The 207,689-nt window shown below is 34.1% G+C and overlaps 6 protein-coding genes and 2 long non-coding RNA genes across 12 annotated transcripts; 6 read left to right on the forward strand and 2 right to left on the reverse strand.

Moving 5' to 3' along the window:
• Positions 1–16,858: 16,858 nt before the first annotated feature.
• On the forward strand, positions 16,859–82,053 carry LOC133173193 (protein Shroom3-like). Its single transcript, XM_061308147.1, has 13 exons — positions 16,859–17,058; positions 21,783–21,807; positions 21,864–21,981; positions 45,742–45,927; positions 62,158–62,563; positions 62,812–66,105; positions 66,634–66,686; positions 74,016–74,816; positions 77,848–79,026; positions 79,702–79,840; positions 79,947–80,048; positions 80,508–80,681; positions 80,808–82,053. The coding sequence occupies exons 1-13, from the start codon at positions 16,882–16,884 to the stop codon at positions 81,066–81,068; spliced, it is 6,915 nt and encodes a 2,304-aa protein (XP_061164131.1). The 5' UTR covers positions 16,859–16,881; the 3' UTR covers positions 81,069–82,053.
• A 2,293-nt stretch (positions 82,054–84,346) lies between these two features.
• On the reverse strand, positions 84,347–92,787 carry LOC133173744 (lipoyl synthase, mitochondrial-like). The gene is made up of 10 exons (XM_061308768.1): positions 92,730–92,787; positions 91,219–91,367; positions 89,570–89,663; positions 89,343–89,420; positions 89,063–89,219; positions 88,555–88,612; positions 88,308–88,436; positions 85,289–85,434; positions 84,996–85,178; positions 84,347–84,729 (listed from the first exon to the last, which is right to left on the reverse strand). Exons 1-10 carry the CDS (start codon positions 92,781–92,783, stop codon positions 84,659–84,661), a joined length of 1,119 nt encoding a protein of 372 aa, XP_061164752.1. The 5' UTR covers positions 92,784–92,787; the 3' UTR covers positions 84,347–84,658.
• A 9,954-nt stretch (positions 92,788–102,741) lies between these two features.
• On the forward strand, positions 102,742–109,700 carry LOC133173976 (uncharacterized). 2 transcript variants are annotated; one of them, XM_061309035.1, is made up of 6 exons: positions 102,744–102,860; positions 105,574–105,758; positions 105,992–106,287; positions 107,461–107,518; positions 108,023–108,374; positions 108,405–109,700. In XM_061309035.1, exons 2-6 carry the CDS (start codon positions 105,578–105,580, stop codon positions 109,585–109,587), a joined length of 2,070 nt encoding a protein of 689 aa, XP_061165019.1. In that variant the 5' UTR covers positions 102,744–102,860; positions 105,574–105,577; the 3' UTR covers positions 109,588–109,700. The 2 variants fall into 2 exon arrangements, with proteins under 2 accessions (XP_061165018.1, XP_061165019.1); XM_061309034.1 differs by having other exon boundaries at positions 102,742–102,860; positions 108,023–109,700.
• Positions 109,701–118,530: 8,830 nt separating this feature from the next.
• On the forward strand, positions 118,531–122,391 carry LOC133173014 (uncharacterized). Its single transcript, XR_009718985.1, has 3 exons — positions 118,531–118,598; positions 119,982–120,076; positions 122,286–122,391. It is a non-coding gene; the product is annotated as an uncharacterized LOC133173014 (long non-coding RNA).
• Positions 122,392–122,830: 439 nt separating this feature from the next.
• Positions 122,831–123,772, forward strand: LOC133173015 (uncharacterized). The gene is made up of 2 exons (XR_009718986.1): positions 122,831–122,959; positions 123,120–123,772. It is a non-coding gene; the product is annotated as an uncharacterized LOC133173015 (long non-coding RNA).
• A 26,289-nt stretch (positions 123,773–150,061) lies between these two features.
• On the forward strand, positions 150,062–160,643 carry LOC133173584 (acid-sensing ion channel 3-like). Its single transcript, XM_061308563.1, has 8 exons — positions 150,062–150,177; positions 151,049–151,598; positions 156,891–156,989; positions 157,104–157,281; positions 158,050–158,112; positions 158,292–158,445; positions 159,146–159,240; positions 159,710–160,643. Exons 1-8 carry the CDS (start codon positions 150,062–150,064, stop codon positions 159,883–159,885), a joined length of 1,431 nt encoding a protein of 476 aa, XP_061164547.1. The 3' UTR covers positions 159,886–160,643.
• LOC133173703 (rho GTPase-activating protein 26-like) lies at positions 160,082–190,725 on the reverse strand. Of its 4 annotated transcripts, XM_061308710.1 has the most exons (27): positions 190,476–190,725; positions 188,153–188,248; positions 184,078–184,139; positions 183,845–183,913; positions 183,555–183,656; positions 183,333–183,443; positions 183,124–183,166; positions 182,951–183,012; positions 182,793–182,861; positions 180,186–180,255; positions 179,950–180,047; positions 179,368–179,468; positions 178,941–179,053; positions 177,225–177,287; positions 176,590–176,664; positions 176,414–176,501; positions 175,480–175,538; positions 171,538–171,643; positions 171,105–171,264; positions 170,718–170,952; positions 170,049–170,216; positions 168,501–168,546; positions 168,109–168,165; positions 165,320–165,370; positions 164,450–164,539; positions 164,297–164,376; positions 160,082–163,048 (listed from the first exon to the last, which is right to left on the reverse strand). In XM_061308710.1, exons 1-27 carry the CDS (start codon positions 190,627–190,629, stop codon positions 162,957–162,959), a joined length of 2,520 nt encoding a protein of 839 aa, XP_061164694.1. In that variant the 5' UTR covers positions 190,630–190,725; the 3' UTR covers positions 160,082–162,956. The 4 variants fall into 4 exon arrangements, with proteins under 4 accessions (XP_061164694.1, XP_061164696.1, XP_061164695.1 ...); XM_061308712.1 differs by lacking the exon at positions 168,109–168,165; XM_061308711.1 differs by lacking the exon at positions 165,320–165,370.
• A 457-nt stretch (positions 190,726–191,182) lies between these two features.
• Positions 191,183–203,712, forward strand: LOC133172901 (zinc finger protein 330 homolog). The gene is made up of 10 exons (XM_061307735.1): positions 191,183–191,325; positions 193,226–193,245; positions 197,757–197,827; positions 198,103–198,182; positions 198,351–198,477; positions 198,686–198,790; positions 199,842–199,888; positions 202,126–202,243; positions 202,611–202,742; positions 203,553–203,712. Exons 1-10 carry the CDS (start codon positions 191,212–191,214, stop codon positions 203,678–203,680), a joined length of 942 nt encoding a protein of 313 aa, XP_061163719.1. The 5' UTR covers positions 191,183–191,211; the 3' UTR covers positions 203,681–203,712.
• The last annotated feature ends 3,977 nt before the right edge of the window (positions 203,713–207,689 follow it).

Below are 207,689 nucleotides of genomic sequence, written 5' to 3' on the forward strand. Positions count from 1 at the left end.
TATTTTACTAATTAGACATTTTAAATTCTACTTAGAAACAAAATTATTTGAAATACATTTTAAATACAACATTGTTTGACTTAACTGACTCTTAATGTACATTGTTGAAGAAGTACATGTAGAAGTTATTTGTTTGAAGACTTTATCTTCAGTGACGATGTATCTGGTCTTCAACATTTTCGGGAAGACTAAGTCAGTCTGTTATGGAATTCAGCTTGCAATATTTGTGGATCTGTATATTTGGGTAGAATAAAACCACATTTTTAACTGATTGACTAAACATTTTTGCATTGAATATTGTCATATATTATGTTTGTTTTTTTTCTCAAGATGACATGCTAGGTCTTTATTGTACCCCTTTAACACTTGGCAGAGAATTTTTACCCCAAAAATCTTGTGATTAAGTGAATTTTTATGGCAACAGAAAATGGATTTCTTTTTTTAACAAAAAGATTGTATAATAGTTACTGCAATGTAATTTTACATCATTGTTCAGCCAGACCTGTTTGTGTGATTTTTCATTAAAATTCAGGTTAACTTGAGAGAGGAAAGAAATTTAAAAACCTTTATTAGCCAGATCTTATAGTAAATGTATGGGAGCAATGGATCTGTCAATTCAGTTGCTAGTAATTATCCTTCATAAATTGGAACGTAGTTGCACTTGTAGAAAGAACACTGTTTTTTTTTATTTACTTGATATAGTTGTGGATTCTTTTTTAAGGTTTTGCCAAAGGTCAAGATGTCCAAAAATTTATTTTTACAATAGCTCCAAAACTATGTGAGGTATAAAGTTAAAACTTTTACAGTTTATAAATATATCATTGATTAACAGATAGAAAGTATCACTTGAAAACAAGTATTTTAAAAAATATATTTATTCAGAAAAAACATTTCAAAAATTTTTCATATTTTAAAAAAAATGCACCTGCTTAATTCTGTACTTTTAGTGAAAACCATCATTGCAGAAATAATATATGTTTATCAATGAAGGGTAAGTTGGACGTGAATGGTCTCTGAAAGGCTGTTATTGAAAGCATGACATGTATAAAGACAAGACCCCTATAAAATCCGCCATTTGCTATGTACTTTCGGTTTCAAATCGTAACATTTGGACAAAATAAACAGGGAAAACAACTTTCCAGAGGCTATCGAAGTCCAACTTGCCCTTCATTGATAAACATATATTGTTTCTGGAATGATGGTTTTCACTAAAACTACGGAATTAATTAGGTGTATTTTTTGAAAATATATGCATTTTTTTAAAAGAATTTTTCTCGATAAATATTTTTTTTAAGTATTTGTTATCAAGTGATACTTTCTATCTGTTAATCAATGATATATTTATAAACTGTAAAAGTTTTAACTTTATAAACCACATAGTTTTGAATATATTATAAAAATAAATTTTTGGACATGTTGACCTTTGGCAAAACCAGATATTATATCACAAGAAAACTAGTTTGCAAATTGTACATAAAATTTTGGACAGCTTGACTTTTTATGCCCCCGTAATTGAAGATTCGGGGATATATAGTTTTTCCCTGTCCATCCGTCTGTCTATCTGTCTGTTTATCTGTTTGTCCGCAAAACTTTAACATTGCTCCTAACTTTTGACTGGTTGGAGCTATGACTTTTATATATCACATGTGTGTTCCTTGTGACAAGACCTTTTTTCGGGTACCATCATATTTGACCTTTTGAACTTGACCTTGGAGTTTGACCCAGTTTTGCAAAACTTTAACGAACTTTAACCTTGGCCATAATATTTGAACGGTTGGTGCTAGGGCCTTCATACTTCACATGTGTATTTCTTGGTACAAGACATTCCTTTGGATACTAACAAATTTAGCCCATTGACCTTAGAGTTTGATCAACTTTCAGAAAACTTTAACCTTGGCCATAACTTTTGAATAGTTGGTGCTAAGACTTTCATGCTTCACATGTGTAATTCTTGTGATAAGACCTTAATTTGGATACCAACAACTTTGACCCATTGACCTTGACCTTGGAGTTTGACCTACTTTTGAAAAAGTTTAACCTTGGCCATAACTTTTGAACGGTTGGAGCTAGGGCTTTCATACTTCACACGTTTATTTCTTTTGAAAAGACCTTTCTTTGGATACCAACAATTAGAGCCAATTAACCTTGACCTTGGAGTTTGACCTACTTTTTGAAAATTATAACCTTGGCATAAATTTTGAATAGTTGGTGCTAAGACTTTCATACTTCACATATGTAATCCTTGTGACAAGACCTTACTTATGATATCAACAACTTTGACCCTTTGACCTTGACCTTGGAGTTTGACCTACTTTTGAAAAAGTTTAACCTTGGTTATAACTTTTGAGCTGGCTCTCATATTTTTCCCATGTGTATTTCTTGTGAGAAGGCATCTCCTTGGGCACCATTAATTTTGACCATTTGATCTTTACCTTGATGTTTGACTTTCTTTTGAAAAACTTTTCCATAACTATTCAATGGTTGCTGCTAGGGCTTCCATATTTCACAGGTATATTCCTCGAGACAAGACCTTACTTTGGGTACCAACATATTTGATTTGCATTCGAGAAAGTTTATCCTTCACTATAAGATGCCATACAGGGGCATCAGTGTTTCACAAACACGTCTTGTTTTTTTAATTACTCGCGTTGTCAATTATTGCATTAAAAGACCAATTCAAATGTTTCTCATCAACCATGGCTAATAAATACTGCTTTTACCAGCCAAGGGTTTCGCTATTCTTATCACAAATCCTTGGCCTATCTTTCTATCAAAAATCAGGATTTTTCTCTACATGTAGTTGTGATTGGAGTTTATTGACATCATTTGATCAGTCAGCAAGTGCTATAGTAAATTACATTATCTTCAATCAGGTTATTTTTTGACTCTATAGTCTTGGCAATGAAAAACCCATGTAAACAATAATTCATTGGTAACATTCAATTCTTTTAATAGCTATGGTATCATTCAATTGAAGATGATGGGCGCATAATCTTATCTGGAATCTATATCGCAGATATAGACTTGCAAACTTCCTAACAAATAAGCTTATCTGCTTGTTAATTATTCTTCAGATATTTACTTTTTATTTCTATCAATGCTGCAAGCTTATTTGAGATCATGTGACGTAAACAATCCTAATTTTTGAAAGCACGATAGGCCAAGGGTTTTTGAGAAGAGTAGGGGATCAGATATCCATGGCTAGCAAAGATGAGCATTTGAATAACCTTATTCTGGGCATGACTATATCTAATTACATTTAGATCATTCTGGTTAAGAGGTGGTCTTCATATTGAAAATGATGAAAATACATATCCAGTTTCTTTCTCATATTTTAAAAAAAAAAGAATCTGTTTTAAATTTATCATTTCGCTATCAGTGATCTCGTGGCGCAGTAGTCTGATTGCTGGAATGTAAATGAAATGATTCCGAGTTCGAGACCAACATTTTCCATATATGCCTTATTATTATGTATCTTCTTCAACGTTTTCTTTATTACTTTAAGTATAAACATAGTTTCAAAAAGTTCTAATATACATGTTAGACTGAAAATATCTTGGGAAAAGACGTTCTACACAATTTCATTGAATTTTGCAAATTCATACCTACTTGTTTAATTCTTACTGATTTTTCTAAGCCTTTTGTCTCGAAATTAGAGTAATGAACATGTAAAGTGAATTGTTATATGACATACATGTAGTTGCACCTATGAAAATATAGCACTTCACATAGGTATAAGCAAAATGCAGATTTAAGAAAAGCAAGGTCAAGGTCACAGGAAAGTTCAAGGTCAAATGTTTTTGATGCAGTGAATAGTTCTCATATTAAGTTTGATAAAAATATTTAGAATGGTTTATTTAAAAATGAGCTAAACACTAATTTAAAATAATGAAGTTAATGTAAAAGGAAAGGTCAAGGTCAAAAGATGTTGCAGTTGGAAAGGTTACATCAGTATGTATTAGCATAAGTTTGATAAAAATATCATGAATGATTTCTTTAAAATGAGTTAAACACAAATTGAGAAAAGTGAAGTCAAAATCAAATGAAAGGTCAAGGTCAAAAAATATTGATGCAGTTGAATAGCTTACATCAGTATGTATCAGCATGTGAAGTTTGACACTAATTTAAGAAACGTGAGGTCAAGGTCAAAGGAAAGGTCAAGGTAAAAAAATATTGATGCCGTTGAATATCTCTCATCAGTATGTATCAGCATATGAAGTTTGATAAAAATATCTTGAATGGTTTCATTAAAACTGAGCTAAACACTAATTTAAGAAAGTGAGGTCAAGGTCAAAGGAAAAGTCAAGGTCAAAAAATGTTGATGCAGTTGAATAGCTTCCATCAGTATGTATCAACATATGAAGTTTACTTACACTATCTTGAATGGTATCTTTAAAACTGAGTTAAACACTGAGTTTTTTTATGTGTTAGATTTCATTTATCAAAAAATATTTTCTGTTGCAGTTAGTTTGACAGGCATACATTTTTGCTAAATTGACTGGATTAGAAGGAGATTTAAAAAAAAAAAAAACTGTTCAACAAATTAACTGTCTGTAAATCTTCATACCAAGGAATATAAATTCATATCTTAGATAGAAGGCTCATGGTCACTCTCTGATCAGGTGTCTGATAATATTCAGGATTTCAGTGATCTACCAAGAACCTAGGTACTCTTATATGAATTTTGCATGTAGTTGAGTGTAACATTGAAAATTTTCACCCCAAGAAAACCATTGCCAACCTTGGCACAATGTTCCACTCAACTACATGCAATATTTATTATATATATTATACTGAATGTTTATCATAAAAACATGAGAACCTTATGTGCATAAATTCTGTGCAGTCAATAAATTTTGGAATAACACCCGTCTTCAAGCTATGTTGACTGTCGCTACGTTCTATCACACTGGAAGGTATACATGTGTATGGTTTCATCATTCAGAGGATAATAGTGTTTTTTAAAGAAATATTTCTCGACGAATCAGATTCAATTAATTTACATGAAAGACTGAAAGTAATATAAAAATATGCTCCAATCTGATATACCCTAAGGCAATACTTCACAACCCGGAAAAACTTAATGCTGCAATTTTGATGATCAAAGGACACATTAATAATGTAAATTTCCATTTCTAACAGCCAAAAGTAGAGGGGCCATGTTGTATTTTCAGATTTTAAAGTTTAGGTAGTCTTATACAAGCAGGTATTTTTTTTTAATGTGCAAAAAATACTTCCTGACAAGTTATGCATAATTAAAAACATACTCAGTTCATCTATATATATATATATACTCAGGAACTTTCATTCATTTCATCTCTACAATGCTGCATCAAATATTGCCTTTGAATACTTATGTATTTGGATTGAAAACTATGCAATACATGTATTAAAAATCATGTGCCCTGTACTTTTGACAGGTGATCTGCAAACTGAGCTATCTGGCCAGGCAAGAGCAATGGAACCTGCCTGTCTGCCAGATTCCTCCAACCTTAATTAAAAGTCTTTGCACCTGAAGAAACAAATCCAGACACTTTCCTGGCAAGTCTCTCACCTGTCACATCCTGGTCACGGCACCAAAGGGAGATAATGCAACAGACCAGACCAGGATTCAAACCCTGAACTTTAGACAGGCGTTCTCCCAACTTAGTTATAAGCCACTGGTAGTCAACCTGCCTAAACAGTCATAATTTATACCACTCATGATTGATAATTTGAAATTACTGTTACAGCAGTATCATAAACAAATTCTAAACAAAACACTATTACAAATCTATTCAGTTCTCCAAACTTTTAGGCTTGCGTTCAGGTGAATATTAAAATTTCTAAATGTCTGTAGATTGTACCATAAACACACTGCACGTTTCGAATTTCCTCTGTCATGGTGTTCTAGCTTCTGTCCGTGTCTACATATAAAGGAAGTAAGGTTTGTAACTTGAGACTATATAAAAATTATGCAGTATAAGGTCTAAGAAATATAGAACGTGGGCGCAGACCTAGATTTTTATTTTTTAAACATGTAAAATCACTTCCGTCAACAAGATGCTGTGAATGGTGTCGGGTGGTTACGTTCCGATTCCGTGTTCGACCCGCGTGGTTTCGACCTACTCTAATATATATCCCTACATGTCAATACCTGAGTACAGGGTTATACACTGTGCGGTAAACAAATGGATATCCGGTAGTTGTATATTATATGGCTTCAGAGATGTGCGTGTCAATAGGTAGTTGTTTCCGTTCAGCAGTTCAGTATGTATAACGTTAGTCAACATGCAGGTTTCCAAACATTTTTTTTCTACTATCGCGGAGCATGAACGTTGATAAATTTGATTTAGTAATGAATTATATTTGAACAGTTTTCCATAAAAATTAATCAAATACTTCTTCAAAAATACCGTGATCACATATGCACTGTCTAAACAATGTACGTTTCTCCCACAGGCACTTGGGGTCTGGACCCCCCCCCCTTTTCCATTTTTTTTCTTTTTAAATATGGAGTCGATTCACCTTTTTCCTATTTTTGTATTCTAATATGCACTATATGTTATCAATAATGTAACTCTTTTGTCTCTATATGCTGTTTTTAAATATACCGTTTTCGACTGAAACATAAAAAGAGAGAAGGCTTGCAACTCTTTTCTCATCGTCTGCCTCACCTCGCTTAAACTTCGCCTGATTATTTATCGAAAGAATAAGAAAACATGGAATATGCATACATCAATAAATTCGTTATACATTCTTCTTTCTTTTCATATTTCCATTTAATTTTTATGTGCCCCCGATTTGTAAATATTTCGATTAAATCATCCGCATCTAGGGTAAATTTTGTTGATGTGCACCAGCTGGGACGGAAGTGCCCGGTATTTTCGGGTATCATCATTACATGTAATGTAATTCGGAACATTAAATGCGAGAAGGAATACATCCCGAATTTTCTCTTCATATAACATGTAACGGTAAGTTCTGTGAATAACAAGATAACTTTAACTAGCAAATTTTAATGGATGAAGATTATACTTTAAATAGACGATCTAGACAACCAAATTCCACAATATTGTTATTACAAAGCCTGGAATTTTTTTTAATGCAGAACATTTATAAAGTTAGAGTTACCGTTATTGCACTTCCGTCCCAGCTGGTGCACATCAACAAAATTTACCCTAGATGCGGATGATTTAATCGAAATATTTACAAATCGGGGGCACATAAAAATTAATTGGAAATATGAAAAGAAAGAAGAATGTATAACGAATTTATTGATGTATGCATATTCCATGTTTTCTTATTCTTTCGATAAATAATCAGGCGAAGTTTAAGCGAGGTGAGGCAGACGATGAGAAAAGAGTTGCAAGCCTTCTCTCTTTTTATGTTTCAGACGAAAACGGTATATTTAAAAACAGCATATAGAGACAAAAGAGTTACATTATTGATAACATATAGTGCATATTAGAATACAAAAATAGGAAAAAGGTGAATCGACTCCATATTTAAAAAGAAAAAAAATGGAAAAGGGGGGGTCCAGACCCCAAGTGCCTGTGGTTTCTCCAAATTAAATTACATACGATAATTTACACAAATATACGTGGTCAATATAAAAAAAAAATGTAGACGAAAGAATAAAATGTAAAACTTTTGAAAGTGTTAATTAATTTCGTTCCGAAGCAATTAATTGTTAATTAATTGCTTTGGAACGAAACCACTTGGGTCGAACATGGATTCGCGTCGAAACCACGCGGGTCGAACAAGTCATCGGAACGTAATAAAATGTGCTGTTTCAGGACCCCCTGGAAATAAAAATAAATAACAGTGGATATGACTTTTATATATGTAAATAAATAAATTTTACTTACCGTGATTATTAGGCTAATTAGTTTAGGCTCTACTTCATGATCTTTTTCAGACTTCACTTGTATACAACTTCCCTTGTGTCGCACCCCTAATAAAACCGCCCCGGTCAAATTGTCCCAGAAGTTTGGTCGAAGCGCCCCTGGTTGAGTCAAAGTCATCCCTGATATACATGTATGTTTATTAAGGAGGTTGGATCCTGTTATCAAAAGTATTGAGAATTTTTTATTAAGTATATTTTTGAAATCTATACGCATAACCTAATTAAAAATGGGGGGGGGGGGTCAATGTGCTTCTTTTGGCGCTACTGGGCATTTATATGACAATAAATAATTAAAAATCATTAAGGTTCTTTAAAGTTCTCTAGGGTTCTCTGTTTAGTAGTGCCCCCTTTTTTCATCTTGAATAGTCTCTCTAAAATTTGTGACAACAAAAAAAGTTTCAAATTACTTTGCATAGTCAATTATTGGACCTTTTTGCACTCATAAAATGTCATTTTTCGGGCATTAAACATTTAACAAGCAATAGAATTATCTGAAAGTAATGACATTTTTTCTGAATTTAAGCAAGTTCATTTATTCACTCAAAACCATGTAAATATATGGTACATGAGGACAATGAAAAATATTTACAGCAGAACGATTAATATTATCTTGTATATTCAGAAAAGAAAATTAAAAGTGGGGGTCTGTGATGTTTATTTTAAGATATAACTAAAATAGTGTTCATTTTTAGCCTAAAGTAGGTTATTTTTTCCCCAGGACTTTCACAATGTATTTGCTATATTTGTCCAATATGATGATAAAATTCATGACGCTTAATATAATATATTATCTAGGACCAGCATAAAACATTTCACTGCACAAAAAAAACTCTGTGTGCAGGCTGCATGTAAAAATAGTAAATTAAACTTAACGTACAATACTGTAAATATTTTGAAAGAGAAAAATTGATCATTTTCTTCTTTAAAAAAAAACTTTCGCCACTAAATATAGTTCCTCACTTAATGCTTCCGGTATGGAATTTAATCATGGGATTTTGATTGAATATAGTTTAATGAGCATTGTAGAATCCAAATTCATCATTGTAAGAACTAAAACATTATGCAGGAATTTTTTAAGCTGAGGTCAAGACAAAAATCTGCTCAAAAGCTCCAATCTCTCACCAGAGGGCGTATTACGCTTCGCTACAACACCTCTGTCAACGTCTAAATGCCAAGATTCTTGGCAAAACTTACTCTGACCTATTGTATAACAAATTACAAATTTTAAAGGTATATATTTTAACTTTAAAATTTAAAGAAAAGTTTACGTATGAAAATTAGAAAGAGATATATCTGTATCACCGTATCTTACAAGGGATTATTTCTCGGCGGGATATTGCATCACTCATGTAAACAGATATAGAGAACGTGGAAAATTTTAAATTAAATTGCCGACAAATATGAACGTGGTTTAGTTTTTAAAGACAAACAACTTGCAGCATTGACACATATACAGAAAAGTGAAAGTAATATGCTTGTTAATCTTTCTGTGATAAAGGCCACGCGTCTCCGCCTTCCGTACTACTTTTTTAGAAGTTGACAGAGGTATAAGTGGAGCGTAGCGGGAACGATAACTCTGGGTAGAGATTGCAAAAGCTCAGGAACGAACCTCGTTAAGTTTTGTCGATCTGAAACCGTTCCCAAATTTTGGTAAGTCAGAGCAACAACATTCTCTATCCAGAGTTGTCTTCCGCTACGCTACGAACATGTGGGAGCGTAGAGGGAACGACAACTCTGGATAGATTGATTGATTGTGTGTTGTTTTACGTCCTATTCGAGAATTTTTCACTCATATAGAGACGTCACCATATACCGGTGAAGGGCTTCAAATTTAGACCTTTACTCGGCACTTAGGGCCATTGAGCAATGAGGGATCTTTATCGTGCCAACGCCTGCCGTGACACGGGGCCTCGGTTTTTAAGGTCTCATCCGAAGGACCCGCAACTTTCACGTCAAAGTTCCGAGCGCCTGGCGAAGGAACAATTGCTACCTATTTTTTTATCGACTTAGGTCATTCGCGGTCGAGCCTTCCGATCACGGAGCGAGAGCTCTACCGACTGAGCTACCGTGACGGCCACTGGATAGGGAATGAGCAACTAGATTTGGTAGGGTACCAGAAATTTCCCAAATTTACCGAAATATCCCCTGAAAACTAAAGAAACACTCCTTTAAATATATTCATATGAGGGATGGCAATTTGTGATCGGTTAACCGGTTACTCGGTCGGAACGATGGTAATCGGTTAGAAAATCTGGAATCGGTTAGTCGGGAAAAAATTAAAATAGGTGTAAATTTCCTCAAAACACGATTAACAATGTTAAAAAAATCCTGAATATTGATAAGTTATAAGGTTTCCACATTTAAATCGGCTGATTTGGAGGTAAATAATCTAATTAAGACTCTCAAGATTGAATTTGTGGGGGTAATTGGTCACTTTGCGAAGTGTTAATTTCTGTTTAAATACCATGTCGTTACGCAGCCTGTCTTAATTGTGATATTAATTAAATCTTTGTTGAGTTCTGTTAAATGATTGCTATCTTACCCAGTCTATCCTTCGCAGTTATCTATCAAATTATATTTTCAAACAAACATTGTAAATTATTTCAGACTCAGTTTCTGTTTATGGTGACAATGCACAATGACCTTGTGCTGTAACAATATCAATTTCTGCGATATTTAAGAGATGTTTCATGGTTTCCTTATTTGTTCTTGCCGTTCGAAATTGAAATAAAATATAATATATAGCGTACTAATCAAGCATTAACGCCTTTTTCAGTTTTCTTGTGTATATAACTAGAGTTTACTCATCTTCGCTAACCAAGGGTTTCTGATACGCTACTCTCCTCATAAGTTTATGAGGAGAGTAGCGTATCAGAAACCCTTGGCTAGCGAAGATGGAGTAAATATAAAGAAAAAGTGTATTTTGATACGATTAACCGATTAATCGGTCGGAACGTCTTTCGGTTAACTCATTAGCAATTCTGTATTCGATTGCCATCCCTAATTCATATATACATTTTATTGAAATATCTGTTAAATTTCATTTAAAATACGTTTTTTAAACACAAGTACAAACAAGAGGCCTATGGGCCACAACGCTCACCTGAGTCACTTTGGCCCTATGTTCTGCATCAGATTTTTTTGCCAATATACACCTATCCCTATGTAAAATTTTGCTTGCCTTTTGTGGTCCTACCCTATATAAACATTTTGGCCGCCATATTGAATCTAGCTATCCTCCAAAAATGGAAGTCGCCCAGACCTGATAAAGGGGACCGTAATTTGAACAGAAATGAATCTATACTAGTGGAGGATACTTCCACGTTGATATGATCCATTATGGCTATGCTGTTCTCGAGAAGAGGAGTTTTAAAGATTTTCCCTATATAATCCCTATTGTGGCCCCACCCTCCCTCCAGGGATCATGATTTAAACAATTTACAAACTGCAATACCCCAGTAAATCTTTACCTAAGTTTCAGCTTCTCTGGTACAGTAATTCTTGAGAAGAAGATTTTCAACGATTTTTCCTATATGTTTCAATGTAAAATTTTCATTCCCTACTATGGTCCCAGCCCATCCCCGGGGGTCATGATCTGAACAATTAAGAATCTACACTACCTCAGGAAGTTTCAGCTTTTCTGACCCAATTGTTTTTGATAAGATTTTTTTAATGACCATAACATATTTTTGCCTTTTCTTGATTATCTCTCCTTGGAAGGGGGTGGCCACTCATTTTAATAATTTAGAATCCTTTTTGCCCAGGGATGCTTTGTACCAACTTTGGTTAAAATAGGCCCAGTGGTTCTTGAGAAGTTGAAAATGTGAAAAGTTCATCGACGGACTGACTGACAGACAGACGGACGCCAGACAATGGGTGTTCAGAAAAGCTCACTTGAGCTTTCAGCTCAGGTGAGCTAAAACTATAAGTCTTGCAATACTTTTTTTTTTCGTTTTTTTTTTTTTTTTTGTTCGTTTTTTTTTTAAATCGGTAATTCCAACTTTAATCTTGGCTTTTCCAGCTTTAATCTTAGCTTTTTCTAACTTTAAAATTAGTAATTCCAACCTTAAATTTGGTAATTCCGACTTTAAGGTTGACTTTACCAACTTAAATTTTGTTTTTTAAGACCTTTTACAGCTTTATGCGTTTTATTCATATACTTTGTAGCTTACGGAAGCATATTAGTACGTTTTTTTTAAATTTGTAATTCCAACTTTGAATTATGATTTTTAACTTTAAAGCTGGCTTTTTCCAACTTTAATCTCGACTTTTCCAATTTTAATCTTGCCTTGTCCAACTATATTGGTAATTCCAACCTTTAAGGGGGACTGACCCTCTGATAAGAGAGATAATTTTCCAAGTAAAAAAATCCTAATATTACTCAAAGCTTATTTAATTGAGATATTTGAGTAGTATTAAACACGATATATCTGGCGGCCGCCAGTTATATTTTTGTGGCGACCGCCAGGTAAAATATTTTTCTACCTGGCACCTACCGGCTTCCAGTTCTCACACCCTTACAAATTGAATATGTCCTATCTTTTATTGGACCATTGAAAAAAAAAATGCCTTAGTGTATCAAGTACCATGTGCAGAATTTTTTATTAGTATTACATTTTTTTTTTCCTTTGAAAAAAAAAAATTAAGAAAGATAACTCTTGCTTATGGATATATTCTTTTTCAACAAGCACATATAATGTTGTTTTATTCTGATTTAGGAAGCAGTGCGTTATGATATTTTCTTATACGAATTTAATAGGTATGACACTAAATATTATTTCATATTCTTCATATCATGATCTGACATAAAAATCATTTCTGAAAAAATAGGTAGCACTGTATACCTCATACTATTTTTCATTTGAATCTAATGCTATAGCTCTTCATGAAAATCAATGCTGAGAAGTTTTAAAAAAAATGTGAAATTTAGAGCAGATGGTCAGTTGTCCTTAGCTCGGCTTTCTAAATTTAGTTTAATCTAGGCTTTTCAAACTTTTTCCAGCTTTATTGGTTTTATTCATGTAATTTTGTACATGTAGATTATGGAAACGTATTAGTGCCAGTTAATAGTTTTTAAAATGGTAATGCCAACTTTAAAGTTGGCTTTTCTAACTTAAATCTTGGCTTTTCAAAATTTAAATATGGTAATTCCAACTTTTGTCTTGGCTTTTTCCAACTTTTTACAGCTTTGTGCGTTTAATTCGTATACATTGTACATATAGCAAATTGAGGCGTATTAGTACCAGTTAATATTTTTTTTTTAAAATTGGTAATTCCAACTTTAATATTGGCTTTTCAAACTTTAAAGTTGGAATTCCAACTGGTATGTGTATACTATGTACACGTAGCTTACGGATTAGCGCCAGTTCATATTTTATCAGATTGGTTATTCCAACTTTTTAGTTGGCTTTTCCAACTTTAAAGTTGGATTTTCCAACCGGATCATACCGGAGATTCAAGTTTGTTCAAACCATTACCCCCTGGGGTACGGAGGGACCATATATAATAGGGAATTGAAGTTTTACATGGAAATATATAGGGATGATGTTTTAAAATCTCTTCAAGAGCATTAGGGTCATGGTTAGAGCAAATCGTGCCCCCCCCCCCCCCCCTGGGAGTAGTGTGAGTCCACAATAGGGGATCAATATTTTAAAAGAAAATTAAGGAGTTAATTTTTTAAGGGGATCAATATTTTAAAAGAAAATTAAGGAGTTTATTTTTTAAACAGTCTTTGGAAAAAAAAAATACTAGTAGTACATGTAGGACTACACTAAATAGCATTCATATGAAATCATTCCAAAGTTGTGTAGATTCAATTATTTTTCTTTGAATTATAGATCCTGTGGTTAAAATACGCTTAAAATAATCGAATTAGTGCCACGTAATATTTTTTTTTTTAAAGTTGGTAATTCCAACTTTAAAGTTGGCTTTTCCAACTTTAATCTTGGCTTTTTTAACTTTAAAGTTTGTAATTCCAACCTTTTAGTTAGTAATTCCAACGTTAATCTTGGCTTTTCCAACTTTAATCTTGGCTTTTCCAACTTTAATCTTGGCTTTTCCAAAGTTGTGTAGATTCAATTATTTTTCTTTAAATAATAGATCCTGTGGTTAAAATAAGCTTAAAATAAGGGAGCAATTTTTACATGGTGCATATATACCTACACGTACTTCTGTAGAACAGCAAGACCATGTTAGCCATAATAGATTGAAGCATCTCCAGGATGTGTTTTTGGGCCGAAGTCAAGCCAAAAAATGGAGTAAGAATTTTTCAAGTGAGTAAAGATCGATGTTTTTTTGAAATCTTGTGATGAAGAACAGCAGAACCAGTGTCTAAGGTGAACATTGTGGCCCATGGGTCTCTTGTTTACTTTCAATATTTTTCTGGCTAAAAAATAATTATCTGTCTTACCCCCCCCCCCCCTTTTGGAAAAAAGTTCCACTTTTGATGATATATAGAATATTGGTAAATTGGTGCTTAAAAGGTTTTATGCATGTTTCACATAAATAAAAGGTTATGAACAAAGAAAAAAGTATATGTAAATTTAGAATAAGGGTACATAATCTCAGTATTGAAAGTGGAAGATATGAAAAAAATATAATTGCAGGACAGAAAACCATCTTTGAAAGAAGTGAACGAATATATGTAGAACGTGTGAAATGAATTGTGTGGAAGATGAGATTCATTCACTATTAAATGTCCTTTTTATATAAGCATGATAGACAAAGGCACGTAGCAGGAGGGGGTACACTGCCCCCCTTTTTTCCGAAACAACTTTTTATTATTGAAAATGTTCATTGAAAGGCCGGTTCCCCCATCCCAAACACACACTTTGTTGCAGGGTAGTGTAGTAGTGTATGAATAAAATTTGGGACTGAAAGAATTTGGTACCGAAAGATACGGAAGCGTATTAGTGCCACATAATATTTTTTTTAAAGTTTGTAATTCCAAATTTAAAACTGGCTTTTCCAACTTTAATCTTGGCTTTTTTAACTTTAGGGTTTACTTTAAGGTTAGTAATTCCAACTTTAATCTTGGCTTTTCCAACTTAAAAGTTGGTAATTCCAACTTTAATCTTGGCTTTTCCAATTTTAATCTTGGCTTTTCCAATTTTAATCTTGGCTTTTCCAACTTTAAAGTTGGTAATTCCAACTTATCTTGGCTTTTCCATCTTTGCACGGCTTTATGCGTTATATTCAGATACTTTATAGCTGGACTCGCGTTGCCGATAGATACATGGAGTTACAATGGAAAGAAAGATTTAACTATAAAATTATGACGAAAGAAGGAATTATTTCATTAAGTGTTCATATACAGAATTGATACATTTAGTTCAGTTGTATTTATAACATGTAATGTAGTTTTGATTCATCCTATATTTCGGTATCAAACACCTCACTCTGGTCTCATCTGTTTTAGCTTATTCTCTAATACAAAACAAAATATATGTCCGATCTCTTAAATAGGTTTGGTTGAAATCCTGTCATGTACGGATCTACATGAAGTTAATTATCTATATAAAAGATGGACCAAAAGAAATATAAGGGTTTTTAAAGTTGGAAGTTATATGTAAGGTCATAGGGAAGGTCAATGTAAAATAAAATTGACACAGATTAATTGTTCACCAATCTAATTCAGTGTATTAATTTTGCATTAATAAAGTCGGTAATAATTTAAAATTTAGGGGGAAAACTAAGGAAAGGGCTAGAAAGGTTCAAATTAAAGTTGGAAAAGTCAACTTTAAAGTTGGAAAAGCGAAAATTAAAGTTGGAATTACCAACTTTAAAGTTGGAAAAGCCAAGATTTTTGGTTGCTTATCAAGTTTTATCAGGTAAGTTGATTTGTCTTTCTTTGCTCTCCCCCCCCCCCCCCTTTTACAAAAACGATGCTTAGTCACTGAGACACGAATTGAGGATATTGCTTTAAAAAAATTAAAAATCTTTGTAGTGTAACAAATGAAGAATGGATTATGTCTAATGAGAATGATATGTCGCTTATAAAGCTAGTCAATTTTTTAATCAACATTTAAAAAGAAAATAATAATAATACATAAGGTAATCTTAAAGAGAACCAAAATAAATGTAATTTAAGCGTAATAATTGTTTAGAACAAATATACGTTTCAGATTCTTTTTTGTACATATATTAATTAATTATGTCTCATTAGCATTTATTATAGGTAATCCAGTTATAATCTTCTATATTTAGTTTCTTTTTTATGTCGACATATTGCTGATATTAAGGATATCCGATCCTCAGCCAGGAAGGATAAATTTACGTTACTAAGTGAAATCAGAGACATTTTTGTGAGCATTTTCCATTACTTAAAAACTGATTTTCAGAACCTGAGGATCGGGCTACCTTAAAATTTGACTTTCTTCTTTTGTGTGTTACACTTTACTTAAGGTCCCCATATTTAATAAAGTCTCAATTGATTATATCTTATTTAAAAGCGTTAAAAATGTTCATTGAAAAAAAAATGCCCCCCCCCCCCACATTTTGTTCAGTATGGTCAAATCTATCAAATAATTTGTTCGTCGAGGAGGTTTGAACATCCTCCCAACCATGCCAACCCACACGCGCACCCCAATTCTCTTTAGAAAGAGAATAGCGCACCCCCTCCTCCCCCGAAATAAGATTTTCGAGTTTGGACAGTTTTCCTGTTTTGCTTTGTTCTTTGCTTATTAGAGGTTTTTTTCAGGAATTGTATCCCCCATTGCCTACCCTCCCTCCCCAACTTCATTCAAAAACGATGCATTTGATTTAGTTAAATGATGACCTTAAAAGGTTACAATAAAAGTTACTGCTCAGCTTTTAAAAATTGGCGGCGAACTTTACTGAAATAGACTTTAATCAAGGTGTGCATTCACAGCGAACAACAGGTAAAATCGGATGCTAATAAATATAGCGTCTTCTGAAAGTCACATGTTCCGAATGAACCCAAACAAACTCGGGGGAAGTGTCGATGTAATGTCATTTCATGTCACAGAATTGAAATGTCTGCTGTTTCTTCTGAAGCGGACAGGGATGTATTCTTAAGGGAAGAGGAAGTTATAAAATCTACTACAAACAGAGCCTCAAAAACTGTTCAGGTGGTTCTCAAAGGTGGTGCCCCATGGGGGTTTACCCTCAGAGGTGGGACGGGGACCCAATCACCCGTACAGATTCACCAGGTAAGACATGCATATATACATATATATATATATATATATATATATATATATATATATATATATATATATATATATATATATATATATATATATATATATATATATAGATAGATAGATAGATAGATAGATAGATAGATAGATATAGATATAGATATATAGATATATATAGATATATATACACATATATATAATTATTACTTCAAATCAAACTTTCTGAGTGGCAGATCTTGATCTGAGGAAAATTGTTGCTTATCACTGTCACTTTATCCCCCCCCCCCCTGAAAAAAATCATTGATTCTAACAATTCTAAAGATAAATTAATGTCAGATTAGAGTAGTTTACATACGTATTAAATGAAATCCCCCTACCTTTTGTATGAAGCTAAGCACATAAAAAAATTTATTAAAGTATTTGACATAATTCCTTTTTTTAATAATTAAAAAAAATAAAGTTGTTGTCCAATCCTTCATATCACACAGGCTGGTTAAATTTATTCTCACAGATTTTGTGTGGGTTCTTAATGATGTAATAAACACATGACACTTTGGTATAATAAATCCTATCGCACTTAAGTGCATTCAGTAATGAAAATAAATGCATATTTCAAGTGTTAGCAATTTAATTATTATACAAATAATTTTAAACAGATTTCATCTAAACTGGAATATATCAAATAATATTCACACAAAAAACTTTATTCAAGATAATCCACTCCTAAATATATATCAGATTGATGTCCATCAATTACAAGTGCTTTGATGTATATTTACTGATCTAGAATTTACAGGTAAGTATAGAAGGCATAGACATCTAGGCATCTATATTGTTTTCTGTTGAATATAATAAGAGAGCTGGGAAATTATTGACAAATTATCCTAATCAGCGCCCAGGAAAATGACAACCCAGTCAAACCATGTTCAGTGATGTGGTGAAAGTTGTGGGTTGTAGAAAAAAAGGCAAAAATTTACATCAAATTCATTTTGTTTTTTTAGAATTTTAAATCAGTGGGATTTCTAGAGAGTTTAACTATTTTTTAAAAAATTGTATTTTGCAAAATTTGAATGTTTAATTGATTAAACCTTTTCTTCCAATTTGCATTAAAATTACATAATACTACCAGACAAAAGAAAATGTGTCTGTAGCTGTCCATTTCCTTTCTGTGATGACTTGCAGTGGATTTCCTAACGTCATGGCAAGAGGGAATTTCCTTACAAGAACCAAAGCTGTACAGTCATTATGATACAAACCATGATGACCCATGTGGTTATTTGGCACTCGTCAAAGAAAATAAATGTCGCACATCATCATATCCTATTTTGCTCTGTATAAGTAATCCTGTGGTACAAAAGATCATTGGAATTTGACCTTACTAGTGTTGTCTTAGTTCTGATTATCCAGAGTTGTTGGTCCCTGTTGACTTTGAGTTGTATCATACTCTAGATTTATTATTGTGATGCAATATGGATTAAGGGAAATGATTTCTTCTCTTTAAAGCCCTTTGTGAAAATTTGAGAGGAATAAATAAAAACTCGGATATAACCATCTGGAATCAAACAAACACAGAAACTGCATTTATCATGTTCAAAGACAACAATGTTGACATGTATTTCAAAATAAAGAATCTGGAAATTCCTCAGGTTTGACAGTAGACTTTATATGCTATATAGATATTAATGTTATTTTGTCTGTGTAAGAAGATATGTCATTATACTCGCTGACACTGAGTACACAGCTAATTTAAAACAAATTCCTGGAAGAAATGTATAAACATAAAATTGCTGATGACAGTATGGAAGTACTTAAAGCTGAACATGACTTGTAAATAGGCATACACCATTTTTGATATTATTATCTACGACATCCTCTTCGCATTCGTTACACCTGACTGCTTTATTGTCATGGGTATCGGCGTGGAATTGCGACCCGTGTTTGTGCTGGTTATCTTGCATTACCTTTGTTTACATTTTATTGCAGTTACATGTATCCGTGTTTGTTTGTATACTGCACTGACCTGTACAACTATTGTAAGTTTCTTTGGTATCTTACTTTCCTGCATTAGAAGAGGTATTAGTTATTTTTGTTGCTACTGAGTGCTGTGTAGCATACGTCTGTCTACTGATTACACTGAATAGTGACTAAGTCAGGCCCTTTATATAGGGGTCGACTCCTCAAATATAGCGAGAGTCCGATCGAAAATGGTGGACACATTCTATTTACAAATCGTGTTCAGCTTTAAAATGCACATGATAAAATGGAATCCAGAACAGATGATTGTATTAAATTAACTAACAATGAGGTCAAATGTCAAGGCCAAGGTAATTTCTAATGATACATGTAACTAATTAAATCATACTTCTTTATTTATTTTTGTGATTTATGAGATATTAACAAATTTTAAAGTCAAGGTTGAGGCCAAATCAGATGGTAGCATTTAAAACACCTCATTCATATATTTGTTTCTGACTGGAGTAGGATGAAAGATCAGAACACATTTAGAAGAAAAAATGTTAAAATTAGGCCATCTTTGAAATAATGTTTGTTTGCCTCACTGCTGACTCGGGGTAAAAAAAAATTGGGTCGCTATGTAGGTGGGAAATATTTTTTTTCCTATAAAATTTCAACATACATATTAACAGGACAAGAAATTCAGGAATAAAAAAAAATTATCATTTCCTGGAGGTTAAAAAAAGCTTTGAAACGTGCCAGTTTTAGCCAGTTGGTCGGATAGGGCAAACAGACAATTTTTTAAAGATGGCCTTGGTAACTACAAAGTCAAAGAATAAAGGTAGATTAACCTCTATGGTCATATTTGAACTATCTTATTTTGATCTGTCTTTGAATTTAATAGGTTTTCACCATAGGCCATCCTTGTTAGAAAAATTGGTATATTTATTATAATAATCTCAAGGTCAAATGCCAAGGTCAAGGTCAACTCCAGTTTGAGTAATTGACATTTCACATTAATTCATTTATGTATATATAAAGTTGGGATATGACTGGTCATTCTTAGATGGGATAAAAAAAATTATCAAGGTCAAAGGTCAAGGCAAAGGTCAATTATGGTAGTTTATCCTCAAAAAGGAACTTGAGTGTATATGTGGCATTAATGCCAAAACCATATATTAAGATAAGACAAGATTTTTAAAGCATCATTGGCAGATGAAGGTGGACTCTCTATTATCTGCCCTCATCCTTCATCAAACAGGTGATGCTGCAGTGAGTCTTCTCCATTTTTCAACAAAGTTTTATTGCTATGTATTTTAATATTGCAGAATTAAACATTTGTCCAATAATCCCTACAGCCTTGATAAGTGCTGTATCCTACATTTAAATGATAAATTCTCATGAAGCCAGAGTAAGTATAAAGTTGTGTAGATTTTTTATACCAAATTGTTCCCTCTACTATGACATGATGCATGAACCTCTTTTCAAATTCTTATTTGGAAATGTTCACCTGAATGCATTAACAAACAAATTGTGTTTACTTCTTGGTGACAACACTCAAACTGATCTTTTTTCAACACCTCTTTTTTTTTTATCTAAGATTAAGTTCTGAATTATCATATTCATAATGGTTTATTGTGAAGAAGTAGTTAAATGGGTGGTTTGGGTTGATTTCTTTCTTTGTGGTTGCTCTAATTGAGTTTGCTGTGAAAGACCTCTCTCTCTCTCCCTCTCTCTCTCTCTCTAATCAGTATCCAGGGTCCTTTTTGGAGTTTGTCAATTATGAGGTTTTATTGATTTTAGCTGAGAAATCGTGTAAATATATGTGACAGCCAAAAGAGAGAGGAAATGACTAATGAGCTATGTCACCAGAACCCTGTCAGGGCCAGATCGGCACTATGGAGAACAAACTATAGTCTTAGAAATTCTCTTGGAGTCCAGGACACTGTGATTGTTAGACTGGCATTTATATATCCAGATTTCTTAAGTAGCTCACTTACATAATAATGCCAGTATCTAGGTTTTTGTGAAGTTTTCTTTTCAACACATTGTATATGTTTCTTAAATTTCTGCTACCTTGACTGTTTTTTTGTTGAAGTTTTAATGTACTTGAGTTGGATTTTGATGTTACCAAGTTCTAAATTACAGATTAAGAGGAATATACCCAGTAGGGGCTGTCTTACTGAGACAAATCCTCAAATTTGGAAATAATGCATTAAATAGCATTTATAGAATAATTTTTTTTTTTCATGAGATTTTATAGATGAGTGATCTAATATTTACCGGTATACTTATAGAGAAAATGCCATCAATGTTTCAATTGTTTTAATTTACATGAAATAGGATTGATTTGATTCCATTCCTAGTTTAAATATTAGGTGATTTTATTTATCATTTCATAACATAATATTATCATTAGGAAAGAAGGGTGTATTTTTCTGTTTGTCTATGAGTGTTTGTATGTGCTGTAATAGGTGTATTAGTGAGATATTCATTAAAAAAATTAAGGAGAGGATTTTGAAAAGAAATTATCCATTTTGAACCCCTTCCCCATGTAATACATATACATGTATTTTGAGTGGACAGTGAACTCACCCAACAGTGGGAGCTCTATTTGCTCTGTATCACACTATCAACTACTTCAACTGAAAACAAAGTAGATATACAAGAGGCTATAGGTTGATCCTAAAGTAAAAAGGTCAAGTTTGTCTCTAGGAAATAATCTCTTACTACAGGTTGATCATAGAGGGTCAAGGTTGTCTCTGTGAAATAAAGTATAGGTTGATCCTGAGGGTAAAGGTCAAGGTTGTCTCTATGAAATAATCTCATTTTACAGGTTGATCTTGAGGGTAAAAGTCAAGGTTGTCTCTACGAAGGGGACTGTATCCTGGCTGTGAATGGCGTGGCCCCAGAGTCCCTGTATGAAGGAGAACAGCTGATTAAGGATACCTTCAGGACCCTAACACTAACTGTATGGAGGTAAGCTCAGTCAGTGTCTCATACTGGACACAGCATTCATTCATTAGAAAAATACTTCAGAGCAGATGACACTTGAGGATCACTCAATCCAGCATCTGCCTGTTTCTCTGTCTGTCCATCTATCACACCTTATTTCTTGAAAACTGTAAGAGGTATGGATTTGATATTGTTGTCATGTATTGCTAGGCACCATGAATTTTAAAATACCATGGCTTCCAACCCCATGACCTTTCAACTTGACCTTTGTCTTATTTTTTAAAATAGTTCATAATTTTGATATATAGTATATTTTGGACAATTTAGAGGTAAGTGTTTATCATGAGACAATATAAAAATACCAAGGTTACAGTCCACTTGACCTTGACCTTCTTTTCCAAAATACTCCAAACAGTTTATTTATTTGATGTCTTTTTGGAAACACAGGGCTTAGATAACTTACATGTACATATCTATTACATGTTTATGATCTTATAACACTGTACTTTTAAACTGCATGATATAAAGTTACCACACAAACTGAACTTTTAAATACTCTGAAAATACATGGGAATCGGTTTACCACAATAGATCGTAAGTTGCATATTTACAATTGCAGTAAATACAGACTATAATCTCTTTCTAGTTACAATAATTGAATGAAAAACATGTGAATAAAATACATAAAACAATTATTTCTGATAATTTCTATTTCATTATTCATTTTAGCTTTAACTTGATCTGTTTAATATTCATTTTTATAGTATATTTTATATGTTTAATCTTTCTACATCCAACCTTCCTTTCCCCTGAATTTTCTTTGTCAAATGAATTACTTAGTGTTTCAGTGAATTTTTTGTATTTCCATCAAATTCATGTAGGGTAACCTTCTCCCACAACTGACAGGAATAAAAAAAGTCCCCCTTTATGTCTACAGTGACAGACCATACCGGTACATGTATTGTCCACCTCAGTAGGTCCACAGTTCAAGCCAGTGGGAAAAATTTTAAAATTACCTTTGACCTATATTGTCATGACAAACCTCCTGAAGGTTCAAAGGTCAAATTTTTGAGTGAATGAGGAGTGTTTTTTTTCACTTTTTCCTTATGCCAAGAATTATTTCAGAGCTTTCCTCTCAAAATCCCTCTGTGCTCTAGCTCTCTCCATCAACCTGTGGTATTCTCTTCATGTCAATTCACACTAAGTTTTCTATGTATATCCATTGTTCACCATCTTCATTGGAAGATACTGCAAAAACTTAGTATACCTGTTCTGACCAGCAAGTTGTAATTCTGTGGTTATCTGATAGGTATGTGATGATCCATTTGACAATTAAACCATTAAATCAATGATTTGATTTAGAAATATCGATTATATTTGATTTCCTCAAAGAAAAAAAGATGCAATAAAAATATACCGGTACATAAAGAATAATACCTATAACATATTTATTCTACATTAAAATATATTAATTATAAAACCATGCATAATAACAATATTGCAGATCCAAAGGGGGATAACTCTGTTACCTTTCTTTCAGGAGAACAAGCTATGATGGAAGAGGTTAATTTTTACCTGTTTGACTATAAAAGCCTGAATTAACAATGGTTACTGTTTAATTGACTGCATGTTTATAAAAATAAACTCCCACTCTTATTCATAGAAAGAAACCACAGCATGAATTTCAATTACTGGAATGTCAAAGTTATGATGTTAGGGAAAATGACTTTTTATCTGTTTGATTTTTAAAATTCTGTTCTTGAAATGAACTGTCTGGTTTGTAGATTATTTAATAGCTTTATTGCATAGAGAGGCCTTGGAACTGAAGGAGTTTCAATAGAATTTAATCATAATAGTTTCTTTTTTAGTTGTTGAGTTGTCTGATATAAGCACGCATGTTATAATGTGGAACATTTACCAAGTTCAAAAATGGAAATAGTTGATAGGCTTTTGTAAGTAAATCTTTTTATTCCATAGTTACACTTTATTTTTAAAGCATATTGATGGATAACACTGTTTATTATATTAGAATACATTTCCAGTAGTCCTGGAGCAAAATCTTAGATACTTGAAAACCAACAAAGAAAAGGAAATGGAATGTAGAATGTCCGTCGCATGAGAAAAAAGTCTTACTTTGTGCATGTTTTAAAACTTAGTATGCATAATTGACAAAGTCACAAATATGTTTTGAAGCATTTTCATTTTTCTCATGTTTGCACCGATTGACTAGAGGGCAAAGGTTATGCCCCAATATACTCTTTAATAATTTGTCAAATAATTACAAAATATTTCCAGAGGAATGTGTTTGCCAGCTTTATTGAATTTTCGCCCATTTCTGAATTGTGGCAGTAATTCAGAAAGGAATTTATTGAATTCAAGTGAAAATTACTGAAATAAAACTCTTTGTCTGCGTCTAATTTCCCTGGGTGAAAGTTCTGGGATTCCTTTGTAGCAGGTAGCTCGTTTGAGTGCTAATAACATAGAGGATGATGGAAACCTAATTCTGTCATGTATACCTAGAAATAAATTAAGATATAAAGAGTAAGAGGTTTTGTGTAGGAGATCTACTTATTAAAGTACATATTGTCACATTCCTGTAAGATTACAATATATCAATTTCAGGTGTGACAGTTGAATTGCTATTGATTTTGTAAGGTAGGCATGTAGCAGGGAGAGAGCCATAGCATGATTTAGCTTATGTTTGAATGTAAGAAAATATCTGTGTGAATGTAGGATTTATTTCTGATGGATAAAGATTACAATGTAAAGAGGTGGGTACTAATGATGTGAATTCATTCCAGAGGTTTGCATGTTTTAATTCTTTTTTTTTAATTTATTTTTTATTTTCATGATCATCAAAACGTGTGTCAAGAAAATTAGGTAGCAGCTAGATGTTAATAGATTGTATCCTCTCAATAATTCATTCTAGAATTTTAAAGAAATAAAATCATTTAATTATGCTATTTACATGTATATATTCAAATATTTCATTGTCTTTAAATGAGTTCTTCAGTACTTCTTTTGGCATATATAAATAACTAGAAGTCATAAGTGTGTGTTTATGGGGTTTTTTTAAAGGTTGTAAGCTCTTATGGAAAATGTTTTTTTTTTTTGTTTATTTGTTTAATGTCCCTTCGAGAATTTTTCACTCATATTGAAATGCCCCCACTTGCCAGTGGAGAGCTGCAAATTTATACCTGTATTTGGCACTTACGGCCTTTGAGCAGTGAGGGATTTTTTTCATGCCAGAACCTACTGTGACATGGGACTTTGGTTTATACGGTCTCATCCGAAGGACCGGTCTCCACGTATCACAGTGGATTCCTACCCCCAACTAGGAATCAACTCTAGAGCAAACACTCTAACCACTGCATCATATGGGTGACTTTATGGAAAGAATATGGTTTAAACATATGCATTATTTAACTTGGTCTACTTTCAGTCAACAAGTTGCATAAGACTGGAAATTTGTTAATATGGATGTGTCCAAAATCATAGTAGCTAAGTACATGTATCTCTTCATAGAGCTACAGTCTTGAACCGTATGAGCTGCTACACAAAGATAACAAGCATTAATTCATAAAGAGTATTCATGTAGCTTAGCAGCTAGTCTATCTGCTACAAACTTGTACACAGCCATGGTTTTGACTCGTGTGTGTAGCAGCCATATATATTCAAATTTAGATTTAGAAAAATAGCATTAATCTGCCAGCTGTGTTAAAGACCTTTGTTATTTACAACTTAGTCCTTAATACGGTCAGTGGAAGGCTGATATTCAAAACTGTTTAGCTTCAGAGAAAAGAGACATGTATTTTAGATAGAACTGCTGTTTTCTTGCCCTACCTTCCTTTCAGTTTCTCTTTTCATTAAGTCTGGAGATTTTATTGTGTTAGGATCCGTTACTCTAACTGCTTCAGAGCGTCTTTTTAAATGACTGTATGTAGTATGCTCAAAGTTTCACAACATGGGGCCTATAGAATAATCCTATTTTCTTCACTAATTGTTTCAGGACAATAGATCTACTTTGTCCTAATAAGCTTATCAGTTAAAAAAGTGCAGGGCCATTGTATGTCTTCATTCAGACTGGGTACACATGTGTCTGTTTGAATGAAAATGAACCGTTGTGTATTGTGTATTTTGTATTTCTTGTAATATTAATTCATGCAGTTAGGTGAGACACTTAGGATTATCCAGTTGTTTAGTCCAAAGGAAATATAATTAGATTTTAATTTACAAAACTTGTCATGGATGGTTATGGATGGAATTGTTTCCAAAACCTAAACTAATTTTATATTGTAATTTTATTCAACTATGATATGAGGAACATCTGTTTGTTGTCCTATGGAATATACAAGGAAGTTGATCGCAAAATGCAGGATAAGATTTTTAGCAGTTGGAATACTGATTTGCTCTGCAGTTTATTTCTAAATTTGTAAAATGGAGAGAGGTGCAAAACCAGCTCGCATCTTGCTGAGCCCACCCCCTCTAAAGGTTAATTATGATCAGCTTCCAGTGAGTCCTCGAACACGGGCAAGCTGGTCAGGAAAGGCAGACAGGTAAGTGTAGTGTTGTTACAATAGTCCCTGACTATCGAAAACTCATCACCGAAGGCAGTGCGTTAGTAACAATTGAAAATCTTAACATCTGGTAAAATTGTGGATATTGCATTTTTATAAAAAAAAAAAAAATAATGCACGCATTAAGCTGAAATTTTAAGCAAATGTTTGTTATGCCCCGCCATGAATATGGCCGGGCATATAGAGTTTGTCATGTCCATCTTCTGTCTGTCCTTCTGTCGCTCTTTGCTTTTAGCTCAGTTCAAAGCTCAGTTTCAAAGAAACTATTCATATGCTGATACATACTGATCAGTGCTATTCAACTGCGTCAACATTTTTTGTCCATGACCTTTCATTTGACCTTGACATCACTTTTCTTAAATTAGTGTTTAGCTCAGTTTTAAATAAACCATTCAGGATAGTGTTATCAAACTTCATACGTTGATACATTCTGATGTTAGCTTTTCAACTGCATCAACATTTTTTTACCTTGACCTTTCCTTTGATCTTGACCTCATTTTTCTTAAATTCATGTTTAGCTTAGTTTTGAATAAAGCATTCAGTATAGTGTTATCAAATGTCATATGCTGATACATACTGATGTAAGCTTTTCAACTGCTTTAACATTTTTTGACCTTGACCTTTCCTTTGACCTTAACATCACTTTTCTTAAATTAGTGATTATCTCAGTTTTAAATAAATAATTCAGGATATTTTTTTTATTAAACTTCATACGCTGATACATACTGATGAGAGCTATCAACTGCATCAAAAATGTTTGACCTTGCACTTTCCTGTGACCTGTATCTCACTTTTCTTTAATTTGCATTTTGCTTAGTTTTAAAGAAACCATTTAAGATGTTTTTATATAAGTTTATGCACTAATATACATAATTTGGTGAGAATTTGTCATCTATATCCATTTTTTTAGATTTCAATTTTAAAGAAACTTTTCAAGATATTCTCATCAAACTTTATACACTAATACAAAATTTTCATGTTGCATTACTATAAATATACACTTGGCATTCAGGTCCTATGGACATATTTGTAGTTTTTTGTATTTAAGTACATTTTCCATAACTTACTAATACAAGTCTTTAGAAGTTCCCATGAGTGTGTGAGATTGGTTCCTTGACTGTTCATGGAGGAATAAAGGGGAAGTTGAGTGTGTGCATCAGTGAAGTTCTCAGAATATTTAAATGGGACTTATCCAACATTTTAAATCAAAGATGAAACATGATGTTGCTTTAGATATTTGAGTGTTTTCATCCAAGGTGATACATATCACCATAATATTATTTATTTGAGCATATATCCATTTGAAATTTGCTATATGTATATTGATGAACAATGTACTAAAGGTACTAAGGAGTAGGGGGAAATATTAGGAAATAGTGTTGATTATTTTTCACTCTAGACAACTTGTCCACAATTTTACTGGACAACCCTCAAAGAGTTGCTAATTTAATCTGAAAACATTTTTTCCCCCCAGAATTGGTTTATCTTTTAACATTTTCATACAATATTATTCAATTTCTCATGCAAACAGCAGACGAACTTTCCAACTAAGCATGTTTTGAACTTGGTTTTGCAGATTATGATTGAAATTTGTTTTTTTTAAATGGTTAACTTTATTCAATGTTACTTTTAATGAATGATCAATCTATCAATTATATAGTGGATTGTACCAATTCAATTTGATAATCGATAGTAACTTTGATCCAATTTTGCAACACTAGGTAAGTGAAAATGAATGCATAAACATTGTAAGGTTGTCATAGGTTTTGGAATATGGTTGAACCTTTTTTTGTGTATGGTTTTGAAGTACACTGATTTGTGATATACCAGGATTTGCAGATCAGTGCTCCATTACAACATAGCAACCGCAGCACAAGGTTGCTGAGAAATCAGTTACCTGTTGTCCATATCTGATACTAATGGATGTCTAGATAAGCACCACCATGTAAAGAAGCCACTTTACAGTGAACATTGTACTGATTAACATGCAAGAGAAAATCAGAAAGATTCAAGAAAAAAACTAGGCTAGTCTTAATGCTCTTTTTGAGCTAAGTTGTAGTACAGTTTGAAAAGAGGGAAAATCGATCTCTTTAAAGAAAGGTGCATTTCAGTGATATGTAAATCAGTTATGATTTCATGATTACCTGTAAATATAATTGAATGTTTAAAGGTGATTTAAATCAGGATCTTCAATCAGTATGTAGACATTAATATGGCACATGTCAATTCATGTCTCATTATTTTAGAATTTTTAAGGGAATAACTTAATGCTTCTTTTAAAACTGAAAATGGTTGAATTGTTTCCTTGAGCATCACAGGGCAGTTATCAATGCCAATTGTGGTTACCAAGCAATTTGTCTTTCTACCAAGCAATTTGTCTTTCTATGGCTAAAATTCTTGAATGACAAAACAAAACTTGCAAAAGTTATGCAATAAATCAATCAAGCAGAAATTCCTAAGTTATTGAGCAATTCTCTGAATCATTGATGTCTGTTAATGATATATTTTTCTTGAGGAGAACCTTTACAGTTTACTGATGGCTATTGATGTTCTATCAAGGTTCCTTAGCTTATCCTAAAGTAGTGATGAAGGAAAAGTGTTGCTCAAAGGTGAAGTGCATTTCATTAGTCAGATGTAACACAGTTTTTTTTTTATGGAGCTAGAACTTCTGAATTCTTCTAGAAAGAAGAAGGTACGGTTTTAGCTTTATTGTGCCCTAAAAATTTAATGTTTTCAAAAAGTTTTGAAACTGGCTTAAATATTAGTTGCGTATATGACTGTGATAAATCAGAAAAGAATATGGCATGAAGAAGTACCATTCTGGAAATATGATGTCATTAATTTGATGCATTTCTCTATTTTAAACATAAAGGCCTCAAAATGACCCATCTTAAGGGTTATTTTCCTTAAGAAAATCACTGTCCACAGCCGTCGCCCACTTTAATTTTCGGATATGTTGTGTAAAATTCTTTGAAAAACCACATATCGTAAAATCTTTGTGGGTGATGCCAGTGGACAATATTATCTGAAAGAAAATTCCATTGAGATTTGGTGTCTTCTGCAACTTTTTAAGAAAATGCGGGAAAATGCACAACATTATGACATCACAATTAGCATTTAGAAGGTCATGTGAGAGAAATGATTCGTACGATCTTTCTGCATGGAATTTAAATGATTCAGAAATCATGAGTTTTAATTTTTTACATCACTTTCATTTTTAAGAAAAACACAGGGCAAGATTTGTATTGAAAGTCTGTACCTTGTTCTCATCAATTTCTCAAGTAAGGAGAGCACAGGCACTTGTTTCTGTAATAAATTTTAGCGACAAAGCCCACAGTTTAATAATAACCAAGGTATCTAACTCCTAATTACATGGAGTACCCACCTTCCCAGAATGGCAGTCATTTACACTTTCAGAGAAGTGCACTGGCAAACTGTTTATTACCATTGTCCTCTACGATTATTTATCTATACAACCATATATGACACGCTTGTCTTCATTTTCTTTTAAATTCATAAACAGCATCAAAACTCTGCTCGCTGACGGGAAATTCATCTCACACCATGAAGTGGTATGTTCTAATCTCAGTGGAATATGTTCTTAGATTTTGATTGGCTAAAAATGCATTTCTAAAATTACAACAGAAAAATATCATAATGTTTTATGGAAAATAAAATGTAAACAAATTTTATTTATTCACTGCAATATTTGCTCATTTTTAGCTCACTTCAACGAAGTTGCGGTAGGTTATGTAATACCGTCGGCGTCAGCGTCCCAGGTTAAAGTTTTTGGAGCAGTTTCCTTATCAAGTACTTCTATGCCCTATATTAATCAGAGATGCATGGAGGATGCTTCTAGTCCGGTTAAAGTTTTTGGAGCAGATCTCATTTCAAAGTAACTATAAGCTCTATGTTGACCAAACTTGCATGGATGATACATCTAAGGATGCACACTACTGGACTTGCTTGGGATGCTGGATCTGACCTACATTTTCCGGATTAGTGACCATGTTAAAGTTTTTGGAACAGATCTCATTTCCAAGTGTCACCCGCATGGCGCAGTGGTTAGAGCGTCTGCTCTAGAGTCGCGGCGTAAGGAGTTGATCCTTATGTCGCGGGTTCGAATCCCACTGTGGGACATGGAGACCAGTCCTTCGGATGAGACTGTATAAACCAAGGTCCTGTGTCGCAGTAGGTGCTGGCACGGAAAAGATCCCTCACTGCTCAATGGCCATAAGTGCCGAGTAGAGGACAAAATTTGCAGCTCTCCACCGGCAAGTGGTGGTGTCTCCATATGAGTGAAAAATTCTCGAGAGGGACGTTAAACAACATACAAACATTTCCAAGTAAATGTAAGTCCTGTTTTGACCAAACTTGCAATGATGATACATCTAATGATGGACACTACTGGATTTGCTTCGGATGCTGGATCTGACCTTCATTTTCTGGATGAGTGACCAGGTTAAAGTTTTTGGAGCAGGTCCAATGCCAAGGAATTGTAAGGCCTAACTGTACCAAACCTGCAAGGATGATGCATCAAGGGATGAACACTCTCAAACTTTCTTCAGATGCTGGATTTGACTTACATTTTCTGGATGAGTGACTAGTTTAAAGTTTATAGATAAGTCCATTCCCAAGTAACTGAAGCCTTATCAGACCAAAATTGCATAAATGATGCACACTACTAGATTATTAGTTGGACTTTGCCTTACTTAAAGACAACAATCGTTGAGGTGAGCTCTGTAATCTCTGAAAACCTATGTTTAAATTTGCTCTCTCCTCAAGATTAGTACATACCTTTTCATGGTGTGAGTCAAATTTTCCAGGGAGGGCAGTACTCCATGTAATTTGGAGTTAGATACCTTGTGTTATTATTATACTATGGGTTAAGAAATTTATTACAGAAACAAGTGCCTGTGAAAGGGATCCTGAATCCAAAGATGACTTTCATGTTCATGAAAATTATCTCCCTTTGTCAGCATATCAATACAGTAAACTTCTTTTATAACGTACTCGGTTATAAAGTATCTCCGGATGTAAAGTAGCCATTCCGTAGTCCCGGCAACATGTCTATATATTTCATTGGAAAAAACACCGCTTACAACGTATTTGTATATAACGTAGTATCGCTTATAAAGTATATAACGTATTCTGACACATGGTTTCACACCTTTTCAGAGCAATGACTGTGGATTAGTCACGGTTTGTTGACTTTATAGCTTCTCCGTATGGGTGTTTTTCTAACGAGGTTTCTTTGTTGTTTCAGGTAGATGTATAAATTTATAATAAATTGTTTGAATAAAGTTCATCGAGTAGATGTACTCAAAATTGTTTGAATAAAAATTCATCTTTGAGTAAGTAAATAGCAATATAACCGAAAATGATTTAATTAAACTTGTGAAAGAAAAATACATTGATTCAATATCAGTAAACAGCGAGGACGACGAGGTCATGCCTGACACGTGCATACTATCTACCCAGACGATCAAAGGGCATAAGTCCGAAGTTTTCACGACTCTGGCAACTCTGGAGACTTTTGTAAATAAATGTCATCAGGCCAAACAGACAAACATTACAGACTTTTTATGTGATCTGACGATCATCAAGATTGTACAGCACTTAATTATACCTGTAAATCATTTATTTACATACTATACATACTTTAAAATATGAATAAGACACTAGCGGTTTGGAAAGTGCTTATGGTAAAGGTGTACTGTGTACTTCCGGTCTCCGTTTATAACGTACACCGGTTATAACATAGGATTTATCACAGTCCCCTGAGATACGTTATAAAAGATGTTTACTGTATATCCTTTGTATTTTCTTTTTGTAATTTTTTTTAACACTCTAAAGCACTAGGACAATTTTGTTCCATTCCTATATTGGAATAGTATGAGGCAACAAAGAAAATATGAATATACATGCAGATTTCATTTGTCAGACATTGCCTCCTAAAGTTGGTAATACAGTACCTCAGTGAAGCCAATTGACCCCATATTGACCCCACAAAGAAAAATAACTCTTGTAAATGTGAAAATCTAGCTTCAGCCCGCTTATTTTGTCAATGTTCCATAGGCTTTGTTTTAATAGTCCTCTAATCATGGTGTCAACATGAGAGGCTTTCTTGAGTTTGGCACGGCATTGAAAAAATCTTAAGAGTTCCCAGAATCTGTTCGTTTCAATTCTCACAAATTTTAAAAATTTATCATTGCCCAATGCAAACTCTTTGTTCTGTGATTTGCATGGTAGTGTTCCGGACGTCCCCTATACATATTGAGTTTAGAAGTATTATAACTCAAGTCTTTTTATGTTGTTACCCTCCTACCCCCTTCAAATCACACAGACACACTAGCTCTCCCATTTTCTCAGATTTATAAGTAAAAGAAATGTATTTTCAAATCACATACAGCTGAGAAAGCAATCACTAACATTAATACCTGCATGATAACACCTTATTTTACCAGTCTACTGTCTTAGTGTCAGTGTAATGGTTTGGGCCATGAATATCAACGTGATTAGCTCAGTCGGTAGAGCACCTGACTATATAGTGATGCAAGTGTCCCAGGTTTGATTCCCCGGTCCACCCTTACAATTTCTCCTTCTCCTGTTACATAATTTGGTGCCATTGACCACCCCTGGACTTGCAGGTGAAGATAATTTAGATTGTAAGAAGAATGTAATGGTTTGGGCTGTGGATATCGGCCTGGGTAGCCTACTCGGTAGAGCATCTGATTAGTGATGCAGGGGTCCCCGATTCCTGGTCCAGCCACTTATTTTCTCCTTTCCTGTTACAGCAATACTTCATCAGTCAGCTGCATTCTTACAAGTCCCTGATAATAAATTTTGGTTAATATGTTTTGTTCATCAGAAATACTTTTTATTAAATAATAATAGAAACAAAGATATTGCCATACAAAAAGAAAAAGAACTGTAAAAACTGACAGAATTGTATTTTTAAGAACATGCAGACATTGGAGTTATTTCCCTTTGAACACATTATGGCTAAATACTTAGCTATGTAATAGGAAGATGGTTATCTCTGCATAAAACCTTTGATGTTTATGAGTTGTAGGTGACATCAATCGTGTCATTTTCTCATATATTTCAGAAAGGGTACAAAGAGTTCAGATTTGCATTGGAATTTTAGTGAGGCATTAATGCAGAAGTGTTTTTCATAAACATTAATTCTTGTAGCTTATGTAAATATAAGAAAAGGTGTAGTTATATATATATATATAGTTAATCAAAAGAAATGTTTGCATAAATGGGGTGTAAGAATTCCAAATATTTCTGAGGGAAGTGTTTCAAATAAAAAATCAATATACATGTTGTTCATTTTATAATGTGTAGGGATGATCCGAGTGTACATCTACATGTATTATTAACAAAAATATTTTTTTCATGGGAGAACCTTGTAAATACAACAAAAATTAAGGCAAAACTGCATACAACAGCTGTAAACCAACTACAATACATGTTTGATTTCTTTGTCCCTACAAAGGTTTAATATTGGGGCATGATGGAACGTTGGCCTATTGAAAGCTATGTACCGAGGTCTTGAAAAATGAGGGGCGTATAGTGATGGAGTATCTGTCTATACATCCTTCCATCTGTCCATTACACTGGGAGATAGCCACCCCTTATCTGCAACTCCTTTTACATCACTTATTAAAATTTAATAAGACTATCACAGAATCTTTATTGCATAGTACCATTACGAACCTCCTATTTTACATTTCAATCAGACACATGTTTGGGGTGTCCAATAGCAAAACATTCTTTCTATAATATTGCGGATACCCATCTCTTATCTGCAACTCCTCCTATACCACTGAATAAATTTAATGAGACTTTCACAGAATATTACTTACATGGGAGTTGAGAATATCATTTTGTTAGCTCATTACTCGACACAGACTACCTCTAGTTTTATTAATTTTTTTCTACAGAATTAAATTAAGTATAACATGCGATTACTTTGCTTAATCCATTGAATGAGACAGAATAAAAACATAACTTTCCACTATCGTATAAATTCAGATGTTTCAAGTGATTGTTACCAGGGCTTAAACCAACTTCTATCATATTGGGATTAAAAGTTTCACAAATTAAGAAGATACATGTATTTGAAAAATATTTCAGTAAAGTCTTCTTGAAAATGTATACAACTGATGAACAAGAGAGGAAAATATTACAATATAGGTCAGACAAATTCCTGCACAGTTCACTTGCAGATTGAAGTGCATAAAAAAAACATGGCCACTTGAGCCAAAGGGCAACTGTAAGTAGGGATCCACATTTTTGCAAGAGCTTATATCTTTGAAAAACATCACATTTTTAAAAAAATGTCTACAGTTCTATGCAGTGTATATTCATATTTTTATTCATATGTAGCCCTCAGGCAATAAAAGTTCATCTTAGTTTACAAGTAAAGATCTGACATTAAAATTCACCAAAACCTTCCTCTTTTTTGAAGAGTAAAAAGTTGTGGTTAAATGAATATGAAGCACTGTCAACCTTTGTCCTGGAGATCAGCAAGGTTCTGTGATTCTTGTCTTACTTATATTTTACATCAAAAGGAGACAGATGTTAATTACATTGATTTTTCTCATACTATAAGGTGATTAAAGTTAGTATTTTGATCTCTGAGCCTATTGTTAGCTCGCTCAAAATTTCATGTAACATTTTCACTTTTTTTTTTACTTCTTCAGAACTACAGTGCACTGTACCAGGTCAATTCAACCAAACTTGTCCTAAAGCATTTTCTCAAGGAGAATAAGGCTATCAAAATGACCAAAATGACAAGATGTAATAACTTAAAGGTAGACTTCAGTTTCTCCATATATCTTAGCTCTTTGGACCAAGTGGAGATATGTTGGGGCTTTCTACAAGTTTTACAGATGAGTAGAAAACCTAATGTGGCTCAGTCTTCTGACACTCAGGTGACTGTTAACTCCCATGGGCCTCTTGTTCAGGACAATACATGAATGGAAATGGGAATGGTTATATGTAGCTCTGCTTCAGGGTCACTTCAGAAAAGACATATTCAAGTTTTCTTGAAGTTACGTATATATGCTTGATATAACTTTAAGGGACTGGTAAGTTAACAAGAGGCCCATGGGCCACAATGCTCACCTGAGTCACATTGGTCCTGCTTATTTTGAGAAGAAGATTCATGAAACGTGATATGACTAATCATGACCCAGTAGATCTTGACAAAAAAGTTTCTTAAGATTTTTTTATTATTGTGTAAACTCAAATTCAAATCTGATTCAAATCTCTTGATCTGTACTTTCTGAGGCTTTCTATTATTAAAATATGATCAATACCCTTCTGTTGTTGAGAAGAAGAATTTTATAGAGTTTTTATGCCCCGCCATGAATATGGCCGGGGCATATAGTGTTTGTCATGTCCGTCCTTCCATCTGTCCTTTCTTCACACTTTGCGTTTAGCTCTGTTCAAAGCTCAGTTTTAATGAAACCATTCAAGATATCTTTAACAAACTTCATATGCTGATAGATATTGATGAGAGCTTTGCAACTGCATCAACATTTTTTGACCTTGATGTTTCCTTTGACCTTGACCTCACTTTTCTTAAATTAGTGTTTAGCTCAGTTTTAAAGATACCATTCAAGATAGTGTAATCAAACTTCATATGTTGATACATGCTGATGAGAGCTATTCAACTGCATCAATATTTTTGACCTTGACCTTTCCTTTGACCTTGACCTCACTTTTCTTAAATAAGTTTTTAGCTCCGTTTTAAAGATACCATTCAAGATAGTGTAATCAAACTTCATATGTTGATACATACTGATGTAAGTTATTAAACTGCATCAACATTTTTTGACCTTGACCTTTCTTTTGACCTTGACCTCACTTTTCTTAAATTAGTGTTGAGTTCAGTTTTAATGAAACCATTCAAGATATTTTTAACAAACTTCATATGCTGATACATACTGATAAAGATACCATTCAAGATAGTGTAATCAAACTTCATATGTTGATACATACTGATGTAAGTTATTCAACTGCATCAATATTTTTGACCTTGCCCTTTCCTTTGACCTTGACCTCACTTTTCTTAAATAAGTTTTTAGCTCAGTTTTAAAGATACCATTCAAGGTAGTGTTATCAAACTTCATATGTTGATACATACTGATGAGAGCTATTCAACTGCATCAACATTTTTTTTAAACCTTGACCTTTCCTTTGACCTTGACCTCACTTTTCTTAAATTAGTGTCAAATTTTATATGCTGATGCATACTGATGAGAGCTATTCAACTGCATCAATATTTTTTTACTTTGACCTTTCCTTTGACCTTGACCTCACTTTTCTTTGATTAGTGTTTAGCTCAGTTTTAAAACCATTCATGATATTTTTATCAAACTTCATTTGCTAATACATACTGTTGTAACCTTTTCAACTGCATAAACAAAATTTGACCTTGACCTTTCGTTTGACCTTGACCTCACTTTTCTTAAATTTGTGTCAAACTTCATATGCTTATACATTCTAGTGTATGCTATTCAACTGCATCAATATTTTTTCACCTTGACCTTTCCTTTGACCTTGACCTCACTTTTCTCAATTTGTGTTAAAATGTTGCATTACTAATTTACCCTCGGCGGGGCATTCATGTCTTATGGACATATTTCTAGTTCTTTATATATTCCTATGTAAAACTTTAATCCTAATTGTGGCCCTACCCTCGCTCCAGGGGTCGTTATTTGAATAAATTTGATTCTGCACTACCTGAAGATGTTTGCATACATGTATATCTATCATTAATCATGCTTGTGCTGTTCTTGAGAAAAAGATTTTTAAAATGTTTTATTATACAATCCCAGGTGGAAATGTGTATCCCTTTTTGTGGTCCCACCCTACCCCTGGGGTCATGTTTTGAGCAAATTTGATTCTGCATTACCTGATGAAGCATGCATAATTCATGTGACATCAGTAATCATGGCCAAGCTGTCCTTAGATTTTTCCTTTATTTTCCAATGTAAACTTTGATCCCCAATTGTGGCCCCAAAAATTCCTACCAACAGGGGCCATGGTTTGAACTAATCTGAATATGCACTACTTGAGGATGCTTGCATATTAATAGGATTCATTATGGCCCATCTGGACTTGAGAAAAAGATTTTCAAAGATTTTTTTTTGCCAATTCCATCCTATCTCCCAAGGGCCATGATTTGAACAAATTTGATTCTGCACTACCTGAGGATGTTCTCATATTAATAGGACTTATCATGGTCTTGATATTCTTTAGAAGATTTTTGAAGATTTTTCCTATTTATTCCCACATAAAACTTTGATCCACTGTTGTAATTACACCCTATCCCCAGGGGCCGTGATTTGAACAAATTTGAATCTACACTATGACACAAAGCTTTCCTTTATAGTTTCATTTTGTTTAGCCCAGTGGTTCTTGAGAAAATATTTTTCAAAGATGCCACCAAATTTTTGCAAATTCTCAATTATCTCCCCTTAAAAGAGGGCATGGTTCTTCATTTGAATAAACTAGAATTTGGTTCACTCAAGGATGCTTTGTGGCAAGTTTGATGGAAATTGGAACAGTGGTTCTAGAGAAGTTGAAGATTTAAAAAGTGTACAGTCAACACACAACAAATGACAGACAGACATATGGACGCCATACACTTTTTGATGAGAAAAGTTCACTTGAGCTTTCAACTCAGGTGAGCTTAAAGTATGTACTAGGGGGTACGTTCAGTTGATTGAAGGTAGTTGATCATCCTGTAAAATTGAGAGAGACTTGAACCTTTAACCTCCTCATTCTGACCTTTGAAGATGTCACCCTAGAAAACTTAAAAGCTGATGCAGTATCAAGATCAATGACTAGCAACAGCTGTAAGGTCTTTGTGGGACTCTGGTTGACAAGTCCAGCTTCCCTCTGATGTGTCTAGAGGGAGGCACAGTCTGTACATTAAACCATGCAATAACACAGCACATCAAGGAAGGCCACCACAGGTAAGGGGGATGTCAGGGCAGGTGGAAATCACAAAGTTTTATGGTTGGTAGATTTTCTTCATGTGTACTGTGTAAATACTCATTTTTTCGTGACATCTATTGAGTAAGAAAATTCTCTGACAGACATGTCCTGGTCTGATCTGGGATCTCTCCACCTCTAGATTCTAATTAGAGGATTCTGTACAATGTTCTAAAGTACACCTGCATGCCTCATGTACCATGGGATATGTTTAATTAAATTGAACTATCTGCTAAATTTATCTTGCCTGTTTTTCTAACTCAGGGTTGGCAGGTAATGACAGCTATACTGATCAATCCATTTTGGTGCACACCATACATTTCTTTGTTCCACTACATTGAATAGAAACGTTACATCTGTAAATCTCTCTAAATTTGAATATAAGAAGGCTGAAAGCTGAAGGCTGTTGAAAAATATCCAGTGATATAAATTAAAAGTAAGTCACTTTTCCTTGCTATCACTTACATTAGGTAAAAAGAATTTCCCTAAGGCAGCAAATCTATTTTTGTTTGTGATGCAAATATATCATGTATTCATACTACATATAAATGCAATGTAAAGTTTGTTCAAATTGACAATGCAATGTGATATTGCAACACTTGAAAATATTAAGAATTTTCTAATTTGATGGCATGTTTAGAAATTTTTGTTTTATCACATCAAGCTTCTATAATCTTTTTTTTCTCTATTAAATCATTTGATTTTGCATGCTGTGCAAGTTTGATGTTGATTAACAAACAATGTCATCAAGAATTTTTACTGAGGTTAAATTTTTACATGAGATTAAGACTTTTGGAGACTGTTTCGGTAAAGGCAATGGCATAGAGTAACCAAATATAAAGGTATTGATTTAAGGAAAAAAATGTTAAATAGAGGCAATTTAAAAATATAAGGTAGTCTTCTTGTAGAATTTGGAACCAGTGTTCTATGGGGTTTGGTTTTGAGCTAATTTGACCATGTGGTTTTCTGGCTTTCATTCTGTAACATTTCTGGGTTAAGGTATGCTCAAATCAATTAATTTGCTGAGGTGAAAAAGCTTTAGAACACAGTTTATTTCTTGTAAATAATTTTTTGTTGATTGAAGAAACCAGTATTATCTATCTTTAAAATATATAAACCATTTGTAGAAGTCTGAATCAATATGTGTTTTTCATTGAATACATGTTGAAAGCACAGTGCTCAAACCTGCAAAGTTTGCATTATTGAAGATAGTTCTTAAAATTGATCCATGTTAGAAATTTGAGTATGTTATCCCTATTGCATAACCTCTTACCTAAAGCATGGATTTTTAATTATGCAATAAATGAAATAAAGAAATTGTACTTGGAGATGAAAGGCACAAAGATTGAATTCTTAATGATATTGGTATAGAATCAATATTTAAATGGGTACAGACATTCTTATGCTTGGTAATTTTGCATGGTATGATTTTTCTTTGCATATTAATGTGGCAACTGTTGATGATAACCTTGAAGTGCATTACTCAGGTTGAATCAGAATAAAATCATTCCTCTTACTATATATCATTCATTTTGTAACTCTGACTTTGACCATGTTAAGCTAGAAAGGGCTGACGAACCGGACAAGATTCCTTTGCCTTGTCTTCTTGTCATGACAGCGATTAAATGCGTCAACCATAGCATGCGCAGTGTTGTTAGAAATGCACATTGTATGGAAGACTTTGTGTGACCAATGTTTGCAGGAAATGTCAGATTCTTGATACAAGAATTTTTTTTAAAATCTACAGACTTGTCAAAACCTGGAGTCAAATTCCAATTAGATTAATTGTGATGAAATGTGAAAAGAAACCTGAGGTAAATTTATTTCCTAATGGTTATTCATCCATGAGAGAGATGTAATTAACCTTTTGCAAGGAACATAAGAAGAGATTTTCAATCATTGATAATAGTAACATGTATGATGTGGTTATACTTCATACTGAAGACATGCTGACCAGTGGTCAACTTGCTGACTGACTAATAGAAATCTTCTGTCACCTTCTTGCAGACTTGCTTCTTGTTAACTAACTTGCATTCATCCATCACTGGTCTGAGAGTTTGTATGTTCATTTCTTTCACATAGAGTTTTGGTCTGTTACTACAATAAATGGTAACAGATCTGAACATTAAATTTTAGACATTGTATTTTCATATAGTAAAGATATTGATGAGCCTAAATATTTTCCAATAACAGAAAAAATAGATTACTGTATGTATTGTTATTAAGTTATGGGAAAAATCACTAGAAATGGGTGTTTAAAGAGGATTTATCAAATTAAACTTAAGTTTGTTGGAAGAAAATATGAGTTGTGCATCCTATCAAGGTTTAACTTAATCCGATTAACTTCTTTGCCATAAACCAGTCTTGTTTTACATACTGGTTTATAATGATATACTTTGTCTGTCCCAGTGCAGGTATAATTCTGTTGTTTTAGCATGTCAGATTTGGTAAGTAAGGAATGGAACAAAATGTCTCTGTAACCAGGTCTTTTAAGTGTTTGTTTGTCATTTAAAGGATACAGTTTCTCAAAGAATTAGATAATGGATTTCAGAGTAAACATTTTATAGGTTTGGTCCATTTGTTAAAGACAAGGTGTTTTTTTACCTTTATTTTTGGGTTCAGGTGTTTAATCGTTAGATCAGAGGTAGATGGTGATACCGATCAGAGATTGCAATAGTCCTGTGTTTGGTTTGATGCTCCTACAATTGCCATTGTCATCAGTAGACATTTACTAACAGATGGGCTACCTTTAATCATTTTTTGCTGCACATTAGATATCTGTCTGTTCACTCCAATGCAGATTTTGATGTATGATTTTCTTTCTTGTTTGGCCTTGTATGTTGCAAGGATCAAGCTAGTCTAGACAATTCTTGTAAAGGATTAATTTAAAGCAGTGACCAAATGGTGTGCTTTTTGTTACAGTAAAAATGGAAAATGACCTTTTGATGGCAAAGGTATGGGAAAAAATTCAAAATTCGGTCCTTTTTTTCTTCTGAAGTTGAGGTACCAGTATATCCTTGGGGGTAATTGTAACAAAAGCTTACAAGAAGAGACTTGGCCAATTAGGTTACTTTCAAGTGATCAAATGATCAGAGGTTTATAATCGGCACTTGACAACAACAAATTTCATCTGATAATGAGCAAATATTTGTTAAAGAACACTTCTGAAAGTAAAAATTGTTTTCTTATGTACTATTTCAAAGCTTCTTAAATTGGATATATGATACATGTTGAAAGGTTAAGTGCATTAAAATAAAGCTGGATATTGAATTCATGTTCAATATTTAGTTAGCCTGTAAAATTATTTAAGGGCATTCACCCTGGCATACATTTTTTTAAGTGATTTGACCCTCTCATTTTATGTTATTCTAGGAATCTGTAAAGATACAGTTTATAATTGTAGGAAGATTTGTATTGTTTGTAAGTATATATATCTTCTAGCCTCTTTCTTTCATTTTTTTTTTTAAAATAAAAATCAAATTTTGTCTGTACATAAAAGTGTTTTCGTGTTCAACATCTTGGATCATTAGTTCATAGACATGAAATGCACCTGAGTAATTAAAGTGAGGTATGTTAAATTTCAAATTCTTTCTATTGATTTAAACATTTTATGTGTATTTTGGAATTGTGTATCTGCAACCTTGAAAAAACATAACAATAGGAAAATAAATGAAAAAGAATTTGTGAAGTAAAAAATGAAAATTGAGGAAGAAAACCTTCTCTATAATAAGTGCCCTTTTCTATACAACACTTGAAATTTTATGAAATATTTGCTTTAATATCATCGTGCAGGTGCAGTAAATAATTCCCTCTCCACAATCTGTAATTTTGCCAGATCCCTTTGTAACTTAATGATTACATGGATATGATGAATGTAAAATTCGGTCCACCCCTCCTCAAATGTATGTACTACAGCTATCATATAGAGTTAATAGCTGTATTTACTGTGTTTTATTTCACTGAAATCAAAAATCACTCTTACTGTGGTATATAAAATTCCTGATAATTTTTAAAGCTGAAGAATATACCAGTAATTGAAAGTGTTAATAGGCAGTTGTAAATCTTGAATGTTGGTGATAAAATTTAATGCTTGTGTGTCAAACGAAGAAATTCTTTTAAAGATTTGAAATACTGCTTGATTTTATCAAATATTGGTCAGATCCATTTTGTCATCTACTTTGAAACATATCATTGCAAAGGGAAAGAGTTCTTCTTAGGGACACTATAATTCTTTCTTGTCTTAAATACTGTAAAAGTTGCATATTGTTGTATGGAAATTTGAGTGATTCTGAGAGATTTATTAGGGATTAGTTCTTTAGCAGGAGTTGACCTAAGCTGGCCCCTCTGTATTTCTTAGCCCTTGTCTGATGCAGCTGTACTTTAACCACAAAGAGAAAAATACCCATAGATTTTTAAGATTCATTAATCAAAATACCAGTGTTATTATTTATTTCATTATGGATATGCTCTTTCAGATTTTCCTTAATTGCAAGAATTTCAGTAAGTGATTCAATGTCATTCATATTTCCATTATTTTGTACCTTAGAGGGTCAACAAACTTCATCACTTAATTAAGTACATTGTAAGTGTATCTTATATTTGCTCAAATTAATGCCAAGGGATAAAGAAATTAAAAAAAGATAGCAGCACTTGATTACTAAGTTTTCCTTTGCATTTACTTTGAGGGGGAAATATATTGGGAAAAATGGGGGGGGGGGGGTCAGCATTCATTATGCTCCTTCTTTGAAAAAGTCTGCATCTTTGCCTGTACAGTATCTTTATTTTCCAGTAAGATAATTAAAATAGAGATGAAATATTTATTTAAGCTTAACTGAGTATCATCAAGTAGGGAATGTCAAATACACCTCAGATAAGATCTGTGCATAAGTGCCTTTTGGATACCACTGAGTAGGGCCTTTTGACTACCACTTGGTGGTGCCTATTTGGTACCATTGAATGAGGCCTGTCTGATCTCACTCAGTAGGGTCTGCCTGGTACTACTCAGTAGGGCTGTTGAAGAGGGTAAATCCTATGGGACCAACCATTTTTGCATCTGAGTGTATTGGATTAGTATTGGGGACCGAGGACATGTTGTGTCATACTTTGACACCTGAGCTCCAAACAAAGCTATCTAGATTTGGAGCAATGAAGGACAACAGCTATATACAGTAGCGTGACATGTAAATGGGTGGCAGGACAATATAAAATTACTCTTGTTAAATAGCTACATCCAAACAACAACAACAAAATACAGAGGAAAGCGACTTTTATGGTACATTAAATGTAGGAATTAAGGGATATAGTGGGGTCTTCTATTTAGTTTTTAACATTGGTGTGGGATATACTGTTACAGTTTCTTGTAATTGATACATTTCTGACAAAACTAGGACAAAACTAGGACAACTGACATTGTAATAGCGGGAAGTTTGGGTAGTGAAAGATGAAAGAGTTAGGGTAAACCTTGTACAATAATACAATCCAACATGCTAAGCTTGTGAAGGGATGAATAGTTCTTTAAAACAAAATCTGATAAAATCGCATATATTAGGATTTTGCCAAAGTTTAAGACAGCATTTGTCACTAGGAATATATATATATATTACCACTGATTTGATTTTTAGCAAATGGATTTAAGACTGTTACTTCAATGTTTTGCTGACATGACAATGGCAAGAGACATTTGCAGAGAAACTTAAAATTTTAAAGAACTTTGGAGATATTGTAAAACTTGAGATTTATTCCTTGTAAAATGAAGAGGCAATCCAGTCTGAACTATGTGGATTATATGAAACTTGTCAGGTGAATTGTTATATTTGTTTCGAAAGTTTTTATAATTGCTTTTTCTTCAGAGAAATACACAATATAAGTGTAAAAATGTTTCTTTTTGCCTTATTGGGAAAGTTGTCTACCAGACTTTGTTTCTGCCTTATTGAGAAAGTTGTCTATCACACTTAGTGTCTGCCTTATTGAGAAAGTTGTCTACCACACTTAGTTTCTGCCTTATTGAGAAAGTTGTCTACCACACTTAGTTTCTGCCTTATTGAGAAAGTTGTCTACCACACTTAGTTTCTGCCTGATTGAGAAAGTTGTCAACAAGACTTAGTTTCTGCCTTATTGAGAAAGTTGTCTACCAGACTTAGTGGACTGATGTTTCTTTAATTTTTAAACAATATTTTATTCACAGATCTAAAAGTGAATAGGATTGTGCAGCAGGCTCAGTCTATTTTAGCCCTCTTCCTAATGATGTTTCCTAACTGATGTTTCTTTCTGTCATTTTTGTAAAAGTTGTCTATCAGATTTAGAAGACCGATTTTTTTTCTGTCTTATTGAGAAAGTTGTCTACCAGACTTAGTGGACTGATGCAAACTTCAACTGACCAGGGATGGCAAACCAAGAAGAGATTTGGAATACATGGAAAATACTTAAACTTATAAGGAGCTAAAATAAAACTCTTTCTTTTTCTTTGATTTATCTTTAATAAGAATTCATTCAATTTAGTTACTGGTTAATTTCTCTCTCTGTAATTATGGGACTGTCCATTAAAACATGTCTTTAAAGAAAATGATGCTTGTGAAAGCTGGAGAGATGGTACTTTATTTCTAACTTGTGTTGCCTTATGACTGGCAGTGCAGACACCAAGTTTAATGTGCAGAGGCATGCGGTGCAATTGCCATTGTCTAGGAAGCAAACATGGTATTAAATGCAAAGAATGGGAAACTTTGAACAAATAAAAAGCTGCGGTCTATCATACGTTGGCATTGCTGATCCCCAGTGTGGGTCCGTCATTAGAAGTTTGTGATCCTTGTGGGCTTAGCTCAATAAGAACCTTTTCACCTCCAATCATGCTGTGATATATAGGCAGAATGATTCTCAATTTTATAGAAAAATCTTTTCATCATGATCTAACAAAAGCTTATCAATACACTCTGTAACAAGATCTGCATGCATTGTGCATGAGTTTGTTCATAGACTATCTATAACGTGTATTCCTGTAATCACTAACTTGTTAAGAACCTTGATGTTCCTTAGTATTGCTCCTCTTGTATTAAATTGGTGTCAATATTGTTTGTATAAAGTTTCATTTTTATCTTTTCCCCCTTTTCAGTAACCTCAAGTGTTTTTGAAAATATTTCGATAACCCTTCAACAACACCTTCATTAATAATCTGTGGTTTTATTTCCTCAAACAGGGGGACCTCCAAACTTGAGTCAAGTGTGAAGATTCTTAGGTCTTCTTCATTCCTTCATCGATCACGAGAAGTCCAGGAACGGGAACGGAACCAGTCTGGGAACCAGGATGACAGCACAAGGACAACAGAAGATCCAAGATCTGCAGAGAAAATGAAGCCAAGGCAACGCAGGGTCGAGAGCTTCCAGTATGTAAAACTTTTCAATTTTAAAGAAATCAGTAAAATTTCTGTTTAAACCCATACATGTTGCCCAAATTTAAGTTTGACTAAAATAGTTACTTTAGCTGATTCTAGTTTAATTAAATCTCAAATCGGTTACTAAGTTGTGTAGACTTAATGATAGAATATTTTACATTTAGTTAACGGTATGTTAATTTTTGTAATTTAGAAATAATTATAAGTAGTTTAAGAGTGTTGTTTGAATTTAAACTGTACTTTAATGTGACGTGCAAAAAATGATTAATGCCAATTTGAGTTATTTACATCATATCATACATCACAGACACGTGTTTTGCTCCTCTGGTTGAAACTTTGTGTATTAGTTTAAATTGAAAATCTTTAAAAGGTTTGTTTGCTCCATTTTTGCAGTTTGTTCAATGTATTAGTAATTGCTGTAAAATAGATGGCATTAGTGCCCATTTTGGCGCCTGTAGCCTCATAAATTGTGGACGTACCCGTGCCGCATACACTTGTGGATCTAGTCCCCTTAGTTCTTCCACAAAGCATTCTTTTTGAGACATTGATAGCCTTTTAACCTTGAATTCTAATTTACCCATAATAGCTTGTTATTATATTAGTCAAATATTTTTATGGATGAAAAACTGACAAAAAGATTTAATCAAGTTCCTGTCATGTGCAGTCAAATGCGAAAAGCCGGCTTTAAGGAATTTCTAAATAATGAAACAGATTTTGAACATGGCCAAGATTTCTGTCCTTGTTGTCAATTATAATGAATATAATTTCTTAACAAATATGTCTCAAATCTCTAGTAAAACTATTCTGCATGGACAGAGAATCTATAAGTTTAAATTTTCCTACTTAAAATATTACTGCTCAATAAAATATTACTGCCCAATAAAATATTACTGCCCGAACATGCTTTTCTTGTTTAACAGAAATAAACAATTTCTACTCAATACTTCTATGTCACCAGTATTAAAGCAAAGTTGGTAGTTCTAATTATTACAAGGACTGTGCATACAATAATATTGGCCCCAACATTTGTGGTTAAAGCTTCTGTGAATCAGAGATATCTGTTTGGCCTTGTGGGATTGCAATGGTAACCTGAGTGTGTTTGATCTTGGGACAGATGACATGATCTGGTAGATATATCCTCGGATGCATGGCTGACCCCATTATATCAGACTATAACTACTAAAGCCCACTGCTGTCTGCGGTCTCTGTCAGTGTTCTACTCAGTTCTAAGTTCTGGCTCAGTCACATATACCGAATTTAAACAGTTAAAGCTTAATTCACTTAGTTAATCACTGTCAGGTGATCCTAACATTAAAGAAAAATCAAAACAAAAAAAAGAAAACAAAAACATTCACCTGGTTAATTGTCTTGTAATAAAATAATAAGTTTATGCGGTTGCTATTTAAGAAGATGTACTGTAACAAGCAAGATAAAGGAACAGCATTGGTAAATAATGAAGCGTGAGACCCTCTAATTGGACTTTACGAAATTCTTAATATAAACCATAAAGAAGGCAGCACAAGTCACAATGCCAAATACATTTTATGGCATTGCACCTCTTTGCATCACTGTCTTGGATAATATTCAAGGAATTTTTATGATGGGTAGATGTTCTTACTGTAATAACATGTGAAAGAGCTGTGAGGTGTCAGTCTAGCAGAATCACAACTCATTAATCCATCACCTAGACTGGAATGGAGACAACTTAATATTCTGACATTGGAAGATGTGCATGGGTATCACCAGCTCTCGATTCCTCACTGTGGCAGGTGACAGGGTGCACCCAGGGCTTGGAATTCTGCTCATGAGGGTTAAGTTTTACCTACAAACAACATGAGTTTGGTGTCGTCTAACCCAGAGACATTGAATGCCACTGTCTGGAACACTGGCCATTTTCTCGTTCATTACCTGCCTGGCATAAATACTCTTATGTCACTGAGAGCCATGTTGTTTTATTCTGTGACTCTCTACCAATAAAAACAAGGAGGACTTCTGATCTGGAAGAAAGTAAACATTCAAATGATGAGGAAGCTAGTAAAATTCAAATGATAAAGACTTATCTGGAAGATACTAAACTTTCAAATGACCAAGATTTCTGATCTGGAAGATATTAAAACATTCATATGATCAAGACTTCTGATTTGGAAGATACTAAACTTTCAAATGTAGTGTTGTGCTCACTTTGATTAAGAATGGGACTTTCAGCCTCAAAACAAAGTAACACTGAGTGTGTGATAGTGGAGTCATGTTCAGTTTTGGAGGAAGACAAAGATTGTGGTGTAGAGGATCCCTCAGACTCTTCTCATAATGAGTAAGTTTACACCACTGTATTCTACTCCGATTGAGGCTGATTTAAATCAGAAAGGGTGTACATGGCCGATTTCAATACATCAATAGTTTATGATGGCATATGGCATTGAACAAGTGTCAAAAAAGCTGCTTTGATTTCAAGTTTGATGACTTTTAAGGACCTTTTTGTTAGAAATAAGAATTCGGTTACTCTGTTACATGTATATCAAAATATATCCAGCCCACTCTGTCCTTGACTCTTGGCTACCAGGCTGTTTGATGGTTCAACCCCAATGAAGACCATTGAAAGGCAATGTTATAAATGTTGTATGAAATTATTCCATCAGTATACTTTTTAACTTGAACAAATTGAGCAATTCAATGTCTCATCAACTTTTTTCCACATTTCATATTGATAATTATCAATATATGATAGAGTTTATAAAATATGAGGAAACCTTTATTAAAAATAATCATTTGACCAAAAGTTAAGGCCATAATTTAAAGGAATTTTTAATAATGATACATATTTATCTTTCAAATAAATTGGCAAAGCAATCAAATTAAATTTCTGTATCTTTGTTATTTCATGAAGTATTTATGAAATTCTGATTTATTATGTGGTAAAATGTATTTTTAATTTCTAGAGGCAGTAGGGGGCACATGATTTAAAGGTAAATTTTGGAATTGGGGGGCCTATAATGAGGCAGCCCACTATTATACACATTCACTACTTTAAGTTTCTGTAAAAGTCAGTGTGTGTTCACTTTCAGAAAATAATGAATAGCATAATTTAGTGTCGATGTTTCATGATAATTGTTGGGCAGACATGCAGCTGTTTTGAAAGAGTCTTACTAAGGGAGTTAACTCTTGACCCTACTTGCCAAACCTCATCTTTTTATTCTTTTCAGTTACTGTCAGCTCACTTGTATGGGAAAAAACAAAACATGTCATGGAAGAGAGAACTGTCCCTTACTCATTTATTTGTACATAATTTTAAATATCTGTAATAATTAATATTTAGAATCCAGGGGAATGGCTCATGTATTGCCTTCAGCCACCCAAGAACTATAATAATGAATAAGTGTATAAAGTTGTGTATATATATATATATATATATATATATATATATATATATATATATATATATATATATATATATATATATATATATATATATATGTGCAACTTAATGATATTATGCTGAACTTCCCCAAAGTTCAACAAGAAATAATATGTCATGGGATGGCTTTACTGTGTACATGTGACCTTTAACTTTCTTCCAATGAATAAAAGGTGGAGGATAAATTACAAGGTAGAAAATCATTGATCACACCTTAGATCATATTACCAGTATAAGCAGTACTGCCAAAAATAGGGAAAAAAATACTAATATAAAGATCGAGATCTCAATTTCCCCTCTGTTAGTCATATATACAGCCATGTCTATAGTCTGTGTTTGGACTAAAGGCCAGAAAAAGATTTATTTATAGTACAACAAGAAATATTTCAATCAATGAGAGGTTAAGATTTTAATAATTACTTGCAGATCAGTATTGATGGATTGCGGATCAGATTTGCTTCCCCTTATCAGCTTATAAATGTTGCAGTCAAGATGGAAAAGAGCTTACTATAGGCTTAAATTAGATAGCAAGGCAAATTATGTGTAGATATGTAGAAATTGACAAAATATTTGATCTACACTTCTAATTGGGTCCTGTGTACTTATTGTGTTGATTTAGGATCAGAGATCTTTCAAACACCTGGTTATCTTGAGGGTAGATTTATCGTGGGACAAAATTCACTCCCCAAAAAACTATAGCTTTAAAAATATAGTCTCCTATATTCCACCCTTGTACCCACAAGTGAAAATAGCAATGAAATCACACCTGTCTGTGTTGAAGCGAATCAACTGTGTGCCTTGTCATCAAATTCAGTCAAGACACGCCTCCTTCTGGTGGCATTTTATTTCCTAATAACTTAGCGTATACTTACAGGTAGCTAATGTACATCAGTGATGAGCCATTTGTCATAGATTAAAGGTACTTTTCACTATATATTTAGACAGCCGGAAATAGCATAACTCTATTCTCAAGTTTATAGAGACAAAGAAATCTGAAATTTTCTTGGGACTAGTCATTGAGATCTGGGAGACATATTTGTGTAGGATAATATTGGATCGAAGTGTGTGTGTACAGTGTGAGGGAGACATTTACCTTTATACAGGTAAGAAACCATACAATAACAAGAATATGGTCATTACTGAGGATTTGATGACAGTCAGTGAAAAGCAGTTTGACTTTTGTATTTTTGTTCAGATAAATCTATGTAGATACACATTTCTTCACCTAATCAAAGCTAGACATGCAAACGGATGATTTCTTCCTACCTGTAATAGTGTGACCCCCTTAAGGGAAGGCAGAAATCAGCTGATCATGGATGGTAGAATTGATACTGTTTATATCCATGTGTACCAGTCACCTTGAATGACTTCAGTGTAACATCTACTGATGAGAAAAATTGAAGACAAATAATCAAATTATTGATATATTTGGTGACACTCATGTTCAAATGAATCCATTTGTAAGGATTTGTGACATTCAAACCACTTTTAATTATTGTTATAAAATCAGCATGTCGTAAACAAATTTATAACAGGTACATGAAAACATAGTGTGTTCATGCATTTGGTGATAATATTTTTGACAATATATATAAGTATTCTGTCCTTCAGTGGTCAAAACATACAAAGAAATCCCTCTCTCTTTCTCTCAATCTCTCTCAAAGATCAACTTGATTTTTGAGACAATATACTTATATTTTGCATGTCATGATAACTTTGCTGATTAATCTTTTGTTCTTTATGTTTGAAGTTTAAACTGGGTCAGGAGCACCAATAAGCTTTGTGCTTTGTCATTGCTGGATGGGTTTTTGGCTTGTTTAATGAAGGCTGACCCTGATAATGGCCTGTAACTACTAGTGGGATCCTTCAAATAAGAATATCAATGTTCAAACTTAATGACTTTGTTTGTAGGGAGGTTAAATAAAAAGGCTTTCTGGCTAGGGACAGGTTTCCGGACATTTTGGTTTTGTCTCTCAGTTGTGGCCCTCATTGCCATGTTGATTTAGGATCTTGTCCGGAATTGGACCAGTACACTAGTTCTTAATCTGCCGAAGTTTGGAATTTGTGATTTTGTTTTCAGAGTAAGGAACTTGTTTAGAAGTGTTTTGGTAGTTTGGCATACTTACTTTCTATGCGTTTGTTGATTGCTAAGAGGCAAACATTCTTGTCATTTCTTATGTATTTTGTCAGGGGACATGATGTTCCTCTGGGTGACAATGGCATGCAGGAAATTCTCTGTTTTGTAGTTTCCGCTGTGAAAAATCATTTGTCTACTTAAATAATCACGCATGTCTGCAATCAATTACTTTACATCATTGAAAAGTTATTTATATTGATTTGAAATTTCTTTTAACCTGTCAAACTGACAATAAATCAACTTGTAGAGGAATTGAAAAATTTATTGGAGCAGAATTCACATTTCTTTTTAAGGTAACATTTTACCTGAGTCTAAGACGTTAGTCATTACTACGCCATGCTTTATTGGTGTAATTAATTAAGACAAGATGTTTTTTTGGTCGTATTTTATAATACAGTTAGGGTCAAAGAGAACAGGATAAAAAGATTGGCCTCTATCAAAATATCACAGCTTATTTTCCAAATCAATAAATCTCACACACTCCCATTATAATTACAAATTAATTAAATACAAGGTTCATTTAGTGCAGGTTTTGTGGCATACTTAACAGTTTAATGTTTAAAGATTTTGTTGGTGAAAGTAGCTCAGCATGTTATTTCTTTTTTCGAAAAATTAGTGATTATAAGTTAGAGATATTGATTCATTTTCTAGTCTGGCTGTTTGATGTGAAAGTACCAATATAAATGTTTGCCTCAAGAGCCAATATATATATATATATATATATATATATATATATAAAAGGAAAAATAGAAGTTAAAATTCAAAGTACAATATGATCTTAAAAAGTTTTAAGTTTTTAATGTTTTTCTTGAATCTCCATAAAAAATATTTTCGACAGATTTATTTTTGTTATCTTTTTTTTAACTTTTTTTTTTTGGTGAAACATGAAAAACAATTTAATGTTTAAATTAAATTCACACAGGAAATGTTGGTGTACTATTGCTTTATCTTGGAGAGGAGAGATCAGAATCGTTTTTTTACATGTGTACTGAGGGGGATATTGTTCTTTTCCAGTCGTCCATGGTACACCTATTGTCAAATAAACCTTCAGTGCACAGAACAACACGACCTTGGTCATTGAAATGTAAACATTATTCGGATAAATACAATAATATCAAATTACATTTATTTAACTTTTATATGACTTTATGTTACAAACTTAATATTTTTTTCAGATTTAATTTATAATTAGAATAAATTTCAACATTTTTCATTTGCATTAAAAAAAAGGTTAATTGGAGTAAATATGAAATGTTAAAAATATATGTTAAAAAAAAATCACCTTAATTAGTAGCATGATAAGCTACCGCAACAGGTTTTTTTTTTTATCTGCTAAATTTGTCAAAATATTTTAACAACCTCCCCAAATCCTATATCTTAGATCCACACCTGACATACATCTTATATTTTTTTAAATAAGTGTCTGGTATGATTAAGTCACACTATTATCAAGAGACATAAATTACACTATTTACATCTCTGTATTATCAAAGTTTCTCAGATAAAAGTTAGACTTTATGGGAATATTTTTGTAACTTTCCATAGATGGGTTTTATAATAATAATTTATTATACATGTATGTTTATTGATGTACAAAACCCATTTTGAAAACAAAAACTAAATTTCTCTAGAGATTTAGTATTTATCTTATTACTGCTATAAATTTAAATTAGAGGTGACAGCTACTCGTTATTGATGGTATTTCTGATAAAAACACCCAGGGGTCAACTGCACGAATTTATGTTCGGATATCAATAGTCTGACCGTCTAATCTCTATAATTCTTCTTACGTTGATACTTCCTCCTGCGTTCAGGTGAGATTCCCATCTTACCTGTCTGAAGAAAATCAAAATAGTCGAATGATCGTAAGTACGCAAGTGTTTATTCCTTTTGTTTGGATTATTTCAGAGTATTTGAAAGGTGAGGATTTTTTGTCTATCAAATATTAACGTGTACAGGATACATAAAGTAAGCCACCTGTGCGAAATCAACACTGATCAATTCGGAACACACCTACCCGCTCTGTTTACAAGCTTCCTAATCGTGAAGATGAAAATGTACAAATTAAACTGTTTAGTAAGAGAAAATACAAAATATTTATTTCTAATTTTCCAGTTTTATGTGGATTATTAAGTCAAAAATGGATAAGGACAGGGAGCAGTATATTAATTGGATAGGCATACCATTTTAAACAGCAGTTCAATTTAGATTTCAGATAACATGAAAAAAAGAGAAGAATACTGAAATTATAAAAAAAAAAAAAGAAGAATTTCATTTTTATGTATGAAGTAGTATTTAGAAAATGACCAGAAGATGCAATTTTTAAAATTTGTTCAAAGAGAACAATTAAGTTATGTTGATGAGGATGGTGGGAATATGTAATCTATGATTTTTTTCTGTTTATTGTCAATAAAGTCAGATATACATTTTTCATTGAATTCTTAAAGCTTTAGTTGAATTTCCCTCTCCCTCTTATTAAATATAGATCTTAATTTTCTAGCCTATTTTACATGTTGAAACAATGTGACCACCTCAAGAGGTGTGAACACTGAGGTCAGTTGATACAAGTATTTACTTTTGAGATTTAAGTCAAAAATCTTAAACATTGGTCTCCTACTGGCAATTTATTCTTAAGAAGAGAAACTGTCAACACATTTTAATCAAACTTGGTGGATTCATTGTTTACACAACAAAGATCCTATCAGGATATGTTTGTGCTAGTCCTTAGTTCTAGCCATTTACCACTTAACTGTGTTGGATAAATAAGTGTAACTTAGAATGAATTTAGTGTATAGAGGGAGAAGTTTCTTGCAGTGAGACGATAATAACAAGCAGAAGGGGCCTTTATATTACCCATTTAATATGTTTATTATATCACTGACATTTAAATCTAAGTTTTAAGTCACAGTGGTTATATGTAATTATTTCACTGACCATAGATAGACCTGGTGTTTGCGTAGCATAGGCATACATGAAGGTTCAAGGTAAAAGCCTGTATATTACTTTTCTTTTTCTTTGTTATTAAAAATCAAGTAATTCATAAACAGTCAAGTTTTAGACAGACATATAAGTGTCATTTGGAATGACAGTGGTTGTTAGTACAGTTGTTTCAAAAATATAAAATAAACTTTCAAATGACTTTTGAACCCAGTGGTTTGGATGGTCTCTATTTTATGCAAATATTAATGCTAAAGAAAATTTTTATGTGAATTTGTTTTGTTTTGTTTTATTATTATTATTTTTTTGGTGGGAAAAGGGGGGAGGGGGGGGGGTTGTTGTTGTACAGGGTAGACTGGTCATGACTCTTTTAAGTAAATTCACTTTAGCTGACTTGCTTGTCCCCCCTTCATCTTGACATAAAAGAATATACTATTTTAGTGTTGCAAATTGGGCTATTATTTAAATTATTCATTAAATTTGCCATTTGCAAACAGAGTTTAATTACCAGCATTCTTGACAGTGAATAAGAAATGTGATGTAATTGCACTGATATCGAATAAAGAACTAGACAACATTATGTGCACATTATCAAATATTTAAACTCTTTTGTGGTCTAAAAAAGGTCCACATTCCTGGTGTCAAATTAAAAGATGTGATTGATCTCCAGGGCTGGTTTGTACACAACTTTTAAATGGATAGGAATATAAAACATATGATGAAATATTAATTTTTTACAAACAGTTTGCTGGCTGTAGTGTTTTTCCAGTCGGAGAACTAGTTACATGTTCGGATTAATTCGATTCTTTGATGGTAATTGTACAGTTTATGTTATACAATGCCTCCTAATTAAGGTCTTCTTTGATAGGTTTGCATGTTGTGCTTTAACGTTTATATGATATGAGGACTTTCTCCATTATAGGTATTACAATGGTTGGCTGGACAATAAAAAAATTCACATACCTTTTCCAAATCCCCCCTGGCAGAACATAAGTGTGTAGATGTGATATGCAGTGTTTATTTGTCAATTTTTGGATTTAAATTTTATGAAAATTGCTTTTTCTGTTAGGTGTTTGAAAGATTTTTGAATCTCAGTTGGTGTGGTCTCTGCAGAGAGAGTTGGGCCAACATTTTTTGGCTAGAGTACAGAGTGAAATTGATTAAATATAGCTTAGAATCTGTTTGTATGTGATTACTTACCTACATGCATTATTGATATTTTATATTTTATTCTGTGCACTATTGATTGGGCTGTTCTGACTCTTTGTGATGCAAGTTAACGAAGAAGGGAGACCAGGTTCTCCACTCAGGTGAGGCTGATGATCACTCACAGGTGTATATCGTGTGCTTCACGTCATTTCTCATCATGAAGTAAAACATCCATTGTAGTGAAGAAGGGAACATATTAAATAGGTATGTCTCCCTGAGACTGCATTTCTAAGCTTTTTCATTCAGACCCTGTAGGGATTGTATTTGTTATTGTGTGTTCCCCTACTGAGCAATTCAGAATATGTGTCAAGAGAGAGACTAATGAAGTCGAGGAATAGTTACAAAAAGGAGTCATTTCACCCCTGATTTGTCTCTTGTCACATTTGTCTGGACATTGCTGAGAAGTAATTTGACCTAGTTCATTGGTTGATATAGATTGACACTATGTATGCTACTAAACATTTTATATCAGGCAGTAAAGAAATAACATCTCTAAAAGATGAGTACAGTATAATGTAATGAAAATGCATTTATGATCTTCAATTTGATCATGACCTGAGTATAAAATAGATTTAATCCATACACAATCTTTTTCTTTTGAAGTTATACATGGTATTGGTGCCAGAACCAAATTCAGTACAGGTTGTTTGTGTTTGTATGTGGTTAGATTGTCATTAAACCATAAACGGACTGTTCCTCTCAATCCAATGCACTAATGTCTTCCAAGTCATTGTCCAGGGGTAATTAATGATTAGTAATGCATTGATGATGACCTTATTCATGTTATTGTTTTACTGCTATTTAATTAAGGTCTGGTAGTGCACAGTCCAGTGTGCCATAGCCTCTTGACAGATGAACATGCATAGTTCTCCCCAAGATTAGAAGGGGGGCAAATGACCAGTCCATCATTTGTGATATAGACCAAAACCACTGACCAGTGAGAATTTTATGATTGACGTATAGCTGGTAATTGGCAGTTTGTATAGGTGCTCTGAATAGGAACAATAAAAGTTTCTCCATAAAAACACTACTTCTTCACAGACCGAGTCAGGCCTATACAGGTATCTGTTTAGGTAGAAAGGATCACTGCTTTGTGGGGAAAGGTCATTTCCCAACCAATTTAATGGTCTGAATGCATTTAGGGCCCACTGCCCTGTATTTGGGTGTCAGCTTTATTTGTTTTCATGATTACAACTTAATATTGTCACATGCATTCACTATGCAGACACTATGGTGGACACTGTTTACCTTTTGAAACCACCGAGACACAGATTTTTTATATTTTTCTTGAGACAGCTTTTTTACTGTTGCCAGAATGAAGGATTAGATATTGTCTGGTATAGCTGGTGTCTTCTCAGTGGAGAGATTAAAACATAGGAAATTTTCTAATCCTTTTTTTCCTTACACACACAGGTAAGAGGATTTGTGCCAGGCACATAATGTAAGGGCAGCTCTTGGCAGAGTGCAGCTGAAAAGTCAGCTGGTATTCTTTGGGACTGTTTTCACAGTTGCTAAAAGTCAAGTTTTTCTCCCACTACTTGAACTAGCATTAACGGGGCTGGTGAAGGTTTACTTCCGAGATTATTTCTTGAATAGGACATTTCTTACTGGACATGTACGCATTGACCAATGTAGGATTGTCCATCCTGGGAAAGTACCAATTAAAACAATTGTATAGAGTTTGTCTGGTATCATATGGTGAATAAGTACACTGCTTAAGTGTTGTGTTGACCAGTGACTGTTGTATGTATTTTGAACAGTGAATCAAAGGTTAGATGCTTCTGTGCAATGTGAGTATAATTTTCTTTAGGACAGTTTTTACCTTTTCTTCTGCTGTTTTAAAATGATTAAGGGAACTAGTGGAAAGGTAGCTTGGTGAATTTATTTGGAAGAGTTGTTTCTTCTGAAAGCTCTTGATATTCCATGCTACAATAATATCCTGGACCCACCAAAGCTATGTTAATCCCCCTGATACTGCTCATTTGAGTTTGATGTATGAGGTATGTAGTTTTAATGATACAGGTGGGTGACAGGGATTTTTATTGACTTTATCTGTATTTGTATAGTGAATGCACTGTGTGTGTTATCAGAATGACATAACATTAGTGACAGGCAGACAAACAGGCTGTGTGATACCAGGTCCCCATATCTGCTTCATACAACTGAATACTGTCAGGGTTTAGGGTAACACAAATGGTGTTATGAAATCTTAATTCAATATTTACCTTGTATATCCCAAAGATTGTGTAACGGTCCAAATATTTGTGCCACTGTTCAAGTTACAAGATATTTGAATGTTAAACCTTTTAAGAAAATTATTACAAGTGAGAAAAATAATTTTTGAGACCTGCGTGTAGGTCACTTGACATTTGAATTAAGTACTAAAAACTGGAACATGATTTCTTGTGTATTAGGCAACAAGGAACTGTTAATTTGCATTTCAAAATGGCATGACAATGTGTTTAAGGTGGCATTAAACTAAGTACATATATTACTTTCTATTTCATTACATGAATCGTGTTTCAGTTTCCTTCTATTTGTGTTAGATTGATGCGTTTTAGCGTGTAATTGGTGGATTGGGCACCTTAGGACTTTTGTCAAATATAAATGTGTTTGGGTTTTTCCTTCCTTTATGTCAAATATGTAGATGTTATGTAAGAAATAAAGCCTTTACTTAATAATGAGGTTGTCAGACTGTACCAATGTAAAGAATGTAAACCTCATAGGGGGTCTCCTTGCTATATACCTTTTTTGTTGATAATGGTCTATCAGTGTCAAATTGGCCCAGTGGTCAACCATTTATTATAAAATTTCTCCTTGCACTGCACCAGATTATATCACTAGTACACATGGCCTAAGGATATTGATAAACATTGTTTTTGGAGGCAAAGAGCTCCACATCAAAACAAATTTCTCTCTTTTCAGACATTTGATGCATATCTATTCCTTATCAAAACAAACTGTGAAATATTTGTTTAGATTTTGTCGAAGAATTAGGAAGATGATTAGTTGTGCTGATGTAAATTTTAGGAGAATTTGGTTTGCATTGAAAGAACTTTTTTTTTACTCTTAATTCTCAACAATTTATGCTTCATCAAAATAGGATAAATTTGTGAGTATGCATTTGAAATTTTACAAAAAAAAATTGTTTTGTCATTAAATGTATAAATAACAGGGGTGTGCAATTAAAAAAATCAAGTACTAGCCCACGGGCTAGTGGCAGCAGTAAAGTTACTAGCCCCAAGTAAAAAGTTACTAGCCCAAATGTAGGTGGGAAAAGTAACAACTACGAAAAAATTAATTATTGTTGAATAAGTCAGGGGTTTAAGGTCATTCTTTTTAAAATTAAAGTTTTATTCTCACTAGTAAAATTGAATCATGTATAAATTAATAATTATGATAGAAAATAAAATGAATTTAAATAAATTATTTTTTCCCTTTCTCTGTGCATATTGCACTAGCTCATCTAAAACGAAGTGAAATCGTTTTTTTATTTATCTTAAAATTATTAAATACACTGGAAATATATTTTATGTACACGTAAATCACATAATACTTATCTTTCAGTTGATTGAGTGATCGTAAATAATAGATAGGGTGAGTTAACCATGCATCGGACACATACCTTGCTTCGGACAACTTGAAGCAATAAACTTTCATTGAACCCAAGTCTCCCCGTGTTTTTACTTGTTTCTGTCTTAAAGGTGAAGATTTAAACTTTTTAATGATGCTGATTTTTATTTTCGAGTTGTGATAAAAATACCACAAGAATGGCCTTGAAATTACGTCATATTTTGCATCATCAAAGGGGAGTAACCAGAATTTTACGATTTTGCAATTTTTAGAGTTGTTCTTCTTTTAAATAGACGTCAACGGAACGGGTCGGACCTAGGTAAAATTCATCACTGATTGATAATTTTACAGACATTTTTCAAAAATTTAACTGCAATGTTTGTATAATATTTTTTAGAGTTCTTTTTAACTAGTATGTTTATTTCACCGTACATCGGACACTTTCCGATGCATGGGTAATCACTTCCATTTTCATATAAAACCCAAATGACAGCTGTTTTTTACGGAAATAGAAAATAGAAACTCTAAATTTTCAGTGAAAATACAAATTATCGATATATGACGACCAGAAGTGGACTCACTTTATTTCTTTAAACTAGATGATGATAACCCACGCGACAAAGGCGCGAGTTGCCATATTACTAGCATTGTAAATCTTTTCTAAGGCGATGTGATGAAACTAAAATCTCTTCACATTTGTGGATCGAAATAGTCATTCAAATTTAATTAGAAGGTTAATTTTTAAATGAAAGATAAAAATGTTTCGATATCTATAATTTTAAAGCACCGAGATCAAGGTATGATATTTTTCTGGTTTAAATATCGTATGTCCGATGCATGGTGAATATTGTCCGATCCATGGTGAATTCTGACTTATTTCGAAAAAAATCGGTTTTTAATGGTATTTTCTCAATAAATAGGGCACGATTGTGTCAAAAATTTATATTTTAACCACATACTACACGTTAAGTTTCATTTTGATAATATTCGGTCGGTAGCGATATCGCTAGAACTTGTTGAAGTGCGAGGGTGTCCGATGCATGGTGAATTCATCCTATCTGCCTTAATTTACCATAAACACATGAATGGAGGAAATTCGGATTAGGAAAAAAACGATCGTTTTTGGAAGTAAATAAGTCAGGAAGTGCTGCAAAATGGATAAGTTTATGGAGATTTACGAACAATAGGAGCAATCTGCCTGGAAATTTTTCATTGGTTGGGAATTTAATAGCAAAAAATAAGTGAAAATACCGGTAGTGATTTTCATTTATAACATTGGTATTTTTAATTTTTACTAGCCCAAGGGGCTACCTGCATGCAGAGAACAACTAGCCCGACCCCAAAAAATGGTAGCCCCGGGCGTCGGGCGATGCTAATTGCACACCCCTGAATAAAACATTTGTTTTTGTTCAAACAAGATAAAGAACATTAAATAATGATGTGGTAGACTAGTGTCATATGATATGGGGATTGAAAGATTTCAGGAAGAAAACTCTTTTCAAACATTAAGAAACCAAATTTGAACAAACCTCTTTTCTTGTAAAATGTTGTCATTTGTGTAAGTGTGACAGTTCTATATAGGTGAGTCATGCCTTGCAATTGGCACAGAATTACTTTTAATTACCTATGTCATATTACCAAATGTTAGCAGACAGATCCTGATTTATAATGTAATCATTAGTTCAATACTGCTGACACAGAAGATAAGGTGCTACCCAGGGATTATTATCATTGGATGCAGGTCTAATAAAAGGACCAAATCTCAATTAAAAATTTGACTCTTTTTTCCCCCCCTCCAAATTTAGGTAAAAATTTCCAATTGATAAGCAGTTTGAAATTTTCATTGTTTTAAAAAAATCAAGAGTTTCAAGATTATAATGATTTAAAAAGATGTGAATAGAGTATAAGCCTAAAAAAAAATTTTTACTACAGTAAAAAATAATATAAATCATCAGTATTTCCAAAATTTACTCCTTTTTCAATTAAAATTCCCCATTAAAAGTGTACAGGACCATGCAAATACCAGGAGGGTAGGTCAATTAAGCCTTGTTCCAACTTCCACATACCAGGTATCCACCTGTTTAGGATCTTCAGTACTTATTTTCCTACAGTGGAATTAGGGACATACATTAGTCTGGGCTACAAATTAAGATGCATTTTATTTTGACAATTCAGCAAACTTTAAAAGGGACATCATTTAACTGTCAAAGCATTAGGATTTTTTTCTTCTGAAATGCCAACGTAATGATTTCATTAAGATGATTCTATGTGGGATTTGCCTTTAGGGTCAGTCTTTGGAATTGTGTTGGTGTCTTATTCAAGATTTTAACATTTTTCTTCTTTGTAGAACTGAATGCAGTGGTGTAATTGTAAAAAAATGTGGTTTTTAACATTTTCACTCATAATCCTCCTTCAATGGCATGCAGCATTTTCTAATTCTTTGACATTATAAAACAAGATTTGTCCAAAGGATTTTATGGGAGCTTTTAGATTTTCATAAGTTCTTGAGAAATATTTTAAAGGTTTATATTGCAAGGCTTTTGAATTTTGCATTTAAATGACATGAATTTAGGTCTGCAGGATATTACATGTTAAAGGTTTGCACAGTTGTTTGTGCTGTGAGCTGATATGCAAGATAATTAATTAGTATCTATCCCACAAGGACTTAAGTGTCTTCTTTTCTTCTTGTTGCATAATTCGTCAAGGTATGATTCAAGTGAATAGACTGATTCTCATTCACAAACACGTTATTTTTTGGCAAGGTAAGGCGACCATTGCTAGCAAGTGTCAAAATTCCACATAGCAAATGGATGACCAAACAGTGGAAATGATAATAAGTAATTGGTGACAGAATAAGAGACAGATAATGGGAAGCAATAACCATTGTTAGTTACCAGGTAAATGTCTGATTTACATAATATTGATTATTGACCAACTATTTATTTTTTTTCAGTGGAAGGAGCAAGACCAGGCATTCCTCATCAAATGCATTAAATACGTCACCACATCAAGATCCACCTGTGAGAGTCCGGAATCATCTTTCTTCCAGTTCCATTTCATTGTCTTCACATAACTCCTCTCCAAGAGAACCTCCATCAAGCAAGAATCGACATTCCTTTGGATCCACCACCCCTTTGACACACAGTCATCCTGTGACACTAGGTAGACACAGTTTACCTGCACACTCTTCTTTACAAACCTCCTCTAGAAATACAGATATTTTACCAAACAAACAGCGACATTCGTCTGGAAACAGTACGTCTTCCACTGGATCAAATCAGAGGCCATCCAGTCGCGGAACCCAAAATGAAGAGTCTTCCAGAGGACTTATGTCTATGAAAGGATGGAACACAGTCCAGGTGAGCATGTTGGGATTAAACAACTTTTCTTCTGGATGGAAATTATTTTATTTATTTAACGTGAAAAAATTTGATGAAGTTTAGGAAATAATTAAAGCATTTAGCCTGTGCTATTAGGTTGGGAGATGAGGTACATGTATTACTTGTATTGCTCAAAAAATTTTAAGATAAAAAAAAAACCTAAAGATTCATGATACAAAGTTTGTAGTGCTCTATTAGTTTGAATTTATTAATTTAATTAATTTCAGGATCTATCACAAAAACAGCGGAATTCCCCCAGAGTGGACTCTACCAATGGTAGCCATGTGGACCTACACATGGCGGACCCTCGCCTAGGACGTCTGTCTCCAGCTTCATCCTCCCCTAGTCTAGCTATGGCTGAACCTTCTCAGAAGAAACCACCATCACCAAGGCTTGACCTACACAAATCAAGCCCAGAGGTCAATAATCATTCCCAGCCACTGTCTCCTCGTAGCCCAGCCCATCAGCCATTTTTGTTCTCCAAAGGGTACAAGAAGATAGCATGGAGTCACAATGCTGATTATTCAGGAGGGCATCCTGACGACAGAATGAAGGATATAAGGCAGTCACTGCCTTCCAATAACAAACCCTTTAAATCAGACTTGCATGATTATCAGAACATTAATGAGGTATCCTCGCAAGCAGAGGTTGATCCTGCTGATCTGGAGCTCCAAAAACTGACACAACGACCTCCAAGAGAACCTTATGACCCGCGTCCTGCATGTTCACCTCCTGCACCTCCTGTAAGGGATGTGTCAAGCCTACAGTATGGAAGTAAACCTCAGGCTCATGAGAAGTACCCCTCCTGGCCTGTCACCCAACCAAATCTTGAGAGTGAACCAGGGGAACCTATTAATTCTCCCACATTAAAACATGCATACCACCCTCAACTTGGGCCTGTGAATGAACGAAATAGTCCAAGTAGTGAAAGAAAAGGTGGGGATGATTATAAGAGAAATGCAAGTGACCCTGGTTTTAAGAAACAGACCTCTTTATCCCGTTTTATGAAACGCCCAACTCCGAGTGATCAAGAAAAGAGAACGAGAAATTTAGAATCAAAAAGGAGTGCAGAAAGTCAAATGGAACAGTTCTTCAGTTCTAGTCCTGGATATCCACATCCAATGATGGATCAGGATGGGAATCGTATTGGAGATGAAAAATACAACATCCCGTCACCCCCTGAGCGGGAAAGTCGAGCTCCAGATGAGAAGACTTTGTCAGAAAAAATAGCTTCCATTGTTGGACCTCATCATCATGATTCTTGGCATGGGAGTAGTAGTGGTTATCAGAGTGATTTAAAAAGTCATGATTCATCATTTTATAGTGACAGTCCCAATCAGGACTATAAAAAACAGAGCAACTTTACCAGGGAAAGTTCAGAAAAATACCCTGGTGTACATGGTTTGGTGGATACAGGAACAAATCCATTGGGTAGTGAAGGAAAGAGTGTCAGTAGTAGCTCGCTGCGATTTGAACCACCAAGGACTTACGTTGTGAAACAAATGGTGTGTTACAACACAGGAACACAAACAGATAATAAATCTCCAGTGGAAATTTCTTCCAGTGGTGATAAGTACTTCCATGAAAAATCTATTCAAGCAAGGTTGTCTGGTTCTGACAGTGACAGTTACAAACAGACAGACAGTCAAAGGTACATGACAGATAATCAGGATACAAAAAAGAAAGAAAAATTTCCAGATGATTATCCCTCTAATATGGCTCCAATGCTTAGAAAACTGACAAAAGAATACTATGGTGGGAAACTTCATGGAAGTGAGAAACGTCTGTCTTCTGCCTCTAGCCAGGATAGCAATGTTCGTAGCCCAGGATCTGATATACCTTCATTTGTACATTACCCAGGCATGAGAGAAGCCGAGTCCTACAACAGTGTTGTGATTCATCCTACTGAAAATTCCATGCCATTTGGACGTGACTATGCAGAATCCAGATCCAGCATAAGTGACTCTAGGCATGATGTGTCTGGATTGGAAAATGAAAGGAATTCTGTGTTTACCTCAGAATCTCGTTCTAAACATATGAGACATGGACTAGACCCTTCCTTGTATTCTCCAAAATATCCACAGTTTCATACAGGGAGATCTGATTCAAATAAAGATCAAAATCGCTTAATGATGGGCCATGACAAAAATTCCAAGGGTGTACTTAATACACAAGAGTATCATCGTGGTCTTCTGGGCAGTGATTCGTCTCCCTCAATGCCATATAGTACATCAGACTCACGCTCTTCCAATAGTACTCGCTTTAGTTCTGAGTCTTCTCAACTAGGTAATTCCAAACCTAGGCATGAGTCCACAGATTCTGTGTTCATGGATCCTTCCTCACCCCTGATTCCTGGAGGTGGGGATGGTCCTCGGCGACCAAGTGATTTAGGTACAAGTCGACAAATGGGAAGAAGTGCTTCCATGAAGAAGGCATATGGAGTATTTGATGAACATTCTCATCGTAGACAGGAGAGTGAATCATTGTCTTCCACACAGTCCCCTACAGTTGTACATACAAGGTCTCATTCTTCATCAGAGTACATGCGTATGGATCATTACAATAGAATGCATGCAGAAAATAAGCATATGACTTTGATCCGAGAGGACTCTCTGGAAAATCGCACACAGGACCAGCGATGGGAGGATGTTGTAAGAAAGTCCAAATTATCTCAAGCAGAAAAAACATCCAACTATGAAAATGTTCATTTAGGAAGTAAGGGTAGTGCTTATTCCACAAAGGGTATGTTACCTGCTTCTAATTTGAAGAGAACTTCCTCTGAGCAAATAAGACCTATGAAGGATCGATTCAATGACAGAACTAGTGCTAGGAAAATGGACAATGAAAATGGTGCAGTTAAAATTGGTGATGATTCCAGAAGTAATTTCAAATCTCCTATCCAATCTCAGATGAATTTATCTTCTAATGAACCATCAGATTCCAGTTTTGATCCTCGACCACGGTCGACCTCTGATTCCATTCCTAAAGATGGCAGTAGTTTGTCTCCCACTAAACGGCATGTCTCAGATTCTGACAGTGTGTCACCTGACAACCCAGATATTTCCTCCTCAGAGTCTCCAAATGATTTCAATAAAGATACCAATCTGAAAGATGTACAGCGAAATGCAGTACAGAAATACATGGACAGAATGACTGGTAAAAGTCCAGGTGAACCTGAATCCAGACAGGACTCCGCACGTAAAACTTCACTCACCCCATCTGAATCATTCCGTCTTAAATATGGCAACCGGGCAGAACGGCAGGAGAGTTTACGTAGATCAAGGTCAATCACCTCCAGAGACTCTGACTATATGGAAATGAAGAGGCCTGAAAGACAACAGACAGAATGGAGTCGAATCCGTTCTCAGACTGGAGGTAGCCGTCCTCACTCCATTGGATCTGATTCTAGCCTGGTGGATCCATATGCCATCACAAATTTATCCTCATTCCCTGACACAGAGCACCATCAACGAAGCCAGAGTGACTCCACTAACACTCTGACGCAGCTGAACAGAGATGAGGTAGGGTGTCATCTGAATAATTACTGTTACAAAGTCACGAATGTTTTAAGTCATTAGGTGAATGCACATTTGTGTGTATTTAATGTTGTAACGTTTTTCATGCACAAACTGAATAAAAGTATTGTAATTTATGAAGCAGAATGTCAGTGATTAAAATTTTCTTTTCATATTCATCAATTAAATGTGATATATAATGGTTGACTTGTGCTTGGTAGTATCACCTTTTTAACTATTTATGGAAAATTAAACTGTTTCTATCTTTATAAACATATTCAAGTCATTGTAGAAGGATGAGGAAAGCTCCTTATTTCATATACTGAAAGAAATATGATATATATCTCTTGTTTTGCATTAATTAAGTAATATAATGTGAAATTAATGCAAGTAAAGCTGGCTGGGTGTTGTTAATTGTAATAATGTGTTTATGAAAAAATTTAATGCCTAAGAGTCATTTGAAGATGAGAAACAGATTTCTGTCCTGTTTGTCACGAGTGCTGATAATTATTGTGTTTTTGTGATGTTTAACAGGTGAGGTCAGTTCCTGTCACAGACCACAATGAGGAAGAGAGCACTGACCAAAGGTAGGTAACTCTTACTCAGATGTGCTTACTCTTTTTTACCTGGTCTGTTTACAGATCATCTGATAAGACATCTACAACAATGAAGAGAATGCGAAGCATGGACTGTAATCTCCGCTAATCACAGGCCCTGTAATCCTTGATAACATGACAACCCTCCTAAATTTCTTCTTCTCTGCAATTTTTTGGTTCCAGGTCAGACATAAGGTCGCTATAAGTATAAAGGTAGCTGGAAAATGTGTCTAAAAGTTGATTGAATGCTTTTTTTTAGTAGAGGAAAATATTTTTCAAAAGCAAATGAAACATATTTAGTTGTTTTTTAAATACGATGATTTTTCAAAATTTCAAAACAAGTAGAATGACCTTCAAGCTTCCTGATTTTGTGACATTGATCATGTACAGACAAAGAAAGTGACATAATTGAAACAAAAATAAAACTTTTTACATTTATTTTTCATTTACCATATAGTGGGAAAGGCCAGTCAGTCTTTGAAATCATTGTAAAATGATTGTTTACAATACAGGCCATTTACACTTCATACAATGTCTTAGCAAGGAAATGATTTGAAAATATTGGACTGTGTTTAAATATTTAACAATTAGAATAGTTATGTCATCAGTCCTGTGTACTGAGCACTGTGTACTTGGTGTTTTGCTGTGATTATAAGGCTCAATGGCAGTGTAATGTAGCGGCACACCTCTGATGTCATTTGGTTTGTTTACCAAGTTGTTGTGACCTGTGTGTTTGTCAACATTAATTCAAATTTAGGGGGGTTTGACAACTCTGTGGTATAATGGTCCCACAAGGAGGCTGTGCTTGACCTAGTCTCCACTAGAACCAGCTCAGCCATTGTCAGGTCATCATGTAATCTAGTACTTGCTAGTCTTGGCTTTTATCTCATCAAGAAATCTGTGAACATTATGATTGCAAGTTTTCCATGCTTCTGAAAATTGCTTGTTACAACTGACCTATTTCAGTAGCTCACAGGACCATAAATCAAAGCTCGAGCATCATGCATTATTGTGTATGTTCTGAAAAAAAAATCAAATATAAATACTAGACAATGGGGCCTTTAGAGATAAATACTGGGGATGTCCCCTCAGATTTTTCTTTTCCTGGCTAAAGATGAATTAGTACATGAGATAAGTGATTGGTTGATTTTTTGGTAATTAATGGACTTGTTTTGTATATAACCTGAAAAAGCTGGAGTGGTTTTTATATGTGATTCTGTGTTATCACCAGTCTGGTCATTTGGCCTATGTGTTATAAATATGCCAACCATTAGAGTAATAACATCTAGGAATTCATGTTGTAAAAATCTATGAATTATTAAAGTTTTGCACATTTCAAAGACACTTCCCCTTTAATTAGATAATGCTATTAAAATGTGAAATTGATTTTAAAATTTGTGATATTTATTTTAATAATCCATAATATATGCTCTCAAAAACTGTTGAAGATTATTGGCAAAGTACATTAAATGTAGTCTTTATATAGATCAAAGTTTTGTTAAAAAATAATGAATTAAACCCAAACAAGCTTCATACAGAAATTTATAAAGCCATTAAACAAACAGAGAAGACCTGCCATTATATGCAGCTTAAAGAAGTTCCAGACTTTAATGGCATGTCAAAATTTTAGCTTTAAATTTGTTTTTGAATAATCAGGAGTGATCTGAATTTTTAAGGGCATAATCTAGCTTATATTTTTGTCATTTAAAATTTTGGGGTCAAGAGGGATTTTTTTCTTGGTCTTTGAGGCTTCAAGAAATTTATCTTCCAGAGGTCAAAAATTCAAATTGACAGAAAGATAGAGTATCAGTAGATGGGATACAGAGATGTAAAATATTTGTGAAATATGGAGTGATGATAAATATTTCTATGTCAGTCATCACTTGCTTGCACCATTTAATTTCCAGCCTGTTGTTGCCATTAATTGCAGCAGGGTAATAATTAGACCATCTGTTTTCCTGTGGTATGTCCCTTGCTGTGAGTCTGGTTTCTTGAACTATAAGGCCACTGATTGGTCATGCATGAGGGACTCTTTCCTGTTCAGCAGTAAATCCATTCAGAACACCTTTGTATTTGTCATTAACTCTGTAATAACATACACAACTGTCAGGTCTTATCTTTTCTGAGGGAGTAAGTAAAGAGGTTGAGATGGGTATACTTCTGTTATGAACTGAATGGTTTGTGGGGGAAATGTGTTATGGAGTATCCCTGCTACCTGATTAGGGGAGATCATGGGGATCTAGACACAGTTGTGCCTCGCCCTAGAGTCTGGAGGTAGGTAAAAATCTACCTGTGTTTTCAGGTGAGTTTTGTGATGACCTCATTTTCACATTTTTGTGTCAATTGAATACACAAGGTGAAGTAGACATAAGAGAGCGTGATATTTTGATACTTTGAAACTTAATCCCCCTTTTTATGATTCAGAAATACATTATTCTGTAAGTGGGACAGATTTCCATTTGTATAGTAAAAATATCAGTACAGCAGTGTTTCTCAAATTCTTATCATTTCAATGTCAGTATGCTAGAGTTTTTGACCTTCTGTAGTAAATTTATGAAATCACTAACTCACGATCAACTCATGGGCCTGGTTAAACAGAGCTGGACTTTAGTCTTATACTTTATGCTGACTCATAAGTTTGGAGACATGTATATATTTGAGATCACGTTATACACCTAATTTCAAACCCAACATCTAGACTTTGACCACAAAAACTTGTAAACTGACAGCTTACTGGATGATAGGAGGAAAAAGAGAAATTGAAAGTTCTCCCAACTCAAATCAGGCATCTACTGAGAGAGACACTTCAAGTGCATAAAGAGGCATTATATAAATGCCAGTTTAATCTTATTGTGATGTTCTCTTCATGGCTAGTTTTGAGCCCTATTTTACCAGCTATAAGTATGGCAATCCTTTAGTCCACCTCAGTATCATTTTCTTTGTTGTGGACATTCCCCTTTGTTAGGTCACTGTGTTAGTTGTGAAGTCACTTAAAGTCATCAGTTAGTGCATTTCCAAGATGAAGTCATACTTGTTTAGTTTGTTGAACTCCCAAATTTGATTAGGTTTTCATTGGGTGAACAGGAATCCCATAAGAGAAAAGTGAATGACATTTATATTGGGGAAACAATCTTGTAATAAAATGTCAGTGACACAAATATCAGACATTGAGTAATACAGTATATTATTTCAACAATGTCATTTGTGAAAAAGTTGTAAAGATTTAATTAGGTATTTTGCCTCTGAGAGAGTAATTACCAGGGGATATATTATGGAATGAGACAGTTCAGGAATTCCTAGGATTTCTTGCCTATAAATAAGATGTATGGCCATTATCAGCTTGTTCTGTAGAGGGATAATCTCTGGCCTGGATGACTATTTTTGTTAGTGGACAATGCTTAGGATTACATTGTCTTACTGGATTATATCGCAGTAATATCCCAAATAGGGCACAGGAAAATTCTCTCCCAGAAATACTTCCCCATATCTCTAGATTGTAAGGAAGATTACTGAAGAATTCAAACAATCTCAAGACAGTGCATTAAGTCTGTGGTCACTGGGTGTAAGGAGGTGATGTATCATGTCAAGTTAATGTGCTCTCTTAATTCAATTGCTGTGTGAAACGGGACATTTGTAGGGAATAAAAACCGGCCTGTTTTTAGACTTCATTTAATCTGTATGTTATCCATGACTTTAGGGTCTATTCAATCCTGTATATGTTGGAGATCAATGCCGTTCTACCACGATATAAATCCAGGACCAGGCATTTAGAGGCACCACATTCCTAAGAATAGTGTAGTATACAGAGTTTGGACTTGAATCTTAGCCAGAAATGCTTGTGGATGTGTTACAATTTGGAACTTTATGTGGATTTGTGGAGTAGAATTTAAATTTAAATGTGAAGACACCGCACTGTCTCTGTTTATTTTTCCTTAATTTATTTCATATCAGACAAACTGGGCCTTTATGTTAGTTGAACACAAGCAACACCAATATTTCTCCAATTTAATCTGTTTAAAAGTCATGATTGTTAAGATGACAAAAAAGGATTGAATTATAAGTTTTACATGGCTGGGACTTTGATACCATATATATACCTTCAAGCTGATAGAATTGAATGATTCCTTGATCAAACAGAAAAAGGGAACAATAGGGGCAGGTGTCCAACAACTTTTGATGAACTTGTCAATATTGACGAACAGGGTCTTACAAACGTTTTTTCCTAGGGGCACTTTTTTTTACAGTTGACCTGTTGCGATGTTACTGTCCAGTTAGTTAGATATGTAGATCTTGAGTAATCTCATGCAAGTAGATCTGTACGTGTCCCCAACTCGCGCTAGTGAACATTTGATGTTCCAGCGATAGAGTGACTTTGTGCTTATAGCTTTTCAGCAGAAAGACTGATTTTGGTTTTTGATCTTGGAAAGGAATTTCATAAAGAAAGAAACCTTACAAAAAGTATATACAATAAGGATGTGAAGGAAAATAAGATCCACTTTGAGATACTCACAAATGGGATTATTCAAGGAGCGCAGGTCATACAGCTTTGTACACACCAGGTATGCAAGTTTTGTGTATTGTTGCCTTAGACTAAGAATGTAATTAATGCCCTAGGCAAAGCATTTTTTCTTCATTTGTTGTGAAAACATTTTGATTATACATGAGGAACTTATTTAGTTTAGAAGCAATTATCACATTTTTCTTCTTACAATTTATTAATAAATGTTGCAGTTAGGTTTGCTGAAGTGCTTTGATAGCAAAAGTAATGTGGTAATAGTTTATTTATATTAAGTGACTTGGACGGAAACAATTCTGAATGCCCAGGGTCAACCAGATCATGAATATTTGTGAAAGCAAATTAAACAAAATCAACAAATATTGGTAAAGTAAGATAATTTTGTAAGATAGGTCTGGCATGGTTATTTTTCTGAGTAAGAGTTCAGTGTTGATTTAATGATTCATACTAATCAGGAGGCACAGAGACACAGAATTTTTAGCCTTGTTTTGTAATGTGTTTGTGAAGTTAATAGCTGATCTGAACTCTGGGCTTCTTGTATGTGAAATATTGCCATCTGTTACGAGGGACTGAATATTGATGAGGCAGCAGACTCGCTTTGGGACATCATAAATATGGTGCTCTCCTCAGCAACTGTTGACAGAAAAATGTCAGGAATGCAGCTGATCGATAATTGTCACTAATACCTCACCTGGGAAAGGTGTCAGTGTTTGTCTAGATAAGTGGACACAAGGTGTATGACAGAGATCTGTAGTGGAGGAGTATTATTGTGGTTAGACTGTGGTAATCAGGCACCACAAGAACAATGTCTGAATCATCACAATACTCATCATGGCTCAACATCAATTATACACCAATCGTGTAGAAAATGGAGCACTCTTCCGCTCATGACTCTTTGACATGGATTGAAATAATTTCTTACATTGCTCCGGATCTGTGTATTGATCTGGGATTTTTTTCTGTTAAATGAAGAAATTTGTGGCTTACAACGCTTTAAGTAACAGATGACGTCACTTTTGTGTTATGGACCAAAAGGGTATATATTTGTGAATTACAGTTTTTATTTCCAAATTTATTTTATTTTGATGGGTTTTGACACAGGTGTTCATGTGTTATGATGAGTCTATAAATAGTAACTTTCTTCATTCAGGAAATCCAAAAAAAAAAAAAAAGTCATAGTAAATTAGAATAGCATTTGTACAAAAAATAATTCATGAGAGAGAGAGAAAGAGAGAGAGAGCTGCAGAGTTTAATTGAAAATTGTTTTCAGTCTGACGAAGGTTTTATTCTCTGGTATATAGTCCAGGTGCCATATAATGGCTGAAATTATGAAGGAGGAAAAACACCATGGATGAAGAACTGCATCCAATAAAAACTCATTTACATAAAGAAGTCATTAACATATTTGATTTCATGCTGTAAATATTTTGTGGGGTTTTGTACATTGTAAATCAATTTTATGTTAAATAGCAGAGGATTAATAATTTTTTGAGATGCAATATAGCATTTCAGAATATAAAGCAGCCCCATTATTATAAGACTGATCCATATAAACGTGTACATCAAAATAAAATGTATGGTCATTCAGTTTGACGAGACATCAGGAGGATTAATTGTTTTTTTTCTGGGTTTCGTAGCTTTGTTTATCATAATCTTGAGGAGACATGACCTATCATTTTTCATAGAGTGTCAACTCTTAAACAAGCACTTGTAGCCTGCCTGACAAAGGAGATGATATCACTTATCAAATATTTGGAATTGAAGTGGAACAATAGTTTAATGATAGTAATGAGGTGTCTCTATATCACAACATAAGACTGCTTTATGGTTCAGCGAGCATAATCCACAATCTGACTTCTCTATTGACTTTATTTGGGAACTGTTAAAGAAAAAATTAGTCACTTACTGGCATATTGTCAAGTATGCGCTTAATAGTTAAAAAAAGATTTATAGAACAATCAAAATTCACAAAGTGCCAGACCATTTGAATTAAATTGTTTATACACATAGATTTTTTTGACACCCACAAAAATGTGTGGAGATTTATTAATTTAACATAGCTAATGGTCAGTGAAGTTTTTTTTAACACTATGAAAGGATGACTCTAACCCAGTATCATAAGTAAGGCTGTTTCTTTTGGGTTGTTTTTATTTGACATTTTAATCACTGAAGGTTGTAACTGCTGTGTACTGTTGATATCAACACTGTGTGAGATTCTCTTGTACTATTGGCTTGTACTTGTGATCAGTCATTTGTGGTTTGAGGTGTGATTTTGACTCCCACAGTCTCAGGGAGAGGTATTTCCCTTACAGTGTCTCTCACAACAAGCTCATCACTCGAGTTACCTAGGCCCCCAGGCTAGCACTGCTGTAGTAGAATGTGAAATAACTTGTCATCTTTGATGAGTTTGGTGTTGACATTAAACTGATACACAACTGGCCACTGCTGTAGTACCGTACAGCTTAGCTGGACAATTGTCCCTCGTCATCAGACGGCATTCAGGGCCCGGCCCCAGGAAATGCCTGATTGACGTGCATAACTTGTTTTTGTGCAAAAAATCATGAAAAATGTTACTGCCCTCAAATGGCTGTTTTCCCGTTCTTAAAATGTTTGTCAAGTGTCTTAAAGTGTCCTCTCCTATGTGTTTGCCTTTCATTTCTATTGTGCAGTTGTTAACAAATGTTGTGCAACCAACATTTAGTAAATGTTTACTGTTTATAGGTACAAAATTTGTTGAAATGTGAGAATATTTATTTTATGTTATATATAAAATTACTAAAGCTTTTTTCAATTTTTTTTTCCAGTTCTGGTGGAATTACTAAAAATTCCTTGTACCAAAATGTTGGGTATCGTCCACCTCCACCAGTGCCCCCTGGTGGGGAGGAGGATCAGCCACCCGCACTGCCACCTAGGAATTACAGGAGATTCTCAGCAAGCCAATCAGATTCTCTCTTACATCCCAGACCAATTCCTCAACCTTTGTCTAAAGACAGGACATCCTTTGGATATGATGGCCATTCCAGCGAGTCTCGAGGGAAATGGGACGATGATAACTATGCTGAACAGCTCCGTAAACAGTCAAGACGTCTTTCAGAACAACAGCATATGCCTCAGCCAATGATTTACAAAACCACCAAGACATCCATCCAATTCACACAGTCCTACAAACAACAGCATGTGGAGGCTTTGGAAGCCACCTCTCCGGGTGGCTCCACTTCTTCATCAGACCATTTCTTCTCATCACGTCGCATGTCTGGAGGACACCAGCCCTCCTCACCTAACAGTGCTCCTAGTGTTCCTCCATTGCCCTCATCAAAATACATGTCATCCTCATCCAGTCCTCAAATCTCACCAAAAGGTGAGGGCTTGTCTAGGTCAGAGCATTATCCAGAGACCAAACCATACCATTCTCCAGAGACTAAGGAGAGGCTCAGGGTCGATATTTCTGCAACCAGTCAGAGCTGGCACAGTCGCTCGTCCCCATACAGCCCTGATCCTCCTCCCCCACCCACTCCACAGAAAGAGGTCAATGTGGAGATGGAGCTGCCCCCTCCCCCTCCAGAACTAGTGGAGAACTCCACAGAACACAAAGATGATAAATTAAGGTGAGTTTTTACACTTATTTAACCAAAGAGTTTACAATGGTGCTTTGGGATTAACCAAGACTGATAAAATAAATTGATTCTGCTATTCAGGAAGTAAAGAAGTTAGGCTAGGATTTTAGGTCTTTAATGTGATTTCTGTTTTAAATGCTTTAATGATAGGCATTAACAAATAAGTTTGAACCTCTTGATAAAGAGGAAAAAGGTAAGAATGTTAATATGATGAGAAGACTTAGCATTGTCATGTCAGAGGTGTGTTAAGCTGATGAAGCTATTTTTAATTTCACTTAAAGCCAGGCGCCAGACAAGGACTACGCAGTACAGTAGGATTCATGATCATGTAAAATTCAGTAGTTATAGGGTACATGCTCTAGTAGTCTGTATGAAGATTTATATGTATGAATCAATACGCACATAGGATATGGACTGATATACTCAGTACTTTATATGTGAAGTTAGCAACTGCATCCATACAATTAAGATTTCAAATACAGAGGATGAACACATGCTTTTTAAAGAAAATACTATAATAAAAAAGGTCTTTAGGATCCTCTTTATCTTTTGAAAAAAAGGGTTTTTTTTTTAAAAAAAAAAAAAAGAGAGCAATACCATATGCCTTAAACTCCATCCTGCCACTTATTAGACTCCAATGAAGCATAAGGCATTTGTGTTTTACAGCAATTGTCTTCTGATGATGTTTATACATGATAATGTGATGCTGGTGCCTAGCCTCGGTTTCTTAATGATACTTTTTTGTATTGCAAAAGTTAATCATGTTCATCCCAAACTCTCCTAAGAGTACCTGACATAAAAAAGAAAATAACTTTAGATAGATGTTACCCATGTGCCTTGGTCAGAGAGGAAAATTTAATTGCTTTCCCTTAATGTATCAACCGTTCTAGGTTCCTCTGATAATAACCACAAAACTTAGATGGCAAAATAGATAATGCAGGGCCAGGAGTTTTGTCTGGGAGAGGAGCTATGTCTACAGTTGTTTTACAATGCTGAAGTGTCTGAATCTTGTCATATTAGATTGCTACTTTGGACATGATGCAAGGTGAAGAGGGGCCGTGCGGTAGAGTTATACACCGCATGTGCTGTCGATAAATTTGACAAAGACTTTCTGCATTGAACACAGCTGCCCTTTGTTTTGTTTTTTGGCAAGGATGTAGTTTTTTTTTAGTTGTGATAAAGGACAGGTGTACGAGCTACATGTTGAGAGAATAAAACATCATGGTTACCACACCAGAAGTAATATATAGACTAGTATTTATAATGTTTCTTGTGTTTGGGGAGCCTAACTTAGAGAGCGTCTTCTGGTAGTGTTCCTGACATTCCAAAGGACAGAGGGGTATGGCTAATTACCCCTTTTAATTAGGACAGAGTGATCTTCTAAAGAATTTTCTTCATAGGAAAGTCATGTAAGCTAATCAGTTTGGATGAAACATTTAACACATGTTCCTAGGGCATCTTACCATACTGTGTGGAAATAAACGAGTCAACTTCTCTTACATTTATCTGGAACATTTTATGATTCATTCAAAAACTTGCATAAAGCTATTATCAAGAAGTGCTAGCCATCTGCATGACTGGAGAAGAAGCTATTTCCATGGATTTTACACAGTGAAGTTTTTAAAAGACCTTTGAAGATCATTTAGCAATTAATCGGAGGATGTCAGGTCAATTTCTCCTGGTGAGAGTGTCGGATCATTAATTCTAGGCTTTTATAAGGAATATATATCTCTTTTTGGCTGTGTGTCTCAAGCATACATTGAGAGGAAGAGTTCATTTATCAAGGACAAGTTAGATGTGTGTCAATTTGTCTTTTTCTGTGTGAGTAGCAGTTTTTTTTTTTGTTTTGGTTTTTTTTTTTTTCGATTACTGTGATGTTAGTAAGAGACCTACAGTAACTGCTGTATTATGCCAAGTTTGGGATGATAGAAACATTAAAAGTCCAGGAAATGTCCACCTTAACTGTGTTAATGTGACTAAAATTAGTGGCTGTGGTAGAAGTTTGGTATCCATGGGAGATTTTTATGAGCTGTTTATGGACTTGATCACTGAATCATTACTGGATCTCCCCCTGGGTAACTTTGGTATGTGTGTTTATGTAGAGGTCACAGGTCACAAACTGACTGTGTTAAACGCACCCCTGGGAAGCCATGTAAAGAAGAATGACCAACAAAATAGTGAGGGAATGGAATCTCTTTTAGAATTTCCCATTGCAGAACATATGGATTATTAGGGAGATAAGGGGATTAAAGGAGTTCTATACATGATACTGTGTGTGAATTGCATTCACTAATGACAGTGAAGGCTGAGTATTATGCCTGTTGATTTTATATATCGCTGTGTTCTATATGTTGATGATCATTTGAGAGTTAGGTAAAATCCTAGTTATGTACAGATACCAGCGGTGGGGATTCAAGTAAGTGAAATCCATTATCAGGAGAAATTTCCCATACATTTAAAGCATTTTTGACACTTACATAATTACAGATGACTGCACAAAGAATTTTTAATGCTGTAAGAAAGTTTGTTTTCTTTTAAATCTCTCTTGGAAATATTTAACTTTTAGGTAGCAGAAACTGTTCATTATGTAATTGCATTAAATTTAGCCCTCTAGGCTGTTAAATAAAAAAAAATTAAAAAAAAAAAAAAACAAACAAAAAACAAAAATGTGTAAATGTCATATTTACTTTATCTTAGCATCTCTGTTAGGAAACATTTAGATAGCTTCTAGCCAGTGAATGTTAGGATTTTTCACACCTGCCATTAGGTGGTGGATATGGAGTATTGCACATAACTGTCACTTTTAATACATGCAGTTGCACTAAATCAGACAGTAGACTGCTATTTCTGGTGATTAACCTGGTGAACGTGTATTTGTTTACAACTGATATAGTGATGGATGATGGGAATTTTGATTCATACTGATATATGTTTATATCAACCTGAATTGAGATCCTATAGTCAGTGACAAATGCATGATGAGCGGTGAAGCATTACCTAATTGTGTGAATTTATATTCCAGATATGCAGAAGATTCCTTCGCATCATACAAGAGTCGAAATGATCGGCAGCCAGGAGTGTACAAAAGATCAGCTTCCTCTGGAGATGCTCTAAAACTTTTACATGAAAATAACAACTACAAGCAGCAAGGGGATATTCAAAAACCTCCTAGAAAAAGACTACAACCCTGGAAGAGTGAGCAGACGGTCAATCAGGGTGATCAGATTCCGGAGCAGACGGAGGTTCCTTATAAAGACCCTGTCCTATCTGAACGACCACCGAGACCGTTAGTCTCCTCCCACAGTTCTAGTCATTTACTGGCACCCAAACCTTACACTGCTCCAGAATCGAACAGAAGTAATAGTTTCAATGTGACATCTTCTGATCAAGACTCTGTGACTGGTCATCCCTCCGAGAGACAGTCTGTCCAAGATAGAATTTCATCCATTGAAAGGAAACAGAGTCTATCCAGGGAGAGACCTGAAATTAGACAAGTAACACCTCAAGGTCCCTCTCACAAGAGGCAGTTGGAAAACCTGTCAAAGTCATTCACATCAACACCTCCTAGGAAGGCATTTGAAACAGACAAATTCAGTGCAAGTGTGAGTGAAAATCTGTTGGGACAAAAGTCTAGTGTAAAATCTCCAGATTCTAGTACTCCTAGCAGGAGGACCTACTCTCCGGACCAAAGTGCTTCTGTTTCTACCAGTGATGCAGGCCCACCACCAGTGGACAGGAGTCCCGGGAGTGGGTACCCAGGGGGGCGCAAAATGAAAAATAAGGAATCTAATGGGCAGAGTGCAAATGACTCCAATAGCTCCAATACCAAAATGTCTTTCAATGATTCCATTAGGCAATCTCCAAGCCAGTCCAATTCAAAAGAAACATCTAGTCCTCCAAAAAAGAACAGTGATAGTGACTTGGTACACCATAGTAGGCAGCGCTCTCAAGAAGAATTAGAGTGTGATGCCAAAGTGAAGGAATTTGCCCAGATTTATGAAGACAAGGATCCCAAACTGTCCAGCATGCTGAAGAATGACAGTGGTAGAATGCAGTACATGGATGGACTTTTTCAGACTGAGATTGATCATGATTTACTTGCTCGGCGATCTCCAAAAACTTCCCCCAAGTCTTCCAGTGTGGGTAAAGATCAAGAGGCACTGAGGAGTGTAACACCTAGCAAGGAAGAGAAAACAGAAGAGTAAGTTGAATACTTGAGGAAATTTATTTGTAATTTAAATTTGTCTTTTTTTCTTAAACAAATCTAGAAATACACTCTGTAAAGCATGCAAGTTCCTGTTTGAAATATAAGTGAAGTATATATACGTTTTCAAAGAAATGAGTTGGCATTTAGTATATGATATAATTGAATAATTTTCAATTGTATAATTACATATTTTTCCTGAACACAACATGTACTAGTATTAGACAAGTTTAGAAAATCGTGTATAATATCACAATTTCCTATTCAAAACTATTTGCTAATTTATTGCTATGTACTAGTCCTGAGAATAAACAAGCAAATTTCCGAGTATAATCGATGATGAAGATCAATGAATGGATTGAAATATTATTAGCTATTCGTGAAATCCTTAATGACTGTGAAGTGTAGGATATTATGTTGTAATAGTCCTGTAAAACCAGGATAATTGGACAGCTCACTCATCTGGCATGTGATAATCCTAACACAAGCACTGTAGTTTAAATAGTGGTCATTGTGGCCAGTAACTGTGCTGGTATGGTCAAATAGAAACTCAACATGGAAGCTGAGCAGTTAAGGTACAAAAGATATAATAATAGGATCAATCTTCAGGTAAATGTTACAGGTTAGAGTCAGGTGCGAGTTCTGATTCATTGTTTTTTTTTTTTTTTTTAGGGAGAAGTCACCTTTACCCCCTAACTACTGGGTATCCCCATCCAAAGCCCTCATTGAGATGAATATCCGCCAAAGTGAGGGCATCGGGCGAGACATGACCAAAGACATTGATGATTCAGACAAGTTAATCAAAACAAAGGTCAGTTAAATTTATGAATTATATTTATTGTCCATGCAAAAATGAATAGAAAAAAATGAAAATATAACAAAGTATCTGAGGTATGAGTACATTTTGTGTTTTTCAGGAGGAGCTTGTTGAAAGCATACAGAAGAAGATGGACAAACTTAAAGAAGAAAAGGAAGAAGTAACAAAAGAGTTGGAGGAAACAGAATCCCTGGGGAAAGAGGTACTACTCCATTGAAGTTACTGTTTAGGTCCTGAGATAAGGGGTTATTTTTTTACCATAGAAAGGTTACTTGCATTATATGAGGGTTACACTTGTATATCTGTATACTGGAGTACATTATACAATTATTGACTTGATAATGTCTACTCTTGACTATACAGACCTGGTCAGAAATTAGTTTACTAAGGCTGAAAACTGAGAACTCTGATCATTTGATAAACCTCTATGTTGGGGTTACACAATACTTGTATTACGTGAAAGTAGATTGAGGGATGCATATCTGTAAACAGCCTGGGTCATGTAGCTAGGTTTGAATTATTGGTCTCTTAAGCCTGCTTCCTTCCTTGAAAACTTTATTTAATTATTTAATTTTATTTATTAGGAAATTCCCATTCTTTATCTGCAGTTTATAATCATATTGATCTTTTTTAATTGAAATAATTTGAATTGCTATTTTAGGTCCAGAAAGCTGTTGATAAGAATTGCAAAACACAACACGAGAAGGACAAGTTTAAGACGTACATTGGTGACATGGAGAAAATTATACTCCTTTTGCTGAAAGTCTCAGGTTTATTGGCACGAGCAGAGAATTCCCTCCAAAGTCTACCCAAGGACACCAATGAACGCCTTAAAGTAAGGGGAATAACTCATAAATTTTCAACAGTTGTTCTTCATTAAAATCATCATATATTGGAATAGATGAAAGCTTTTAAAGAGTTAAATTGTATGAAAATTTTTTTAAAAATTGTTTCCTTTTAGAAAATGGCTGTTGATAAGAGGGACAGAGCAAAGCAGCAACATGAAGATGCCAAGGTTTTAAAGGCTGACATAGAAAAGCGTAGTGAACAAATCGAGGTCTTCCTTCAGGAGGCACTTAGTGAAGAGGAGTTTGCCGACTACAAGTATTACGTCAAAATGAAATCAAAACTGACAATTGAAAAACAAGAGCTTGTGGATAAAATAGCTCTCGGTGAGGAACAAATAGCAGCTCTTAAAATGAGCATTCCAGAGAAACACTGATGGAGGTTAGTGTTCCCCATTTGACAAAGTGCTATATTTTTGTGTGATATATGACTGGCATATGCAGTACCGACAGTGATGGCTGCAGAATCAAAATGTGATTTCGTTGAGGACTGATTCCAGACTTTCGTAATGATAAAGTTGTGGCACCTTTGGAATCTCCTTAGGCATTGCTGGTCAATGAATTGTACATTGTGTGAATACAAAATTCATACAGCTTATCTGTATGAATTATTATACCTAGTGTACAGAAATGATCTCGCTGCGAGTTTCTCCATTATTGTAGATGATGCACAGTATGTTGAATAGCAAGTGATTGTAATATTGAACAAAGGTGTATAACTGTGCACGTTTCTGTATAAGCTCCATTTGAGATGGATAAATATCTCTCCACATGCCACAAAAGGTACTGCAAAGCATTGTTAAGATGGTGCTGTCAAACAAAGCTCAAACTATAGAGACATAAACAGTGTAATTACCAGGAGTTTGTGATTGATTTGTTAATGTATAAGCTGTTAAGAACTTTATAGATGAGGGACAGATGTGGGAATAAATCGTGATGTCCGAGTCTGTGTGTCTGTGTGAGAGTGTGCTATTTATTACATTTTTAGTTGATCACACATTTAATGTTCAAACTTGAAATCATGCAACAATGTCATTTTATAAACTATATTGAAAGATAATGCAACACTTACAACCAAACAAAGATCATATCAATTAAAATCATTCCAAGGGGGACAACTCTAGGTCATTCCAGGTAAAAACACCCAGCAAAATACGCAAATGCACTACAAATCAGAGACCCGTATTTTTGGTACGTGTAGCAGCTTTTTAAGTGTAGTAAGTGAGCATTAAGTGTGTAGAGTTGACACAATATTTTGTTATATAAATGCAAGTATTATATATTTTATGATGAATGCAATTTACATCCATACATGCCGTTAAAATATGTTTCCATAGAAATAAAAATGGTGTGTGAAAAAGATCTATTTGTTATATTTTCAGCATCTTAAAAATTTGGGGTTTATTATATATACATGATTGTACATATTCAATAAAACGTTCCATGATGTTTGAAGAAGTGATCCACCAAAACAATGGAGCCAAATCCACCTTTGAAAAAAAAAATCTTTAAAAATGAACAAGGAAATCTTTAATCAAAATAGAACATCTCAAGTCTTTTTATGCCCCCGGATCCAAAGATCCCGGGGGTATATTGTTTTTGTCCTGTCTGTCTGTTTGTCTGTTTGTCTATTTATCTGTTTGTCTGTTTGTCTGTTTGTCCGTTTGTCTGTCTGTCTGTTGTCAACTTTAACCTTGCCCATAACTTTTGGTTGGTTGGAGCTATGACTTTCATATTTCACATGTGTATTCCTTGTGACAAGACCTTTCTTTGGGTACCATCATATTTGACCTTTTGACCTTGACCTTGGAGTTTGACCTACTTTTGCAAAATTTTATGAGACTTTAACCTTGGCCATAACTTCTGAACAGTTGGTGCTTGGGGTTTCAAACTTCACATGTGTATTCTTTGTGACAAGGCCTTCCTTTGGATACCAACAACTTTGACCTTTTGACCTTGACCTTGGAGTTTGACCTACTTTTGAAAAACTTTAACCTTGGCCATATCTTTTGAACAGTTGGTGCTGAGGGTTTCAAACTTCACATGTGTATTCCTTGTGACAAGACCTTCCTCTGGATATCAACCACTTTGACCCTTTGACCTTGACCTAGGAGGTTGACCTACTTTTGAAAAACTTTAACCTTGGCCATAACTTTTGAATGGTTGGAGCCAGGGCTTTCATACTTCACATATGTAATCCTTGCGACAAGACCTTCCTTTGGATATCAACCACCACTTTGACCTTTTGACCTTGACCTAGGAGTTTGACCTACTTTTGAAAAACTTTAACCTTGGCCATAACTTTTGAATGGTTGATGCTAGAGCTTTCATACTTCACATATGTAATCCTTGTGACAAGTCCTTCCTTTGGGTACCAACCACTTTGACCCTTTGACCTTGACCTAGGAGTTTGACCTACTTTTGAAAAACTTTAACCTTGGCCATAACTTTTAAATGGTTGGTGCTAGGGCTTTCATACTTCACATATGTAATCCTTGTGACAAGATCTTTTGGATACCAACCACTTTGACCTTGACTTGACGTTTGACTTTCATTTAAAAAACTTTAACCTTTGCCATAACTTCTGAACAGTTGTATCTAGGTCTTTCAAATTTCACAGGTGTATTCCTCGAGACAAGACCTTTCTTTGGGTATCAACATTTCTTATCTTTTGGCCTGGATTTGACTTGCATTTGAAGAAACTTTAACCTTCGCCATAAGCTGCCATACGGGGGCATCAGTGTTTCACAAACACATCTTGTTTTTAAATTCTTAAGTAATAAATTCAATTTGACTTGGAATTAGAGGGATATTATTGTAGTGTGTACAACTTTGCCAATGATGGGATGCTAGTTTTGTATAATTAATAATTACATAGACTAACATTGGCCATGCCAAAAAAAAAAACCACTACTTGTAAAATGTGTCACAATGAAGAGATGACGAGTGACACGTACTATTATTTAAAAAGTAGAAGTGTAAAAGTGCCATTTTAATTGTGTGTCACTTGATGAAATACTCGGGAAACTTAAAAATACATGTGTCACTACCAAAAAAATTTACTAGATCATGCATCTTTATTTTCCATATTGATCAAAGTTGCTAATATGCACACTGCAATGACCACCATGTTATAATATTCATCCCCTTAAAAAACAGTTAAAAGGGTCATAGTGCCTGGTCCTGGAACAATATGCAGAATACCATTTGACCATTTCGTTGCTGACTTTCAAGAAATGGTATATGATCAAAAAAGCACCTTTTGATTTTTGAATCATAAGGTTAGTATCGAAGTAATGATAGTCTATTGATGATCAAATGTCAAGGCCAAAGCAATAGCTCAAATAATGATGGGGGCACAATAGAGAGAACTATTTGGCAGATCAGTGTCATACAGTATTAGGGATATCAAAAATAAAAGTCTTTTCAGCCATAGACTTTATCAGGAAAAGTTTGAGAGTAATAAATAAACTGTAATGTATAATTGTCATTAATAATGCATTCACTGTATGGCAGTTACAGTCTTTAATAATGATGGGAAAAAGACCGAGTTATTGTTTACCCAAACTTAAAACTAAGAATAGGTCCAGGTAACATATCTATACATGTATCTAAATATACAGACACACTAGTGTTTATCAAACGAACACTTCAGTCAGATTGATATTTAGTGTTTATTTTCAAATAAAAACATTTTCATAATGTAAAACAACAGTGTATATTTATATGGAGCCATTTCAGAAGCCTTATAATCCTATTAAAATATCTGGATCAATGATTGGTAAATTCCAACACTTAAGACATATTAGGAGAGATTCCTTTTGTCACATAAAGTTCATACATATAAGTGCACCTATAACTGTGATATTTTTTAAGTCTAATGCAAAGCTCCAATATTTTGGACAAGTAAGAGTTATTTCCCTCGACAATAAATAATACATACAAAAAAAAAAAAAAAATACAGTTATTATGTCACCACCCCAGCAGCTGAAGAGACTTCTTTCCTCGATTTCAGTAGATTTTTCAGGTAAAACTCTCCTAAAATTTTAAAAGTAGTGTCATTTTCATCAAATTTTAAAGTACTTACACAATACCTTATCTGCTTTTTCCTTAACTGAGGAAACTATTGCTAAAATTTAAAATATGACAAATGTATGCTTTTCATCATGAACAGACTAATATACCAATACAGGCATTTAATGTCATATTTTTCAGACAAGTATAATGAATTCCTCACACTTTACCCATTGACAGTACATATAATATAATAAAATACTAGTAATGTCAATATATGTAATACAAACCTGCTTTGTATGAGGACCTGACTAAAGGCCCACTGGCTGTGTAAGCAAAGCCCAGTTTATTGCCCACTTCCTCCCAGTACTTATATTTGTCAGGATGGACGTACTCTTTGACCTTCAAATGACGCTTTGTGGGCTGCATGTACTGTCCCAAGGTCACACAATCCACATCAATCTTCCTTAAATCTGATCAGATACAGCAATTTTTCAATTTTTTTTCTTTTGCTTCTACTTCTTTTTCCTTATTTTAGTTTCCTCACAACACTTTATATTTCCAATAGGAATCAGTGACTTACCCTCCAGGACTCTCATAACCTGATCATCAGTCTCCCCCAGTCCTAGCATTATGGAGGTCTTGGTGACAAGATCAGGTTTATGTGATTTCACAAACTTGAGTACATTTAGGGACTGTTTGTAATTTGCTCTTGGATCTCTGACCAACCTTTGATAAATTAAATAAATACTTTTAATTAAATTATCTACAGCAACAACTGTTTCCTACATAAAAAAAAGACATCTACATTTCTATAGAGACAAGAGATGTTTGTGAAACACTTATCCCCCCCTCCCCCAAATAATTGGAATTTTTCTAAGTTCAAGGAGCATAACTCTGTCAAATATTGTTCGGTTGTACCCAAAACATAACTTGACCTAGATATTCCCATGATAAATCTGTATACCAAATTTCATTTCAGTATAAGCAACCTCTGCGAAGAAAATGAACGGAAACTGCAAATAATTGGAATTTTTCTAAGTCCAAGGGGCATAACTCTGTCAACAAGAGGCCCATGGGCCACATCGCTCACCTGAGTAACTTTAGCCATGCTGTTCTTTACCAGATTTCCCCTTGAAATAACTATTGTGGCCCCGCCCTACCCCCGGGGGTCCTGATTTGAACAGTTAGAATCTACACTACCCCAGGATGCTTCCACATAAGTTTCAGCTTTTCTGGCCCAGTGGTTTTTAAGAAGAAGGTTTTTAAAGATTTCTTCTACATATTTCAATGTAAAACTTGGATTCCCTATTGTGGCCCCGCCCAACCCCCGGGGGCCATGATTTGAATAATTTAGAATCTACACTACCCCAGGATGCTTCCACATAAGTTTCAGCTTTTCTGGCCCAGTGGTTCTTGAGAAGAAGATTTTTAAAGATTTCTTCTACATATTTCAATGTAAAACTTGGATTCCCTATTGTGGCCCCGCCCTACCCCCGGGGGCCATGATTTGAATAATTTAGAATCTACACTACCCCAGGATGCTTCCAAATAAGTTTCAGCTTTTCTGGCCCAGTGGTTCTTGAGAAGAAGATTTTTAAAGATTTTTTTCTACACATTTCAATGTAAAACTTGGATTCCCTATTGTGGCCCCGCCCTACCCCCGGGGGTCATGATTTGAACAATTTAGAATCTACACTACCCCAGGATGCTTCCACTTAAGTTTCAGCTTTTCTGGCCCAGTGGTTCTTAAGAAGAAGATTTTTAAAGATTTCTTCTACATATTTCAATGTAAAACTTGGATTCCCTATTGTGGCCCCGCCCTGCCCCTGGGGGTCATGATTTGAACAATTTAGAATCTACACTACCCCAGGATGCTTCCACATAAGTTTCAGCTTTTCTAGCCCAGTGGTTCTTGAGAAGAAGATTTTTTCTACATATTTCAATGTAAAACTTGTATTCCCTATTGCTCGATTGTACCCAAAACATAACTTGACCTAGATATTCTTATGATAAATCTGTATATCAAATTTCATTTCAGTATGTGCAACCTCTGCAAAGAAAATGAACAGAAACTCTTGGTGGACTGACAGACAGACAGACAGACAGCAGCAAAGCAATATGCCCTCCCTTCTTTGAAGGGGGGCATAAAAATCAGGGACTGTTGAATACAATGCTAGTTACATATACAAATCAATCCAGTCTAACAATTTCAAATACACATTCATTTTGGTTTTTTGTTATTGTTGTTACAATGGAAACATTTTTTTTTGTTGTTCTAAGGAGAGAATGATAGACACTTCGGCTTATTCCCCGAACGGCTACTCGCCAAAATCAACATCTAATTATCACACCCAATTAAGGGGCCCTCTAAGGGCTACAGGTAGACTTACCTGTATGAATAAATTACCTGAATTTCAATGCATTTAAACAGAACAATCTATCAAGTCATTTTTAGTTCAATATATCCTGTAATTTCCTTTTAATTTTTTTCATTTTTAAAATTTATTTATCTATTTTAACTCACTTATTTGTTTATTTATTTTATTTTATTTGTTTTTTTTTTTGTTTTTTTTTTTGCTGTTAAATAATTTCTATTTTTATCTAAGGGTATACAGTTAAGGTATTTCTACTCTCACAATTTTTGGTTTTATAAGTAGAAAAACTGCATGCAATTATTTTCACTGAATATAGTTTAAATTAATCAATAATCCCAAAAGATATATAAATTGCCACATTTTTTCTAAGACGTAAGACATAAAAAACAAAAGTGTATGTTGAGCATAAAAAATCGTACATTTTTAGTAAACATTATAAAAAATTATATTAAAACTGGTTCGAATGGATAATTCGGATGCTGAAAGTTCCAAAATAAATGTCACTTTCCAGATATGTTCTGATGCCAAAGGTTCAAAATAATTGTTACTTTGTAAATATGTAATTTGAATTGTGAATATCAAGGAACCATTTTACATTAAAAATACAATAAAGGAAAGATACATGAGAAGGAGTTCTTGCCCTAAGCAAAATTTTTCAAAGAGTGAATTGTTGATTAAATAAAGAAAGTATTCATTTTTTAAATTATTTTCGTAAAATATTTTTTCCTTACGCCTATTGCAAAGCATTCTTCCAAAAGATGCTGTCCCCCTTTTTTTTCAAACATGACAATATACTAACACACTTTTTCTTGTGGCAGTTAAGTCATGGAGATAAAGAACTCCCCATCAATAGTATTTAACAGTTTAAAAAAAATATTAAAGGTACGATGATATTAAAAGTGCAATAATACAAAGCAATGTATAAAGTATGCTTTGAAAATATTTTGAAATTTTTCGTTTAAATTTATTCATTAAATCTTTGGGTTTTTAAAAAATATTTTTAATGGAAAAAAATGACATTTCATATTTTTATTTGATTTATCAAATATTGGTTATCCAGGTAAACACAGGTAAATCTACCAATACCCCATAGAGGGCCCCTTAATTGAGTGTGATAATAACTTGTTGTATTTGGCGAGTAGCCATTCGGGGAACACACCGACACTTCACATTAAGAATAAACAACTACAATGATTGACACCTAACCAATAATTGATACCTTACCATTGAAGATCTTCCACTGTCTCGACATTGTGGGCGTATACATCTAAACCAGAGTCTGCCACAGTGGCTACACAATCCAGGTCACCACGAAAGTCAGGGGTCAAGCACTCCACTAGAATTTCTGATTTACTGAAATTAAACCAGTTATTATTTCATTTTTTTGATTTCAAACCTGTTATTATTTCAATTTTTTAATGAAATCAAATTCCATTAAACGTTTTACAATTTTCAGATATAAAATAGTCACCTTTTTTTAATTTCCCTCACAGTTTCAGCAAAGTGTGCAGCTCCACCATCAGGGAGGTCTGTAAAGAAAGAACATGTTGTAAAACAATTCCTCATGGCACACTCTCTGTAATTGCTGTCATTTGAAATAGTGGACATATTTCATGACTGAAATTTAATTTTTTTTTCATGATGAATGAATATTTCTAAGTTCAAATCAAAACTTTAATACAGGATCCACAGTTTTATTCAGATCAATCTTTTTTCAATTCAGTCTGGTCCAAGAGAAAACTCTTTCCTAAAATTTCTTTGAAGTGCAGGCAGTTGGCAACATCAAATTTACTTTTTTCAAAATTCAGCAACCACATTTTTTACAGATTTACCTAAATATCTGATAATTTTTTCATTGTTCCAGAGCTACTTTATTGGTTCAAAACTTTTAAAGGTATTTTTCTGCAGGTATAAAAACATAAAATTATAACCATTCATGAATGTTTGCTACAACTGTATTGATAAAAGGGCTGATCTACCATCCCTGTCCACTGAGGTCAGCACTACATAATCTAATCCCCAGGATGCGATGGCTTTGGCTGTGTTGATCGGTTCCATAGGATTAGGGGGAGGGGGGTTTCTGGCCGTCTTCACTGAACAAAATCGGCAGCCTCTTGTGCATGTGTCACCAAGGACCTGTGAAGCATGATCAAAATTTCACCTTATTCATTTTTCCTTTTCAGATTTTGACATATGTTGTACATGTATATTCTTACAATAAATTACAATATTTTACACTGATAATCTTTTTTCCCATACCATGATAGTTGCTGTAGCTGTCCCTTTTGCTCCTCCCCAGCATTCTCCTATGTTTGGACATTTTGCCTCCTCACAAACCTGAAATATACACAGGAAGATATCAGATAATCATGGATATCAGATAATCCTGGATATCTCAAAGATATCAGATAATCCTGGATATCTCATTGTCAACATAATATCTTCATCAGAATAAAAATTACACATTTCATATCTCTGTGACTTACTGTATGGAGATTCAGATCTCTCAAGTTTTCCTTCAATCTATGATAATCTTTTCCCATAGCTACATCTGTCTTTAACCATTTTGGAAGCCTTAATCTGTAAAATTACATATAAGATTGACCTTAGTACACAAAAATAGTTTCTAGTATGCAATCTGCTTAGATTGGATGCTGCTCTTTCTGATATTGAAACATGTCAAGTTTTGACATTAAACTTAATGCATCAATGAAATTTAAGTATCATAAAAATGAATCGATTACTTGAAATTTTGCATAAAGCATGTACATATGACATTTTTGTATAATGCATATTTGTTTTGGTTCCTTTCACTGTACCCATTCCAAATAGCCACAAAATTTAACTCAAATTTAACAAAGTATAGAGATGATATTGAAAGCTGTTCTTCTTATCAGCAATTTAAAATTTATTTCCAAGGTACAATCATGTAATTAGCTTCATAATTTCTATCTTTTGAGCTAAGATCTTTTTATGAGAAAATAATGCAGCTATGCTAATATTTTTGGATTTTTTTTTTTTACTACAAGACAGCTATCTCATATGATGACATTACAACATATTAATCCTAACACCTGATGTAGCCTTCACATTGCATACATACAGTATGATTTGTCTAATCTGCGAAACTCTGAAATTTTAACCATTTCGGCCTTCAATTTAAATCCCATGTACTTCTGTAATAAATGTAGCATTAAAAATTCTGTGTAGTGTGGATACTGTCTATTCTGTAATCTGTGCGGCTGTATTGGTCCAAACAGCTCATAATTAACGATTATAATTTCCTCTAATCTGGCCACTAGTATTACCTGAGTCACTTCATTGCAATTAACACCTGGCATGGTAGATGTGCTAGCATGCATTTACATATGGTACATGATATGAACTGAAACCAAACGATGACACAACCCACGTAAATAAACATAAGGTTTAGTCACAAGTAATAGACACAACCCATGTAAATAAACATAAGGTTTAGTTACAAGTAATTAACAAAAACTTACAGATTTAACTTGCCTTTTTCTTATGATATATCACACAGTATGGCATAAAATCACTGAAAACGTTCTGTTTTCAATCAAAATATAAATCAGGATCGACCTCAAACATCTAACTTTAAAATAGCGTCCTATCATTGGAGGGAGACATGAATGTTTGAGTATCAAAAACAATGTGATTTCAATAATTATCAAATTGAAAATAATTGTGCTGATATGTTATGGTTTTGTGTTTAAGACAAATTTATACATGTACATGTACATGTATTTGCTATTTGACTTGCAAAATCCATGCTTCCTAGTTTTACATGTTATAAACATGACTCTGTCTATTTGTTTCTGAAGTTGAGTTCAGAGTCTCAAATTTGTGAACTAAAAAGAAAAATTAACAATAGGTCATGTATATATTCTTGATTAATTTCTGTATTCCATGAATATAGAATTATGTAATAATATTTTGCCAACATATACATCAATTGTGAATAAAACAAAAAGAAATAAATAAATCATCAAATGTCCTGCACTCTGCATTCTGTCTAAACCGACCAAGACTCAGGTCATGAAACCAGTGGCATCCAGTTTGGACAAATTATACTGTATTTTTTTTTAAACAATTCTGGTCATTTTATCCTAGTAACCTTTCTCCCTTTTTCATTTTGATGTTTCCTGCATCACTCGATGGATTCCCATGGATAAAGTCCCCAAGCCCTGGACCATCAGTTATCTTCTTTTTCTGTTCATCTGATAATGTTGCATAGGATTTGCAAAATGAAGTACTTTCAGTAACCTGAATAAAATAATTACAATGAACATGTTGAAAATGAAAGTTTAGAGAATATATATCTACTTTTTAAAAAAAAAATCAAATTGTGTTTTCAAAAGTGATCCACATAAAAATATATTTTTTTTATCATAAATTGACTTACACGAATGTTGTCAGATTGAAACCTGTATGTTGTTTAATGTTGATTTATCTATTTAGCTCACCTGAGCTGAAAGCTCATGTGAGCTTTTCTTGTTCGCCGTCCGTCCGTCTGTCTAGATGTCTGTCTGTAAACTTTTCACATTTTCAAATTCTTCTCAAGAACCACTGGACCAATCTTAACCAAAATTGATACAAAGCATCCTTGGATGAGGGAGTTTAAATTGTTAAAATAAAGGGCAAAGCCCCCTTCCAAGGGGAGATAATCAAGAAAAGATAAAACTAGGAAGGGGTTATTAAAAAATCTTCTCAAGAACCACTGGGCCAGAAAAGCTGAAAACTATGTGGAAGCATCCTGGGGTAGTGCAGATTCTAAATTCTTCAAATCATGACCCCTGGGGGTAGGGCAGGGCCACAATAGGGAATCCAAGTTTTACATTGAAATAAATAGGAAAATCTTCTTCTCAAGAACTACTGGGTCAGAAAAGCTGAAACTTATGTGGAAGCATCCTAAAGTAGTGTAGATTTTTAATTATTCAAATCATAACCCCTGGGGGTAGGGTGGGGCAGCATTACGGAATCTAAGTTTTACATTAAAATATATATAAGGAAATTTTTTTTAAAATTTCTAAAGAACCACTGGGTCAGAAAAGCTGAAACTTATGTGGATGCATCCTGGGTAGTGTAGATTCTAAATTTTTCAAATCACAATAAGGTATTACAAGGGGGGAAATCAGGTGAAGAACACCTGGGCCAAAGTTACTCAGGTTTGCGTTGTGGCCCATGACCCTCTTGTTTCACTTCTGGAGGGCCTAACTTTTGAAGGATCTAACTTATTATAAATAAATCTTTATATAAATATCTATAATGAACTTGAGTAGCGCAAACATCTTATTTATTGCATGCTGGTATGCTTAAAAAATGTGATTTCATAAGACCTAAATAATCTACAGCTATTCTAATTCATATTAACAGTTATCCGTGATCTTACTTTTAAAAAAAGTATTACTCTTTTAGATATAGGAACAAGAATTAGGAAAGGTTTACTGACTTGAAGTGTACACGTATACTGAAATCAACCTGGATTACTTAATTCAGCAGAGAAAATTCGAATCAGTTCCCATCCAGTATTGAATGAATAACATTAATTTCTAAGAACGTTAGATGAATGATCATCAATACAGATACACATTTAAGAAAGTACTGTAGTATGAATACTTAAGCTACCTTTGAAATAGCCAGAAAACGTTGAAAAGTTCTGTGGCGTCCCACAACTGACATTTCCAGTTTATTTTTGAAGTAACTCGGGCAAATAATATTCGTAGTAATTCTTTGTGTTTCTTGCCGTGAAACCCTTTGTTTTCGGTTGATATATATTTTTAAAAGTCATTTTTACAAATGTAGATAAAAAAATACATTGGCCACAATTTTTCTTACTTTAAGCACTTTTGTTTATTTTATATAACCAGAATATGAACCACTTAATAAGTTACTACAACAAAAAAAAAAAGACAACGAAGCAGAAGCATCATCACTTTCAGGTACATTTTACTTTATGCAATTAAACCTCCTTTGAGATATTTCTAGTCCATATCACCGAAATAAAATGTATTTGGCATAGGATTTGAAGACATTATTGCCAAAATTACAGATGAAATTGTTAGACTTAGATTCTTTATTTATTTCCAAATCAGGGCCCTGTCAGTTTCAGGCATCACAAACAAGAAACATGATTTCAACAATTACATACAGCATAGACAAATTATGTGTATACAAAATAATCTACAGTACATGTCTTTGTATATAGTACAATTTGACACTGTATATGTAAGTAATATTGATAAATGGGAACACTTCTAGTATACCGGTCCGTATAAATATGGCGCTAAAATAGGTGCCGCCGAAGGCGGTGTACAATATGATATACGATCGCGTGAGCGATCGACAAAATCGATAAAAAAAGGCCACAAATCGCAAAATTGAGCCAAAAATCGTGTTCCTTGTGAAAAATTGGGTTTAAAAAACTGGTTTTTAAACACAGTTTTTTAAATGAGAATTAAAAGGTTTCGTAAAATAACGTACTTGTTTAGCAGATAAAACTCCATTTTGCGTTGTTTAGGAATGTGGTCACATGATCAGTTTTTGACGTAATCTCATAAATATTCATGACGTGCGTCACTTGTGTTCTGACGTAATGAAGACTGATGAAGAAGTAGCTGATAGGACTCAAAGTGAAATGCTACTAAAATTGCGAGATTTTTGTGAGAAATGCAGGGATTTAACAAGTGATAACTAATTACTAGTAATTGGTTGATTGAATTGTGCATCACCATTGATTTGAAAGAAAAAATATTCTGCATATGGACATTAGGAGGTTAGGATATCGAGCTTAAGTAAACGGTAAGTCGCTTTTACCAATTACTTGCCAAAACTTAGCGCACAATATCGGACATATTTCAACATTAGACCAAGGCTAATTCATCCAAGTTTCGCAAAACTTTCCTGTTCTTTGTAAGCAAAAATTGTGGTATAGATGCGAGCATGGGTGAATATAAAACAGTTACAATATCCGAGCTATATATACACTAACCCTAATCCGTAGATCACATACAATGCCATATTTAATTAACGGTTTGTTTAAGTTTTGCATGTTTCATGCTTTACTCCTATAAGATGGTATATCCGTCGGCACGGTTCGACATTAGGCTGATTCATGCAAGTTTTTGGTCACAAAAGGCACTTGGCAGTGCCTTTTGTAAGCAAAAATTACATGAATTAGCCCAAAGTCAGGAAGATTTAAGAGTTGATTTATAAAACAGTTCCAATCTTAAAACAATATACCCTAACCCTAATCACTCGATCGAATGCATTTTGTTGAAGCGAGGGGAAAATGGCGGTTTGTTTACATTCTGCATAGCAACGGCAAGGGAAATAACTGCTCATGCGCAATCGCGTGATTCTGGGGACCGGCATACTAGAAACTTCCCGATAAATGAAATAGTGTTAAGACTTAGTCTATTTTAATTATAGTCAGTGGTAATACTATATAGCATTATTATTTTTTTAAAGCAGTAATCTGTATAGCAGATTATTATCCTAGCGTATTGTATTTTTGACGTAATAAGACATTATCTTTGATTTTTTTACAAACTAAGATGAAAAAGTCAGAGCTCATGAAGATTTATATATGTTTCTGTTAAAAATAATACCGTATTTGGCCGAATATAATACGCATTGGTGTAAAATACGCACCCCCCTTTTTGAGCCTGAAACTGGGTAAAAACGCAGTTCGGTTGTATTATACGCAGCAGAAAATTTTACCAAGCGGTGTTCTGAACTTTTGAAAATCGCGGTAATTTGCTATGAAAATCGGCGCGGAGATAAAGTGCCGAAAATTTACAGCACGATACTTTATTCAAATGCGTTTTAATTCTTAATCTTGACTTTCCATATCGCAGCAATCTGGAGAAATTATTTATTTTTAACAAAGCACGAGAAAATGTGGCATTAAAGTATTAACAGAGTTTATTATTAATTTTTTTTTAGCATACGGTGATATTGAATTATACGTCGCCGTATACTATTCTTTGTAGAAATAATTTTATTTCAACAAAGCACGAGACATTGTTGCGAGTAATTTAACAGTTGTCATATTTATTTTTAGTTTAAGGTAATCATGTTGAAAATTACGTAAATTTAACAGGGCAAGCGATATTGCAACATCAAAGTATTCATAGACTACGATTTTCCTCTTCTGAACTTGAAATTAATTAATTAAATAAATAGCTGATGTTATAAAAATAAAATCAAAATTGAACAAGCGTGTAAAGTTACCAACACACCACCAAAGCTGTGAAAAATGATGTACAAAAGTGGGATATATGTCTTCATACATCGAGGTAATCTTCGTGGATATCTTATTTTCTACAGAGCACGGGTAAATGATAACACTTAAGTTTCAACCTACTTCATATTTCCTTTTTTAACTCTCAATCATTTTAACACGAGGCCGATATAAGATAAAGTAAAATTACATTTAACAAGTGTTTAAACTGTTTAATGTGTCGTAATCACATACGAAAGATCATAAACCAACCCCCAATTTTTAGCAAAGAAAATAATCAAAGCCATTAATAAGGGTAGTAAATAATCAGTGCTCTAAGTGTAAAAACAATGCTTTGGAGTTGGTAAACAATTTAATTGCCTGGAGGGGTGTTGAGGGGTAATTATCAAGTGACAAGCGCACGTGTTCACAGCATTGGCTTCCATTCATTGGGACGTATAGAGGGGTGTTTACGTTGAAATGAATTTTCACTGAGTTATTTGAAACCTAAAATAAATGTTATTTTATTGTATTTCATTAAAAAATGACATTATTTTTTTGACCGGTGTCTGACAGATTAGGTACATGTGTACTATGATTACGGAAGCACGTGGCAAAGGAATGGATGAACATCTATAAATAACATCGTTAATGGCGGCCTACACGGAGACGATGAACATGCAGCTCAAATTAATTTTAACTTGCTTTTTAATTTAATTTAACTATCAAAAGGTTATAAATATAACATTTTTAACAAGCATACATTCCAACAATAACTTTCCGAAATTTTAAATACGGCGATAAACAGCAAGAAATTGCATAAGTCTCTAGGTAATACTACGGTATGTGGGTTACGATGATAGCCGTGTTTCACATGAAAGAAAAACCTATCAAAATCCCATTGTGGTGTAAAATACGCACCCCTTTCTCACAGAAAATTATTTTGGAAAAAAAGTGCGTATTATATTCAGCCAAATACGGTAATATTGTAATGCCTAATGGTTTGAGCCATGGATATTGGCCTGGATAGCTCAGTCAGTAGAGCACATGACTAGTGATGCAGGGGTTCTGATTTCGATGCCTGGTCAAGCCATATATTTTCTTCTTTCCTATTACAATATCGTCCAAATTACATTTTTGTGTTAACTTGAATTTGGTGCCTGTGACGAAGTTGATTTTTTTTTGTCTATTGTAAATATTGTTTTAATGTTGTTATAACGGGTTTCCATACTGTTGGGGTTGTTTTGTTACGAGTATATAAAGGGACCGGTTTTGTCAGAGTGGTCAGATCTAGTTTGGTGTCCGGTAGCGGGACCAGTCGGAGGTGTGCCACATTTGCTGTATCACCTGCATGATTATACAAGTGGCGAATATATTTCGGTGAGATATAGCACCGAATTTAACGAGTAGCCATATAACTTGTTAGGAGGACTATTGCAGCGTGTGTATGCAGTTCTAGCCGTGCGTAAGGTGCTAAGAGAATATGTGTACATAGAAGGCGGGCTGAGAGTCAGTTGAGACTGTTATAAGCATTTGAGGTCAGTGGGGAGCGTTGGATAGAGGGCCAGTCGTGTCATGTCCAATCATCGATGCTGAACAGGAACCGATGTTGGTAGGATAACCGCAGTTGGAGGCGATAGACCCAGGGCTACGGTTAAAGCAACTACCACGTGGTGACAAGAGAACGGTACAGGACTTAGACGTTCCTAGATGAGTGCTAATGGCGGATGCACGTGTGGTGTGACTTCCAGTGAACGTTTATAAGCAGTTGTGATATAGTAACTATTGAGTAACTTTCAGCCGTTTAAGAAAAGGAAATTATTTTTTGAAGTATATATAATTATTAACTAAAATTATTTGAACTTTTTCGGAATATTATTTAAGTCAATTTTGGTGAATTTTTCATTTGATATAATATCTGATACTTACTGAATCAGAATTGTAGAAGTTAATATTGAATTAATGTAAAGTATCGAAATTGGTGAAAACTGAGTTAACAGTTTACTATTACATTTATTTCATTTTCGGTGTGTGAGCCTGTATGTGAGAGTGAGTGAGTGACATAGAATTTATTTGTTTTCTATTTTATTTATTTTGTGTTAATAAATTTATTTGTCTATTCTGATTGATATTGTTTTCCTTCTCAACTCTACAAAATCCAAAAAGAACTCATTACAGTGCCGTTGCATAATTTGGTGCTGTTGACCACCCCTGGACTTGCAGGTGAAAGTCCTGCCAGGGACAGTAATTAAGAACTTGGGTTGAGTCTTTGAGGACAAATTAAGGAGGGAGGAATGTAATGGTTTGGGCCATGGATATTGGCCTGGATAGCTCAGTTGGTAGAGCGTCTGACTTGTGATGCTATCATGCAGAGCCTAGTTTGATTCCTGGTACGGCTATACATTTTGCCCTTTCCTATTACAATATCATCCAAATTACATTTTTTATTTTGTTAACTTGATTTTGGTTTCATCATTAAAGGAGGGTGCAGTTTTCCTTGCAGAAATGAAAGCGTCTTGACAAGTTGTGTTTTTGACCTTTTAATCTGGACTTTCAGTCAGTATTGATGTTCAACGCAATAGTCCAATCCACACTTTGCAAAAGTTGTTTCCCTTTGCAAGGTCAACCAAAAGGTCAATAGGAAAAAAACACAATGTTCTCTCCTTTACACTGCAAAATCAAAATTTTTCCTTTTGATGTATGGGTAGCCACATCCTGAAACTTAAAATACAAGATCCAACAATATTTTTTAAGTCAAATGACAAAGTCATAAACCTGAAAGTTATTAAGGCCAGTGTGAGAATTCATTGGCCCCCTCCCCCTAAGATGGCAGCCAATGGACATAACCTTTGAAAAGAATTCCAGCTATGAAAATACGATCAATTGTCTTCAATAAAAATTTTAAACAACTTGCATATCTTGATTACAGACAATTTTATTCATTGGTTCTACTTTCTCCTTAGTGGCTATGCCCTTTGGAGATTTCAATGAAATAATTTTTGTTGCATTTTTTGTTAAAGAAAAAAACCATATCTATGGAAGAAGAAAAAATCATTTGATTTGCCCCTTTCACTGTAATAGTCATCAAATCATGTGTCATGGAGACAAGGATATAAATTTCTTATTCTTTAGTGTAATTACCTAAATACAGCTTACCAGTAATCAGCAAGTAAAATGAGCATTTGATTAAGTAAAAAAAATGAAAATTTCTGATATATCAGATGAAAATCATGAAAACAAACCTCTGAATTAATTTATTTTGGTTATTTACACAATATTTGTGTTTGTTTTGTGCTTTTCTTCATTTAGCAGTCAAAATTTATGTTGTAGCACATGGTATCTGAATAGGAAGCAATTAATCTAGAAAAAATGTAGATCAAAAATACAATATGGTCTAAAACAGGATATGAGACGACAGGTTTTGGGATTTAAAGAGTAACAGTCTTACAGATACGATTTTCAGTTCATAAAGAGAAAATTTTCTCCATCATTATTTACAGCTGATTTCTATAAAACCTGTATTTCTATTTAACTATAAAGATTGAAACATTAGATCTTCATTAGAATTAGTCACTCAAGTTTTATCATTCTTCTGTTATAAAATTTTCCATTTAATTTGAAATTCTTCCAAAATGCTTCCCCTCTGATAGTTTTGATTTGATTTCAATAAACCTGGTTTACAGAATTTTGTAATGAAACACTTAAAAAAAAAGTTTCAATTATAAGAACAAACCAGTAGAGCTACAGTCTAATCAGAGACTTCTGGTTCAGGGCTCGACATTAACTAAAATATCCACTTGTCCATCAGACAAGATGCTAACAAATATGTTACTTGTCCGAATTCATTGTTGTCTTGTCCCACTCTGAAGAGATATAAAAGACTTTAGAACTGTAGAACTTTTTTTTCAAGAATTAAGTACATATGGTATAATTACTTTTGACTTATAAAGATTTGTTTAATCATGAAAATAAAAACATAACTGATCTTAAATACACTATAACTGACTGTAACTTAGTCTTGATGGTGCTTGTGCGTCCATTGATGATATCTGGTGACGATTGATAGTATCATTTCATATTTGATGTTTGTGATTTTTAAAAAAATCAACGATAATAGCAATATTCCATAATGGTACAATAAGTAACTTGTCCGATTGGACAATTGTATTTGGAGATTGACTTGTCCAATCTCAAGATAAAATTGATATGGACAGTTGGACAAACGTTAATGTTGAGCCCTGTGGTTGTAAGTATAAACGTTGTAAATATACCTGTAATGTATTTTTAATATGTATTTTACTGACAAATATTTACATCCACTGAATATTATTTCCTTAATTTCTTATAAAAACCATTGCCTTTAATTAGTCCATAAACAACACCAAGCAAGCCACCTGCATAGATTTCTTCAGCAACGGCTGTTCCATCAATTATGCATACAATGACGTACACATATATAATACAATATTTAACATAGTTTAATTTACTTTGAATGTTTATTTTTATAAAGATGTAAATATAAACAATAAAATGTCTTTCTTTCTTTGTTAGTATGGGAATTAACGTCGCAGCTATTGCAGAAAAAATTCACATAACCAGCTTACGCGGGTTATGTATTTTTTCTGCAACAGCTGCGACATTAATTCCCGTACTAACAACCAAAGAAAGCATTTTATTGTTTAAATTTACTCTCAACAGGATATTATTATTACATATAAATCAGCTAACACTGAATACAGAGTGTAATACATTGTGTCTGTTTTTTGTATAAAAATCCTGATGAAATGTTGGCCTTACAGGGAAAAAGAATCAATGAAAAAGTTCTATATGTGGTTATATAGGGCTGGCTGTTTTATGTCAAGATAGATATTAATGGATCAAGTAAGACAGCCTCTTAACACATCAATTTAATCTTGTAAAGAAGTTATACAATCAAACTGTCAATATTATAGTACTGCCAGGACAAGGAAAACTGGGACATATATATCTGTGTAAGGATTTGGACATGTACAATTGTAGAACAGTTATAGAGGTTCCAAAATCCAGTTACTTGCAGTCTTTAATTTTGAGTTCAAGAAACTAAATGATTAGTCAATAAAGTTTAAGAGGTCAAGGTATGGTTTAGATATTTGATTGAAAGATATTTTTTTGGTAAAAATCATGAATCTGTTTACAGTTAAGTGAACATTAGCTGCTTATATAAACTGTTTACAGTAGAGCTGTGTTCCTGAAGATTGGATATATTGATGTGATAAATTGGTCGCTGGTTTTATGTCTTATTGATCGGATGAATTGGTGCTGAAGTTTTTATATATGACCCAATATGTCACTCCTTTCTGTTGGAGAATAGAATCATTACATCAATGTTACCATGGAAACAGATATTATAGATTATGTACTACTTCTTATGTAGGTAGACTGTAGAATGGACAAGGCCAAAATGTCATACACTATCATACAGAACCTGTTTTGATCAAATAATGTAGGTAAGTCATGTTTTAATTATGTCAAAATTGAATAAAAAAATATTCAAACAAGATTTTCTTTTGTTAAAAATATAGGTATATATTCAATAAATGAATGCTGCTTTAAATAATTTCTCTCAACAATCAGTAACAGTCCATTCTGATTTATATTTAAAAGAACCCAGCTGATTTAGATAAAAATATCCAAACTTGTTATCATACAATATTTAATGTTCTCAGAATATGTAAGATTTTTAAAAATTTTCTATCAAAAAATTTTATACTAGTCATATTTATTTTGTATAATTATGTTTTTTTCTGGTTTGTTTAAAATGTTTTACAACATAAAGTATTTTTTTTACAACTTGGAGTCTCTTGTTTCCATGTTTCGGATTAATAAATAAGAGAGGTAGCAGCTGTTTATCTGATTTTATCCACATATAAATGCAACATCTGTCGCCTTTATTTGTTGATAATTTCATATTCATATTTTACACCACCCTTCAATAATCATAGTGCATCCTACTAAAAATATATCGAATGGATGACTACTCATTTGTGTCCATGTTTACAACCCAAATCTTTATAGAAAAAGAACTCAAGGTATTACGAGGAAGCAATGTTGCATGAGAAATAATTTGTAGGAATTAATTTTGTTGTTCTCAGATAGCGATGGGAAATTGATTTTGTGGTAGAAAACAACTAGCATTAATTCTGTTGAATTACCACACTCTCTGTCACGTTATTATTGAGACTTAGCTACACGTTATCATTGAGACCTATAGCTACATGTTATTCATGAGACCTAGCTACACGTTATTATTGAGACCTAGCTACACGTTATTCTTGAGACCTAGCTACACGTTCTTATTGAGACCTACCATAGCTACATGTTATTAATGAGACCTACTGTAGCTACACGTTATTATTGAGACCTAGCTACACGTTATTCTTGAGACCTATCTACACGTTATTTTTGAGACCTACTGTAGCTACACGATATTATTGAGACCTAGCTACACGTTATTCTTGAGACCTAGCTATGTGGTCTCAATCATTGTACATTATGATTACTATGAAATGCTCCCTGTCTGGAGAGGTTTGAGTGCATTCATAACTATTACATTCATATTAAATTACATTAAATGACATAACCGTGTCAGTTCTGGAGGGATTTTTTTTTTGGCCATTTACACAATTTTAAAAGATTACAAATTCAATAAACAATAAAAATTATTTAAATGAAATCATTAAAAATATAACATCAATATCAAAGTCATATCAGCTATTTTAAAGGAAGAATTCAAAGGACAAAGGATAAAAAATGTACTTTTTTAATGTTACATGTACGCATGTACTATTACTGTTTTATTAATATTTCTTTACTACAAGTCTTATTTTAGATCAGTATGTACACTTTAAAAGTTCGGATTTGCTTTCTATTAGATATTCTTATTTGTCACATGGAGGGCATCCTCACAACATCAGGGGTCCTGAGTCTACCCGTGGTCATGGGACACCTGACAAACTTCATAAATATTTTGATGGACTTGCTTCTCTCATTGAGAATCACAATAGGTTTTCATAGTTGACATAAAACATAACAGAAAGTAAACGGTTGACATCTCAGTGCATGTGTTTCAAGTTTTTTATCACAGAGAGGCTTAATGTGATTGGTCAAGATTTGTAATTTCCCCGAAAGATATTGCTGCAGTCAGCCAGTAAAATGTACCGGTAGAATGGAGTGTGTCAGGGGTCCCACGCCCATGTGTGGACTCAGGACCCCTGACATTGTGAGGATATATAGAGGGTGAGGCACAACCTGCATTGTACCAGTATGAGAAAATGACGTGGAAGGTGGAGTCCAATAATTGGATATAAATAAGAATATCATTGTACGTGTTGTATAGAACTGCAGATTAATTGATTGTAGGACTTGTATGGAGCTAGCTGGGGACTGAATCAGGCCTATGGTACAGTTTAGCTGACCTGAGCTCATCAATTAGCCTAATAGCCTACAGAGTTACATGGGACAGTCAACATAAAATGAAGGGTACAGAGTAGATGGAGGTAAGTATTTAAGATTTACAAAGTACTGTAAATGTAGGGGTCATCTTATTTCATTTGCAGTAGGCTTGTTACTATTTTGTGTTTACCATAGATTCCTTATGTTAGGCAAGTACTTGATATTGTAAAATGACACGTAAACCTCAAATTGTAAGAAATTGAATTAGCAAGTGGAAGCTGTTTATCAAAAGTTTTAACACATATTTCAGCAAAATTAAAAAAAAAGTGAATGATTTTATTTCGCAAGTGATGATTCTCATGAAATTATGCAATAAATATACAGTATACAGTATAATTTGTCCAAACCGGACACCACAGGTTCTGTGAAAATTGGCCTATTATACAGAATCCGGACTGTAGGAAAAATGCAGGAAAATGTTTGAGATTTATTTCCATTTGTTTTATTCACATATAATAATATGATTCATATGTTGGCTATCTATTAATAAATGATTAAACCATTTCATATTCGTAGATTAAGCCACTTCTCTGTCACACATTGGTCGGAAGACCTAGTACTTAATGCTTCTTGTTTCTTCTTGTTGCATGTAGTTTGTGCTTATTTTCATGTTCAACAAAGTTTGGGGGTATGTCTGTCAATTAATCTGTCTGTCGGGGCCATAACTCTGTAATAGGGAAACACTGGAAGCTCATTCTTGCACAAAGATTGCTTTTGACATTAGGATGTGTCTTGAACTTGGCCCAAGGTCTTTTGAGCAAGTTCAGGGTCACTGGCAGAAATTGTATATAATTTGTGTGGTAAATAACTCTATAATCGAGAAAAATTGGAAGTTGTTACTTGACTCAAAGACTGCTTATTTCCTAAGAGTGTTGACACAAGATCATTTTGGCAAGGTTAAGGTCATTGGCAGAAAAAGTGTATATTTTGTGTCTGGTCCATGATTTTCTATTGGAGAAATATTGGAAGTTCATACTTTATACAAAAATTACTTAAGTGCAGAAAAGCCCTTTGACGCAGTGGTAGAGCGTCTGCTCTAAAGTCTAGAGTCATGGAGTAAGGAGTTAATCCTTATGTCGTGGGTTTGAATCCCACTGTGGGACGTGGAGACTGGTCCTTTGGATGAGACTGTATAAACTGAGGTCCCGTGTCACAGTAGATGTTGGCACGGAAAAGATTCCTCACTGCTCAGTGGTCCTGAGTGCAGAATATAGGTCAAAATTTGCAGCTCTCCACCGGCAAGTGGTGGTGTCTCCATATGAGTGAAAAATTCTCGAGAGAGACGTTAAACAACAAACAAAACTTATGTGCAGAAGGTGAGACATGACATTGATCCAAGGTCATTCTGGGTTCAAAGTCATTGGTAAAAAAGTATAAAGTTCATGTCCAGTTCATAACTCTCAAATGGATAAAGATTTTAAAAGAGAAATTGTAAGCTGGGTGTATACCCTTGACCCCATGTCACTTTGGCAAGTTAAAGATCACTGGCAGAAAAAATTTAAAATTTATATCAGGTTTCATAACTTTCTAATGGAGAAAGTTCATACTGCACACAATGATTACCATAATTAAGACCATAGGGTGTGTCATTTACTTGAACCAAGGTTATTTTTGGCAAATTCAAGCCCCCCCCCCCTTTTTTTTTAAATCTATATGCATGGGCATTTAAAAAAAAATTCAGTCGGGAGGTGGGGGGGGGGGGGGGGGCTTAATTTTGTTAGCTTACTCAGAATAACTCTAGTTAGATCATTGTCTTTTCATATCCTGACTAAGATTTGTCAAAAATTTCCTATAGGGAAGTGATCAGATGCATGGCTTTTACTATGTCTAATGATACATTTAAACACTACTCGATTTTGTTTTACATAGAGGTAAAATTGCTACGAGTGTATATGTTCTCAGAAATAATTACCTTCAATAGAATGTAATCTCATGAGATTGATAAAGTCATTACTTTACATTGAAGAAATAATATAAAGAGAAAGAATTTAATTTTTTCATGCAATAGCATGTAATTGACTAATTGTAAGGAATCTTTACTCAACCCATTAGATTTGGTCCTTTGTATAGTTATTGACCAAATCTCATAGTGATCATTAAAGTTTTATCAATTTATGTACAAGTCTCTTGTTAAAGGAATACTAGGTGGCCATAGAAAAGAAAAATATTGATTTTAGAGTCAAAAAGTTTATTGTTAAGTTCCACAATAGACTCAAGGATGCTGTGAGCATCATCTGTCAATATATTCACCAGTGTTGACCAGAAAAAAGCATATTAATTCCCTGAGGATCTGGAATTTATAGGTCATAATTGGTAGAGACACTTTGACCTTTACAGAGAAATCTCCACTAGCTATGGAGTTATTGTTTGTAGAAGATTGTGAGTTAAAAGGTCAAGGTTATGTTTGACAGTTGGTGAGGCAAGCTTAAGAAAACTCTCTGATACAGTTGTATATTGCTGCATAATGATTGTAAAATGATAGAGGTAAAACTCAGCCACTGTGAAAGTTTTGAATTGATGGTGGTATGGTCAGCCTAAATTACATGTTAAAAAAATGATTGACCATATAAAGTCATCTTAGGTTCACAGGAAAGGTCACTTCTATTGAAGATCAGATGGAAATTTTCTGTTTTGCATGTATGTATATTTATATTTTTTTAATGCAAGGGGGCACTCCCCTTATGTAGTACCTTGATTTTTGAAGGTATTTTAGTAATTGATTCAGTACTAATATATTAAAGTATTTTTTTTTTACAGCCTCATGCTCAAGATGCCAGTGAGAGATGACAGGAAATACAAGGACCTTCACTTGGAGAGAAACCATGTATATAATGTGTATGACCAGATTGCACCAAAGTTCAGTGAAATCTCCCAGAAAGCCTGGCCAAATGTCCGTAGGTTTCTCAAGGATTTGCCTCCTGGATCCATAGTGGCTGATATTGGTAGACACATTTAACTAAAGTTTTAGAAATTTTTTCTTCTTTTTTTTTTTGTACAAAATTCATATTGCTATAAAAATGATGTGTAACTTATCGACAAAAGTGTTTAGTAGTTATGTTTGTTGTATTTCATTAGTAATCTAGGAATAAAGTGTGGAAAATGATAATACATACATGTAAAATAGAACACAAATGTAATACATGTATTTACAGACTTCACTATTTATCTATCTCAGGTTGTGGAAGTGGCCGCTATCTTCACATTAACAGTAAAGTTGTGAAATTTGGAGTGGATATTTGCTCGCCATTGGTAGAGAATGCCAGAAATAAGGGACATGAGATGCTTGTGGCAGACAATTTGAGCCTTCCATTCCGAGATGGAGTATTCGATGCCATCATATCTATTGGTGTCATCCACCATTTCTCTAGTCAGAGTCGACGTCTTCAAGCTGTGAAGGAAATGTGTCGTTTGTTAAGGCCTGGTGGACAGATTATGATATATGTATGGGCTTTTGAACAAAAGCACAGAAGGGTATGGCAGTCTCTTGATAAATAATCAGCCTTATTTATAACATAAGCATCAACTAAGGAATGTCAGTCCTCTTTTTGATTGTATCAAGAATTTATGATAGCTTCATTGATATAAATGCATAACAAATTCAAAAAGAAAATGTAATCAGTATCCTTGTTACTAGGTACTGAAAATTAAGATTTCATACCTCCCCACAAAGTTTAGGGGGATAATTATAAGAGTCACCTTGTCCATCTGTCTGCTTTTCTATCTGTCCGCAACCGTGTCCAGTCTATAACTGTAATTGAAAAAATTAGAAGTTCAAATATTACCAGGTACTTGTGACCTGAGGAAGTGATATGACCTTGACTCAGTGTTATTAGGCAATCTCAAGGTTCCTTGAAAAAAGCATAAAATTTTTGTGTAGTTCATAACTTTCTTAGGAGATTACTTATGACCCAATAGTGTGTCCTATTGTTTAGGCAAGTTCAACGTCACATTCAGAAAAATGTATGTAATTCCAGACCTTGTCAAATTTTGTAATGGAGAAACATTAGAAGCTCATATTCGACACAAAGATTGATAATGACTTAAGGATGTGTAATGCTCATGACCCAAGGTCATTTGGGTAAGTTCAAGGTCACTGATAGGTAAAGTACACTGTATATCAGTCTGTTACTTTCTATAACTTCCTACTGTAAAATCATTGAAAGTACAAAGATAACTTTTGAACAGAGGGTGTTTCATGATGTGAATGAGAAGTCATTTGTCAAATTCAAGTTAACATTAAAAAATGTTTAATTCCTGTTCTGACCATATGTACTGTAATGGAGAAATATTGGAAGCTCATACTACAAACGTAGATTGTCATGACCTTGACTCAAAGTCTTTTGGACAGGTTCAAGATATAGTGCATCATTCAAATCCCATCCATAACTTTATAAAAGAGAAAAATAGGATACAGAAATTTAAAAAAAGAAAAGCATTGGAGAGGGGGGGGGTCATTTTGTGAGTTTTCCAACAGCACCTATAGATATCTCAAATACCATGGATACATTAAATTGAGTAGGAACTCCCAACCAATTATTTTATGTATTTTGATTTTAATATCTGGAAGGCTCTGATAAGTTTTCCTCTGCACATCAAGATAACAAGGTTTGACTGTATAGCTAAACTTCTGAGTGTTTGTTTCAGTTTAAAACTCAGGATGTCTTGATTCCTTGGCACAGTAACCAGAGCAGCAAGAGATCTGGTAAGAAACCAAATTTATACTCTACCAATTTCAATTACTTATTATGTGTATTAATGATTGTCTACAGAAATATATATCGGGTTGATCAATCTTTTACACAGCGAGGCAGAGCTGAGCCAAGCCAAGCTTGATCAACCCGATATTTTTCTGTAGACAGTCAGTAACAAGCATAGTAAGTGATTTATTTTCTGATCAGTGATCAGTAAGCATAATGTGAGAGACATAAACACAAGAAAGGCCCTTTGCAATGTTTATCAGAAGGGGGGTTCAGAATGGGGGGGGGGGGGGGACAAACAAGAAAAAAAAACAATAACTACCAAAACCCAGAAGGGATGGAATCATCCTCTAAATTTTTGGCAATTTTTCAAGGCAATAACATGACATACTCCCCCCACCCCCTCCTTCCCAACTGTGTGTGTTTGGGGGGGGGGGGGGGGAGGTGGCATTTGAATAATATAGAATCTAATCTAATCTAATTTAAATCTAATTTAATCTTTGTCACAGGCTCATTGGATGGAGGTTTGTCCAGCAATGCAAGCTCTGATAGTGAGTCATCAGTTGACATTGAGGACACCAGGAATTCAAGAAGAAACTTCAATCGAACACTCTCAGATCCAGGCAAAGAGCAAGATAATACTCATCTACAGTCCTATCTAAAATCTGTCGCTCAGGAATCCCACCTTTTGTCCAAAAGACACAGGTGTAATACCCTCCCCAGCTCACTTGAGGGACTTTCTGGGGAGGAATCTCAAGATAATTTTGTACCAAGTGTTCTTGCAGCTGAGTGCAGAAAGTTTGAGGCATCTCTTAAGGCCATGTCTTCAAGTATGTTCTACCTCAATGAAAATGAATACAGGTCAACCACTGAAAATGAAAATGAATACAGATCAACCACTGGAAATGGACAAGCAGATCTAAGCAGTCATCAAAATTTGCGTCATATAGCACTTGAAAGCTTTAAGTCAGGTGATTGTATTCAGCCAATCAGAACCCATAGAACAGTTGAGAATGGAAATTCAGAGAAAGCAGCAGAGATTTCACATAGGAACCATTCTGAACATTTTAAGATTGACAACACAAATAGCCATGAAAGAGACAAGCACAAGTCTACTTCAAAAGTCATCACTGATATTCAAGAGCCCTGTGGTATAATCAAGTCAGCGGTGGTTCAAGAAAATGTTGACAGTTCAAGAAAATCAAATAGCAATTGTGACATATGTCCAGGGCATAAACCAAGCTTAACTCAGTATTTGTGTAGCAATGATCCTGAAAAGGATCCAGATGTTACGTCACAAACAACTTTAAAAGATGGTGCAAAAGCAAGGAAAAATAAATTCACACTTTTTTCCTCCATCAAGGAGAGTTTTCTTAATTTTTTTGAAGGAAAATCATCAAAAATGAAGAAGCCAAAACTTGAGACAGCATTATGTGATAGTGGAGAAATGGATGTGAGTGATTTTGCTGTGAGGGAGTTCCCAATGAGTAGCTGTCCAAATTACAGGAAGGAGATTATATCAGAGGAGTTGAAAGCCTTTCAGAGCAGTGAAATTCAGGGAGCAACATTATCCTGTGTTACAGATGAACTCAATGTTGATTCAGAGATGAGGAACAATCCTGCATGCCATACATGTTTGGAAGCTATAGCATCTGACAGTCAAGAAACATCCTGCCATATTTCATGTCAAAATGATACTCTACTTAAGCATTCCATGTCAGACTTATCACCCTCAAAATGCCAGTCTTTAAAACGTTTTGATGAAATGTCCTCAGATAGTCTCAAACTAAGATCTCACATGAGTGGCCTGTCTCAGAGACACTCTTATAGCTTGCCAGCTGTCAATCATATCACAGAGGCGGTCCAGGACAAGTATTCCACATCCTCAGTGCCTTCGTCCCCCGCAGTAAGAAACGAAACATTAAACAAGTCAACAGAACTTAGCAGATTTTACCATGTTTTCAAAGATGGGGAATTGCCAAAGCTTATTTCAAAACATGTTCCAAATGTGAAAATTGTAAGTTCAATTTACGATCATGCTAACTGGTGTATAGTGGCAGAAAAATGTAATTAATTGGATTTTTTGCCAGTAGAAATCTATTTTATCAATGAATTTTAGTGTTGTAAATGTACTACCGGTATTTTCAGTGTCACAAATTTGATAACAGTGTATCCCTCCCCCTTTATATTCATTTACTTGGTAATTGTTAATATCTAACAATTTTTTGTATATTTTTATTGTATTTTTACTTAGAATTTAAGGATCTCAAAAATATGGTGCATGCAATTTACAGATTTCAGTCTACTTAAATTTTTCATTATATCTCAAATACAGTAAAACTCAGTAAAAAAGAAATCCCTTATAAGGAAATCTCAGTAAAAAGAAAACTGTCAACAATCTTGTAACAGACTCACTTATAAGGAAAGCTCAGTAATACGAAAACTGTCAACAATCTTGTAACAGACTCGCTTAGAAGGAAATCTCAGTAATAAGAAAACTGTCAACAATCTTGTAACAGACTCGCTTATAAGGAAATCTCAGTAATAAGAAAACTGTCAACAATCTTGTAACAGACTCACTTATAAGGAAAGCTCAGTAATACGAAAACTGTCAACAATCTTGTAACAGACTCGCTTATAAGGAAATCTCAGTAATAAGAAAACTGTCAACAGTCTTGTAACAGACTCACTTATAAGGAAATCTCAGTAAAAAGAAAACTGTCAACAATCTTGTAACAAACTCACTTATAAGGAAATCTCAGTAATAAGAAAACTGTCAACAATCTTGTAACAGACTCACTTATAAGGAAATCTCAGTAAAAAGAAAACTGTCAATAATCTTGTAACAGACTCACTTATAAGGGAATCTCAGTAAAAAGAAAACTGTCAACAATCTTGTAACAAACTCACTTATAAGGAAATCTCAGTAATAAGAAAACTGTCAACAATCTTGTAACAGACTCACTTATAAGGAAATCTCAGTAATAAGAAAACTGTCAACAATCTTGTAACAGACTCACTTATAAGGTTATCTCAGTAAAAAGAAAACTGTCAACAATCTTGTAACAGACTCACTTATAAGGAAATCTCAGTAAAAAGAAAACTGTCAACAATCTTGTAACAGACTCACTTATAAGGAAATCTCAGTAAAAAGAAAACTGTCAACAATCTTGTAACAGACTCACTTATAAGGAAATCTCAGTAAAAAGAAAACTGTCAACAATCTTGTAACATACTCACTTATAAGGAAATCTCAGTAATAAGAAAACTGTCAACAGTCTTGTAACAGACTCACTTATAGGGAAATCTCAGTAAAAAGAAAACTGTCAACAATCTTGTAACAAACTCACTTATAAGGAAATCTCAGTAATAAGAAAACTGTCAACAATCTTGTAACAGACTCACTTATAAGGAAATCTCAGTAAAAAGAAAACTGTCAACAATCTTGTAACAGACTCACTTATAAGGAAATCTCAGTAAAAAGAAAACTGTCAACAGTCTTGTAACAGACTCGCTTATAAGGAAATCACAGTAAAAAGAAAACTGTCAACAGTCTTGTAACAGACTCGCTTATAAGGAAATCACAGTAAAAAGAAAACTGTCAACAGTCTTGTAACAGACTCACTTATAAGGAAATCTCAGTAATAAGAAAACTGTCAACAGTCTTGTAACAGACTCACTTATAAGGAAATCTCAGTAAAAAGAAAACTGTCAACAATCTTGTAACAGACTCACTTATAAGGAAATCTCAGTAAAAAGAAAACTGTCAACATTCTTGTAACAGACTCACTTATAAGGAAATCTCAGTAAAAAGAAAACTGTCAACAATCTTGTAACAGACTCACTTATAAGGAAATCTCAGTAAAAAGAAAACTGTCAACAATCTTGTAACAAACTCACTTATAAGGAAATCTCAGTAAAAAGAAAACTGTCAACAATCTTGTAACAGACTCACTTATAAGGAAATCTCAGTAAAAAGAAAACTGTCAACAATCTTGTAACAAACTCACTTATAAGGAAATCTCAGTAAAAAGAAAACTGTCAACAATCTTGTAACAGACTCACTTATAAGGAAATCTCAGTAAAAAGAAAACTCTCAACAATCTTGTAACAAACTCACTTATAAGGAAATCTCAGTAATAAGAAAACTGTCAACAATCTTGTAACAGACTCACTTATAAGGAAATCTCAGTAATAAGAAAACTGTCAACAATCTTGTAACAGACTCACTTATAAGGAAATCTCAGTAAAAAGAAAACTGTCAACAATCTTGTAACAAACTCACTTATAAGGAAATCTCAGTAATAAGAAAACTGTCAACAATCTTGTAACAGACTCACTTATAAGGAAATCTCAGTAAAAAGAAAACTGTCAACAATCTTGTAACAGACTCAGTAATAAGAAAACTGTCAACAATCTTGTAACAGACTCACTTATAAGGAAATCTCAGTAATAAGAAAACTGTCAACAATCTTGTAACAGACTCACTTATAAGGGAATCTCAGTAATAAGAAAACTGTCAACAATCTTGTAACAGACTCGCTTATAAGGAAATCTCAGTAATAAGAAAACTGTCAACAGTCTTGTAACAGACTCAGTAATAAGAAAACTGTCAACAATCTTGTAACAGACTCGCTTATAAGGAAATCTCAGTAATAAGAAAACTGTCAACAGTCTTGTAACAGACTCACTTATAAGGAAATCTCAGTAATAAGAAAACTGTCAACAATCTTGTAACAAACTCACTTATAAGGAAATCTCAGTAATAAGAAAACTGTCAACAATCTTGTAACAGACTCACTTATAAGGAAATCTCAGTAATAAGAAAACTGTCAACAGTCTTGTAACAGACTCAGTAATAAGAAAACTGTCAACAATCTTGTAACAGACTTGCTTATAAGGAAATCTCAGTAATAAGAAAACTGTCAACAGTCTTGTAACAGACTCAGTAATAAGAAAACTGTCAACAATCTTGTAACAGACTCGCTTATAAGGAAATCTCAGTAATAAGAAAACTGTCAACAATCTTGTAACAGACTCACTTATAAGGAAATCTCAGTAAAAAGAAAACTGTCAACAATCTTGTAACAAACTCACTTATAAGGAAATCTCAGTAATAAGAAAACTGTCAACAGTCTTGTAACAGACTCACTTATAAGGAAATCTCAGTAATAAGAAAACTGTCAACAGTCTTGTAACATACTCACTTATAAGGAAATCTCAGTAATAAGAAAACTGTCAACAATCTTGTAACAGACTCACTTATAAGGAAATCTCAGTAATAAGAAAACTGTCAACAATCTTGTAACAGACTCACTTATAAGGAAATCTCAGTAATAAGAAAACTGTCAACAATCTTGTAACAGACTCACTTATAAGGAAAGCTCAGTAATAAGAAAACTGTCAACAATCTTGTAACAGACTCACTTATAAGGAAATCTCAGTAATAAGAAAACTGTCAACAGTCTTGTAACAGACTCACTTATAAGGAAATCTCAGTAATAAGAAAACTGTCAACAGTCTTGTAACAGACTCACTTATAAGGAAATCTCAGTAATAAGAAAACTGTCAACAATCTTGTAACAGACTCAGTAATAAGAAAACTGTCAACAATCTTGTAACAGACTCACTTATAAGGAAATCTCAGTAAAAAGAAAACTGTCAACAATCTTGTAACAGACTCACTTATAAGGAAATCTCAGTAATAAGAAAACTGTCAACAATCTTGTAACAGACTCACTTATAGGGAAATCTCAGTAAAAAGAAAACTGTCAACAATCTTGTAACAGACTCACTTATAAGGGAATCTCAGTAAAAAGAAAACTGTCAACAATCTTGTAACAGACTCACTTATAAGGGAATCTCAGTAAAAAGAAAACTGTCAACAATCTTGTAACAGACTCACTTATAAGGGAATCTCAGTAAAAAGAAAACTGTCAACAGTCTTGTAACAGACTCACTTATAAGGAAATCTCAGTAATAAGAAAACTGTCAACAATCTACTCACAGACTTTCCCTATTGGTATTAGTTAAATATAAGCATATATTCCATTCTTCTGTAAAATTTAATAACATTGCAATTTTTCAAGAACTGCTGTCCAAAAAGTAGCTCTGAAGACATGTTAGAGGGAACTTGATTTATAGGTAAAGATAACATCTGATGTTTAAGCAAGGGTTGTCTTCCTTGATACAGAACAGTTATTGTTATACCAGCTTTTATCTGTGTATGGATATTCATAACTGTCTTTTTTATACTTGAAAATCCTTTTTATTTACAAGCAGTTACTTTATTCAAATTTTTAACTATTGTATTGTTTTTGTGATTGTGATGCCTACATTTAGAACACAGGAGGGAGATCATTAGGAGATAAGATATGCTAAGTGTATCTTGTGTGTTATATGTAGGAGGTATTGTATTACATGCTTCTGATGCATGTGATAAGACTGATTAATAGTGTATGAGTGTAATGACGTCTACTTTGAGAGAGTGAGTGATAGAATTTGTAATACTGTTGTAAAACTAACACTGTGGCAACACAGTGGATATAGTAGCCTGCTTTAAAAGCTAGTCTCCCAAGTATGATCTGAAATGCCATGACATGCCAACAATTTATTTTATTGAGACATGTTCAGTCAATTATTAATGGGGTTATGTTAATACATTTATAGCAGTTTGTGACTTTTATTGAAGAATTAGGAAGGGGGGATACTGGAATCACCATGTCCATCTGTCTAGCTGTTCATTTGTCTGTAGACACTTGTTTTTGTCCAGAGATTATCTCCAAATCTGTGCAATAGTTTCCGTTTTTTTGTCATTTTATAGGATAATAGAATTTCAATATGTGCACCCTGTACTTTCAGAATGATTCGTCAAAACTTGAAAGTGTTTTAGCATTTTTATGGATTCATTGTACCTCACTTCTGTGATAGGGGTAAGCAGAGTATAATTCTTGTTTAGACTTTACTTTGAAACTAAACACGCTTTTAAAGCTCATACTTGATTACAAAGGTAGATTGTGATTAGAGATGTTTCCTAACCTTGTACCAAGGTCATTTGCATAAGGACAAGGTCACAAGGTACTTAAGTATTGCATTATTGTTCTAGCCACCATTTTGAAATGGAGAAGCATTAGAAGCTGATACTTGAAAAGGTTGCTAGTGATTTGAGTATATGTCCTGACTCTAGCTCAGAGTAAGTTTGACAAGGTCACAGGTTTCAGAAGTGTGAAGTTCTTGCCTTGGTCATATTTTGAAGCAAACAGACATTAAAGAAAACTATTCTGAGCATAAAAGTTTACTGTGATTAATAGAGAGTTTGTAACAACCCAGTACCATGTTCTGGATTAAGGTCAAGATATCTGAGTTCAAAGTGTAAAATTCTAAGAATTATCATTGAAAAGGCAACTGTAAAAATCACTTATTTTCATGAAGTCAAATTTTTGGGGTTTGGAGGAAAAATGTTTCTTGGGGATCTGATTTTGTTGATGAAGAAGTATTCTGTTGTTGTATGTTTGAAAATTTACATTTTGGAGGAAATCTTCAAACCACATAAAACAACAAAAATTAAACCCATGTGAAAATAAGTATTTTTACAATGTCTGATTCTTAATGTTTGTAATTGAGCCTTCTTGATTCAGGGGCCATCTCATATTTGGCAACTAGAGCATGATGACAAATATTTGTGGGTGTCAGTTTTGAACTTATTTTGCATTTACTTAAGTATCAGATACTATCTACAATGAATTGTCTGTCCCATGAAGTAGACTAAACCCACCAGGAAGAGAGATAGAAAAAAGAGATACGATTGATGTTGAGGCATTCAACATCAATTGAGAAATTAAATGTTGTTATACTTAAGTTATACTTAAGTTGATATTTTGATGTCAACCTCTATAGGTGTAGGCTGTCTCTATTTGGTCTATTTATTTATTGTCAGAAACATTTATATTGATTACAATGATGAGTTACTAATGAGTGACCTGTTTAGTGCACTTTTATAAGAAATTGCTTGTTCTTTCACTTCAAACTTGTGTGCCTTGTAAAAGCTTTCATATTTATGGAAAGTTTTGCAGATTCATTTGGTGATAATTCCATATGCCAAGTTTATGCATTCATAACACAATCAAATGGAGAAATTTTTTCTAAATGATTTCTGTCTATTGCTATGTTTATTGAACTTGCACAAAAAAAACATTTTGCTACGGTTTAATCTTAACATGCATCTCAGAATCAAAAATATTGTGATTAATTATTTGCTGATACTTTGATGATTTCTTTGATTGATTTATGTGTTGTTCAAAGTCAACCTACACTAAGAGATATTGTAGGTCACATTTTGGAGTACACTCAACTGCCATAAAATTCTTGAATGTGGATTTGAGAACTTGATGATAGACTTAATAATTTTTCTACATAGGTACATAGTTTAGTCATTTGTCCCACTGTATTACATTTTTCCAGTGCAAAGCAATTCTGAAAGAGCCATATTTAAACTCCAATTTTTTTTTTTTGTTTTTGTTTTGTTTTTTGTTTTTTGTTCCTGATGTATTGTACATGTAGAATGCTCAAAAGATAAGATTTGAGATTACCTGCAGCTGCATATCAATTTTTTCCTTGGAAGTGCAATATAGAAAAAAAAAACACATGATACATATCTAGTCACATAACAGTATAATATAAAATAGTTAATATATTTTGAAAAGAGATTGTTCAATAATTATTCAATATTTTGTTTCTTTATTAATATTTCCTATATCAGAACTGGATTGTCTAGAAGAACAAGGGAAATAACTTTTAATTTGTAACCCCTGTACAAGAAATGTGACTTCAGATGTTAAGATTATTTGGTTAGAAAATAACTTTTGTGATCATGATTGAAAGAAGATGAAAAAATACATATTTCCAGAATCTAATTTGCTAAATATTTTAGAAAATATATTTATTCCAAAGTATGATCAGGGTGAAATATATGAAATTTTTAGGCCTATCAATATGTGCATTTTTAAGTTTTCTCTCCCCTTAGTGGCTGGAGTTTTCTCCCTTGTTCTACTTGAAAAAGGTTTTGTCATTAACAGTAATTAACAGTATGCAGATTTTAAGGGATTACAGGTGCCATGACTTATTTATTGTAGTTTTAAAGCCAAAATTTGTGATATATGTTTATATTAATTAAATAACTGATCATTGTGAAATGTCAAAATAAATTTTTGTGTAAATAAATTTTAATATTTGTTTTATTATCCCTGGACCTAAATTCTTGTGTGGTTATATTTGAACAGGAAACTGGCAAATTGCTTGCATGACTGAATGAGCAATAAGCCCTTTTCCAAAATTTGAAAATACATGACTCCTGGATGCAAGGTTTAGGCTGCAGAACTTGACTAATTTGCCAATTCATCATACATGTACCGGTATATAAAAAGTATATCACCATTTGTTTTTTAGATCATGTATGTCAAACAGGAAAACTATATGCATGAGAGGTTTTGCTAGGCCTTAGGGTGTGGCAAAAGTGAAAAAATTATGCAAACACTGCAAAGTGAAAGACGAACTCGTAGTTATAATATATGAATCACCTTGTCTGTCCATTTATTGGGTGCATTTCATGAGGGCCCATTTTTCACGTCATTGCTTTCATTTGGACAGAACGGCTTGGCCAAGATCAGGTGCCCATTTCCAACTACATCATGTTATATAGATGTAGCTCTTTATAGTTACATCTAATCTAAATGTCTTTTATTGCACTGCAAAGATCAGAAGGAGAGCTTTCCATTGGTATATAATATTATATATATAGTATCTGCATTTTTGAAAAAACAACAGAATAAAGTCAAAAATTCATAATTTTTGAAGCGTTATGCTGTTGCACTTGATATTTTGCATTTTAAATAATGGTTTATTAAAATTATTTTGAATGAAACATTCCAAAATAAATGTACTTTATTATAGAGAAATCATTCTGGTTTAGTTTATTTTTTACAGAAAAGAAAAAGGATAAAAATTGTGGAAATTATGACTAAATATGTGCAGATATACCTTTGTTATATAATTTAAGATTTATCAATGTTTGAATAAATGCATAATTTCTATCAAAAAAGAGCAAATATAATTTGTTTAAATTTCTTTTATTTAACTTAAGAAAGAAAGTACTATGAGAAAAATATAGTGGTTATATTGTAAAATGTGTGCGCATTTTGTATTTTATTTTCCGTACTGGTCTATTATTTTGTATAGTCCGTAGCCCCATATTTCATAATAGTTTGTGTTCAACAAAAGAATGTAGAATTAATCATGCTCTTGTTAAATATTTTCTATGAGGCACCGTTTTGGTATTTACTGCCAAAAAGTGATATCACCTATTCGAATAAGTGATATCACCTATTCGAATAGGTGATATCACCTATTCGAATAGGTGATATCACTCATTCAAATTGAATAGGTGATATCACCTATTCGAATAAGTGATATCACCTATTCAATTTGAATGAGTGATATCACCTATTCGAATAGGTGATATCACCTATTCGCATTTCTTACAACAACAAATAATGAATGCTCCCTTCCTCAAGATTATCTAGATTTTCATTGGAACCAAGCAAATTCGGGCTGCGTTAGGGTCTGTAAGTCTCGTCACGTGACTCGCGAGATTTTTCGATAATATTAAGTTCCAGGTACCTCACACATGGAGATGTGTATTGGGTTATGCATGTTTATGGTTTACACAAAGCGTATAAGGAAAGTTTAAGCAGTTGTACAAAGCCGAAGGATTCTCCGACTTACGATGGATAAATTGAGGGTCATAAAAGCTTGGGTGCGAGCAAGTAGGAGGAGAATTTCGATCGAAGTACAGGTAAACAAGTCAGAGAATGTCACCTGCTTCTTGGGTATTGTTGGGTGAAATAGAAGTCTTATATTATACATTTGTATCTGATTAGAATAGTTTTGTTATCATCATTCCAACTAATTTATTAACAGATTTTTCTTGAATTCGAGGATAATGATGTTATTACCAGTTGATTAAGGAGGAGTAGTGTAAGTGTCAGATGGGTACGAACGTCATCTTGTGACAGCATCACCTTTGTTTGGGTAAATAATTTGTTCAGAATACGCTTCATTTATCAACAAAAATTTAGCTGTTGCATGTCAGTAGGTCTAGTTTTTTAAGTATTCAATGTTTGAAAGCACTTATCAGGTCCAGTACAATCTTTTGATTTTACTATATATATAGCTTTATTAAGCTGTTCAGAATAGCTTAATTTAGCTATTTTATCACACTTTTTCTTAAATTTATACTTTTCTCAGCATGCACAAAAAGTCGCACCTTGGTGCAGTGATGATACTCAACCTTGAACTCATCTGAAATTGATGCATTTAAAACTCACTCATTAAAATCTCCTTGCATACATCATACATGTGATAATTTTTAGGCCCAAATACTGTACAGCAGTCCTCAAAATACAGGAATTTGGGTGAAAATACTGTACATATTGTTCATCAAAAAACTATACAAAAAACTGTAAAAAAAATATTGACCAAAAATCAATGTAAGAGGTTCATTTTTTAAGCTCTTCTGAGCCAAAGGCCCAAAGAGCTAATGCTATGGCCATTTGTGCGGTGTGCGTAAACTTTTTAGAATATGGGCCATAACTCAAGAACCCTTTGGCCAATTATTGTCAAATTTGTCACAGGGTATCCTTGGGCTAAGAGCTTCCGTTTACACTAAAACTAGGGTTGTGACCCTTAAACAAGGGGAGATAATTAGGAAAATAGAAACAAAAGAGACTTTGTACTCAAAGTTCTAAAAGTTTTTGGGCTACATATGCAATTGATAAGTTACTTCTTCAATGAATTTATAAAGGAGGCCATGCAATTATGGTCAACAAGATAATTGATTAATTCAGTACATTCAATGAGAAGCAATCATACTTATCCATGCATCAATGCACACAAGGTAGTGGACAGTTACTCAAATAATAGAAATTTATCTTTTGCTTAAAAGTAATCAAAAGTTGCAAAGTTGGAGCTATCTTTGATTTTGCTTGTTGTTTCGATAGCCCATAGCACAAATATGAATTTCAATAGTCAAATACATGCAACTTTTTGTCAGTATTTCTTACCAAAATAATTTTTGTGAAAAACTGCATATACATAGCTAAATCAAGCTATTTTGAATAGCTTAATAAAGCTAAATAGCTATTTCAAGCTATATAGCTAAATTAAGAGATTGTACTAGACCTGCTTATTTCCCAATCCCAACGATAAGACTTTCTTTATACATGTATATTCTGCAAATTCTCTCTGCATTTATCATTGAACAAAATTCATATGACTGCAATTATATGACCATATTCTTCAGTTTAGAGAGCATATTATAGAGGATATTTTGGTTAAAGTTTTGGTCTGTTTCATGCAGTGTTTGTAATATTCTTTCATCTTACACAATTGTATACATTAAGATTTATTTTATAGCTAAAGTACAAGAGAACTGCAGCATCTAAGACTACATGTACATCGACTTTGAATAATCTACCCGGTATATCCTCAAAAAGGCAACTCAAATACAGGTATGAAATTGATGTCACAAAATAAGTTTTTGGACTTACATTTACTCTTATAATTCATATACATATAAAGCATATAAAAATAAAAATAGAAAAGAATTAAAGGTTCATCAGGTGACAGCTCAATCATGTATGGAATATTATTAGGCCAAATAAAAAAATATGTGTGGTTCCCATTACCTGACCGTCCCTATTTTAGATCCCCAACCCTAAACTTTTTTTCGGCAATATTCATATTTATTTTCCGGAATTTTCCGCGATTTCCGTCATCCACTTCGGTATTAGTTTTAGTTCCAGCAATGGCGGCCTCCATGCAAAAATGGTTTCAACACGTAGTGCAAGTGTTTGATGGTGTTAAATCTAAAGCAAGCTAGCATGGCGTGGCAGTATACCATTTTCCAGCGCCATGTTTTTTTGTTTGTTTGTTTTTTGGTTGCCAAAATTAAATAAATATGCCCAAGAGTGGCGAGATTCAGTTAGTTGCTCTGTTTACAGCTGGTTTATAACAAGTGCATGCTGATTAGCCCCTTTATTATTTAATGCACGCAAAGGTGTGAAGTCAGGATAGGAAATCACTTCTCGCTTGAAAGCACACAGGCAGCTGGCCAGGTAATGTTTTTTGGAGTTAGGGGGAAGATAACATGAGAAAACATTTATTTGATTGCATTGATTACGCAAGAATTAGCCCAATGTGTAAGATAGATTAACTTGTAAACTATTAACTAATTTATATCAGGATCATTTCTTTTAAACCGAAAGTAGAAAAAAAAAACAGTTCATGAGGAAAAGTGAAAAAGAAGACTGCTGATATTACATGAATAAAGTCAACTTGCAAAACACCAATATATATGAGAAATGAGCTTGGAAGTATGAAGTCTTCAATGAGGCAAAAAGGTTTCATGATAGGATTTAAAATTTTAATAATATTAAATATTTGTAATTCTGACAAATTTGAATGATTCTATGTCATCTTGCTTAGGTGATTTATTTTGTTTTAAACATTACTGTACAAAGTGTAGGTGTCACATTCTTTTCCTCCGACAGCTCTTAGCAGAACTCTCAAGTCTGTTTTCTAGTTTATAGTTCAGAATTTATTATTAAGTAAAATAAGAACTGTTCTGGATAAAAGTAATTAATTAATTTCATTTATAAACACTGATTTTAAAAAAAGGATGTTCACTTTGGACTTTATTTTTTACAAAAAGAAAAGATTGTGTTTTCATTATTTTTGATTCAAAAATATTTGTTTCATATTCATAACTAGGGTGCCCCCTGCCAATGTTGACTAGTATTTTTAACGCCACATCGAAATGCCACTTATTTTCTCCTTCACTCTGTTCATCCACAAATAAAACATTTCTTTTCTGAACCATAGTTGGAAAAGACTGAATTCAAAATAAACAAAACATTTATTAGTTATGAGTTATATACTCAGCTCTTCACAAAATATTTCTGTTTTTTTGCATTCTATAATGTACAATTTTAGATTTTATATACCTGTATAAAGACTTCCGCAGCAGATTCCGGTAGAGAAATCATGATCTATATTTAAGATTTAATGTATAATGCTTAAGATATCCATTAATTTTACTTATAATATACAATTCTGAAATTAATATCATCCTTTAAAAACAAGGATAGCACATATCATCTTCGTAAACACTTAACATTCTAAAAAAAGAAAATATAATATCCAAATAACTGTTAAATAATTCAATTTGCTCATGCTGATTTTCTTCAAACATTGTATTTTCTAGATGAGTATGAACTCGAATGAATAGAATCAGCAAACAACTGTTTAAATACCCAAGACATTTTATTCACACATTAAAGCACATATCTAATCCATATGCTTAAGAGAAAACATATCTAACAATCTGCACATAAAATAGTTCACTTATGCTAACGAAAAGAAATAGGTATTATTTAGAAAAATTTAGAAAATCATTTTGTACAAAAAAAAAAAAAATCCCTACCTACCCTATTTTTTTGGAGGTGTAACCGGAACCACACATATTTTTTTGTTTGGCCTTAATGCTGAGTTTCCAAATGCAAAATTAAGGGTATTCAATATATTCCATACAAGTTGTCAGTCATTTATTAGTGATTTATACAGAGGTTCATTTGCATATAAATGTTGATAACATTGTTTTACTGTCTTTATTAACTTGTAATACTAAATTTTATAAATTGACAAATTCATTCTTTTTAGAAAGTGCATATAATTTGGAAAAGAGACCATCAATCCACTGGGGGGTATCGCATGAAAGCAATGATTATAGAATATTGTAAGGCTGGAGGAGTTATAGTACAACAGGCAGGCAAGTAATGGTACTTTGTTCTGGAAATTTTTCGCCCCAGTTTTATTTTTCTCATTCTGCCCTCCTTACAAGTAGGTGAATTTAAAACGGGACAAATTCGAAGAAGGCAGCATATATCTTTTAAACACAAATGTGTCTGATCAAATTTGAAAAGGGCAAAATTGTTTTCAAGGGTGAAAGAGTGAATATTTTAAAAATTAGAATGGGGTGAAAATATCCAATAATACAGGTTATATGTATTAACACAGTACATATGCATTTCTCTTTTCTTTATAATGAAAATAATTTGTTCTGTAAAAGGACAAATTTTGTTCTGATTTGTATCAAATAAATATGTGCCAGATTTATTATTTTGCAGGCACCTAAGTTACCATCAGTTGTGTGTCAAGCTGTGCAAAAATTCTATGTCATGTTACAGAATCTTTCTTAAATACAGGTATATGTCTGCTCATCTGGCAATCTTAGGACATCACTGGATGGTTTTGTTTAAAAAGATTACAGAGTTAACACACACTTCCAGCATGAAGACCAGCCAGTTGCCTCACCTGTCCTGACATTGTTAAAGGTAAATGGTCCTTTCAGAAAAGGATCTGACAATGCAAAGGCTTGCTAATCAATTAAAGATTTCTATTTACTAATAGGTAATTAATTTGAATTTCTGTAGCTTAAAAATTTAATGATATGAATTAAAGAAAATATTTTAATCAAAATTATTTTTATTTCAGTACTTTGTGACAGTGAAAAGACATGGCTTTAAATTACTGTATCAGAGATCAATCCAGGTTATAAATCTGAGGAAAACAATAAAGCATCCACTTCGAGCTACTTATATCACTGCCTTAATAAGATGTCTGCATGTGTAACTAACAAAGGACAGTGACCAGTTGTAGCTATGATATCAGAGGGCATCCTGAAAAACACTCATCACTAAGAATAGAAAACTTCAAATGACTTTTGTATCAATCCTTTTGAATTTCATCTGGCTTGGAATTTCAGTAGCCTTTAGCATCCTTCAAGCATTTCATGAAGTACATGTACCAATTTGCAGGCATAAAATGTTTGAAATAAAAAAAAAATAATTTCTCTGCCAATTAACAGTGTCATAAGCAGTTGATTGATATCACAGTTCCACTGGCATAGTATTTGTGGTTGAATGGTGCCATTTTTAAGAAAACTTTTCACAAAAACCTGGAAAACATCAGATGGAAAGGAGCATCTACAAGAAAAACAGTTAACACTTTCTTGAATATTAACAATGATATATCATGCCCATTTACATCCTTTATATAAACTAATTAACCTAATCATAGAGAATTATGTACAAATTTGTCCTTTTGTGTATTTATAGTGTATTAAATTGATTTTACTAATTAATAAATATTTATGTTTTTCACAGTCATTAACATTTACAAATAGAAGTACACATAACATAAAAATATTACATGTTTAGTAGGATAACGTGAAATTGTTATACCACAAAAACCATCGCTGACCTCGCCTCGGTCAGCAATGGTTTTTAAGGGGTAAGAATTTTACATCACCCAAAATAAACAGGTAATATTTTTCTTGTCATAAAATGCATTTTAAAGAAAACATCAAGGTGAAACGAATGTGCAAACATTCTGCACAGTTAACATTTTTTATTACTGTATATACTGTTACCCGTAGTCATGCATTTTCAACCATTGGGATGTAATGTTTGGCATACAGTATGGTAATAGTACTTGTTAACAAATTTTTTTAAACCAATCAAATTTGACTATTTAACATGAAAGTGTATCATAACAAATTTATCTAGCATAATGGTGCTGTAAGTAACCATGGAATGTGAGCTTGTGTGAACTTCATCCTGAATTATTAAGTTTTGATATTGTAAAAAAGAACTGTGCAGCCTAAACTTTAACTTGTACCTGATTTAAATGGAGTTCCGTCATTAACAACTTGGAAGTTGGAAGTTGTCACACTCATCATGAGTATAATAACTGGGGGATCTGCTTCATTTGCAGATACATGGATAACACATTCACTCAAAGCACTGTCCCTTTTTCAGTACCTTGTGCAGCCCTGTAATATATAATGACAAATGGAGAAAAATGCCTATTTCAAGAAAAAAAGTCTGTCTCATAATTGTAGGAGTATTGGCAAGGGGGGGGGGGGTCATGAAACTTGGCGGTTAATCCAGTTTGTATGTGTAAATGAAAAATGCCTTCTTCTTTGTAGAATAAAAAATGATTATTTTTTGAGTGTTTGTGACCATTTTTATTTCCGAATAGACAGGGTAGCTTAATAGCCTACAGAATGAGCTGACCATTTTTATTGTTGTAATTAAAAAAAAAAAGAATGTGTTTTCTACAAAGATCATATGTTATAGACGTGGTATTCAACTTTGTATTCCCATGGTCGATGCATTTGGGTACATCTATTTTTTTATTTGCTTTCAATGACATCGCATTCAATATCCCAAACTCATGTATACCTGTCCAATACTCCAAATTATACCACTGTAAGCTAAGTCAATGCTTTAAATTTATGAAACCAATCTGTAGATAAGCGTACCTTTTGAATACAGACGATTTTAGAAAAAAAAAACGATTTAATTTTCCCTTTTTGCTTAAGTATGTTGGCTAATCTTGGCCCCCTCGGAATAGCTTGTGTTTACGTTATGTAATGAAAAAATAAAGCAATTAAACGCTATCAGGGTTCGACACTAACCTTAGTCCGTTAGTCTCAGACTAATACATTTTCATTCGGACTAATAAAATATGTGGCTAATTAGTCCGAACGGACCAATAAAAATTTCTGAAAAACAATATCAATAAATTACCGATGTCCGATTCTCGACAACTTTTACTGGAAAACCCCGCGTGTATTTTTAGATTTCTAGTTTTTGGCGGGTAGTTACGCAATGCTGGGTCAATTCAGCGCTTAATTTTTCGACTGATCGATATGAAGTATAAGGTTTTAGCGATCATGATTTAGTATGACACTTTTAAGAAAGATGTTGGACGTTTTGGATGTAGTGGAAAGACAAAAAAAAAAAAAAAAAAGAAAAACGAGATCGGGAATACGATCGTATACTTGCTGATTGCGAGATTTCAATGAATCTATGGAATAATATATTTCACGTAAAGACTTTGTTTATTTAAAAAAATAATACGTATATTAATTGTCACGTTAAATTAATGTTAAAAAACATTGATGTTTCTTTTTTTTTTTGACGGACTAATAAAATCGCGTGCGGACTAGTAAAAGTAATGAAGCACTAGTCCGGCTGGACTAAAGCCTTAAAAAGTTAGTGTCGAACCCTGGCTATTTACCTGCATCTATCAATCCACTTTCTCCTCTTCTTTGCAACAATCGGGGATCAAAACAAACTGCAAGTTTAATAATTCCACTGCGATGCTTACAACTTAAGTAATCCATTGTCTCCAAGAACGCTCAGGTACCCGGGAGTTATAAAACGAAAGTGAAAGTCAACGAGACTTACAGACCCTTTGAATTTTCCTATAGTATACATGATAGATAAGTGTAATAAATATAAATTGTGAGCAAAACAAACAACAAATTCTACTGGGGTGCTTAAAACTAAATGCGAAGCTGTAATCTATTGTCTGCAAGAATGGTAAGTTATAAAACGAAAGTGAAAGTAAATGAGAATTAAAGCCAACAGTGGCTGTCAGCTATCATCCGCAACTGTACTCGGCAATGCTGGTACCGGACATCCATGACTGTACCTGCTCACTAATATCAAAAACGGAATGTCAGAGCAAGATTTTCCGGATTGTTCAACGTATTAAACTATATGTCGTTGATTAAGTATGGATTGTTTTTTAATGAAAAATACGAAATGTGTTAATATTTCTGATTTTAAATAAATCTACTTTATGGAAGGCTGTAATCGCCAAAACGGTAACGATAACTGGCTTAGTGAATATATCGCGGAAAATATATGTAAACTTGACTATGCCTAAATCCATTGCATGAATCGCTATTATCTCTAAAAAGTAACATTTACTACAGCGTACATTTTGTATATCTATGACTGTATCCTGTGCCTGATATACAACATCTGCGACTGTACCTGTGCCGTACATACACACTACCACTGGCTCAACCCGCGCTTGATTAATAACATCCACAACAAAAAATTCTGTGGATTTTCTCCGATTTAGATTTAAACTGAATTCAATCAAAGCGCAATTAACGCTAATCTTTATATTACCCATGACAGTGATACCGAGACAAACGATGTCAGCAGTAATTAGGGAAGGATCCAAAACTTTTACAGATTTAAGTTTAAAGCTTTATGTTCAGAGTACAATATGAGCCAGGTCTTTAATTATTTTTTTTTTGGGGTGGGGTGTGTGTGTGTGGGGGGGGGGGGGGGGCTGGGGGCATGATTTCAATATCCTATGTGCTCAATAATAATGATGAATTTAAAATTAAACATGCTAGTATAATTATAGAAAATATATGAGTAAACAATAAACAAAGCAAAATAAAAAAGGAAATTAAAATAAATATCGGAATTAATTTGTAATCCTTAATTTTATGTTAGAAAGTATAAGTACGTCACAATATTATCAATTTCACCCATTTCATTGATCACGCAAGTGGTGTCAATGAAAAACACAGGTTTTTTCCCATAAATATATGTCTTACGATATATACGGGTGGAATGGGCTGATTCACCCGTTTTCAATGTGTTATATATAAACATCTCAAGTGCAACCCAGGAAGTAGCCTCCTATGCCCTGCATGAAAAAGAATAGATACTGACAAAAAAACCTTTATTTATTTACAAAGTACATAAAATTTACTAGGCACAGGCATCAAAGTTGTAAAAATAGACTGGAAGACCCCCCCCCCCCCCAAAAAAAATTCTCAAAAGAAATAAAAATTAATTTTATATGCATGGAACAATTAACATCTTGACTGGTCGATAACCGTGGTGTGATACCTGAAATATGTAGGGTATGGTATTAAAATAATTGATCATATTAAAGGAAATTAATGCTATAATTATCGAAAACATCCGAAGAAAATATTTGTATAAGTAAATATTTTTATTAGATCCACCTCTCTAAGATTCTGCTGTACTGTCCAGACAACTCTAGAAATTTTACACCATGACTGTACCGGTGTCTGATTGACAACATCCACGACTGTACCTGTCCAGTACACACACTTTATTCTACATCCATGACTGTACCAGTGCTTATAAACAACATCCATGACTGTACCTGTGCCTTTTAAACAACATCCCTGACTGTACCTGTGCCTTATAAACAACATCCCTGACTGTACCTGTGCCTTATAAACAACATCCCTGACTGTACCCGTGCCTTATAAACAACATCCATGACTGTACCTGTCCAGTACTCACTCTTTATTCTACATCCATGACTGTACCTGTGCCTTATAAACAACATCCATGACTGTACTTGTCCAGTACACACACTTTATTCTACATCCCTGACTGTACCTGTGTCTTATAAACAACATCCATGACTGTACCTGTCCAGTACATACACTTTATTCTACATCCCTGACTGTACCTGTGCCTTATAAACAACATCCCTGAGTGTACCTGGGCAGTATACACATCTTACTCTACATCCCTGACTGTACCTGTGCCTTATAAACAACATCCATAACTGTACCTGTCCAGTACACACACTTTTTTCTACATCATTGACTGTGCCTATGTCTTATAGATAATATCTACGACTGTACCTGTCCAGTATACACACTTTATTCTACATCCATGACTGTACTTGTGCCTTATAAACATCATCCACGACAGTACCTGTGGTGTATACACATCTTACTCTACATCCATGACTGTACCTGTGCCTTATAAACAACATCAACGACTTTAGCTGTCCAGTACACACACTTTATTTTACATCCATGACTGTACTTGTGAGTTATAAATAACATCCACGACTGTACCTGTGCAGTATACACATCTAAATCTACATCCCTGACTGTACCTGTGCCTTATAAACAACATCCACAACTGTACCTGTCCAGTACACACACTTTTTTCTACATCCATGACTGTACCTGTGCCTTATAAACAAGATCCACGACTGTACCTGTGCAGTATACACATCTTACTCTACATCCCTGACTGTACCTGTGCCTTATAAACAACATCCATGACTGTACCTGTCCAGTACACACACTTTATTCTACATCCATGACTGTACCAGTGCTTATAAACAACATCCATGACTGTACCAGTGCTCATAAACAACATCCATGACTGTACCTGTGCCTTATAAACAGCATCCATGACTGTACCTGTGCAGTACACACACTTTATTCTACATCCATGACTGTACCTGTGCCTTATAAACAACATCCCTGACTGTACCTGTGCAGTACACACACTTTATTCTACATCCATGACTGTACTTGTGCCTTATAAACAACATCCACGACTGTACCTGTGCAGTATACACATCTTACTCTACATCCATGACTGTACCTGTGCCTTATAAACAATATCCACGACTGTACCTGTACCTTATAAACAACATCCATGACTGTACCTGTGCCTTATAAACAACATCCATGACTGTACCTGTGCAGTACACACACTTTATTCTACATCCATGACTGTATCTGTGCCTTATAAACAACATCCACGACTGTACCTGTCCAGTACACACACTTTATTCTACATCCATGACTGTACCTGTGCCTTATAAACAACATCCACGAATGTACCTGTGCAGTACACACACTTTATTCTACATCCCTGACTGTACCTTTTCTTATAAACAAGATCCACGACTGTACCTGTCCAGTACACACACATTATTCTACTTCCATGACTGCATCTTGCTTTATTAACAACATCCAAGAAAAGTTATTCAAGGCTCTACTTATGGTTTGTTCTTTTTCGTTTGTGACCCGAACCCCCACCCCCAATGCAACCCCCACCCCGTCAAAAAATATGAATCATATGCCTGCAAGAAAGCGTGGGATTTAGACTTTTGTTTTTAAGAGGAAATACTCCTTCTTTCGATATACTCCATCCTCGCCTTCACAACCTCTGCCAAGTTTTATTATTATTGTAGAAGAGTTTATAAGTAATGGATTAATTATTTTAAAATCAGTGTCAAAAAGTTAACTGCTCATTTAAAACTCTTCTCATAAAGAGGGGGAAGGGTTAGACAATTTTATAAATTGAAATCGGGTTTTAAACATAACGAGTGAACCAGATTTTCAAATACTCATGGAAATGGATAAATAACCATCAAATCTCTCCGTATGTTTAACTTATGTAAAAGTCAACTGACATATTAGATTCATTGGCAATAAAATGACTATTTTTGCTGCTTTTATTCTGTAAACATATGTTCTACACCCCACCCCCAAATAACTCACTCCCCTGAAACAAAAAACAATTGGTATAAATTTGAAGTTGTGAAATAACAATTCATAGTACTTGAAAAAGGAATTGTTGTTTCAGTGAGGGGGGGGGGATAAAAATATTTTCCGTTGATTTCTCTAGAGATGAAGTTTTACCAAAATTATAAACTTATCTCTCTTTGTTTTCCCAAATAAGTTATGTTTTCTGATAAAATTCACATAAATATTCGGTATATAAATATAAAAAAATCATTCCAATATGTTAACTTTCTAAATTAACTCTGCGATAGGTGGCAGAATTTTATTATCATTCTTGCTATCATATGGTTTATTCAAGCATGCGTATTAAAGCTATTGAGACAAGCCTTCTGCATTAGCAATACTAGTCCCCTACCGGAAAGTGTAATCTGGTTCCCATTAAAAATTGAAAATGCTGTAATTCTGTCAAAAAATCATTGAAGCGGAACATAATGCAAACTTGATCTATAACTCATCAGGATACACTGACATACCAAACATCAACACTCAATATCTGCAAACGTTTTTTAAAAAAAGTGTGGAAAACCCTTAAAAATTAAAAAGGTTGTAATTCCCTCAAAAATCAATGAAGCAGAAATTAAAAACTTGATCTGTAACTCATCAATACACACTAACATATCAAAATCAGCTTATCTGCAAGCGTTTAGAAAAAAATGCGGAAAACCAAGTGGGACAGAGTGAAAGAGGGACAGCTAGGCGGACAGACAGACGGACGGACAGACTCAGAGGAAACCTATCGTCCCCTCCGGTTTCAATTTATTTTATTAGTTGTTTATAGAAACCGGATGGGACGATAGGTTTCCTCTGAGTCTGTCCGTCCGTCTGTCGGTCTGTCTGTCTGCCAGTCTTTCCCACTTGGTTTTTCCGCACTTTTTTCTAAACGCTTGCAGATATTGAGCTGATTTTCGGCATGTGAGTGTATCTTGATGAGTTACAGATCAAGTTTGCATTTCGTTACGCTTCAGTGCTTTTTGACGGAATTACGACCTTTTCATTTTTTCAGGGTTTTCCGCAATTTTTTTCTAGACGCTTGCAGATATTGAGCTGATTTTTGGTATGTGACTTTACCATGATGAGTTATAGATGAAGTTTTTATTTCGTTCCGCTTCATTGATTTTTGAAGGAATTATGGCATTTTCAATTTTTAACGGGAACCAGATTACACTTGCCGGTAGGGGACTAGTATTGCTAATGCAATACTCTCAGAATGCTTATTCTTGATGAAAGGGCAGATTAATTACTCTCTTTGCATAAATGTACCACAAAATTAGAACTCTTTAGTGTGCAGTGTATAGAGGGCTCTTAAGCACATGAAAAAAAATCGAACTTTTTCCTCATTTTCCTCTCCTGTTTATGTCATGTTTCATCATTGGCTTATTTCTTAATTCTTTTGAATGCCATTTAAACATTGAATTGTGAAGTGTAGATACATGTAGTATTACATGAACTGCAATAATTATTTTCAATAGGTCTTTCTTTGTTAACACGATAAAATGCACTATTCCATCCTAAAATGTTTTCAACTATGAAAACATTTTTACACCTTCTTCTGTGCCAATCCCAACGTTGCGGGGTATTATTATCATAGTTTACAACTGATTATACGTCAAACGTATACGACAAATGTTTATTAAAATTAATTAAAATTAATAATAGTAATTGGCTATGAGTTGACTTATAGCTTTGAGTTTTCCACCTGTACACTCATGATTATTCGTGTCTCGAACTTGATTCTAATTGATTTTCATGGTCAAATTTTAAGAGTCAATGACACACTTAAAGATCAAAATTTGTGAGTAAAATAAAATTGTTTAGATATTGTTGTTTTTTATGGAAGGATGGTCCAAATACAGTATACAATACGTACCTCTTAAACCCTGAGAAGTTTATTGTGTGTAAATCTTGATTATAAGGCATAGATACAGTCATAGATGTAGTGTGTGTCATACACAGGTACAGTTGTGGATGTTGTTTATAAGGCACAGGTACAGTCATGGATGTAGAGTTAGATGTGTATGCTGCACAGGTACAGTCGTGGATGTTGTTTATAAGGCACAAGTAGTCATGGATGTAGAATAAAGTGTGTGTACTGGACAGGTACAGTTGTGGATGTTATTTATAAGGCACGGATACAGTCAGGGATGTAGAATAAAGTATGTATATATGCACAGGTACAGTCGTGGATGTTGTTTATAAGGCACAGGTACAGTCATGGATGTAGAGTAAGATGTGTATACTGCACAGGTACAGTCGTGGATGTTGTTTATAAGGCATAGGTATACAGTCATGGATGTAGAATAAAGTGTGTTTACTGGACAGGTACAGTCGTGGATGTTGTTTATAAGGCACAGGCACAGTCATGGATGTAGAGTTAGATGTGTATACTGCACAGGTACAATCAGGGATGTTGTTTATAAGGCACAAGTACAGTGTTGGATGTAGAATAAAGTGTGTGTACTGCACAGGTACAGTCGTGGATGTTGTTTATAAGGCACAGGTACAGTCATGGATGTTGTTTATAAGGCACAGGTACAGTCGTGGATGTTGTTTATAAGACACAGGTACAGTCATGGATGTTGTTTATAAGGCACAAGTACAGTCATGGATGTAGAATAAAGTATGTGTACTGGACAGGTACAGTCGTGGATGTTGTCAATCAGACACCGGTACAGTCATGGTGTAAAATTTCTAGAGTTGTCTGGACAGTACAGCAGAATCTTAGAGAGGTGGATCTAATAAAAATATTTACTTATACAAATATTTACTTTGGATGTTATCGATAATTATAGCATAAATTTCCTTTAATATGATCAATTATTTTAATACCATACCTGCATATTTCAGGTATCACACCACGGTTATCGACCAGTCAAGATGTTAATTGTTCCATGCATATAAAATTAATTTTTATTTCTTTTGAGAATTTTTTTTGGGGGGGGGGGGGGGATGTTCTTCCAGCCTATTTTTACAACTTTGATGGCCATGCCCGTGCCTAGTAAATTTTATGTACTTTGTAAATAAATAAAGGTGTTTTGTCAGGAACTATTCTTTTTCAGGGCATAGGAGGCTACTTCCTGGGGTGCACTTGAGAGGTTTATATATAACACATTGAAAACGGGTGGATCAGCCCATTCCACCCGTATATATCGTAAGACATACAAATGTATATTTATGGGAAATAAAACCTGTGTTTTTCATTGACACCACTTGCGTGATCAATGAAATGGGTGAAATTAATAATATTGTGACGTACTTATACTTTCTAACATAAAATTAAGGATTACAAATTAATTCCGATATTTATTTTAATTTCCTTTTTTATTTTACTTTGTTTATTATTTACTCGTAAATTTTCTATAATTATACTAGCATGTATCATTTTTAAATTTATCATTATTATTGAGCACATAGGATATTGAAATCATGCCCCCAGCCCCCCCCCCCCCAAAAAAAAAAAAAAAATAAAGACCTGGATCATATTGTTTTCTAAACATAAAGCTTTAAATTTAAATCTGTAAAAGTTTTGGATCTTTCCCTAACCACTGCTGACATCGTTTGTCTCGGTATCACTGTCATGGGTAATATAAAGATTAGCGTTAATTGCGCTTTGATTGAATTCAGTTTAAATCTAAATCGGAGAAAATCCACAGAATTTTTTGTTGTGGATGTTATTAATCAAGCGCGGGTTGAGCCAGTGGTAGTGTGTATGTACGGCACAGGTACAGTCGCAGATGTTGTATATCAGGCACAGGATACAGTCATAGATATACAAAATGTAGGCATAGTCAAGTTTACATATATTTTCCGCGATATATTCACTAAGCCAGTTATCGTTACCGTTTTGGCGATTACAGTCTTCCATAAAGTAGATTTATTTAAAATCAGAAATTTTCTTTCCTCCATATTAACACATTTCGTATTTTTCATTAAAAAACAATCCATACTTAATTAACAACATATAGTTTAATATGTTGAACAATCCGGAAAATCTTGCTCTGACATTCCGTTTTTGATATTAGTGAGCAGGTACAGTCATGGATGTCCGGTACCAGCACTGCCGAGTACAGTTGCGGATGTTAGCTGACAGACCCCACTCATTAAAGCTATAGTCTTGGGAGCAGTTGTTATTTCATAAATAATTTGAATAGGTGATATCACCTATTCGAATAGGTGATATCACCTATTTGATTTGAATAGGTGATATCACCTATTCGAATAAGTGATATCACCTATTCAAAAGGAATAAGTGATATCACCTATTCGAATAAGTGATATCACCTATTCGAATAAGTGATATCACCTATTCGAATAAGTGATATCACCTATTCGAATAGGTGATATCACCAATTCAAATCGAATAGGTGATATCACCTATTTGAATAGGTGATATCACTTATTCGAATAGGTGATATCACCTATTCGAATAGGTGATATCACCTATTCAGAAGCTGAATAGGTGATATCACTTATTCGAATAGGTGATATCACCAATTGAATAGGTGATATCACCTATTCGAATAGGTGATATCACTTTTTGGCAGTAAATACCAAAACGGCGCCTCATAATTTTCACAGTTACCAGTAAAGTAAAAAAACAGTAATGAATAGCTTTTGCGCTAACACCAAAAGAAGTTATAGAAGAATGATTGGTGTCCGTAGCCCTGTATAGTCCGTAGCCCCAATATAATAACTTCCAGAAAAAGTCATATACATTATTGATACAATAACTACAATACAAAAATATGTTTATTCGAACGAATGCAATGTTTTAAAATACAAATATCACTGTAATTAAAAATGAAATATCTGAAAATTAACATTTTTCAACTAAAGGCTTGCTTCTGTAGTCTGTCCTGTTATGTTTGCTGTGGTCACAACATATTTCTTAATATACATGATAAAGTTTTCCTTCTTGTGATACATACTATCAATCCATTTACAATGATTAGCATTGGAATATTTTTAAAAGAATATTTAGCCACACTAATCCTACTTACAAAAGGGCTACGGACTCTACAAATAAACTTAGCATATTTACAGACCATATAACCGTACTTCTCTATTAGCAAGAGATTTTTTTCCTACTTGTATCTACTGCAAAATGAGGATTCAATGGTTTATTAGTTCTCATCGACTAGTCTTACCATCCCATTATGGGATTTACGGGATTTGATCCCAAAACATAAGGATTAACTCCTTATTTTGCAATTTAGTACAAAGTGAGGCCTTCACTCTTATAATTGTGCCACCCAATCTACTTGTCACTGAAAAAAGCATTGATTCTTTATGAGTAAATATTGTACTATTATGTTTTTTACTTCAAATGGTCAATCATGATTTGCAATTTTTTTTTTTTTTTTTTTTTTTTTTGAATTACACCATATCATCATGATAAATTATATACTGATACACCTTGTGAATGACCATCTTGAGTTATACATGTATGCATTACATTAAAGCGAAAAAAATATGAAGCAATATAGTCTGTAAACCCCCCCCCCCCCACACACACACACACACACAAATCATGCCTTAAATTGATTTCATTTTTTGAACACCAATTTTGCTTTAATTAGTTGAACTGGAATTTCATTTGGCATTGAAAGTACATAGTACATAAGACAATTGATTTTTAAGTATGGTATTATAAATACTCAAACTAAGGGGTGTGAACTGTTATAGAAAAACCAATTAATAAAAAAAATGCCCAAAATTGAATTAAACAATTATATTTTCTTTAAGTTGATAGTCCACAATAGAGATATTTAACGGTATAGTCCGTAGCCCCAGTGCTCACTTGAAATTCATCCTTCTTAAATGCTAAATTTAAGCTCATTATTGGTCTTTAGATGGTTTTAAACAATATTTAATTATCAAAACACCAATTACATGTAATTCTGACATGTATTATTTTGTTCTGACTATTTATAGTTTATTCTTATTGTGAATTTATATAATTTTTTTTTTTTTTTTTTTTTTTTTTTTTTGGTTAAATTTCACAGGATTTTGTATAAATTGATTTAATATCCAAATGAAAGGATTTATTAAACACGTGTGAACTCCAAGATGATAATTTTAACAAATATTTACTGAAAAAAGCAACTGTTTTTCTATGGTCTCTCATTAATTGAAAATACTATATGTATAGTCCGTAGCCCAAGGTCTCAAAAAAGTCAATCAAAAAATATCTGACACAGTTTTTCTCTGAGTATTACCAAATATGTTTGAGATTTTTAACCCCATATACAGTATCTTTAGAAAAATTAAAAGTACTTTAATGTATTTTTATTTCAAATGTCCAAATATTAAGAGTAGAAAAACTCTCAAAGATTAACAAATTTACCCATGTCCTTCATATACGGTAAAATTTAAATGGAAATGAATTACGTGATTTTTTTTTGCTCGGACAATATTTTGTGAAGAGTTTGTATTTGAATTTGAATTTTTTGTTAAGTTGAATATGTATAGTCCGTAGCCCACTTGGGTCTCTGCTATAGTAAGAGTGAAATCTTTTTAACCGCTTGACAGAAATGGACAAAAATTTCAGACAATCTGCCAAAAGGATGTAGTGTTACATAGAACATACTTGTAATACATTTCATTTGACTTCATTTTTTTGTTAATCTGCAACCAACATGGGCACCTGATCTTGGCCAAGCCGAGAATTTACTTATTTCATTAGGGCACATTTTAAAGCTTCATTTTGGTGAAAATATAGATAAACACAGGCAATGAGAGTACTATCTTATTTGTATGGATGAACATCAAGAGAAACTAAGGCTTTGTAGGATAACTACAGAAGAACCAAGCATACGAACTCTCGATTCCCGCCTACATTTTACACATTTAATTCAATATAAATAGCAGTTTGGCCATTAAAACTTGACTGAATTCAAAGAAGAGGTCATTATCAATTGATTAATTATTTTAAAACCAGCATCAAAAACTGAATTGCTCCTATTTACAACTCTTTTCAAAAGGGGTGTTGAAAATTTTATCCATTGAAATCAGGCTTTAAGAATTGCTAGATTTTCAAAAACGTATGGAAATGGAAAAAATGACCCTTTCAACTTTCCGTAAGTTTAACTTATGTAAAATTCAGCATAAAAGATTGATAAAAGACCTTATTAGCTCTTCTGAGCCAAAGGCTCAAAGAGCTAATGCTATGGCTATTTGTGTGGTGTGCGTAAACTTTTAAGAATATGGGCCATAACTCAAGAACCCCTTGGCCAATTATTGTCAAATTTGTCACAGGGTATACTTGGCCCAAGGCTCCCGTTTATACTAAAACTAGGGTTGTGACCCTTAAACAAGGGGAGATAATTAAATAAATAAAACCAAAAGTACTGGTTGCTAAAAAATCTTCTACTGGGCAGATTATCACCAAACTTACACAAAAGGTTGAGGATATGTTGAGGACAAAGGGTGTGATCTCAAGGTCACTTCAAAGTTGACCAAAAATTACATTTTATTAAAATGTTGATATTTTGCTTACTATAAGGACTAGGATCATCAAATCTTGTCAGTTGATGCATCTAAGGACCTCATATCATGTTGACTCAAAATTAGATCACAGTGACCTACTTTTTAAATTTTGCGGCCATTCTTTTTCGAAATGATTTAGAGGAATATTTTGAACAATTTAAGGCCTATGATCATCAAACTTTGTCAGTTGATGTATCTTGGGTCCTCAAAGTATGTCGACTAAAATGAAGGTCACCTATACCTACTTTTTGAATTTTATGGCTATTCTTTTTCAAAACAATTAAGGTCATTAATTCGAATACTGAGAGGTTTAGAATCATTAAATCTTGTAAGATGATGCATCTTGGGGCCATAAAACATATTAATTAAAAAGTAGGTCACAGTGACCTACTTTTTGAACTTTGCAGGCATTCGAGTTCAAAGCGTTTTATAGGCATATTTTGGACATTTTAAGGCCTATGATCATAAAACTCAGTTGATGCATCTTGGGTCCTCGGAGTTGGTTGACTGAAAGTAGGTCACCATGACTACTTTTCAATTTATATGACTATAATTAAATATTTCGGGTACTAATTGGCTTAGAATCATCAAACTTTGTCAGTTGATGCATCTTGGGTCTTCGGAGTAGGTCGACTGAAAAGTAGGTCACCATGACCTACTTTTGAAAATTTATGGCTTTAATTAAATATTTCAGGTACTAATTGGCTTAGAATTATCAAACTTTGTCAGTTGATGCATCTTGGGTGCACAGAGTTAGTCGACTGAAAAGGAGGTCAAGGTGACCTTTTTTGGGAAATTTTATGGCTTTATTTAAATATATCAGGTACTTGTTGGCTTAGAATCATCAAACTTTGTCAGTTGATGCATCTTGGGTCCTCAAAGTATGTCACTGAAAAGTAGGTCACTGTGACCTACTTTTGAAATTTTATGGACATAATTCTAAAAATATTTTAGGTATTAATTGGCTTAGAATCATCAAACTTTGTTGATGCATCTTGGGTCCTCAGAGAATGACAAGTGATAAGTAGGTCACCATGACCTACTCTCAGGTACTAATTGGCTTAGAATCATCTTGGGTTCTCAGAGTGTTTCATCTAAAATGTAGGTCATGATGACCTACCTTTGGAATTTCAAGGCTTTATCTAAATATACAGGATACTTAGAGGCTTCAAATAGAAGTGATAGGTTGTACAGTTTATCAGAAGAGCGATTCAAGGCCCTTGGGCCTCTTGTTTTATTTGTAATCTAATTTGAAATTGCTAATAAAATGACCATAAAAAAGAATTTTTTTTTGTTTCATGGGGGGGGGGGGTATTTTTCCGTTGATTTCTGTAGTGAAAACCACAATTTTTACCAAATTAAAGAGTTATCTCTCTTAGTTTTCCCAAATAAGTTATGTTTTATGAAAATTCACATAAATATCTAAATAAATATGAAAATCATTCAAATATGTTAATTTTTTAAAATTGACTTGGAGGTAGGCGGCAGAACAATACTGTCGTTCGCAGTTCTTTTATAACAGACTCTTTTTAACTTTTAATCACGTATTTCATGTACAGTGCTTATATTGACTGTATGGTTTTTACAGGTGATCCACCACTATTTTGCCTTTTTGATTGTATATGATTGTATATTGTTTTTACGTACCGTTCGAGAATTTTTCACTTATATAGAGACGTCACCATATACCGGTGAAGGGCTTCAAATTTAGACCTTTACTTGGCAATCAGGGCCATTGAGCAGTGACGGTTCTTTATCGTGCCAACGCCTACCATGTCAAGGGGCCTCGGTTTTTAAGGTCCCGCAACTTTCACTTCGTACTGCCGAGCGCCTGGCGAAGGAACAGTTACTACCTATTTTTTTTTTATCGAAGTAGTCGCAGCCGTGATTCGAACACACGACCTTCCAATCACGGAGCGAGCGCTTCTGCTCAAATGAAATTATTTTCTCTGCTCAAATGAATAATAAAAATCCGACAAAATGAAATCAAAATCCGCCGAAATGAAAAGTACTACATTTTCACATTGACTGGCTAGTAATTAAGAAATGGAGAAGCCATGGAATGGATGCCTACACATCAGAAAGAGATATTAGAACCTAGAAATGCAAGGGTTTTTTTTTTTTTTTTTTTTTTTTTGCATGCTCAGTTGGAGGAAAAGTTTTTTAAACCAAATTCAAAGGAAAAAAAAAAAGAAGTTATTTGTTGATGAAAAGTTTCCATTTTGTAAAGCAGGGCAACATTAGGAGCCTGTTTATGCCTGAGGATCATGTCTTAATTAGGGATTCTGGTCTGATTTCTGACTAGATAAACTATTCAAAGTGTATTTGAATAATAAGACAGTCAAATTTGATGTACCCCCTGGTATTAGACAAAATGGCCAACATGCAGCAAAACTGTATGACAAAAAAGGTGACTTCATCTTTTCCATTTTCAGCTTTTCTTAATTATGAAGTAATATTCAACTATCACCTGCATATAGTGTGCATGTCTCCCATTAGTATTCAATGCACAAGAGCATGTTCTGTGTACAATCAAGTTTCAAACCGACGCAGATAAATACTGACAAATAATTTGATGTTTCAGAGATTTCAAAAAACTCTTTCAATGTCACCATTTTGAAAATCTTCTAATGACCTTGTTTGCAAGTACAACCTATCATTGGGCCATATTTTGACTGACAAGTTCCATACCAATTGTTAGGCCATTGTTTTTATACTCTGACTATGGAATATTCCGTCTACCTGATCAATACATAGGGCTCACTGTGGGTGTGACCGGTCAGCAGGAGCTGCTTTCTCCTCCTAGGCATCTGACCCTCCTCTGAAATTTCCAGGAGTCCTTGTCTTATGCCTTATTACAAATTTGTATTGTTTAAATGATCTTGGAGTTTGATCATTCATTATCTTCATCTTTTTCTTCTCATATTTGGCAACTTGAGCATATTAACAAATATAACTAATAACAACATTTAGGTATATTGTCTTCTTGAAACTGTAAAAATTTCATTAGTTTTTAAATACAATAAATATGACAAGAATCCATTAATGTTTATAAATTTGAGGAGAGTGGTTGATTGATTGATTGGTTGAAACTCAATGCACTTGCTTTGTTCGGAGTTCAGTGGTTACATTTTGTATACATCTTCCAGTACCAACTAAAACAGTTTTATTTGTTATGAAGCAAAGTTGAGATTATCCCTCAGTTTCTCTGCAGCTAATTATGATATCTTCCTCTTTATTTGTTCTTTTCGGTTCTCAGCAGGTCATGTGACCTGAAGGGTATAAGCTGAGACGGGTTGATCAGTAAGTTTGTGGATGATGGCCGGCGAAGTAACATTGACCAGAAGATGAACCAAACATGATTGGTATTGTGAATATAAGGCTCATTATTTGAATTGTATTTAAGTAAAACTAGGATTTAATTCTGCAAGTGGTAATCAAACTTATACTCATAGCTCCCTTTCTAAGGACGAAATTCTTTAAAATTATATGTCGGTTTTAAATATTTTTAATATTCCCAACGATCAAAATGATTTTGAATTACCATACTAGTACTGGATTCCAAAACTCCATAAAAATCATTGCAAACAAAGATACATAGCAGGCTCCAGTAAATGTTCTACCAAGCGTCTTTCTTTACTCCTCACTAAAATATTTACTGTAATGGAGGAGAAACTTGTACTGTACAACAGTTTTCTTGGGAAGTGGTGTTAATCAGATGTGGATATTTAAAACTACAAGGAACTTTCAGAAAATTTGAAATTACAAAATTTTAACAAAATCTTAACATCAAAACGTACGACTTTTCACACTTTATACAACCATTCCTCACAATAAACTAAAGTATAGGCTTTTTGACATCACAGACAGTTGCTTTTTCAATAAAAATAGGACTTGTAAATATACCTACCTTGTCATTGGTCATTTGCAAAATTATTTTGTTAAAAAACTTTCTGATTGTACACAAAAGTACCCTGAAGGTGATACTGAAAAGATCCTCGAGTTTTTGATTGACAATATCTATGTAGTTTTTGGAGATCAGGTCTTCAAACAATCTGTTGAAATTCCCATGGGTAACAATTGCGCCCCCTTATTAGCAGATCTATTTGTGTATTCATATGAATCAACTTCTACATGAGAAGAAAATGCTGTGGCCTTCAACTCAATATTTAGATATATCGACGACTTTTATCAATTAACAATGGTTACTTCCATTCATATGTCGACTAGATATATCCCAGTAAGCTTGAAATAAAAGATAAAACAGAGTCTGTCACATCAGTTTCATATCTGGATATTTTTTTTTAGAAAAAAGGCTTGAATGATAGCCTAACAACAAAGCTTTGTGATAAACGTGATGTCTTCAATTTTTCAATCATCAACTTCCCTCACTTATGTAGCAATATACCTTTATCACCTGCATATGGGGGTTTTGCCTCTCAGTTGATTCGATACACAAGAGCATGCTCTAATTATGAACAATTGATGTTGATGAAACAAGGATATCAACAGTCTTGTTTGAAGTCATCATTTCGCAAGTTTTATGGTCGATACAATGACCTTGTCAGTAAATACATCTTATCATTATGTCAAATGATGACTGACGTTTTCCATACTAATTTTTAGGTCATTATTTACACACTGAATTGTCTACGGATTGTTCCTGATCTTGACAAGGAGTACACGGCGAGTGTGACCTGTCGACAGGGGATGCTCACTCCTCCATGGCACTTGATCCCACCTCTGATGTTATTGAAGGTCTGTATATGTTCTGCTTCTGATTTGTATTGTTTAAATGGACCTTGAGCTTGAATACTGTTCGTTATCCCATATTTCATGATTCATATTTATCTGAAATATGCTTTCGAGACTTAAGAGTGAGTATACATAGGATTATATACTATACTGATACATGAAATTGACTAGAAGGGAGAAGCTCGTACACTTCAGTCTTTGGAAGGCACATGCGCTCCAGAGGGACGACATTGTATTGTAGATGTTGCTAATTAAAATCCGCGTTGGTGATCTTTTTTTTTAATTTGTTCAGATAAAACAGCCACATCCCATAAATGAACCCAGAAACGCTACATAAACGTTTCAGCGCGGTAGGATTTGGCAAATAATAAAAGAAATAGATATCCTAATCAAAGTTTTGTCTTCTTGTTTTGTAAATAAGCGCGGTGGGAAAATGCTCGCTGTAGAGATCTCTTTTCTTGAAAAGAGCTGTGAGCGAATGCGCAATAAAATAGAAAAGCAATAAACCTGTTGCTCAGATAGATTCATGCACGATTCCGGCATTGCAAAAATGGTAGGAGAACGTTCATAGCAAGAATACCAGCTTGGAGAAGAGATAATGCTATTGACAAATACAAAGCAATCCAAAAACCCTAGGGAAAAAAATTATGACAGGGGTGGTGTTACAGTAAAAAGAATACGACGCAATGAAATAGAGAAAGGACTCTATTTAGCTGTCTCATTATGAGTTGCCGCTAAAGATGTGCTGAGGAATGTTTCTTCAGAGACGAGTCAGAGGTACGAATTGTTGGTTAAAGCATTTCAGGAGAGATTTGCGCTGCCAAATCAGAGTTTTACTGCGCCACTTAAAAGAGAGGCACCAGAGACCTTGTAAGAATTAGGACAAACTAATAAAAGACTCACTTGTTTGGCTTATCAGTGGGTATCAATGGCAGTATGGGAAACACTTATAAAAGAGGATTTAATAGACGTACCAGTAGATTCTGAAATGGGATTGCGCATCAAAGTAGACCTCAAAATTTAAACGAAGCCATTCTTTTCGCAGTTGAGTTGGGTGCATTTTACATAACTGAAAAGAGAGGTCACAGCCACACTGTAAATTTCAAGAAACCCACAAAAGAAAACGAGTCGCACCCGAGAGACTTAGAGGAATTGATGGAAACACTTCAAACAAAATTAGAATAAATTAGAAAAGCGCATTTAAGAGAAAGACAATTAGTCAAATAGTAAGTCAAGCTGTCCTCGGAAAGCGTATATTTGCCAGCAGATAGAATGGTGAGAAGTTCGAAGTGTAACCTACCCAGGTTAGAAGATAGTTGCAAAAATATCAGCAGTCTCGTTTAAAGTCGTCATTTCGTAAGTTCTATGGTCGATACAATGACCTTGTCAACAAATACAATCTATCATTAAGTCATATGCTGACTGACTTTTTTCATACTAGTTGTTTGGCCATTATTTACACACCGAATTGTCGACGGATTTTTCCGTTATTTCCCGATCATGACAAGGAGAACACGGTGAGTGTGATCGGTTGGCAGGGAATGCTCACTCCTCCATGGCATCTGATCCCACCTCTTATGTTTAAGAGATCCGTGTTTGCTCTGCTCCAAAATTTGTATTGTTTAATGGACTTTTGAGCTTGAATACTGTTCGTTATCTGTATACATTTCATACAGATAGGAAAATCGAAGGAAGATGCTGAAGTGATAGTATCGGATATCACTTTCGGTAGTATATTTGAAATACTTCTTAAAAGCTTGTATTGGAGTAATTAAACAAGTTCGTGGAAATTGAATAATGAAGACTGTCGATTTTCATGGGAAGGTACACTAGGCTGCTATAGAGTTAAAACAAGCTCTGACGAATGCATTCGACCTAGAAATGAAGTAGTTAATCAAGCAAAAGTCTCGGGGGAAAATACATTCGGTAGTGCAAACTTATTAGAAGAGGCAGACAAAAAATTTCTAGAGAGTGGACTTGCACTAGTAGGTAGCACTTTAGCAAAGGGAAATGATATTGTTCCTGTATTGCTTCTGAGTGTCAAAGACATTATTCAACAAATAATGTGGTATTCATATTGCAAAAATAACTGCGGTAGAAGAGAAAAAAAGCTCCTATACAAGAATGCTTTAGAATAACATAGCAATTTGAAAGAGTTGCTAGACGTGCAAAATAAAGCCGTCCTTTGCGCAGTTTTTGATGGTACAAATATTTTTACAGGTACACCTGAACGTGTATGAGTTAGGCCGTGCAAATGTTGTGAAACGTGAAAATAAATACTGGACATGCAAAACACCCTATCAATAAAGCATCTAGACGAATTCTTCTCTATTTCTCCCAAGGGGTGGCTAAACAGGTCGACGAAATGCTATAAATGGGTGTCGTCACCAGTCGTCTTTGTTTATAAGAAGGGTAGATTTTGCGACTTTGCGTTGACTATATCGTCGACTGAACAAAGTTGCGGTGAAAGATGAATATCCACTACCAAAGATAGAGGGAGTGTTCGGTCACCTCTTAGGGCACGCAATGTTCTCCACTTGATCTTAGTAGTGGGTACTGGCAGTTGTCATGGAAAAGGCCGACAAGGACAAAATTCCCTTTTGTCACGCGCAAAGGGTATGCCCTTTGGTCTGTGTTTCACATTTGCAACTTTTGAGTTTCTCATTGAGACAGCACTTGCAGGTCGATGTCTGAACAATATAATTGTCGCTGGAAAGTCGTTTAAAGACATGCTAGAAAACATCAAGGAAATGTTCAGGCTATTGCACCGAGAAGGTTTAAAACTAAAAGATAAAAATTGCAACCTTTTTGGCTGAGAAGGTGTCATACTTTGGGCATATCATATCATAGGAGGGTATGTTTACTGATCCTGAAAAAATAAGAGTAGTTGCTGAATGGATGGTTCCAGTAATATCTCAGAAGTTAGATCTTTCTTGTGACTTTGCAGCTACTACAGGCGGTTTATCTGAGAAATTTGCCTCAATAGTTAAAGCCCTGCGTAGACTCACTGACAAAAGGTAGGAAGTTCCAGTGGACAAAAGCAACCCAGGAAGATAGGAATTATCCTCTCTCCTCTCTATATCAACTTCATAGACTATGAAAAGGCATTTGACAGCATTGACAGGGATACAATATGAAAACTTATGGCGTACTTTAGAGTACCAAGAAAGTTTACCTTCCTAATCTAGTGCACCTACAAAGATATGGAGGACAGGTTTGTCTACTGTTTCCCTTTCTCTTCCTCCTTGTTATGGATTGGGTCATGAAGCAACCACAAAAAGCAGGAACAATGGAAAGTCAGTGGACACCCTTGACACAGCTTGATGACCTCGACTTCAATGATGACCTGGTGTTTCAGTCCTACAATCGAAACCAGATGCAAGACAAGGCCAACCTCCTTTAAAATATTTGTGATGGTGCAGAGCTCAAGATCAACAAGTAGAAGACAAAAAGATGAACACCACTAATAGTGCCCAAATAAAAGTAGGTGGAGTTCAATAAAAGAGCTTACCTGGAAGGTGTGGTTGACAGACTGGGGAAGGGGGGGGGGCGTGACGTCACAGTCAGAAGAAATCGGCGGTGCCTCCAAACTGTGTATCTTCAATTCAGAATGTCAAATCTGTCTTGCTCTATGATTCAAAGACGTGGAGGATGATACAAGTGACACAGCAGAAGATTCAGACGTTCATAAAAACCAGTCTGAGACGCATATTTGATCAGATGGCCAAAAAAACCCACCAGAAATAAAGAGCTGGAAAACAGCGGGTCAAGATGCCACAAATGCAGATTTTGCGCCGGAAGTTAGGCTGGATAGGGCATACCCCTTGGAAACCTCCATTCAGGATAAATCGACAGGCACTGACTTGAAACCCACAGGACAAGAGAGAGGTGGCCATGAAACAGCTGGCGACTGAGACACGGAGAAAGAACTAGGTTGAGTAGGAATTACCTGGACAGTGGCAAGAAAGACAGCCCGAAACCGAGGTGGAGGAGTGACGTTGATGGCCTATGTTCCATGGTAGACGAAGGGCCTAAGTAAGTAAGCCTTACTCTTTTGAGAAGAAATTGTCCGATTTCCTTCGCACAATAGCACGCGGATTCCGAAACAAAGGTGATCGTATGCGAAAGTGTATATCTAATTATTGAGAGGCCAAGAAAACGATTTGTCTGAGGATGAAAGTGTGTATGTAAGCTGAGTCGGGTTGATCACTTGATCTGATGCTGACTGCCAGTAAAGGTACACTGATCAGGAAACGAACCAAACTTGGTAGGTATAGGTACTGTAAGTGATACCGGAATAAAGTCTAACATACCTGAAATAGGCTTTGGAGACAAGATTATACATGGGATTATATATTATATTGATACACGAATTCAGCACAAATGGAGAAGCTAGTGCAAGTGCGCATCATCTCTTAAAGGCGCGTGTGCTCCAGAGGAACGGCTTTGTATTGTTAATATTACTAATAGAATTTTAGTGATGAGATCATTAAATTTAACTTGATTTTTTTGTTCAGCCGAATCCCATAAAGGAACCCAGAAAAGTTGCAATTATTTATTTATTTACTGTTATAAAAATTATATATATATATATATATATATATATATATATATATATATATATATATATATATATATATATATATATATATATATATATATATATATATATATATATATATATTGTAATCGTTTTTTGCAGCAGCTGAAGTGCCGTTATAGATGTCTTTGTTGTAGGTTATTTTTTGATCAAAAAATCTTCGTTCCTCTAATATTGATCGAAGTTTTAAACCACTGAAACTAGACCAGCTTTCCAAGAGGCACTTAAAAAGCATTGTTATATTTTCAAGCTATGGAAAATTAAATTTAGAGTGTTCATAATGGAATATAAGAGTCATTCCGAAGTAATTGTCCTGCAAAAGTGCGAGGGCATTAAATCGTTTTTAGCTCACCTGAGCTGAAAGCTCAAGTGAGCTTTTCTGATCACCCGTTATCCGTCGTCCGTCCGTCTGTCCGTCCGTCTGTCTGTCCGTCCGTCTGTAAACTTTTCACATTTTCGACTTCTTCTCAAGAACCACTGGGCCAATTTTAACCAAACTTGGTACTAAGCATCATTGAGTGAAGGGGAGTTAAGTTGTTAAAATGAAGGGCCAGGTCCCCTTTAAAGGGGAGATAATCAAGAAAATACAAAAATTGGGTGGCGTCATTAAAAAATCTTCTTCTCAAGAACCACTGGGCCAGAAAAGCTGAAACTTACGTGGAAGCATCCTGGGGTAGTGCAGATTCTAAATTGTTCAAATCATGACCCCTGGGGGTAGGGGGGCCACAATAGGGAATCCAAGTTTTACATTGAAATATGTAGTAAAAATCTTTAAAAATCTTCTTCTCAAGAACCATTGGGCCAGAAAGGCCGAAACTTATTTGGAAGCATCCTTGGGTAGTGTAGATTTTAAATTGTTCAAATCATGACCCCCGGGGGTAGGGCAGGGCCACAATAGGGAATACGTGGAAGCATCCTGGGGTACCTAGTGTAATTCTAATTATTCAAATCATGACCCCTGGGGGTAGGGTGGGGCCACAATAAGCACTACAAGGGGGGGGGGGGAGAAATCACATGAAAAACAGCAAGGCCAAAGTTACTCAGGTGAGCACTGTGGCCCATGGGCCTCTTGTTGTTCGTCTGTCCTTCAATCTGTTTACCTGTCACCAAAATTTTAATCTTATATACTATAAAACTCTAATCCTAAAGAGATTCAACAATAATTTTTTTTCAGGGTGAAATATGAAGACAACGAAGAGTAATCAAACTCAAAATCCATTGGATCAATACTGATTGGAAACAGAGCAAACACGGACCTCTAAAAATTCAGAGGTGGGATCAGGTGCCACGGAGGAGTAAGCATCCCTGTCGATCTATCATGACCGCCGTGTGCTTCTTGTCATGATCAGGCAAACGGAAAAATCCATAGGCAATTCAGTGTGAAAATAATGGACTAACAATTTTTATGAGAAATGTCGCTCAACATTCGACTTCACGATAAATTGTATATGCTAACAAGGTCATTGTATCGACCATAGAATTTGCGAAATGATGACTTTTAGTGAGACTGTTGATATCCTTGTAGCATCAATTTATTTCTCAATAGCTTGCCTCGTTTTAGAAAATGTACCGAATCAACTGGGAGAAATAAACTCCATATGCAGGTGATAATGGTATTGTTGCTTCATCGATAATGGAAGTTGACGGTAGAAAAGTTGAAGTCATCACGTTTATCATTAATTTTTGTTGTTAGGTTGGCATTAATGTCTTTTTCTAGGAAAATATCCATATATGAAACGGATGAGTCAAACGGGTTTCGAGTTCAAAGAGATATATCAAAGCAATGTAGGAATAAAAATGAATAGTGTTAATTGATAAAACGTCGTTAATGTATCTTAAAGTCGAATTGAAGGCCACCACTAGAGACTTTTTCTTTTCATGTAGAAGTTTATAACTAAATTCTGCTATGAATAAAAAAATAGGTCTGCTAATAGCGAGGCGCAATTGGTACCCATGGGAATTCCAACAGATTGTTGGAAGACCTGATCTCCAAAAACTACATGGAAAATGTCAATCGAAAACTTAAGCATCTTTTTTAATATCACCTTCTGAGTATTTATGTTTACAATCAGAATGTTATTTAACAAAATAAATTTGAAAATGACCAATGACAAGGTAAGTAAATTTACGAGTTCTATTTTTATTGAAAAAGCAGCTGTCTATGATGTCAAAAAGCCTGGACTTTAATTTATCGCCGGGAATGGTTTTATAAAGTATTGAAAAGTAATGACGTGTCCAGCAGGATTATAGTTGTATAGTGAAGAAGACCCTGAATATGCAGGAGGATGCGAGGAATTTAATTATGAGATGGTTGTGATTTTTAATCCATAAATGTGGCATAAATAGTCTGCTTACAACTACAAGAAACAATTATGTGTTTTATCCGAGAAGTTTTCTTCTCTTCCCCCCAGACTACCTAAGCGTGCCTAGCCAGCATTATTATAGGTCTAATGTATCCGATGAATGACCTGATCCTTGTTTTTGTGTTGCTTTGTTTCGTTTTATTTCACAAAGCAGTCGATGTAAAATGATGTTATATTACTAAGTAAATTTCTAAATTATACTCAGGGAGGGTTTTAAGTCCTTCGCTGAAGTAAAATATTTCTATGAGATCAAATAATGTGTAATGGTTTCTGGCCGTACCTCAATTAGCAAAAACAAACAACTTCATTATTTTGATCAATTACCGGCATGTCTCTATAAAGTACAGTATAATCCTATTACTATGACACTATAATTTCAGCACCCCCTGTTTCGATCATTCAATCTTAATTCAATGTTTATTTAACAAAAAGAAAAAGCATCGAGGTAACGCATTGCGAAATTCAAAATGAAAGAAACATAAAACCTTTTAGCTTAAAATAATGTAGAATTTACTGCAATCGGATAACAGCGGTGTATTAATAATTACAACGCACAAGTCTCAAAGGTGCAGCTATCAATTTTGTAGAATACTGTAGCGTTATGTTAATTCCTTCAGAACCCTAATAGACATAGTCATAAATTTGAAGAAAACTGATTGGGTTACTTACTGGGTTTATATTACGATTATATGTACAAAAACATTGTTTGAAAGAAAATACATCAGTGCGTTTCGTTGAAAACAGGACAAACTGTACACATTTTCTTTTTTTCCATTAAGGTCAATTAATTTGTGAGCGAAATAACACATGCACTAATATTTTAATCAATTTCTAATGTTCGCATCCCATTTAGAGCATTGTTATTGACAAGGATAAAACAGAGTCCGTGGATACCAACATCACCCCAATACTTAATGCAATTAAAATCATTGACTAGTGACTTCGCTTACTGATTCTATAAAAAACGTGTAGATGATGCATTATAATTGGCAAATTTCGGACACTTTTTTTCTCCTGCGGTTGGTTTGAGAACTAAAGAATGGGAGAACAAGACAAAAAATCCTCACCATCCATCAGACAACTTGGGGGTGTGTTTGTAGATGAATGCTCTATGCATGGACTCGGACACATATTTCAGAGACCTTTCTATCGCGGGTGGGTACACTTTCGACTATTTATCGTTACTATTTTCCCCAAATATTTGACTCCTCTTGTTTCTTTCTATCTCTGCGTATGAAAACACTGAGCTGAAGATTTCAGAGTTACTTTGAATTTCAAGAATGTAACCTTTCAGTTTCGGTATATTAGAACATTTTTTATTTTGTAAATTTCTCAGATTTATGCATATTAGTGCATGAAAATTATACATTATGCTTATTTTTTGTTTAAATTTTTGATTGACTATTAATAAAAAGTCTCTGTTGAGTTTAATTTTTGTTTCGATATTTAATAATAGTTTTGTTTATCAAGATAACTCATTTCATTTTTAAAATAACACTGTTTAATATTTTCATTTTTAGAATTATTTTTCTTTTCTTAAAGGGTGTCTATTTTTCTTAAGAGGCTCAAAAGTATCTAAATTTTGACATGATCTACATCTTTTTTTTTTGCAATGTACATAGTACACCAAATCTTTAAATCGATATCTCAAAAACGAAACAACCAAAATCATTATAAAATAAAATATATTATTTAATCAGGTTTTAACAGGTTGTAACTTTAAAAATGATCTGCACCTTTTTTAATATAATAACAAAGATATGCACTAATTATCAATCCAGTATCTAAATCAAGTGACGCGCAAACTGACAGATACAGAACTTCCAGTCTCCCGGTTTCCTGATTACTACTAATAATTATAAACAGCAATACCTGTACTTAATTTGAAAACGACTCCCTCATATCTTGCCCATACGGCACAAACACTCCACCGACTGAGCTGCAAAGTTACACAAAGCTTAAGTAAACCAAACAATAAATTCCTTTTTTATGAATTTGGAGATGGTTTTCCCTCTTGTTTCTCCAGGATGATCTGGTTTGCTGCAGTAGGTGTGTGCACTAGTTACCTCTTCTATCTCCTCCACACAGAATGGGTCAACTATCATCGATACCCGTTCCTGACAATTTCTTCCGTAAAAAGCGTGTCAAGTATAAAATTCCCAGCAGTTACTTTTTGCAATTTGAGCCCCTATAACAAATCAAAGGTAGCATCAGACCCAAGAGACGAGGTTTATCACATGGCAATCTCAAGACTGAACAACTTATCTGAGGAAATCAACTGGATGGACCCTTACTATCAAAAGAACGGATATTTCGCGCCGAGGACTTTCAATGACGTAGCAAATGAAACGCTGGAAGTAAACAGCGTTGTCAAGTACGTCATGTTTGACGGTGTAAGTGTAAACATTAATCAAGACCTGAACAAGAGAATTTCAACAAACGGTATGTGCTATACTTGGAACAGTAATGGATCCGCCACCACAAGTTCTACTGGATCTTCCTTTAACTTCATAGCTCTTCTCAGCGTGAACAACGATCAAAATTACCAAAATACTGATTGCAGCAATGGATTTAAGGTAGGAAGTACATGTATGAAGTTTCTATTATACTGATCCACAGTACATTTATCTAACGGTAGTATCTAGTCAGTGGAATCGTACCTGATTGATTCCACAATTCAAGGGTTTTACGAAAAAGTACGCACTGAATAATATTTTTTCTTAAAATTGAATAAACCGATTGACTTGCAAATAATTACAAACACAGACATTCGCTAAAACCCCTGTCACCTCGGGACGGCGATCGCACGGCGTCCATCAAAAATGCAAAACGCCGAGGTGAGCGCACTAAAGTCTCCTACAGCGCCGTGACAACGCGGCGAGATCTCCACTGAACGTAGGCTGGGCTCGCGTACGCCAGGGGACGGCGTGCACTTTGGGCATGCACAAAGTACGCGCAGTGTGAGCGCGGTCTGATAAGAACGCAGTAGAAACGTGGTATGATCGCTGTCGCAGCGCAGTGAGATCTCCAGCAACGCAGTGGGAGCACGCCGTGAAGACGCACATGATCGCAGCATGAACGCAGTGATAGCAGTCTGCGCATCCACGGAGACCTCGCGGAGTCTTTGGAGATGTTGCTGCGTTTAAGAACGCATTGTAAACGTATTGTGAACGCAGCCAGCGCAGTGAGAACGCTGTCAACGCGAGGTGACAACCCTTAGCACGCCGTAAAAACTCCGCGGAAGCGCAGTCAGTCGCCAAGAGATCTCCGTGGGAATGCAGTAGCACGCCGCGAGAACGCCTTAGAAACGCGTCGGTTGCTGTAGGGACGCCGTGACATCTTCCCATTGTGAAAATTTTTGAGAAATTTGTGCAATTTCCCTGCAATTCCACTGCGATTTCAAAAATTTAACAAAGCCGTAATAACTCCGTGGGGACACAACTTGGTGTGACATTTTGGTTTTCTTTGAAGAGAATCCTCACCAGTTCATTGTTCAAATGTTTCCATATTTTCTTCCATAAGCATATGCTTTCCGGCAAAAATATCCATAAATTGAGAACATGGGAAAAAAAGGTACCTCAATCATCTTTCCGTCGCTTTACAGCAGACTGAGCAGAGTATATTGGGATATGCCGGTGGATTGGTCTTACATTAAAAACAATGCCATGGGACAGAGAGTACTAGTAATTCATACTTATTTAGGAGTATAGTGACAACCACGGTATTATTTATTTAGGAACCACGTACGGTGACAGGTGGCCCTTACTTACGCTGGTGATCAGCCTTCGGCATCAGTAGACTGTGTTGTTATTTAGGATGGACAACGTCTACGTTGCTTTTCACCATTGCTTGGCTGTAAAGAATCCACCCTATTTGGTTTTGAACAGTGTTCTCGAACAACACAATTTATGCATGGCAAACTTACCGTGTTAAGCAATCCATCTAGTATCTCTAATCGTTTCGCTGCTATCTGAATACTGCTGGATGGGAAGCCCGCCACTGACATCATCAGATGATTTCAAACTGTCCCTTAATGTTTCGACCATTTAAAACCATGACACCCTACAGTTAATGGGTCCACAATGGTGATTTTTTCACTGTGTGTCAAACAGCTTCCACTCCTTGGTGTCTCTTAAGAAACCTTCTCTGCCTTCTAACCAACTCATTTTCTATTTCTGCCACTGATTTCAAACGCTTTAGTCATTCTCCGTACATCCACGAAATCCAACTTCTATGGGGAATAGCCATGTTTTTTATCCTCTCTGGTCGCATTGTTGCTTTAGTTTCCAGCTAGTACTTGGCACTTTTCCTCTAAAGGGCTACGTTGAAACCTTCTTCCCACAGTACAGTCACCTCGATGATAATCATCCTCATGCCTTCAGACCACAAAACTAGTATGACTGCTGTGTTATCTGGACCAGATCAGGAAATACAAGCTTTTGCTTAGTATCAACTTGCATCTGTCTAGCCTACCCATATACCAGGCTGCTATTCTGTACTCTCGTTGGAAAGGCTGTTTTGGTACCGACTTCATGCTCAGTCTGGTATTTTTTTTCTCTCTTTGTCTATTGTGTCTGCCAAGACTCAAAGCACATTGACATGCCCCAACCTATATCAATCGCCCTTGCTGGAATGCTACTTTGTATCCAGAGAGGGTGTGGGCGAGTGTTGCTCTTTCTCCGACCAGTTTGCAGTCCCATGATTCTTTTAGGCCCCATCTACCAAGTTAGTCGATAATGAAAGTATATCGTAGGCTGATCTCAGAAGTAATGAAATTCCTAAGGGGTCTAACTTCCAAAGATCTGACAACGTAATCTTCCTCTGAGAAACAGACCGTCTTGTCCATACACACCGTTGCCCAGGTTCGGCAGCCTTCGGTTTAGGTCTCTTCCTCTTCTTGGCGTACTTCGTCTTACAGCATATCGCGTCTCTCTTTCCCTGTTTTGCCTTCAACTGCTTGTAACTTGTTTCAAGACATTGTCTACCGGTACATGTGTTTCCCATGATATTGCATACTAGTATGGTGTACATATTGTCTGCTTGCTGTAAAGTTTTGCAAGCACTCCACTTTCGTCCTGTTCTTGTCTGCACCCCTGCTTCTCTGAATTGCATCCTTGGAGTCTCTCAGTGTCATAACCAATAGACACTTTGAAACCTTAAACTATTTAGCCAGCGATGAAAATGGTAGCTTCGCAGTGCGTCTGTACAGGTCGAATGAAGTGAAACTGGATAGAACTCCATCGACGAAGATACCACTGACCAATCTTTCCATAGTCTTTGCAGTTGATGTAGGAATTTCATACAGCATGAACATCCCCACAAACCTTGCCATGTAGGCTAGTCTTGTCGACCTCTCCTGCAACCATCGATGAAGGTGCTTATGGGCGTTTTTCTTGTTCTTGGAGTTCCTGATGTATTATCATACCAATTTTCCCAAACACTTGACCAGATATGGATGATAGATGGAATTTCTACACCATGCACCTTAACTGTTAAGATTTTCTTAAGGAATCCCTTCTTCATTATCATGCTTTTTGACGTCTTTGGTTTAAATTCCATCCTTAAATTGTCCAAATTACTGATTTTAAGACCCATCCTGCTTACAAATGAATGATTGTGACAACAGGCAGATCATTCATAAATCCCCTGTTTGCTGGTATATAAACGCCTTACTGCATCTTGGAACCTCTCGTCTCTCAGCTACACTGATTATAAGATTCTTGACATCACAAAGAGTATTGGTGATATTATGGATCCTGATACTATTCCTCTTTTCAGATCTCACAATGCAGTTATGAAGTCATTGAAGGTAAACCGCAGCTTGATATCATTAAAGTACTATAGTAACTGTTAACTAGATTCACTTTGTGTGGTGAAACATGGTAATGTAACATGGCTTTTTTGATTAGCTCATGCAGGACAGGGCCTTACGTGTTTCCCAGATCTAATTATACACAAGTCAAGTCACCTTTTTTCTCACTGACTTTGCCTACCACATAGCTGATGACACTGGTGTGTTCCACATCTGGAAAATTCTGGAATACCGCCTTTTTGAATGAAATGAAATGCTGCTGGCTGTCACGTACATTGTCGTCATCATAGTTCTGATCCTTTGACTTATCTGGCTCGTCTTTGGCACCTTTTTCAGCTCTTCAAAGTCTTTTTTTATTTTTATGCAAATATTTTGGATTCCCAAAGTTTCGGCTTGAGCATCACTAAAGAGACATATTTTGTCAAAATGCGCATCTGGTGCATCTGGTGCATCAAAATTGAAACCGCATATGGTGTACACTAGTACCAAAAAGAAGATTTTCCCGTCCACATTCAGCGGTGAGATGGTACGAAACCGGCAAATGTTCTTAGAATCATTTTCTTTAGGTTATAGGCATCCTCCTGCTCTCCTCTAGCATGTTGGTAATACTTCTTTTCCAAGTTGCCTTGCATTGTTGTGTTTAGAATACCGGCATTACACTGTCAAGTCTGACATCACTTTGTCGTTGTCAATACAGGGCTAGCTTTCACATTCTTACATGGCTACTGCTGGTGCCTCTTCGTTCTGAAGAGCCATTGACGGGCTAGAAGGCAAGCAATATCTATGTATTTTTTGGAGACCAGGTCTTCCAACAATCCATTGGAATTCCAATGGCTAACAATTGCGGCTCGTTATTAGCAGACCTATTTTTTCTATGCATATGAAGCAGAATTTGTTCAAAATCTTGAAAAGAAGAAAACACTTGCTGTTGCCTTTAACTCGGCATTTAGATATATCGACGACGTATTGTCAATTAACAATGGTTATTTCCATTCTTATGTCGATACGATATATTACAGTGAGCTTGAAATAAAAGATACCAAAGAGTCTGACACATCTGTTTCATATTTGGATATTTTACTAGAAAAAGACGTTAATGGTAATCTAACAACCAAGCCTTATGATAAACGTGATGACTTTAACTTTATAATCATCAACTTCCTTACTTATGCAGCAATATAACTTCATCACCTGCATACGAGGTTTATATCTCTCAGTTGACTCGATACGCAAGAGCATGCTCTGCGTTTGAACAAATCTAAAGAGAAGTAAATTATTGACAAACAAGTTGATGAAACAAGAATATCAGCAGTCTCGTTTAAAGTCGTTATTTCGTAAGTTCTATGGTCGATACAATGACCTTGTCAACAAATACAATTTATCATTAAGTCAAATGCTTACTGACGTTTTTCATACTTATTGTTAGGCCATTATTTACACACTGAATTGTCGACGGTTTTTTTTTTGTTATATCATGACAAGGAGCACAGGCGGGTGTGACCGGTTGGAAGGGGATGTTCACTCCTCCATGGCACCTGATCCCACCTCTGATGTTTTGGAGGTCCGTGTTTGCTCTGCTCCAAAATTTGTATTGTTTAATGGACTTTTGAGCTTGAATACTGTTCGTTATCTCCGTACATTTCACTGTAAAAGGTGGACCTCTGTACAGTCTGTCCTGAGAACAACACTTCAGACTATGCAATTTACGTTTTACAAGCTTACAATGTTGAACAGAGTACCGAGTACTGCTAAATTAATTGTGGCAAGCCTTAGTATCAGACCATCCATTCACCCTTCTGTCCTTTTCTATGAACTTTCTTTCCTCTTTCAAAGTTTTCAGTGAAGCCCAAGGGAATCATACTAGTCAATCAGATTTCTAGAACCACACTTGCAGTCTCTAGTTTCCCATAAGTCAACTTGCATATACACTAACAAAAGTTTTTACTTAATAAAACTGGTAAGATGGACTTATTAAATAATTTATTTTTCTACAATTGCGTGTAATTACTTTGAGATTGTACGAAAACTGTAAGTGGCCAAATTACTATCTTAACAGGTTGCTGTGCATGATCCACTTGAAGACCCGGCAGTGGAGAACAACGGCTTTCTCGTTCCACCTGGAAGAATAGCTTTAGCAAAACTATCTAAAACAAGGGTCAGATATCCATTTATTGAAAGCCTAATTTTTATTGAAACTGATGTGTAGCAGAAACATAATTTATTTATGTCTCTGCGTTTGACAGTATTGAAGTTTTTTTTTCCTTTACAGTATTCTTACCTCGGAAACCCTTTTAAAGCTTTTGGTGACACTTCCTGTGACGATATAAATTCTCCAGATTTCCAAAACCCAGTACACCCAGAGCCATACAGCATCAATGCTTGTAAAAGGAGGTGCGAGAGTGACCTCATGTTTCAGCGCTGTGGATGCATTGCTTTAGGGACAAATGGTAGGAATCTAGAGAAGCTTCTTCTTGTCATTTTATCTAATACTGGAAGAAATTTGAAGTTTGTTACAAGAAATCATTATGCAAAGCTCTATTGACAGGCAAGTTCACACGAGAGTTTTGTAGTATTTTTATAGCCCCCGCTTAAAAAGCGGGGGTATGTAGTGATGGGGGTGTCCGTCAGTCCGTCCGTTACGCTTCTTATCTGCAACTCCTCTTATACCACTGAATAAGATTTAATGATACTTTCACAGAATCTCTGTTACATAATGACATTGTGCACCTTCTATTTTACTTTTTGATTGAACACATATTTCGGGTTTCCAAAAACACAACATATAACACTGTCATTCTTTCTATAATATTGAGGGGTACCCATTTCTTATCCGCAACTCCTCCTATGCCACTGAATAAGATTTAATGATACCTTCACAGAATCTTTGTTGCATAGTGTTACATGACGCTGTATAACACTATTTGTTACATAGTGTCATTGGGGACCTTTTATTTACTTTTTGATCGGACACTTATTATGTATCTCCCATATAGCAAAACACGGTTTTTGCCATCATAAACATATAAGAGGCGGGGGTATCATTTTGTGAGCTTAGTGCTCTAGTTTATTTATTGTTTACAGAAAAATTAATGACACACCATGGAGGATTTTTGTTGTTAATCGGACAAAAACCGTGTTTAGAGATAATAGTATATCTTCAATTATTTTTTTCATAGAACATAAAAATTTTCATCATCAATATTTTGTTGTTGCAGGCGATCACCCTATTTGCTCTTTATACCAATATTATCAGTGCAACTTTAATACATCAGATCAAAGTAAGTCACGGTATAAAACCATGTGTTGGCATGGAATATTTCAACATCTCTTTTTTTTAATAAAATACATTGTCTCGAAAACGTCTTCAAATGTCCTTCATTCCAGAGTTAATTTGAAATGTACTTTACATGCAGAACTTGACAGGTCTGAAAACATTGTGCGAACGCAATCTTTACAGACACAAGACGTCCTGACACGTTTTCTTCGTGTGACTGTCCTCAGCCTTGTCGGCAGACGACTTATGACGCCCAGATGTCGTATGCTTTGTACCCGACAGAAGATACTGCCACGTTTTTGAACAAAAAACTCGGACTTTCAAAAGAATATTTCAGGTAAAAGCAAGCATTCATTGAAATCAGTTAGATTTTATGAAATGAGATGACATGGTCCAGATATAGTCATTGAATTTGGAGTTAAATCATGTGGTTTTGGAGAGAGAAAGTTTTTGGGGCATACCATGCTACTGTAACAGACAGTATGTATATAGGGAACTTACATTGCCTCGTGAGTGAACTAGCTTTTTTTGATGATGCGATATAGTTTCCCTCGAACTGAAGCTACTGCTTATACAAGCCTATATAGCCCTTGGATGAGCGGCAGCTTTGCGCTATAAATATTGGTGGCAACATAGTTACTCTGGTTCTTTGTGACCTGCTTCAGGAAGCTGGATAATCAGAGAGAACAAGTTAGGCTGACTACAGCGCGGAAAGTATATCGGACAGTATATATAGGGATCTTAAATTGCCTAGCAAATGAGCTACTTTTCTGGTGATGCAGTAGAGTCTCCTTCGGTTTTAAACAAGTTAAGCTACGGCAAGTTTTATAAATACTCCACGTTACACTACAAAATATAGGTGTTATAAGTACAAAAACAGACAAGAAGTGCGGTAACAATTAACTTAGTACAAACACGTACTGCAGTATAACGATACCTAGCAATTTATCCTAAGAACTAAAGCAAGAAACCAAAAATATTACTCTCCAGCATGATAAATATTATATGAACTTTGTATACCATCTTTCCTATTTTAGTGAAAATTTCGTTGAACTTCACATCCACTTTGATCACCTACAAGTAAGGAGCGTGCAGCAAGTGCCACTGTATACGTCTTATCAGGACATCTTATGTAAGTAACTGGTTACCCATAGTGGAGTAAGTATTCTAAATACAACTGCTAAAATAATCTAAACGTGATGACTCAAAAGTTTTGACATATACATCTGTAAAGGACACCTAGTAAAGTAAAGTAAACGGAGAAACCTTTTTTACGTTATGTTTTTGCCTTTTACTGGCATTTAGGACGGCGAGAAAGCCTTTCCGTGAGTTTGGCATTTTTTTTTATTCCCATGTGTTCATTTATGGGTCTTCCACACAACTGACGACATGCACAACTTCGTTTTCATTATGGATTTTTTTTTCATTTATCGACAAACCCAGTCCATCTCCAACTTCATTTCAGCTGGATAATCCACGGAAAATATATTATTTGGTTTTGTTTCCATGTCGTTTGATTCTTTTTTTTTTAGATTTGTGTGTGAAATCGCATTTTAAAATAATCCACAAACTGAATTTGTTGTATATGTCTTTCTTTGCAGCCAGTATTGGAGGACAGATGGGGCTGTTGCTGGGAGCCAGTCTTTTGTCACTACTTGAAATTGTTGAATTTATCCTAAACTGTGCAATTTTCCTTTTGAGAAAGTTTTATTACAAAGCTCATAACAACAAAGTGAACAAAGAAAAAATTTCAGAGGATGAAAAAGTAAAAAAATAGAGAAAAGGATTCATCAATGGAATATATTTTAAAGTACTTTTGACATGCACCTACACTCTAGATATGAATGTGCTACCAATACCAAAAGGACCCACAGTTCAATCATGATTTTTTCTTGCTTTCATCACGAATAAACAAAGTTTTAAAAAATGCATCACACAGCATTAGAACCGACTCTAACACAAAACATGAAGACTGCTCTGTTTGTACATGTTTATTTTTGTCAGAATATTGCTCCTACTCTGTGAAATCTCATCACATAGTGAAGTCCCACAGTACACACAAAATATAACAGTAACAATACACAGTCACATAATAAAATCAAGTCCTTCAACAGACCACAAGGTTAGTCACGCAGTGTACAAATCCATACACATCCCCATCTCCATGTTTTGAATGAATTTTTCTGTTAAAGTTTTGGGTATTGGACAGAGAAGTCACTCTCTATTTTACACAGAACTTTCTATAAATCACACCCCTCTCCATCTGATGTACAGAATTAAGTAGATGTTCAAATATGGGCATGCTTAAAGTCGTATACAAACACCTCTAAGTCACATTTCATTCCATACTTACAAGACTTGATCTCAGATGACATTAATTTTACAGTTAAAGACAAATTCATAAAACACCAGACATAGGATGGCAAGCTATATATATATATAGATACACAATGAAGCAGAACATTGCACATAAGGACCCTGGAATTTGTTCACTCCACCACAATAAATAATGTCTGTCAAAAAAAAAAAAAAAAACTCAACCTGAGGAAATATATCAAATAAATTACAAATATGACAAAAATAGCTGTAATAGATTGGTTAAAGTCAGGAATGAATGCTGTAAAATTTTATATGAACTAGTCAATAAAATATATGTGATGTTTATAAAAAAAAAAAAGAGACTTAATATTTATAGCAAGTTGCATTTTTAGGTTAATTAATTCACATGTTACTACATTACTATAGGTATTAAACAGAGATTACTACATATATCAGCATTCAATAAGTAATTCCTACACATATGATCAAAATCTCCATAATATCAACAATTACATCACACTTTTTATAAACTGATAATAATGAAAAATATTCCCTTAAAAATATCTACTGCATGTACTTTTCAATTTTTATACCAAAGAGAAAAAGAAATACTTATTCAATGTTTGGTTTACTGAAACAGATTACCTGCTACTTAAAATATCACTGACAGAATTATCAAGTGTCTGTATCATAGAGGGGAATTAATTACATTATACAAGAGAAGCAACATAACACTGAATTATATCTACTGGATCTGACTAATTTAAGCAGGGCATTGAAACCATATCCTATCTATAAACACAAAGTACAAAATTGAATGCATAGATTTTATATCGTCTTCAGCCAAAGACTATAAATGCTTCTGAGCATTTTTATTATCAGAGACAGAAGTTAAATCATTTCCAATGCAATGCACACATATGCAACTAAGTACAAGGTATATACAGTAAAAACAGAGAAAAAAAATTATGCTATTAATTACAAGGGAGTTTGCAACTGCAATGCCCCCAATGGTGGCAAATTCATATCTGAAATTTGATCTTTGCCAAATATGAAATTTTGACCTGTGCTTTATCAGCATTTGGTCTGCACCCTCATTTAACAGACACTGAAAGCAACACTGCACTCTCTATTTCCTAGTGTGTGTGTGTGTTTGTGTGTGGAAAGAACGGTAAAAAATACTTCCACTGACAGTAAGAAAGCAGTATACCAACATTTGAAAACAACCATGAAACTTAATGATCTTTAAATAAACAACAAAGAATCTAAAGCTGCATTAAGCAGAAATTCAACCAAAAACCACTAAAACAGCAACATTTTTATCTTGTTTGGGTGTTCAGAGGAAAGTCTTTGTGAAACTCATATTTAGTTAATGTCTATTTAATAAATTATATTTAGGAAAATTTTATTTGGATCTCCAAATAAAGCATTGCCCTGATAAGAAACAAGGAACAAAATGCAGGATCAAGGTTAAAGTTACAGACTTACAAATTAAAAAACAATTATGATACTTCTGAATTTTGTAAGCATACAAAATCCTGGAATTAACTAAATAATTTAGGTACTATTAAATTACTTTTAAAATTGTTATTTTTCTCTTTGTTCATATGTAAAATATGTTGTAGTATATATTCATAATTCCTACAGTAACTTTAAAAAGAAGTAATGCATCTCTTAAAACTAAATATTCTAGAATACTAAGTCTCTAAACCTATCAGGATTTTCCATCAAATATATGATAATAATACTGTTTTAAGCCAAGTTTCATTATTAACACATGTAAGAGGAATACTAGGTGCTGAAATGAAATAAAATATGATCAAACAAGCTACATGTATTAAACAGTTTTAGGTGTAAACAATAAATGGTGAACATACAGAAAGCTTGACAATTTAGACATAGTGTAGAGGCAACAGAGTGAAACAAGTGTAAACGGTAAGCAGAGTGTAAAGATTACAGTGTAAACATAGCATAAACATTACAATGTAAACACTAGGAATGTTAACTCAGTGAGACAGAAATTTTTAATCCTTGAAAAACTAAGTTGGCTGCAAAGTTGGCCCTCATCTTTGAAATTAACTAACCTTCTTATCTGTAATCAAAATTAAAACAAACCATACTTAAATACAATCCTTGTGACAAAGATTGTTTAGAGTACAAGTAATTACCAAACAATTTACATATTACTAAAAAAATCTTGTTCCTAACAATTTATATACATCATCATATGGACATGTAAAAGTTATGGTTTGAAATCCAAGTAAATAAACAAAATATTAACTACTATACATCACACTGACTATTGCATTCATTTTCTGTAAGTCAACACTTAAAACAGTGGCCTTCAGTCATGTGACTGATCACATGACCCAAAGTTATTCCCCTTTCTAACTCCCACCATGTCCAGCATAGTGAATCACAACTTGAGAAATCCATGACAATATGATGTAGATGAGTATGTACAGATGTTTATATCTCTTGGGGGTGACATCCTGGTGGTCAGAAATTAAGGCCACTGTGGGGGCTGGGTCAGTCTACAAACTCTACATAGTTCTCAGGGATCAATCCCCGCTTCCCATTTAATGACCCCTCCAACCAGCCTGGCTCCTTGGATTCTCTCACTGTAAAAAAAGGCAAAATAAATGCATCCTCACAGTTATCTCATCTTGACACTTAGTTATCAATTTTGCAAAAATATGGAATGAAAGAATGGGGGCATACAGGAGAGGACAATCCCCTACTCTGAGAAAAGATATTTCTCCATTTTCAGAGTTCAATGAAAAGTAATTTTTTTCAGAAAAATCAAATGTGTTACTTTTTTTTTTTTTTTTTTTTTTTTAAAAATGTGTTATCAGTAATGTCATCTTTGTCACAAATGATTCCTTTATTTTATTAAATTACTTACCGATTGATAGTTTGTTGTTTTTTTTTTGTTTGTTTGTTTGTTTTTTTTTTGGTTATGCTTTAGGTATGTGAAAAGGAAAAAAAGAAACCCTCATACAATTTAAACTTGATCTCTCCAAAGCGCATGGTATGGGGAAATGATCTAAACCCATTAACCACTACACTACACAGTCTTCTCATTAATGAATTTGGCTTAGGTATATGAGTTTACTGAAGCATATTTTTTTTCAGAAAAGTTTAATTTTCATATTGAATGGGTTCAAATTATACTTTTGTTAAAACATGAAATAGATTTTACTTTCACTTTCCTGTCATCTAAATGTGAAGGCAGAATAGAGACTTGGTCCTTTCTTATTCAAAAATCTTCTGGGTTTTTTTTTTTTTTTTTGGCTTTTATGGACCCATTTTCCACTAAATAAGCCTAATTGTCAAATTAAAAACAAATTATCAATTAATAAATTATTCAATAAAATGAAAGATGACATTGCTGATAACACAATTTTTCAAAGTACCGGGTATATCTTTTCCATGAACTTTGAAAATTGAGCAATATGTTGTCTCAAAGTGGGGGATTATCCTTGCCCTGTAGACCCTCATTCTTTTTAAAGACGTATGTAATACTCTGAAGAAAAATAAACCATTTGTTTGTGAATGGAAATTTAGTAAATTCTATGATTTTTTAAAATATGAATTGACAGGTTTACTTAGTAATTTGTGGAAGCCTGTGGTGACTCAAGAATTGCAATATTAAATTTATGGTTTGAATTTTTTTTTACTGGTTTGAATTACAAAGTATTTCAGAGACATATTCAAAACATATCCCATTATTCCAGTGCAGGCATTAAAACATTCTGCAAATCAAGCCTAAAACTTGGTTTGACTTTAAAGAACAAAAATCAATCCATTTACAGTAGTAATGAAGAGAAACCATTATGTATGTATTGTACACATAATTTGAAACTTACCATTCTGGATGATGACATTTGGCTCAAAAGACAGTTCTGATTCATTGTCAGCCAAGCACTGGTAAAGTGTTCTAGCTGTCCTGTAACCAAAGGAATGTCAGTATCATGTCATTATATGTAAAAGAATGTGGGTGGAGAGATGAAAATACTTGCCTCTTTTTGGTTTTGTTGACATTGTTGGAGTTTCCTACTACTGGTAAGCTACCTGACAGACTACTGGTCATACTGGGAGCAGAGGAAGTCCTGAAAATAACCAACACAGCACCTCAAATTAGAACCTGTATCAGTTCTTATAAAGAAGAATTACTCCCATTATTTCTCATTTGTCTGGTTTAATTGTTCAAAATTGAAATAAACTTCACTTTGCATTGAATATATTTATAAACATTGATTGTAGATGAACTCAATTACTAAGATATTGAGGTGGAAAAAACGACAATATATGAAGAATTTTACAAATTCTTGGGACATACACAAATCAGTAAATCAGTTAGGAAAGATGTTGGTATAGAATGAAAAAAAAGGATTGTTAATAAACATGCAGAACCACAGGGATAAAAGAAAATCACTGATACACAAAGACATACTTAATACCAACAGAAACCTGGGGTGTTTAATGTGAATACATTGGTTAAAATACACTGAATAAACTTTACTTTTGAACATAATTCCTCTGTGAAAAAAAATGAATATGTCTATTATTACAGATATAATCATGGAAAACTATAGTCATAATGCATAGGGTAGACTATATACTTCTATTCCTTTGTATCCCAGGGTAATATCTAGTATCTAACAGGTGCATGCATATATATGCATATATATATAAATAACTGCAAATGTGAAGAAAAATAACACTTTACACAGTGGGGAAAATTCAGAATTATCACATGTACATGTATTTCCAACAAGTGACACAAAGGTTACATGCAAGAGGTACACTGATTGGTTAATATACATAACACTGAATAGCTACAAGTAAAAGTGGTACTGGTTGGTTATATGTGGCAGGGGTTAGCTTACATTGATGCTGCATAGGAAGAATCATTGGACCCACGTTTCTTGATGCTTCCACTACGCAAAACAAACAAAATGTTCTTTCATGTCCAAGCAACAGCATGATGCAAAATGAATTAATCCTAGACTGCGAGTGGGGGGCTTTAAATACTAATAGTGAAGCACATAAGCATTGGTTGCAAAACTTTCCAGGTGGAATTATCAACATGCTCAATATGCCACATGAGTCCAATGTGCAAATAAATTTCAAATCTTTACTTTATATGTACATCACTACATGTATATATCCATGAACTGAATTTTTGCATTGAGCATTGATAATTTTTGTTTGCTCTGATTGACAAAAACATTTTAACAAGAGGCTCAAGGATTTTTATGGTCACCTGAGTATAATACAACACTGTAAAGGATCCGTAAAAGTATAAAATAAAACAAAATAAATTGATAGATAAAGAAATGTTGCCCGAAAAGTATACAACAAAACAAAATTAATCGAGATATACCCAAAATCAAGTGAATTCTGATGATCAGGGATCAACAAAATAGTTAATCTAGACTAGTACTCATTAACAAATCATAAAATAGATATATTTACTTGCTTGTATTTGCCAGTGTCAATAAACCCCCATTTGTCACTATCACCATACAGACTAGACAAAAAATAGTGCTGGGGCACATATAATAAACACATCCCATTACCTCTCACATTGGCTTCTCTTGGTCTTTGAAGAACATTTAATGTACAAAAATAAAGTGTTATTGTCTCATTTTTATTTGTTTTTTTTTTTTTTGTTTGTTTTTTTTAAAACAATTTTACTTGACCGTCGAAAACTATGAAAGCACTTTTTGTATTATACATTATATATCTCGTACAATTCTTTTTTCCAACTGTCAATTACTTTATTTATAGTCATAAATTATCATAGGTGAATAGCAAAGCAGAGTAACTTTTCAGTAGAGTGTAAAAAACCTTACAGTCCAGAATTTTACTAGTAAATCTAGTAAAAATTACCCTTGCTCATAACAACTTTGTACTGTTTACCTCCTAGATACCCAGGGGCAGTGAAGAAGATTTTCAAACCATAAATTCATTTTTCACTTTATAATTCATAGAGCCTCGCCCTAACACCAGAAACCCTGATCAAGGGTCTGTGAATTTTGCAATTTTGGAAGAGACAACCTTGCTTATTACAACCATGCAATTAGTTTATCTACTAAAAATTTTCAAAAAATTGATGCATTTTTACTATATAATCAAGAGCCCCACCCTAACACCAGAACCCATGACCCAGGGGTTATGAATTGCTCAATTTTGGAAGAGGCACTCTTGATTATCATAACTTAGTTTGCTTGCTTAATAAACAGGGGCAAAGAAGATTTTTCAAAGAAATAATACATTTTCAATATGTAATCAATAGAGTCCTGTTCCACATGTTCTAAGAACAGAACCCCTGACCTGGGGGCCAGGAATTTCACAATTTTGGAAAAGAAACTCGTTCATCATAGCAATGCATTTAGTTTCTGCTAAATATACACTGGGAGAGAAGAACCTTTAAAAAGAATTTAAGCATTTTCACTATATGATTGATAGTTGATTGATTTTATGTTGTTTTATGTCCCGTTCCAGAATTTTTCACTTATACATATAGAAGTCACCTTATACCGGTTAAGGGCTTCAAATTTAGAAATTTACTTGGCACTCAGGGCAGTGAGGGTTCTTTATTGTGCCAATGCCTACTGTGATACAGGGTCTCGTTTTTTTAGGTCTCATCCAAATGACCAGCAACTTGCACTTCAAAGTGTCCATTCTTGGTGAAGGAACAGTTGCTACCTATTTTTTATCGACTTAGGTCAGTCACGGCCATGATTCAAACACGTGACCCTCCGATCACGGAGCTAGCACTCTACCAACTGATCTACTGTGACGGTGATATGATTAATAGAGCCTTATACTAACTCCTGAACCCCTTTTCCTGGGCCAATGAAATTCACAACTTTGGTAAAGCACTCATTGCTTGTTATAATCATGAAAACAGTTTGACTGCTTGACGTCCAGAAGTAAAGAAGAGGATTTTTGAATCTGTATTAATTTTGATGGTTTGGCCCCACCCCTCAGACCCAAGAAGACAGGGACCATGAAATACCCCCCCCCCCTTTCTCCTTTTGGCCCAGGATGCTCTATACCAAATTGGTTGAAATTGGATTACCGGTACCAATTCTTGAGAAAAAGCTGATAATGTTCATTGGTTTATGAGTGACAGATGACGAACAATGACGGACAAAAAACAAATAGCAATAGGTTACCTGAGTGACTCAGGTGACCTTCCTTAGGTGACCTTGAAACCAATAAAATATATTCAATATTTAAATTTTACAAAAAAGATAGTGGAGAAGAAATTTTAAACAAGAGAAAAAAAACAACAGTTAATTTCTGTTTCAAGGCAAAACAGTATGTTATTAAACCAATGTGACACCATTCAGGAAGTGGGTTGACAGTACGTGCTGTGAAACCAGGAAGTGTGCAGTAGGGCGAGGTTAGTAATCAATCATGGGATGCAAGGGATTTCTTTTCTCTGTCAAATACTTCATAGTATCAAAAATTAAAGCTGAGAATTCTCTTCATTCTTTTGTTATGACAACAGCCTTGAGAAATTCTCCAGATAGAATTTCACTCAAACACACCTTTCATTAAGAAAACATACATGTAACATCCTGTTATTCTAATGTCATTCACATACGGATTTTATCATAGTCAAAGTCATCAAATTCACATTGGCATTCATTCTGCTATATACCTCTCAAACATTTTGGTTTTGGATGAAATCCACAGAGATCTGCGTAGTGACTGGTCACTGAGAGATAATAAAAGGATTACAGCACAGAAAAATCATTGCCACCTTCACCCTTCTGTGATCAGGGCCATAATTTCCAATTCACATAGTATACATGTCAGAAATTAAAGAAAATCCTCTCCCCAATACACTTAAATTTCTAGCTTGTTTATGGAATGCTGTCTTCAACTCATCCTGAAATGCTATCAGCCACTTAAGAGGTAGTATGATCAGTATAAAGCTATTCTGTATTCGGAGGGACAACAGAAAGAGTGCCTTAAGGTAAACATTTCTGTGTTTAATCACAGGGTTTGGGGGGCATTTATAACATTACAAAGGTAAGATTAAATACTTACAAAGTAGGAACCTCTGATCCTGAAATGTCATTCATAAACTTGTTTGCTGTAATGAAAAGGTTCATAAACCATTTTATTTTTTTCTCACTTGGACTAGACAAGTTTCACTGTACACAGGGAAAAGTGGCTTACATAATATTCATGTGATTACCTTTAATTTGAAAATTATGTGAAAATCATGTAAAAATTATATAGGGTGAGTTAACCATGCATCGGACACATACCTTGCTTCAGACAACTTTAAGCAATAAACTTTCATTGAACCTGAGTCTCCCCGTGTTTTTACTTGTTTCTGTCTTTTCGGTGAAGATTTAAACTTTTTAATGATGCCAATTTTTATTTTCATGTTGTGATAAAAATACCACAAGAATGGCCTTGAAATTATGTCATATTTTGCATCATCAAAGGGGAGTAACCAGAATTTTACCATTTTGCAATTTTTAGAGTTGTCGCTCTTTTAAATAGATTTCAACGGAACGAGTCGGACCTAGGTAAAATTTGTCAATGATTGATAATTTTACAGAATTTTTTCAAAAATTTTACTTCAATGTTTGTACAATAATTTTTAGAGTTGTTTTTACTAGAACATTTATTTCACCGTACATCGGACACAAATTAACCATGCATCGGACACTTTCCGATGCATGGGTAATCACTTCCATTTTCATATAAAACCCAAATGACAGCTGTTTCTTACGGAAATAGAAAATAAAAACTCTGAATTTTAAGTGAAAATACAAGTTATCGATATATGACGACTAGAAGTGGACTCAATTTATTTCTGTAAACTAGATGATGATAACCCATGAGACAAAGGCGCGAGTTGCCATATTACTAGCATTGTAAAGCCTTTCTAAGGCGATGTGATGCACCTAAAATCTCTTCACATTTGTGGATCGAAATAGTCATTCAAATTTAACTAGAAGTTTAATTTTTTAATAAAAGATAAAAATGTTTTAATATCAATAATTTTAAAGCACCAAGATAAAGGTATGATATTTTTCTGGTTTAAATACCGTAAGTCCGATGCATGGTGAATATTGTCCGATCCATGGTGAATTCTGACTTATTTCGAAAAAATCGGGTTTTAATGATATTTTCTCAATAAATAGCAAATGATTGTGTCAAAAATTTATATTTTGACCACATTCTACATATTAAGTTCCATTTTGATAATATTCGGTTGGTAGCAATACCGCTAGAACTTGAAGTGCGAGGGTGTCCGATGCATGGTGAATTCACCCTTCATGTAAATATATTTTCATGTGAATATCATGTGAATAAGTTTGTATGATATTCACATAAATTTTTCTTTGCACGATTTTTTTGCAATATGCTCTTCATGTAAAATTCATATGAAAGTTATGTCAAAATGGGTTGAAGTTTTCACACAAATTTCACATCTTGTTTTTCGTCTCTTTCTCATGCAAAGAATTCACATGATTTTCATATGAATTAAATTTATGCAAGACACTCTTGCCTGTGTATACACATATTAACTCTGATAATGTATGTACACCAGTGTTGTGATATATTTTACTGTCTCACCTAATCCAGATACATTGCTGTACTGAGTGTTTCCAGGGATCGCTGGAGCAGGGTGTTTCTTATGACTATCAAACTGCGGAAGGGGGGATGACATTGCTGAGGCACTGTTAGACAGGCTCGAGTTCAGGGACTCGGAACTGTCACTACTACTTCCATGAGTCTCAAAACCTGAAAACAAAAAATGTAGATCCCACATATGATATTGGGTGCAATGAAAAACTGATGGCTACATCATTTAAAATTTAAAAAAATTAATTCTATCAAAATTCTGTTTTACTTATTCTGAATATCAAATCAATCTTTTTAACTAAGATCAATACAGGCTTATGTAAAAGGGGGAGAAACACCACCACCACTGTCAGTGCAGATCTTTACAAAGGACTGAGGAAACTGTCCCAGTAAACCAAATTTCTTTTTTTGAGTAAGAAACCTTTTGGAGTATGAAAAACTTGAAAAATTTATAGTAAATAATGCATTAGGTACAAAGTTTTGTATCAACCTTTCTGTGTATTTACATGAAGACATACTGTATTTTACCATGTATTTTGTACGTAGTTTTTAATCTTAAAACAGCAGTCAATCTATTTCTTTTACCATAAAAAATTCAAAGTTGTAGATAAAATACAATTTGCGTTTACTGCATTTCTTTAAAAATTGTTTTCAAATTACTTTTGGTATCAGGATTGTAAATGTCCACTGATCTGAGTTTGGGTTTCTGAACATAGGTGGTGGGGACACTGGGAACAGGAGGGGCTTTGTTTATGTAGAGGGGCTGCTGGCTTTGACTAGATACATCTAATGAGGTGTGGTTGACCCCGGGAGTAAATTTATCAGTCACTGAGGCACTAGGGAGAGCACAGCGGATCTCACTGGGATCCGCATCTTCTGGTGGGGTCTTGAAAATCTACAAACAATAATGAATGAATGAATATTACAAGCAACTTAACAATAGGAACATGTACTTGTTCAAAACATATTTCTGAATTACCAATCTTTGTTAAATATATAAGCATATTGTACAGGAATGTCTAGTAAGGAAACCTAAAGATGACATACTCTTTCATAATTGTTGATGAGAATCTCTACAATGATGTTGAGGAACTTAATGTCCATAATGGCCGCCACAGATTCTTCCTCTGCCCTCATTAGTGTAGGACCAAAACAAACCCCAAGGTTAGCTACAGTCATCAAATTCTTATCCTGGAACTCTGCTATTCTGAAAACACAATACCAGTCTAGGTGAAAAAAAAGTTCTTATATACATTTATACATATACAACAAATAGAATTATAAACATTCACTCTGAACAAAGCTTTAGGTAAAGATAAAATCTTGTCTTTCCTGCTCCCCTGCATTGATTAATTACCTGTCTATAAATCAGAATTTGTACAACTAAACATGTGCTGGTATAACTTTATATATATATATATATATATATATATATATATATATATATATATATATATATATATATATATGCAGTACATACTTCCTTAAATGGTCAATCAAAATGTCGAGCATTTCAAAGTTTGCCTGTGGCAGTCTGTGGATTAAGGTGTGGAGGTCATGGATACGCAAAGTTTTTGACTCTCGTTCTAAAAATAAAAATCAAATATTGTAAAGAATTTCAGACACAAATAAAAAACTTCACTTTGTAGGTCTTGTTTCTAAATACTGTAACTCTACCGAGATCATGTAATTATGAAACATTTTTCATCATGAAATATTAAATTTAAATTTTCACAAAGAATTGATCTGTAATCTTTTAATCATAATATACTGATGACATCCTCGCAAGCCAGGGGTCCTGAGTCAACACGTTGCCGTTGGACCCCTGGCATATTTCATTCAATATTCCTGGGCTTGCTTCTCTCATTGAGAAGCACCAATCAAATTAAAGCTTTCATAAATAGTTAGATAAGGATTCAGTTGACACCTCAAATGCACGTGTTACAAGTTGTTTATCATAGAATGGCTTAATGTGATTGGTTGAGAGATAAGAAAAACAATCAAGATTTGTAAATTTTCCAAAAGATGTCGCTACATTCAGCCCACAAATATTGAATGAAATATGCCAAGGGGTCCAACGTCAACGTGTTGACTCAGGACCCCTGGCTTGCGAGGATGACTGATGAAGGTACCACATATTTTTATTAATCATATTCATATGTATCACAAACACCTCTGTAAGAAAAACAAACTCCAATAGGTACATTTTCTTTTTAAGTTATAATTTAATTCCTTGAGGTCATCAGATGAACTCATCAGGTCAGAGTTTATTTAAATAAGTAATGAAATCTTATTTACAACTCAATTTTTCTATTAAAATTTCAAAAATTGCAAGAAGATTTATATTATCTAAATAAATTTTAAGGTATGATTTTGAAGAGGATCAAAGAATTCTTTCATCTTTAAGTGTGGGGAGATATTTGGTATTTACATGTCACCATCCAAGTAATGAACTTTATGAATTGAGATGAAAGAATGGGTGATGGATGGTGGTAGGGAGGGAGTAAAATGTAGATGTCAATACACATTATATTGGTAAGCATGTTTAATAGTAAAAGAGAGGGCAAATTGTAGTAAGCAGTTCTCAAAAGCCACAGGTGATGCTTCAAAATTAAGCAATGCATTTATTCTTCACTGTGTCAAATCATAAAATTCATGTATAAAACCCCTAAACATTTCAATTCAAGAGACCCATGGGCCACAAAGCTCACATGAGTAACTTTGTCCTGTTGTTCATGAGATTTTTTTCCTTTTTATTGACATGTAAAACTTTAACTTTTGTCCCTAAGGCATTGACTTCATCAATCATGAATATACAATACATGGGGATGGTTGCATATCAATAGGACCAATTGCTGCTTCATTGTTCTTCATTAGATTTTGAAACAATATTTGGATGTTTGTTTACTGATATGACTAACTGTGACAGTTCTTTTCCTGAGAAGAAGAAGGTTAAATGTATTACTATGACCCCTTTTTTGGCCCAACCCTTAGCCCTAATGGTCCTGATTTGAGAAAACTAGAATCTACACTACATTAGAAAGATTTCATACAATTTTTATAAGAAGTTTTTAAGACTTTCCCCTATATTTTCCCGGTAGATAGACATCTCAGCCCAACAACACCTCGGCCCGTGACGTCTGACACCTCGGCCCTGACAGGTCGTCCCAAGATTTTTGACACGTCGGCCCATATAAAAGACACCTCGGCCCAAGCGAAATTTTATGATGGAAAAAATTAATCCATGGTCTGAATTGTTATTATTATCGATGTTATTATTCTTTTTGACGGTTCAATGATTTTTAAAATAAAAGTCAAGGGGGTGGGGGTCTATAATAGAAAATTGGTTCACTTTCCTAAGCAAATCAGATCAGCACGTTAACTAACATCTATCTCTTGTGGAAAATCCCCAATATATACACTTAAGTGAAACTATGATATATATCAACATTCTTATGATCTTGACTTTCTATAAGATTTGCCGAAATTTTTTCGTTTCATTTTGCATCACTTCTCTGACGATCTGAAACATCTGAGATGGGTTGATAATTCGTGAAAAGATATATATGGACTTCATTCAAACAGTAACTTTTTTGTAAATGCAAGAATTTAATAATTGCAGCTATATTGCAGGAAAATTGCATAAATCGGATAAACGAAGAAATTCTGCTATATGGTTGCGGTCGTTAATCTTGCATTAACAAAAAAAAAAAGGAAGGACATTTTATTGTATATACTTAAGTCAGTATAGATAATCGTATAAAATAATAGTTTAAGTGCGTAAAATAATTGCATTATTGATCTGAACTTCGTGTGTTTCATCATGTTCATTGATTGAAAATCATAGTTTGATACAGATAGCTTAAAATATATTTTTTTAAAAAATCAGGGCTCAAACTAGTTTTAAATGTAAGTGAAATTCTTAAAATATAAATGGATGTAAATGTTCTGAATGACTGTCTCACAATTAACAGATTAAGCCTGCTCATAATTATTCCCTTAATGACACCAATATGACATGCACTGGAGACTCCCAAAGGAAGCGCCGCGGCATCTTGTTTGTTTATCTGTTATATAATTAATTAGCACTTTTACAATTATAATTGTCTTTTTATTCCTTGATTATCGTCAATCATGTAGCTCGTGGAAGGTCTTTTTATTACTAGAAATAATTCTGATTGTTTACTTTTTTCGGTCAAAATTTTATTGAAATCGCAGATAGGAAATATATAATACTTTCTAATAAAAGTTTGCTTGGGCCGAGGTGTCTTATGTATGGGCCGAGGTGTCTTAAATTTTGGGCCGACCAGTCAAAGCCGAGGTGTCATTGGGCCGAGGTGTCAATGGGCCGAGGTGTCGTTGGGCCGAGGTGTCTGACATTCATTTTCCCATGCCATACATTGACCTCTTTGAATACCCATCCTCATCCCCAAGGGCTATATTCATATCTATTCTAACATGTTTTCATTGAACATGTGATTTCTATATTATTAAGTTTGTTAAATAAGTTACAGGTAGTTATACTGTATGGCTGGTTCTGTACAGCATGTCTAGCATGCTCTGTGTCTCAGCCATTCAGGACTTTGTTTAACCCATCCACCCTCCCTCTGCATGCACATAGATGTTAGATGTTAATTATGAATGTGATATCAAGTTATCATGGTAGATACTGTTTCTTTTCAAAGCAGCAAGGCAGATAATCGCATGTTTCATATATTTTGTATCAATAAATGCACAAGTCTTGAAGCAATTAAACACAAATGGTGTTGTAATGATTTTGAATCAAGGAAGTAAATATTTTATGTTCCCTTAAGATTGGGTCAAATTAAAACATAATTTCACACATTTGAATCTACACTCATTACAAAAGCTCTCTAGCAAGATTCATCTCTTCTGGTCCAGTTGTTCTTCAGGAAAAGATTGATAAGTAATACCAGCTTACTGTCACTATTTATAAAATGGTCTCCCCTTGATAAAGGGGCATGACCATGACCCCTCACCTAAAGAGATTGCTTGAAATTGATTGGTTCAAGAGATGAAGTAAAAAATATAACAAGGAACAAAACACAGACAAACTTTGATCAGGAAAGCTGGCTTAATCTTTCAGCTCAGGTGAGCTAATCAAAATATTGAAATAAAAACAGTGTTATCCCCATTCCCATAAACTATAAAACCATTATCAGTACTATGATTGTCATCTCAAACTACATTATTCTACCAAAGACTCCTTGTTAAGTGCTAATAAACCCGAACATGTAGAAGTTAAATATTTAGAGATAGAAAACCAGCACTAGATGCCTATAAATTTACCTTCTGAACCACGACATTCTGAAATCATACAGAACGCATTTAACATTTTGCTGGATAATGAAATTGAAAGGGATGGATTCCCTCCCTTTCAGAGTAACACTTTTGTACTTACTGGCAGCCTGTATCAATGGTTTGTGTAGTTTGAAAGTCATTAATGGTTCTGGCAGTGATCTGAAATGGAAAATTCAATAAACCAGAATTAAACTTCAAATAAACATTAGTGTGGATCATTCACTCATAAAACAGAAGGTTCAGACAAACATTAGAGTGGCCATGGATCATTCACTCATAAAACCAGAAAGTTCAAATAAACATTAGAGTGGATCATCCACTAATAAAACTAGAAACTTCAAACAAACATTAGAGTGGATCATTCATTCATAAAACCAGAAAAGTTCAGATAAACATTAGGGTGGATCATTCACTCATACAACCAGAAAGTTTAGATAAACATTAGAGTGGATCATTCACTCATAAAACCAGAAAGTTCAGGCAATCATTAGAGTGACCTACTTTTGAGTCAACATGATATGAAGTCCCAAGCTGCATCAACTGATGAAATTTGATGATCCTATTCCTTATAGTAGGCAAAATATCAGTTTTCATAAAACATCATTCTAGGTCAACTTTGAAGTGACCTGGAGGCCACATCCTTTGCCCCAGGGTGATGCCTTGAATAATTTTTACTCTACAACATATCCTTATACTTATGTGTAAGTTTGGTGATAATCTGTCCAATGGTTTTTGGGGAAATTTTTTTTAGCATCCACTACTATTTATTTTATTTCCTTAATTATCTCCCCTTGTTTAAGGGTCACATCCCTTTTATCAGTATAAATGAAAGCCCTTGGAACAAGGATACTATGTCACAAATTTGACAAAAACTGGCCTAAGTCCTTCTTCAGATATGGTCCCATTGATGCACACTGTTAATCACACACCACACAAATGGTCATAGCATTAGCTTTTTCAGCCTTCAACTTAGAAGAGCTTACAATAAACATATATCCCAGTCTATTAAATATATTTATCTACCTATGTCTTACCTAAGATAATTTTTAACAGCACTTGTTATAGTCTTAATTTCAAACTGGTTTGGGTCACAAATATCAATTTTGTCTCTTTTCTTTGGATCTGCAAGAAATGGAAGAATTTTTATCCAAATTGGCTAGTAAATCTAATCTGAGGAATTCTGTTTACAACTTGTACACCTGTGAATTACCTAAGCCTTGCGACATAAGCTTGTTTACTTTTGAGTTCACTCCAACCAATCTATAAAGGCCTTGCTCTTGTAGTCCTGCAAAGAACATTCATATGTGTATTTCCTCAATATGAAGGTTAAATGTGTAAAATGATCAGCATCAAAAATAATTTGCAAAATTGTAAATACCATTTTTTTTTAATCAATACAATTTTGTATATTATAAACCACAATTTATTTAAGAGAACTTCATGCAGGCCTAATTTAGCATGAATGACTGCTAACCAATATTAAGTTATCAACAGTAACACAGTATCAACAAGTACTATGTATGTATTACTTTTCAAGTAGGCCTTAAAAGTTGTTTCATAATTAATACAATGCTGTTGTCTTCGCACAAGTAGATGAACAAGTTACCGATATATAATATTTTTAAGTTTAACACACAGTTCATATACTTAAGTTTTTTTTTACCATTAATATTGAAAATACATGTACAGTCCTTTTACATGTGTAGTACTGTTCCATATGTTACATCTATTACTAGTATGTTGAGTGTTTATTGACACAAATAGATTTACATTTCCACATACTTTATAGACTAGATAAAATTGATATATCAAGCCAGTATAATTGTAACAATGTGTTATTCGTACCTCTAGATTCCACAGCGGCTATACATCTTTTAATAAAAGAAAATCCTATGTCATCTAATGAAGCTAAAAATGAAAAGAAATGTCAGATAAGATTTTACAGTATTTGTAAATCTTTAAAAGTCATTTTTTTTTCAAATTATTAATGATTCAAACGAATGTAAATTAATTTAGTTTGTGTCTGTAGTACATGTAATTTGTGATCAATATGCAATTTAATGTACCGGTACCAACTTGAAACATAGGTAATCAAAGATTACGAAGCTCACCTCGATGAATGTTATCTACATGTAAGGCAAATTTCACATCATATTTTTTTTCTAGTTAGGGTACATCCCAAGATCAATATCCATGCAAGTTTGATTTAATTATAGACCTGCTCAAAAAACTTTTGACCTGTTTAGTAATCAAGAAAATTTTGGTCACTTCCAACATCCAAAGCAAGTCTGGAAGTTTTCATCCTTAGATGCACCATCTATGCAAGTTTAATCATAACAGGCCATAATATTATATAGCTACTCCAAAAAATTACCCTGGTCACTCATCTGGAAAATGTACATCAGATTCAGAATCCAAGGCAAGTCTGGAAGTGTCCATCCCTAGATACATCATCCATGCTAATTTGGTTAAAATATGGCTAAAATTCACTCATGTGGAAAATCTAGGTCAGATCCAGCATTCGAAGCAGGTTGGTTAGTGTACATCCCTAGATGCATCATCCATGAAAGTTTGGTCCAGGTAGGGCTTATAGTTACTTGGAAACGAGACTACTCCTAAATCTAAACCTGGTCTCACATGTGGAAAATCTAGGTCAGATCCAGCATCCGAAGCAAGTGTGGTAGTGTCCATCCCTGGATGCATCATCCATGCAAGTTTGGTCCAGGTAGGGCTTATAGTTACTTGGGAATGGACCTGCTCCTAAAACTTTAACCTGGTCACTCATCTGGAAAATCTAGGTCAGATCCAGCATCCGAAGCAAGTGTGGTAGTGTCCATCCCTAGATGCATCATCCATGCAAGTTTGGTCCAGGTAGGGCTTATAGTTACTTGGGAATGAACCTGCTCCTTAAACTTAAACCTGGTCACTCATCCGGAAAATCTGGTTCAGATCCAGCATCCGAAGTAAGTGTGGCCATGTCCATCCCTAGATGCATCATCCATGCAAGTTTGGTCCAGGTAGGGCTTATAGTTACTTGGGAATGGACCTGCTCCTAAAACTTTAACCTGGTCACTCATCTGGAAAATCTAGGTCAGATCCAGCATCCGAAGCAAGTGTGGTAGTGTCCATCCCTGGATGCATCATCCATGCAAGTTTGGTCCAGGTAGGGCTTATAGTTACTTGGGAATGGACCTGCTCCTAAAACTTTAACCTGGTCACTCATCTGGAAAATCTAGGTCAGATCCAGCATCCGAAGCAAGTGTGGTAGTGTCCATCCCTAGATGCATCATCCATGCAAGTTTGGTCCAGGTAGGGCTTATAGTTACTTGGGAATGGGACTTGCTCCTAAAACTTTAACCTGGGACGCCGACGCTAACGCCGACGCCGGGGGTATAGCATAAGCTCATCTCGACTTCGTCGAGGTGAGCTAAAAATGAAATATCCAATCAATATGCTACACATGTATTATCAATTACTTTTGCATGCTGTGTTAATACCTCAGACTGGTATCTGAATATAAAAGTTAAGATTAAATCATAGAATTATAAGAATATTTCATACAGTCCTCTGATGAAGTGTTTGGTGTGGTATAAACTGGTTCCCGGCCATCCATAGCATCCATCCACAGCTTCCTGTCATCATCAGACAGTGCCTGAAATGTCAGCATGTCAGGCCTACAAGGACAAAATTATTGTGGTGTTGACAAAAAAACTTCACAACTGAAATAAACAAACTTTACTGTACCTCACATCTATGCTACATAAAGGAATTATTCCCCTCCTAACAACTCACACTAAAATAAACATAATACTGCTACAGATATGGAAAAATTTGATTCATTTTTTTCTCATTATGGCAAGTAAATAACTCTCTTTTGATAATATATAAACAATATATGATTAAAATTATGAATTTCAAAGTGAAAAAAGACTGGTTGTGTAATCTCAATTTTTTCAGTATTCTGTAGTAAGCTGCATTAAACACTGACCTTCCATCCACAGTAATGTCAAAACAGAACCTTTTGTCAATAGTTTGGGAAGCTCGTCTTACACAAGATTTCAGTGTAAACTTTTCTGTAACTGGTTGGCTCTGATAAATAAAAATCATCATTTAATTCCCCCAAAAGCAAAACAAACTGCCATAATGATAAATCATTTCCACAACCATTAAAAGCAATGCAATAACATGACAAGAGGCCCATGGGCTTTGAAAGTCACCTGTGTATCTTGAGTTTTTTTTCACATACTCTCTAAGACACTAATACAGATATTCAATGACTTTATTTTACTTATGGAAAAAGTTATTCGGCTAAGTTCAAAGAGAAGATCTTTAAAAATTGCAAGAATTTTGATGGTTTTCTGTCTGTCACCCTGGGGCAAGTTTCTCCCGTTTTGGTCCTCTTTCTCCATTAATACTGCATAACAAAACTGACTGTTACTTCCCCGGCCATTTCAGAAAAGAAACTGAAATTGTTTGAAAGTTTCCAAACAATGCCCAGTATGTGGAAGGATACTAACAGCTCATCTTGAGTGACCTAAATACATGTATTAGCTGATGTTTTTGTACATACCAGTTTTCCAGTGACTTGATTGTATGGCATCATATGAAATATCTTCCCTTCTTTTTTGTACCAGCAGTAATATTTGGTCCAGGTTGTTCCCATCACCTCTGTAATGATCATCAATCAAGCATTACTTTCATGACTGATTTCACAAGTATAAATATTATGTCATACAAACAAAAATACCATTTACTAAAACTATAGTAAATATTAAGATGTTCAAACAAGATAAGTTTTCTTCTCACTTTTCTCCATTAGGTACAGATATCCCTCCTTTGTACAGCCTTTGTTTGTCTGGGTCACTCCACTAGGTTTCTGCAATGAAAATTGTTATTTGTCAGTGTGTGTTAGGTGAATAACTAAATAACATTGTATTTGTTGTCAAATACAGGTAGGTATTGAAAACACCGTTGGACTTCGGTATCTCAAACACTGATATCTTGAATACCCTGGATATGTTGAAATGATTTGGTAGTCTCAACCACTTATTCTTTAAGTATTTAACTCTTGATATCTCAAATACTCAGATATTTTGAGATTTTTTCTTAATCCCAACTAGTTTGAGATAACAAGGTTTGACTGTACTTGTATTAAACAACATCAGACATCTATAAAGAGAGCAGAATTCCTAATATAATGATTAACCTAAAAATAACAAAGCTCTCTACATATAGGTGGTAAAAGTCAATAATGATTTATCTACAAATGACACTTGTTAATTCTACACCTTTTAAGCAGAATGGCTACAATTATAAACAAGAACCATCACCCTAGTAGCACAAATTAAAAAGAATAGCAGTTCTATTACAAAAGCACTTTAATACGTCTACATGTATTTCAAGAATTAAAGCCCTTAGTAACTATTCGACAAACACATGTACATAAGTTGTATTTCATTTCATAAAAATTTCCTGGGAAAAAATAATTAACCAAAAGTCTGATGAAACTGAATTCTACTGATCTGTACCTAAAATAATGGAGAAGAAAAGTTGCAGTTTCACATTTCAACAATTGTTGGCTAGTTTTACATTTACAGAAGTTTTATTGAAATCGGATCAAAACTGTAGATGGAGTGGGAAAAAATTCAACTCATAATTCTGTTTTTAATGCACAAGGCAACATTATTCATTGAAATCAAAAGCCAAAGGAAGGAATTGTATACCTTTGCTTAGTGTACCTGTGTACCAAATTTGATTAAATCAGACCAAAAACCTAATAGTAGCATTTAAAAGAATTTCAAAGAAATTTCTATTTTTAATTACCAGGGCAACATTCTTCATCAAACTCAAGAGCCAACATATCATGGTATGGTCAATAATTAATTGCATGCCAAAACTGTATGAAGAACTTTGATTTGGAAGAATTTACAGAAAATTCTATTTTAAGTAACCATGGCAATCATGGTAATCATGGCATTGAAATCAGGTCAAAACTGTAAGAGCTTTAACATTTTGAAAAATTGTTTACAGACAAATATCCAGAAGATTGACAGTGGATGGACACTTCACCATTAAAAAATCTCTCTTCAGTAGAGGAAAAATGGAGAAAAGCAAATTCCAAAATCAACAAATGCACTGGCAATGAACTAATGATTCTAATAAAATACTGATAAGTAACCCCAAAGCCAGAACTGCTGAAATCCAGTGTAAGGTCAATTGTACATATATATGTATTAGCATCATTTAATCTAACCTATTCATTGATTCTTTTATTAACAAAGGAAAATATATCTCTCCAAAAAAATGTTATGGCCCAGTGTGCAGTGTGCTTAAAGTACTCACCCAAAGTATGGACTAAAAAAGGTCAATTATACAGCTGACCAGTGTAAAAATTATTATGAGAGAGAGCTGAAGTGCATCTGTTCAATTCACAAAGTAACAACAAAAACAAGCTAACAAGTCCAGAGTTTTTAGGAAGCAAAGAACTAGAGTATCAATTTCTTTAAAATAAAACTTGTAAAACAGTCATTTTGTCTGTAAGCTTCAAAACAAATATAGACTTTTTCTAAGTACATATTTGTATAAGTGAAGGTGTCCGACCCATAATAGCCTCAGATAAAATTGAATGCATAACAGATATGTATGGGCTGAATACTCTATATTTAGAAATAATTTTCATGTTTTAGTACTATTATGTAAGAGAGGAATGTGTCCTAATTTATGTCCTTGAAGAGTTATTTCCCCTTGCTTTTAATAAAAATCTATCTGGTAAAAAAAATTAGTTGTCAATCCTTTTTCAACTCATAATAGTTAAAATACTTCCTTTAACCATAGCATTTATTAATATTCTTAGTATTTAAATTTTTATTTTCAAAAATCTGCTTGTCCCCATAGACGTCAATGCAATCTTCATTGATTAATTATTACTTAATACATTTTTGAAAATTTCTCTTGCTAAATCCTTTTTCTACTCTAAAATGCTTTGAATTAATAGTAGAGTATTTTATACATGATGGATGTTTAAGGTTAGAAAATTGTGTCCTAATATGGGTGGATACCTTTAAGTAAAACAAAAATATTTAGAGCATTATCATCAAAGAGAAAAATCTATCAGGTACATTTGTATTACATATTTCCAAACATATGTAGTAAAATCATAAACTAGTCTGATATGTTACAGACTGAATGATGATACTAATTTTGGCACATGCATAGAAAAATAAAAAATTTTGGTGTGTTGAAATAAATACCATTTCCATTGCATTTTCCTGTCAATAAATAAATGTTTTCCATAACCAACTATTCAATGTATAGTACTAAACTTGTAATAAATGCATGTGTCAGTCTTGGCTATATGTTTGTGGGTCAGGTTTACACAGTAAGGCACAATCTTCTCCATGATAATCTACTCACTCGATTGTCCAACATCTTAAACATCAAAGTCTCTGTGTACTCCTTTTGACTTTCAAAACTCTCCCGTGTCTGAAAGAAAATAATTCTTTTATAAAATATGTATATGAACACAATGTGTTTTAGTTGAACATTTTTACAATTAATTTTGTATGTTTTACCTTCTGAAGGATTTTCTGGAGATGCATAGAAGACTCTTTGAGCTCATTACTGGCATCAAAACCTATATAACGATTAATCAAAATACAATGTCATTGCAATACATACAAACATAACCACATGCAGACATTTTTATTTGAAATAAATACATATTTTCAGGTGTCTATTTTCTTACCTTGGTGATAAAATGTGAACAAACTATACATAAAGGCTAGAATCTGTAAGGAAGAAAATTACATTAACTTATTTTTTCTTTAATGTTTTGTTGTTTTTAGTGAAATTCAAATTCTATCGGAATGCTACAATAATATGACACAGTCTGAGTAATTAATAAACTTGTTAATATTAAAATAGCTCTTTTATGATTAATACTTTAATACTCACTGTTTCTACAAAATCAAATTTCTTTCTTTCTTGGACCTCTTGTAATTTAAGGACATATTTCATGGAGCATTCTCTAAAGCTCCGAAATTCCATCTCAAGAGTTGCGTCAGCCTGAACATTAATATAATACATTTTTAAACCTTTTTCCCCTATCTCATCAAAATGAAAATCCTATATGTTCATTTCTTTCTCTTATTCTTTTTCCAGATTAGTGATTTATACCTCTTGAAGGGTGTTGTCATTCATTTTGGACTTAAGGTTAAGATATCTCTCTAATGACTGGCAGATTTTTGCTGTATGTCTATCAAATGCTTTCTTCTCCTCCTTAAATAACAATAGCATAAACTCATGCAAAACAATTTCAGACATAATGTTGTTTGAAAAATTCATATGAAAAAATGTAACTAATTTAAAGTGCATATTTCCCCTTATATTACATGAACAGAGATCTGTGCTAGATTAATGCTATACCAGTACCTTTAAGATATGATTCACTCTAATGTTAAACTTACCTTGACTGAACCTATCTGTTCCTTCCTGAATTTGTCTAGTTGCTGGAAGAAGTCTGTCACCTTTGACAACTTAAATAGATCATTAAGAAATTAAAACAATCAAACAGATAAATATGGATACTATTCTGTAAAATTAAAAGAAAAAGTATCTCCAACAGTTGCATGTTTGACATGAAATGTTAAAAATAACATATGAAAAACAAGAAGATTCTATGGCAATATAAATAAGATACCATTCTATCTCTCTCCTCTTCAACTCTCAATATCAGCTTCCCAAACTCCTTTAAGGAACCAGCTTTAAAAAATATATATAATCACCAATTAGTATCTAACATTCTACCAAAATATATTAGCTATTGTAATATAGGGGTGCAAATGATGTACCAATATACAGTAAAACACATTAAAGTAAAACACATTTAAGTTAAATAATGAATCCATGCTTAAAGCGAAGCGATTTTCATTCCCTGTGGGCTTAAATCACATTGTAAACTGAACAGATATAAAGAATTATGTTTATAATAAAGCAAAATCACTTGTCCTGGCACTTAACTATGCATGTTTTACTGTACACAAAATAATCGTTCCATAATGCAATACAAAATCTGTATTCCTGTGTATCACAATTTAATCTATATATAAATATAATTAAGGTGAATTTGATTTTCTTTATTTATTTATGCTTTTTTTAAGTTTGTTCAGAGCTTATTCAATACTTTACAGTGTATTTAAGTTTGTTCAGAGCTTATTCATTACTTTACAGTGTATTTAAGTTTGTTCAGAGCTTATTCAATACTTTACAGTGTATTTAAGTTTGTTCAGAGCTTATTCAATACTTTACAGTGTATTTAAGTTTGTTCAGAGCTTATTCAATACTTTACAGTGTATTTAAGAAAGAAGATAATAATCTGCCACTTTTATCCTTTCACATTAAATGTATAGAGGATTTCTCTCATTCCAGAAGAGACACAAATTATATAGAAAATTATAAAAGGTGAGATCACAATATGTATCGTGATACAGTCCCAATGTTTCATGATATACCATGATATGCTTTACGTATATCATTACACCCATATTGTAATACCCATGCATACATATGAGGGTTGTCCAAAAAGCCAAGTGTGTGGGGTAATATTTTAATAAAGACCAGGATTGAGTGAATGTATAAAAATCAGATTAACACACAATAATTAATGAAAGATATCAACATAAATACTTTGAATATACAAGATCCACTGCCCAGTCCAAGGTTGAGCCAGATTCATTATAACATTAGAAAATTTTTATTATTCTCTATTATATGGTAGTCCTGATCAGGGACTCAATACTAATATCCAAATTTTTGAAGCAGTACACGCATATATAGCAAAAACAAAATGTTTTACTTGAACACTGCCATGTAAATGCATATAACATTTGTCAATATTTCCAGACCAGTCCTTCATTGTAATTTTCCCTTTCTTTTTCCTTGCATTTTCTTTCATAACGTTTGTCTGATTAATGTTATACAGAGTATTTACCTTTACCTTGCTGTAGGGAGAGGGCTAAAATAGGCTATGCCTGCTGCCTAATCCCATTCACTTGATGTGAATAAAATCATGTATAAATTAAAAAAAATATTTTCTCTTTCTGTCTAATACAATGTAACTGATACTAATAACATCAGAAAATAACACCAGCCATTTTAGTAATGTTGCACTTAAAGGAGCTGATAATGCAAAAACTACAATAGAAAAAAAACTCTTTTAAGTTATATTCTGTATAGCCTACACTGATTTCTGTGTAAATGCAAATTTTAAGGAAAATCTATCATCTAGGTATTTTTAGGGACCATCTCAAAATGCAGTTACATTTACTATACAATTGAATGAAGAAATGCTTTTTTCACACTTCAAAGCAAATTATAAAAATACTACAACAGATTTTTGCTGAAATTATAATATGTGATAAGGTATACTATATTGTACATTATATGTAAGAAACACAAAATTCTATCATCTGCATGATTTCAAGAGGGGTCATCTTATATTAAAATGTCAATATTTTCCTGTTTGTATGGATTACTGCAAAATTTCATTATGTCACTTAGGATTAACACCGAAAATAACAAAAAAAAAAAAAGTCGTGACGCTTAAATTTACATTCCTGTTTCTAAAAATTGAAGAACATATGTTTTAGCACAAACATAAACACCATAAAGATTTCCATCCATCTATTAGTTAAAAAAAACATTTTTAAACAAGACGCCCATGGGCCACATCGCTCACCTGAACACAATGGCTAGGAAAAAGCACAAATCAATTCAGTATTGAAAAGTTTAGGGGGGGGGGGGGGCTTGAATTTTAAACTACCTGAGGATGCTTCAATATCAATATAACAAATGGCTTTGCTGTTCTTGAGTAGTAGATTTTTAAAGATTTTTTCCTATATATTCCTTTGTAAATATTTGATACCCCATTGTGGCCCCTCCCTACCCCCAGGGGTAATCAGTGGAACAAAATTTAATCTACACTACCCAATAATGCTTCCATATCAATATGACTATATGACTAAACATGGCTTTGCTGTTCTTGAGACAAAGATTTTTTTTCCTTTATATTCCTATGTAAAACTTAGATCATCCATTATGACCCCACCCTACCCCCGGGGGTCATGATTTGAACAAACTTGAATCTACAATACCTGAGAATGCTTCCATTTCAATATGACTAAACATGGCTTTGCTGTTCTTGAGAAGAAGATTTTTAAATTTTTTTCCTATATTTCTATGTAAAACTTTGATCCCACCTTGTGGCCCCACCCTACCCCCAGGGGTCATGATTTGAACAAATTTGAATCTATACTACCTGAGGATGCTTACATATCAATATGACTAAACAAGGCTTTGCTGTTCTTGAGAAGATTTTTAAATTTTTTTTTCTATATATTCCTATGTAAAACTTTGAACCCCCAGTGTTGCCCCACCCTAACCCTAGGGGTCATGATTTGAACAAACTTGAATCTACACTATCTGAGGACGCTTCCATATCAATATGACTAAACAAGGCTTTGCTGTTCTTGAGAAGAAGATTTTTTTAAAAGTTTTTCCCTATATATTCCTATGTAAAACTTTGATCCACCATTCTGGCCCCACCGTAACCCCAAGGGTCATGATTTGAACAAACTTAAATCTACACTATCTGAGGATGCTTCCATATTAATATGACAAATCATGGCTTTGCTGTTCTTAAGAAGATTTTTAAAGATATTTTCATATATATTTTTATGTAAAACTTTGATCCCCCATTGTGACCCCACCCAACCCCCAGGGGTCGTGATTTGAACAAACTTGAATCTACAATATCTGAGGATGCTTCCATATCAATATAACAAATCATGGCTTTGCTGTTCTTGAGAAGAAGATTTTTAAAGTTTTTTCCTATATATTCCTATATAAAACTTTGATCCCCCATTGTGGCCCCACCCTACCCCCAGGGGTCATGATTTGAACAAACTTGAATCTACACTATATAAGAAAGGTTTCCTATAAGTTTCAACTTTTTTGGGCCATTGATTCTGGAGAAGAAGATTTTTAAAATATGCCACCAAATTTTCACCATTTCTGAATTATCTCCCCTTGAATGAGGATGTGGTCCTTCATTTGAATAAACTTGAATCCCCTTCACCCAAGGATGCTTTGTGGCAAGTTTGGTTAAAATTGGCCCAGTGGTTCTGGGGAAGAAGTTGGAAATGTGAAAAGTTTACAGACAGACAGACAGACGGACAGACAGACGGACTACAGACAAAATGTGATCAGAAAAGCTCACTTGAGCTTTCAGCTCAGGTAAGCTAAAAATCAATTCTTGAAAAATGTAATTAAGAATTTTTACCTTTGATTTCTTAAATTTGTTAAATCTGATAAATTATGTGGAAATAATTGCTTACAAAGTGTAAATACGATTTATTTCACTAAGCTGCACAATGTATTGCTCAATGGAAACCCAGTGGGCCCTCTTAAATTTTATAGTTTTGATGTTTTTTATGAAAAAAATAATCATTTAAATACAAATACTTTATTACAAAGTATATAACATTTTAACCCTGGGCCTTCTACATCTTCTTGGACCTTTTTAGACTGATTTTTACTTATAATTTAAGTTCAAACAATGAAAACCAAATTTTTACTTGGACTTAGAAAACAAAAATTGGTATACACTATGCATATCTATTACCATTCAAAATGACAAAAATACCATTGTCTGCAAGCTTTTTGGACAGCCCTTGTATATATTAATTGCATATTCTTGGCCACTTTCATTACTATACCTATTTTTTCTTCATCATCTGTCAGTTTTTCTCCAATGCATTCAAATTTAAAATCCATCATTTTCTGTGCAAAACTTTGCCATGCTTTACCCATTTCTGTAAATAAAAATCACAAGTGGTTATACAGTGAAATCTTTAATAGAAACCACAAAATAGTTAAAAGAGTATATTCTTTCATTATTGATTTTTTTTTTCAGAAGACCATATTTTTTTTTCTATATTAACGTCTTCGGTGTTTTTCACCCATGTTTTAAAAACTGCCTTTTTCATCCATTATTAATGACTTTTACCTGGGTACATTGAAATCTTACAAAACCACTGGCGATATTTAGATTATTGGGGGGACAAAATGACCCGCTTTCTCAGGCTGTGATTTTTGGGTCATGAAAAACACTGGTCTTGACCACAAAATCTGCTTCAGAATAAAACATTCTGCTTTCTATTTTATTACAGTCATGAATCTATAAATTATTTAATTTGCTCTTATAAAATAATTTAGATAACAACCATACAGAGAGAATATCAGGAAACAATACATGTAATATTACACAAACATGTGATATCTTATAACACACATCTGATAAAAATGCAATCAACCAGGGCAAGATTTCATTTCCTTTTTTTATAACTTGTAATCACAAACTGCCATTGTCAGATAAAGCAGTGGATTTTAAGTGTATGTATCTTGACTGATGATGTTGCTATGTGTCTGCACACTTATGAAGAGTGGGATATGAATTATTTCCTCATTTTTCATGAATAAACAACTTAAAATATATCACAGATGTTTCACTCTCTATATGCACTTTATATTGTTCTAGTATAAAATACTGTGTAACTATTACCATGTGATCACTATTCAACAATTTACGAAATTCAAATGCATAACAGAGTTCAAGCAAAGTTGGTTGAAACTTTTTGATGGCTTTTATGCTTCTAAAAACTAATAATGTAGGACTTGAATCCTCTAAGAATATAATGTAAAGTTCAATAATATAAACTTCAAGTATGGTAAGAAGATAAGGAAACGATAGCTCTTAAGTTAAAGTTGTCCCACTTAGTAATGATGTGGGTGAACCTCTCAAAAGTGAAAATGCAAAATGTTAAAAACAGCATTTTTCTCAGTATGCTTAATTTTTTATAAAATTATTTTTAAGTAGAATTTGCAATGCAACATTTTTTATTAATTAACAACTGCAAAGGATTATGAAATAGCTTTTTAAAAAAGTATAAGATATTTCACAACTATAAATTAACAAAAATCCCAAAGCTATGCATTTTCTTGGAGGTTTTGTTTTTATTTAGCTTTTTAGCAGAAAATAATTCTGCCATAAAATCCAGATTTACATTTGAACCTATTTGCTTTCTTTGTTTATATATCCAATCAATTCCACTAATGCAGAACTGAAACTGTCAAAAATGTTTGTTGTTAAAAGTTAATAAGAAGACTTGCTTATTTTACACTGAATGCCTTTAAAAGTTGCATGCAAAGCATCAAGAGTTAATTAAGCAAATATACTATTTATATGGGTGAAGAACATAATCAGTTGCATCTCATATGAGAATTTTCTCTCTGTGAAATAAAAACTTCAACAATCCTCTCTTTCTTTATTTTTAGGCTGATGATTATAAATTTTTAAAATTTATCTTAATTGGTTTATTAAGTAAAGAAATTACTGGTATGTTCAATAATATATAAAGTTAACAAATTGCCAAACAAGATATTTGCAAGTATATCTATCCTAATGCAAGTTTTGGTAGGTTGCCCCTAAATGACCTGTGACTCATATTCACCATGTATTTACCTCTACATTTCCTGTCTATCATAAAAATGTGTACATTGACTTATTTCTTGAAGTCTTTATGGTTAAAAGAACCTAATGTAAGATTTCTTTAAACATTAAACAGATGACATTTTACCAGATTGATTCACTTCAAAATATTCCAGGAGTAAATCAGAGAAAAAATGAAGAATATTAAGATACTTTGAACAGTGTAACAAAAGCATTTCAAAATAATAAAGGATAATAATAAAGAATGATTAGGCTTTTTCTGCATTCTTTACTAATTTTAAATATCAAATGGGAATTGTTAAGAAGGTTCTTGCTTAACTGCATCATTTAAATGCCATTAAAATTGCTACCTGTAACTATTTTTTCACCTTTGTAGCTTACCATAACACCCATTAACGGGGACACACCTCCGTGCACATTGCCAAATTATAGGCACTATTAAAAAAATTTCTCTAAAGAAAAACGTTACACTGATATTACCAATGAAAACAAATACACAATAAATATTCCGACACCAGTTTATGCCTTACGTTTGGCTGCATTGACAAGCTCCTTGCCATCATTGACCAGAGATTTGATGGCCTTATTGGTCCTATCAAGCTCTTTTTCGTGATCATGTAATTTTTCTCTGAACGAAGGACTGTCTGTCAAGCATTCAGCAAATTCTAAAGGCTCCAGACCCATTATTTCATTTGTCGTCCAATGTTGTTGCAAACTGACAATATTTGACAGGCCCCCTAATCTATTTTCGGGCGATTTCCTGTTTATGTTAAAGAATCGCGCATGTGTAAGGAAGGGAAAGGAAATAGAAAGATATTACTTACCAAAGTATTTCGTATGGTATTTCAAAACTCACCCTCCCCTATGAAAGTTTGTATATAAGGGTATAGTTTGTCAAAAATATAATAAACATAAATTGAACACGTTGAAGGTTTTTTGTGCAAAACCTTTTTAAAGGAAAAGGAGGCACCTTTAACATAATGTTTAATATAGTCTATTTATATTTGTTTATACAAGAGGCATAAATAATTAATTTTTAGAATATAAAGAAATTCTATTCATCAGAGACATAAATAATTTAATGTCTCTGTATTCATATGTATCTCAAGTTTACAAAAAGATTTCAAAAATTATCATTCCCCTTTTTCCCTTTCCCATCTGAGGGATGAGCTATTTATACAAATTCCTAGCGGAAGTTGCTAAAATTAAGGGCAGTGAACTCTTTTAGAAGTTTAGAACTGTCAGTGTCAGAAAATATTGTCAAATATGCCGAAGAAAAAAACAGGACAGCGAAAGAAGGCAGAGAAACAAAGAGAAAGACAAAAAGAGATGAGAAACGCGGAAAAATCTTTAGCACAGATGCCCTGCAATTTCCTCATGGTGAGTCACATGTGAAAAAAGTTTAACCAGCATGTGTTTATTTCGAATTTCCTCGGAAAGTTTGACAAGTTCTTTACAACAGGTCCAGTCCAAAGACTATTTATACTTAGCTATTAATAGCTACATTGTACTAGGTATTTAAAACTCTTGTACACTTGCTTGGAAAGATTCAGGGTGTTGGTTTGAAAACTTTTTGAGGGTGGAGATTCATACATGTGACAGAACTGAAAAATCACAACTGGAGATTTGAAATTTTTCAGCTGGAGTTTGGGTTTCAAAGCTGGAGATTTTTATCGACATTTTTTCAAATCGCCATCCAACCCCCTAAATTCAGGAAAAAATACCTTCTCCCAGTTTATTACTTCACAAATTTTATTTTATAAAGTTGTTGCCTACTTTTAAGAAAAAAAATGATAAAGTTTTTATTCAAATGAAGTGAAATTGAGTATTCAAAATAAATCAATTCATTTCCTAGTAAATTAATTAAGAGTTAACAGCATTATTAAAACAATGGATAAAATTTTATTTTTGATTTAGTATTGATATATCAACTAGAAAGTGAAGTAAAACATAGGTTTTATGTAACAAATTCTATGTCAGTAATTTGTTTTTAAATAGAATATGTACAGATGAAAAAAAGTACCCTCTAAAAAATAAACAAATTAGAGTCAGGTATATTTTAGCAACAGCCTGTAGTGTGATCTATTTTTAACTAGAGTGCGACCTACATTATAACTGTATCTTTTAATGACCAAAGCAGCATTAGAAGATGGCAACTGGATATTTTAGCAACTGATTACAAAGTTTTGCATTCAGTAATAAACATCAATTGTCATTTATCAAGTTGATATATCATTAATTTTTACAACATAATTATACGACCTCATGTTGATTCCTACGAAGCCTACCGCTGTGAAAATTTATTGCACTGGCGTTGTTATCTCAATTTCTTTTCATTCTAAGCAATAATATGAAACATGATAAAAAAAATATTGCAAATGATATTTAAATTGAAGAATTTTAAAACACGGAAGATTTAAAAATTAATCGGGAGGGACGGAAGGGGGGTGAAATATCGGGAGATTTTGTCTCCCGCCGGAAGAATCACATGTATGGAGATTGGAGAAGAAATGCATTAAAAGTCATCCCAAAAACATTTTATCTAAGAACGCTTAAAGATTAGTTTTAAAATTGATACAGATTTGTAAGACATTTTAGACTTAATTTTGATTCTTAGCTACCAGAAAATGAAACTGGATGTGGGTTTTCTTGCAAAATTGATAAATTAGAAAGTAATAATTTTTTCCCAAAATTTTTGGGTTATTCATCAGGTTTAAATACCTAGGTAGCATTGGAGATTGGAGAAGAAATGCATTGAAAGTCATCCCAAAAGCATTTTATCTAAGAACGCTTAAAGATTAGTTTTAAAATTGATACAGATTTGTAAGACATTTTAGACTTAATTTTGATCCTAATAGCTACCAGAAAATGAAACTGGATGTGGGTTTTCTTGCAAAATTGATAAATTAGAAAGTAATAATTTTTTCCCAAAATTTTTGGGTTATTCATCAGGTTTAAATACCTAGGTAGCATTAAGTAGCTACATAGGTAGAAATAATCTTTGGACTGGAATGTACAAAGTGACAAACCGGCAGGTATATTTACCGATGACACATTTCGACAATATAGAGCTTACTGTTATATTTCAATCAGTTGAGTTTTGGCAAATACATAAGCAGAATGAACAGTGGCTTTAAACTTTTAGAGTTTATAGTGATGAAGTATGCATCTCTTACCATGATGCTTCCTTATGTTTTTGAAGTTTCAATTGCTATATGTGATCATTAATAAACAGTTTTGACAGGCAACTAGATTTATAAAATATATTGTCTCTTTTCAGGAGTGCGATCAATGTAAACGGTAAGGAATTTTTGATATATTCTGAGTTTAGATATAATAAGGGTGCAACGATATACCGTTTGACGGTATATCGCGGTATATTTTTCCACGGTTCAATTCACGATACGCTAAACTGATATCGCGGTTCAGTTCAATTGGTCCAGAATTATCCGAATGGTTGGTTTTGTTTCCTTTTTTACAATTTCAAAATGGCTTCCGCGCAAAACGTGAGGTCGCCGATAACACATTAACGGAAGTTAAACTTATCTCCAGCATCTTACAGACCTCAGATTTAACACTGAGAAGGACTTAATGTGATTATAAGTTATAGATGTTAAGACAAATGATAAACCCTTTAGATCTAAACGTATTCTTTGGTAATATACGATATTTCATCACGTGTGTATTTCGATGAAAATTCACTGTCTTGTTGACTAAAACGTGTTAACACGAGAAATATGACAACTGGTTTTCTACGTAAATAAAAGGAGTAAAAGAATGAATGTCTTCCTTTTTCATTCAAATTTAAAAGGAAGATTATAAGGAAAGGTCCCCGTAGTTCCCTGTAAATACTTATGGTTACTTATGGTATTTTTCCAACACAGGTCCTATCAAGGTCCTCTTCGTCGGACTCCGAACTTGCTTTGTAACTACTTGGGTGACTACTTGGGTGACTACTTGGGTGACTACCGGTGTAATCGGTTTTAAAATCTACTCTGTAATTATAGAGCACATCCTGGTCCTTCCAGAAGTTGTCTAGTCTATTCTTGAAAGTATTCAGAGTTTTAGCACTTACAACATCCTCTGGTAAGCTATTCCATAGACTGACAGTTCTAACACTGAAGCTGAATTTTCTTATATTGAGTCTCGGTCTCTGTACAAACAGCTTCTTGGAATTCCCTCTTCCTTGTTCCCTAATAACGTGGTCTCTCCTTAACTTGATAAAGTCTGCTGCTAATGGGTCATACTTTCCACTTGTTATTTTGTACACTTCAATCATATCTCCTCGGTGGCGTCTGTACTTCAGCGTTGGTAGTTTTAGTTTCTTTAACCTTTCTTCATAGCTTAATTTTGCCAATCCTGGAATCTGCTTGGTAGCTCTTCTCTGCACTCCTTCAATCATCTCTATGTGTCTTGATTTGAAAGGGAACCAGACCGAACTCGCATAATCTAAATGTGTCCTGACAAGTGTCTTATAAAGAGGAATGAAAGTTTCTTCGTCCAAATGTTGAAAAGTTCGCCTTAACATTGCAAAAATAGAGTTTGCCTTTTTCACCTTCTCGCTTATGTGTCTATCAAAGCTGAGTTGTTCATCTATGATGACTCCTATGTCTTTTTCCTCTTGTACCTTCTCCAGAGTGCGTCCTAACAGCTCATACTCAAAGTCTTGGTCTGGGTCTTTCTTTCCAATGTGCATGTGTTTACATTTTTCTGGATGGAATTTTAAGAGCCAGGTGTTACTCCTTTCTGTTAGTTTCTCAAGATCTCTTTGAAGTGTCATTTTATCTTCCCTACCCTTAACTATGTTGAAGATTTTCGTGTCGTCGGCAAATAGGTACACAGTAGAGCTCACGATATCAGGGAGATCGTTGATAAATATGACGAACATTATCGGCCCAATTACTGACCCCTGCGGAATGCCGGAAGTTACGCTATGCCATTTAGATGTTGCCCCATTTATGGATACTTGTTGTTTCCTTCCACTTAGGTAGTTCCTTATCCAGTCTATAAGATCTTTCCCTATTCCATATGCTTCCAGTTTCTTAAGCAGTCTGTTATGTGGGACAGTATCAAAGGCCTTCTGATAGTCCATGTAGATGCAGTCAACATCATGTCCACTGTCCAAAGCCTCTGTCCATTCCTCTAATACCCTTAACAGTTGTAGTGAAGTTGATCTACCACTGATAAAGCCATATTGTTTAGTTGTAAAGAGGTTGTTGCTTACAAAATGCTCTATTATGTGGTCCCTAACTAGTCTCTCCATGACTTTACACACCACTGACATTAAGCTCACTGGTCTGTAGTTTCCTGCTATCTCCTTGTTTCCTTTTTTAAAGATCGCGCTAATACGTGCTGTTTTCCATTCTTCTGGAACTTTTCTCTCATCTACTGACTTCCTAAAGATCCTTGCTAGGGGTTCTGCTAATTCCACTCTTAATTTCCTCAATAGCCTTGGATGCATGTTGTCTAATCCTGGTGACTTATCTGGCTTTAACAGGTTCAGTGCTTTGATAATTTCTTCCTCCAGTATTCTTAATTCTGTCCACTCCTTCTTGATAGGGCGTTTGTCCAGTTCGGGTATGGCTTCCTCGGGTTCTTGTGTAAAAACGCTACTAAAAAAGTCTGCTAAAATATTTGCTTTCTCTTCATCCACTTCTGTTTTATTGGACTTTGGATTTTTAGGGTCGACACACAGTTCCCCGATTCCTTGTCTCGTTTTACTTTTTGAGTTAATATACTGCCATATCTTTTTTGGGTTAGTTTTTGCCTCTTGTGCTATACTCTTTTCGAATGACTTCCTTGCTTTCCTCACAAACTTTGCCACTTTGTTCCTAGTCCTATTGTACTTTTTCCTTATATTTGGATCCTTGGTAGCCACATATTTTCTGCACAGTGCGTTTTTTTCTTTAATCAAGGTGACAGTTTCTTTGTCCAAGGGCATTTTCGTTTTTCTGCTTGGTCTGATGGTGACTACTGGCACATATTTATCTTCTATGTCCTCAAATTTTTGTCGGAATTGATGCCACATTTCGTTTACTGTGCTCTGTGACTCCAGAATGCTTTCCCAATCTGTTTCGCTAATTTCCTTCTTCATACCGGCAAAGTTAGCTTTCCTATAAGTCCTCCTCTTTTTTGGTCCGCTTTTCAGTATTGCCCTGCAAACATAGTTAAAGCAGATAACACAGTGGTCGCTCTTTCCTAATGGGCTTTGGTATTCCATTTCCTTCCACAGCATTTTCGTCCTTTGTGATCACAAGATCCAAAATGGTTGGAATGTTTGTTCCTCTCCACCTTGTTGGTTTTGTGACGGTTTGGAACATGAAGTTGTCCTGCAGACAATCTATGAATTTCTGCTCAGCAGAGTTTTCACTTTTTGTACACAGTAAATCCCAGTCTATATTAGGGTAGTTGAAATCTCCCATAATGAGATAGTGTTTGCATTTCATTCTTGAGGCTTCAGTTATCAGGTTTCTTAAACATTCATTTTTTTCTTCGGTATTGTCTGACGGTGACCGATAAATGAGGCCAACTAGGAAATAGTCTGTGCTGTTTATCCTTATTTTCACAAAAAGCTGCTCCTCAAAGGACACTGTAAGTTTTGCCTCCTCTGCATAAAGAGAATCATGTACATATAAAAGTAGTCCTCTACCTATGCTGCTTTCAATATTTACATGAAACATCCTGTATTCCTTCGTCCAATCCATCGTATATTCAGCTGGATTAGGTGCACATGTTGCATTTTTTGCCTTCACTTCTGTTATTCCTATTATCAATGGCTTTGTGTCCCTTATCCTGACCTGGAACTCATTGAACTTATTTCTAAATGGGTCTGCATTGATGTAGAAGAGCAAAAGTTTGTTTATCATTTTAGAACTATATACATTATTTACATTCCTCTTTGTATCTTCTAGTCTAGATCGCTTACCCTGAGCTTTACCACTTTCCTTGCCCAAGGTGGACCGCGCACACGGTACTTGAATTCCCCCGAATCATTTTTATTCAATTCCTTGGCTTTCATATACAGTTTATTTTCATTTTCCCTCTCTGTGCATGTCAAATCATTTGCAAGTCGTACTTCACTGAATTCAATGTTTTCCCGCAACTTTCCACCTCGTTTAAAGAACTCCACTTTTTTTTCTGGGGTTGAGAAGGTAACAAGCAATGGACGGCGTTTCTTAAATGTTCATCATTGGTTTAGAATATTGTCAAAACTCAAAGATGCACCCACAATCCAATTCAAGTTAATAAAATTTTATTTTAATTATTATAAAAAAATATGAACATTTTATATAACCCTGTCAAGTTTAAAAAAAATATGGTGACAATCTTGAAAGACTTTTTAACCTTGTCATGTATCGTGATACGTATCGTATCGTGAACTGAATACCGTGATACATATTGTACTGAGAGGTTAGTGTTTGTACTGAGAGGTTAGTGTATCGTTGCACCCCTATGATATAAAGCATACAATAGTTTAAATTGCCACTTTTTGTCCTAGTTCAGGGTGTCTTTTCATGTAGATTAAAATTTGATTTTTTTTTTATTGAAAAATAAGATTAATGCAAATAGTAAGTCTGATAAAGTTTGACAAGAACTGGTAAGAAGTCAGACAACATAAAAATGTGAAGTAGTAACTTTCAAGAAAAAAAAACGTCTTCTAATTTTATAATTTATTCTTTTATTTTAACATGGATGTTGTTTTTCCTTGTAACTGTAGGATCATAAAAAATGCAATGTACATGTATTAAGATTTTATATGGCTTTGTTTTTGAACCCTATAATCAAGATCTTTGAATTTTCTCAATTTACAGAAGCCAGAAGAATCGGGCTTTCTGTTATTTCTGTTCAGCATTACAAAGACTTCCCGTATGTGGTCACTGTGGTAAGCCTGTATATTATCTAGTTAATACCACAGTTTATAATTTATTCAAAACATTTACATTATATCTTTTGTTTTTTCATCACCATGTAAAGTGCTGTATAGTGCACAACAGTTATTTCAAAATATGTATATATTTATCCAGGTAGATATAGTTTTTTGAAGGCAAGAGGATGAATTTAAATGCATGTTATTCTTGATTATGTATGTAAAATTATATATCTAGATCCATCATTTAAGTGGAAATTTAATATTAAATATGTTATATTTTATCAAAGGTAAACAAAAGTGTATGGCAAAATTTGGTGATTGTTGCATAAAACATTCCGGAACTAACACAACTGGGCTGGCTATGGTGGTAAGTTGTCGTCAGTCTGAGTAAAAATTCAACAGAATATATTAGTCATGTGTATTTCTCATTTCAATAATTATTTACTTACTTACATTCACAGTTTAATATGAAAAAAGACACCCTTAAGTTTGTAATATAACTTTCTATCAGAAAAAGCCTTCATCTCTCTTAAAGGGTGCAATCTGTGATTTCTGTGAGGCATGGGTGTGTCACGGTACAAGGTGCCTCTCTGTCCACGCTTGTACCTGTCCTCTAACGGACGCTCAGTGCTGCGAGTGTAAAAGAGGGGTGTGGGAGCAAGGTAAGCTAGCTAATAGACACAATTGAACTGCTTATCCATTTCATTCAATATAACATCGATTCCATGTGTAATGTGATGCAAAGTCAACACCTCTCTACAAGAAATACACTAACTTTATCTTCAGATGCTGAATTATCAGAACAGTTTTTTTGCATCTGCTTTTAAGCAATGTATATATATATTTGTAGATATGTCTTACTTTATTTAGGTGGTAGAATTTTCAAGTGTTCCTATTGTAAAAAGTTTCTTTGTGAAGATGATCAGTTTGAGCATCAAGCTAGCTGCCAACAACTGGACTCTGAAAACTTCAAATGTAAGATCACTCAGTGATGATTCTGTCTTCAGACAACTACATTATTTGGTTATTTTAACTTTACTGGTTAGAGACTACAAGAGCTTATGCATTAGTAAGGTGTCCATTTGCTGTTTGTCTGTCCGTCTGTCTGCAAAGAATTTTTCAAAATGCTTTTCCTCCTACAGTTTGGTTGATTTTCAATAAGACTTGGTACACAAGTAGATTATATACTAGGATACATAATTCTACGTATCAGTTCTTGAGTTAAAGAAAAGGTGTTGCCATGATTTATACTAAAATTAGAAATTTCTTTGAAATTTGTTCAACATGCTACTCTTCCTACAGTTTTGGTCTGGTTTGAATAAAACAGTACACAAGTAGACGATACTAAGATACATACATGTAAATCTAAATGTCAGTTTTGATTTTGACACAGGGTGTTTCAATAAAACTTGGTACACAAGTAGACTATACTTAGATAAATAATTCTGTTTATTGGTTTTTGATGTCAACAGTCTATGTTGCCATGTGTTAGTATAAATTAAATTACTGTGAAAGTTAATTAAATTTCTGTGAAATTCTTTTAAAACCATTCCCCTTTTACAGTTTTGGTCATTTTTCAGTTTGACTTGGTACACACAAGAAGACTATACTATGATACATGTACATCTTTCTTTATTTTAAGTATACACCACTAGAGCTACAGTTTCATCAGATACCTCTGGTTACTTAATGCATAGAACTTTGTTATTTCTTGACCATTTTATTACATCATTTTCAGTTTGGATTTTTCGAAGTTCTTTGACAGTCCTGCAATGTTTTCAAAATTTAATTATACCCCCACTCCAAAAGAGAGGGGGTATACTGTTTTACCCTTGTGTGTCTGTCTGTCTGTCCGTCTGTCTGTCCGTCTGTCTGTGTGTCTGTCCGTAACAAATTTTGGTCACAGTTTTCTCAGCAACTACTCATTGCAGATGCTTGAAATTTTAGCACACCCTTGTTTAGACATGCCATATGTTGGGATTCATTTTTTTCTGTAATGTAGTGTTTATAATTTTTCTGTTTTAAGGTTTGTCCTGCAATAAGCTTGGGCAGTACTCGTGCCTTAGGTGCAAGGTAAGCTCAGGATATGTACAGTATGTTTTTATTAGCTCTTCTGAGCCAAAGGCTCAAAGAGCTAATGCTATGGCCATTTGTGCGGTGTGCGTAAACTTTTTAGAATATGGGCCATAACTCAAGAACCCCTTGGCCAATTATTGTCAAATTTGTCACAGGGTATCCTTGGCCCAAGGGCTCCCTTTTATACTAAAACTGGGGTTGTGACCCTTTAACAAGGGGAGATAATTAGGAAAATAGAAACAAAAGTACTGGTTGCTAAAAAATCTTCTTCTCTAGAACCACTGGGCAGATTATCACCAAACTTACACAAAAGGATGAGGATATGTTGTAGATTAAAATTTGCATGGGGATTTACCCTGGGGCAAAGGGCGTGGTCTCAAGGTCACTTCAAAGTTGACCAAAAATTACATTTTATTAAAATGTTGATATTTTGCTTACTATAAGGACTAGGATCATCAAATCTTGTCAGTTGGTGCATCTAAGGACCTCATATCATGTTGACTCAAAAGTAGGTCACGGTGACCTACTTTTTAAATTTTGCGGCCATTCTTTTTCAAAATGATTTAGAGGCATATTTTGAACAATTTAAGGCCTATGATCATCAAACTTTGTCAGTTGATGCATCTTGGGTCCTCAAAGTACGTCAACTAAAAAGTAGGTCACCTTGACCTACTTTTTGAATTTTATGGCTAATCTTTTTTAAAACAATTAAGGTCATTAATTCGAATACGGGGAGGCTTAGAATCATTAAATCTTGTAAGATGATGCATCTTGGGGCCATAAAACATATTTATTAAAAAGTAGGTCACAGTGACCTACTTTTTGAACTTTGCAGGCATTCGATTTCAAAGCGTTTTAGAGGCATAATTTGGACATTTTAAGTCCTATGATCATAAAACTTTGTAAGTTGATGCATCTTGGGTCCTCAAAAAAGGTCAACTGAAAAGTAGGTCACCGTGACCTACTTTTCAATTTTTATGACTATAATTAAATATTTCAGGTACTAATTGGCTTAGAATCATCAAACTTTGTCAGTTATGCGTCTTGGGTCTTCAGAGTAGGTCGACTAAAAAGTAGGTCACCGTGACCTACTTTTGAAAATTTATGGCGTTAATTAAATATTTCGTGTACTAATTGGCTTAGAATCATTAAACTTTGTCAGTTGATGCATCTTGGGTCTTCAGAGTAGGTCGACTAAAAAGTAGGTCACCGTGACCTACTTTTGAAAATTTATGGCTTTAATTAAATATTTCAGGTACTAATTGGCTTAGAATCATCAAACTTTGTCAGTTGATGTGTCATGGGTCTTCGGAGTAGGTCGATTAAAAAGTAGGTCACCATGACCTACTTTTGGAAAATTTATGGCTTTAATAAAATATTTCGGGTACTAATTGGCTTAGAATCATAAAACTTTGTCAGTTTATGCGTCATGGGTCCTCGGAGTACAACAACTGAAAAGTAGGTCATGGTGACCTACTTTTGAAATTTTATGGCTGTATTTAATATTTTCAGGAATTATTTGGCTTAGAATCGTCAAAACTTGTCAGTTGATGCATCTTTGGTCCTCGGAGTAGGTTGACTGAAAAGTAGGTCACCGTGACCTACTTTTGAAAATTTATGGCAGTAATTAAATATTTTGGGTACTTATTGGCTAGAATCATCAAACTTTGTCAGTCGATGTATCTTTGGTCCTTGGAGTACAGCAACTGAAAAGTAGGCCTACTTTTGAAAATTTATGGCTTTAATTAAATATTACAGATACTAATTGGCTTAGAATCATCAAACTTTGTCAGTTGATGCATCTTGGGTCCTTGGAGTAAAACAATTGAAAAGTAGGTCACTTTGACCTACTTATAAAATTTTATGGTTATAATTTTAAAAAATATGTTAGGTATTAATTGGCTTAGAATCATCAAACTTAGTTGATAGGTCCTCAGAGAATGACAAGTGATAAGTAGGTCACCATGACCAACTCTCAGGTACTAATTGGCTTAGAATCATCTTGGGTTCTCAGAGTGTGAATTGGAATTTCAAGGGTTTATCTAAATATACAGGATACTTCGAGGCTTCAAATAGAAGTGATAGGTTGTACAGTTTATCAGAAGAGCGATTCAAGGCCCATGGGCCTCTTGTTAATTTAAAATATTTTTGTCACACCCTAGTTTCAGTTCTTTAATTTCTTTTGGCATTTGTTAGTTAGATTAGATATAATGCTTTGTTGGCTGTGATTTCAGACATGTTTTTGTGATGACCATGTCCGGAGGAAAGGTGTCAAATACTCTAAAGGACAGGCAATCCCATGCCCCAAGTGTGGCCTGGAAACCAAGGAGACAAAGGACATGAGTATCAATAGTAAGAACATACAAGTATTCTGCAGGACTGTAGGACATATAAGACTTACCAATGGCTGTTTGTAATTGGCACTGAAATATTACATAGGACAAAAAAACTAGCGTATAACTATATGAAACAATAACTAACTTGCACTTAAACTATTCCATACAACTGACAAATGTAGTATATTTATACAACTGATGAGTCAATTTTTTTTTTTCTAAAATCTTAAGAGAATTTAGGCCAGTTATGTATGTGCTACTGAGTATTGTGAAAAGCAAAGAATGGAATAATTAGGTGGTTAAGAACAAATCTCAGCCTGACAATAAACAATTTAAATTTTTCCTGAAGTCTCAGTTCAAGTAAATTGATTTTTTTTTTTCAGCTCGTGCGTATGACTATGGAAGACAGAGAGGGAATTATGAGGATGATGTGGATGATGAATATAGCTACCAGAATTACGACTTCCAGGGAGCGTCTGGCTTCTCATTCGGAGGAGTGAAAGCTGATGAGGATGGTGAGGGTTTTCTATGTTTTGACGTACCAGAAAAACTGTGAGCTAAAATATTGATATCTACAATCATGTGCAAGTTAAACTGTTGGCAGTAAATGGTTAAAAAAGAGAACAAGACTGAGTTGGAGAAAGACTTGTAAATAATATCTTACTGTTAATTTGTAGAGGTTAACTTCTTAATTAATGTAGCATCATCTTAAAGATAGCTTTCCATTAAGTTTAATTAACTAAACAACTGTCAGAGCTCAGAGGTTAAGGGATGATGTTAATATTGAAAGATATCTTTAAATGTGTGAAAAACAAAAAAAGAAAATATATGTACAAAGTATGTATAGGAAAATTTACAAATTTGCCATGCTAAAATTAAAATCATGTACATTGATATTCATACCTGGTAATGAGATACAGCACCATAAATTAAAAAAATAAATTGGGCAGAAAGTCATCATGCAGTCCATAATTCTGCATAACATTGGGAATTTTTACCGATGAAATAATGTCCACACAAACCAGTAAAATTTTGGTTGTGCACTAACAATGACCCCCACAAAGAAAGTGTTTCCACAGTAACCTAAAATATGTCTGTTACAAAAAATTTTTTTTTGGAAAGTTCATTAATTTCAACAGAGATATTCTGCATTACACAAGCAAAATAGCAGATTTCTGTAATATTTATTAAAGAATCTAATATGACTATGCTACATCATTCAAACAAAATGGTGAAAATGGTTAAAGACTACATGTATGTTATTGTGATTGGTCATAATGAATAATTTTTACTAATACATGTATTTTGTATTTAATTTGTTTTAGATGATTATGAGGACAGTGATGATGATTATGATGAAGATGATGACTTTGATGATGAAGATATAGATGAAGATGAATTATTAGAGGAAGTTCGTCAACTAAAACTTGACAACGAAAAAGCTGGATCTTGATGATGCTTCCAATAAATATTTTTACCAAAAGAGTTGGATTTTGTTATAGCATAATATGCAGAATGATTCTGAAAATTGTACATGTATTTATAAATCAGTTTGACAAGTACCAAATCAAACTCTCAAAACCAATCTAATTAAATTATATGTTGGACTTGCTTGTGTAGCGGTTTGCAAGCAGACCAAACATCTTATTTCAAGTAAATTGTCTCAAATGACGAACAAAATAAATATGTAAAATGACTAGTCTGTAAATAATGCACCACAGGCAGAATAATCTCTACCCCAAAACATTTATTGTGAATGGATGACCCTACATTGCAATATCCTATGTGTGTCCTATTGATACGCTCTTGGTTTGGGCATGTGAAACGTGAACTGACAATTTTAGCTCACCTGAGCCAAAGGCTCAAATGAGCTTTTCCTATTGACTTTTTGACATTGTCATCATTATAAAGTATATTTAGGTCACCTGAGTCACTCAGGTGACCTATTGCAATATGTTTTTGTCCATTGTCCATTGTGCTTAAACATTTGAAATTTGTTCAGCTTCTTCTCTGGAACCACTGAACAAATTTCAACTAATTTTGGCATATAGCATCTGTGAGTGAAAGGAATAAAAATTTTGAATTTCATGCCCACCCCACACCCTTGGGTGTGAAGGATGGGGCTAAAACCATCAAAATTAATGCAATCTTTAAAAATTTTCTTTACTCCGCATTAAGCAGTTGAATTGTTGCTGTGATTGCAGAAGGCTTTAAGTCCTCTACTAAAATTGTAAAATTTATGGCCCCATGGTCAGGAGTTCTGGAGTTAGGATGAGGCTTTAATGATCATATAGTGAAAATGCATAAAATTCTTGAAAGTCTTCTTCACTCCCCCTGTGTATAAAGCAGACAAATTAGATGCATAGTTATGATGAGCAAGGGCACCTCTTCAAAAATTGTGAAATTTATGGCCCTAGGGTCAGAGTTTCTAGGGGGGGGGGTGTCTATTGATTATATAGTGAAATGGACTATTTCTTTTAAAAAAAATCTTTTCTGCTCCTGTGTATTAAGCAAACAAACTAAGTAGATTGTTATGATGAGCAAGAGTGTTTCTTCCAAATTATTAATTTCATGGCCAATTGGTCAGGGGTTCAGGTGTTAGGGTGGGGCATTTTAGATTATTTATTAAAAATGCATTAATTCTTTGAAAATCTGCTGCTCTGCTCCTGGGTATTTAGCAGATAAACGAAGTGAAATGTTATAATGAGCAAGGGTGCCTCTTCAAAATTGTGAAATTTGTGTCCCCAGGGATGGGTTCTGGGGGGGGGGGGGGTGCACTATTGAAATACACTGTATAGTGAAAATACATCATTTCTTTGAAAATCTTTTTTTCTAGATAACCTAAGTGCTTGTTATGATGAGCAAGGGTGCCTCTTCCAATAAACTGACAAAGTCTCAATGCTCCATTTCAAACATTAATATAAAGTAGAGACTTAGTGTTTTCATTTCCTATAAAAAAATTTTCTCTCCGAGTCCAGGTATTGAAAAACAGGCTTTGTGAAATTGTCATTTTCTTGAATTTTGAAGAAAATGGGTATATTTGAGCACTTTCAGCAAAGGATTAAAATATAAGCCAACCCAGTAATCTAAAAAATAAAACAAGGATTATAATCTTCTGAAACAGTACTTTCATTATATTATTCATTATTTTGGATCAGAGGTTGGATCTATACAAATTGTTGAAAAATAACTTAAATTTTTGGAGATATTTTCAGGATTTTAGGATAATGACGCAATTTATGACGTAATACATGAACAAGCAAGAAAATTACGCCATTTTAAACAGTATGCAATCACCAAGGGTCAAGTCAAATTTAATGTATTTTCAAGTAAAACTGGGAATTTTTTATTTTTCAGAAATTCACAGGGCCAAAAAAGGTCCTTAGTGAACCTTGTTCTTTGTGGCCTCAAGGTCAAGGGCTCTTATGTTGGATGGGGGTGCTCTGTTAATTATATAGTGAAATTACATTATTCATTTGATATTCTTCTCTGCTCCTGGTTATGAAAGAAACAAACTTAAGTGTATAGTTATGATGAGCAAGGACCCTTTTTTAAAATTTTGAAATTTATAGCCTCTGGGTCAGAGTTTTGGTGTAAGGGTGAGGACCTGTTGAATATGTAGTGAAAATGCATTATTTCTTTGAAAATGTTATTGTTCTGCTCCCGGGTACTTGGCAAACATACTAAGCACCTGGTTATGATGAGGAAGTGTGCCTTTTCCAAAACTATGAAATTCATGCCTTCTGGATAAGGGATTCTGGTGTTAGGGTAGGGTTGTGTTGAAGCAAAAGTAAAAATACATTATTTGTTTGAAAATCCTCTGTTTTACTCTTGGGCATCTAGAAAGCAAACAAAGTACAAAATTGTAATAAGCAGATTTCTGAAATTTTGGACCACTTGGTCAAGTGTTCTGGTACTAGATAGGGCTCTATTAATTTGTATTCTACTGAGAGAAGTTATTCCCCTTTGCTATTCATATATGGTAATTTAAAATCACTATAAATGATGTAATTGAAAGGTCAATTGAATAAGAGAAACAAGAATTTTTATAACAAATAATACAAAAAATGCTTTCATAGTTTTTCTTGGTTGCATATAAATAATACTGGTAGATAAAAAATATGGAACAAAAATATGTTATCTTTGTACATTAAATGCTCTCCAAAGACCAAGAGAGGCCAGTGTGAAAATGAATGGGATGGGTATACTAATGATGTTCAAACACTATTGTCCTGTTTAGTCTGCATGGTGATACTCAAGGCCAATTTCCTTCAGACTTGTCATAAAGTTTCCTTGGATGAAGAGAATTCATATTGTTCAAATGAAGGGTCATGTCCCATCCAAGGTGAGATACTGGTAATCAAAAATATGGTTATATCATTAAAAATCCTCTTAAAGAATACTGGACCAGAAAAGATGAAACTTTCAAAGCATGAGGAGAGGGGATGTTACAACAGGAACTCAAAATTTTACACAAGAATATCTGGAAAAATCTTCTCAAGAACCACTCTTATCAATATGCAAGCATCTTCAGGAAGAGAAGATTCATATTTCTTCAAATCATCGCCCCTGGGGCTAAACTAATGATTCAAATTTTACATGAGAATATATAGAAAGTTTATAACAATCTTTTTAATTAAAGAGTTTCAATGCACACTAATTATTCTAAAAGTAAACATTCCCAAGTTCTGTGAATTGAAGTTTTTCTTCAAATGATGGACCCTGAAGTTAACACAGAGGACAAAAATGTGATATTCCAAGGATTAATTCAAATTTAACTAATAGTTCTAGATGTTATTAGTAAATACAACCTTTAAAGACAAATAATAGTGCAGGAATTTAATTATAATAAATTAAAACGAACGGACCATTTCTTGTGCTTAACAATGTGACATACGCGAGCCAAAGACAGAGGTGAGTGTACGAGCCGATAGTAGAGAGTGTATGAGCCGATGGTAGAGTGTATGGGCCGCAGGTAGAGAGTGTATGAGCCGATGGTAGAGTGTATGGGCCGCAGGTAGAGAGTGTATGAGCCGATAGTAGAGAGTGTATGAGCTGATGGTAGAGTGTGTGGGCCGAAGGTAGAGAGTGTATGTGCCGATAGTAGAGAGTGTATGAGCCGATGGTAGAGTGTGTGGGCCAAAGGTAGAGAGTGTATGTGCCGATGGTAGAGAGTGTATGAGCCGATGGTAGAGTGTATGGGCCGAAGGTAGAGAGTGTATGAGCCGATAGTAGAGAGTGTATGAGCCGATGGTAGAGTATATGGGCCGAAGGTAGAGGGTGTATGAGCCGATGGTAGAGAGTGTATGAGCCGATGGTAGAGAGTGTATGAGCCGATGGTAGAGTGTATGGGCCGAAGATAGAGAGTGTATGAGCCAATAGTAGAGAGTGTATGAGCCGAAGGTAGAGAGTGTATGAGCCAATGGCAGAGAGTGTATGAGCCAATAGTAGAGAGTGTATGA

Source organism: Saccostrea echinata, unplaced genomic scaffold, assembly GCF_033153115.1.
Source record: "Saccostrea echinata isolate AGI-Se365-2 ecotype Australia unplaced genomic scaffold, CSIRO_AGI_Sech_v1 ptg000056l, whole genome shotgun sequence".
Lineage (NCBI taxonomy): Eukaryota > Metazoa > Mollusca > Bivalvia > Ostreida > Ostreidae > Saccostrea > Saccostrea echinata.

Coding starts and splice junctions, on each gene's coding strand:
- LOC133173584 (XM_061308563.1), top strand. CDS start 150,062: ATGGGAGAACAAGACAAAAAATCCTCACCATCCATCAGACAACTTGGG. Junction 150,178..151,048: donor CAGAGACCTTTCTATCGCGG/GTGGGTACACTT, acceptor TTGTTTCTCCAG/GATGATCTGGTTTGCTGCAG. Junction 156,990..157,103: donor CAAAACTATCTAAAACAAGG/GTCAGATATCCA, acceptor TTTCCTTTACAG/TATTCTTACCTCGGAAACCC.
- LOC133173193 (XM_061308147.1), top strand. CDS start 16,882: ATGTCTGCTGTTTCTTCTGAAGCGGACAGGGATGTATTCTTAAGGGAA. Junction 21,982..45,741: donor CTAACACTAACTGTATGGAG/GTAAGCTCAGTC, acceptor TTCCTCAAACAG/GGGGACCTCCAAACTTGAGT. Junction 79,841..79,946: donor ACAAGTTAATCAAAACAAAG/GTCAGTTAAATT, acceptor TGTGTTTTTCAG/GAGGAGCTTGTTGAAAGCAT.
- LOC133173703 (XM_061308710.1), bottom strand. CDS start 190,629: ATGGGTCTGGAGCCTTTAGAATTTGCTGAATGCTTGACAGACAGTCCT. Junction 183,167..183,332: donor AATTTGATTTTGTAGAAACA/GTGAGTATTAAA, acceptor TCTTCCTTACAG/ATTCTAGCCTTTATGTATAG. Junction 168,166..168,500: donor GGATCAGAGGTTCCTACTTT/GTAAGTATTTAA, acceptor ATTATCTCTCAG/TGACCAGTCACTACGCAGAT.
- LOC133172901 (XM_061307735.1), top strand. CDS start 191,212: ATGCCGAAGAAAAAAACAGGACAGCGAAAGAAGGCAGAGAAACAAAGA. Junction 198,478..198,685: donor AAGAGGGGTGTGGGAGCAAG/GTAAGCTAGCTA, acceptor TACTTTATTTAG/GTGGTAGAATTTTCAAGTGT. Junction 202,743..203,552: donor AGTGAAAGCTGATGAGGATG/GTGAGGGTTTTC, acceptor AATTTGTTTTAG/ATGATTATGAGGACAGTGAT.
- LOC133173744 (XM_061308768.1), bottom strand. CDS start 92,783: ATGTCAGTTGTGGGACGCCACAGAACTTTTCAACGTTTTCTGGCTATT. Junction 89,421..89,569: donor GAGATCTGAATCTCCATACA/GTAAGTCACAGA, acceptor TGTATATTTCAG/GTTTGTGAGGAGGCAAAATG. Junction 88,613..89,062: donor GACCTCAGTGGACAGGGATG/GTAGATCAGCCC, acceptor CTTTCTTTACAG/ACCTCCCTGATGGTGGAGCT.
- LOC133173976 (XM_061309034.1), top strand. CDS start 105,578: ATGCTCAAGATGCCAGTGAGAGATGACAGGAAATACAAGGACCTTCAC. Junction 105,759..105,991: donor ATCCATAGTGGCTGATATTG/GTAGACACATTT, acceptor TATCTATCTCAG/GTTGTGGAAGTGGCCGCTAT. Junction 106,288..107,460: donor TTGAACAAAAGCACAGAAGG/GTATGGCAGTCT, acceptor TGTTTGTTTCAG/TTTAAAACTCAGGATGTCTT.